The sequence below is a fragment of the Notamacropus eugenii genome, chromosome 2 (assembly GCF_028372415.1).
Source record: "Notamacropus eugenii isolate mMacEug1 chromosome 2, mMacEug1.pri_v2, whole genome shotgun sequence".
Taxonomy (NCBI): domain Eukaryota; kingdom Metazoa; phylum Chordata; class Mammalia; order Diprotodontia; family Macropodidae; genus Notamacropus; species Notamacropus eugenii.
In genome coordinates, this window is record NC_092873.1 from 506,438,163 (window position 1) to 506,716,458 (window position 278,296).

The 278,296-nt window shown below is 46.9% G+C and overlaps 11 protein-coding genes, 1 long non-coding RNA gene and 2 pseudogenes across 31 annotated transcripts; 7 read left to right on the forward strand and 7 right to left on the reverse strand.

Moving 5' to 3' along the window:
• Nucleotides 1-4,149: 4,149 nt before the first annotated feature.
• Nucleotides 4,150-17,394, reverse strand: HECTD3 (HECT domain E3 ubiquitin protein ligase 3). Of its 2 annotated transcripts, XM_072649225.1 has the most exons (21): nucleotides 16,950-17,386; nucleotides 16,449-16,609; nucleotides 15,771-15,863; nucleotides 15,353-15,488; nucleotides 13,711-13,826; nucleotides 13,463-13,576; nucleotides 13,294-13,376; nucleotides 11,312-11,477; nucleotides 11,033-11,114; nucleotides 10,236-10,418; nucleotides 10,070-10,122; nucleotides 8,661-8,725; nucleotides 8,167-8,270; nucleotides 6,909-7,028; nucleotides 6,521-6,610; nucleotides 6,207-6,413; nucleotides 5,874-6,003; nucleotides 5,591-5,665; nucleotides 5,362-5,443; nucleotides 4,874-4,945; nucleotides 4,150-4,432 (listed from the first exon to the last, which is right to left on the reverse strand). In XM_072649225.1, exons 1-21 carry the CDS (start codon nucleotides 17,292-17,294, stop codon nucleotides 4,348-4,350), a joined length of 2,562 nt encoding a protein of 853 aa, XP_072505326.1. In that variant the 5' UTR covers nucleotides 17,295-17,386; the 3' UTR covers nucleotides 4,150-4,347. The 2 variants fall into 2 exon arrangements, with proteins under 2 accessions (XP_072505326.1, XP_072505325.1); XM_072649224.1 differs by lacking the exon at nucleotides 13,463-13,576 and having other exon boundaries at nucleotides 16,950-17,394.
• A 186-nt stretch (nucleotides 17,395-17,580) lies between these two features.
• On the forward strand, nucleotides 17,581-21,054 carry LOC140530049 (uncharacterized). The gene is made up of 2 exons (XR_011975783.1): nucleotides 17,581-17,688; nucleotides 20,449-21,054. It is a non-coding gene; the product is annotated as an uncharacterized lncRNA (long non-coding RNA).
• Nucleotides 21,055-25,758: 4,704 nt separating this feature from the next.
• UROD (uroporphyrinogen decarboxylase) lies at nucleotides 25,759-29,683 on the forward strand. Of its 2 annotated transcripts, none has more exons than XM_072649228.1 (9): nucleotides 25,759-25,934; nucleotides 26,754-26,926; nucleotides 27,000-27,079; nucleotides 27,709-27,771; nucleotides 27,884-28,243; nucleotides 28,433-28,570; nucleotides 28,854-28,954; nucleotides 29,248-29,314; nucleotides 29,409-29,683. In XM_072649228.1, the coding sequence occupies exons 1-9, from the start codon at nucleotides 25,762-25,764 to the stop codon at nucleotides 29,568-29,570; spliced, it is 1,317 nt and encodes a 438-aa protein (XP_072505329.1). In that variant the 5' UTR covers nucleotides 25,759-25,761; the 3' UTR covers nucleotides 29,571-29,683. The 2 variants fall into 2 exon arrangements, with proteins under 2 accessions (XP_072505329.1, XP_072505330.1); XM_072649229.1 differs by having other exon boundaries at nucleotides 26,757-26,926.
• A 2,497-nt stretch (nucleotides 29,684-32,180) lies between these two features.
• LOC140530051 (selenoprotein Pb-like) lies at nucleotides 32,181-40,921 on the reverse strand. The gene is made up of 5 exons (XM_072649230.1): nucleotides 40,747-40,921; nucleotides 38,022-38,240; nucleotides 35,013-35,225; nucleotides 34,264-34,390; nucleotides 32,181-32,834 (listed from the first exon to the last, which is right to left on the reverse strand). The coding sequence occupies exons 1-5, from the start codon at nucleotides 40,752-40,754 to the stop codon at nucleotides 32,598-32,600; spliced, it is 804 nt and encodes a 267-aa protein (XP_072505331.1). The 5' UTR covers nucleotides 40,755-40,921; the 3' UTR covers nucleotides 32,181-32,597.
• A 9,789-nt stretch (nucleotides 40,922-50,710) lies between these two features.
• HPDL (4-hydroxyphenylpyruvate dioxygenase like) lies at nucleotides 50,711-52,631 on the forward strand. The gene has a single exon (XM_072649245.1). The coding sequence runs from the start codon at nucleotides 50,826-50,828 to the stop codon at nucleotides 51,981-51,983; it is 1,158 nt and encodes a 385-aa protein (XP_072505346.1). The 5' UTR covers nucleotides 50,711-50,825; the 3' UTR covers nucleotides 51,984-52,631.
• Nucleotides 52,632-57,478: 4,847 nt separating this feature from the next.
• Nucleotides 57,479-63,168, reverse strand: MUTYH (mutY DNA glycosylase). Of its 7 annotated transcripts, XM_072649239.1 has the most exons (18): nucleotides 63,079-63,106; nucleotides 62,675-62,713; nucleotides 62,331-62,447; nucleotides 61,727-61,953; nucleotides 61,242-61,369; nucleotides 61,116-61,155; nucleotides 60,949-61,022; nucleotides 60,676-60,717; nucleotides 60,523-60,594; nucleotides 59,875-59,988; nucleotides 59,628-59,725; nucleotides 59,312-59,456; nucleotides 59,153-59,231; nucleotides 58,725-58,916; nucleotides 58,388-58,527; nucleotides 58,155-58,304; nucleotides 58,031-58,072; nucleotides 57,479-57,668 (listed from the first exon to the last, which is right to left on the reverse strand). In XM_072649239.1, exons 4-18 carry the CDS (start codon nucleotides 61,791-61,793, stop codon nucleotides 57,570-57,572), a joined length of 1,482 nt encoding a protein of 493 aa, XP_072505340.1. In that variant the 5' UTR covers nucleotides 61,794-61,953; nucleotides 62,331-62,447; nucleotides 62,675-62,713; nucleotides 63,079-63,106; the 3' UTR covers nucleotides 57,479-57,569. The 7 variants fall into 7 exon arrangements, with proteins under 7 accessions (XP_072505340.1, XP_072505345.1, XP_072505343.1 ...); XM_072649244.1 differs by lacking the exon at nucleotides 62,675-62,713 and having other exon boundaries at nucleotides 61,282-61,369; nucleotides 63,079-63,168; XM_072649242.1 differs by lacking the exon at nucleotides 62,675-62,713 and having other exon boundaries at nucleotides 58,725-58,871; nucleotides 63,079-63,168.
• TOE1 (target of EGR1, exonuclease) lies at nucleotides 62,659-67,435 on the forward strand. 3 transcript variants are annotated; one of them, XM_072649231.1, is made up of 8 exons: nucleotides 62,659-63,461; nucleotides 64,907-65,040; nucleotides 65,160-65,200; nucleotides 65,396-65,492; nucleotides 65,585-65,743; nucleotides 65,874-66,133; nucleotides 66,231-66,405; nucleotides 66,491-67,435. In XM_072649231.1, the coding sequence occupies exons 1-8, from the start codon at nucleotides 62,735-62,737 to the stop codon at nucleotides 67,094-67,096; spliced, it is 2,199 nt and encodes a 732-aa protein (XP_072505332.1). In that variant the 5' UTR covers nucleotides 62,659-62,734; the 3' UTR covers nucleotides 67,097-67,435. The 3 variants fall into 3 exon arrangements, with proteins under 3 accessions (XP_072505332.1, XP_072505333.1, XP_072505334.1); XM_072649232.1 differs by lacking the exon at nucleotides 62,659-63,461 and adding an exon at nucleotides 63,644-64,028; XM_072649233.1 differs by lacking the exon at nucleotides 62,659-63,461 and adding an exon at nucleotides 63,822-63,904.
• Nucleotides 67,359-208,501, reverse strand: TESK2 (testis associated actin remodelling kinase 2). 2 transcript variants are annotated; one of them, XM_072649235.1, is made up of 11 exons: nucleotides 208,211-208,501; nucleotides 179,096-179,403; nucleotides 156,240-156,361; nucleotides 128,524-128,572; nucleotides 92,456-92,602; nucleotides 71,105-71,187; nucleotides 70,857-70,941; nucleotides 70,400-70,483; nucleotides 70,179-70,265; nucleotides 69,281-69,392; nucleotides 67,359-69,181 (listed from the first exon to the last, which is right to left on the reverse strand). In XM_072649235.1, the coding sequence occupies exons 2-11, from the start codon at nucleotides 179,315-179,317 to the stop codon at nucleotides 68,451-68,453; spliced, it is 1,722 nt and encodes a 573-aa protein (XP_072505336.1). In that variant the 5' UTR covers nucleotides 179,318-179,403; nucleotides 208,211-208,501; the 3' UTR covers nucleotides 67,359-68,450. The 2 variants fall into 2 exon arrangements, with proteins under 2 accessions (XP_072505336.1, XP_072505337.1); XM_072649236.1 differs by lacking the exons at nucleotides 128,524-128,572; nucleotides 156,240-156,361; nucleotides 179,096-179,403; nucleotides 208,211-208,501 and adding an exon at nucleotides 120,205-120,478.
• Nucleotides 109,610-111,306, reverse strand: LOC140530055 (rho guanine nucleotide exchange factor 3 pseudogene; annotated as a pseudogene).
• On the forward strand, nucleotides 157,145-157,688 carry LOC140530062 (ORM1-like protein 1 pseudogene; annotated as a pseudogene).
• A 4,732-nt stretch (nucleotides 208,502-213,233) lies between the features above and the next one.
• Nucleotides 213,234-222,949, reverse strand: CCDC163 (CCDC163 homolog). Of its 6 annotated transcripts, none has more exons than XM_072649251.1 (10): nucleotides 222,820-222,949; nucleotides 221,797-221,836; nucleotides 221,406-221,584; nucleotides 221,234-221,315; nucleotides 220,938-221,097; nucleotides 220,632-220,699; nucleotides 219,225-219,292; nucleotides 218,826-218,926; nucleotides 217,367-217,497; nucleotides 213,234-215,092 (listed from the first exon to the last, which is right to left on the reverse strand). In XM_072649251.1, the coding sequence occupies exons 3-10, from the start codon at nucleotides 221,556-221,558 to the stop codon at nucleotides 215,043-215,045; spliced, it is 813 nt and encodes a 270-aa protein (XP_072505352.1). In that variant the 5' UTR covers nucleotides 221,559-221,584; nucleotides 221,797-221,836; nucleotides 222,820-222,949; the 3' UTR covers nucleotides 213,234-215,042. The 6 variants fall into 6 exon arrangements, with proteins under 6 accessions (XP_072505352.1, XP_072505354.1, XP_072505351.1 ...); XM_072649253.1 differs by lacking the exon at nucleotides 213,234-215,092 and adding an exon at nucleotides 215,667-215,689; XM_072649250.1 differs by lacking the exon at nucleotides 213,234-215,092 and adding an exon at nucleotides 216,640-217,039.
• Nucleotides 222,950-223,315: 366 nt separating this feature from the next.
• MMACHC (metabolism of cobalamin associated C) lies at nucleotides 223,316-228,430 on the forward strand. 2 transcript variants are annotated; one of them, XM_072649246.1, is made up of 5 exons: nucleotides 223,374-223,621; nucleotides 223,822-224,067; nucleotides 225,725-225,919; nucleotides 226,281-226,433; nucleotides 227,169-228,430. In XM_072649246.1, the coding sequence occupies exons 1-5, from the start codon at nucleotides 223,541-223,543 to the stop codon at nucleotides 227,574-227,576; spliced, it is 1,083 nt and encodes a 360-aa protein (XP_072505347.1). In that variant the 5' UTR covers nucleotides 223,374-223,540; the 3' UTR covers nucleotides 227,577-228,430. The 2 variants fall into 2 exon arrangements, with proteins under 2 accessions (XP_072505348.1, XP_072505347.1); XM_072649247.1 differs by lacking the exon at nucleotides 223,822-224,067 and having other exon boundaries at nucleotides 223,316-223,621.
• A 1,032-nt stretch (nucleotides 228,431-229,462) lies between these two features.
• PRDX1 (peroxiredoxin 1) lies at nucleotides 229,463-238,256 on the reverse strand. The gene is made up of 6 exons (XM_072649254.1): nucleotides 237,991-238,256; nucleotides 236,229-236,375; nucleotides 234,276-234,429; nucleotides 233,630-233,752; nucleotides 233,271-233,401; nucleotides 229,463-229,888 (listed from the first exon to the last, which is right to left on the reverse strand). Exons 2-6 carry the CDS (start codon nucleotides 236,332-236,334, stop codon nucleotides 229,803-229,805), a joined length of 600 nt encoding a protein of 199 aa, XP_072505355.1. The 5' UTR covers nucleotides 236,335-236,375; nucleotides 237,991-238,256; the 3' UTR covers nucleotides 229,463-229,802.
• A 25,242-nt stretch (nucleotides 238,257-263,498) lies between these two features.
• AKR1A1 (aldo-keto reductase family 1 member A1) lies at nucleotides 263,499-273,626 on the forward strand. Of its 3 annotated transcripts, none has more exons than XM_072649257.1 (10): nucleotides 263,499-263,767; nucleotides 265,540-265,602; nucleotides 268,346-268,432; nucleotides 270,226-270,345; nucleotides 270,449-270,600; nucleotides 270,798-270,993; nucleotides 271,180-271,379; nucleotides 273,157-273,229; nucleotides 273,321-273,407; nucleotides 273,502-273,626. In XM_072649257.1, exons 3-10 carry the CDS (start codon nucleotides 268,349-268,351, stop codon nucleotides 273,565-273,567), a joined length of 978 nt encoding a protein of 325 aa, XP_072505358.1. In that variant the 5' UTR covers nucleotides 263,499-263,767; nucleotides 265,540-265,602; nucleotides 268,346-268,348; the 3' UTR covers nucleotides 273,568-273,626. The 3 variants fall into 3 exon arrangements, with proteins under 3 accessions (XP_072505358.1, XP_072505359.1, XP_072505357.1); XM_072649258.1 differs by lacking the exon at nucleotides 263,499-263,767 and adding an exon at nucleotides 263,859-264,514; XM_072649256.1 differs by lacking the exon at nucleotides 263,499-263,767 and adding an exon at nucleotides 264,933-265,115 and having other exon boundaries at nucleotides 265,483-265,602.
• Nucleotides 273,627-278,296: the final 4,670 nt, after the last annotated feature.

Below are 278,296 nucleotides of genomic sequence, written 5' to 3' on the forward strand. Positions count from 1 at the left end.
TCCCAACAAACCTTAAATGTCTGATATGATTTGTTTTTTGTTGGCTTTTTCTGGTAGGAGAGGAGGAAGACTTGGGCAGGGGAAAAGAGTTGACTAAAAAAAGTCAAAGAAAGAAAAAATCCACAGAAGAGAACAGCAAGGAGAAAGGGAAGCCAAAAGAAATTAAACTCTCAGTTCCAGGGAGGCCAGACTTAAGGGTAACTCTCTAGCAATCTCCATGATGCCTCATTGTCTATGAAATAATATGTGTTTATGAAATAGTAAAATGAGGAGCCCAGTTTTACATTTGGGAATTTTCCCCATGGTGCTGTAGCTTTGTTTTATTTTCAACATTACAGGCTCTTGGAAAGGCCCCCAAAGCTGTGGTGTCAAGGGCCCCCAAAGAGTCCCTATCTACTTCCACACCTGGCTGGCCCGGCAGATTAGATCTGGGCTGAGCTTGGCCTCTGTCCCAGACCTCTGCTAGCATTAATGTGAAACTCATTGGCTTTTCCAGGCAATTAATGAAATGATTCTATAGATTTCTGCTTTACATGATTATTTCATATTCCTTATTCTCTCCCAGGTTGCTGGGAAGGGGGCTTTCTTTGCCTGTCAAGGGACCTCTGTGGCAGCCAAAAAGTTCTTGTAGACCCAAGGATCATTGGTTGTGGGCCTAACCTCTTACCATGACCTGGAGCCCACCCTATCATCCCACTGTAAGCCCCAGTTGGTTGAATTCTAGTCAGTGGGAAAGGAATCATTGTTTTCAGATTGTTGGATCAAGGATCAAAAAAAAAAGGGTGGAGAAAGGAGCCCAATTTGTCGACCAAATGCCAGTCCTCAAACACTGGTGTTTTCAGTTTTGTTCCCTAGCCCAGGAATGGCCTAATGGATTGATTCATCACAAAGCTGTAACCAGATTCCTGGTATTTGTTTACTGCTTCCAGGAGAACTGGGGGAAGAAAACCTTCATTAATTGGATGTGGAATAATCTTCTGTAAACACATGTGAATGATGTTAGTGGCTTCCCCTGCTGTCTCAGAATGGTAGATCTGTCCTAAATGAAGCAATCTCATGGACTCAGTGATGTTTCCAGCTGTGAATTGGGAACATGTGTCAGCTGGGCTGGAAGTCATAGCCAACCTGGGAGTTAAACCAGCCCTTGGAGGTCATCTAGTCAGTTAACAAGCATCTGTTAAGCTCTTACTTGTTAGGGATACAAAGAAAGGCAAAACCATGGACCCCACCCTTACGGGTTCACATTCTAATGGGGGGGGGGGCGTGGCAGAGATGAAAAGGAAGCCCAGGGTTGGTCAGCACTTGGCCCAAAGTCATAAATTGTTTACAGAGACTGCCTCACTCTGAGTCCAGAACCTTTCCCACCATATACTTGTATTTTCACTCTGGAGTTTTCTAGACACTGATGGCTCTTAATTAATTTACCTGGAACTGTTAAGTGTTGGCAGTATAACGTAGGCCTCCAAAAATAAAAATATTTCGTATTTTTGGTGACTTATTGTTTACAAAGTGCTTTTCCCATAAATTGTGCGTCTTTTATGTGACACCTGGGAACTACAACAGCCCTGTAGTGTAGGTAATACAACGTGGCTCCTGGACTGCCTTCCTTAAGTCTACATGATGGAAGCACGTCACCGTAGTAATTATCCAGCAAATAGGTATACTATCAAAGGTGTCTAGCAGGTAGCACTCTCCTTGAGCCGCCAGAAGAGTAATTGCCACATACTTTTTCTGTTACATGAGTGGGATCATATCCAAAAGTGGCTCTGTCTGGGTAGCTAGGTGGCATAGTGGATGAAGCACCAGGAAGCCCCAAGTTCAAATCCAGCTCAGATACTTACTAGCTGTGTGACCCTAAGGAAGTCACTTAACCTGTTTGCCTCAGTTTCCTCATCTGTAAAATGATCTGGACAGAGAAATAGCAAATCTTTCCAATATCTTTGTCAAGGAAACCCCAAATGGGTTACAAAGAGTAAGAACAAATCTCTTTTGGCCATGAGAGGATGCTCAGCTTACAATGATCTCGTTTATTCCTCCAACTCCATGGCCCAGAACTACAAGGTTCAGAATTTATCCAGGGGATGATATGGAAAATTCCTCTAAATATCAAGAATATTAAATATACAGTTCTAGAGCCCCTACTCTATATCTGGAATCTTGTTTCTGTAAGTCATCACCCCCCATAATCATGGAACTCAGTCAACATTCTGTGGCCACAGTTAATTGAACATAGCAAAAAAGGTTAACACACAAGAAGATATCTCCCTTCTGCCGTCTCCTCAAAGGCATTGAAATCATAGACTTAGAGCTGAAAGGGGACCTTGAAAGCCATCTAGTTTACTCTTCATTTTACAGATGAGGAAATTGAGGCCTAGTGAGATGACTTGGTAATAAAAGGTCAAGTCTAGATCTGAACCCATGTCCTATGACTGCAAATCCAATGCATTTTCAAGCTTTCATTTGGAGCCCACTTTTTCCCAAGGACTGAAGCAATATGTAGGAAAATATGTCCCTCAGTTGGGAGGAAGTTTTTGTACTTCTAATCTAGCTAATTCTGAGTAAATATTTTTTGGTAAAAGCTACTTTATATTAATTGGCCAAACTGATATTGAGAGTGCTAATTAGTGGTACCAATGATACTGAGGAAGTATTAACTGGCACTGATTAAAAGACATTGAAGGGAAAACTGATGATTGATGTTGGAGGAAACCCACCAGAATGGGGGGCTCAAGCCAATAGCATTAACAAGATACCCCACTACCTCGCAGGAGTACCCCCAGGATCGTAAAGGGGAGATGTAGCCAGGCCCCTGTGGGACATGATTCATCAGCAAGGGTGAGAATTGGGAAAGACCACCATTGTATTAAACATTAAGCTACTGCTCTCCAGCAGCTTCTAATCTAGTGGAAGAGTACACAAATAACTGTGACTTCAGGGTCTTGGGAGACAAAACACAGCAGGGATGAATGTAAAGTTTTACACTTGGGTCCAAACAGCATCACAAATACAGGATAAAGGAGGCATAGTGAGCAGTTTACAGGGAAAAGATCTGGGGAGTTTTAGTGGATTGACTACAAGTTCACTGGAAGCCAGCAGCATGATGGAGTGACCAAGGGAGCCCATAAGAATAAACCATAAGAAGGAAATAAGAGAGGAAATGATCATCCCTCTCTTACCCAGCCCTAGTCAGACTACACATATCTGGAGTCTGCTCAGTTCTGGGGGCTGCTTTTTAGGAAGTTTGCTGAACATCTGGAGATTATCCAGAGGAGGGTTAGTCTACTCACCCCACATCCCCTGTGGGCACGGCCAAGGCCCTCTCTTCTCCACCACTGATGTGGACAAAACAAAGGACAACCTGGGTGTGAGGATGGACTCAGCCCTCACCCCAATGTGTGCCTTCAGGAATGAAATCAAAAGCCCCCTAAGTGGAAAATCCCTTAAAACAGAGCTTTTAACTTGGGAGTCTGAGCTTATTTTTGCTTTATTTTGTTTTAAATATCTCTAGCTGTCTTTTACTATAATTGGTCTCCTTTGTAATTATCTGTATTGTACATGGAGCATTTAAAAACATTCCTCTGAAAAGGGGTCCACAGACTTTGCCCTCTGGCTTTCCGAAGGGGTCAGTGAGACAAGAAAAGTCAGGACTCTCTGCCTTAAAAAGACATGAGGTTTTCTGGTAGCTGTCCAGGGTCCCACTCTCACAGGGTTCCTGTGAGGGTTACGTCTGGTGGGGAGAGCTCACAGACCCAAAGCAGGATTTCAGGCCTCTTTCCTGCCCCAATCTGCACCCCCCCAAAAAAGCAAGAAGGGACAGAGTCCTGGACAGAAGTAATGATTGTTTCTCCTAGAGTAATCTCCTAAGCATGTATCTTGGGAGGGAGCGCAAGGATGGTCAGAACTATCTGTCAGAGCAGAAGACAGAATCTCCCAGGTATCCCAGGCATCGAGTGATAGGGATGGAATCTGAAGCTAGGTAGCATCAGAACCCAGACTCCGGCCCTGCTCACTCTATACCAAGTTGCCTCAGGAAGGCACCAGGCCCAGATGCCCCCCGGCTGGTGATTTCTAAGCACTCAAAGTCACTCACAGACCAGAGGCTGGCTTGACCCTTGCATCCACCAGGACTCCAAGAAATCACAACTGGCGCAAGAGAGGAGTGAAGTGGTTTATTAGGATACAAGCTGCTGTCCCAGACCACCTTGAGGTAGCCCAACCTCAGAAGAATGTGGAGGGCATCAGCCCCCAGCAGAGGCATGGTAGAGAAGACATGAGCTGCTGTCTTGAGGCACTCTGCCATCCAGAGCCCAGTGCCAACTTTCCTGGGGCTCTGCCAAACTGGGGAGCTCACTCCTCCCAGGGGCTCATGTCTGTGTCAATCGCTACACAGTTGTAGGCGGCATACCTCAGCTTCTCCTCACACACCTTGGCACTGTGTGGGGAAGGGAAGGGAGAGAGAGAAGGGACAGCATCAGTGTATGAGAAAAATGAGGTTGGGGTAGTGGGGGGGACCCAAATATCTTCCTTCCCAGCCTTGAACTCCATCTATGAGAAGAGACAGATGTGGTAGGAGGGACAGACTCATGAGGCTCTCAGGGGACCTTGGGGTCCATCTGGCCCAGCCCAGCTTGCCTCCCTTCTAGGAATCCCCTCCACAACATCTCTGGTCAGTTCTCCTGCTTGGGAACTTCCAACGATAGGGAGCTCATTACCCAAGGTACTTATAGTTATTTTTCCTATTGTCTGGCCTCAACATCCCTCTCTGCCCCTTCCCTCCCACTGCTACAGAAAGAGGCTGATCCCTCCTCCCCAAGCCAGTCCCTCAAAACCCTGGAGAGGACTCTCTGGGCCAAGGGAAGAGGTGACCACTCACCTGACGTAATGGGGTAGGAAGAGGGTACTGGAGCAGGTGGAAGACTCAGGCAGAGCATCAGTTGTTTCCGAGCTGGGGGTTAGGAAGTCAAGAAGTTAGGATCCAGGCCCCCTGAACCCTTGGAGCTGCCCACTGACCAGGGCAGGGAAGCTACCATTCAGGGGAGGCAAGACAGTGAAACAGATCTGCCCGCCCCGTCTACCCTCTGTGGGTGCCACCCCTAGGGACCCACACCTAGTATCACTCCTGGAGCCCGGAGAACATTGGGCACCCAGCGAGCAGCAAGGTCTGGAAGCCATCTGATATGGAAGAGGCAGCGAGGGCCCGGGGAGTGGTCACTCAGGCAGAGCTGGGCCTCCATCTCTCCTCTCCATCACACTGATTCCTCATCACAGTTTCTTAGTTTTGCACAGGACTTTAGAACATTCCCAACCATTTCCTACTCCTCCAGGCAGCCCACTCCCTTCTCCCTTCTTCTCCCCACTTACCCCAGCTTGTCTGGATAAATGTAGATGCGGGCAGGCAGGCGACTCCGGCCGGTGACAAAGCGGAGAAAGCGGCTCCGGTCCTCTGAGGAATGAGGACAGGTCAGACATCACTCAAAGCCTTCCCATGATCAGGAATTCACTCCCCATCCAGGTGGCTTCCTCCATTTGGGCACAAGAGGTCATCATAAGGATGGACAGTCAAGGCCGGGCTGGCCTCACCTCTACTCACCATTAGTGAAGTTGTTGAGGGCCTCCCAGAAATATTGCACACGGATGTCTAATGGCTCAAAGTCCTCAAATCGGGCTACAGTGGAGACAGAGACAGACAGGAGAGAGAAGGGAAGAAGTCTGAGCCGGAGCCTGAGAGGGCAGGATTCTCAGCCAAAAGCATCCCCAGAAGTCAGCCACGTTCCCACCTCCACCACCAAGCTACAGATGAGGGAAGTCACTAAGATCCCAGGCCAGAGCCCCCTCCCCATGCCAGCCCAGTGACATCCTCAGCCACAACTCACTCAGCTTACGAAGGGCATCCACTGTGACTTCCGGGTCCCCGCACACCTTCTTCTCTAACTCCTGCCAGGTCAGCAGGTCTAACACAGCTTGAGGAACCACCTTTAGCAGTCCCGCTTGCATGGCAGCCACCTGGGTGGGAGGAGGAGACAGAGGACCCAGTTCAGCCCTGGGGATGGGGGTCCCACCTTACCCTCAAGCAGAAGCATGGCTCCTGCTGGAGTGCTGGGTGATCCTGGGTAAGTCACTGCCCCTCTGTTCCTGGATGCTCTCCAACAGAGCAGGGGAGGGGAGATTGCTGCCTGCCCCATTCCTATGCCCCCTGAGCACCCCACCTGCTCCTTGCTCTCCTCCAGCCGGGCTTTCTGCACCAGCTCGATGAAGCGCCCACGGTCCTCATAGAGCACGGCCACGGACGCTCCACCAGGCAAAAGCTCTACCATGCGCTGGTCACTGAGCACCGTGGTGTACGTCAGCTCCTGCCCAAACTTGAAGTCGAAGGTCTCCTTGTCCATCACCTCCATCACCTCCAGCAACTTCACCTAGCCCCAACAAGAGGGAGGGGCAGCTGTGAGACAGTGGGACCCACAGAGGTGGCCCCCTCCACCCAGCTCCCACCGTGAGGAACCATGCCCTGGTAGCCACTCACCAGCACAGAGTCCACAGCGGAGAAGTCTTTGCTCCAGCTCACCTCCTCACCCGACAGCTGCTTCCACACAAAGCCAGGCAGAGCCAGCACCTGCCAAAACAAGGGCCATGCCATGTGGATGCCAGGGATGGCAGCAAATGATTGAGGGGGATGCTAGTCCTACTTCACAGAGGTCTCACCAGAAACCAAGTGAGGGTCACAGAGACAGGATTTGAATCCAGGGCCTATCACCAAAGCCGGTATGCTTCCCACTATACCACACCACACCTTTGAGGTGACTAGCTAGGGTCTCCCCAACCCATCCCCTGTGGCTCAGTCAGGGCCCAGCCGTCCTTCCTTCCATTGGGCCACCCTGCCAGAGCACTATCCCTCAGTGCCATCCACTCACCAAGAACTCCTTGCCCCTCAGGGCAGCACCCATCAGCTGACCAATCCACTCATACTTGGCAAACTCTCGGCAGGATGGGTTGGGGACATACATATCCCGAGCCTCACCGGTTCCGTTGCCCTGTCAGGGGAGAAAGGGGCTGTCAGGCTGCAGGACCTGTTGGGGTGAGAGAGTGCTGCCCCTGGCACCCAGGCGGTGGAAGGGGGCCATGGACAGAGGCTGGTCTAGGTTGCCTCAGAGGCTCTCCAGCCAACTCAGTCCTATTCCAGGAAGCTGCCCCAGACCTTCAATTAGAAGGGGCCTCAGTAGATCCTCCAGGACATCTCCTACACCTCCCTGACCTGCCTGACTCTGATACACCTGCTGTGGTCCTGGCCTTGGTGGCCTGCGCAGGTTGGAGGAGGACCAAAGCACCAGGCTAGAGGGGACCTTTGCAAAAAAACTATGATATTCCCCTGGCCCCAAACACGGGTGTCTCCACTGTGTCCTTCTGCCCCCACCCCTCAGTGCTGAGTAGGCCAGAGTGGAGCCCCAAATGTTCCCCTCAGCTTCCCCTCCCCACCCAGCCCTGGGCCTCCTGCTTCAGGCTGGAGGGTCCTCTCTCCTCTTCCTACCTCCAGGATATCCCCTCACCCTGCAGCCCATCTCAACACCTCTGCTTTCAGAGCTCCCCAGAATCAAGAGATTTCTGGCCCCAATGTCCTGTCCCACAACCTCCCACTGTCTTGTCCCTTGAGCACTAGCCACCTCTGCTGGGCACAGAGTAGGTGCTCAATAAATGTTTACTGACTACTGACGTTGAGCATCTGCCCTGCTCTTCAGCTCCTAAACCCATGGAGGTCTGGCTCTGTCCCTATCTGCTGCCAGAGCAGCCCCCAGAAGCCCTGCTAGACCCCTGAGAGGCAGCCTGGTCTAGGGGAAGTAGCCAGGGCATGACAGAGACCTGATGCCACCCACTTGCGGGTCATTGGTACCTCCCCTCCCTGGGCCTCAACCTCTCTTCTGTAAAGTAGGGCTGCTAATATTTGCATCCCCCCAGTATGGCTGTTGTCAGGACAAACCAGGGCTGCATGGTCAGCCTCACAGGGTCCCGAGGACACGTTCATCCTCATCTGCCCAGGCCCTCCCTGAGCCAGCTTCTTCCAGCCCAGCTGCAGCCTCCCGCTGCAGGTTCATGCCAGTCTCCTCGCATGTCACCTTCCCACCCAGGCCACCCTGTTCCCTTCTCTCAGGTTCCCTGTGCCTGGATCCTACCTACCTGGTTCGCTGTGCGGACAAAGAAAGGCAAGGGAACAGGAGTGTCAGCTGAACTGGGGCACAGCTCCTCAGACATGTCAGCCAGGCTGTCACGGAAACCACCCCCTGGAGCCACAGACCCCCCAAAAACCAAAATAACACATTCACACAGTCCTGGAACCTGCCAACCCAGAGTCCCAAGTCTCCCAAGTTGTCCAAAATAGATTTAGCCTTTAAGGAGCCTGAGGGCTGTCCCACTCAGATCTGCTGGGCCTCAGAAGACAGGACCAGGCACAATGTGTGCATGTCTGGGGCCAGGTGGGGGGATGAGTCAGAATAAGCTCAGCTGAAGGAAAGCCTCTCCACTGTCCCAAAGGTAGGTAGTGAGCTCCCCATCCTTCCTCAGAGGGACCCGACTATGAGCTGGGTGTGTGGCAGAGGGCCTCCCTACTCGAAGTCTGCTATGGGTACACTCTCCAGCCCCGCCAGTGCCCCGCTCCCCCAACCTGTCCTCACCTTGGTCAATGATGCCTTCAGCAATGAATTTGCACTCCCACCATTGGTCATAGCGAAGGGGCCACCTGCCAAGAAAGCAGGGGTCCTGATCATATAACTGGCCAGTCCAGCCTGGCTCTATCAGGGCCCACCCAGAGCCAGATGTCTGCCCTTGGCTCCTGGCACATGCTGCCCTGGGGCGGGGAAGGAAATGTAGGGCACTACCCCTTCCATTCCATGCACATGTATTAAGTATGCTGAGACAGACATGATCCTGCTCCCCTGGGGTTCACGGGCCCATGGGGGGATGAGACACACACCCAGAGGTGGGATGGCCATGAACAATAGGCCATCTGGGGTGAAGAGGGGAGTTTAGAATCGGGGGGTCCCTTTCTGAAGGAACTGGCATTGCTAGATTTGAATTTATCAGGTAAGGCTGGGGACAGAGGAGCAGATCAGGACCAGGAAATGCCCCACAGGACCCTGCCCCTGCAGGGCAGCACCAAGGGAATCCCCATGTGTCTAGGCAAGCCCCCTTCCCTCTCTGACTCACTTCACTCCACTGTTAGAGCAGGGAGTTGGACCAGAGAAGTAAGACTCCAACCACTGGATATAGTGTCAAGTTCAAAGTCAAATGACCAAGGGATCTCTGCTCTGGGGGGCAGGGGGCAGTTCAGATGGAAAGTTCCCCTTCTAGGTGAAAGAGAAGGTCAGGTGGCCAGTGTCCAGGGGGATAACCAGGGCAGTGAAAACCATGAGGATCAACCAAAGATGTGCATGTTTATCCTGGACAGGAGAAGGCTTGGAAGGCATAGGAGGCTGCCTCCAAATATGTGAGGGGAGAAGGTATCGGCCTTGTTCTGTGTAAACAGGGTCAAGAGCAATGGGGAGAAAAGCCAACTCAGGATCAACGGCCCCAAGAGCGGTCCTCAAGAGAGAGGCATGGGCTGCTATGGGAGGCAGTAAGCTCCCCATCCTCAGAGGTATCCAAGCACAGACTGGATGCTCCCTGGCTGAAGATGCTGCAGATGGATCCCTGGCCTTGGCCTCAGAGATGCCAGTCAGTACCTCACTGACCATGAGTAAGAATTCCAGGGAGCCAGAGGTCAGCCCCTCTAGAACACACAAATGCTGTGACAGTGGCCTCTGTCCACGCTTGGGTCCCTGTCTCCCCCTCCTCAGAACAGAGCTCCCTGAGGTCAGGATCCCTAAAATGTTACTCCCAGTCCCAGCACAGTGGTCAGCAAACAGCAAGTGCTTAATAAATGCTTGCTTTGTTTACTGAACATTTGGATGGGCAAATAAGCAAAAGAGGGCTTTGAATACCAGGCTAGAAGGGCTGGCTGCACTTTGTCTGGCAGGCACCAGAGAGCCACAGAAGGGTCTGGAGCCAGGGTGAGGAGGGCAGGAGCACCCATGCCAGGACGCACCTGTAATCCAGAGGCTTCTCATATTTGTCAGATGGTTTGAGGCCCTCATACACCTGGGTCAGGAAGGGAAGGAGAGCGTGAGGGGTGTCCTGCCAGCCCCCCTCCCCCAGCGTGCTTGTCCCCCCTCCCCCAACCTGCCAGACCCCTCCCTCCAGCAGCAGCAGACCTGGGTGAAGACGGCATTCTTGCAGCTGGGGTCTCGGGCTGGGCAGTCGCGATGTTCCATGGCCAAACGGCGGTTGATGTATAGGCGGGGCATGGTGCTGGGCTTGCTGCTCTCTGAGTCCCGCAGACACTGGGACACCAGGGCCGGGCGCCGGCGAGATAGCAGCAGGAACTGCTTCACTTGCTAGGGAGGATTGGGAGGGGGCTCGCTACATAAAGCCCTCCCAGCCTTGCCCCCCCAGGGAGCTCCCAGGGAAGCAGGGAAGTGGGGGAAGGAGACACAGAACAAAGCTGGAGCCCAGATGCTGCTGATGCTCACTGGACGACCCATTTCTCCCTGTGCCTCAGTTTCCTCCTTTGCAAATTCTGCAATGCCCAATCCCTGCTTTGCCACCCACTCACTGTGTGAGCTCACTGCCCATCTCTGTCCCTAACCTGGAAGGGGCAGCTACATGGTACACAGTGGGTGGAGCACCAGACCTGGAGTCAGGGAGACCTGAGTTCAAATCCAGCCCCAGACACATACTAGCTGTGCAACCCTAGGCAAGCTGCCTCACCTGTTTATCCCAGCTTCCCCATCCATAATATGGGGATAACAACAGCACCTAAATCCCAGGGTTGTTGTGAGGATCAAGAGAGAATATTTGTAAAAGTCCTTGGGGGTGAGGAGGAAGAGAAGGAAGAAAGGAAGAAAGATAGCTTCTCGTCACCAAAGGTATCCCAGCATACGCCTTAGACAGCACGGCTGTTTGTATCCAGCCTCTGGGGCCTACCTTCCCTCCAGGCCTGGGCACTCACCTTGATGTAACTGAAGGTGCCCAGGCTATAGTCCCACGCGGGCACAAGGTGGTGTAGGACGCTGTCAAGGACCTTGATGAACCTGGGGAGGGGGTGGCAGAGATGTAGGCTGCAGGAGGGGCACAGCCTAGCTGGAGGGAGGGAAGGGGAATCCCCTGAGAGTCACCCTGCCTCAGATGGCTGCTGGCACCAAGATAAGATGGGGGGGAGGTGGAGGGACGATGACGCTAGGCCAGTTGTGCCAGCTTGGGGGTTACCCAGAAGCTCAGGACTCAGCACCTCTGCAGCAGCACGGCCCGGCGGTACAGGACTTCGGGTGCCGTGCCCTCCAGCCGTGGGTAGCGTACCAAGCTGGCGGGCTGGAACATATCGGCGCTCAGCCCCAGGTCTCGTTGTCGGGAAGATTTGATCTTGACTCCACGAAGCCGGACGTCAATCCCATCATCTGCCAGGGAAGGATCGTGTGAGTGTGACCCCCAAAGATTCCTGAGCCCATCTTCAGTGCAGCCCCTTCTGCTGAAACCTGGGCAGAAGCCATTGGTGACCAAGCCTCCCATCCCCTCCACCCTCAGGGATCTCATGGGCTCCCATGGGTGCAATTATCATCTCCAGGCTGATGGTTCTCCTCTTTTTAAATTTAAATTTTATTTTATTTTGGAGAAGACAGGAGATACATGACCTGTAAGAGACTATAACCCCTACCCTTGAGCTGATGCTCTCAAATCCACTTCCACTGAGCTCCAGGCTCCCATCTCCAAATGCCTCAGACATCAGCTGGATGTCCGGCAGACACCTCTCATTCAGCACATCCAGAACTGGCCTCATGTTCCCCTGACACCCGCCCTCTCTCCCTAACTTCCAGCCATCTTGAACTCCTCCCTCTCTTTTCCAGTACTTAGCAGTGTTTGCTACAGAGTGGGCACTGAGTAAATGCTAACTGGCCCACTGGTCCTCTATCTCATTCCCAACTTTCTACCTTCCTAACATCTCCAATATGGCCCTTTCTCTCCTTAGACACTAATACCACTGCACTGGTGCAGGCCCTCATCACCTCACCCTAGGATTATTTCAGTGGCTGCTAGGGGTCCACCTGCCTCTAGTGGGGATTTCCCTAAAGTGGAGGACCAATTGTGTCACACCCTCCTCCATAAACTCTCTATGGACTCCAGGATAAAATTTAAAATCCAAGTCTTTCCTCCTTGGCTCCAGCCTCCTCACACCAGGAACTCCCCACAAGCCCGAGGTGCAGTAACAACACATCTCTTACAAGACATTCCAATCTCGCAATTCTGGGCATAGTCCCTGGCCATCCCCCAGGTGGCCCCTTCACGTCCCTGGCTTTCTAAGCCATGCTCAAACCCCACCCTGTGCAGGAGGCCTTGCCCAGCCCCTGCAGCCAGGGCCGCCCCTTCTGAGATCACTTCTCCCTGCTCTGTGTGCATTTTTTGGGTCCAGCCCATTGGACCCTGAATTCCCTGGGTGCAGGGACAGTTTTGTTTTTCTGTTACCTACGGCTGAGGCCAGGCACCCTCCTATCTCCCACTGGCCCAGGGTTCTTAGTCCCTCTGCCTCCCAGAACTGCCTCTTTCAGGCATCCATTTCGGGGCGGGGGGGAGGGACGGTGGGAAGTGGGGACTGATATCTGTGCTCATGGGGAGGCCTAGCTGGAGGTGGTCTTCAAGGCCTCTCTAACACGGAGGCCGGAAGGTGTTTGTCCGACTCTCAACCAGCGCCAGAAGTCAAAGGCTTACTCTTCTCAAACACAAGCCAGCAACCTCTTGCTCTCCCTGACAGAGGCCCTGCCCTGGGGCAGGTCCATAACTCCTCTGACTTGGCCACAGGGACATTCTCTCAGCTGGCTACTGACTCTATGTTTCCCACCTCTCCCTTCCAGGCCCACTCAGGCCCTCCCCTACCTTCATCTCCCCGCAGCGCCCCAGGGGAATTTCTGTCCCCCATCCTCCTCCCCATTCTGTCCCGTGGCCCAGCCTGCCCTTGGAACAGCTTGAGGCCTTCTCCTGCCTGATAGAGGCCTCACGGACCTCCCCTCCCCAGCCTTCCCCAGATAAGCCAGGAAGGTCTGGCAGCTTATAGGGACAGACCTCAGAGGTCCCCTGGTCCAACCCTGACATTTTATAGAGAAGAAAATGGGGAAAATAAGCTCTGGGCACCCAGGGTGGGAACAGGGCTTCCAGAGAACCTAGGGTCAGGGTGTGCCCTCACCCCCAGAGCCCAGGGCCCACCTCCCTCAGCCTGGTCACCTCGGCACTCCACAATGCGGATCTCAACGATGGGAAGATGGATGGTCATGTCCTCCAGGACACAGACGTCCCCAATCAGAGTCCTGGTAACCAGAGGGAAGGAGGGAAAGATGGTCCATTCAGTGCCCAAGGCTGTGCCCGCCCCTCCACGCCCAGGACCATGTCTTACTCATCTATGTTCACATCACTCAGCTTCCTTAGGCTGTCCCCTTCACCTCCGTACACGACTACTCGCTTGGGCATGAAATTATCATCTGTTGTATCGACAGTCAGCAGCAGCTTTCTGGCGGGAGACCAGGAGGACTACAAGTGCCTCCTTCAGGAGGCAGGCCCGGGTTGGGAGGAAGGGCCACAGAGGCTGCCTCCTGGGGGAAGGTGGGGCAGCCCTGGGCCCGGGGCAGAAGGACCTGTACTCACTTGATGACGGTGCCCTTCTTCATGGTGAGTCGAACCCAGTGCTGACACTGGGACCCATCGCTCTCCCAGTAGGTGTCTGCATTGCTGTCTGTCAGGCAGGAGACGTTGAATTCCTCCTGAGGACAAGGGATGGGTGAGGGCAGCCAGGCTGCAGCCTTCCCTTCCCAGCCCACCCAAGTGCAAGGGCACCACTGTGAGTGCCTGGTCTAGAGTCAGGCCCTGGGTTCCAATCCCAGTTCTTCCCTGGGTTCTTCCCTTCTCCTCCTAGAGTCTATAAAGGAGGGGGGTGGGCTAGATGGCCCCCTGAGGCCCCTCCTAGTTCTAAAGCTCCAGGGATGGGGAGTCACACACCATGACTCTGGTCTCACAGTGACAAGCTATGGGTTCAGATCCTAGCTGGGCTCTTCACTAGCTAGGTGAGTGTGTGACTGAGCAGAGAAACTGTGGCAAAGCCACAAGGAGGCATAGAAAGGGTCAGAGCTGGAGGGGCCCTCTGAGGCATCTCATCCAAACTAGCTTTGAACGGGAATCCCTCCAGAATGTCCCCAAACAGAAGTCATGCTTGAAGCCCTCCAGGGATGAGGACCTTACTACCTCTCAGAAAGCCATCCATTCTGGAAGAGCTCAGTGTGGGGAGACTTTCCCTGACAGGCTTTCCCTGACAGCTCCACCCACTTCTACTCCTAGCTCTGCCCTGGACCAAGGGTTACAAGTCCTGTGTCTGCATTCTAGCAAGTAATTGGGAATGATGACAAGAAAGACACAATAGCTCTTTTGCCCGGGGCACTGACTGCCAGAAAGGAAGGCCCCATAGACCCCAGAATATTCAAAGCAGTCCCTTTGGCAGTAGCAGGTACCCATGGCAGAGGAAGGGATGAACCCACAAACCATCACTGTTCCATGTGAAGGGATGCTCATAAAAAATTCAGAAAAGTGGGGAAAGATGTAAGAACTGAGGCAGAGAAGTTGGGGAAGATGTACGAACTGAGGCAGAGAAGACCACAGAACCAGGAGGGTGGCCACAGTGGCCACCACACTGTGGTGTATGTGGACAGACTATCAGGACAAAACAGACCCTGAGCACTTGCGATGGCTAAGCATGGCAACCACAAAGCAGAATCTGGAAGATGGACCTCTTTCCTTTTATGGGAGAGTTGAGGACCATGAGAGTAGAAGAAAGAAAGGTCAAGAAGGCCCTGTTTGCCACTTGGAGCAATCAGACATCAAGGCCAATCCTGCCTAGAAAATGGGGCCCAGTGAAGTTATGAAAAATCTTGCCCAAGTTTACATAGGTGGAAGGTAGCAGAGTAGGATTAGAACCCAGGGCCTGTGCCTCCAGGCCCAGGCCTGTCCACTCTACTTTACTGCCAGACTTAGAGCTGCAGCTTCAGGGCCACCTCAGTCTTGCTGAAGCCCCAGGCCCCCCAAGCTCTCCTCTGCCACACTCTCATTACATCCTACCTTGTGGTAATTCTATTGGCCTGTGTGTGCATGCCAGCTGCCAGATAGAGCAGGGGCTCCCTGAGGGCAGGCTGGTGTTTTCTCTTTGTGTCCCAGAGAAGCAGCACATGGTTGTGCAGATGGGAGTTTGTTCGGACCAGGGGAACGCCCCAGTGGGCTCTGGCTTCCAGCTGACCCTCACCGTGTAGGAAGACACATCGATACTCTCCACATACTGCTTCACGCTGCCCAAATTCTCGTCCTCCTTGCCCACGTGATCATACAAGAAGTGGACCAGGTCCTCATCACACTCGTAGGTCCATGTTGGTGGTACATACCTGCCCGACCCACCCCACCCCACCTTGGATCAGGCCAAAGATGGGAATATGGGTGGGATTCCCATATTCCCCCAGACCTTGGAGCCTTTCCACAGACCCAGACCTCCCTCCACTACAGGAAAACTTGAAAAGAGTGACAAGTAGAAAAAACCAGGAAATTAAAATAGTGGGGCCCTCAATGAAACCCTTTCAGAGTTAGACAAAACTGAACAAAAAATATTCAAGAAAAGAGCTTCCTCCTCCACCCCCTTAATTAAAGAGCTTTCCTCCCCTATCACTTACAGCAGTCTCTCTACCGCCTCAGTGTCCTCCTCTGTGGGCTGTGGCGGGGTCCCCAGGCGTAGGGAATATTTCAGGTCCACCACTTGCTCCCACCTGTAGGCACAAGGGATAGGGACAGTCTGAAAGCTGAAATTCGCCCCACAGCCCAGGCTGCTCCCACCTGAAGAAGGCCCAGTCAGGTCCCTCCTCTGCTCCAGACACCTCACTAGCTCCCCAGAGCCTGAGGAGGGAAGTAGAAGCTAAGGCTCTTCAAGACCTGCCTCCCAGTCCTCTCTAAGTTTATTTCCTACAATTCCCTTTCACTGCCTCTGAATTCCAGATGGAATCAGAGTTAGATTGGGCCTAGATTCAGGACGCATGGGGCAATTCACTTAAGCTGACCCCTCAGCTTTCTTGTGAAACAGGGGGAATGACTGCACCAACTCCAGAGCAGCTGTGGGGATTAAAGGAGTGTTTGTAGCACAGCCTGAGAGAAGGGAGGCATTCAGAGAGAGCCTAATAAGCACAGATTTCTTCCTCCCTCCCCTTCCAGCCTTCCCGGTTCCCCCTTCCCCTTCTCCCTGTCTGTGCCCCCCTCCCCCGGCAGCACTGGCAGAGGCACAGCGCTGAAGGGGGCAGACCCGGGCCGGTCCAGAACAGGGGGGCAGGCCCCGCGCCCAGCCGGGCGGGCCGGCTGACCTGACCACAGGTCGGTAGTCCACCCCGAAGAGCTGCTGCTGCCTCTGCAGGCGGTCGGTGGAGGCCACGGGCACCAGGCGGTCTCCGCCCTCGGCATTCTTGCAGGCCAGGAGCCAGCCTTCGGGCAGGTCACAGCTGCTCTTGTGCTCGGCCAGCTGCTCCTGGGGGCCGAGAGCGGGTCGGTGCGGGGTACCCGCCCCGTGGGGGGGCCTGGGACCCTGCGGGGGGCGGGACTGGGGGCGATAGGGAGGGGATGGAGGGGGGCTGGGCACGGGGCCTCTGCGGGGACACCTCGGGGCATGGGGGGCTCATCACATGGCAAGGCAACCTCTTCCACTCTGGGCTCGGTCTTGCCGAGGGCCCCTAGGACCCTTCCCCCCTCCCACCCCCTCACCCCCCCAGGGCACAGCCGGAAGCGCCGGGCCCAGGGCGGGGCCCGGTGCCAGCTCAGCGAGGGCAAAGGGCACGGGACGGGGCCGGGTGTCCGGGGGCGCCCCTCACCCTGGTCAGCTTGACCCAGAGCCCGTGGCTGTTGCAGAGCTCCTCGCCTGTGGCCCGCACGCAGCCCCCGCGCGGCACCTCGATGCTGCCCAGGCTGCCTCGCCCGGCACGCCTGGCGGAAGACCCGGCGGTGGCGAGGTCCGGCGCCGCCCACACGGGCAGCACGCAGCGCGGGGGCCCGGGACCCGCGGGGTCCTTGCACAGCTTGTAGCGGACCTCGCGGGGCACGAAGGCCAGCGGCCGCGGCAGCGGGCGGGCGGCGCGGAGGCAGCGGGCCGCCTCCTGCAGGAAGCGCACCCGGCCCAACAGCCCGTGCGGAGACTCGGCCGCAGAGCCCCCGGCCATAGCCCGGCGCGGGAGAGGGAGTCGGCTGGAGCAAGAGCGCGGAGGCGGGACTCGAACCTCCGACCAGCACGGACCGCGCAGAGCCGGCGACCTCCCGCCGTAACGACCCGCCTAGTCCCGCAGCACGGCCGTATTGCCTCGAGTAGTCCCGCAGCCCTCAGAGCTTGGGTCAGGCGCCACGCCCCGCGGCTCACTTGTGCGGGACTCCACCACATCGCGCTCTGACACTTAAGTCCCGGACCCCGCCTCCCTTCCTTTACCCCGCCCGGCCCACCTCCAAGCCTGCCGCCCCTTCCTGCATCTCCCGTCAGCTAAGGAGCCAGTTTCCCTCTGTCCGAACTTGTCCTCTCTGTTTCCTCCCGCGGGTCACTGCTGCCCGCACGGCTGGCCTCCGGTAGGTCACTGCGCGTCCTTGGCCAGCCCCTGGCCCCCATAGGGTCTAGCCCTGCCCCCATCTCCCTGGCCCGAGGGTCCCCCATCTCCCCCACCAAGCCCCTAGTCCTTCGAGGTCCGCTCTGCTCACATCTCTCTCTTGGCTCGGACGCCGCCTCCTCCTTCTCCTCCGGGAGCTTTCCCAGTCTCCCTCTCCAGCCTTACTCCGTCCCTAGCACTCCACGTCAAACTCCTTGGCCTCCCCGCTCCCACCTCCTCAAACCCTATCCCTCCTCGATCCCCCCAACCCCCCCCAGGGCCCACCCTCAGTCCCCAATACAACGGACAGTTCCTGGATCAAACTCCGCTGGTGTTCCGCACAACGCCCACCTGTTCTCGTCCATCTCTACTTTCCACCTAAGCCCATTTCATCTCATCCAGACTTTCCATGCTTCCACTCCTCAGTGACCTCCTGACCTGGTCTTTGCTCAGACTTCAAGCATTTATTAAGTGCCTGTTGTGTACTGGGGATTCAAAGGAAGGCAAAGACAGTAACTGCCTGGAGGTGCTTACAGTCTGCCATTTTGAATTCCTCACCCACTTGACCATTTCCAGCCAAACTCCAACCCTGAATTACCTTCAGTCATTGATGGCCTTAGCAACTACTCACATGCTGCTGAACAGAGCTGGAAGAAGTCATACAACCCAGCTGAATGGGTCTACCACATGTGTATCCAATACAACTTCACTGGGGCTCTCACTGCAGCAAAGCAATCCTTCCAGTCAGCGTGTATGAATACTCTGTCCCACTTCCCATGGAGACAGCTCTGAACTTGTTCTCCTTTCCTCAAGGTCCTGCTCCCTCTCGCCTAAGGACCCTGCCTCCTACTTTACTAAGAAAATAGAGGCCGTACACAAGAGTTCCCACTTTTCCCCTTCTCTTTGTCCCCAAATCTTCTGTCATCACCTCTACTGTCTCCACCAGTCTCTAACAGGGAGATAAGCCTTCTCCTTGCCAAGAGGACCTCTCAACATGGCCCCTCAATTCCATCCCTTCTCATCTTCATGGGCTCTATCAGTCCCACTATCACCAATCTAAGTATTTCAACAAAAGTGGGGTGCTAGTCACAGGCCCCCCAACAAATGGAGGAGAATACAATGAGGGGGCACTTGAGCTGATGACTCAAGAAAAGGGAGACCCACACACACACCTCAGGGTTACCCCTGGGACACTGAGGGGCAGATATGCCCCCCCTTCTCTTAGTTAGGGAGTTAGAAGGTACATGGTACACTAGAAACAAAACAAAACAAAAACCTCCCCTAGAGCCGAGACCAGGGGTGGGGAAGCTGTGACCCTCTAAGTCCTCAAGTGCGGCCCTTTGACTGAGTCAGAAATTCATCCCTAGTCTAGATCTAGACCTAGACCCTCCAGCTGCATCCCCAAGTCTGGGAAGCATCTCAGGGAGGAGAGGGAGGCCCCCACTTCTCTCACTGACTCCCCCACCTTGTGCAATCTGGCATCCAACCTCATTGCTCCACCCAAAATGTCTTGTTTCATCAGCATTTGATGCTGTGGATCTCTTAACCTTGGTCTCCAAAGACCCTGCTCCCTCCCGCTTCTCCCCTTCCCTTTCTGAGTCTCATCTGCTCCATTCTCATCCAGGTTACACTTGGTAGGTGTCCCCTATGGCCCTGGTCTTCTTTCTCTCCATCAGCCACCTTGGGTTCAAAGATCATCTCTCTGCAAATGACTTGCAGGTGGATAAATCTGACCCTAAACTCTCTTTGGTGTGCCAGTCTCGAATCACCAACTGCCTTCTGAACATCTCAAATTAGATGTCCAAGAGACATCTTGAACTCAACATGTCCCAGATTGATCTGTTATCTTTCCTCCCAACTTCTCCCCTTTTCAATTTTCCCTGTTATTATGGTGGAAGCCTCCATCCTCCTAGTCACCCAGGCTCAAACCTTGACTCCTCTCTCTCCCCTCCCCATCCCCAGACCCCTGCCCATATATCCTATATGTTGCCAAGGCCTGTGGAGTTCCCCTTTTTGACATCTCTCCTAATCTCCCCCCTCTTTCCTCTGACCCTGCTCCCACTGTAGGCCAGGCCTCCTCATCTCTCACCAGGACCATTACAAGAGCCTCCTCACCAGACTCCATGACTCCTGTCTCTCCCTTCTTCAATCCCCCCTACACAGAGATACCAAAATGATTTTCCTTAAGTGCTGATCTAACCTCACTCACTAAATCCCAGTGGCTTCCCAGGGCCACTGGGATCAGCTATAAAGTCCTGGGTTGGACTTTTAAAGCTGTTTCCCAACCTGGCCCCAACTCATCTTTCCAGCCTCATTGTATGTGATTCCCCCTCCCACAGACTGATCTGTGGGTCACCAAGGACACTCTCCCAGTGACTGGAAATTCTCCTAGCTCTCCCAGGTTACTTTGTATCTATCTGTGTTTATTCTAGAGGCACATATGATTTTGTATTTATTGGAGGCACCTGGTGGCACAGTGGATAGAGAACTGGACCTGGAAACAGGAAGATCTGAGTTCAAATCCAGCCTCAGATACTTATTAACCGTGACCCCAACCAAATTACTTCACCTCTACTTGCCTCAGTTTCCCCAACTGTAAAATAGAGATAATAATAGCATCTCTCCCAGGGTTGTTGTGAGGATCAAATGAAATCATATTTGTAAAGTGCTTGACACATCGTGGGCGCCATATTAAGGCTTATTCTCTTCTTTCATTCTGCATGTTTTGTCTCTGTATCTCTAGTGCTCAGGAACAGCCCAGGCATCTGATAAGAAGCTTTGCTCCAGGAGGTGAGAGAGTGGGCATCCAGGGTAGATGAAGACCATGGATTCAGAGTGCAGCAGTGAAGAGGAGGAGAGATGGACCAGGAGAAGCCCAGGGGGAGAGAGGACCACCTTTGTGGGCAGTGAGGGAGTAGGGCCAAGCCAAAGCTATCAGACACTGAGGGCCTGATGTCTGAGACAAAGGAGAGAAAATGGCATTGGGGTCATCTGGCATCCAAGGAGAAACATGAAATTTTGGAGCAGGGGACTCTCTGGTGTTTAGAATGTAGCGTAGGCTCTGATCTCCTTCTTCCAAACCCCACAAACCCTGGTTGGATGAGGATCCCAGAGGGTGACTACTATTTGTCACCCTTAGGATTCTAGGGGTAAATCTGAGGCCTGAGAGAAAGGTTTTTCTGTAGCTCATGAGCCCCCACCAGCGTGCTTCCCCTAATGCATCATCACTTGATAGCAATTAGCCAGTTAGTATGGAGAAAAATGTATAGTATATGTAACATATGGAAACATTCATTAGTACACAGAAACAAGTATTTGCTAAAGTGATATAGTAAAGACAGTAGGTACCAAACACTGTGTACTTTCCCACAAATATACACAATGTCCAGGGGAAGGCAAGATCAAGTTTACTAAGTATATGATTCTCCTCAAGAGCTTGGCCAAAACTGCTTCCACCATTGAGCTGGCCTGCCACTTGCATGTCTGGATTCCAAATGAGCCTCACTGGATGTGACTGAGTCTCCTCAACCAATCCCATTGCACTTCTTGTATAGGTTTATTTTATTTTATCCAATGACTTTTATGCCTTTGGTTTAATGGTTCCAAAAGTTTAATGCCGTTGATCAATTGATTCAGGATTTCGAAGATTCCCACCCGACTTGATTCAAGTGACTCCCACCTTTATAACAGGCAAGACAGCGAGAGGGGGTCATGATGCTAACTTCGTGGCCAATGGATGATCTTAAACCTGAGGAAGGTACAGCAGGCGAGGGGAAGGAGGAGGTTTATCACATGTCCTGTGGGAGGGCAGTATAAGGATTGCTGAGCAACAATGAGGGTCCTGCCAGACTTGGGACCTGGTAGTGATTTGAAGAAGGCTTGATATGATCCACTCTGATCCAAAAAGCCTTGATTAGATGTGTAACAATACATAATTAAATACATCCCAGAGATAAGGGTCCAGAAACCGGAACAGCAGGGAACAAAGAATTCTAGAATGAATTACTGAAAATTTAAAATAGTTTGGAGTCAAGGCTAGGTAAAAAGGTAAGTGACCCTAGAGGGTCCACTGAGATAAACGTATATCAAGTGCTCATCATCATCATCATTATGTAGGAAAGGACATGTAGATAGAGCCTGGATTTAGATTCAGACAACCTGGGTTTGAATCCTGACTTTGCAACTTACGGTCTGTGGGACCATAGGCCAACCATGCCACTTCTCAGTCTCCTCATTTGTCAAATGAAGAGTTTGGACACTCTAGTCCCTCCCAGATCTAAATCAATGATCCCAGTCTACCTGCCAAAACAAATTCAGGGACTATATGAACACAATTACAAAAAACTTTTCACACAAATAAAGTCAAATCTAAGTAAGTGGAAAAACACCAGTTGCTCATGAGTAGGCCAAGCTAATATAACAAAAATGACAATTCTACCTAAATTAACTTACTTATTCAGTGCCATATCAATCAAACTATTAGATAATTATTTTCTAGAGCTAGAAAAAATAATATCAAAATTCATCTGGAAGAGCAAAAGGTCCAGAATATCAAGGGAACTAATGAAAAGAAATGCTAGGGAAGGTGGCCTAGCTCTACCAGATCTCAAATTGTATTATAAAGCAGCAGTTATCAAAACCACTTGGTACTGGCTAAGAAATAGGAAGGTAAACCAGTGGAACAGGTTAGGTACTCAAGACACAGTAGTCAATGAATATAGCAATTTACTGTTTGATAAACCCAAGGACCCCAGCTTCTGGGATAAGAACTCACTGTTCAACAAAAATTGCTGGGAAAACTGGATAACAGTGTGACGGAAACTAGCCACAGACCAATGCCTGACACCGTATACAAGAATAAAGTCCACATGGGTACATGATCTAGATACAAATATTGATACTATAAACAAATTAGTGGAACAAGGAATAGTGTATCAGATTTATGAAGAAGAGAAGAATTTTTTACTAAACGAGAGATAGAAAGCATTATGAAGTGCAAAGTGGATAATTTTGATTACATTAAACTGAAAAGATTTTGCACAACCAAACCCAACACAACCAAGATTAGGAGGAAAGCAGAAAACTGGGAAAGAATTTTTGCAACTAGTGTCTGTGATAAAGTCCTCATTTCTAAAATATATAGAGAATTGAGTCAAATGTACAAGAATACAAGTCATTCCCCAATTGATAAATGGTCAAAGGTTATGAACAGGCAGTTTTCAGAGGAAGAAATTAAAGTTATCTATAGTCATATGAAAAAGTGCTCTAAATCACTATTGATTAGAGAGATGCAAATCAAAACATCTCTGAGATATCACATCACACCTATCAGACTGGCTAACATGACAAAACAGGAAGATGATAAATGTTGAAGAAGATGTGGGAGAGTTGGAACACTAATTCATTGTTGGTGGAGCTGTGAGCTGATCCAACCACTCTGGATCAGCTCACTATTTGAACTGATTTGGAACTATGTCCAAAGGGCTACAAAAATGTGCATACCCTTTGACCCAGCAATACCACTTCTAGGACTGTATCCCGAAGAGATCATAAAAATGGGAAAGAGTCCCACATGTACAAAAATATTTATAACAGCTCTCTTTGTGGTAGTCAAAAGCTGGAAATCAAAGGGATACCCATCAATTGGGGAATGGTTGAATAAATTGTGGTATATGAATATAATGGAATACTATTGCGCTATAAGAAATGATGAACAGGAAGACTTCAGAGAGGCCTGGAAAGACTTATATGAACTGATGATGAGTGAAAGGAGCAGAACCAGGAGAACTTTATACACAGCAACAACCACAGTGTGGGAGGAATTTTTCTGGTAGACTTAGAACTTCATTGCAATGCAAGGACTTAAAAAATTCTCAATGGACTCTTAAGGCAAAATGCCTTCCACATCCAGGGAAAGAACTATGGAATTTGATCGCAGAATAAAGCAGATCATTTTCTTTTGTAATATGTTTTGGTTTGTTTTATGATTTCTCCCATTCATTTTAATTCTCGTATGCAACATGACTAAGGTGAAAATGTATTTAACAGAAGTGTATGTGTAGAATCTATATAAAACTGTATGCTGTGTCAGGGTGGAAGTGGGGAGATAGGGGGAAAGGAGGGAGGGAGGGGAAAAATCTAAGATATATGGAAGTGACTGTAGAACACTGAAAACAAATAAAATAATTTTTAAAAAAGAAAAAATAAATAAATCAATGATCCCAGGCTATGTTAAGAGAGGCAGAGTCCCATGTACAAATATATTTACAGCGGCTCTTTTTGTGGTGGCAAAGAACTAGAAAGTGAGAGGATGCCCATCAGTTGAGGAATGGATGAACAATTTGTAGTATATGAATGTAATGGAATGCTATTGTCCTGTAAGAAATGAGGAGCAGGCGGATTTCAGAAAAACCTGGAAAGACTTGCATGAACGGATGCCGAGTGAAGTGAGCGGAACCAGGAGAACACTGTACACAGTGATGACCAACTCTGATAAGACTTAGTTCTTCTCAGCAACGCAATGATCCAAGACAAGACAATTCAAAAAGACTCCGGAAGGAATATGCTATCCAGAGAAAGAACTGTGAATGCAGATTGAAGCAGACGATTTTCTTTTCTTTTCTTTCTCATGGTTTTTCCTCTTTTGTTCTGATTCTTCTTTCACAACATGACTAATGTGGAATATGTTTAATATGATCGTACATGTCTAGCCTATATCAAATTTCTTGCAATCTTGGGTGAAGGGGGGGAAATAGGGAACTTAAAGTCTTATAAAAGTAAACGCTGAAAACTAAAAAAAATTTTTAATTAAAAAAAGAGAGGTGGGGTCTGGGACTGCCCTTACATGCACAGAACTGGTCCTGCTGCATCACTCCCTTCCCTAGGCCTCCTCAAACCTCTACCCTTGACTTTGGGGACAATGCCAGACTCCAGCCCAGCTGCCCCAGTGGTTGCATCTCTCTGTTCCTCTCTGTCTCCTGCCAAATTGCCCTCCTCTGGACTTCTCCATCCTGACCCTGACGGCTTTTCATCCTGCCAGATAACTGCCACCCTGGAACTCACCCTCAGTAGCACCCCTCCCTTCCTCAGCCAAGCAGGGAGCCCTGCACAGCCATCTCCCCATTTCCCACCAGGCTGCGCCCCTCTGGGCTTCCCCATCACTCCTGGGCAGCTCCCTCCCCACTCCCATTAGAATGTGCCTCTTGGGGCCAGGGCTGCTTCTTTTGGCCCTCAGTGCAGTCCCTGGCAAACCCTAGGTGTATAATAAATGCTGGTTGACCGGACTGGCTCCAGGCGTCTCTTCCCTCAGTCTTACTGAGTTTCCTAGGGGCCGCCACCGAGCAGTCCCTCCCCACTCCCAGCCTCTGCTCAGCACCGAGGATGACCAAGGCTGAGGGTCCCCATCTGGGTCACCTCTGCAGATTCGAGGGGTCTTCCGGGGGGGGGGGGTGTAGCAAGGCAAGGCTCCCAGGGCCCTGTGAAGTGTGCGGCGGATACAGCCCCGGTCCTAGGATCAGGAAGACCTGAGTTCAAATCCAGCCTCAGACACGACAAGCTGTGGGACCCTGGGCGAGTCCCTTCACCCTGTCTGCCTCAGTTTCCTCATCTGCAAAGTGAGCTGGAGCAGGACATGGCCAGCCGCTCCGGTCTCTCTGCCCAGAAACCCCAGCGGGGGTTCCGCGGACGTGAGGGGACCCCAAAGCTGGGCTGGAACGTCCGTCCAGACCGGAGCTCATTTACGGTTGCCAACAAAAGATACCGTGAGGGAGAGGCTAGGACTAGCCCTGTTTTACGGACGGAGGCCGAGGTCCCGAGGCTGGGCAGCGCCGCAGCTCCGAGGCTCCCTGGCTAAGTGACCCTAAGCAGGTCGCCTCCCCGCGGGGGGGCCTCCGTTTCCTTACCGCCACCTCCGTCACAGGCGGCTACGTAGGCCTGGCCAGTCCCTCGCTGGTATCTTCTGTTGCGCCTCTGCTCTGGACTTTACGGTACTAAAGGGGTCCTGCAGGCAACAGCTCGGGCAGCCCCGGCTCCTCAGAGCGCAAGCCCGGCCTGTCATATGACCACCGACATGGCGGCTCCCGGCAGCGGCGTGGGGCGGGACCAGGCTAGCGTGGGGGCGGACCCCGGGGCGGGGTCAGGGTTGGGGGCGGAGCTTCCGGAGGAGGTTGGGCCGCTCTTGGACCCGGCAGAAGAAAGTGGGGTCCGCGTGATGGAGGAGACCGGCTTAAGGTGAGTCCGGCCACTTCCCAGCTCCCGGCCCTCAGGCCCTGGCCTCGGCGCTCAGGGCCCCCTGTCCTCCTGCCCTGCGGGACCCCTCCCCACCTTGACCCTGGCCTCGGCGCTCAGGGCCCCCTGGCCTCCTGCCCTGCGGGACCCCTCCCCACCTTGACCCTGGCCTCGGCTCTCAGGGCCCCCTGTCCTCCTGCCCTCCGGGACCCCTCCCCACCTTGACCCTGGCCTCGGCGCTCAGGGCCCCCTGTCCTCCTGCCCTGAGGGACTCCTCCCCACCTTGACCCTGGCCTCGGCGCTCAGGGCCCCCTGTCCTCCTGCCCTGAGGGACTCCTCCCCACCTTGACCCTGGCCTCGGCGCTCAGGGCCCCCTGTCCTCCTGCCCTTCGGGACCCCTCCCCACCTTGACCCTGGCCTCGGCTCTCAGGGCCCCCTGTCCTCCTGCCCTCCGGGACCCCTCCCCACCTTGACCCTGGCCTCGGCGCTCAGGGCCCCCTGTCCTCCTGCCCTCCGGGACCCCTCCCCACCTTGACCCTGGCCTCGGCGCTCAGGGCCCACCGTTCTATACCCCCAGGACTGCCCCCCACAACGTCCTAGTCTCGGCACTCAGGGTCCCCCCACATCCTCCTACTCCCAGGACCCCTGCCCCCCCAGCCCCAGAACTCTCTCCTCTCTTCCATGCTGGCTGCCCAGGGGTCCGGGTCGGGGCAGGGCTGGGCCTCCAGATTGGGGGGGGCAGCTGAGGCTGGAGCTGGATGGGGCTGATAAGGGGGGTGGGGTGCCCCAGCCTGAGGCCCTTCCCGCCTCCTTCCTGCTCAGCAGCAGCAGCAGCCCCAGCAACATAAGCGGGAGCCCATGTCCTAGCCCAGGCGGGGACTGCTGCCAGGCCTTCCCCCCGCTGCAGAATGACACGTTCCTACGAGCAGCCTGGGGGGAGGCCACAGACTACACGCCTGTGTGGTGCATGCGCCAGGCTGGCCGCTACCTGACAGGTAAGAGGCCTGGGGCAGGGGGAGCAGAGAGAGGGCAGGGGCAGGACCCCCCTTAACTTTCCTCTCCCCCCAGAGTTCTTGGCCACCCGGGCTGGACAGGACTTCTTTGTCACTTGCCGCTCTCCTGAGACTTGCTGTGAGCTGACCCTGCAGGTGAGGTCTCCGAGGCCCATCCCCTCAGGTGCCCCGCTCTGAGGGTAGCCCCAACTCCTCCCCCTTCCTGGTGGGTATCTGAACCCCCCATTGTCTAATCCTGAGTGTGATTCGAACTCAGATCTCAGACCAGGACTCCAAGAGCTGAAGAAGCATCTTGTCTTCCTCCTTGAGCCTCAGTTTGAGTGTCTTTAAAATGGCAGGAGGAAGTCACTGCTGAATTTGGGGGGCCCTGCAGGCAAATGCCCCGAAGGTGATGGCTAATGGGCCAGACTGGGAGCTCAGGGTACTGCCCCAAATGCTCCTCCTTTACCCCTGGGCAGCTGCCACCCCGTTCCAAAAAAAGAAGCCAAGGCAGACCAGGGATCTGGTGCTGATGAGGCCCCTGGGAGCCAGGAACACCGGGGGGAGGGAGCGCCAGTAACAATGTACCCACTTTGTAGATGTTTGGGAAAACTGAGCTCAGGGCCTGAGGGCCTCCGCTCCCGGTGTGCCTCTGGGGCTGGGTAACAGACCCCACTGACCCCAGCAGTGGGCTCGGAGCCCCGTTGCATGTCCCTGTGCCCCGTGCTGGGCAGCTGAGCCCCTCTCCAGGCTCAGAGACTCTCATGACCCCTGTTCCCCCACAGCCACTCCGACGCTTCCCCCTGGATGCTGCCATCATCTTCTCCGACATCCTGGTGGTGCCCCAGGTGTGATGGGGGGCCCTGAGGGAGGAGGGTGGGGGGAGGAGCCACAGGGGAGGGGGAGGGGCCGGAGGCCGGGGCCCGGCCCCGCCCTCAGGTTCAGATCCCCTCCCCCCAGGCGCTGGGCGTGCAGGTGACCATGGTTCCCGGCAAAGGACCCACCTTCCCATCGCCCCTAAGGGTCGAGCAGGACCTGGACCGGCTCCGGGCCCCTGTGGACGTGGACAAGGAGCTGGGCTACGTGTTCCAGGCCATCACACTGACTCGCCACCAGCTGGCTGGGCGCGTGCCCCTCATTGGCTTCTCGGGGGCCCCGTGGACGCTGATGTCCTACATGGTGGAGGGGGGTGGCTCCAACACCATGGCCCAGGCCAAGCGCTGGCTCTACCAGTGGCCCAAGGCCAGTCACCGCCTGCTGGGCCTCCTGACCGATGTCCTCGTCCCCTACCTTGTGGGCCAGGTGGCCGCTGGGGCTCAGGTGAGGGGTGGGAGGGAGGGGTGGGGAGGGGGAACCCCTGGGAAGGCTGGGAAGGGAGGTAGGGGGACTATTAGGGGGCAAGAGGGAGGGGAAGGCACAGGCGTGGTATCTCCAAGGTTTGTCTACTGCAGTAGCTTTGGGCTGCCCTCTCTTAAGCTCTGACCTCTAACTCTCCCCCCACACACACAGGCACTGCAAGTGTTCGAGTCTCATGCTGGGCATCTGGGCCCAGAGCTCTTCTTGGAATTTGCACTGCCCTACATCCGTGATGTGGCCAAGAGGGTCAAGGCTGGACTGCAGGAGGCGGGGCTGGCACCCGTGCCCTTGGTGAGGTCCCAGTGTGGACAAGAGTCTGAGAGGAGGCGGGCAGGGGCAGGGAAGCATGACAGGGGCTGGTTCAAGCCCTCCAGGCCTCTGTTTCCCCCTCTGCTCTGACCTTCCCAGGGCTGTTGTGGAGAAAATATTTATTTTAACCTTAAAGTGCTTCTGGGGAGATGTGAGGGTTCCAAGAAAACCTGGCCCATGACGGTTGGGGGGGGCCTCAGGGGCCACAGGCCAGAGGTGTCTGTCCCAACCTGGGACACTCACCTTTGCCCCTCCCCCTGCCTAGATCATCTTTGCCAAGGACGGACACTACGCGCTGGAAGAGCTGGCCCAGGCTGGTTATGAAGTGGTTGGAATTGACTGGACAGTGAATCCTGCCCTGGCTCGGTGAGCAAGGAGCCCCAGTCACCAGGGCCTGAGTTTGAGACCCACCTCTGCCTCAGACTGATGGTGTGACCTTCCATGAGTCATTTTCCCTCTTGTACCTCAGTTTCCCTGTATGTAAAATAGAAGGTTCTCTTTCAGGGCCTTCCCAAGGCTAATGATGTGTGAGTAGGAGGCCTCTTGACAAGGGTAGATTTTTTGAGGGGGCAGCTTTTGGGGTGGGGGGATGCCCCAGGAGTAGTATTTCATGACTCTGGCTTCTGGTAAATGTTTACTGACGGAATGACTGGTTTCAGGGAACGTGTGGGCAAGTCAGTGACCCTGCAGGGCAATCTGGACCCCTGTGCCCTCTACGCCTCCAAGGTATGGGAAGTGGGGGGATCTGTGGGCACAGGGGCCCCCCTCAACATGCCCCCCTGGCCCTCCCAGTCCACCTGACCCCATGTGCTCCCCACAGGAGAAGATCGAACAGTGTGTGGAACAGATGCTGGATGCCTTTGGACCCCAGCGGCACATCGCCAACCTCGGCCACGGGATCTACCCAGACATGGACCCTGCTCACGTGGGCGCCTTTGTGGAGGCTGTGCATCGGCACTCCCGCCGGCTCCGTAACAAGTGACCTTCCCCTTCTCGCGGCCCCTCCAGGACTGGTCTCAGGTGCCCCCCCTTCTGCCCCCAACACGAGAATGTCTGTGAGAGTCTATTTTGAAAAGAATAAAGCATCTCTAGCGACCTGGCCTGCTCATCATCCCTCTCCTCCCTCTCCTCCAGAGGCCAGGTGGCACGGGGGTGGCACAGCCCCCTGCTGTCCTTCTCACCCAACTCCGAAGCCTGCTGGGCCCTCTGGACAAAGGGCAGAGGTTGGCTATGGGACCTGGGCAGCTCTTGGAGCAGAGGTGGGGCCAGAAAGGAAAGGAGGCCCCCACCAGAGGGCTGGGGCCAGGGTCAGGAGTCTGGGCGGGGGGCTCCTGCAGGAGGGAGATTAGAGATGGAAGGGGAAGCCAGGGCCTCTGCGTGCGTGGGCAGGGCAGGGCTGTCCACTTCAAAGGGAGGGGAGCCCACAGGACAGCCCAGCAGGGAGATAGCAGTCATGGGAGAGGGGGAGGGGGTTTCTTCACCTGGAAAAATGAAGAGCTGGGTCTCTGAGATCTCTTCCAGTACCTGGTCTTGTGTCAAACAGGGGTCAGGGGTTCTGGTCTTACCCTGTCCTGGGGGTAAAGCAGGCCTAGCTCTGTTTGAAGCCAAGGGGCAGCCCCTGGTCTGGGAAATCCTGAGGGGCTGAGGCTTCCACAGACTCGCACAGGCCCAGGAGACACGGGCCTTTCCTTCCCTGGCTCTCCTCTCCATGAAGGAGTTTGGGGTCGTACTCCATGAGCCCATGAGGTAGAGGGCCAACTGCTGGTCTGGGAGTTGGAGATCTGGGTTCAGATCCTGCCTCAGATACTGTGATACCCACCTTGGGCAAGCTACTTAACTTCTGTCTGCCTCAGTTGGCTTATTTGTAAAGTGGGGATAATAACAGCACTTGCCTCCCAGGGCTTTTGTGAGTGTCAAATGAGATCAAATTTGTAAAATGCTCGTAATGGTACCTGGCACGTAATAGGTGTTTTTAGTGTTCCCTTCCCCTTCATTCATTTGAGGATGCCGATTTGGCCACAAGATGGCGCTGGTTTGCTGGAACTTGTCAGAGAAAAATGGACTGGGTTAATGAGGGTCATGGAGGACCAGGCTGGTGTTTCCACCAGGGGCAAGACTGGGCCATCAGGAGCCAGAATGAACTTGAGGCCAGTTTAGCCAACCCAATCTTATTTTACAGACGAGGAAACTGAGGCCTAGAGAGGGAAGGAGATTTGCGTGAACCCTGGTCCTCAGGGCAAACCCGGTATCTTTTTCACTACCACGAGAGTAATTTTCAAGCGTCTCAAAGGGTCCTTGCCAAGAGGTGGCATTAGCCTTGTCTGCTGGGACCCCAGAGCCCCCCAGGAAGGGGGTGATGGACAGAGTTTTGTGTCATGAAAACCTTCTTAGTTACAGAGCAGTGGTTGGGCTGCCTCCTCTGATAGGGAGCTCCCCATTCCTGCTCCTGCTGGGAGGTTCCATTCTGGGAGCATAGCCAGGAGCCCCCTGTCGGACCCCAAGTTCTCATGATTGCATGGGGCTAGTCCCTGCCACCCCACTGTCTATGGCCCTTTTTTTAGTCCTGATTGAGGGCAGGCCTTGAACACTTATTAGCTGAGTGCACATGAGCCTGCAGAGCCTTGTGGTGCGTTCTGGGAGACCCGGGTCCAGGGAGCTCTCAGCCTTCTCTGAGGGACCCACCCATGGGGAGGGCTTCCCAGAGGAGGTGGTGTTCAAGGTGAGCTTTAAGGATGAGCAGGAAAAGAAGCCAGGCCTGGGGCTGCCTGGGAGCTGTAAGGGGGAGGGACAAACCTGCAGGTACCCTGTCCAGGGCAGGACTCATTTCTCCCCAGGAAGTCCTGGAAGGGGACCCCTTGTCATAAGGGGCAGCATATACTTGGTTAGAGCAAAGCTTGGCTGCTCCAGAGCAAGGCAAGAACTCAGACCTGGGAGTCTCTGTCTCTGCCTCTCCTTTTCTGTCTCTCTCTGTGTCTCTGTTCTCTTTCCATGTCTCTGTCTCTGCCTTTTCTCTCTCGTCCCCCTCCCACCTCTCTGCCTGTCCCTCCTGTCTCACTTGCTGGCCCCTTCCTGACAGTAGAGGCTCTTTCTGCCTTACAGCATCTAAAGACTCCTCCCATGTTCCCTCTTCTCTCCCCTGTTCTTGCATCATACTCTTTGGTCTCAGGATCCTGCCCCCCAAAGAGCTTTTATTTATATGGTTTATATCTATCAACATGGATCATATTAGAAATTAAAATGATGCCTCAGGACCCCCTGGGCTCTGGAGGCTCCTCCCAAGGCCTCAGCATTCCCTCTCCTGCCCTCTTCAGTCAGAAGGTCACCCTTGAGGACATGTGGCCTGGCAGCTGAGAGTTCCCCATTCCAACTTAGACAAAGCCTGGGCTGGCTGTCACAAGCACACACATACACACATGCACTTGTGTACATACATATACACACATGCACACATACATGTACAATGCACATATAGACACATGCACAAACACACACATACACCAGTGTTCCAGGGCACCTGGTTCCCTCCCTGCCCCACACACAATGTGAGGCACCTCTGGCACTCTGAAGGCTCATAAGCACACTGGTGAGGCAGTTCAGGGCAGAGAGGTTTATTGGCATTTCCCCAAGCCTCCACTCCTCTGGACACTTGTATTAGGTCAGTTGGCAACCATCTTGGCTTGTGGTTATACACAGATGTGAACAACAGCACCTCCTCCTCATTCCTCTTCTCCATGGCATCAGCCCACCATGGCCGGTTCCCCGGGTTTCACTGTGGGCATCATTAATTGAGGGAGGGAAGGGCAATGGGCAAGGTAGGGTGTAGAGCTGCCATCACCACAGGTAGGAGGGCCACAGCCTTGATGGAGACACACAGGTTTGCTCCATGACCACCAGGACCCCAGGGAGACCTCAGTCTCTCCTCTCTCTAAAGTAGGCCAGACTGACAGAAGGTGAGGTTGGGAGTAGGGGGTGGTGGCCCAGCCATGACTATGGTCATGGAGCGGGGCCGTTATTTATTGGCTTCCTCATGGGGGGGCCACTCTAGACTGGGTGGAGGAAGGCTGGGTGACAGCCTCTTGCTGCCGGGGCTATGGACAGGACCACGGGCATGGGCTGGGTGGGGAGTGCTAGGCCACAGAGTCGGCCCGTGTGTGCTGGGCCCCTCAGCCAGGGACTCCTGCCCTTCTCCTTCGAGGCGAGGGGACTGAGTCAGCGACTCAGCCTTGCCCTTGTCTGTGTTGTTCACCTAGAGGAGAAATAAGAGGGTGATGGCCCACCAGCTAGAAGGGAACCTACTAGGTAAACACCTTCCACCAGCTAGCTCTGTTTAGAAAGCAGCAGGATGCAGGACAGGACTGGTCTGAGGGGCCTGTCTCCCATCTTAGGGCTGGCTTCCATCTCAAGGTACTTTCAGCCCAGCCCAGCCCCACCTCAGTTTCCTCTTCAAGGCTAGGTGAAGAGATAATTTCCTCAACAGCCACAGAACAAACAAATTCCCCAATCCCGACTTTCAAGGCTAAGGTTGGCGAAATGCATGACCCTGGCCGGCCTGCAGGGACATGTTCAGCAAGAGGTAGATTCGAAATGACAAACTGAAGGACAAGTCCTTCAGATATTCTCTTGGGGTGAGAGTGGGGTCTTATCAAGAGCCCTCCCTCTGCCAGGGCTGCTCCTGTGGACTCCCAGGGAGCTGTGCCTTTGGACAAACATCTGAGCTGATATTCTGAATTGTTGTCTGGGCTGGGGTTCCTCTTAGGGGCCCAAAATGACCAGATCAGCTTATAGCAGCCTGGCAGGGGGCAGTGGGCACCTTGTCCAGGATGAGTGCCAGGCTCTGAGCAGAAAGTTCACTTGAGGACACACTCACCAACTGCATCAGGGAACTCCCCTTACACATTGACCTGTATACACCCATCCCCTCCCTCCACACTCTCCTCTGAGCTCTGCACCATCTGGTGGAGGCCTCATTTCTTAGGGGCTCTCCTACAACAACCCAAGCTCTGGTAGGTTCCACCTAGAAAAAGAGGCTCCTAGGAGGTACTGAGGTCTGAGTGGATGCTGCCCCTGTCCTCTGAGGCTGAGCAGGTTTACCCTTAGGGTTTAGACCCCTGAGGGGGACAGCCTGGACATCTCAGGAAGCCCCTGGGGATAGGCTGTTACCTGTTGGGGGTGGGGGTGGAGGGAGGCCCCACACTGCTCTTTGAAAATTGGAAGTCTCTCTACCCACACCTCAGAAACCCAGGGCACAGTCTACAGCCACACAGCATAGATTGGCAGGGGGAAATTCCATGCTGTGTACTGCTAGGGAGTCTGTTCACAGACCTCCCATGGGAGCATTACCCACAGTCCTCCTCAGTGTCCTGGTGGGCCCCTGGTGGTAGTGGAGGTGGAAGAGAGAAGACTCTGCCCTCTGGTCTCTCCTTGACTATCAAATCCCGTGGGGCCCAAGAAGCCCCAAGAGGCAGAGAGAACAACTGACAAAAAAACGTTCAAGGAGACCCATGTCCCTGTGTGGTGTTGGGCAAGTCTCTGGTCCTGTGCTCATTTATGAAGTGAGGCAGTTTGATGGGACAGGAGGTCAGGAGCCCGCCAGGGATAAAGCCCCCAGGCCCATCTTGAGGCCTGGCCTCCTGTGGCTGCCTGCCACTCATACCCTCACCCTCTTCAGGCCTCACCTGGGCAGGATAGAAAGAACAGTTCCCACAATGATCTTGCTGGTGGGTGAAGCGAATAGCCGACTCCACGTAGGGGAAGTACAGGAAACTAAGAGGCAGTGGGAGGTGGAAAGTCAGGCGGCCACATCTGTGAGGGCAAACAGAACCAGACTGCTGTGGGCAGAGGGCTGGGCTGGGAGTCACAGGGCCTGACTGTGAGTCCTGCCCCTCTCCTGGCCCTGGTCCTGCCAGCTGACCTCTGACAAGTCCCTGGCCTTGTCTGGGCCTCAGTTTCCCTATCCATAAAATGAGGCATTTGACTGAGGGGGCTCTCAGGCTGTTGTTGTGGCCCTTGGCCTGTGCCTGCCACTTTGAAAAGTTGCTCCCTCCCCAGCTCTGTTGCCCCACTGAGTCTGGGGAATCAGTGCCTCCTCAGGTGACTGGGAGTAGGGTGTGTGAGTCTCAGCGCTGACACCGGCCCTGAGTGGGGCAGGAGACTATGCCCATCTCACACACACTCATACAATCTCTGGGGCCTGGGGCGGCTCTGCCAACTCAAGGACAGAGGGGCAGGGAGGCTTGGCAGTCAGCCAGGAGGCACCAGGAAGTCACCTGGTGGCCCAGTCCTCAGGAGCCAGGTTCCTACCGTGGGTTCAGGAAGCTCATGATGGGCCCCATGACTGCAATCACTCCCTGACTGGTCAGCCTCTCTGCCCACTCTCCTCCACTCTCCAGGGTCACTGGAACTCCAGCCCCATGGCCAGCCCTACCTGTCATAGATAAGGAAGTCGTCCTTGGCCCCCCCGAGGATGCTCCAGATGTCGGGGCCAGGCCCTTGCTGGTTGTAGACAAGCACACCTGAGGGTGCGTGGAGCTCCAGCTCCCCATACAGAGCCTGGGACAGGGGTGACTTCTCGTTGATGATGATGAAGCGCACTCCAGTGGCACCCACGCGGGCCAGGCGCTCCTGCAAGTTGCCTATGCTGAGCATGAGAGAGGAGGCACTGGTATTTGGGGCCTTAGGGAGCCCCCTGTCCCATTCCCTCTTGCCCTCAGTCTCTGCAGGCAGGGCCTTGACCTTGAGATGGGAGAGCTAGGAGAGTGGTCTGGCAAGCCAAGACAGGGGCCATTCCCAGCCCTGCCTTGGCTTCCTTTTGACACCTTGGGACAGAGCCTCCTCTGAGTCGCAGTTTCCTCCTCTGTAAAATGGTCTTGAGGGGAGGGAGGATTTCCTCAGAGCCCCCTCAGAAGTCTGTGGGAAAGTGGGGGCAGGGCCAGCTGCTGGATGGAAGCCTCTCCTGGCTAAGATGGGAGAGGGTTGAATTCGCCATAAGACCCTATTTCTGGGTCAAGTCGCTGCTCTCTGTTCATTCTTCTCCCTCCCCATTTTCTCTCACAATGAATAAACCCACTGTTGGCTCAGGCCTGGGAACACGCAAAGGGCAAATGCCCAGAAAGTGGGGCATTCCTGGGTGCTGGCCCAAGAACAGGAGGGTACTGGGGGCAGCTCAGATCAGAACTGCCAGGAGACCTCCTAAAGGTCATGGTCTCCATTGCTGCCATGCCCAGGGGCTGCCAAGGGCTTTCTGCATGACTCATGGAGTGCCGGAGTTAGGTTAGCAGAGAACCTAGCCTCACATTTATGGTCCCAATAAAACTGAAGTCACTCACTGTGGGCTTCCTCTTCTCCCCAAGTCCTCCCCCTTCTGTCATTCCTGCCTCCATGAACAGGGGGCCCTCATCCTCGCCAGCACTAAGCCCTCCACCTCTGCCACCTTGGCTCTCATTCATCTTTAATCTCATCTGGTCTACTGGCTGCTCCCCTCCTGCCTACAAACACATCCCACATCCACATCTTCCCCACAGTCAAGAAACACTTGCTCCATCTGTCTATCTCTCTCCTCCTTTTTGTGACTAGACTCTCAGAGAGGGGCCAAGGACAGCTGGCTCAATCCTCATCCTCAACCTCTGCAGCCTTTAACGCCGGCCATCACCCTCCCTAACACCCACCTAGGTCCTGCCTTCTCTCCTGGTTCTGCTCCTACCTCTCTGGCCACTCCTCCTCAGGCTCCTGTTGGATCTTCCTTCAGGTCCTATTCCTACCATGACTGTCCCCAGCCCCTGCCTCTTCCCTTCTCCTTCTATGCCATTTCACTTGGTGCTCTCAGCACCTCCCAAGCACTCAGTTATCACAGGCTTAACCCTTCTGTTGACCTCCAGTATCGTCTTCCAGCCACCTGTCAGACATATTGGACTGAATGTCTCAGGGACACATGGCTTAAATTCAACACGTCCCCCAGACCCTCCTCTCTTCCTAACATCCCAGTTACTGTCAAGTGGCCACCATCCTTCTGGTCACATACCCTAATGCCATCCATGATTCTTCTCTCTCTCTCTCTCTCTCTTTCTCTCTCTCTCTCTCACACACACACACACACACACACACACACACACACACACACACACACACACACACACATACACACACACACTCACACATACAAACACACAATAAACTCCAGTGGCTCCCTGTCACCCCCAGGATCCTCCATTCACCATTCAAAGTTCTTCACGAGCCTGCCCCCTCCTGCCCCTCCAGTCTAGTCCCCCTGCCATGGTCTCCCATCCAGGGCCTCCAGCCTCCAGGCTAGTCCTCAAATACCGCCCTCTGTCTCTCAGCTCTGGGCATTTTCTCGGGCCTTGCCTAGGCCTAGAACACTGCCCCTCCTCATCTCCACTTCCTGCCTTCCCTGGCTCCCCGCACTCCAGTCCCACCTTGCACTGCCTGTGTCCTGAATGCTCCTTAGAGCAGGGATGGTGCCTGGCACATAGTGCGCGCTTCTTCAGTGTTTGTTGACTGACTGTGTGACCCTATACTGTTGGTTGGGTAAAGGCACACTCATCGAAGAGTAGATGAGCCCATGCTGCAGTGGGGGGTAATGGCTATACTAGGTGACAGAGCTTGAAGCTAAAAGGGTCTCAACAGGTGACAAAAGGTCAAATTCAGAGGGGTAAAGTCACCTTCACAGGCATAGGACAGTGAGAATCCTGACTGAATGGGCAAAATCTGGGAAAGACCCATAGGTCCTAGTGGACCAGAATCTCACTCACACCCCGGCGTGTTAAGGCAGGCCAAACCTGGTGCACTGTGGGGCTGCATTCAGGACTAAAGAGGTGAGAGGAGGGCATCTTTGGTTCTCATCAGGCCTCCTCTGGGGTCCGAGAAGGGTGTTGAAGGGCTGGACAATGTGGGGGGGAAGGGCCAGGCTTCATGCCATGGGAAGCTCCAGGGAAGGACCTGGGGGACATTCAGCCTGGAGGGAACATTGAGGGAGATCCCCCAGGAGATCCCCCAACTCCAAGTGTTTGAGAGGTTTCATGGAGGAGGGTCAGCCTTGCTCTGCTTGACCCAGAGGGTGGAGCCAGGAGCAAAGGGAGCAGGCCACGGAGAGGCCTCCTGAGCTGGGCACTCCAGAAGAATTTCCCAACAGTCTGCCCTGAGAGGTGATGATCTCCCCATCCTTGGAGGAGAGGCCTCTTATTTCTAGGATGGAGAGGGGGTGATCTTACTCATACTGAGCTCCCCTCCTATGATGAGATTTTGTGAAGGGGGGAAACTGATGCTCAGAATGACAAAGTGACTTGATGTCACCCCATGGCTGATGAAAGGTTTGACTTGAAGTCTCTTGTGATTATTAGGCTGGCTCCCTTTGCCTTGACCTTCTGGGCCCCTCATCTGCCCATTCCCTCCTTGAGACCACTACTCTTGTGCCTGTCACCTGGCAGCTTGCTTGAGACAGAAGTGTCAGCTGGCCTTCAGGAGGGCCACCACCGTCACTTGGCCCAGGGCTTCCTCCATGGGGGATGCGCCTCTGTCCACTTGCCACTTTGGGGCTGGCTGGCAGATTCTCGTCCCATTCTCAGAGGCCAGGGTGGCTCCCACCAGTCCCAGTAGGAGGGCTGCAGCTAGGCCTGGGAGACCCATCCCAGTCACCTGCCTGGAGAACAAAGGTGATAAATGGCAGGATATACTGGGATAGAGACAGCCTCTCTGTTCTCATTCATTCATTCAATAAACATTAATTAAGCTGCTACTGTCTACAAGGCACTAGGAAAAGATTAAGAAATGACTCAACCCTGCCCTCAAGAAGCAGTAGCTTCTTTCCCTCTGGGAGAGCAGCAGAATGAGATTTAGAACCCAAGGATTTAAGCTAAAATTATGGCTCTTCTTCCCCTGTGATCTCAGACAGGCCTTCTCCCCATTCTGGGCCTCAGTTTCCTTATCTGTAACATGAGAGAGCTGGATTTGGTTTCTTAGATTACATCCAGCTCTAAATACAATGCTAAGTTCTTCGCAGCTGAATAAAACAGAAGAGATGTGAGGGATCATGCAATATAACCCCTTCATTTTACAAAGAGATAAAGTGAGGTCCAGGGCAGCTGGGAGTGCCAGGCCTGGAGTCAGGAGGACCCGAATTCAAATCCAGCCTCAGACACTGGAGAAGGAAATGGCAAATCACTCCAGTTTCTCTGCCAAAAAAACCCAGATGGGGTCAGACATGACTGAACACCAATGCCACTTCCTACACGAGTTCCTTCCTGATTTCCTCGGTTGTCAGCCCTCTCTCTTTCTCTCTCCCATATCCTCCTATTCCTCTGCACCCACTTCAGTAGAAGGGAAGCTCTTTGAGGGTAGGAGCTATTTCCGTCTTCTTTCTATCCCCAGCACCAAGCCCAGGGCCTCAAACCCAGAAGGCCCTTAATAAATGTTTTCTGGCTTACAGGGTCACAGAAGCAAAGATGAAAAGGTTCTCAGAGGCCATAGAGTCCAACCTTCTCATTTTGTAGATGGGGAAACTGAGGCCCAGAGAAATGCAATAAGTTGCCCAAGGTCACACAGGTAAGAAAGGATAGAGCAGAATTTGAACTCCAATCCTCAGCTCCAAACCCAGGGCCTATTTCCACTACACTAGGCTGAATGAGTAGGATTAGGCTGGGTGCTGTGGAGTTGGGGCACTCCTGGGTGGGAAGGGGCAAAGGAGGGTCCCAGTCCCTCACTCCCCATGCCATCTCAGGCTCCCCTGCTCCTAGTCCAGGGTCTGCCCAGGCTGTGCTCCAGCCCCTGGACATACTGCCTGGTCACTAGGAGTGTATCAGTCAGTGTTCTCAGCACTTAGGAAGGGTTGAGCTAGACCTGGGCCATGCACTATTAGCTTCAGTTTACAGATGAGGAAACTGAAGCTCCCACCCCAGTCACATTCAGTGGGGTCCTAGTGTCAGAGGCAGGATTCACCCAGGCCCTCCTGACCCAGCCCAGACCAACCCATCCTCCCCCAGGAGATGCTGTGTCCTGTGTCTTTGGCAGGGGAAATCCCCCACCCCCACCCCTACTCCCACCCCTGCCCCAGCCACCTCCACAAAGGACTTTGTACAGACTGTTCCCAGTTTATTCCACCCCCCCTCCCACCATGAACGAGCCAGACAAATAGAGAAGATTGGAGAGGCCCAGGGAGGCCCTCCTAATCCAGAAGGGATTGGCTGCTAATCCCCACCCTGCTCCCCACCCTGACCCCAGGGTCCTTCAGAATTCCACCACCCTTCCTAGGCCTAGACATCGCTGCCTTCTCTCAAGACTGCAGGCCAGAGGCCCAGCCAGCTTTATAGAGAATAGCCAGCTTTCTACAGAATAGAGAGACTGAAGACCTGGGTTCTAATTCTTCCTGTCTGTATAACACCACACTGTGTTATCCCCTGTCCTCTATGGGCCTCTTCTGTCATAGGAGCGGTTGAGGGGGAGGCTCCATCTTCCTCCCAGCTCTGACATCCTCTGAATCTCTGGAGGTTCCTAGGACCTGAACAAAGCTGAGAAAGGATCTCACCAGGCCTGAAGCAGCTGTGGACCCCAGAACCCTTGTCTCCCCCCAGCCCCACTCCAGCTGGACGCTTGACCAAACTGTTTTGGGATTCACTGGGGAAGGGTCCTGGGATGGCTAGAGATCCCTAGTTGGGCAGGGGCTCTCTGGTAGCAAGGTCCCCCTGAAACACTAAATATTCACTTGTGTGAATCCATAACACTTAATAGGTACACTGATACTTATTAAAATAGACTTAATATCACTTATTTTGACTCAGATTTTCTTAACTACTCTTCTCCCGGCTTCTCTCAGAAGCCTAACGTATTTTTGGCCTTTCCAGATATAGAGACACAGAGGTCTGGATTTGGAGTGCAAGGCCCTGGGTTCAAATATCATCTCTATTAGTAATGAGTTGTGTGACCTTGGGGCTCATTTTCTTTTTCTGCAAAACAAGAGGGTTGGATTTGATAGTCTCTAAAGCCTCCAGGGCACGAAATCTGGGGTTCTAGGTCTTCACCACAGAGTGACCCCATGGCCCATCGAGACTGGGAGAGTTTGCGAATCCTCACACATCAGACCCCTAACTTCCTTCCCCCCAGACCCAGACTATTTCCCTGTGTAGCAGAGCAGGGAAGAACAGATACTGTACCTGGCCATGTGTGGTCTCCTCTTTCCTCAGCTGCTGTCCCCCGGAGCCCAGCCTGGGGACCTGAGCAGTGACTTTTGCCCACTGGACTTTATCTGTGCCCAGTAGCTCCGCCTAAAGAGGAGAGGGTCAAGGTGGAGGGTACAGGCTGGGGTTCAGATGAGGGATCTGAACCAGCCTCCAGACACCATTTACTGTGTGTGTGCATATGTATGTATGTGTGTGTAGCTAGATATCTAGCAGTTTGCATGTTGTCTCCCCCAACAGAATGTGAACTCTTTGACGCATTGGACTCTGTATCTTTGTGCCTTCAATGCTGACCAAAGAGCTCAGAATATATTAAGAAATGCTTTTTGATCAAATGGACTAATTGATGGCTAGCCTCCAGCCCTCAGGTTCACAGACATAAACTGGCCCTGCTCCACGACCTCAGCTGCCCCGGAGGCCAGCTGGGCACTCCAGTGGGGCTCCACTGAGTTTGGGTGATAGCTTGTTCTCCATCTCAGGGCCAAGGCACTTTCAGTCTCTTGGTGCTGAACCTGAGGGGGCTTCATAGCATTCAGAGGCCCTCAGGGGTGACCTAGGACTATACTTGGATTTTGCAGAAGAGGAGAGTAAAGCCTAGAAACCAAGAGACTTGTTTACAGTTGTCAGGGCTAGGCTCCCAACACAGGCCCACGATGACTGAGCTGGGGCACAGCAGCCGGCCCCCAGCTCTGTTGCTATGAATGAAACCTTTTTAAAAAATTTAACATTTTATTCATTTTGTTTTCTCTTTCTCGTGGCTCCTTCCATTTTTTCTAATTCTTCTATGCATGATTTATGTGAAAATACGTTCAATAAGAACATATGTGTAGAGCTTATATTGGATTGTACGCTATCTTGGGGAGGAAGGAAGGGACGGAAATGAGAGAAAATTTAAAACTTATGGAAGTGAATGTTGAAAACTGAAAATAAATAAATAAATTTATTTAAAAAAAAATAACATTTTATCTTAAAATCCATCAAACAGCACAATCGTTTGAATCTATGAACAAAGAAGAGAATATGAGAACCTTGTCCCCCAACCAAGGTAAACAGAAACAGACATGGCTGTCCATCAAGAGGCCCATGGAACAGGACTTGGTTATTACAAAACAGGAGGATAAACATCCTGGGGTCAAGGTCTTCCCAAAGCTAGCTGATGCAGTCAACTTGGGCACATCTTGTTGCCTCTGCTGTTATCTTTGTTAACATAGTGGCAAGCCCTCATGAGCACATAAATCCAGAAGGCTTCTCATGCCAAGATGGAAAGATATGGGTTAGCCAGGAGGATGGCTCGGAGTTAGAATGGAGAGGCTGGTCAGTCCCAAGAAAGAGTGGTCATTAATGGCATAAGTGACCTCATTCCAGGCGCCATTGCCAGTGGTCTTGACCTATGTCTTGCCACTAGAATGACTCTGGAGGAGAGAGTGAGGCTCTGCTTCACTTAAATCCAGTTCACTTGCAAGTTAAGACATCACCCCTTGATGTCATTGGACTTCTTTGAGAAGGAAAGTTGAACAGCAACCACCAATGACCTCATTCCACCCTGCCTTCTGAAGACTTCCTCCTCTATCATCTCTGCTTTCTTACTGATCTTCAATCTTTCTACTTCCCTACTGCTGACATACATACTTCTTTTTCTCCATCTTCAAAATTCGCCCCACCTTGTTCTTTCCATCCCCACTAGCTATCGTCCTGGATTTCCCCTCCCATCTCAGGTAACCTCCCTGAAAAGGCCATCTGTAAGTGCCTCCAATTCCTTGAACACTTTTCTTAACTTTCCTGATAGAGTAACTCTTGGCTCAGAAGGCCAGTTGCATGGGACCATCTTCTACATGGTGGAGACTGACTCCTCCCATACCTTCATGAAAGGCAAGCAGACATAGGGAAAGTGAGAGAGGAGAGATCTGGGCTCTTCTGCTTTCCAGTTTCAAGAGAGAACACGTCCCATTTCAACCTCTCTTCAGGTTGCTGAAGGAGAGAAAGACTCTGGGAACAAGCTGATGTGGAATTTTAGTATCTCCATTTCCAGTTTCCCACACTAGAGACAGAGAAAGTTTCCCTTGAGTGAGTTCTGAGCCTCTTCCTTGGTAGAGCTGAGTTATCTCATTCCCAATGGGAGAGTAAATTTACTCTGTTTATTATCTGGCATATTTTCAGGGAAGTTACTTCTCTGATTTATTGGCTTTCAGCCTGGGTAGACAGTTTTGTTTGATATTGACCATATATGGTCTGGCATTTGCTGTGTGTGTATGTGGGGGAGAGTTAAGCCTTGTATACACAGCTTGGGGCCCTCCTTCCCCACGAAGGGACAGTTAGCAGGTGCAATTTTCCCTAGACTAACAACATTTAGGGACGTGAACAGGTATAATTCTAAACTGGCATCACCTCTCTGAGAAGAGGATAGTAGTCAGCCAGGTGGTGCCAATCTCTTGCTTTCCCTCCTGGCAGGAATCGAAGTCTCCCTTGGAAAAGAGTGGAAAAAGGGGACTTTAGAAGTGTCTATTCACACCAGACAGAACAACAGACAATGCTATAGGGCGCCATGACCCCTGGTCTCTATCTTTCTGTTTATAATATAGTTCTATCCTTGATGTAGGCTCTGCTGGTCCTTATCCCAGCTCCCACTGGGCCTAGCAGCTCAAATCCCCAGAGGAGGTGGCCACTGCTCTATCTCCCTTGGGGTCCCAGGGGTACCCCTAAGTAGCTGTGAGGTTCCTCTCATGTTATCAACTTAAATCCCTATTCCAGGGTGTTCTCCCTCACATTAATTTCAATGCAAGTTCATTTCTCCTCCATGTAGTCGTTGATTATTATCGTTCCACCAGCAATATAATCAGGTATCTTAGTTTTTGCAAAAGGATATTTACTGAGAAAATATAGTAAAGAGAAAAGTATGAAAACATCCCCCCATTCAACACTCAGAAAAAACAAGGGGCCCTTTGTTTCTTCTGCCACCTTGGTCCCTGGGTGGTTCAAACTTAAAGAAATTGCTAACATGACTAATATGTAAATATATTTTGCATGATTGAACATGTATAACCCGGATCAAATTATTTGCCTTCTCAATGAAGGAAGTGGGGAGGTAAGGAGAGAATTTAGAACTCGATTTTAAAAATAAATATTGAAAACTGTTTTTACATGTAATTGGGGGAAAATATTAAATTTTTAAAAGTAAAATAAAATGATTGCAAAAAAAAAGAAATTGCTACAAAGCATTTGCCCTACCAAGTTCACTTTCAAGTGGAGCATAGCTGGTGGCCAGTCACTCCTTTGCTTGTGGATCATGGCACCTCAGTGATGGGCCCTTCCACTCATGGCCTAGATCAAGAAGGTTGTGGCTTGGGCCTTTCGGGCTAGTCCCCTCTCTCCAAGTAGGATGTTATTTTTGTAACTTCGGACTCTTAAAACGACAAATGCTCTCCTATGACATAGTGAGCCAGAAATGCCCTGGTGAACTCTTCTGATCAAGACTCATTGTCCTCCCCCAAGGTCATATCCTTGGCAGGAGTCAAGTCAGTTAGAGACAGGATGCTCCTAATGTTACTTTGGTCACTGGTTTCTCCACTTACATGGGCAATTTAAGAATTGCTGCATTTTCCCTAATATTCCCAAAGCACTGGAAGGCGCCTTTCTTTCTCGTCCAGCTCATCAAGGTTCTAGCATTACTGGGATCTAGAAAATGGAAAGGTCCTTAATGAGCATCAGAGAGGGTAGTGAAGCTTGTGAGCCACAGGGGTGTGTGGAGTAGAGACCTTTCTTCACCCCTCTTTGGCCATAGAGAATGATAGCCCTGGGTTGTACTGGTTGTTACTGGTAACCATCCCCTACCAGCTTGGGAGAGCCCATTATTAAATTTTCAGTGTGAGCGGAAATCAGCAGCCGCTACAATCAGGGTTGGAGTTATTGTTTGGTTGAATGTCTAGGCTTGAGAAAGTGCTGAGAATGCAGATTACATCTTTTTTTAAAAAAAAAAATATTCTTATTTTAAGCATTTTGCAGCTTGGATTTCAAAAGTAAAATGTCACAAATTTCTGAACATTAATTTGGTCTTTAAAAGAGATGCCTGAAGAGACCAGAAAGGACATAAAGTCTAAGAAGAGGAGGCCGGACAGCTCAGTGGGCAGCTTTTTTTTTTTTTTTTGCTTTTTTTCCTAATGCTCATCTCAGCAAAATGAATTGTTTGCTTCCATTTTGCTCCTCCAGTAGCAACAATTGTAAAGACGGTCCACTCTGAGAGGCCAGTCCCAGCGCCAGAGGACTCAGGATGAAACATGCTGCCCATCTCCAGAGAGAGAGCTGATGGATTCAGAGGCAGATGGAAGATTTTCTCCTTCCTTCCTTCCTCCTTCCTTCCCTCTTTCCTTCCTTCCTTCCTTTCTTCCTCCCTTTCTTCCTTTCCTTGTTTTCCTTGGACATGGCTAATGTAGGAATTTATTTCCAATGGCTATACATATTTGAAATATGTTTTGGTTTTCCTGCTCTCACAGTAGGTGGGGGAGGGGAAGCTGAAGGGAGAAAATTCAGAATTCAAAATAAAATAAAGTTGAATTTTAAAAAGAGGAAGCTGCTCCCTCAGCCATTGCAATGGTGTAACTGATAATATTTATTTACCTCTCTAAAGCAGGTGAAACTTAAAGGTGCTTCCGTTTTTTTTTTCTTTCCAGGAGAGCCTGGTTGTTAAACATTTACCAGCATATCCCTGCCCAGACTTGAACGAAGCAAAAACATAGCCCGTGATAACTTGGATTTTTGGAAGATTTGGACAGTTCCAGCTACACAGGTGAGGGGGAAAGGGTCCTTTCAAGCACAGAGTTAGTCACAAAGAGGCAGATTGAGATTGGGTGGTAGGACAAATTTCCTTAAAATGAGAGCTGGACCATTCTGGAATGGGCTGCTGGCAGAGGTACTGAGCTCCCCCTCACTTGGAGGGCAGGATGCTCCTTGGAAGGGATGAGAACTCTTTCAAATTCTGGGTCAAACCCAGAGATTTCAGACCTAGAGCCTTCTTCCCAGGTTGGGGGTGGGGTTGATGAAAGACTAGCCTGGGTCTCCTTCCTCCCCCTTCTTGGCTAATGTTCCCTTGGAGGCTGCTCATCTGCCTGGCCCAGGCTGGACTGGTGCAGTCAGGCAGCCTCCCCTCTGGGGATCAGAGCTCTTCCCTCTGGGTGTTCCTGTAGGAGAGCTTTGTGAGACTCACACAGGCTTCCAGGAAGAAAGCAGGACTAACAGGTACACCTGTGCCTCAGCAATCACCTATGGACAGAGAGCCCAGGCCAAAACCTGAGGGAATGAGAGCCCCAGGAAACCCAAGAACCACAGGGAAACTGCTAAAGGATGCTGGAGTCAGGATCAGGCTTTGGATAACTGCCTGCTGCACGCCTACAAGCTGTGTGACCTGAGCTTTCACCTGTCTGGACTTCTGGAGCATGAGTCAGTCCCAGAGCAGCCTGGGCTGCTTGGGGAGGTGGTACGTCCTCCTTATTGCCGGCAGGGACTGAATGATGTCACTCTCCAGGAACTCTACAGAGGGAACTTTCGAGTGCAGGACCCGGTGGGTCACAATGTCCTTACAGGCTACACTTCTGTGAAAATCCTTTGTAAACTTTTTAGCTATAAAGCCAATGTTATTGTGGCCATCATTTCTCTTTTTTTTCCAGTGACAACAAATTTTCTTTTTATTTATTTTTTCAAATTCACTTTTACACAATTTTGAATTCTAATTTCTTTTCTCCCTTCCTCCCTTCCCAAGACAGCAAGCAATCTGCCATAGGCTTTACATGTACAATCATATACAAACATATCTCCACTTCAGTCATGTTCTGAAAAGAATAAGAACAAAAGGGGAAAAACCACAAGAAAGAAAAAAAAGGGGGAAATCGTATGCTTGCATCTGCATTCAGACTCCACGGTTCTTTCTCTGGATGTGGATGCATTTTCCACCATGAGTCTTCTGGAATTGTCTTCGATCACTGAATTGCCCGGAAGAGCTAAGTCTATCAAAGTTGGTCATGGCACAGTGATGCTGTCACTGTGTACGATGGTCCGGTTCTGCTCACTTCACTCAGCATCAGTTCATAGAAGTCTTTCCAGGCTTTTCTGAAATCTACCTGCTCATCATTTCTTATGGAACAATAATATTCCATTACATTCAAATATAACAACTTATTCAACCATTCCCCAATTGATAGGCATCCCCTCAATTTCCAATTCTTTGCCACCTCAAAAAAAAAAAAAGAGTTGCTATAAATATTTTTATACATGTGGGTCCTTTTCCCTTTTTTTAATAATCTCTTTGGGATACAGATCTAGTAGTGGTATTGCTGGGTCAAAGGGTATGTAGAGTTTTATAGCCCTTTGGGTGTAGTTCCAAATTTCTCTCTAGAACGGTTGGATCAATTCACAACTCCACCAACAATGCATTAGTGTTCCAATTTTCCCACATCTCCGTTTGTCATTTTCTGTTTTTGTCAGCCCCTGGGTTGTACTCATGGTTACTGGTAACCCTACCCCACCAGCTTGGGAGAGCCCATTATTACAGTTCAGTGTGAGCGGAAATCAGCAGCTGCTACAAATGAGGGTTAGAGTTATTGTTTGATTGAATGTCTAGACTTGAGAAAGTGCTGATAATGCAGATTAAACCTTTTTTTAAAAAAATATTCTTTATTTTAAGCATTTTGTAACCTGTATTTCAAAAGCAAAATGTCACAAATTTCTGAATGTTAATTTAATCAATCTGATAGGTGTGAGGTGATATCTCAGAATAGTTTTAATTTGCATTTCTCTAAGCAATAGTGATTTAGAGCATTTTTTCATATGACTATAGATAAGTTAACTTCTTCATCTGAAAGCTGTATGGTCATCATTTCACTGTGCAGTGGGCAGAAAGGACTCAGGGAGTGAGGACCACTGTCCAGGCTTGGAGCCCTGAGGTTCACCAGGCAGGTTCCCATAGGGAGTAGGGAATGGACCATTTGCTGTAGGCTAGTCCTTCAGCAATGTTAATTGATTCCCTCAGTCTAATCGATGGGGACTTCTATTGTTTCCCTGTACCATCTGAGAGACAGGAATGAGGAAAGAACATTGTGGCATCAGAGCATGTGGATTAAAATGATCATAACACTCAATAAATCTATGTAGGAAATGACAATGATCAGTGCTGATGTCTGCTCCTTCATTCATTTCCCACTTTTTCATGCTGACAGCTTTTCTGTTTTGTTTTCTTCCTTTTAAGAGAGCAGTCAAAGGATCATAGCATCATAGATTTAGATCTGGATGGGTATGATGGCACATGCCTGTAGTCCCTGTCCCTGAGAAGGCTGATGCTGGTGGAGCTCTTGAGCCTGGGAGTTTTGAGCTGCCATGGGGCCAAAGTCAGTCAGTGTCTACACTAAGTTTGGCACTGGCATGGTGAACCCCTAGAGTAGAGGGTCACCAAGATGGCTAAAGAGGGGCTAAGTGGGCTGAATCAGAAACAGAATGGATTAATGCTTCCACACTGATCAGTATTGGAATCAGATTCATGAGTGACTGTACTTTCAGACAGGACAAGATAGGACAGGACAAGACAAGGAAGGAAGGAAAGAAGGAAGGAAAGAAGGAAAGAGGAAGAAAAAAGAAGGAAGAGAGAGGAAGAAAGGAAAGAAAGAAAAAAGGAAAGAAGGAAAGAGGGAAAAAGAAAAAGATCTAGAAAGGACCTTAGAAACCATCTGGTTCAACCTCTAATTTTACAGATGAGGAAACTGAGGCCCACAGAGGTTGTGTCTAGTCCTTCTCCCTCAGTATCGTGAGTTCTTTGAAACTAGGGACTTTTTGTATGTCCAGTGCTTACCTGAAGGCAAAGATCTGGCACTTGGCACCCATACAGCTAAGATAAAGTCACAGAACAGAACACCAGGCATTGTGTGTGTGGTGAAGCAAGAGAGCTAGACTGTGAGAGGCGTTTACTTTGATCCCAAGACTGCCATGGGAGAGTCCTGCACCTGGAGCAGCCAAGGCTTCCTCTAGAACTGGGCAGCACAACAGGTGGGTGGCTGCTTGAGCTCCTCTGGGGAGGTCTGGGCCTCTTCTGTTCACCTTGGGTCACAGTGGACAGAGGTTGGAGGAGTTACTCATTCAAAGATGACACTGAATTTGACAATAGGGATCCACTGGAGTTCACTGAATTGAGAAGGGAGTGATATGGTCAGACCTGAAGGAGAAAAATCACTTTGGCAGCTGAATGGAAGGAAGAGGTTGAGGCAAAGGGATCAACTGGGAAGTTATTACAATAGTCCAGGTGAAAGACCACAAGGGTGGCTGCTGTATCTGGAGGATCAGTGCTGTGGTGGATCTGGGGAAAACACAAATCGACTCCTGACATTCCCATAAAGCTAGCAGGGAACTTTTGGAGCAATTCAGTTTTCATTTGGACCTGGGACATTTGGACTTAACTTTGTCCCTGGGGGTTTGTTTTGGGACCTGGGCATAAAAGCCTTTAGGATTTTGGCAAATCCATCCTGGGAGGAAGGCCTCTTTTCTCTTCCTGGAGATCCCTTCTCTGTTAAGCTCCCACCGTCTGGAAGTTGCCTTTCTTCAGTGTACAAGGTATTACGGGCCTTCTCCTGGTGCCTTACCATCCCATGCAGTCCTGCCTTAGTCTCAAGGCCAGCACTCGCTCCACCTGGCTGGGAGGCATCCTTAGGACTGGCAGGTAAGTGAAAAACCTTAACAAAATCTTGCTCTTACGCAGAGGGCCTGGAAGCTGACATTTAATGTAAACCTCCTGGGGGCATCTGGGATGGGAAGATGGGGGGGTGGGTTCTGGGGTTGCTGGGGCTCGGCAGGAGTCCGCAGGGTGATGAGCCTGAGACAGGGAAGGAGGCCTGCATCAGGAAAGGCCTAGGATGCTGGCCCTGGTATCTGCAGGCTTGTGGTCAGCTCTGGGGCCTCAGGGCATTCGTGGGCTGGAGGAGTCCCAGCGAGGCAGCCAGGGCCGCGTGGGCATGCTGCTCTGCAGCCCACGGAGGAGCTCTGCGGGGAGTCTGCCGGGGTTTGCCCTCCTTTCTGACTCCCTCAGAGCCCAGTCCAGGGCCAGGCACCTGGCGGTGCTGAAGTGCTGACTGGCCCATCCAGGGGTCGGGCGGAGGCGTAGAGAAGAGATTTGGGGGGGCCGGAGTCTGGGCCCCCCGGGGGCGGGTGGCCGCTGGGGCTCGGAGGTGCCCAGCCCTTGGAGCTCTTAGCCCGGAGACTGGACGACCTCTGGTGACGAGAGGGGGGAACGAAGCCTGGGACACGAGCTTGGCGACCGCGGGGGCCGGAGTGCGGGCAGCGGCCGGGGGCTCCCCCCTCTCATTCGGGTCTTCCACGGACGCCGAAGCCCTTCCCCGGAGGGATCGGGGGGCTGGGAGGCCTCCAGTGCCGAGCACGTGCGGGGTGCTCCCGGGGCCCCCGCCGTCCCCCCCCGCCGTCCCCCGGCTGGGGAGTGGGGGGGTCTGGATGGGGCGGGCCCGGGATGGGCAGTCCCGGCGCCCCTCCGCCCTGATCCCCCCTCCCCTCCCCCTCCTCCCCGGCAGCCCTCGGCCCGCCCCTCTCCCCACTCCTCCGGCCCCACCTCCGCTCACACGCCGCCCTCGCCCCCTCCCGGGGCTTCAAAGGTGCCTCGGAGGACGACCCCGGCCAGACCGAGACCTGCGCTGCAGCCTCGCGAGCCGGGAGCCGGGAGCCGGGAGCCGGGAGCCGGGAGCCGGGAGCCGTCCGCTCGGAGCCCCCGGGAGCCGGGAGCCGGGAGCCGTCCGCTCGGAGCCCCCGGGAGCCGGGAGCCGGGAGCCGGGAGCCCCCGGGAGCCGTCCGCTCGGAGCCCCCGGGAGCCGGGAGCCGGGAGCCGGGAGCCGGGAGCCGGGAGCCGGGAGCCGGGAGCCGTCCGCTCGGAGCCCCCGGGAGCCGGGAGCCGTCCGCTCGGAGCCCCCGGGAGCCGTCCGCTCGGAGCCCCCGGGAGCCGGGAGCCGGGAGCCGGGAGCCGTCCGCTCGGAGCCCCCGGGAACCGGGAGCTCACCACCCGTCGGGCCCGCTCGGGCGCCATGGCCGCGCCCGTGGGCCGCCTCTGCCACGTCTCGCTGCACGTGCCCCGCGGCCAGCCCCTGGCGCGGGACCTGCAGCGTTGCTTCGGCTTCCGGCCGGTGGCCCTGCGGGAGGCCGGCGGCTGGCGCCAGCTGGCCCTGCGCAGCGGGAACGCCGTGTTCTTGGTGAACGAGGGCGCACCGGGCTCGGGGGGCGGCCGGGAGGGGCCCCTCTACGACGTGGACCCCGCGCACGCCGTGCCCACCGCCTCCAACGTGTGCTTCGAGGTGGCCGACGTGCGGAGCGCCGTCCGGGCGCTGCGGGAGCTCGGCTGCCCTGTGGCCGTGCAGCCCCAGGCCGTGGCCGACTCCCAGGGCACCGTCACCTACGCCGTGGTGCGCTCCCCCGTCGGCAACCTGAGCCACACGCTCCTGGAGCGGGGCTCGTACCGGGGGCCCTTCCTGCCGGGCTTCCAGGAATGCGGCCTCCCCGACGGCCAGGGCGACTGGTTCGACCACGTAGACCACGTGGCGCTGGCCTGCCCTCGGGGCAGCTCGGGCGCGTGGCTGCGCTGGTACCAGGACTTCCTGGGCTTCCGCCGCTTTGCCCTGGGCCCGGCTGACGACCATCCTGAGCAGGGCTTGGAGATCCGGGCCGGCCGGGCCGGGGGTCTGCGCCTGGCTGCCCTGCAGGCGCCCCCAGGCAGCGAGGCCCCCATGCTGGTGCTGGGCGAGTCGCTGCCTGGCCTGCCGGGGGCCCGGGACCAGGTGGAGACCTTCCTGGCCCAGCACGGTCCGGGCCTGCAGCACGTGGCGCTCTACACGGGGGACATCCTGGCCACAGCCCGGCGGGTGTTTGAGGCCGGCGGCAGCCTGGTAGCCTCTCCTACCACCTACTACCAGCAGGCCGGCAAAGTGGCTCAGATCTTGGCAGCGGGTCAAGAGGTGGAGAGGCTAGCCGAGCTGGGCATCCTGCTGGACAGGGATGGAGGGCAAGGTGAGGCTCCCGATTATCTGCTGCAGGTCTTTACCAAGCCCCTGGTTCCCGAGGAGACCTTCTTCTTGGAGTTTATCCAGAGGCAAGGGGCCAGGGGCTTCGGCCAAGGCAACATCCAGGCCTTGTGGGAGGCCCTGGAGGAGCACCTGGCCGCTGACCAGGACCGTGGCGAGCCCCGCTGAGGAAGGGAGCCCCTCGAGCGCAGCTGGACCTTGCTACCCTGGACCAGCCCCCGCTACAGCGGAACCTCATCGTGCAGAAGCCCAGCACCCTCTCTCAATGGTACACAGCACAGCTTTACCCTCAGCCCCCTCCACTTGGAGGGTCCTGTCCTCCCACCCCCATTCACCCTATCCTAGAGTGTGGCAGACCCCGGCTTTCCGACATGAAGCCCTCCTGGCATCCTAAGAAACCTCCTCTGAGTTTCTACTAGAAACTGGCCTCGAGGCTGCTTCCTCAGTGACCTTGAACTTGACCTCTTTCCCCATGGGTCTTGGTTTTCTATTCCGGCATAAAAGCTCCCGAAGTGTCCTTCATCTTAAGTCCAGTGACCCCCCTGACCTTAGCCACACTGCCTTTGGCAGGTGCCTAGCCCGAGGTTGTGCAGGGGCCTTCTTGGCCAGATGTGATAAGATTGGTGCAGATAGATACTGGTGCCCAGGAAGCTGCCCAGAGCCAGGCGCCCCTAAGCTATGGGTTTAGGGGGAGCCTCTCTGAACCTGAGGGAGGGTCCCTGGGATCTGGGAGGGACATTCTTCGGGGTGGGGAAGGGGGTCTTCGCCTCATCCTCCTACCCTGTCTGTCCTTGGCTAATAAAGACCTCAAAAAGGCCTGGTTGGTTTTAACTCCCCCGCCCCCAGCTGGAGGGCAGGGTAGGCAAGGTGGGCCTGGTGTCCTCTGGCCTGGGCATATTGGACCTGAGACTAGGCGTTCTGCTGGAGTGGCCCTCCCTAGCCTGGGCCTGGCCAGGTCATCCAAGGCCGTTTTCGGGCCTTTAAGTGAGTTGTCTCTGTGGGAACCTGGTCTGGTAGGTTTGGTGCTGAAGTGATTTCCGCCCCTCCCCTCCCCCACCCCCGTGCAGAGCAGGAAGGAACCGGTGCTGGGATGGGCTAGCCTCCTTTAGGCTGAATTTAGAGGCTTTGCTGTGGAGGAATTGCGACTGGCAGAGGATGCCAGAGACCCCATGGCCAAAGTAGGTCTGATATGCCAAAAGCCAAGAATGGGCCAGGTCAGATGCTGCCTTGAGCAGGTGTGCCTGGGGTCCTGCCCTTCCTGGGCTCTATGTCCCCCAAACAAGCTGCAGCATGGCCCAGAGGTGAGTGTTGGACTTGAGACCCAGGAAGCTCAATCCCAAAGCCCGCCGGGTCACGCCTTGCTGAGTGATCACAGGCTAGGCACCCCAACGAGCCTCGGTTTCCTACTCTGTAAAGTGTCCATCCTCTTTGTATGACTTGGCTCAAAAGGTTATTTTGAGGAAAATGCCTGGCAAAACCTGTAGACCTAGGGAAATGTGGGTTGCAACTGGGGTCAAATGCCCCAGGTGCCAGCCTTTTGTGGATTTAAAAGTGATGAACAGTCCATTGGAGGGGGCAGTTCCTGGCACAGACCTTACCTAGAGCCAACCAATAATCAGGCTCAACCACACAAGCTAAACATGTACAGCTTGACCACATAACACTAACATGTTTTTGCATAAATAGTATCAAGACGATTCGAAAAGAAGGGTAGAAATGATGGGCACTGGATCTGAACCCTTAAATGGAAAATACCATGTCTTTGAAAGCAAGCCAGTGCCTGGATTTTCCCATACATTTTCAGTCTCCCAGAACACTAGTGCCCCTGAATCAGGCCCACCCCTGCCCACCTTGATTACTTAATTAGCTCACTTGATTCTCCTTAATCCCATCTAGACCCCCTTCTCTGTTACCTCCAGACCATCACTCCTTAATGCCATCAAGATCTTCCCATAATCTTTCTGTATAAAAAATATCAGTTCCATCCTCATCAAATTGGCAGATTCTTAAAATCTCACCCACCCAATTGGTGTCATAATAAATGCACTACTTGGACTGAAAGTAGGCTTGAATGTGTTTGAGGCAGACCCCCACACTGTACCCCTGGCATTTCAGGGTTCTTGGAACCCCTAAACCGCAACAGAATGGGAAAATATTTGCAAATGACGTCACTGATAAAACTCTGGTCCCCCCAATACTTTAGGGAATTGACACATGGTGAGAAGAGATTAACAGTTCACGAAGGAATTGTAAACTATTGAATTTGGAACTCAAATTTTTAAAAATGTTACAAGGAATTTTTAAAAAGATGATAATGTAAAAAAAGAATTGTAAACTATTGGTGACCCCATGACAACATGACCCAAAGCACTAATGGTGATAAATCACTAACACCCCTAAGGTGAACTTCCCATGCTGTGGGAAGCTGGGTTCCCTGATGCATCATTTTTGGCTGAGCTCTGAAGTGGACCCACCTTTCTGGATGTCCACGTGGAATTAGGGGAAGTCACTAAATTGTACTTATTCACCTAGCAGTCTCACTATATGCACCAGCCCTAAGGAAGTCATTGTCCAAAAAAGTCCTAATATATACCAAAAGTGTCACGGAAGCACTCTTTGGGGTAGCTTTAAAAAAAGGGGTCCCCGCAAGACTTGGAACAAGGGTTTATGGATGTTCAGAGAGAGCTGAGAGTCGGGAATACTCGATAATAATTCACTTTAATAAAAATGAATTTATTATAATTTAATAATAATTCTCTAAAATAATAAATTAATTCTCTATGATAAGTAAGATAACCCCAAGAGTCTGCTTCATGACCCCATTTGGAATTTTCTGGGCAGAGACACTAGCTGGCCATTTCCTTTTCCAGTTCTACAGATGAGGAAACAAACAGGGTGACCTGTCCAGGGTCACCCAGCTAGTAAGTATCTGAGGTTGGATTTGAACTCAGGTCTTCCTGACCCCGTGCCCTATTCACTGAGCCACCCAGCTGCCCCAACAAAGGATATGCTATTTCAGTGAACAAGAATTGTAAAGTAGTAGAGTATAGGAATATGCTCTCAATCACAAATCTCCAGAGACATTCCAATGAGCCAGGCCTGCTGGGACAAGCAGGCACTTCCATTTTTCTAGAGCTTCAAAGTTGGCAAAGTGTTTTCCTCAGCGCAGTCTCTGGAGTCGGGAAGCCCTGGGCTCACATCCTGACAGTGAGACCCTGACCTATGGTTAGCCTCTCTCAGCCCCAGCAGAGAAGGTACCCACCTAGATGGGCTAGGGGATTTCTCTCGCTGTGGGAATGAGAGTGAAGGCCCAACTCTTGACCTAGGAATGTGCAGCAAAAAATGAGTGACGGGATGATGGGCACAGGAACCCTGTACATAAAGCAAGGGGCTGTTACGACCACACCCATCTTGCCCTCCCCCTCCAAAGCTAGTAAGTGTCTGGGGCCATATTTGAATTTAGGGCTTCCTGAGTAGAGGCCCTACACCTGGGGCACCGTGGCACCACCTAGTCTCCCCCAAGAAAAGCCACTTGGGGGTGGCACTCTGCTGGGAGCAGTTGAAGGTCCCAGAGAAGAGATAGGGAAAAAACTTCCTTTCTCGTCCCAAAGAGGTGGAGGGCCAGTAGGGCGCAACACTGCATGCATTGTTGAAGTTTTTATATCAGATATCTTTGCTCATTTGCTTTTGTTATAAGGGAGGCTTCCATCTGCAGCTGGGAAATAAGTCTGAAATAAAGGCAAGACAGCAGTAGCAGTTTTTTAAAGTGATAAGACTCTACGATGATACTGAAACTTTTTTCCAGGCCTAAGAGAATGCACTTCTTAGGTCTCTGCCTAGAGTTGTTGTACAAGGCTTTGTAACCTTGAAACTGAATCTGAGGGTTGGCAAAAGCTCAGGAAGAGGGCTGCCAGCTTGGGGGGGCTGGCAGAGGTGGAGATGGGGAGAAAGCCAGATTTCTACCCAAAAGTGTGCACGCTGGGCAGAGAGGCCAGCCCAGGACTGGCCCTGACCTGAGAGGATTCTTTGGATCCCAAGCTGGCTGGATGCCAGGCTGCCCTCACACCAAGTCAAGAACAGCAAAGGCACTGGCTGGGACATCCTCTCCCTTCCTCCCAGGAGACCCCAGGAACAAAGTCCATCTCTCTTGCCCCATAGCAAACTCAATAAGCAGATCTCAAAAGCAATGCCTTCTTTATTACTAAAAGGGGAGATATCTCTCATGACGTTGCCTTTTTTTTTTTGCTTAACTTCATACCCTAACCCTACCCTTTTAAAACTGGTCTCATCAACAGAGAACTTAGATTATTTCTGGCTGCTTAAGAAATATGCTGTCGGTCCTAATGAAGGAGATTAGCTAGGTGGAGAGATCACTGGTTCACATCCAGCCTCAGATACCTTCTAGTTGTGTGACCCTGAGCAAGTCCCTTAACCTCCATTTCCACATCTGTGCAATGGGGATAGTAATAGCACCCACCTCCCAGGGCTGCTGTGAGGATGGAATGAGAGAGTGCTTGTGAAGTGCCTGGCACACAGTGAGCTTCAGACCCATGTTAGTGTTCTTATTATAAGGCAAGTGAGTTTGTGTTTGAATGGACAGGCCCAAGTTTCCGGTGTTTGGGTCAGAAGTCCAGCTTCAACTATATGATCACATTTGTCTTTGAACAGACTGGTGCCCCAGTGCCCATGTCAAATCCACCCTTTTGGGTAACAAAGGTACAAGTTGTCCCTGCCTCTAAAGGTCCTGGAGGAGCCTTTTCAGACTGAAATCCTAGGAGAGCCCACTGCCTGCTTCCCATGAGAACTCCATCTGGGGGAGCCTTCCTGGGTGAAGTGACTAGTGAGCCTCATTCCCAAAGCCAAGCATTAACCAGGAGACTTTTCTACTTAGATTTCTGACTTTCCCTTAAGCTAACTGGCTTGATTACAGTTCTTTCATTAACTTGCCTTTCACCCTCCAAAAATATCACTGGAGTTGCTGGGCATCCTGAGTGCAGGGGGCTGCTTTGGAGGCTAGGGTGGTACCCCTTCCTCGCTCACTCCTGGCACTGTTGGGGGGCAGAGATGTGTCTTCATGCATGCTCATAACATGACCAGACCCTATGCTTCCATTCTCTGAGGTACATCAGAGAAGGCCCAAAGTCACTGAACATCAACCTGCCTTCCAGAGACCACCTGTACTGCTGTTTTCCCAGGGGGTCATCCAGCCTCTGCTCAGACCTCCCAGGCCAGAGGGCTCATCACCTCCTCCTAAGGCAGCTAACTGGCTCCCATAAAAAGAGAAGGGACCTCCAGGAGGTCCGAGACGTGTGAAGAGCAGGCACAGAGATGGTAGGGTGCCTGAGGCAGGAACCTGGAACAAGAACCTTGGTAACCAGGATGCCTGGTCTTACTTCCTCATTCCCAGGCAAGGCTGTTTAGTCAGAGACACCTGGTGGGGCTTGGCAAAGTGGCCTGGCCAGTGTGCCTGCAGGGGAAGAGCCACCTGGCCAACCCTGCCCCTTTATAGGGAGCTTTGGAGCTGTGTGGCCAGGCCTCCATCTCCCAGCAGCCCAGTTCTAAGCTGCCCTGGCTCTTCCTTCAGAGGTGCCCTGGGTACTTTCTCTTCACCCTCTTGGAAAGAGGAAATAGCAGGGAGAGAGTTGGAAGGGCTGGAGACAGAGTCTTTAAAAAACCCTTTATTTACACAACAGGAATCTCATTGCTGACCCGGGGGGAATGGGAAGGGGCAGATGCTCCATCCTCAGGGGCCAATCAAGGGGTAGAAGCTGGCTTGAAAAAGGCATTGAGGGTCAGTTGGTGGCGTTGGCGACCAGGTCCAGGCCCAGCAGGATCTTGGGGACTTTTAGAGGCCTGTGGGGGAAAGCAGTAAGATGGGAGTCCCTGGGAGCCAGAGAACTGAGGCTAGGAGCACAGAACCTTCACGCCAAGGCTCCCCTAACATGCCAGGGGACTGGGTCTGGGGGCAGAGAACTGAGGCTCTGACATTGACTTACAAAGGGTCTCTGGGCAAGGGTCTTGGTCTCCCCAACCTTCAGTTTCCTCCTGTCAAATGGGGCCAGTAACCTACCCAAGCTCCTTGCCAGGCTCAGTGGGCAGGGAAGTGGGGCTGGACTTGAGGCAGACTTGGACACTCCCCAGCTGTGCCCCCTGGGCAAGCCTTCTGCCCTCCCTCTCTGGGCTCCTACAATGCAGGTGTGAGCCCAGGAACTCACCTTCCCACGTCTTGAGGGCTGGCCCTCAAATAGCCGGAGAACCTGCCAGGGCAACAGGTGGGAGGTGGGTGAGTAGCCTCAGCCCCTGGCCCCATTGCTCCCCAGCCTGTCCTTCCCCCAGTACCTTCTTCATGGCTGTAGGCACAGCAGCTGCCTGGAACTCAGCCCGGGTCACCCAGCGGGCACCTGATGGGAGCAGGCCCTGGGGCTGCTCCTCCAGGGTCAGGTTATATACCACATAGGTCTGTCGGATGTGGGAGAAGACATGGATCACCTGGGGAAAGCAGGAGTGAGCAGGGGTGAGCAGGAGCTGCTGGGGACTGGCTGCCCAGAGCCCCCTCCTACCCCTCTGCTCACCTCGCCAAGGCACCGCAGGCTCCTCAGGGCTAGGGGGCCGCCTACCCAGGTCCTCAGTGCCTTCACAAGTGTCCGGCGCTGGACAGACTCGGTATCTTCTGCTGGCACAGAGGGGAACTCCCAGAGGCCAGCCAATAGGCCTGCAAGGAGAGCAAGCCATCAGTCCTTCCTGACCACCCCTCCTGATACAGAGAGAGTGCCAAGTGATCCATCCCCTACAGAGAAGGAAGTGGAAGCCCAAGAGGTAAGGACTCACCCAAGCTCACCAAGCTGGTGACAGAAAGGATATGAACCCAAGCCAGGAGTCCAGACCAGCACCTATACCCAGTTTCCATACCTGAACTGGGCCTCTGCACCAGCAGGAAGCGGCTGGTCTCAGACCCCAGCTGCTGAAGGACACAGACAGCTGCCCTCTGCTCTCGGGGGGCTTTTCGGGCTGGCTGGCGGGGAAAATTGGTCACCCCGAGGTCTTGACGCCAAGGCTCTGAAGAGGGCGGGCACAGTGGGCATGAGCCAGCCCTCCTAGGGGCTGGAAATGGAGACAGGTTGGGGTCAAGGTTTGGGGCAGGGGGATGGCTCCTCAGTCCAGTCCAGAGCTGGTTCCCTCATTTTCTCCCTCCTGAGGCCAGTCCCACATCCACATGCTGGGTAAAACATGAGTGCCAAGAAGCTACCAAGGCTGCCCTAAGCTGGGTCAGGCATCTATGGCCTGGCAGGGGCTGGGAGGAGGTGATGAAAGGACTGGGGCCAGGCCTGGACACTCACCACACTCCTCCACATCAAGAGTCTTTTGCTCTGGGCTATCCAGCAGCCTCTGAGAAACCACCATCTGCTCCTTCTCTACCTGCCATTGAGGATGGGGCACTTGGCTATGGCTCTGTGGGCTCCCTGGCTCCCCTCCCAACCCTTGTCCCAGGTACTCACCCTCTTCTGGGACCGACAGAAACCCTGCACGGGACACTCAGGGCACAGTGGACCTCGTGGGGTACAGACCGTAGCGCCCAGCTCCATGGCTGCCTGGTTGAAGTCCCCTGGCCGGGCTGGGTCCACCAGCTGCTGGGCCAGGCTCCTGCCACACAGTTCCATGAGTTAGAGCTCCTGGAGCCCACGCTGCTCAGCGAAGGGTAATCTCCCGCCTCCAATCACCGGCTGCCATGGACTGGGGCAATTCCAGACTGCCCTTCCATTTACCCAGGACCTGCCCTCAGCCCCAAATAGAGACCAAGTTGGCCCAGCCTACCAGAGATGCTGGGTGACCAGGGGGCTTCCCGGGTCTGCCCCAATGGCTCGTACGCGGCACAGGACACGGGTCACATTCCCATCCACCACACCAGTCACCTGGCATAGACATGACCAGCTCAACAGGCTCATTCCTTGCCCTGGCATTCAAGGCCCTTAGAGGTACCCTAGTCCCATCAGGAAGGGAGTGAAATGGGCTAGTGAGAGGCCAGAGTGTCTGTGGGGATGGCGGGGCTGTGCTCCCTGACCTGGCCAAAGGCGATGGAGGCGATGGCCCCAGCCGTGTACCGCCCCACTCCTGGCAGCAGCTTCTGTAGCATGTCCGCTGTCCGGGGTATATGGCCTCCCAGCTCCTCCACCACCTGGGAATAGGGAGAAAAACAACAGCCAGGATTATCCCATAGGAATCCTTTTCACCCTCTGATGAGGCCCTTCCCCACCTTTACTTAGAAGGAAACTGAGGCAAGGAGAGAATGTCACCAGGAGACAAGTCTGAGGTGCCAAGCATTTGTTAAGAACCTCTTAAGTGCCAGGCTTTGGACTAAGCACCCTATAAATGTTATCTCAGTGATTCTCCCAATGACCCTGGGAAGTAGGTGCTAATAGGATCCTCATTTTACAGATAAGAAAACTGAGGCAGAGACCAAGTGACTTGCCCAGGGTCACACAGCTGGCTAAGTTTGAACTCAGGTCTTTCTGAGCACAGGCCCAGTGTTCTGTCCACGGCGCCATCCTGTGGCTGCTTGCCAGTGCTAGGCCAGCAGGATGTGGGACTCCACAGTCAGACCAGGTCAGGGTCCCCCCAAAGCTCTCTCTTCAAAGCTCTTCCAGCCCACGTGGTCTGGGCTCTGCCGCCCTCGGCCATTCAGGAGCTGCCCTGGAGGCCCACCACTCACCTTGTGAGCACCTTCCTGAAGCCGCCGGCCCCGTGAATAGTAGCCCAGGCCAGCCCATAGCTGATTCACCTCCTGCTGGACAGGACAGAAATGTCGCATCAGGGGACCAGGAAGACCCAAGCCAGCCCAGTCCACCCTCCACACTGTTCTTACCTCCAGCGAGGCCCCTGCCAAGTCCTGCAGTGCTGGCCATTTCTGCAGGCCCCAGAGAGACAAAAGAGGTCACCTAGGGAGTCAGCATCTCCTGCTCCCTCACTATGGAGGGGTAAACTGAGGCACAGGGAAGGGCTCCATTTTGGTGGGTCTAGGATCTCCCTCCATCCCTGTGCTGGGGATTCCGGGGCAGACACTCAGGGTCAGGGTGTCTTGGCTACATGGGTGGGGGGGAGGGGAAGGGGATTGGGCACTGCTCTGGTCAGACATCACCTGCATCCATCTAGTGTAGTAGCCAATAACTGTGGTGACCTGGGTCTGCTGGAGCATTATCTCAGACACCCAAACTGCAAGCAGGGGTGGGGGACAGAGTTAGAGCAGAGGAAGTGTGACCACCCCCTACCCCCTGAGTTCAGTCAGGTCCCAGCCTGGGCTCTCACCGGAATATGCCCTCCTGTCTGGGTCTGGCTCTTCTGCCGCCTGTGGACAGTTGGGGAGCAGGAGCTCAAGCAGGAGGCTGATCCACCTCCTGCCTTTGGCCCCATCTCTATCCTGCCCACACATACCCTCCTCCTCCAGGGCAGGTCCCGCTTGGCCTGATCGTACCAGCTTAGGAGGCTGGCCCGGAACCTGGTGACTTCGTCAGCATCACTAAACAGATGGTAGGGGGACACTTGGCTGGGGGTCTCTGGGCCTATGAAGAATGGGAAGGAGAGGAGAAGGGTAGCCAGCATGTAAAGTGGGAGTCACTTCTGCCTCAGTTTTCTCTTCTGTAAGAAGACTCCCGTGGGACAGGGCCCATCCTCTAAAGTGCTTCCAGGAACATCTCATCGCAAATTGTGGCTCAGTGTTCAGGAGATGGAGTGAAGGGGAAAGTCACATGGGTGACAGGGATTAAGGATCCTTTGACCCTGCTGTACCATCTGGCCATCTGGTCTTGAGCCTCTCCCCACTCCCACACCCTGCAGCTTTGTAGAGTCTTTGGAGACACTTGCTAAGTCTGTGGGTGCTGGGCTGCTCCCCCCAAGCTGAAGCAGGTGGGGCATCTCACTTGTGTCTGGGATGGGCTGCTCCTCACGCCTCTGGCTACCTTCCCCTGCCTTTCGGGGCTTCCTCATGGCCAGCTGGAGATCTTGAGGGCAGTCCACTGCTCAGCTCCAGGGGGTCAGACTGGCGCCTTATGGATGCGATGGGCTGAGTGACTTCTGGCAGGGGCCTCACACTGCTGCCCAAACCTGGCCTGCCTCAGGCTCTGGGCCACAGGCCTCTGCTTCCTCCCTAGATGGGGACACAGACAGCTCTGAGCTAAGACAGGACAGACATGGGGCTACCGATAAGTCAGGAGGCAGCTGCTTGGGCCTGGGCCAGTAAGAGTGCAAAGGGATGGACTAAAGGGCCGTGACTGTGGACAGATGCGTTCATGCACAGCGCAAAGGGCCTCGGCATCCCAGTGAGGTGGAACGTGGGCCCCTGCTCCGCATGGTGTTGACCCTTTGCCCCAGCTCCACCAGGGTGGCCTGGCTCTGGGTCAGCTCTGATGCACGTCATTCCAGGGGTCACTCTCCCAACACGTAACAAGCCATTAAATGCAGAAGGAGCTGAATAGACTTGGACATGTGTGAAAGGGGGATGAGAAAACTGAAAAAAACGCTCACTGGAGGGTCAGAGAATGCAGGCAGACACAGAGGTCCTAGCTCCAAGACTGTGTGAAAGGGGAAAGGTTGGCAGACCTCGGGGAAGCCCCTTCCTTCTCACAGCCTCAGTCTCCTTGTCTGTAAAATAGAGAGGAGGCTTGTAGTCTTCCGCCTCCCCGGGGTTATTTTGTGTCACGTGCATTATAGCCTTAAAAGCACCCCAGAACACCAGCCAACCTGAGGCCAGTCAACCCATTCCCTGCATGTGACGTTCCATCTCCAGCCTCTGTGCCTTTGCCCAGGCCGTTCCCTCCTGCCTGGTGCACCCTCCCATCTCCACCTTAGAGAATCTGTAGCATTTGTACCTTTTTCACCCCAACAGACCCGCCCTGGATAGAATTCACCTGAGAGATACCAGAATACAAATGCTGCACTTTAGAGAGGGGGGCAAAAGCCAGCCAGGGGTCACAAAAGCAGCCGCCCTCCCCCTCTTCGTACTCTCCTCCCCTCTCTCGGGTCCCGGGGTTCGGGCCTCCCTGCGCCTGGGACTCGCGGCTCTCCCCTCCACGCACGATCGGCATCCCCGGCCACGGTGGGTCCCGTCCCTCAGCGGGGGGGCTTCGCCAGAGCCGGAGAGTTTGGGCGCGTGGAGGCAGCGGGGAAGGGGAGGCGGGCCCTCCCCCCCCCCCCCCCCCCCACCGCGGGCTGATGGGGGAGGGGCACCCAGGGAGAGGCACGTGGGCACCCGGACTCTTTCCTTTACCGTTACCTCTCGCGTTCCCGCGGAAAGCTTCGAGGAGGCGGAGAGCTCTGGCCAATCACAGCCCGATGGGGAGCTCGGGGCGGGGTCTAGGCTCGGGAGCCAATGGGCTCCCAGCGCACGCCAGGCCCGATGCGGGGCCTCGAGGTCCCAGCCTGCCCACCTATGCGCCTGCAGCACTGATCAGCGCACGGGGCGTCAGGAAGTCGGGGGCGGGCGCTCAGGCAGAGCTGCCGGCCGCTCCACGCGGAACCCGGAGGCCCCGCCCTGGGCTGTTGAGGCGTTATGGCCGCTGACGCAGAGACGGAGACTTGAGACCGAGACGGAGGCCGAAGTGGAGGCCCCGGAGTCCACCAGCGGAGAGTCAGGGACTAGGCGAAGGAGCCAGAAAGGTGAGGGCAAGAGGAGAGACCGGGAGGGGAGGGCCAGAAGGAGGCGTGGCCGTCTGGAGCACGCAGATGCGGGCTGGGATGAGGAGAGGGTGGTGGTGACTACAAGTCCCAGCGTGCACCGCAGCTTCCTCCCGGCTGAGAGTCGCCGGTCTGATGGCGCTTGGAGGCTTGGCGGGTGCTTTGGCCCTGGGTAGGCGGGGTGAGGAGGCCGCGAGGCATGCCGGGAACTGGGCCTCTCTGCGCCTCTGCCCATTTGACAGAAGAGAAGGAGGCACGGAGAGGGGAGGGAGCCCAGCTGTCCCAGCGTGGAGGAGCCATCCTTGGCGGGTTCTGGGCACCCCTTCCCCAGAGTTCTTCGGGCAGGGGCCGCCCCACTGCTTGTGTGGGTCGGACTCGACCTGGATAAAGTCACCCCCCCACCCTGGACCTCAGTTTCCCAAAACGTAAAATGAGGGGGTTAAGTTGGATGAGCCCGGTGACCAGAGGAAGGGCCTCCTCCCCGGGCTTTATTCTGCCGAGGCTCAAGTCGGGGGCAGTCGTTGGACAAACATTTATTAACCACCAACTGTATGCCAGCCCCCCCTCCGTGGGGGGAGGGTGGGTGCAAAGGGGCAGGAGGACACCCCGGGCCCCAGGGGGCATTAAGGAAGCTCCTGCAGTGTGCCAGGAAGACGGGGGACCTGGGCTGCGAAGGACGTGGGGGGTCCGATTCTGGGGGCGCCGGAGGGCCGGCAGCCCGAGCCGGGTGGGCTGCCTCTCCCAAAGGAGGCAGGATTCGAATGCAGCTCTTCTGGCGCTAGAGCTCAGGGCAGAGCCGGGCGGGAGGGCTCCGAGATGCCCCAGTCACGGCAGGGTCACGAAGCCGGGCCGGGGTGGGCGGTGGCCCCTGGAGCCCCGCTTTGGCGTGGTGGTGGGCACAGCTCAGGGCCCGAGCCTCCCAGCGGGGCGGCTCCGGGTGAGCGCCTGCCTGCCAGGGGACTCCCAGGCCTCCCCATCCCGGTGCCCCCCCCATGCCCTCTCGGGTTGTCGGTGTCCTTCCTGACGTGCCCCCAGGGCCTCGGGGACCAAGGCCAGGACCACCCCGGCCATTCCTGGAAGCAGTGCCCCGCCGAGGGCAGCCCGGGCTGCGGGGGCTCGCAGTCACCAGCACCTCCGGATCTTTGTACGCCAGGCACTCTGGTGCCTGCCTGTTGTACACCCGCAGAGGCGAGCCCCCCTCGAATAGCCCCTGTGCGGCCGAGCCCAGCCTTCCAGTCGGGGGGCCCTGACTCTCGTGGGTGGGCACGCTTTCTGCTTTGTCCAGGGTGCAGCCCACGGGGACACCTTGCACGCTCCCGTTTGCAGCTCTGGCCTGTTGGGGCATTGGGGGCGGTCCCAGTCAGAGGTCGAAGACTGACCCGTGGGGTACAGCCGTCTTGCTCCTTTGTCCTCTGTCCTCCCCTCAGGTGGTAGCATGGAGCTCCCAGACCCCTCTCCTGTTCGGGTGCCCGTGGTGGATGTTCAGGTGGACAACTTCAAGGACATGTGGCCCTCTATCCTCCTGGCAATCAAGACAGCCAGCTTTGTGGCTGTGGACACGGTGAGGTTCCAGGGGGCAGGGTGGTCCTGGGAGGCCCCAGCCTCTAGCAGCTGCTCCGGGCTGGGCTGGCTAAGGCCGAGCTGTGTTCCCTCATTCGCAGCCTCCTCTGCTTCCTGCAGGAGCTGAGCGGTCTTGGGGAGAGGAGGAATTTGCTGAATCAGTGAGTCAAGCCCCTGCCCTTCCCTGGGTACAAGCAGAGCCCAGCCCTCTTCTACTAGAGCTTAGCCTCAGCACTCTGGGAGGGAGCCTGCCAGGAGCCAGCCTGTGTCCCCTGGGGAGGAGCCACCCTGGCCAGCGGCTGGTGTTCTGAGCAGGGGCCGGGGCTCTTCTTACCCAACATATTCTGCACCCTCAGTTGCATTGAAGAGCGCTATAAAGCTGTGTCCCGCGCAGCCCGATCACGCTCTATCCTCTCCCTGGGTCTCGCCTGCTTCAAGAAGCAGAGGAACAAGGTAGATGAATGGGCTGCAAAGGTTGCTGAGGGTGGGGCACCAGAGTGGGGCCATGCCTAAGGTCCCCTCTCCCACCTCTGACTTTCTCCCAGGGGGAGCACAGTTACCTCGTGCAGGTGTTTAACCTCACTCTGCTGTGCATGCAAGAGTATGTCATTGAGCCACAGTCCGTACAGTTCTTGGTGCAGCACGGGTTCGACTTCAACCGCCAGTACACTCAGGGCATTCCCTACCACAAAGGTGATGACAAGGTACATGTCCTGCACAGCAGGCTCTGGAGCTGTGCCCAAGGTGTAGGTGATGGTGAGCTCAGACAGCCTGGGGTGGGGGGTGCCTCCCCAATGGGATAGAGGAGCCACCCCTGCTTCTCCTGGCCCGCAGGGGGATGAGAGCCGCAGCCAAGGGGTCCGGATGCTGTTCCTGGAGCTGATCCGCGCCCGCCGGCCACTAGTGCTGCACAATGGGCTGATTGACCTGGCCTTCCTCTACCAGAGCTTTTACGCTCACCTGCCGGACAAGCTCATCACTTTCACTGCTGACCTCTTCGAGATGTTCCCAGCTGGGATCTATGACACCAAGTATGCTGCGGAGTTCCATGCCCGCTTTGTGGCCTCTTACTTGGAGTATGCCTACAGGAAGTGGTAAGGGAGCCAGGTGTTGCCTGGGAAGCAGGCTCTAGGCTCTGATTGGGGAAGGGTGTAGAGGCCCCAACAAACACACCATGTTTGCCAATTGCAGTGAACGGGAGAATGGGAAGCAGCGAGTTGCTGGAGCCCCCCACCTGGTCTTGGAGTTCTGCAGCTATCCATCCAGCATGGACTCCCACATTGACTATCGCTCCTGTCCTGTGCCTGAGACGCGCACCCAGCTGAGCCCCAACCTTTCAACCTCTAACATCTGTGATACTTTCTCTGTGAGTGTCTTGGCAGGGGGGGAGGGGAAGACAATTGGGGAAACTGAGAATCTCCTTTCTTCTTGCCTTATCTCTTTTCTTTCAGGCCTACGGCTGGTGTCCCCTGGGGCTCCAGTGCTCTCAGTCCCATGATGTTGACCTCATCATCAGCACAGATGAGGCCATGGAAGACCGAAGGAAGCGGCGGGGGGGCCGGCGGAGGAAGCGGTGGAAGGCATCATCAGGCCAGCCCCGGGCTGTGCCTGAAGATGGGCCAACCCCGGAAAAACAGACCTGCAGGGAAGGCCGTGGAGCTGAAGTGGAGGATGGGGCCAACCCCTTAGAGAGTGAGGCTGACAGTGTGTCTCTGTCTGGCCCGGAGCCATGCTCTAGTGAGGACCTGGAGCCAGAGCTGGAGCTGGACCTGGAGCCTGGGCAAGGAGCTGGGCAGAGCTCTGGGTCTCAGGGGCCTGGGATGGGAGGGGGGCTACACCGCGCTGGGTTTGATGCTTTCATGACAGGCTATGTCATGGCCTATATGGGGGTGAGTGGGGGTTCACAGCCCTATGGTGGGGAGCCTTGGTTGCCAGAGTGCCACAATAAAGTATATCTGAGTGGCAAGTCTGTGCCCCTGCCTATAGCCAAGAGCCACTTCTCCAGGACCTCCAAAGCCCATAGTGAGAAGATGAAGCTGGCCTGGGGCAGCAGCTAAGCCAGTCTCCTTCCTGCCCAGTTCCTGGGCCCTGGGGAGTGGGGGGGTGGTGGCCCTGGGCTTCCTCTTCTCTGACTGGCCCATGTACCTCCCCCCCATAGGGAAGAGGGTTGTGGTTAAGGCCTGGGTTGGGACGGTTAAAGCCTGAGGTGACAGAGGCTTGTGTGCCCAGGCTAGGGGCCCACTCTGGCCAACTTGAGACAGGGACTCCTGTGGACAGCACCCCCTTCCCAGGGGCCCAAGAAAGCCAAGTCTAACCAGCTACCTGCAACTGTTTTAATTTTTACATCTGAAAGCAACTTGGTAAAGTTTTACAAAAAAAAAAAAATTATGAAACAATTTAACCGCTTCATCTTTGGTTCTGTTTGCGGCTCCACCAGAGTAGCCCTTCCCTCCCCCCAAAACCACTCATTTGCTTGACACATCCCTAAACATACGTTAGAAACGTGGGTGCAAAGCCGGCTTGGGCAGTGTTAACACGTGGCATTGGGGGCCCAGGAAGTGACTGGAGCTCCTGCTCCTGGTCACAAGCTGAGCTATTTACAGACAGCCAAGTTTTAAGACTCCTTCATAAATATGAAAATAGACATGTCATCTGGACAGTTCTAAATGTTCTAAATTCATGAACCCCAGCGTTAGGCAGCCCTGCCAGGTCCTGCCTGCCCTTCCCCCCCACCCCCCTTGCATAGAATTCACCCTAGGGACAGTAGGATTGGAGCAGTAAGTGCAAACGAGAGATTTGAAATTCAAGTGTCATGTACTGGCAAGAAGAGTGCACGTCCTCAGGTGGGAGTCTCAGCCTGCTCCCCTTCTGCTGCTGCTCTGTCTGTAGCAGCATTAAAGCTTAGCCCCAGACTCCAAGTAGGAGCTTATGGACCCTGGAGACTGATAGCGACTGGTGCGCACATCACCCACCCCACCCCCACCGGTCTGAGTTACGCTGGCAAGTGAGGAAGGCTGCTCCTTTGGAGTTAGCTGGGAGGGATGGCCTGTCTGTTCCCCAGAACAATCAGGAGATAAGGACTGGGGAGGAGAGAGAATGCTGGTTCAAGGCTTGGAAGGCCTTGGCAGCTCCCAGTCTAGTTTAACTGAGGCCGAGCTCTGGACCAATGATGCATCTGGCTCTCCTGGGCCCCACACAAGGCAGGCTAGCTGTTTGTGTCTGCTCCGTCTCTCCTCCATGGGCCTGCTCTCCACTCCCTGAGAAGGAGCAGGATGTGACAGGCCTCAGCTGGGGCTGGGGTGGAGAGGAGGCCTAAGACCATGGAGCCCAGGCTCAGGTTTTGGAAGAAGTTCCCCCAAACCAGAGTTTCTGGCCCCCTGGTCTGGAAAGGGGGCCAAACCCTGGCCAGGCTCACCCATCACATTCTACTGGTCCTTGACAGTTCCTGCTGCCTGCTGCAGCCCCAGCCAGGCTGGGCAGCAGGTTCTGGGGTGCCTGGGAATCCTCTATTTCCATAGCCTCTGGGGCCAGGGGCCCAAAGCCATTCTCCTCCTGGGGGCTTACAGTACAAGAACAGTCCATGGCCTCTTGTTCCGAGGCATGTGAGGAGGCTAGACCTCGGAAGGGCGGGATCTCCGTGACCCCATACTTAAGGCTGCTGAGTAACCGCAGAGGGCCCTCAAAAGGGGTCTCCTCTCGTCCCCCAAAGGGACCAGCCTCCTGCTGCAGGAACTCAGGGCAGCTGGGCAGAGAGCGCCAGCGGCGGAGAGGTGCGGCCACGGGCTCCTGCCATTCTGCAGGAAGCCGGATAATGCCCCCACCAGAGCCCCCAGGCCCAGGTGCGTCTAGGTCAAACACCAGAGAGATGACCGACTTGCTGGGCATGTCAAAGAATTTGATTCTGCCTCCCTTGAGGTCCTGGCGGGCACTGAAAGGATTGATCTTGGGAACGTGGGTCCCTCTGCCACGGTGGGGCACATAGGAGGGATCTAGCACGTTCACTGCATGTGGGGCTTTATGGGTAAAGATATCCGACTGGCTTCGGGACAACCAGATGGTGCGGCGTGGGCGAGGAGACTTGGGTGGAATCTTGTCGTCCAGGGAGCTTGGCCGCTTCACGCCAGGGCCCTTCTCCAGGAGGCCTGAAAGGAAAGAGGCCATTAGGGTTTGCTTGGCCCTTCTGTTCCCTGGCTGCCCTCACCCCCATGTTTCCCACCCCCAGCCCCAGGGCTGGTTCTCACCCTTGGCAATGGACTTTCTGTCTTTATCCAGTTCTTCCTGCTGTAAGCAGCTCAGAGTCTCTTCTAGGGTCTTTACAATTTCAGCAAAGGGGGGCCGGAGTGTTGGGTCCATCTGTAAACATATCAGTGGGCTCATCTACTATTCGATGAGTATGCCTTTACCCACCCAACAGTACAGGGTCACACAGTCAGTCAACAAACACTGAAGAAGTGCACACTATGTGCCAGGCACCATCCCTGCTCTCAGGAGCTCCATGCCATCCAGTACGCAGGCAGTGCAAGGTGGGACTGGAGTGGGAGGAGCCAGGAGGTAGAGATGAGGAGGAACAGTGTTCTAGGCCTAGGCAAGGCCTGAGAAAATGCCCAGAACTGAGAAAGGGAGGGCGGTGTTTGGGGACTAGCCTGGAGGCTGGAGGCCTTGGAGTGTGAATAGGTGGGAAACACAGAACAAAGGACTTTGTGTTTGGTGCTGGAGGTGAGGGAGCCACTAGGCTTCACTAAAGACCGTGAGGTATCTGTTTAGCATGCTTTGGGTCCCCCATCAATCTGTCACAGCAGGGACCATGTTTTTGTCTTTCTTTGTAGTTGAAAGGCTACAAAGTGCACAGTGCCTGGCACGTAATATAGTAAATGATCAATAAATGTTTGTTGACTGACATCCTGGTCCCTCTTGGCTGTCCCCTCCCCCTGGAAGTCCTCTGAGGTGCACAAAGGCAGACTACAGCTCAGTCGTTAGCCATCAGAGCCATTCACAAGTGCTGTGGGCTTCCTGGTGGGGCATGGACAGTGGGTAAGAAGACTGGAGCTTAGGGACAGGCTCCCAGTGCCTCTGAGGTCTGCCCTGCCCTGGGGGTCTAAGCCCTGGTTATGGCCACAGAAGAGGAGAGCAGGAACTCACATTGCAGCAGTTGAATGCGAGCTGAAGGAAGTCTGGGGGACAGTCTCCCACCATGTGCTGGAAGGCATCGTAGTCTAGGCCAAAGTTCTGTGAACAAACACAGAGGAAGCTGGTGGGGATTGCAGACATTCACCACCCCTCAAGGCCTGGAGAAAGCACTACCCTTGGCAGCTCATCTCCGCAACCTGTCCGCAACCTGTCCTGGCCCAGGGCTCGCTCACCTCTGTCCGGGGCAGATAATCTGGGTCAGCCTGGATTCGGGCGATGATCTCACAGAGGATGATCCCATAGGAGAACACGTCGGCCTGCAGAGTGACCAGGATGGTCAGTCAGGTCCCCCACCCTGCAACTCACACCATTTTCCCAGATCCTGTATAGTATATCCTTTATTCTGGAAGCCACTTTAGGAAGTAATGAGCCTGGGGAGGGCACCCAGAGAAAAAAGGGCAGAGCAAAGCATCAGTAAACCCCACCATTCCCCAAGATGGAGGTCAAACCAGGCCCTTCTGAACAGCCCCAATATTGACCACAACTCAGGTCTGTGCCTCTCCAGGGACCAGCTCCTGCAAGGAGGTTACATGGCAGGAAAGGAATGTCTTTGTTTCCCTAAGATCCTGGGATCAGCTCAGTGAGTCCTCTGTCCTCCCTAGCCCCTGACACAAGGACCCTCATACTCACCTTCTCATTGTAGGGCTCATCTCTGAGAACCTCTGGTGCCATCCAGAAGGGTGAGCCCACCACTGCCAGCTTCTCACTTCCTGCACTGCAGGAAGAGAGAGAGATAGTTACATAGCAAGGCATGGGGCTGCCCAAAGGCTGGCTGGCGAGTGATAGGGAGCATGGAGGCTGGGCATTAGCCTGGAAGAGACAGGAATGCCAAGGTCCAGGACAGCTCCTGAGCCTTTCTCTTCAGAAGGGTCACCTACCTGTAATCAGGAATTTTCTCAGCCAGGCCAAAGTCAGCCACCACAGCAGAATAACTGTTCTCCTCATTCTTAATCAGGCAGTTCTGCATTTTACAAAAACAGGAGAAAACAAGATAGTGTAATCTGACCCTTTGAACACACAGTCCTCATCCCCCATTCTAACAGGAGTGATGGCAATCAAATTAGGATCTTTTGCTGTTTTTGTGCCTCTGACTGAATGATGTGATTAAGGAAGATCTTTCCCACGCACTGATGGGCCTGCCCACTGTGGGAAGCTTGATTAGGGGAGTTGTCCTGCAGGAGGGTCCCAAGTACCTTTCGTTTTGTTTGCTTTTCTATTGAGGCACTGGGTCAGAGGGTTATGCTCTCTGGCTCTAAAAAGTGTATAAATACTCCGAGGGTGAGGTTTTACTTGGGGGCTTAGTTTTTGTAAGAAGGTTTGAGTGCCAGACAACGACTCTGGGAAACACTTTAAGGAGGCCCCACCCACCCTTTGAAAACCCAGATGTCAGTGCTTCCCTCTCGAGTAACTATGGTCAGATAGTTGGACCTGTCTGTTGAATTATGGTCAGGCAGAGGAAGCCATGTCTGTTGACTTTTGATTTCTCTGTATTTTCTCTTAAGTTCAGCGTGCTGACTCCCCTAAACTAGGTGAATGATATATGTGCTTGGTTAAAGGAATGATACATGAGCTTGATTGAAGTGATTGTTAACCCCCTGAAAGCTGCTTTCCTTTTATGAATGCAGATCTAGGCCCCACTGTGTATGTTGGGGTGCTTACTGTTAGAGCAGGACATTGGACCTGAGAGATCTTAGATGCCATTGAGTCTAACCCCCTCATTTTACATATGAGGAAACTGAGGCCCAGAGAGGGGATGTGGGTTGTCCAGCTGCTGCACTGTCTCTATTGAGTTGCCAGGCTATGCATATGCCCCTTCACAATCCCAGCCTAGGAGAGTCTATAAACAGCCACCCCCTGCCACAGCTCCTGGCTTCCAGGAAATGGTTCTGACTCCACATGGACACTGGAGACCCAGGGAGAAAAAGGGGGAAAGTGGGAATTTCAAGACAAGTCTCCAGGCGCCCTGATCCTGAGAGCAGAGAACCAGTGCTGAGAGCAGGAAGCCTTTGAAGGGGTCCTTTTACTACAGGATTCGCAGAAGCCTGCCTTAGCTCCCCATTGGCTACTGAAGTCAGTGCTCCAGCTGGGCATTGCCTTTCTCCAAGGTCTGGTCCTAACTTGCTTGTCCATGTTTCTCACCACTCCAATCTAAGTACTTGTGGGAATTAGTCACAGCAGCCTGCTTACTTAACAGATATGCCCTGTGCTTTCCTATCACCTGGCCTTTGCTCCCAATTCCCCAAATCTGCAGGTCTGGCCTCCCAATCCCTCCTGTTGAGCCCACTGCTGCCTCTTCCATGAAGCCACATGTGATCCCATTGGCCACTGAGCTCCTAAAACACTTGGGCCTCTCTGTTGTCTTCTTCTCCGAGTTGGTTTATTATCTGCCAGAAGATCAGGAGCACCCCACAAACAGAGAACATAACTCATCCCCAGAGCCTTCAGGGCACCTTGCATGTGGTAGGCAAATGCTCAAAAACCATCTATTCTTTAACAAGCTTTAGATGAATACTAGATCCTAGGGTGGAGGAAGAGATTCAGAGATGGTCCGGACAGTCTAATAGTAGACAAGAGATACAGGGACAAATAGCAACTATGAAATAGAAAAAGATGAGACAGGCAAAGCGCAAAGGCCCAGAAGGCCTAGGGAAGCAAAGTGCACACATAACAAAGCCCCCAGTGAAGTGGGGCAGGGAGCAGACAGAAAGCTCATCTCGGGCCACAAGATGCAGAGGAAGGAACACCACATCACGTATGGGCAATAGTGAGTCGTCATGTTGGCAGGGTCAAGGTGCGGGGAGCACAGATCGTGCCAGGAGGAGGAGAGTAGGGCAATGGAGAACCAATGAAGGCTTTTCAGCAGGAGACTCATGGTCAGAGCTGGATTTGAGGAACTGTTTGTTAAGCACACAGATGAACTTAAGTATTTTGCCAACTGACTTGTGGCAATAACCGAAACAACCTAAGAAAAATGACATCCAAAATAGCCCAGTTCAAACGCCTACCATGGCTCCCCTCCGGCCTACTCCCCCACCCCCAGCTCTCCTTCACCTTGAGGAAGTCGGGGCCAGGATGGCTGACTCAGTGAAGTCAATTCTGGGGCCAATGAAGCCCCGTCTGACCCCAGCTGGTTCTTTGGGCTACACTGTACATTTCCTGGGCACCTGCCAGTGGAGCCCACGTTTCCATTTCTCCTGCTGACCCAAAAGGAGCCAGCAGTCTTGTTTTCTACTTCTCATCACCCCAAACTAGGAGCCTAGTTCTTGCTCACTGGTCCCCCAGGGGGCATGGCCCTAACCACTTGCCAGGGAAGTGGGCCCCACTCCAGCCTTCCTAAGAACTCTCAATGCCCCCATTCATAGGTGGCCTGCCAAGAAGGGGGGAGTAAATCAGACCTGCTCACCCCTGATCCCAGTGTTATATTCTTCTTCTATCATCCCTAAATCCCACAGGAGAGACCTTTATCTTACTCAGTTAAAACACTAAGTCCCAGGACTCAGGCTCTGGCCTTGAAGGCCAGATTTAGAGTCTTAGTTGTTTCATGCCCCTTCTCAGTGAGGCAGCTTAGCCAGCAGCGACTACCTTCAGGGGCTCCAGAGCTCTTTGTTATCTTGAATCAAAGCACCCATTGATCCAGGATCCAAGTTCCTGTGCTTACCTTAAACCACCCTGGAGAATACTCAGCTTCCCTCTGACTCTACCACAATTTCTCAGCTTGCACATGATGGGCACTGTCCCAGAACCTGTCCTTACACTAGGACAGAGGACCAGGGATCGGTTTCTCTTATTTGTCTTTCCTACCCACTAATTGCTATTCAGATGGAACCTGCAGGCTCCTGTTTACCCACAAGCTAACTTCACGGGGCTCCTTCAGACAGGGCTGATAACTTTGGGCACATTTAAGCTCTTCTGGGCAGCAAGAAGGCTTCAAGGCAGAGAGGGGAATGCAGACAATCCTGGCCTTGGGAATCAGGAAACCCTGGATTCAAGTGCCAGCTCTTTTACTTAGGACTTTGAACCTCTCTAAACCTATAAAGCTGGACTAAAGCCCACTGGTACTATCTAGCGTAGAGGGGTATTGTGATAATCGACTGAAATTATATCAAATGACTTATGAAGTGTTTTCTCAATATAGCCATGATTATTATGGCACCATGAAGAGCTGTTAACTAAAGGTACTGCCCTGCCCATCCTTGTAAGCCTGCCTAAATTCACAACCATAGTTTAAATATGCCACACAGAGCATAAGCCTGCCAACCTCAATGATGCAGAAATATATTCTGGGAATGCAGGTATTTCTGAGAAAGAGGGGATGGTCCCAAGAGAGCTGGCCAGGGTACATTCCTTGTGCAGACCCCAGAGGTAGCCCAATGTATATGTACCCAAGAAGCTTCCCTACCGTTCTGCTTAGCCAGGGTGGGCAGGAGCCTCCTGGAGGCCCTACACAGTTTCACACTGAATTCAGTGCAATTTGAGGCAGCCCTGAAGGCTGCAGAGAATTCAGAAAACTGATGACATTGGGCTCAGTTTCGGAACCCTGCAAGTCATAGGCTGACTTGGGAAAACCATCAGAGGTCATCCAACATGGTCAGGATCTGAACATATACTTCCTAACCAAATGCAGACAAGGGATCATTTCATCTTTGCTTGAAGCCCAGTAGGGAAGCAGAAATGATAACATGCTGAGGCAGCCCACGCCTCTGGAGTAGCCCTCCCAGGAAGAGATTGCTTCCTGGGACCAGGTAGCTTGTCCCTCCTTCCACAAAAGACCCCTCCAAGTATGTCCTCTGGATTTATCCCTATCCTGGCTGGCCTCCAGCTTCTCAATGTCCTTCAAATATTCAGAGCAACCATATGGCTCATAACAACATTGTGAGATAAGTCATACAAGTGAATAATTGCCTCTGGCCATAAAGCTGGCTAGTACTTGAGCCAGAGGACAATTTGTTGGCAGCTGGTGGTGTGGTACACAGAGCGCTAGACCTGGTGTCAGGAAGACCAGAGTATAAATATGGCCTCAGATACCTACTAGTTGTGTGACCCACAGTAACTCAGGCAACCTCTGTCTGCCTCAGTGTTCTCTGTAAAATGGGGACAAAATGATATAATATTTGCAAAGTGTTTTGCAAACTTTGAAGTGATATCTAAATGCTGCTATAATAACAGTTTTGGACAAGGGCCAGTCAAGATTTTGCCCGTGATGTTCGCAGCGTCCTAAATGGGTTTGTATTGACAGCTGTACCACCAGCAGAGGCTAGAGAGACAACTTTCTGGCAGTTCTACCTTCTATGGGGTTGCTTACTCAGAATTAAGATCAGGTAAGACTTGAAGGTAACCACGCCTCCCCCCGCAACTCTCCATCGCTGGGCTTCTTTTTGAAATGCTGAATTAAAAAATGATCAAAAGAAAGGTGAGGGACCAGGGAGAGAAGGCACAACCTGTTCCCTGAATTTCTGAATTGAGCTCAGATGCTTCTTCTGCTTTCTCTGCCGGGGCTTTGACCACTGAATTCAGAAAGATGGCTCAAAAATGGGCAATAGGGACTTGAAACCCAGGCTCAAAGGAGACGGTTAAGAGTGTCAGATTACCCTGGCTGAGTGTGAGTCATCAGGCTCAGACAACCCAGAGCCCAGAATGAACCAAAAGGACTGGCTGCTGTGACTACTCAACAGGGCTAAGTGATCTTTGAATAACCAGAGGGGATGCTGTACAATAGGACAGAGAAAAGGCAAATACCACAATTTTCAAAAAAAAAAGAAGAGGGTAAGATCTCTAAACCAATGCTTCTTAAGCCTGTTTTGTGGCATGGAGTTCTTTGGCAGGTTGGTGAAATTTATGGATCTCTTTTCAAAATAATATTTTTAAATCCATAAAATAAAACACAAAGGATCATAAAAGAAATAAATTATATCAAAATAAAGAGGCATTTTTTTCCCATCCAAATTCAAAGACCCCATGAAATCTCTTCAGGGATTCCAGGTAAAGAACTCCCAGGCCAGTGAGAAAGACCTTTCCAGGTTGAGCTTCTGAATCCTCCGAGACAACTCCAAGGCAGGGTACCATAATTTATTTCCCTTTCCTCAACCTCATCCACATCCTTTTTATGTGTTCTCTTCCCCTGTTAGAATGTAAATTCCTTCAAGTCTGGGACTGTCTGGCTTTTAGATCATATTTGTATTCTGGTATCTGTATTCAGACGCACAGCGGCTGGCAGAGTTCGCTTTAAAAATGTTTGTGGATGTGACTTGACCTTGATCTCCAGGAAAATTCTAGAACATACTATCAAAGGGATGACTTGTGAACACTGAGACAAAGGAAGTTAGAGTAGCCTCGCTCCTTTTGTCAACAGGATTGCCAGACTATATCAGGGTGCCACTGGCACAGCACAGTATCCACCTGGACTTCAGGAAGATGACTGACAAAGTTTTTCCACACCATCCTCTGGACAAGTTGGAGAGAAGCGGGTTAGATGACAGAAGTTAGGTGAACTCAGAGCTGGCTGAATGGCTGGACGCAAAGGAACTCTCCAGTGGGCCAGCATCTGCCGGGAGGGAGGGTTCTAGGACGTACGTAGAGAGAGGTGTTTGGCTTGTGATGCAGATAATTTTTTATCAAGGGCATGCTTATCAAATCTATCAATGAAGCCAAGCTGGTAGGGATGGGCAACACATTGGATGGCAATCAGGACTCAAAAAGGTCTCAACAGGTCAGTCTGTGTAAGGTCATGGAAGTAGCCTGCTCAGGTAAAGGGATACTGTGAGATATGCAATGCTGGGAAGCATGTCAGGACAGTCACTATGACTGGTGCTGCTGGCATCTCCCAGGGCTTTGCTAGGACTTCTCGTATCAGTGCTAAAGCTCAGCTGCCCTCCACTGTGCTAGGCAAATCTGTGGCCAGACGTCAGGACTCAGACCAAGACCAAAGTGTCTCATCTTTCATCTCTAGGACTTAGTTCAGGACTAACCTAAGCAATCAGGCCTCCCATGAAGTGGGGAGTTCTACCAGTGGGTGATCTAAGACTGAAGAGGGAAATACATATACACACTTTTTAAGCAAAGCATCCTGGAGATGTTTATATGGATCTATCTATCTATCTATCTATCTATCTATCTATCTATCTATCCACCCATCCATCCATCCATCCATCCATCCATCTCCAGAATTTTCTGCTTAGAAGCTGAACCCATAGAAACTGACGAGATCCCTGAGAAAGTAGACGGCCTGGGACACCCTTGAGTATACCCATGTAGAGGGGACAGGCCAGGGATGATGATCCAGAGGAAAGAATGGTTCTAAGACTCAGAAAAGAACAGCATTACCAAAATTTGGGGAGGAGGGAGCATCTGGGAGGAGAGAACGGTCAACAAATCTAGGAGATGACACAGAGTGCAGAGATCAGAAGCAGGAGAACAGTGATAGCCATGCTGGATGATGATCATCTGTGAATGACTTAGCTCTTCTCAACAATACAATGTCCCAAAACAATCCCAAAGGACTCATGATTAAGCATACTCCAGAGAAAGAACTGATGGAGTCTGAATGCAGACTGAAGCTTGCTTGCTTTCTTTCATTTTCTTTCTCAAAACGACTAATATGGAAATGTCTTACATGACTGTACAAATATAACCTATATCAGATTGCTTACCATCTCAGGCAGGGGGGAGGGGAGAGGAGGGGGGGAGGGGAGGGAGGGCTACAATTTGGAACTCAAAACTTAAAAAAAAACCCCAAGAATTTTAAAAATTGTTTTTGTAGGTAACTGAGGGAAAATAAAATATCATTTTAAAAAAGACCACGGGTAACCTTGGAGTGAGCAGTTTAACTCCATGACCCAGCAGAGTGATACAGCAACCAGAAAAGCTGATGCCATCTTGAGGGGCACCGAGAGAGAGCAAGGCCCCATCTTCTGCTCTCATCAGGTCTTCATCAGGAATTCTGGGTTGGGTTCTGGGCACTTCAATTAAGGAGGGCTGCCAGGATGGTAAGGAACCTTGGTGGAGCTGAGCACATTTAGCCTGAAGATGATAAGACTCCAGAGGATCTGACAGTGCTCTTCACAGAGCTGAGGACCTGTCATGTGGAAGATGGATGAGATTTGCTTTATTTAGCCCCAGATGGCAAAACCAGGAGCCAGCAGTAGAAGGTGCAAAAGGGCAAATATCAGGCTCAGTGTCAGGGAGTACTTGCTTGGGTCAAAAGGCTATTTGGGGAGTCAAATTTGAATTCAGTTCTTCCTAATTCCAGACCTCTATTGTGCCACCTATCTGTCTCTTGAAAAATATATGCAAAATAAATACAAGGCAAATTCTTTGGGTGGAGAGGGTGCTAGAAGAAGGAAGTATAAATTAGAGCTGTCTAACAGTGGAGCGGGTTGCCTTCAGAAGTCCTTTGAGCAGTGGTTGGAGCCTAGTGGTCTAGACTGCTGTAGAGGTTACACATAGTTCAACTAGACTTGAGATCCCTTCTGTGATCTACACTGTAGATCTCTACACTGAGATCCCTTCCAACTCTCCAAATCTTGTGAGTCTGAGTCCCAGTGGAAAAAAGATTCCCAGGAAGGGTAAGATCTTCCATATTTTTCTGTCTACAAATGACTTTGTACTACAGCTAGCACCCTGTACCGCTTTGGGATCCCTAACTGAGATCCACAGTCGCTCAGAGTAAAAACAACGTGGATGAAGAATGCTTGTTGTCAGACTTTGACAGGCAATTGGATGGAGAACCTATAAATTGGGCTCATCATATATTCAATGACTTGGAACATATCCTACGGTGGAGAATGACTTGGGTCCTGAAACGGAACAGAAAAAGGAAAGTAGGCTGGAATCCTTTTGGGAAATTTATTGTTCAGTTGTTTCAGTCGTGCCCGACTCTTCATGACCCCACTCAGGGTTGCTTGGCAAAGATACTAGTTTGGTTTGTCATTTCCTTCTCCAGCTCATTTTATGGATGAGGAAACTGAGGCAAGCAGGGATAAGTGCCTTGGTCAGAGTCACATACCTAATGAGTGTCTGAGGCCAGATTTGAACTCAGGAAGACGAGTCTTTCTGACTGCAAGCCTGGCATTCTATGCACTGTACCACCTAGCTGCTCCCCCCCCCCCCATTTTGGGAAATGGCATGGTATTTTTAGTCTGTCAGTTAGCAACCATCATGAAATACCTACTAAGCACCAGGTATTGTGGTATGGGTGGGGATACAGCGAACAGCAAAAACAGTCCGTGCCCTCTAGGAGCTTCCACTTTAATGTGAGAGGACAACATCAAAGTGAGGGAGCTGGAAAGTGCTAAGAGAAGGTAGGCAGGCTGGGTGGGAGCATGGCGGCCTATGCACCCCTCCAATGGAAGGTGTCAGAGGAACTCACCAATGGGAGAAGGGGGGATGAAAAGCCTCACTGCAAACAAGAGAGGAGGCAGAATTCTGAACTTCAAGCCAGGGAGACTTGGGTTCAAGTCTGTTTCTGACCCTTCCTGGCTGTGTGAGCAGGAAAAAGTCACATAAGCCTCCCTGAGGCACAGACGATTCTTTAAGACTACAAACACAGGCGGGATGAGATCTGCTTCAGTGGCAAGAGTTACTACAGCCACAAAATCATGGGTCCTTGGTGTCTGATGTGTTTTTCCAGTGATGCTCTATGGCTGTAAGCCACTGATTACCAGTGCTGACAAATTAAGTTGAAGGTCACCCAGAAGGCAGTGGAGAGGCAGGTGATGAGAATGAACAGGCTATCATGAACAGCACAAGAAGTGTGCCATAAAGGATGTTATCAGACAGTTGGATGACTAGAGAACAAGATAGATGGGTCCTGTAGAGGGAGTTGACGGTTGGTATCCTCCATTGGTGTCCATACAATGTCAAGAGGACTCCTCAAGAGCTTTCACAAAGCAGGAGGATCAGGACAAGGGTCATGGAGAGGAAATGACCCCGATCCTTCTCATCCAAGTCAGAATGGCTGAAATATGGCACCCACCTGCACACAGCCTCACTCTACCTTCCATGACTCCTTGGGACCCTGGCCATTCTTACTCCTCTGACTACATATGGTGTTCTGAGTGGCAGTCACTGAGTGTCACCACAAGGGGGCATATTCAACCAGAGAGACTTGGCTCATGGCAAAGAAGTCTCTGGGCTACAAAGCTGAAGGGTTAAAACCACTGTTTATGCAAACAGATTGGAGGGATAGAAAAGGATCTTTGTGTGTCCCTCAGCCCAGTGCAGTCCAACGCCACAGAAGTGAACAGAATGCTCACCTCTCTGCTTCTTAAGTAATGTCCCAAGCAAGCTAAGCCACTAGAATGAAAAATCCTGGCTTCAGCTCAGAATTAGGAGGGTCTGACCCAGACCACCGAGTCAGCTTTTTTTCGGCTCAGCCCAAAGATGAGAAATTCCCAGAGTAGCACAGGCCATTACAGACAAGGAAAGAAACCATGACTGCAAGATCTCTCAGACTGGACGTGATCATGCAACTAAGAAGAATTTACTGAGTTCCTATTACGTGCCTGGTGCCAGGAATACACAAAAATGAAACCATTCCTGCCCTCCAGAAGCATCTATTCTATCAGAGAAGAACATATGTACACAAATAAGAATGTGTAAAATATAGGGGATGGGACCAAACCCGGGATTCCACTGACAGGAAACTCCCTCCACTAAGACAATTTTCTGCAATAAATAATTCTAGAGAAGTTCCTACAGCAAGGAAGGGAGGAGGGAGGAAGGGGGGAAGGGGCAGGGAGGGGGAGGTATAGGGGAGGAAGGGAGTGGGGAGGGGAGAGGTATGGGGGAGGGAGGGAGGAAGGGAGTGGGGAGGGGAGAGGTATGGGGGAGGGAGGGAGGAAGGGAGTGGGGAGGGGAGAGGTATGGGGGAGGGAGGGAGGAAGGGAGTGGGGAGGGGAGAGGTATGGGGGAGGGAGGGAGGAAGGGAGTGGGGAGGGGAGAGGTATGGGGGAGGGAGGGAGGAAGGGAGTGGGGAGGGGAGAGGTATGGGGGAGGGAGGGAGGAAGGGAGTGGGAAGGGGAGAGGTATGGGGGAGGGAGGGAGGAAGGGAGTGGGAAGGGGAGAGGTATGGGGGAGGGAGGGAGGAAGGGAGTGGGGAGGGGAGAGGTATGGGGGAGGGAGGGAGGAAGGGAGTGGGGAGGGGAGAGGTATGGGGGAGGGAAGGAGGAAGGGAGTGGGGAGGGGAGAGGTATGGGGGAGGGAGGGAGGAAGGGAGTGGGGAGGGGAGAGGTATGGGGGAGGGAGGGAGGAAGGGAGTGGGGAGGGGAGAGGCATGGGGGAGGGAGGGAGGAAGGGAGTGGGGAGGGGAGAGGTATGGGGGAGGGAGGGAGGAAGGGAGTGGGGAGGGGAGAGGTATGGGGGAGGGAGGGAGGAAGGGAGTGGGGAGGGGAGAGGTATGGGGGAGGGAGGGAGGAAGGGAGTGGGGAGGGGAGAGGTATGGGGGAGGGAGGGAGGAAGGGAGTGGGAAGGGGAGAGGTATGGGGGAGGGAGGGAGGAAGGGAGTGGGGAGGGGAGAGGTATGGGGGAGGGAGGGAGGAAGGGAGTGGGAAGGGGAGAGGTATGGGGGAGGGAGGGAGGAAGGGAGTGGGGAGGGGAGAGGTATGGGGGAGGGAGGGAGGAAGGGAGTGGGGAGGGGAGAGGTATGGGGGAGGGAGGGAGGAAGGGAGTGGGGAGGGGAGAGGTATGGGGGAGGGAGGGAGGAAGGGAGTGGGAAGGGGAGAGGTATGGGGGAGGGAGGGAGGAAGGGAGTGGGGAGGGGAGAGGTATGGGGGAGGGAGGGAGGAAGGGAGTGGGGAGGGGAGAGGTATGGGGGAGGGAGGGAGGAAGGGAGTGGGGAGGGGAGAGGTATGGGGGAGGGAGGGAGGAAGGGAGTGGGGAGGGGAGAGGTATGGGGGAGGGAGGGAGGAAGGGAGTGGGAAGGGGAGAGGTATGGGGGAGGGAGGGAGGAAGGGAGTGGGGAGGGGAGAGGTATGGGGGAGGGAGGGAGGAAGGGAGTGGGAAGGGGAGAGGTATGGGGGAGGGAGGGAGGAAGGGAGTGGGGAGGGGAGAGGTATGGGGGAGGGAGGGAGGAAGGGAGTGGGGAGGGGAGAGGTATGGGGGAGGGAGGGAGGAAGGGAGTGGGAAGGGGAGAGGTATGGGGGAGGGAGGGAAGAAGGGAGGAGGGAAGAAAGAAAAAAAGCATTTATTAAGCACTGACTATGTGCCAGGTTCTGCACTAAGTGCTTTGTGGATATTATTTTGTTTGATCCTCACAGCAACCTAAGAAGGTAGGGTCTGTTATTATTCCCACTTTACAGTTGAGGAAACTGAGGCAGATAGTGGTTTAAGTGACTTTTCCAGGGACACAAAGCTATTTCTGGGGCCAGATTTGAACGCAGGCCTTCCTGACTCTAGGCATAGCACTTTATCCATCATATCACCTATCTATGTCTTGAAAAATGTATATAGAATAAAACACAGGGCAAATTTTGGGGGTAAAATGGGTTTTAGCAGATGAGAGTATCTAGAAAGGAAGCATGAAGGTATATTTTGAGCAAAGTTGTTTTAAATATTTTTTTCAATAAATAAAAATCTATTTTTTTCTCCCTCCCCCCTTCCCCTATTAGGAAAACAAACAAACCCTAAATCCTAGAGACACATGTGCACGGTCATTGGCCAAGTCTAAATACGTGTCTATCAGCTCTGTGTCCAGAAGGGAAGAACACTCTTTGTTGGTCCTCTAGAATTGTGGCTGCTCACTGCATGGATTCGAGGTCTGGAGTATTTCCAAGGCCATGTTTATTTCACCGCATTGTCAGTGTATACGTTGTTCTTCGGGTTCGGGTCCCTTCATTCTGCATCAGTTCATACAAGTTTCGCCCAGATTTCTCAGAAACCATCCTTTTCATCATTTCTTACAGCACAATTATATTCCATTCTATTTATATTTCATCATCTGCTCCCCAATTCGCATGCATCCTCTTTAGTTTCCAGTTCTTTGCTTCCACCAAGAGTAGTTTCTCAGTATGTCTGTGCAGAGGGGCCCTTTTTCTCCTGGGGGTGCAGTGGGCCAATTTTTTAACTTTTTGGTTAGAGTTCCACACTCTGAGCAGAGTTTGGAGGTGCTGTGGGAGCTGTTCTAACAGAAGTACCCAGGAAACCCCAACTCCAGTTCTGCCACTTGCACCTGTGTAATCTAGGGCAGGCACCGGCACCCGAGTTTACTTGTGCATCACTTCCCTTTTCTATAAAACGGATGGGACGGAGCCAGTAGTGTCCAGGTCATCAAAGGCACAGACCTGGCGAACAAAGGGCCAAGGCACCTACTGGTGGGGGGAGGGGGGACGGAGGGGCGTCTGTCTCAGAGGAACTGCCTTGGCTTAGAAAATGGCTTTCAAAAGCAATGGTTTCTTCTGCTCATTACTGACAGGGCCATTTATGCGCACACACACACACACACACACACACACACACACACACACACACACACACACACACACACTCTCTCTCTCTCTCTCTCTCTCTCTCTCTCTCTCTCTCTCTCTCTCTCTCTCTCTCTCTCTCTCTCTCTCTTCTCTCCCAGAAACCTAAAAGGACTCAAGACTCTTGGGAAATCCCATGAAGGTGGGATATGAGTGGAGCTGTGAAGCTGCAGGTGGCAAATCAGTAGGGTCCTAGGAGGAGTGCTAAGTACCCCCACCTGAGTCCTCCATCAGTCACAGGAGTGGCCAAAAGTGAGAAGGGCCCCATTGGAAAGAATACAGCCCCTGGGGCCCCACTGCTGAAACATGAACATAAGTTGTCTGAATGATCTGGTCTCAGAAAAGCGCCAAAGGGGCCCCATCCAGGATGGAGACTCCATCCTGGCTTTCTGGGGGGCAGGGTGGCAGTTATAGTGGCTGCTGCGACCTCCATATAAATATAGCAGCCTCTTGGACACCAATCCTATGCCCTACTCACTACAGGGATGCGTTGTGCCTAGGCTTTACCCACTTCCACCTGCTAGCCTAGTCATGTCCCCTGCTCAGCCTCTTCTCACTTTTCCAGGTCCTACTCATTTAAAACCCAATGTAATGAAAAGGATGCTGGATATAGAGTCCTGGATTCAAATCCTGATCATGTTACTTTACTCCCTGTCTGGCTTTAAAGTAAGCCACTCCCCCTTTGTTGGGACTCAGTTTTCTCCTCTGCACATGGAGGAGGCTGAGTCAAATGACCTTTTGGAGCCCTCAAAACTCTAGATCTTGGGAATCTTTGAGCTCTTTTCCCCTGAATTCTGAGATTTTGAGATTCTACTTCACCTGTTTCTTATTTCCCAGCATAGAGACTCATAGATTCTAAGAACAAGAGCCACCTTCAAGCATAGATTTAGTTCAGCCCAGACATGATGAAGAAACCATTCCCAACAAGAGGTCAGCTAACATTGGTTTGAAGACTCGCAACAAAGAGGAACCCGATAGCTTTTAAAGCAGTGCCTTCCATTCCAAGCCTGCACACTAACACTAGTGATTCTGCCTAAAATCTGGAGTTGGCCAGCAAGAAACTCTATTTCTTGAAGACCCAGGCAGCCCTGGCTTCTCTCCTGGACAAGGAGTAGGGTCACGCTAATCTGGCAGATCCATAAACCCTCATGGAGCACCTGCTCCATGCTGTACAAACAAGTTACAGAGCCCCAGGAAGTCTCCACATTCTCTCAGCAGTCCAGGAACTGAGTCACTGAGCTAGGGTCTTCAGGGGGCTTTTAGAAGGAGACACAAAAGGGAGGGGCCACAGCCCCTGCCACCAGAGACTGCCATCTAGTGGGAAGAGCTGAGGCCAAACAATGACCCTGAATCATGACCTGTCTACACTGGCTGGGGGCCCTACACACGCCCCTTAACTTTTCCATGTCTTTGGCAACTCTCTCAGTCCAGGAGCTGAAGACAAGGTCCCAATCTGCATTGATAGAAGGAACTTCCTCATTGGAAGCTCACTAGGGCAATGCTATTATCAGTCCAGTCCACATTCCTATCAATGACTAATTAAAAAAAAAGAAAATAAAAATAACTAATTCAATGAGTTGGCTGGCTAATTAATTACTGAGTCAGCTTTGGGCTGGGTTTTCTGATTCCTGAGAATTAGTCTGAAGGCCCCAATAAGGAGATAAACTCATATAGTCAGAGGATTTGAAATTAGAAGCAACACTGGTTACCATCTAAGTTTAATCTTATTTTACAGACTGGGAAACTGGGACCCTGTGAAAGAACTTGCTCACCCACACATCAGTAAAGGGAAGGGCCATATTGGGTCATGTCTTCTGGTCAACTACACCTCCATCTATTTCACTGCAGAAGCTCGAGATTCCCCCAAGTGCCCCCACACATGCCCACTCTGCCCTTCAGATGATCCAACTCTGACATGTCTTTTAGTCTGACAGACCTTATGTCTGCATGGTTGCCAGGGGCCTATAATGAACACAATGGAACCTGAAACTGCCATATTTATGTGATTCTTCATGAAGCAAAATCTGTCTCAGACGACAGTCCAAGTCATAAATCCCAGCATGAAAACGAAAAGTAAGCTATTCCAATGAGCAGGGTATATGGCCCAGAGAAGGAAATGAGCAGTAAGAAAAGGAAAACTAACCTTTCTGGAGCAGGGCCAGCAACTCTTGGCCAGAGCAACCCAAGGTCAGCTGTGTTGATTATCTCAGAGAAAAATGTGTACAGTAGCTAGTTTGGGGACTGCTCCATGAGGCCAGCTTGCTCCTTAATAATTCACAGCCCTTACAGGACCTTCTAGGGATAAGGCATTGTACAAGGCACTAGAGATGCAGACAAAGATATAGAAGTGTCTGCCCTCTGGTGGAGCACGTGGCTGATTTTAAGACATACATTTGCTCGAATACTTTCCTAAAAAGCACAATGGGATTCATACCCATCACTTCCCAAGATGATGTGAGAGTCATGCATACAACTAAGTTCCACACACACAGCAATACCAACAATTTTAGAGCTTAGGCACCTAAAGCACTGTTGAGAGCACTACCCTCCTCCCACTATTTTAGGCTCTCAATGTAGGAGTCATCCCTAACTCCACACTGCCTCTCACCTCCCATATCCAATCTGGTGCCCAGGCCTGTTAATTTTATCTTTTCGACATCTCTCGAATATGCCCTCTCCCCTCCTCCGACCCCAGTGCAGGCTCTCATCAGCTCTACTGCAATAACTGCTGGTGGGTCTGCTAGCCTCAAGTCTCTCCCCACTCCAATCCATACTCCATTCAGTCACTAAAATGATTTTTCTAGAGTGCAGGTCTGAGCAAGTTACCCCTCCTCCACCCTCACAAATAACTCTAGTGGCTCCTTATCAGGGATCCCTTCAGGACTGGTCTGTCAGTAAACAAGCACGTAATAAGCACCTACTGTGTGTCAGGCACCATGCTAAGGGCTGAAAAATGAGGGCTAGATCAAATATAAAATCATCTATCCTTTAAAGCACTCATACCTGGCCCCTTCCTAAATCTCTGGTCTTCTCACTACACTGATGGAGTTGCCCTGATCTATTTGTGCTCCTCACACATTATCACTCCCATTTCCTATCTCCCCACCTTTGCGCCAGCTGTCCCCTATGCCTGGAACACTGTCCCCTTCTCACTTCTACCTCTTCACTTCCCTGGCTTCCTGTAAGCTCAGTCCACACCACGCCTTCTACAGAAGGCCTTTCTTCATCTGCCCATTTGATAGCCTTTCTCTGAGATTATCCTTCATTTATACTGCTTATACCTTGTGTATTGCCAAGAAAACCCCAAATAGGGTCACAGAGAGTAGGACATAACTGAAACAACTGTGCAACAACAGCAGCAGTGCCTTGTATGTACAGGCCACGTAAGCTCTGCACTCTCAATGAGGAAGTCAGGTCCCCAGAGCTTGGCTCAGGATTTTGGGGTGATCACCAGGGTGATCTGCTAATGACATGTGCTCAAGCCCCCACTGGTGTGCTTCTCCTTAAAATGATCAGTTGAGACACTTTCATCAGCTGGACGTAAGCAGCTTTTGGAGATAAACATTTACTAAGTTGGAACAAATATTCCCCTCAAAAGTCTGTGATATCTTCTCTCACAAGTATGTACACAGTAAAAAATGAAAGCAGGCTCTACCTAGAGGTCCCTCATAGCAAAGGAACAACCCACAATTCCTTGTTTCTGGGAATCCTTTCCTCCTATTGATGTTAGAGGTCTTTCTCTGGCCTCTGAATAAGAGTACTTTGATGGGTTGAATCATCGTTTCTGTACAGAGATGTTCTCACCTCTGTAGATCTAGCCCTAGCCTCTTTCCTGACCCTCACATAACCAGCTGCCTGTGGGGTGTCTTGGAAACATCTCAAACTCAAAATGAGCCAAATAGAATTAATTTCATCTCCCTCTCCCCCTTTCCAAACTTCCCTGTATCTACTACATCACCACCACCATTCCAGGATCCCAAGTTCATAACGCTGGCATCATGAATTCTTTACTCTTATTTACTCCACACATCTAATCAGCTGCCAAATCTTTGTTTCTATTTGCACAACAGCTCTTGCAACTGACCCTCCCACCTACTCCCCTAGCTCTTCCCCTTATCACCTCTTACCTGGACTATTACAATACCCTCCTAATTGGTCTGCCTCAAGTCTCTCCAAACTTCAATGAATGAATGAATGAATGAAAACGTATTTATTCAGCATTAATTATATGTCAAGCACTCTGATAAGCTGTAAGTACAACTAGAAAAGTAAGACAGGACCTGATCTCAAGGAGTTTACATTCGAATGGAGGAGCCATCACATAGAGGATGTCTGAGCTGCAAGCTCCATCTTCCACTCAGCTGCACCGGTGATTTTTCCTGTGTATATCTGAACATGTCAGCTCTGCCCCCACTCCCAGTACCCCCCTACTGCCTCTAACATAAAATAGAAAAGTCTCTGTCACACTACTCTTCCCTTCCCACAATCTGCTGTCCAGCCAAGTGGGCATTTCCTCTGTTACCAAATTACAGTACTCCATCTCTTACCTCCACACCTTTGCACTGACGGTCTCATACTGGGAATGCTCCCCTTCCTCACCTCTGCCTCCTAAAAGGCATCTTTCTTCAGGATTCAGCTCAGGGACTGCCTTCAGATGGGAGCTCATTCTGAAGTATATGTACTGTCTATACTCACACACACACACACACACACACACACACACACACACACACACACACACTCATAGAGATATATGAGCTGTCCTTTAATAGAATCTAAGCTCACCAGAGCAGCTGTTGTCTACTTTGTGTTTTTGTCTACTACTCCCCATGTTTAAAAGTGTGCCTGGTACACAGCAGGCACTCAATGCTTGCTTATTAACTGATCCTGGGTTCTAGTTTTCACTTTGTCATGTAAAACAAGTGACTCCTCACCTCTCTGACATGTCTCTACCTGAAATAGTGACAGAGTAGATTGAATGTCAGACTTGGATTCAGGAAGGACTGAGTTCAAATCTTACTCTAGATATTTATGAAGTCTGTGAGTATGACCCTGGGCAGATTTAGAGCTGGATCAGACCAGAGAGGATACTGAGTCCAGCCCCCTTACACAGCTATTGAGTACACCCAGACTTTCTTGTCCAAGTCACTTCGCCTCTCATAGTCTCAGTTGCCTCACCTGTAAAATGATAATAATAAAACCTACCTCACATGGTTGTTGTGAGGATCAAATAATAGATTTCTAAGGCATTTTGCAAACCATAAAGCACTGTAATTTTAGTTATTAATATTTCAGTGGGCTACAAAGCAACCAGGATCCTTGAAATTTATATTTATTAATAACTCTGATATGATATGCCCTGGTTTATCTTCCACATAAAGTCAGAACTGGGGGAGAAGTGAAAACAATGAGCACTTATAAAGTATCTATCATAAGCCAGTCACTGTGCTAAGTACTGAAAACACAAAGAAAGGCTATTGGATGGGGGCTCTCACCAGAAGCCCAAAGAGAGCTCAGAGTGGCAGAACTGAGGTAGAACAGGTTGGGGGCTGGGCCTCAGTCACTGAAGGGGCGTATCAAGGGACTATCACAGCCATGAGGTTACAAAGAAAATAAAATGCTGCATCTTTCTAAGGTGATCAGTCTCTGACAATTTCCCAAACAGTTGTAGCAGCAGCCGACACTAAGCAGCAGCTGTACTCGCACCTGCTGAACACCTGCTAAAGCTTGCTGTGGGCCACCAGCACGTATGACCTCTCCTTGTGATCTAGATGACAGAGTGCAGCATAATGTCCACTTCATTCCATCCCATTCTAATGAACTCGGGTCTCCAAAAGTAGGCCGAGAGTCTTCCCCTCATGGGTCCTCCAGTCTTCTGCACAGGACTAGACACATGGAGTGTTAAGGAGATAATATCTGCACACCAGTTATGTGTTGGGCACTGTGCTAAGGCTGGGGATGCAAAGAAGGGCAAGTACATAATCCCTGCTCTTGGAGAGCTCACGGTATAATGGATGAGCAAATATCCAAACACTATGTCCAACCAAGTTCCACAAAGGATAAACTGAATGTAATCAGTAGAGGATAGGCACTAGGATTAAGGTGGGGCAGGAAAAGATTCCTGTGCAAGGCAGAATTTTTGCCGAGACCTGAAGGAAGCCAGAGAAATCAAAAGAGAGAAATGAGGAGGGAGGAATTCCAGGTGTGGAGGGTAGACAGTGATTATGCAGAATCAGGAGATGGAGGGTCTTGTATGAGGAGCAACCAGGAGGCCAGTGTCCAGGGATTGAAGAGTATGTGGAGGGAGAAAAGTGTCAGAAGACCTGGATGTAGGAAGGGGTCAGGTCAGGAAGGGTTTACAAATTCAAACAGGAGAGTTTAAACTGATCCTGGAAGGAAGAGGGAGCTCCCAGAGTCCCCTGAATAGAGGAGTTCCATGATCAGACCTGTTCTTTAGGAAAATGACAGCTGAGTGGAGGATGGACTAGGGAGAGACTTGAGGCAGGACTGTGGTTTTACAGTCCAGTAGTGAAGTGATAAGTATCTGCATGAAGATGGTAGCAATGCTAGAGGAGAGAAGACGCTGTACAGGAGAGATGTTAAGAAGGTAAAATTGACAAGACTTGGCATCTGTTGGATCCTGGGAGACAGTGAAGTCAAGAATGATACCTAGGCTTTGAATTGGATAATTGGAAGGACAGCGGTGCCATTTATATTAACAGAAAAGTTAGAAAGGGGTTTGGGAGAAAGGAAAAGGGAATTAGTTCAGTTTTGGACACATGGAGTTCAGAATGGCTCTGTACTATTTTGTTTGAGATGTCCAATAGGTAACTGGAGATAAGAGATGAGAGGTTAGGAAAGATGAGGGCTAGATAAAGTAGATCTGAGAATTATCGGCACAGAGATGAGAATTAAAGGAAGTGAGGAATAGTAAAGGGGGAAAGACGCAGAGGACTCAAAACAGAGGACAGGAAGACGCTGATGTGAGTCAGGCATGAGCTGAATGAAGATTCAGAAAAGGAGGATAAGGAGCAGTCAGGACAGAGTCATCACTATAACCTACAGAGAGGAGAATACTGAGAAGAAATAAACGACTGAAAGTGTCAAAGGCTGCTGGAGAGAGGTCCAGAAGGAGGAATGAAAAAAGGCTTTACTGTTGACCTTGATCCTGGGATTAAGGGATCCCAGGCCTCAGGGAAAATGCTATCATCACCATCACCACCATCACCACCATCATTATCACTGTCAGGAGGTAGACAGCGGTTTAAGGTTTGTAAAACACTTTATTATTTCACTTGATCCCCATGACCTAGGTGCTGTGGTTACCTCCATTTTGCCTGGGACAAATGGAAGGGAGAAGAATCTCAAAAGAGGAATGCCATTCTTGGTCATTCTCTGCTTGAGGCTGGCTGTGATTTGTGAGGCATGAGAGTTCCAGAATCAGAATGTGAGCTCTACGTGTTAGGCTAAAAGAGCCTCATTTAGAGGAAAGATAGAGAGCACTGGCTAGAATCTTCAATTACCTCTACATCTTGAAAGTTGGTAAGAAGATCTTGATACAACTTTTCCCAGAAAGCTTTCCCTGCTTCACACCTCACCCCAGCTACTGGTCAGTCAATTAGCACTTATTAAGTGCCAACTATGTGCTAGTATGTGCCAACTATGTGTTGGGGAGATAAAGAAATGCAAAAAGCCATCCCTAATCTCAAGAAACTCATAGTCTAACAGGAGATACAACAATATGCAAACACCTCATACCTATCAGATTAGCTAATATGACAGAAAAAGAAAATGACAAATGTTGGAGGGAATGGGGGAAAATGGAGATACTAATGAACTGTTTGTTGGTAGAGTTGTGAACTGATCCAATCATTCTGGAGAATGATTTGGAACTATGTCCAAAGGGCTATGAAACCATGTATATTCTTTGACCAGCTACTATCTTTTCTCATAGCATCTCAGATATGGCTTCTTCTCTCCCCAGAAATAGCTGCCACTTTATTTAGTGCAGCAGGCCCTCATCACCTCATGCCTGGACCAGATAATAGCCTCGTGGTTAAATTCCCTGCCTCCAGTGTTTCCCGATTGAAACCCATGTTCCACTCATCCCCCTAGTCAACCAACTCCAGTGAGTCTGAATCCCTCCTAGAATCAATATAAAATTTATCTTTGTTTGGCATTCCAAGTCACACACACACACACACACACACACACACACATACACACACACACACCCCCTTTTCTGTCTTCTTATACTTTACTCTTACCCAGTGACAATGACCTTCCAGCTGACCAACACTCCATCTCTCTCCTGACTTCAGGCTGGCCCCCACCCCTTGAATGCTTTCCTTCCTAATCTTTATGTCCTGGCTTCCCTGGGTTTTTTCAAGACTCAGCTCAAATTCTCCCTTTTCCAAGAATCCTTTCCCAATCCCTCTCCTCAATGCTAATCCCTTCTGATATCACCTCCATTTTCCCCTCATGTATCCTACATGTGTCTACTATTTGCATGTTGTCTCATCCATTGGAATGAGAACTCCTTGAGGGCAAAACTGTTTTTGCCCTTTCTGTATTCCCGGGAATTGCTATGGTACCTGGTACATAGCAGGCATTTAATTAATGCTGGCTAAAGTGATTTATTGACTCCAAGGTTCCACCCAGCTCTGGGATTCTATGACCATTATAAAGCACTTTGTCTGGAAGACACAAGACAGTCAAGCCTGTCAGTCAGAAGACAGGGGCAATCCTTCAAAAGATTCATCCTTTTTGTACCTTAGATGTGAGGTCCCGATGGAAAATGCCCTTAAAATGAAGGTAGCGAAGTCCCATAGCTATATCACACGCCAGCTTCACTCTCACAGTCCAGGGTAGATGTCGGTCACTGTCCAGGAGTTGTTCCAGGTTCCCACAGTTGATATACTGCAAATCAGAGGGGGGAAATAGAAGTTTGTCAGATATAATCAAGTTGCTTGTGACACCACGCAATGAAATTCTGCAGGCAGGATTGGTGCTCTATTCACCTGTGTATGCCCCACAACATCACTAAGGACAGGCCCTACACAAAGTAAGTGCTCAGAAAATAAATGCTGAATGAGGAAAACAAATGAAAGGATAAAATGAAGGAATGATGCTAGATGGATTTGCTGATGACATTTTCCCTGATGGGATTTCTGAGCAGAGGAAGTACTAATCTCATGACAACTCTACATAACATCCATTCAACATTTATTAATACTCTTTCATTCAATCAATTAATTAACATTTATAAAATGTCCACTATGTGCCAAGTCCTAATGTACTAAGCACTGGGGATACAAAGGAAGGCCAAGACCGTCCCTGCTCTCAAGAACTCCAAAGGAGGCATCATGCAAACAACTATGTACAAACTGGCGATGTGCAAGACAAATTTCAGATCATAGTAAAGGGGATGGACAAAGGTTTCCTGTAGGGAGTGAGATTTAGCTGAGACTCAAAGGAAGTCAGGAAGCAGAGATGAGAAGGGAAGGCATTCCAGGCATGGGGGACATCCAGAGAGAAGACTCATAGTTAGGAGACAGAGCACTTTGTTCAGGGAATAGAAAGGAGGCCAGTGTCACTAACCTCCCCGTATATGGGGGTGGGAATGATGGAAGGTATAAGAAGACTGGAAAGGTCAGAAAGGGCCAAACAGAGGACTTTGTATTTGATCATGGAAGCAAGAGTGAGTCACTGGAGTTGACTGAATAGGGGTATGATAGGGTCAGACTTGTACCTTGGGAAGATCAATTTAACAGCTGGATATTGGATGGACTGGAATGGGGAAACACATGAGGCAGGCGGACTGATCAGAGGTTATTGCAGCAGCCCAGCTATGAGGTTATGAGAGTTTAAATAACAGAGGTGGCTGTGTCAGGGAAATGAAAGGGGAGTAACCAAGAGATGTTATGATGGTAAAGACAGGTCTTGGTGGCACTTTGGACATGGTCGGGGTAGGGAGTGAGTAGTCAAGGAGGACACTGGGGTTTTGTGCCTGGGTTACTGGAGGACAGTGGTGCCTTGACATTAATAGGGAAGTTTGGAAGAAGGGAGAGCTTGGGAGGAAAAACAATGAGTTCAGTTTTGGAACTGTTAAGGACAAGACATCCGATCTGAGAGATCTAATGGGCAGCGGGAGATGTGAGGCTGGAGGCCAGCAGAGAGTTTAGGATTGACAAATCAATCAAGAGAATAATCTGCTAACTCTCCAGCCACTATGCCATGATTTTTCATATTCCTCCAAATTCTGGGCTTGTTTCCAGAAATGGGCTACACAGGACGTAAAGGGGAATCCATGGCCACGGGAGCCAACAGGAACTCACTGGTAGCTACCTGGCTTCTTCACAGGTACCAGATTACAGACATGCATGTGGACATGTCATGAAAACATATTAAAGGACTACACCAGAAAGGAATACAGACAAAATATACTTAATCCTATTTGATAATCCTTGTTAGAAAATCTCAACATGAGGTGCTGCCATTGCCCAAACCCTGGCCTCATCCTCAAAGTCATGTATTTTCAGCACTTATTTCCAGAAAAGAGCTACTGGGCTCTCCTTTGGTTGAAATGTAATTGTGCAGATTCTTTTTTTTCATCCCTTCAAAGTTAAAGATCTGAAGAGAGAAGAGTTTGTTTCTTTGGCTCTGCGAAGGAATTCTGACATCCTCACTGTTCCAGGAGAAAAGTCTGATGCTGGATGCCCTAGCAGTCAGGTTCTAAGCATAGCACATAGAGCTTTGTTCAGAAGTTGATGGCCACTCCTATACAAAGGCAGGGTACTGATTGTGCTCAGCAAGACCCTGCTGACCTGGACAGCAATAGATAGACAGAAGTGGGAAAGATCGGGCAATGAAGAAAGACCACAGGGAGAAGAAATGTTGTCCAATTGGCATAGCCTGTGTTCAAAAAGCAAGGACAAGAAAAAAAGCAATGCAGTGAGAGTGGGCTGACAGTTTAGTTTTAGTGATGGCTGAAGGGGAATGCATCTGGTCACTTCAAGAACCACAAAATCTGAGTACCCTGGGTGTATGTGTGTGTCCTGGGTGTGTGTGTGTGTGTGTGTGTGTATATGTGTGTCCTGGGTGTGTGTGTGTGTCCTAGGTGTGTGTGTCCTGGGTGTGTGTGTGTCTGTGTGTGTGTGTATGTGCGTGAGTGCGTGTGTGTATGTGTGAAGCTTAGAAACCTGCACATAACAAACACTTCAGTTTGTGCACATATCACTGGCCCATATAGCAGAGCAATGACTTTCTTGTTCACCAAAAGAGGCTTTGGGCCTGGACAATCTGTCCCTATTGTGTACAATCTTTCTAAACTAAAGTCCTTGCTCTTAGCTGTTCTGGCTCTAAACAAATACTTCTGGGGTAACCACAGAGTTACCACCACACCAATACAGGCCCATTCAACTCTTAGGGGTGAGGTAGACTTGGGCTCTTTCCTCATGGACCACTTTCCCTCAAAACAAGAACCTCAAAAAGGGAGAAATTATTGTAACTACTTGGGAAAGATATGTTCCTATTTATATAGACATTTTGTTTTATTTGTAATAAGAAATCTTATTTTATTGCCATATCTGAGTTCCCAGGTACCCTAACTTTCTATCAAAAGAGGCAATGTGGTATATTGGCTAACAGCTGGTTGGCTGTTATCCTTCCTTCTCGAAGAGGACCAAAATGACATCATCATGATAAAGTGAGATTTCAGTGTGTATGACTATGGCTGATCATGCCAACATGAGCTCAGAATGCTCCACCACAGACTGTGCACAGATAGTTCCTGTGAACATCTGGGGTGGTTACTCCAAATCTGTGCATCCTACATTTCCTTTGTGCTGTTTCAATTCTACTTTGCTCATAGAGCACAACACCTTTTCTTCTGTGGGCACGCCATGCTGAGCGGTCCTGTGCCAGCATCTCCCATGTCCCATAATCAGATCCAAAGTTCTTGAGAGAGACCTTGAGAGTGTCCTTGTATCACTTCTTCTGACCACCATGTGATTGCCTGCCCCATGCGAGTTCTCCATAAAACTGTCTTTTTGGCAAGTGTACATTTTGCATTCAAACAATGAGGCCAGTCCATCAGAGTTGCAATCTCTGAAGCATAGCTTGAATGCTTGGCACTTTAGTTTGAGCAAGAACCTCAGTGTCTGGTACCCTATCCTGTCAGGTGATCTTCAGAATCTTCCTAAGACAATTCAAATGGAAGTGATTCAGTTTCCTGGCATGGCGCTGGTAGGCTATCCATGTTTCACAGGCATACAACAATGAGGTCAGCACAATGGGTCTGTAGACCTTCAGTGTGGTTGTCAGTTTAAAACCTCTTCTCTCCCAGACTTTTCTTCAGAGCCTCCCAAATGCTGAGCTAGCTCTGGCAATGTGTGGATCAACCTCATTGTCAATGTGTACATCCCTGGAAAGTACACTAGCAAGGTAAGTGAACTTATTCACAGCATTTAAAACTCCATCTGCTGTAACTGATGGTTCCACATATGGATGGCGTGGTGGTGGCTGGTGGAGCACCTGTGTTTCCTTGGTGTTAATTACTAGGCCAAAATTAGCACAGGCAGCAGAGAATTGATCCATACTTTGTTGCATCTCAGCTTCAGAGGCTGCATTGAGTGCACAATCATCTGCAAACAGAAAATCAAGTACCAACACTTCCTCCACTTTGGTCTTGGCTTGTAGCCTTTTCAAATTGAAGAACTTACCATCAGTTCAGTAGCTAACCTCAATGAAAGTATTTGAAAACATGGCTGAAAACATCATGCTAAAAAAGCATAGTAGCAAGCACACAGTCCTATTTGACTCCGTTGGTGACTGAAAAGGCACGAGAGCTTTGCCCACTATCCAGAACCCGGGCAAACATGCCATCATGAAACTAATGTACAATATTGATGAACTTCTCTAGGCAACCAAATTCTGACATAATTTTCCATAAGCCTTCATGATTAGCAGTGTCAAAGACCTTGGTCAGATCCACAAACGTTGTATACAGACCTCTATTCTGCTCCTCGCATTTCTCCTGGAGTTGCTGGGCAGCAAACACCATATCAACTGTTCCTCAGTCCTTTCTGAAGCCACACTGGCTCTCAGGTATATGACCATCTTCCAGGTAAAGGATCAGCCTATTAAGGAGGACTTTAGCAAGAATCCTGCCAGTAATGATTAAGAGAGGGACCCTCCTGTGATTGCTGCAGGACAATCTATTCCCTTTACCTTTGCAGAGATATACAATAGAGGCATCCTTGAACTCCTGGGAGATAACCTCCTCTTGCCATATAACCTGGAATATTTCAGTCAGTTTTTGTATGAGCAATGATCCCCCTATCCTGTAAATCTCAGTTGGAACAGAATCAGCACCAGGTGCTCTGCCACATGAAAGGAGCCTAACGGCCCTCAAAACCTCTTCTTCAGTTGAAAGTTTAAGGAGGGATTGACTTCAACCTGAGGTAAATGGTCAGTGGTCTCAGTATTGATTGATGACGATCTGTTGAGAACACTATGAAAGTGTTCAACCCATCTCTCTAGGATCATGTCCTTATTACTAATCAATGTGATTCCATCAGCACTGAGTAGTTGTGATGTACCATAGGTCCATAAATAGCTTTCAGGGAATCATAAAAGTGCTCTGGATTGTTACTATCAGCATAAAACTGAATTTCATCTGCCTTCTTACTGAGCCAGGAATCCTACATCTCTCTAAGCTTTGCTTGTACTTTTCTTTTGATGGAATTAAATGCTGCCTTCTTAGAGGTGGATGAACTATCCTGCTGGTAAATCCTGTGGAGTTCTCATTTTTCATTTAGCAGCTTCTGGATTTCCCCATCATTTTCATCAAACCAGTCTTGTTGTTTGCGGGTGTTGTGACAAAGATGAGCATTTGGTGCTGTACACCAAATCTCTGAGAGCTGTCCACTCCTTTTCTGCTCCACTGTTGCCAACTGTATGTTGGCTCAACTTTCCCTTCAAGTTAGCAACAAACTGTTCACGCTCAGAGAAGAGCTCTAATTTGTTGACATTAATTCTTCTGGTAGTCATTTTGCCTTGGAGGTGGTGCTTTTGATGAATGTGAATATTTAGCTTGGAAAGCATAAGTCTATGATCAGTCCAGCACTCTGCACCACACATTGCCTTTGTCACTCTCACATCTTGTCTGTCTCTTCTCCTTACAATCACATAATCTATTAGATGCCAGTGTTTGTTGCAAGGGTGCATCCATGAAGTTTTATTGCATTTAGGTAAATGGAAGACAGTGTTGGTGATGAGAAGGATATGCGATGCACAAGTCTTCAGCAGTAAATGACCATTGCTGTTGCTGTTTCCAATTTCATTCCTCCCTAGGACTCCCTGCCATGTCTGGTAGTCTGAGCCTATTCTAGCATTAAAGTCTCTCAGAATTATAAGCTTGTCCTCTTTTGGCACATTGATGATAAGGGTCTCTAGGTCTTCATAACATTTTTCTTTGACCTCATCAAGGTTCATCATGGTGGGTGCATAGGCACTGATGATGGGGGCATGGCATTTTCCTACAAGTGGCAATAGTATTGTCATGAGCCTGTCATTCACTCCTTTTGGCAGGCATAGCAGCGTGCTGACTAGATCAGTTTTGATTGTAAAACCTATGCCAGCTTTATGGCACTCCCCTTCACTGTGACCACTCCAGAAAAATGTGTATTCAGCTCCAACTTCAGTAAGCTGGCCTTCAATTGCCAGCCTTGTTTCACTCAGGATTGCTATTTGGATGTTGAGTTCTGTTGCAACAAGAGCAGTTTGTCTTTCAGGTCTACTGTATTTTGTGTCTATTAGTATGCACATGTTCCATGTGCTGATGGTGAGTAAGATCATTTTTGCAGATGTTTTTGTACATTTTTTTGTGTTTCAACTGCAGAGTGGGATTCCCCACCTGCCATGGTAATTAGGCCAGAGTTTGGTAAGCAGACAATTTTTAGGGCACTTTGTCTAGCCCCGTTCCTCACACCAGGAGGTGAGCAGTGCAATCCTTAAAAGGTTGCTCAGATACCCAAGGGGCTGCCGAGTCCCACTGATGCTTCCAGTGAGAAACGACCCTATAGCCTGAGCCACCTGTGTGCAAGGTTGTGACTACAATTCCCAGTGTATCCATATCTGCTGCTTCATCACTTGCCTGTCACCACAGGACTTTGAGGTATAACAGTAAAATGGTATGGGTGATGTGTTTTGATTTGTGCATAATATGGATTTAAGTGAGGCAGAGTTGCAGGAAGTCATCAGCCTTACTCTCTCCTCCAGAGTCATCATAGTCCAGTGGCAGGATAGAGTCAAGATGACTGGCAAAGGCTCAGGATGCAGTGGATGACCTTGGAGTCTCTGGTGTCTAACCAAACTCTAAGCACTCCACATCGCCTGCTTCAGTTGCCTCCATGGCCATTGGAAAAAATTGTTCTCATCTGCCCATTCCACCAGGGGAAGTCTTCACATGCTTGGGGTAAACACCTCCCCCTAACTCACCAATGGGTTTGAGACCCCTTGGTTACCCTCAACCTGGTTTGACCCATCTGTCGAAACAGCTTACTAGGATGTGGCTGCTGGGCATGCTGCAGCTTCTTGGAGCCATAGTTAAGAGTGGGGTGGAACAGGTGGACACCAAAGGTGGAAAGAGCCCTAAAAAGGGTTCAGCAGTCATCACACCAAAGGTACTGGTTCTCCCTGAACACACCCTACACCCTGGCTAAGAGCTAATAATGACATCAGTATAAGTGCTTCAAGGTTTGCAAAGCACTTTACAAAAATTTATCCTCACAACAACCTGTACCATTTCGTTTTTCTTTGATTCTTTGGGATAAAAACCTAGTAGTGGCATTACTGAGTCAAAGGATTGTGTTACAGCCCTTTGGTCAGAGTTTCAAACTGTTTTCCAGAATAGCTGGACCAGTTCACAGCTCTACCAATAGTCCATTAGTGTCCCTATTTTTCTACATCCTCTCCAGCATTTGTCAATTTCCTTTTCTGCCATGTTAGATAATCTGATGTGTTGTGAGGTGGTGCCTCAGTTGTTTTCATTTGCATTTCTCTAATTATTAGTGATTTACAGCATTTTTATATGATAATCGACAGCTTTGATTTTTTTCTCTGAAAACTGATCAGTCCCATTTATCAACTAGGGAATGATTTTAATTTTTATAAACTTGGCTCAGTTCCCTACACATTTGAGAAATAAGACCTTTATCTGAGGAACTTGCAAAGATTTGTTTCCCTGTTTCCCAATTTTCCTTTCATTCTTGCAGCTTTACTTTATAGATTACTACTGTGTTATATGAAAGGACAATCAGGATGGTTTCAAAAAACCCCAGGAAGATTTATATGAGCTGACACAAAGTGAAATGAGCAGAACCAGGAGAGCACTGTACGCAATAACAGCAATGTTCTCTGATCAAGAACTCCAAAGGACCCATGATAAAAATGCTGTCCCCCTCCAGAAAGAGAACTGATGAACTGAGTGCAGAGTAAAACATTTTTTCATGTTCATTATGCCTTTTATTTCATTTTGTTTTTTCGACATGGCTGATATGGAAATATGTTACATGACTTCACATGTATAATGAGTAATATTTCTTGCCTTTGAACCAGGAGAACATTGTACACAGTAACAACAACATTGTGCGATGATCAGCTATGATAGACTTAGCTCTTCTCAGCAATACAAGGATTGAAGACAATTCCAAAAGACCTATGATGGAAAAGGCATCCACATCCAGAGAAAGAGCTGTGGAGTCTGAATGCAGATCGAAGCTGACTATTTTCATTTTTTTTCTTTCTTGTGGTTTCCCCCTTTTGTTCTGATTCTTCTTTTACAACGACTAGTGTAGAATATGTTTTATATGACTCTCCATGAGTTACCTATAGCAGATGGCTTGGTGTCTTGGAGAGGAGGGTAGGGAGGGAAGGAGAAAAACTTTGGAACTCAAAGTCTTATAAAAGTGAATGTTGAAAACTATCTATATATTGCTTTCCTAATGGGTGCGGGAGGGGCTGAAGGGAGAAAATTTGGAAGTGGAAATTAAAAAAAAACCACAACAACCCCGGGACATGGATGTTATTGTTTTTCTTACTTTACTGAGGAGAAAACAGGGCAGGTAGAAATGAAGTGACCTGCTCAGGCTCACAGAGGTATTGTGTGTGAGGCCAGATTTGAATTCAGCTCTTGCTAACTCCAGGCCTAGCACTCCACCCATTGCTGGAACCTTGGACCCAGATTCCAGGATTCTGGGTGCAAATTCTGGCTCTGATACTTTTTAGCTATGTCATCCTAAGCAAGCATTTCAGATCTCCGTTACCTGTAAAATAGAGATAACAACATACAGTGTGCCTACTAGAGGTGTTGTTAGAGGTCCATTGAGCACACCTCTGAGTCTGTGTTCACTCTCTTCCTTCTCCTCCAGTGCCCCATCCCAGCCTGGAAGTGATCTCCAAGGTCCCAACAGTTTTGCCAGAAAAATGTATATTCCAACAGGTTGGGAAGGTTTTCAGTCTGGCCCTATTTTCCAAGGACCCATCCACCTAAGCATAAAGACGCAATTATCAATAGTCTAGCCATTCGGTGATAAATTTTCTGGCCACAACCACCCATTAATAAATTTTAAAAAATGTTACCTTTGATTCTATATGGCACTCTTCTACTGCTGAATGGTAGGAAAGAGGGTAGAGATGTGTATCTCTCCTGAGACTGTCTCCAAACTTTGATCTGAGATCCATGCCCAATAACCAATGCGGGGACAGATGGCTGTAGGAGCTAACTAGTATTTATTATAAATCACACGAGAAGAAAGAAGTCACAGCTCAAAAAGAATGCCCTGCAAGTAGTCCTTGGAGAGGCAAAGAAATGGGCTGGTGGAATGGCTTTATCTTATGTTCAGTGGCAAGAAGACACATTATCCCTGGGGATATTTAGTCACCACATACTACATTACTAATGCTAAGTATCTGGAGAAAAAGAATCCCTCCAAAAAACAAGGCAGCTCATGCACCATGATGAGCTGCCTAGGGCAAAGAGGTTTTAGGAAGAACTTGATAAAAAAGCCTCCCCATTGAATTCACCCAGTCTCACTACTTGACACTTTCATGGAAATGCAAACAGGGAAGGGTGGTTAGAAATAGATAGAAAGTATAGCTCCGGGAGGAAGAATGAGAGGCTAAAGACCTACAAGATTACACCCACGTATCTGTTTGTACTTCCTTCCAGAAAAGAATCAATAAAGACCAAACATGGTGAGCACCCAAAAAATGTCGAAAAAGACAAAGCAGATTGTACTGTCAGGAAAAGACTCATTATTGATATGCAAACTCTCTCTGATAGCTGTCTATAGTCTGGCTACAGCCAGATCAGATCAGAATTAGTAAAAAGCAGGAAGAATAATCATGAGAAAAATATGACACAACTTGAAAAACTCAATCTTGAACTATTTACATGAGTAATTCGCCATCAAAACTAGGAAGTGGACAACAGAGATGACACAGACCCTGATAGCGATGATTTTATATAGAAATATAACCCACACGAATTCTTCTTCAAACTTTCATTTGGTTTTATAATTAACAACCATTTATTTTCTTTCCTTCTCCCCTACTTCCCCACATTTAAGAGAAAAACAAACCCCCATCATAAATATTCATAGTCAAGGAAAACAACTTCCTACGTTGTCCAAATCCAAAATTCTGTCTTATTCTGTATCTTGAATCCATTGCCTGCCATGCTTCATTATCGGTATTCTGGAATCATGACCGATTGTACGAATCTTAAATGTTGTTTGGCTTTACAATGTGGCAATAGAAATTGGTCACTTGATCCTGCTCCACTCCTCTGCATCGGTTCAGACAGGTCTTTCCAGGTTACTACGACCTCATCCCTTCCACCATTTCTTATACCACAAGATATTCCATTACATGAATACGTCATAATATGTTCAGTCCCTTTCCAACTGACAGCACTCAGTTTCCTCAGTTTATAGTTCTTTGCCACCACAAAAAGGGCTGTTATAAATATTTTTGTACACACTGGTGCTTTTCCTCTTTTCTTTGATGCTTTGGGGCATCGGCCTAATAGACATGTAGCTGGATCAAAGGGTATGCACAGTTTAGATGTTTTGGACTAGTGCCAAATGGTGCTCGCGAAAAGCTAGATGGTTCCATCAGTCTGCCTGTTTTCTTGCAGCACGATGCAATGTTTGTCATTTTCCCTTTTTATTAACTTTGCCAAGCTGATGGGGATGATGTGGAATGTGGGGGTTGCTTTAACTTGCATTTTTAATTATTAGTGATTTGAAGTATTTTTTCATATGGCTCTTGATAGCTTGGATGTCTTCTTTTGAGAATTACCTGTCCATGTGCTTGTTTCCTTCCTTCCTTCCCTTCTCTGATCATTTATCAACTGGAAAATGGCTCTTTTTGTTTGTTTGTTTGTGACCAATATAAATTAACCGCCACACAAAGAGACCAAAAGTAGTTAGAAAATACCTTAGTCAGCAAACATCTGACTTACTAGCCAAACAGGAAGAATTGGCTGCCAAACGCAACATCAGCTTAGCACATAAACTCATTTGTAAAAAATTACCAAGTAGGATGATGGATAATTATGAGCAATATTGGCTCATAAATCAGAGAAGCAGAAGAATGTAAAACTAGTCTAAATGAAGCATGGTAAGGCATCCAACTTAGCAGAGGCATCCCAAGGGCATTTAAGAATGAAAGTGAAAAAAGGCAACTGAAGAAAAATGGAAAAGATTTTAAAAAATTGTTATAACAAACTATCATCTCCATTAAAGTTGGTGAAATTTACACACTATAGGCATCAGAGAAATGGAAGTGTGTGTGTGTGTGTGTGTGTGTGTGTGTGTGTGTGTGTGTGTGTGTGTGGAGAGAGTTTCTTTGTCCAAGAGTCCCTCCTTGGAATGAGCCCACTTCTCAACATAATATTCAGTCTCTCATTAATTGTTACCTAATCAGAATTGATCGCCACCCTCTGGAATAACCACTTTTACAAGAGCAGACAGGCTGTGAGCACACCATGTCTTTGTCATTCGAGAATGCCACTAACTTCTTTTCTTAGTAACATGCTAACCTTATTTATAAAATGATTAAATTAACTAGACACTATGTCTCTCAAACTTTTTTAACATCACAGTGGTTTGTTATTTCTTCTTACAACTCATTTGACAGATGGGGAACTGAGGCACAGGGTGAAGTGATGCCCAGGGTCACATAACTAGTAAGTGTCTGAGGCTCAATTTGAACTCAGGAAGACGAGTCTTCCTTATTCCAGGTCCAATACTCTATCCAATGTGCCACCAAGCTGCTCCCATAACTGACATACAAGAAGCTAAAGAAGGGGATGATTTTAAAGAAGTAGAAAGACCTTGGTCCTTACTGATAGTGAAAAAAATGCAAGAGAGAACATCGATAACTACTGAATAATAAACACTAAATAAATGCTAAGTGACTGACTGACTGACTGCCTACTTTCTCATCTTTATAAAATCTTACTGGGAGTCACCTACATAAGAATGAAAGCATCCTGGATGAGGCTATTTGTAAGGAAGAAGCAGGTTTTCTCAAGCAATATTCAGCAATGGACTATATCTTTACCATTTCAGAACTGATTTAAAGTTGTTTGAGAATAAAAGCTCACTGGGCTTCTATTTTGATTGACAATATATTTGATTTGGTAGCACAAAATACCACCTCATAGGCCTTTTTCAACAAGATATCATTTCATGCATTTAAAAGATTCTTTGCCCCTGGTAAATATCCTTAATCAGTCACCCTCTGACCATAAACATTAGCTGAGTTATAGAACAGAAAAGTATCTGCTCACCTAAAATGTTTGTTTTCTGCTGCAATAGAACAGATGAAGTAGACTTCAGGCCAAAGAGTCACTTTCCAACTCTCTCTACAGTAGGTGCCTATCCTATAGCTTCCTTCCACCTCTAAATTCCAATGGGAACCCTAATTAGTGAGCTTTTATCTTCACCATCCTAGAGGCAGCTAGGTGGCAGGTGGACAAAGCTCCGGACCAGGAGTCAGGAAAACCCAAGTTCAAATCCAGCATCAAACACTTACTAAGTGTATCACCCTGGACAAGTCACTTAACCTCTGTCTGACTCAGTTTACTGAACTATAAAATGTGGATAAACAGCACCTACCTTCCAGAATTGTTATGAGGATCAAATGAATTTGTTTTGAGGCATTATTTTAAGTGTTTGGAGGGGAATTTGGAAAAGCTCTGGCCAGTCTCTGCTATCTTGGCTTCACCCAACCTACCCCCACGAAATCTAGTCTGCAAGCTGTGCAATGTTTTTTGAGAGTGTTTTTGGTTTTTGGGCTTTGCTCGCAGATGTTTTGTAGTCATTCTTCTCTTCTGGATTTGGGTTTATGATCCCTGTCAACAAGACAGCGCTTTGTGGTGGGATTTTTTTTTTTTTGCTTGCTCATTCTTCTGGTCCACTTTCTGATTCTGAACTTATATTAGGGCCAGACTGGGATCATCTGGGGAGCGGCAAGTTAGGAAATAGAGTATCTGGGCTGAACTTTTATCCTCTTAGGTACTTCCGCTGCTTTCTTGGAATACTGAACACTGCATGATTCTGTGGGAAAGAAGGGAGTTCTGTTTCCACAGTTTTGGGCATCAGGGTTGTGACCTAGGACAGTCACATAAAGGTCAGAAACTACTGCGCAGGCCTGACGAGCTGTTTGAGGGAAAGCCTATCAGAGAGGAGAGCATAAAGTCCCATGGTCAGGAGACGGTGGCCAGGAGACCCAAATTGGTTCAGCATACTATAAGAAGCTTTCATTATTCTGAAAGCACTGTAGTCTTCCAGTGGCTATACTGGAAACAACTACCCGTTCATTCAAAGGGAATGAATGTAGAAGGTCTGCCCTCCTCTTATTTTAATAAATTGTCCTTGATACATTTTGTGTGTCAAGTGAGTCTCTAACAATTCTAAGATCTCAGAGACCTGGGGAACTATAAGCTTTTATAGTTCCCACAGTGGTCTAGTCACTGTCCTCCAGGTCTTAGTTTTCCAAGTTCCTTACCTGTGTTTAAATCTATGCAGCATATCTGCAGGGTTGCCCCTGGTAAGAGCTGTAGTAGACTGCTGCTGGATTCAGCCACTATCAGACAGCTGGAAAGCTCTGCAGGTTCAAAGTGACAAAATAAAGATTCTTCTTTGGTCTGGGTTCTTGCCCTGGTTATTCTGCTTCAGATTGGGCTGGAGTCTAGAACTGAGACTCTGCTCCACTTCCAGGGTCAGAACCATATAACTGCTACCTGCTTCTGAACTTGCAACCTGGAATGTCACTCCTCTACACGATTCTTTCTCATATTGTCTTCATTCCCACACCCAGAATTTGGTAGTGAACAACAGAAATGCCAGGTGGCACGTGTTCATGCATCCTGCAAAATATCTGGGTCTCCCTGTATGAATTCAGGACCTCCTCTTGTTCTGGTGCACAGTATTCTCTTTCAGTCCCTGCTTGCTAAAACGTGTGGTATGCTTCTAGCTAGACCCCATCTCCACTGTCCACAGATCTCTTTGCCCATCTCCGTATGCTGACTTGGGCTGGAAATGACTCACAGGGAATTTTTACTGGATTTCTTAATTGGTGCTCAGTCTGGTGCATTTTCTAGATCTCGGTGGTAGAACTAAATTAAGGGATGCACAGCTGTCCTTCTTGTTACTCCAGTAATACTGCAAACAGTAATAATGCAATCTCAATTCTGGAAGTATATAAGGTTTAGAATAAATATTTTCAAAAACTTAATCTACAGCCTAGAACAAACATTTCTGCTTAAAGAAAGTATATTTTGGAGATATTCTGGAGTTGTAGAGAAATGAATTTTCCCAGAAATCAAACTGTTATTTTTATATGCCTAAATGACTTAGACAATTATTGAGTTTCATTTGCTACAATTGGCTTTTAAAAGTCAGATTTAAATTTAAATTAAATATTTTAAAATTAAATTAAATAATTAATTAAAATTAAAATTAATTAATTAAAAACATCAATACACCTGAAAGAGGAAAGGGAGAAAATGCACTGAAGAGAAGACAAGCAATATACTTTTGAAAGTAATATGTGGAATTTATCATACATCTTTAGAAAAAAAGCAAGCAGTACAAAATATGATTCATGGTTTCATACACAATCTTTTTATGTTCTGCTATATATATGGAAACGCTCCTTTTTTGGTGCTTAAATTCAGAGTAAAAATAAAACTATGGGGGGGAGCCAAGGGAGAAGGGGGGGAAGTAAAGACAATGGGTAATACTGGCACCAAATCATTAAAGTCAAAGCATATATTCTTCCTTAGACAATGAACCATTAAGATGGAATGTGACTATTTGTGGAGTTCTGGCTTTGCTTAACTCTTTCAGGAAGCATAGTTTGGGGTGAGGGGTTGGACTTACATGTTCATTAGGATGTGTCTGCTGTGACAAAACAAAATGTCTCTAAACTCCAAACTTTCCTGGCTGCCAGAGGTTTATAACAGTAGTAAAGGAGAAAGTCCTGAAGCCAAAGGCAAAGATTTCTAGGACTAGACCAGTGGATGGTGGACAATAACGTGGAATCCTAAGGAGCTACAAGCTCCACACCAAACTCACGGCTCAGGTGAGGTTTGGATTAGATGAACGCATTTAGGGTTAGGGTTAGAATTAAGGCTACTTCAAATCTTTTTAAATGATTTTGAATAACTGTTGACCTCTACTCACACTCTGTCTTTAGTGGAATAAGCAGCTTTTAGTTTAGTGCCCTTCATCAGTTCTGGCTGCCCCTTGACTTCCCTCACCCCTGTACCACATCAATAAGGAATACAGAGAAAATAAACTATGCTGGAACATAGGCTGTCATCATAAACTACCTGAGGCTTTGGAAGTGCCTGGAGCCCCAAAACGGTCATTTGGATCTAGACCTTCCTGCTCTGCAGGGTGTCATGCTGCTCAAAAGTGACTATTTCCATTGGCCACGTGACAGCCTCCTCTTGCATTTCAGCTACAGTTAGCTAACCAACCTGTATCCTGTCAAGGTTAGTGCACTAGTGACTTACCACTTCCTTCTAATGCTAGTTGCATTCATTGGTTCATGAAAAAGCTTTTCACTTTCATGTAACTGAATTTATCTATATTATCTCCTTAGGGAATTCATCCCCTACTCCAAGCTGTCAAAGGTATATAGATCGGTATATTTAAAAAAATTTTTTTTCCCACTTAATGTACTTTATTTTAAGTGCTTCCAGAAAAGTTTTAAGACATTACACAAAAACATTCCTCTTCATCTGAGTCTTCAATGCCTTTCTCTTCCAATCTGGAGCTGCCTCTTTGCCCAACACTCTGGTTAGCCCCAAGTCCACGGTCTCCTCAAAGACCATGTTTCATTCTTTCGCTTTCTCTTCTGAACAGTCTCTCTCCTCTAGCCTGCTTTTATCAGTGGATAGGCTGTTACTCAACACATTGACTGCTCTCAAGAAATCACTTTTAATAAACTTGTAATAGGAAAAAAAATTCACCGTATACAAGATCTATAAACACAGAAATTGGTTTTACAGGTTAAAACTGAGCACAATAGTTTTGTTTCATTTTTTAAAAATGATGTACTTATACCTTAGGTTTTTTTACACTGGTTTATCTTATCACAACAAATTTCTTTAATGCACATGAGATACATACAAGGTAAACTGACACATATGTCTCCTTTTTTTCCTGTAAACTTATAAGACATATAAAATTTTTTTCAAAACCCAACTACCCACTTTGGCAACAACTTAGTATTATTACCACTAGTGATGGTGTGGGTAGACTTTTGTACAATTCAGCCTTAATATTTATACTCTAAAGAAGAATTTCAGTATATTTAGCATAGTTACTTAAAGTTCACAATCCACCCTGCCCTAATTGAAAATAATGACGATGATGGGCAAGAGTCTCCAGCCCTTGAGACAAGCCTCCATAGGTTGGTGGCCCACAGATGAGGGACCAATCCGACTCCACTATAGAACCAATCAGGATCTGAGAAATAGATGATTCTGGTCAAAACACAGGGTAAGAAACCATAGTAAAGCTAATCCTGCAGAAGAGGCAAAGGATGGGGGTGTCTTTTCAGAAGGAAAACATATTCATGATTTCAATTCCAACATTCCCAACTCAAATCCTAAAGGTCAAGAAAGAATAATTTGCCTTCCAAAGCTTTTTCTCCCTATCTTGTACATGTAAACAGAGCCATCACCACCATCTTAAAGGTTGTTTTTTTCTTTTTTAATCAGTTTTTCTCTTTTGGAAACAGCATTTTAATTTTTCCAAATACATATAAAGATAGTCTTCAACATTCATTTTTATAAGGTTTTGAGTTCCAAAGTTTTCCTTTTCCCTTTCCTTCCCTCCTCCCCAAGACAGCAAGCACTGATATAAGTTATGCATCATGTTAAACATATGTCCACATTACTCACGTTGTGAAAGAAGAATCAGAACAAAAGGGAAAAACCACAAAAAAGGAAAAAAAAAGCAAAGGAGAAAATAGCATGCTTTCATCTGCATTTAATCAGTTTTTTGCTCCCAAGTCTTGATGAGTCTGTCTAGTGGGTACAAAAGGACCAAGAGCAAGGTCCACTTGACACTCACTATATTATCCTCATTTGGAAAGTTCACTTCCAGGATCCTTAGTGATTTGGTCTGGTCATTTCTCTGATCCAAAATCATGGTATTGACCTGAAGTTAATGCAAGTCATTGACTCCTCCTGTTCTTGCCTTTGTTTCTCAAGCATTATTATGACCCATCATCAGAGGACACCTGAGAACCTCACTGCTCCCTCCCCTGCTTTCCTCTTCTGTATGAGGCATCTAGAAGAGCCCTAAAGAGACATCAGCACTTCTGATATTCCGTTTTTCACCCAGCAGGACAATTGAAAGTAACTGAAAGTAACTCTCATCTATGCAGACACAAACAGAAAACAACTTGAAATGATATAAGCAAGGTCCAATTTACAGATCAACAGTTACAGCAACCCAGGCAAAAAGGCAAAGACAAGGGACTTCAGACACCATCAGCAAGGTGTGAAAAGGGGCTTCTCCAAAGCCATTCCATTTATTGAACGCAAATACTGTACAAGTAAGCAGATCTGGGAAGGACAGAGAGGTTGTTTCTGTCTTTTTTTCAGTTCCCACAGGAGTCCGTCTGCTCCAATCGAGGCTGACTTCACTCATGTCCATGCTACTGCCCCACTGGTCCATTTGCTCCAGCTTGATCTCTCCACTGAGAGGGGTGGGCAGAGGAGAAAACTTCTGGGGGCCCAGCATCTCAGCCTGGTCCATGGCACTGAGAGCTGTCTCTTCTTGATGGGTACAATTAAGCCACTGTTGTTTGTTGAAGGTGTCTCTGGCCAGCAGGGAGTGAGACTGGCTCTGAAGCTGATCACTGCTGTTGAAGGTGCCTTGGATAGAGCCACCAGGTGGACCTCTTTGTTCTGCAGGTTATCTGGCAGACAGTCCTTTCTTCACATGTTATGACTTGTGGTAGACTTGGTAGCACAGCTGCTTGTTGTGATGACAAGTACTTCTTAAAACAGGAAGAAGTGCAGTTTCACACCCCTGTTGTTCTTCAGTTCACCATGGCAACACAGTGGCCAGGAGCTGTCAATCAACAAGTCTTTCCAGCCTTTTTTGAGATAGATCAGACTGTCCAAATAATAGTGACATTCAGATTACCCAATCTTGGTGCTGATCTCAGCCACAATCCCCTGAATGAAGTTTATGGCCTCCTCCAAGTGTTGTGGGTCTGGGTTATCATTTAGAGAGTGCCTCAATTTATCTCTGAGAAGTAGAGGGTACTTCACTAGCCAATGTCTGGGGATACTAAAGAAATTTGAGAGGCCAGCTTTCAACTGAAAGGTGACTCCAATATCCTGCACCTACTCCTGCCTCTTGTGATCCAACAATGTCTTGGCAATGACTGAGTTGCTGCAGTAGCTATTGTAGGAGCTAAGACATGGCAGCCATTCCTTTAGGACAGGGCCAATATGCTTGGTAGATCTATCCTTTTTCCTGACTTCTCAAAGCTAGCTGAAGAGATCTTCATGCAGAGAGATTAGAAACTCCAGTTTCCAAAAAAATATGATTTAATTCTTGCTCTGTCATTACGAAGAGTTTAAGTGTGGGGTCATGATTGGTCTTTTTATTTTTTATTTTTTTGCTAATTTCAAGGTCTCTATCAAGTCTTTTTCTCCTTAAGAAAACTCAAAGATTTCCTCTTGGTGTTTGACCTCCTTTGAGGTAGGTATCTGGTTCATGCAGTTTGCTATCCCTTTGCTTTTTGCTCATGGGAGTCACATTTCTGGACCAGATCACTGGGTGAGGATATCAGGGCAACTGTCACTGTGGAAGCCGATCGAACGCTGAAGAGTCTGACTGAATTGCTTTAATGGAGTGGTTTGCCAGTGATGTGACTGGACATAGGTTTGACCTGTTCCCTTGTTACTCAGCTCATTCATATACTTGGCTGGGAAGCTTGCTTTCAGTGCTTTCAGAGCATAGTTTGTCTTCTTGACCAAGAAGCACAAGGATTAGTCCTTGGTCACCATGGTGGCCACTGAGGGCACTGCTGCCACATCAAGTATCAGAAACACCAAGGCCAAGTTGGATCTCACCTCAATGGTGCTTGATAACAGCAACAGAAACCCAGAGTACAGCATGCATCCCTCACAAACCATGCCTGGCCAGATGATCCCACCTGCTGCTAGACTCAGGCTGACTGCTGTGTGTTGGGTGGCTGAGACAAAAAAAGAGGTGGGTTGGGGCTGCTGCTGCAGCTGGTGCCAGAGGTTGACCTCTTTTTGAATTTTAATATGTCATGATCTTTCACATTCAGGTCACGAATCCATTTTGGATTGATTCTAGTATATGGAGTAAGATGCTAGTCTAAACTTAATTTCTGCTAGAGTGCTTTCCAGTAAATTTTCAAGCATCTCTTGCTGAATAGAGAGTAATTTTCTAGGCAATTTATGCTTTGGGGGTTACAAACGTTGAGTTATTGAGTGCAATTATTTCTGATTCTTTTTTGTCTAGTCTGCTGAACTAAACCACTGACATAATTTTTTACTTTTTAACCAGAACAAAATGGTTTTCAAGATTACTACTTTATAATACAGTTTGAGGCCTAGAAGTGTTTTACTCTACTTTTATTCCTACCTTTTTTTTTTATTACTTCCTTTGATATTTTAGATGTTTTACTTCTTCAAATGAATAATTTTTTTTCCTGATGGCTCAGGAGGAGAAAGTGAGGCTGGTGACCTTGCACAGCCCTCCCTCCCTCAAAACAAAGTCAAGTGCAAGTCATGTCATCATTTCTTTAATGTCATGGCCTTCTTCAAAAACGAAGGGCAAACACAACAATTTTTTCTAGTTCTATAAAGTATCCCTTTGGTAGGTTGATTAGTACAACATTAAATCTGTAAATAAGTTTTAGTAGTAATGCCATTTTTATTATGGTGGCATGACACAACTAGGAGCACACAATATTCCTTCAGTAATTTAGTGTGTTCTTTAAGAAACATTTTGCAACTGTACTTATACAGGTATTGACTGTACTTTGGCAGACTGATTCCCAGATATTTTATGGACTCATGAATATTTATTTTAAATTAATCTTTTCTGTTACTAACTACTGAATTTTGCTGTTTTTATTCAAAAGAAATGCTGTTCACTTTTGTATAATAATACCATAGGCTGTGACTTTCTTGAAGTTTTTGTTTCAATTACTTTATTGGTTGGTTCCCTGGGATTTTCTAAGTAAACCATTATGTTATTAGCAAATAAAGGTAATTTTGTCTTCTCTTTGCCTTTCTTTATACCTTTAATTGCTTTCTCTTGTCTTATTGTCATTTCTAGAACTATGTAAAATAATAGCAGAGGAAAAGGATATGCTATCACTCCTACATTTAATAAGAAATTTTCTAGTTTTTCCCCATTGTATATGAACACATACAAAGTACAGTAGGCAGCATTAGAAAATAATATATATGACTATAATAATGTAACTAAAAAGAACCCCCACAAAACAACTAAAAATGAGTGTTGTGTTATCAATTTCCTTTAGCTTTGTTGTCATTTCCCTCACTGACTTTGTTGGTTTGATTTGCTGTGCTCTTATTTTTAATCAGATTAGCCAAAGATTTATCAATTTTGCCAGTCTTCACAAAGAACCAATTTTAAGTTTTGTTTATTATTCTTATAGTTTTTTTTATTTCCTATTTATCTATTTTTCCTCTAATTTTAAATGTCTTCTCTTTTGGCTTAATTTGAGTTTATTTATGGCTTTCTGATTTTTTTAAATGGACATTTAGTTCATTAATCCTGTCCCTTTTCATTTTATTAACACAGATTTTTAGGGATATAATTTTTCTCCCATTATTTAGGATTTCATTAAGTCTCAATTTGGGTCTGTGTCTTTTATTTATGTTCCCTGAACTAATAACTAATTTTATTGGTCTATTTTTTATAACTAATATATTAGTTATACCATTGCTGCTTTTTTATTGCTGCTTTATTTGCAATATCTCTACGTCCTAACATGTGATCATTTTTTGTACAAGTTCCACATAGTCTTGAAAAAGTACATATATTCCAAAGCAATCTCATTTATAAGATGCGTTAAGTATTTTAATTCTAGTTTCTCCAGCAATTTAATTCTGTATTTTCTCTTTTATTTACCATTCTGCTAAATCTCTCCTTAACTGAGAGAGGGAAATGAATTGTTTTTGTATTATTGTCTGCATCTTCTTGTAATTCTGCTGATCTTTCCTGGAGCATGTAAGTTTGACACTGACATTGGTTTGCTTCCTATGTATGACTCCTTTCAACATAATGTAGTTTCCTTCTTTATGTCTTTTTATGTTGCATTTCTTTTTTGTTTTTGCTTTGTCTGATAGCACGATTGCAACGGATTCACCTGATGCATAGTCCAGCCCCTCAGTTTCATTCTATATAAGCCTTTGCTTTGTTTTCTTATCCAATACGTCACTGTCTTTCATTTTATTGAGTCGTTTAAGCCATTCACATTTAAAGTTACAAAATTAGGTTCAAATTTTCTTCCACTTGGTCTTAATATTAATTTTTTTCTAAATTAAGATTTATTTTTGTTATTCTTCTTCTTAGGTAAAAGACTGTACTTTGTCTCCAGTTAATTTTGTTACTATTTTGTCAGTATAAAGAATCTAGTTGATGATCTGCTTGGTATAGCATTAAAACTGTAAATCAACTTTAGCAGTATTGACTTTTTTAATTGATTGGCATGAGCAATGAATATTTCTCTAACTATTTAGGGTGTTTCAGGTTTTTTTATTTCCCTAAGGAATATTTTATAATTGAATCTATTCAAGTATTTTGTGTGTTTTGGTAGATTTATACTCATATTTTGTGCATTTTGTAGTTATTTTGAACGGCATTTTCCTTTCTGTTATTATGTTTTAGAGTTTGCTGTTATTGTATAGAAATGCTGTTCATTTTTGCTAATTCATTTTGTAGCCATCAACTTTGCTCATTATCTCAATGACTGTCTTTGCTGATTCCCTAGGATTTTCTAAGTAAATTATCCTGTCATCAGCAAAAAACGACAGTTTTTTCTGCCCTTTGTCTATCTATACACGTATAATTTCTTTCTTGTCATTGCTACTGCTAACATTTCTATAACTACATAAAATAATAGTGAGGAAAGGGCATTCTTGCTTTACTCCTGTACTTATTAAGAAAGCTTATATTGAACCCAAGTTGCATACAGTACTCTCTTTTACTTTTAGACTGATATTCGGTATATTTTTAAAAGGTTCTTCTACACCTATACTTTGTAGGGTGTTGAGCATAAATTTGTGTTATACTTTGTCAAAGGCTTTTTTCTGCATAATAGTAACAATAATAGCTAGCATTTATATAGCACTTTACAATTTTCAGAATACTTGACAAATATTATCTGATTTTATCCTCACAACAACCATGGGAGGTTGTTGCTGTTATCCTCCCCATTTTACAGAGGAGGGAAAAAGAAGCTAAGATACTTGACGGGCTCACACAGCCCAATATAATAAGTGCTGGAGGCCTGATTAGAACTCAAGTCTTTTGACTCCAGACACTGGACCACCTGGTACCATTCTGGGATATATCCAATGTGGTCACAACAATTTTTGGATTTTACTTAAATTTTGAATCAATATTCAATATGGATCTACAATTCCCTTATGATTTATCCTTCCCTTACTTAAGTGCTGTCCTAAAAGAATGCTGGTAGAGTGCTCTCTTTTTTCAGAACAATTTTTATAATATTGGTACTAACTGCTCTTTAAGACCTTAATCCTCACAAAAGAAGGTGAACTCTCTTAAAGGCAGAGTTTAGCCTATTTTTTTGGAGTCAATGCATTGGAAGCAGCCTGAGGAACCAACTTACAACTCTCCTTTGGTCCATCACTTCTCCATTTCATCAAGTTAAGTCAATAAGTCTTTATAAAGGTCCTTTGTTGCTGGGAGGGACTCAACCTCTCCATAAACTTCTACAAACCAATGTCAATACATCATCATGCCAAAGAAAAGATACTTCTAAAAGTAGAACCTAACATGTAAAGAAAAAGCATCATTTATAATCTACACCAGCCATCCCTCCCACCCCCAAAACAACAAAGATGAACTTACTAGATCATCTCAAAGTAAGGTGGGTAGATTAAAAAAAAAAATTTTTTTAAAGGACCAATTTCCTGATTCATAGACTGAGTACACTGGACAAAACACAGAGGTATAAGATTAGCCAAACACTGACCACCCAGGTCTTGAGTAGATTTATGAACATGATCTCATTTTTAAAATGAAGTTTCTCCTGCACATCCCACATAAACTCTGAGGCACTTAAATCAACATGAAGATAAAGCATTGGCCTGGGTTTAAAAGATTCTCCTTCTGATAAAGAGGCCACATACCCACAACACATAGGAAGGTGTTTGGGTAACCATTAAAATAACTTTTCCAGTCTTGCTATTTTCCTCTCTAGAGTAAAAACCATCAAGTAAAACTTATGGATAGGATGCAAGGAAGAGGAAAGATGATGGTGAAGCCAGAAAAGGGTGGATTAGAACACACCTAGCAATAGGAAGCTGACTTGGGGTTGGTGAGCTTTCATTCGAGGGTTCAAAGAGAAAAGAAGGAAACAAACCCAGGTCCAAGCTCAAGGCATCTCATAGGCTAAAGGCTGTGCGATAGGATGCAGAGGGCTGGGCTCGGAGGCTGGAGACCTAGGTTAAAATTCTGGCTTTTACCTATGTGATTTTGGGTAAGTCACATCACCTAAGACCTCAGTTTTCACCTCTGTAAAATGAGAGCCTTGAATTAAATGTCTCCTAAAGTCTTTGTTTACTCTGCAACTGATCTAAAGCCCTTAGAGGCCATGTTTTCCCAAACAAGAATCTGTTAGATCCTTCCTTCCATCTGGCCTCAGCCTGAAGCCTCCAAGCAGAGGAAACCTAGCCCTCACCAAGGCAGGCAGCTTCTTTTCTGAATAGTTCTAATTATTAAGGAAGGCAAGCACTCCCTTAGGCCTGACACGGCCTTTCTACAGCTTCAGTCCTTTGCCCTTGATGTTGCAGCAGCCTTTCAAATACGTCAGGACAGCTCCTCTTCAATGAATGCACATTTATGAAGTAGCTGCTATGAACTGGATCCTCCACTGAGGCTGGGGAGATAGTCACATAAACAGTCCTCCCTCAAGCAGCTCACATGACATGAGGGGAGAAAACCTGGAGACATACAAGTACGTACAAAATCAGTGCCAGGTGATGGGGGGTGACAGTGCTAGGAGCTGGGGAGACTGGAAGAGAGTTCACATAGGAAGTGGTGTCTGAGCCGTGCTGGAAAGGCAACAAGGGGATTCTCAAAAGTGGCAATAAGGAAAGAGTACATTCTAAATTTTAGATACATAATGCAACAACACAGAAATGCCCACAGTTCGTTCACATCCTCATATGACATGACTTCCCAGACTCCTAATCATCTCATTTTCCTACTCTGAACATTCCCCAGTCTGTCCATGTCCTTTCCTAAACTTGAGCCCTTTAACTGAACACAAGATTCTGGATGTACAGAAAACAGAGTGCTCGTAGACACGAGCTCCAAGTCCTATCTGTTTCTGATGGTGATCTCTCAGGAGGCAGAGGGCACAACACCTTCAGAGAAAGTGGTCAGCTCCCATCCCAACAAGGGTTGCTTTCCGTGGTTCTGGCACCCAGGCTAGAAGCAGGCCTGGTGGTCTAGGGAAGGGGGAGGGCACTGCAATTCCAGGGGCTCTTGGGCTCAGGGTCCTAGGTGTGAGGAAAGGTTGTGGCAGCTTGACCTGCCTGGCACATGCCACCTTTTGTGCCTCTTTCTCCAGGTGCCAAGATATAACCGCTAGGCTAGCTTGTCTGTGGTGGCTGTTGGCAGCAGCTGGTGGACATGGTGAGATCCTTACCCAAAGGAGTTGCTTCCCTGGATGACTGCTTTCAGGGGGCAACAGCAGGGCAGGCCTGGTTGTCCCTATTGCTCAGGTTCCTGAGCTTATCCATCAGTGTGGGGAGGAGAGGGAGGAACGACCGTTCTCCATAGCTGTTATTCTCCTGGATGGTGTTTGTAAGGGCCAAGCTAGAAGCAAGTCTGGTGACCTGGAGGGTGTTGCTATCCCTAGGGCTTTTGGATTCATGGTCTTGAGCTGTCTTTACTGGCACAGGCTGCGTTCTGTCTCATTCTCAGGATGCCTTAATGCTTCTACACCGCACAGCTTGAAGTAGTCAGAAGAACCTCACCCTTTGTAAGGAATGCTTCTTACATTTGGAATCTGTTCTGAGTATCCTTTACAACAGCAGCAAACACCTTTGGTTAATATCTGTTTCCTTGTTTGCTGTTTCACTAAATCAGGAAAATAAGATGATTCTAGGACAAAGTTATTGCCATATCAGAGAATCTTGTATGACTTTAACTTATGCATAGGATGTACCTTGATAAGGTTGTTTGGCCTACAGTCTTCTTAAAAATTACCAATAAATATGGTAGGATTCTCTGAACCTTTCAGAACTTATGAAGTTGTGGTCTGCTTTCAAATGTTCTATGGAAATACCTCACTATTATAGCCTGCTAACATTTATATTAAAAACAAAATCTGTTTACATATACAAGTATATACACATATATATATTCAGAGAGAGATAAAGAGTATTCAAAGGTTATGAGCCCTGGGATAAAACTGTACATTTATCCTTATATCTCATCTCATTAGACTTGGTCTAATATTCAAAACTGTCAAGATGTCTTTGAATACCGTACTCTATTCTCAGATCTGCGACGTATGTCTCTCAGATTCCTGACACTGGAACATTTGAAAAACAAGACATCCAAGTCACTGCTAAATATGTTAAAAAGAACAGGGCCAGCTTTCCCAGCCAAGATGGTACAGGAGGAGGAAGCAGTACAGGTTCTCCCTAACAATGACCAAAAGAGAAACTACAGTGAGTCATTTTTTCAGCTCCTGGTCACAAATTCAACCTACAGGCAAGTGACCAGGGCAGGAACTGTATGGGAAGGGGTGTATTGGAATCATGAACTCAGCACCTAGGGCTCTGGGGTAGGCCAGCTAGGAGTGCCTACCAACCCAGCCTTTGGACTCCTTGGACCTAAGCCAATAACAAAGAGGTCACTAAGAGGGGTACTCAATGCTAAATCAACTCACAGGATATGGTGGACTCAGAACCCCTCCCAAACTAGTAGCTCAGGCCTGAAACACAGAGCTAGCTGTGGACACCCCCAGAAGTTGCCCAGAGCAGATCTTAGACTCAGTGCTGGGGCCAAAAATGCAGACTCAGGCCCAAAAGAGCTCATAGTGAAGCCAGTATGAATCCTTTTTTTTCTCCTAAGCCAGAATCCCTTCCTGCCCTAAAGGACCTGACAACACAGGCTCTCACATCTGTTGCCCTAAGGACTACAAAGTCACTCACAGAAGACTAAAGAAACAAACAAAAAGACAGAGTTATTATGAGGCCAGGGATGCCCAGGACACAAACTCAAAAACACCCACAAGCAAGGCCTCAAAGAAAAACAGCTGCTTACAAGATAAATTAGAATTAACAGAAGAAATGAGGCTAGACTTTAAAATGGTATTGTAGTTGAAATGAGAGTGATAGAGTAAAGAATTGGAAAAGAAGTGAGAGCTAGAGAGGAGAAACTTGACCCAAGAGGTACAAAACTTTACCCAAGCAAGAAACACCCTGAAAATTAGAATGGACCAAACAGAGGTTCGTAACTTCACAAGACATTAATGAATATTTTTTTAAAATTAAAAGATTGGAAAAAAAAAAAGAAGAAACTGAAATACCACTTATCAGAAACAAATGACTTGGCAAACAGATCAGAGAGACATAATTTAAGAATAAATCCTAGCCATGGTTGGGGGGGCAGGGTTTGGAGAACTTTTTGATCCTCATTACACTTTCCAGCTTTCCCCCTACCATCATCACTCAGCAACCTATCTTTTATAGTTCACCCTTTCCATTTTATTTTCCAATCAAGACTTTGGTAGCCTCTTATCTACTCCCTTCAGGACCCTCTTCTGGCCTCACTCAGTTCAGTGGCCAGCTCCCAGTCTCTCTCCTTCTCCACTCGTGACCTCCATATAGACACTCCTTCAAACACTCTAACTTCCCAGTTTCTAAATCTCCTCCATTCTCAGCCTTTGTTCCTCCAGCCACTTCAGCCACAGGGTAGAAGATCACACTCTCCATCTTTCTATCACTCACGAGTATTCACTTCCATGGTCATGATCTCATCATTCCATCTCTCCCTCTGCCTTGTAACCCCAAACCCCGTTCTTTGCCCTTGATGTGACCTCCAACCCCTCAACTCCTTAGTTCTTTCCCAAATCATTTTCCCTGTAGTGACTACTCTCCTGCCTTTCCCATCATTACCCTGGTGAACCAGCTGAACTTTACTGTCCTTTTTTCTCAATCCCTTCAGAGACTTTTATCCTACCAAAGATCTCGTCCTGCTAAGCCCCAGCCTTAGATTACTCCCACCATTCACCTTCTGCACTCGTATCATAACACCATGCTGACCAGGGTGACTACAACTGGGCCTTCACTATTACAGGCAATCCTTTCACACCTCCTTAGTGATTCACTGTCCCACCCAGCAGAGCGGTTTTTTTCCAAACCTTCTGATCTCTCATTAAAATTCACTTGGCTTCCACCCCCCATCTTCTTGGCTGAGAGCTTCTCCTCATATTTCACTGAAAAAACCAAGACCATTCACTGAGAGCTCCCTCTTCTCCTTTACTGATCTCACATTACTCAGATGCCTTTTGCCACCAACACCCCTGCCTCCCAGGGCCCTTCTCCTTGCCAGGCAAGCCCTCTACATGCACAAGGGATCCCATTCTACCCCATCTTCTCCAGCAAATCATTCTCTTATCATTCCAACTCTCTTACTTACCTCAGTCTCTTCCTGTCTACTGGCTGCTTTCCTGCTTTCCACAAATATGTCCACAGTCAAGATCACATGGGATTTAGCAGCTTCCAGTATAGAGAAGAGCATGTAATGCAAAATTCCAAAAGGCAAAAGATACAGACTTAAAATGAAAAGTAATTTACTCAGCAAAATATGTGTGTGTTTACGTATGTGCATGTGTGTGTGTATGTGTGTGTGTAATGGACCTTTGATGAAACAGGTGACTTCTAAGTATTCCTGATGAAAAGGCTAGTAGAAACTTCAGAATACAAACATAAGAACAAAGAGAGACATAAAAAGATAAATACAAGCAATCAAGAAAAGATAAAGATGAAGTATTTGCATTTTAACGGAGCAGGGGGTGATGGTAGTATGGTACAAGTTTCCTCTAAGAGCGCTGATGTCAGCAAGGGTCATAGAATGAGTTAAATAAGGGCCTGTGAGTGATTTTTGTTATGTTTTGATGATCTTACTAGGAGAAAGGAAAGGGAGAGGAAGAAAGGATACACTAGGAAAGAAAAGGAGAGGAGTGGGGAGACATCTCAAATAATCGAGAGCATAAGAAGTCTTTACAAACAAAGGAAGGGTCAGGGGAGTGGGTAGCACTTCAACTTCACTTGGAACTTCTGATAAGTAAAGGGAACAGACCCAGGAGAACAGTTTATAACAATAATACTGAAAAAACCAACAATTTTGAAATACTTACAAACTCCTGTTGACACAACGATCAACCAGGGTTAACGAACAATGATTAAGAATACTGCCCACTTCCTGACAGAAAAATGACGTGCAGAGCAGCCATGAATTTTTTTTTGCCAATATAGCTACATATATTTTTGTAGGGTTTTTTTTCAGGGCAGGGAATGGAAGTGGTGAAAAGAAAGGATTAAAGAGAACAGATGCCTATTAATTTTTTTGAAAATTAATTTAAAAATTAAAAATGTTAATTCTAAAGACCAGAGCCAAGGAGAAACACATAGGGTACTTCTCTAAAAGTCTCTTTCCAACCTGGCAGTGGATGTTAAAGCTCACCAGTGTGGATATTATCTCCAATGTGAAAGAGGGAAACATTCTGGATCTGAATTAAGGGCACCCTTAGCAAATGCCCTTAACTTTTTTGGGCCTTAGTTCTGTCCCTGGTAAAATGAGGAGGTTGAACCAGCTGATCTTTGAAGTTCCTTCCAACACTTAATATACAAAACTAAGGTGATACTCCCCAAAACAGGGAAGACAATAAACGACAGTAGCAGAGAACATTACATCACATCTGGGAAACTGGAATCTGCAGTTGGCTGTTGTCCATTACAAATAATTGATGTGTTTCATTACTTTACCCAGGGAATCAACTTTCACTGTGGTGAATGCCTTGGAAAAAGGGCAGCACAGAAACCATAAACTGACAGACTGCGTCAAGCCCTTTCTTTAACTGACAACACAGAGGATTTCCATTCCTGCTATCCCTGAAAATCTGTGCCTAAGTGTGTCTGTATGTTTGCAGAGAAAGCAGCTGCAGCTCTCTCTGGGGCTCCTCTGCGTTCAGATGAGCCATGTCACAACAGTCATTCCTGTCTCTCTGGAGCACCATAGCTTTGTAGATAAGTGCTGCTCAAGAAGACTGGAATTCAAACTACCTCCCAACTCCTCCCACCTTAATAGTGCCGGGCACACAGTAGGCACATAATAAATGCTTCTGGATTGACTAGAGACTACTCATTTTACCTCACTGAGTCTCATTCTCACATCTATAAAATGGAATTAATCCTAGAGCCCCCTCCTCACAGGGTTTCTATTAAGTTCAGATGAGATCGTTTCCCATACAGTACTTGTATGCCTTAAATGCTTTAGAAATGTCAGCTATTAGTCAACTCCAAAATACTCAAGTGAATATATGACTCTGATGTGGGAATTCCCACCAGTGATTCAGATGATAACCTCTCTATGCCATCTGGGAAATTCTTGCCAATGGCCTCCAGCTTCCTGGCCCAGGACGGGGGGCTTCCTTGCCTTCCTTTAATACTACAAGGAGGCCCTCAGAGGCCCAGCCAGTGTGCTGAGGGTTTTAATACTGCAAAGACACCAATGGGGCATCATGATTATTCACTGGCTACTCTTCACTCTCCCTGCATGGTCAAAGATCAGAACTGGGGTTCTTCCCCTTCCATTTCCGTGGTGACATCTTTTATTCCAATTCTCTTTCAGGATTCCTTGTTTGAAAGGTATTGTGGCCTGCTCAAGTCCATCTTGCATCTTTCATGTGATACTTGGGAGATTTCATTTTCAGTTCTTCAGAGATTAATGTTCTATGACTCCCAGCCACAAACCATCAAGCCTTTTGTCAGTCAGCAAGTATTGATTAAGTACTTACTAGGTGCCAGGCACTGTGCTAAGTGCTATGGATACAAAGGAGTAACAAAGAACAGTATGAACAGGGCTCCTATCTTCAAGGAGATCACATGCTAATCAAGGAGACACTTTGTAAGTAACTAGGTACACACCAGATATATACAGAGTAGATGGAAAGCAACCTGGGGGGGAAGGCGGGACCTCTTGGGGAGGGGGATATGGGAGAGACAGACAAAGGCATCAAGCAGAAGGCAAGACGAGCTGAATCTTGTAGGGAAAGGTTAGAAGGGAAAGAGCATCTAGGCATGGCAGACACAGCCAGTACAGAGGCCCAGGAATGGGAGATGGGAGGGTCACATATCAGGAACAGCTAGTAAGCTGGAGTAACTGGCCCACAGAGAGCCTGGAGGGGAGTAGTGTCTAAAAAGGCTGGAAAGGGGCCAGGATGTGAAGAACTTTTAATGTCAAATAGATAATGTTGCATGTGATCTTGGAAACAACAGGGCACCCCTGGAGCTCACTGAACAGGGGTAACAAGCAGATCTATGCTCTAAAAAAATGACTTGAGCAATGGAGCAGAGGACTGAGGAATGAGGAGAGACCTGAGGTGAGAAGATCAGTGAGAAGGAAGGCATCATGAACTCAACACGTCCAAACCAGAACTTACTATCTTTCCCTAAAAGTCATCCCTCCCTTCCCAACTTTCCTATACTTTGAGAATATCACCATCTTCCAAGTTATTAAGATTAAACACTTCAGTGTCATCTCCAATCCTTCATTCTCACTCACCAAATGTACCCAAACTGCTGTCAAGTCTTGATACTTTTCTCTTTATACCATCTTTCAACTATGCCCTCTTCTCTCCATTCAGACTGCTACCTTCTAGTAGAGCTCCTTATCACTTCTCACTTAGACTACTGCAAAAGCCTTAATTTTTTTAAATTAAGTTTTTTATTAATGACATTTTTATCATTACCATAATTTCCTCCAATATCTTTCTCCCTCTCACTTCCTGAGAGCCATCCCATAAAATAAGATGTTCAAAATAAAAGAGAAAAAAATCAGCATACCTGATCAATACATTTTAAACTGAAAATATGTGCAATGGAAAATACCTGGTGACCTCCCATCCCTGGAAAGGGCTATTGTGGGGATGTTGACTCATACCTCTTGTCTGGAGACATGGTTGTTCTCTGTTATTCTGCAACATTCACTGAATGTTCTGTGGCTGATTTTTTATTTACATCATTGTAGTAATACACATTATTTTCCTGGCTCTGTTTACTGCACTCTTCCTCAGTTTGTATAGAATGTTCCATGCTTCTCTGGAATCCTAATATTCATCATTTCTTTATTTTTTAATTTTAAAAATTACACATATATATGTATGTGTGTGTATATATATATGTGCGTGTGTGTGCACATACACACATATATTCAGTTAGCAAAAATTGCCTTCTCTCTTTCTACCCTATTCCTCTCCCAAATGAGGATGGAATAAAAACAAATCTCCCATTAGGAACATGCAAAATTAGGGTGAAGAAAGGCTGCCCATTATCATACTCAATATTGCACTAGAAATGCTAGCTATAGCAATAAGAAAAGGAAAAGAAACTGAAGGAATTAGAACAGACAATGAGGAAACAAAACTACCACTCTTTGTGGAAATGATGGTGTACTTAGAGACACCTAGAGAAACAACTGAAAAACTACTTGAAATAATTAGCAATTTTAGCAAAGCTGCAGGATATAAAATAAACCCACATAAATCATCAGCATTTCTATATATTACCAACAAAGCCCAGAAGCAAGATATAGAGAAATTCCATTTAAAATAACTTTAGACAATATAAAATACTTGGGAGTCTACCTGCCAAAACAAACTCAGGAATTATATGAACGTAATTACAAAACACCTTTCACACAAATAAAGTCAGCTCTAAACGTACCAATTGATCACGGGTAGGCTGAGCCTATACAACAAAAACGGCAATTCTACCTAAATTAATTTACTTATTCAGTACCATACCAATCAAACTGCTAAAATTATTTTACAGAGCTAGAAAAAAATAACAAAATTCATCTGGAAGAACAAAAGGTCAAGAATATCAAGGAAATTAATGAAAAAATGCAAAGGAAGGTGGCCAAGCTATTCCAGATCTCAAATTCAATTATAAAGCCATAACCATCAAAACAATCTGGTACTGGCTAGGAAACAGAGTGGTGGATCGGTGGAATAGATAAGGTACACAAGACACAGTAGTAAATGACCATGGTAATATAGTGCTCAATAAACCTAAAGACCCCAGCTTTTGGGACAAGAACTCACTACTTTACAAAAACTGCTGGGAAAACTGGAAAACAATATGGCAGAAACTAGTACTGTAACCAAGATAAGGTTAAAATAGGCACATGATTTAGACATAAAGGGCAATACCATAAGTAAATTAGGAAAACAAAGAATAGCTTACCTGTCAGATCTATGAAGAAGGGAAGAATTTATGACCAAACAAGAGATAAAAAGTACTACGAGATATAAAATGGATAATTTTGATTATATTAAATTATAAAGTTTCTGCACCAACAAACCCACCAAAATTATAAGGAAAGCAGAAAGCTGGGAAACAATTTTTACAATAAATGTCTCTGATAAAGGCCTCCTTTCTCAAATATATGGAGAATTGAGTCCTATTTATAAGAATACAAATAATTTCACAAGTGTTAAATGGTAAAAGGATATGATGACAGATTACAGATGAAAAAATCAAAGCTATTTACAGTCATATGAAAATGTTCTAATTCACTATTGATTAGAGAAATGCAAATAAAAACAACTCTGAGGTATCCTCTCACACCTATCAGACTGGCTAATATGACATAAAAGGAAAATGATAAATGCTGGAGGGGATGTGGGAAAATTGGAACAGTAATGTGTTACTGGTGGAGTTGTGAGCTGATCTGACCATTCTGGGGAGCAATTTGGAACCATACTGAAGGGGCACACCCTTTGATCCAGCATTACCACTACTAGGTCTGTATCCCAAAAAGATAAAAGGGAACTGACCAAAGAACTTTCTATCTTATAAAAGCATCACAAAGTACGGACTCTTTGTACTAACTTTTAGGACCTTAACAACTCACGGTCTTTGCTACTGGATCCTTACCATCTATAATTTCACCAAACAGGCTGCAGAAAAATCAAGGGTCTCCTGACCAACTGCCAAGCCCACCCCGCGTTCCCACAGACCTGGTCAACAACCAGATGCTGCCATTTCTAAGTTCACAGCATCCTAGCCTTCCACTTCTTACCCCTTCTCTCTATTTAGAAGGTAGCACCCTAGGTCAGCAGACCCTTATTAGCTCTTAGCTACATTATGGCAACAGCCTCCTGAGGAGTCTCCCTGCCTCAAGTCTCAAAGCTCCAATTTAACCTCCATGTGGTCGCCAACCTAATTTTCCTTAAATATAGATCTGGCTCATGTACTCATCAAATAATGTGCTCAGTCAAAGCCAATAGCTTCCTATCGCCTCTAGGATCAAATGTAAACTCCTCCACTTCATTTTTCAAGACCTATTCGACATGACCCCAACATATCTTCCCAGAATAACTGGACAACACTTCACCTCCGACAACCTGCAGTCCAAACAAACAGGCCTTCTCTCTGTTCCTAAAAGACAACATTCCATCTCCTGCCCAGTCCTTGTACTGATCATCCCACACTGCTGGAATGCATTTGCTAACCCTAAATGCTGCTCCCATAGTCCCCCTCTCTCTAATTCCTCTCTCCCTTCTCCTTTTCCCTCTTCTTTCCCTGTTGAATGAAATGTGTTTCTCTGCCTAACTGTACTTGTGTATTTTTCCCTCCTTGGACCAGTTCAGATGACAATGATGCTCAAGTGTTGCTTGCTCCCTCCACCTCTTCCTCCTTGTCTGTATCTTCTTCTACAAATGCTCCCCAAAACTGTGAGATCCCTTTCTCTACTTTTCATCTCCCTTTTTCCCTATTGTATTCTTCCTCCCATCCTTTTCCAATTTTCCTTATAGATCATTAAAACATAACAGAGCCATGCCCAAGACGTGTGTCATCTCCATGCATTTGCCTGGCTGCCCAGTGCATGGCTGGGATGTACCACCTCCTTCCTTATCTGCCTGTTAGAATCCTCATTCCCCTCAAGACTCAGCTAAAGTACCTCCCTCTAGATCAGTACTTCTTAACTTTTACTTGTGTCAAAGAGTCCTTTGGCAGAGGCTGAAGTCTACAGACCCCTCTCAGAATAATGTTTTTAAATGTATATAACAAAATACTTAAGATTACAAAAAAAATAAATTGTATTAAAAGTGTTATCAAAATATTAAAAAAAATAAATTCAAGGGCCCCAGGTTAAGAATCTATATCCTGATTCCTTCATATGCTAATGCTATTCTCACCAATCACTTTGTATCTTTTTTTGAACATACCTATATGTGTACATGTCATATCCCCTGGCAGAATGTAAGCTCTGACGGCAGGGACTGTCTCACTTTGGTTTTTGAATCTCAAGCACAGAATAGGTGCTTGACAAAGGCTTCACTGATTATCGAGGTCCCTAAGGCCTAGTAGAGTATGTGGCATATGGTAGGCCCTTAAAAATGCCTTTTAATGGAACCTTTCAAGAGGCAGCTAGGTAGTACAGATGATGAAGTGCTGAGGCTGAATTCAAATCCAGCATCAGACACTTACTATCTCCGTGACCCTGGGCAAGTCACTTCACCTCTGTTTGCCTCAGATTCTTCATCTGTAAAACAGGGATAATAACAGCACCCACCAAAAATAAAACAAATAATGTTTGTCATCAGTGTGCCGAGCTATTCCTTTCCCTTTCCCCTCCACCTTCCTCGGAGGAAGTTTGACTCTACATCACAAACAAATCTGGACTAGTGGGGCAGCAAGAAGACTTCAACACGGTGAGCACTTATGGTTGCCAAACATCTTGCTGTTAAGAGACAGCTTGGACAGTCCCCTTCTTGAACTGAATTAAAGTGATTTAAGTCTAGTAAAACTGGATGGAGCCCAGGCAGCCAAAACCAATCTGTTCGAGACGGGATTCTGGTTAGACAATGTACTGGACTTGGAGTGAGAAAGATCTGAATTCAAATTCCTCCTTAGACATGTATTAGCTAAGTGATTTACTAGGAAGTCACTTAACCACTGCCGGTCTCACCTGTAATATGCGGAGAATAATAACATCTACCTCCCAGTGCTGTTATGATAATAAAATGAGTGAACAGTCGCAAAGTGCTCAGCCAACCTTAAGGTGCTATATATAAATACTAGCAGCTATTTTATGATTCAGATTGTCCTGAGGCTTGGGGCCAATACCACCACTAGTAATGACAGCTGATAATCACACACAAACTGTCAGATTTTCAGCATGCTTCACTTGCATTGTCTACCTGGGGAGGAAGTACTTAGAGGGACAGCTACCTCCATTTGACTAATGAGGAAACTCAGGCTTGGAGGAAGATAAGTTACTTGTACATGGTCACATAGCTATTGATTATACAAAGCAAGATCTTAATCCAAGTCTCTCCTGCCTACAAGGTCAGAACTCTTTCCACTAGTAAGTCATTAGGAAGCATCAGCTCTGTCACTGAAAGAGCACAGAAACAACAGTAAGGCAGGTATAACAGAAAGAGCACTTGATTCAAAGTCAGGAGGCCTTGGCTTGAAATGCAGCTCTGCTATATACCTTGGGCAAACTTCTCCTCCTCGTGGGCTGTAGTTTATTCGTCTATAAAATCTATAATATCTGACTTCTAAGTTCCTCTCATCTTAGAATATATTGATTGCAGTGGCGGCATTAGACATACACAGTAAACACAGAGCCAGGAAACTGTCAAGACTATGTTCATATTCTATAGACAACATGCTGAAGATAAAAAGGGAGAGATTTGAAGGAGCACATTCACTGGCCTCTTACCTCTGTAAGTGCATGCAACTGCCCTTGGTGTACACATACCCCCATGAACCTACAAAAAAAGAGAGACTTTTTAAAAGTGAAAATGACACTGAACAGAAATACAATCCAGTGGGAAGGATTGGTTGCCCATTCATTTTTAAAACAATCAAACTTCAGCATCACTACAACATTACTTACAGTCCAATATGCTGCTTACGAACATCCTCCGTTCCAAGGCATTCTTGAAATTCAATGCAACAAACCCATGGTTATCCACCCACTAAGTACAGGGCACTGCAGCAAGCACCATGAGAAATATAAAGTTCATCAATCAGGCACTGAGTGCTTACCAAGTGCCAGGCACTGTGTTGAGGATGCAAAGAAAGACAGTCATAAGCATTGTCTTTAAAGAGCTCACTCTCTAATGGGAGAGACAACAGGCCAACAACTCTGCACAAGAAAGAAGACAAATAAAGTTCAATGAGTGAGAAGGTACTAGAAGCAGCAGAGCCTGGGAAGTGTCTCCTGCAGAAAGGGGCATTTGGGCTGAGCCTAGAAGAAAGCTATGGAGGCTAGGAGGCAGGAGTGACAGGTGAGAGCAAGGCAGCCAGCAGAACTGCACGGCAGGGAATGTGGAAAAAAATGAAGGAGAAGGAGACAAGGAACACAGGAAGGGCTCAGCCAGTGATAGGCTTCAAAGACCAAGCTAAGGACTTCATACTTGATCGTGGAGGTAACAGAATCCTCACAACGATAGGCATATGTGTTAGAAAAACACTCTGGCAGCTGAGTAGAGCACGGACCAGCCTGGGCAGAAACGAGGAGACTAATGAAGCAGCGCAGGTGGGATGCAATAAGGTGAAATGAAATGTACAAGAAAAGTTGTGAAGGTAGAAGCAAGATTAGATGGGAGATGTGTGGTCAAAGAGAGAGGCTGAGGCAGAGACCCAGGTGATGAGGCAGGGGTGGACGGAAGGATCACGGTGTCCCTGACAGTAAAAGGAGAGTCAGGAAAATGTAGGTGGGTGTGTGAGCAAGAGATAATACATTCCACTTTAGACATGTTAAGTTTGAAATATCTACAGGACTCACACAAAAGAAGATGAAAAGGTAGAGCTCAGGAGAGAAGCTAGGGCTGGGTATAGAGACATGGCCATCATCTGTACACAGGTGATAGCTGAATACCTGGGGGCTGACCAGATCATCAGGTAAGAAGGGAGATTATCTAGAGTGAAAAGAGAAGAGGGCCCAGGACAGAGCCTTGGGGAACACATGCAATTATTGGGCATGATTTGAATAAAGAAGCAACAAAGAAGACTGAGAAGGAGCAGTTGGACAGGTAGGAGAAGCAGGAGAGTACAAGGTTACTCACACCTAGAGACAAAATATCCAGTTGGAGTAAATGAGTCAACAGGATCAAAGGCCGCAGAGAAGTCAAGAAGGATAAGGACTGAAAAAGACCATTAAATTTCTCAATTAAGAGATCATTTGGTGATTCGGGGGTGAATGAGGAGAGTCTGGTAGCTTTTGGAGAATTTCAATAAATAATGAGGTTAAAAGTCAGATTGCAGAGGACAAGAAGCAAGTGAGAGAAGTGGAGACAGCTAGTACAGAGCTTTCCTATGGAGCTTAGCCACAAAGGGGATGGATGATAGTTGAAGAGAATGGCTGGATCAACTGGAGGTTTTTTAAAGATGGGGATGATATGGACATGTTTGTAGGCAGAAAGGAGAAAGCCAGTAGATAAGAAGGGGGTAAATATAAGAGAGTATGGGGGTGATAGTTAGTGAGGGTAATCTGCTAGAAAAAACAGGAGGGGATGGGATCAATGGTTCATGTGAGACAGGGGTAAAGAAATAGCAGGAGATGTCTTGAGTGATGTGAGATGAGAAGAGAAGGGAAAGCTATCAGCTAATGGACTCAATCTTTTCAAGAAAGTATGAATCAAAGTTCTTAGCTAACAGGTTTGGGAAGGGGTTACCTAGGCATGTGGGAAGCTTGAGAAGAGATTTTAAAAAGGTTTAGAATAGGCTCTGGTAAAAGGGTGAGTGAATAGATGGAGGCATAAAAGTGCAGTGAAGGTCCAGTTGATAGAATGTAACACAATTGTGTAGAGGACCCTTTTCCTAGCTCTGTTCAGCAGAGGGGAATAGGAATGAAGGAAGTGGAGGATGAGAGTAATCGGAGGTTTAGGTTTCACAGACTGGGAATCAGCAACAGAACAGAGGAGCTCAACAGCTGGGGCCAGTGTAGACTGGAACTGATTTACTAAGAGGTCAAGATAGGGAAGGAAAGAGTATAGCTGGTCCTGAGGCAATGTCCTGGGGAAAAACTGAGAGGTGGAGGGCTTGGACATCAAGGCAAGAATGAAGAATAAAATTAGGGTTAGCCACTGAGATGACCATGCTAAGAAGCACATGGTCGAGGAGGGGAAATGGCACACTAACAGAACTGGAAAACAAAACAGAAGACAACAGGAGAAGAAGTACTGGGAGGATATGAGAGAGACTGATGGGGTGGGAGTGGGGAGCATACTCACAGTCTTTGAGTATCACAAGGGCTACCACACAGAAGAAGAATCAGACCTATTTTTCTTGATCCCAGGAGACAGGAATAGGTGGGCAGCCCAGGGAGTGTCTTTTACAAAAAAAGAGTCTGGGATCTTACAACAAAAATAGCAGTGGGAAACACAGAAAAAAGGAGGGAAGCGTGTCCATCTGAAATGTAAAGCAAGTCCAAAGATGACGAGTTGGGAGAAGGAAAGGAAGGACACAAAGATACCAGGGGTAGGGATCCAAAGAAACCCAGTGGTCCTAATGCGACAGGACAGGGATAGAAGCCATAGGTACAAGGGGAGCCTCATCAGCTCAATGAAGTCTTTGAAATTCCCCATTAAGTCAGGAAATACCGGCTACTTTTTACAAAAATGTAATTTATAAAAATTCTGAACATAACAAAGCACCAAATAAAAGAGCATTTCCCTAAACACAAGAGAACCAAAAGAGAGGATTGCATAGGAGACTGGGAATCTCTACTATGTATAGTTTGCTTTTCCCTTTAAATATATAATAAACTTAACATGCAATTCACAACCTGTCCCATTTGTCTGTGTTTGTTTTTACCCCTCCTTCTGTTTTTTTTAAATGTTCCAATAACTTCTTTTTCTTTATTTTCCTTTTTTGGGGGGGGAGAGAAGACAACCCTGTCGTTATCCTTTTTCTCCCTCCCACATCCTACTTCCCAAATGAAAAAAAAAGAAAAGAAAACGAAAACCCCTTGTAGCAGATATGCTACAAGCAAAACAAATTCCCACATGAGTCATATCTAAAAATGTCTGCCTTCTACTGCACATGGAGTCCATTATCTCTCCCACAAGAGGTAGATGGTAGGTTTCATCATGAGTACTCTGGAATTATGGTTGGCAAATGTACTGATAAGCATTCTTAAGACTTTCAAAGCTGATTTGCTTTATAATGTTATCATTTTATAAACTTTTCTCCAGGTTCTGTCCATTTCACCCTACATGAGTTCATACAATTCTTCCCAGGTTTTTGTGAAACTGTACCTTTCATAATTTCTTATCGTCAGCTGAAGATAGAAAAAAAGACAGAATGCAGAATGCGGAGAAGTGCACCTTCCTTTTTATTACTACGAACTTGACAAACATCTACAGACGTGGTCATTTCTCTTTATTACAGAACAGAAAAAGAGACTGCATATGTGAATCACTATTATGTCCAATTTTTTTTACATATTTCAAATTTAACATGAGTATTTCTCTACTTCTCTGTGTACTCTTCTGAACTCTATTTGGCTCTCTTTTGTTTATCTTTTAAATAATTTACTGATGGTATTTTCTTTCTTTTTTTCATTATAATTACCCTTACAGTACCACCTAATTCTTTCTCCTTACTCCCTTGTATCAAATAAGCTTAGCCCTGCAATACACACATTAGCCATATCTGAAAATGCAGGTGTCATTCTGTCCCTCTAGTCAATCACCCTTCTGCCAAGAGGTGGGAAGCATAATTCACGATTAGTTTTCTGGAGTCATGACTGATCAATGAATTGATAATAGCTGTTAAGTCTCTTACATTACTTTCCTTTAAAATACTGTAGTCACTCTACAAATCATTCTCTTGGTTTTGCTCATTTCACAGCCTTTTATCAGTTCATTAGGTTTCTCCAAACCCATCACTTTTGCCATTTCTTATGACACAGTAAGATTCCAGTACATTCACATGTGTTTATCCATTCCTCAATTAATGAGCACCCACTCTGTTTCTGTTTTTTGCTAAAAGAAAGAAGTGAAATAAGCATGTTTGAGTACATGGATCCTGGGCCATCTTTCTTTGATCTCTTTGGGGCACGGGTTTATTAGCAGTATTGCTGAGTCACAAGGTCCATATAACTGAGTGACTTTTTGGGGTTCCATGATTTCCGGAATAACACATTTCCAAATAGTTGATTGTATCCTCTGGCCTCTTATTCAAAGGAAACAAATTCAAAAAATAGCTAGGTAAAACTCATGCTTCAGGTGTCAATACACTAATTCACAAAGAGTAGATTACAAGAAACGTAAACAAAATCTTAATGTAAAGAGGTAAGTTTGACCTTATGGACATCACTAATATTTAATGGACTAGAATCTGTGATTGTAATATGGCTCTGGAAAGACAAATTATTATATAAAAGAGTGAATGACAATGGGAAATATTACATATTAAGCTTAATCTCATGTAGGAAAATCTAAGAATGGGGGAGGGAGAAGCACAGTGATCTCCACATTTGGGTGGAGATCAATAGAGACACAAAGAGAAGTGATGTTGTCATTGAAGTATACTACAAAAAAGGACAGGAAGAGGAAATACTTAAATTTGGAAACTAGATCACATAGAGATATGACATGTAATTATTCAGACGCCTTCTAGAGATCTGCTTTCTAAAAGCAGAATATGTAACACATTTGTTTTGATGACAATTTCATCTTTCAAAAAGGTAAAGGAAGGACTTATGGCCAATACAGATACCCGAAAAGATGTAGGCAACCAAGCTCCCACATACCTACTCTAACAAAAAACTAAAATCTGCACCAGACTGAATACAGGCATGCCATGTTTTATTATACTTTGCAGATATCGCATTTTTTACAAACTGAAGGTTTATACATGTGCATGTGTTCACATCGTGTCTCTGTGTGACATTTTGGTAATTCTCGCAACGTTTCAAACATTTTCATTATTATTATATCTGTTACAATCATCTCTGGTCTGTAACTTTTAACGCTGCTGTTGTGATTGTTTTGGGGCACCGCAAATCACACTTATATAAGAAGGTGAACTTAACAGATAAATGTTGGCTGCTCCACCAACTGGCCATTCCTGTTTCACTTCCTCTCCTCAGGTCTCCCTATTCCCCAAAACACAAGAATATTGAAATCAGGTCAGTGAATAATCCTACAATGGCCTCTAAGTGTTCAAGTAAAAAGAAGAGTCAATCAAGGGGGCAAACTTCATTGCTGTCTTATTTTAAGAAATTGCCACAGTCACCCCAGCTTTCAGCAACCACTGCCCAAATCAATCAGAAGCCATCAACACTGAGGCAAAAAAGATTATGACTCACAAAAGGCTCAGATGATGGTTGGCAAAGGCTGTCCCAACAGGTAGCCCCTAGGAAACCCCCATAGTAAAAGCTGAGGGTTATTGTGTCAGCAGCAGAAACTCCCTAATTGTCTATGTAATTAAAAACCAATAGTAGCCCTTTTTCTTTCCCACAAAGACAACCCTCTACAAGTCTACGCTTTTATCTTCTCCACCTTCTTCAATTGATTAACCCACAAGTACTGATTAAGCAACCTATTAATATATCAAGCACTGGGCAAGAAATCCAGGACACAAGTATAAAAAATGAAACAACTGCTACTGTAAGAAGCTCACATTCTCTTAGGGAAAAAAACCATATAAATCACTACTTATGAAGACCATCTCAGAAGGAAGGCACTCGCAATGGGGTGGGAAGATCAAGAAAAGCCTCCTGTAGAACATGGGATTGGAACTGAATCTTGAAGAAAGTTAGGCGAGGCAGGAGGTAAGGAATGAGAAAAAGCCAGGGGAAAGGCATGGCATCAGGAAATGGAGAGTGCAAGAAGGTGTTTAGGGAAAAAAGTAAAGAGGGATGAAGGGAATAACATTTATATAGCACCTACTATGTGTCAAGAACTGTGCTAAGCACTTTAGAAACATTACTTCACTGATTCTCTCAATCTCACGAAGTAGGTGCTATTATCCTTATATAGCTGAGGAAACTAAAGAGCACTTTTAACTAGATACTGGTTATTGGAAATCTGTTCTCCCATTCATAGGGTACCTAAGAAGTTCCTCATAGGCATAACAGAATTTCTTTGCTGGGCTTCCTGCAGAGCACATTTAGGCACAAGTCCAGTCTGCCCTTGGCTCTCCATGAAGACGTTGCGGCCGGCTAATATTCTCCTGGGGGGAATGTTGCAGGGATGCTGATGGGAAGATAGCAAGTCCACAATCATAAGGACCCTTAGAAACTCCCAAGGTCCTCCTCCAAACAAAGTGGGGCAGGGAGGGGGAAAGAGTCCTGGGCAAGGCCAGATGTGAGGCCTCTCCTTCCCACATCCCAGGAGGTACTTCCTTAGGTATGCTGGAAAGTCACACTTGCTCCAAGTTCTGGAAATCTGGAAAGGATAAGGAATGACTTCATGCAGAAGATGATGTCTGAGCTGCATCTTGGAGGTGAAGAAGGACTCCACAAAGAGAAAAGTAAGGAGAGAGTGCAGTTTATGGATGTGGGCCAGGCAGTGCAAAAGCAAAGACCCTGAGACAAAGATCCTGGAAAGACTCAGTTGTTCAGGTGGCCTAGAAACATCAGATCTCTCTTCAGACCGATGAAGCTGTACTTTGATGAGTGACTACCGAGAATTTCACATAAGTGCTTCATATTCCAGTACAACGTGCTCAGCTCTCTCTCAGTTCCTGTAGGCTAAATCCTTGGTGCACCAGACACCAGGTTAGATCCTGTCTCTGCTGTCCACACAGACGTCTCTGTCTCCCTACACTGACCTGGCCAGGAAATCATGATTTCTTTTTCTTGGATTCCTCCATAACAACCATGTTCCCATTCAATTAAATTTTGCTCAAATACAGAATTTCTAAAAATAGGCACTAACAAGACTACCAACAAATACAAAAGAATACATAGGAGACAGCTGGGTTTTGTTTGTCTTTTTAAAAATACTCAACAGACAAGTTCTTCTAAGTATAATTGTTCCATAAAAATATAGAAATTACACCAGACCAAGTCATTTTGGGGGAATTCAAGGAAAAAATCATGGTGAGTTCTACTTCCAGTCCAGGTTGGCATAGGAAGACAGAGAATTCTATGTGTAGGGAAGGATCTGGCTAGAGGTCTGCCATGCAGAGCATTCCAGCAGACAGGAGATAAAAGAGAGGTAAAGATATGTCCCACAGCAAGAAGAGGTCCCAGACACACAGAGGGGCTCCAACCTTTTGCCAGAAGCAAGCCTAAGCGCCAAATGGAAGCTCTGTGATTCACTACCCAGTTCCAGACCACAGATACAGGGTGAACCAAGAGGATGACTTGTACCTGCAGGAGTGTTCTAGGTGGAGGAGCACTGTAATTTCAGGGTTAGAAGCAGTCAGAGGCACTGAGCTATATACTTAGTGAGGAACAAGTTTAGAAACAAACAGTAGCCATATGGTGAACGAGGGGCTGAACTCCACCCTCAAGAACAGTCCAAATTCTGCAACAGAATGACCAGGGCAAAAATTAAAAACTAAAGGAAAGTCTACATCTCTGTCACACAGATTTCCAGCTTGTTGATAGTGACTGAGTTCAGTAGCTGTCTACTGGAATTCCAATCAGGGCTAAGCCTACCGTTGAGCTGTGCAGAACCAAACTGGGAATAAAAGGTTGGAGAGCTCAGACCAGGAGGGCAATGATCAGGCTCTGCTCTAGATAAGAACACTGTGGGAGCTCCAAAAGCTTACAAGAGTAGTCTGAGCTATCCTGAGGTCCTGGAATAACACAAAACTCAATATTTCAAGAAAGCAGTAGAAGATCCCAAGAGGACAAGACCTTGGCCTAGATATTCTTCCTAGAAGTATGAAAGTTCAGCTCTAACATCAAGCCCAAAGTCAGGAAGTACACTAAAAGAATGAGCAAACAAACAAAGGAAAGAATTCCACCATAAAAAGTCATTATGGATACAAGGACATTCATAACACAAACCCAGTAGAAAACAATTATTCCAAACATGTATAAGCAAAGTCTCAATGAAAAATACAGCTTGGACAAAAGTCCAACTAGAATTCCTGGAAGAAATGAAGAAAGAGGGTTTTTTTTTGTTTTTAAAAGAGTAAAAAGTAATTTTTAAAAATCAAATGAAAAATAATTAACTTTTAAAAAGTTTTTAAGAATCAAATGAGAGCACAAGAAAAAAATGGAAAGAGAAGTGAGAACTATGGAAGAACTAGAAAGAGAATTATTAGCTTTGAACAAGAGGTACAAAACCTTGCCCAAGAAACAAACTCCCTGAAAAAAAAGAATGGCCAAAAGAGAAGTCAATGGCTCCAGGGGACAACGAGAAATAGTAAAACAAAGTACAAACATTGAAAAAAGAGAAGGAAATATAAGACATCTCCTATCAAAACAAATGAAGCAGAAAAAAGATGGAAGAAAGATCACCTGAGAATCACTGGGCTACTCAAAAATCATGACAAAAAAGAGCCTAGGAATCATAATTCAAAACTTCCCAAATCAAACAGCCTAAACATAAACAGCTTACATCTATCTCCTCAGAACTCTATCACTATAAGAGAAAAAGTCTAGTCAGACAGAGCCCAGGAATGGTTCTGTTATGTTTTGATGACCTTAAAAGAAGAATGGAAAAGGAAAGTAAGAGGAATACACTAGGGGGAGAGGAAGGATAGGGAAAATCATCTCATAGTTAAGATATACAAGTAGATTCTATACAAAAAAAGGAAGAGGTAGGGGAAGGGGGTGACAACCCTTCATTCTCATCTCAACTAGTTAAAGAAAGGAAGAGCAGATACACAGTCGTACTGAAATACATTCCACTCAACAAGGAAAGAGAAGGGAAAGGGTAGGGAAGAGTAAGATAGACTAACTCTAAGGAGAGTGGGCTTCAAAGAAAAGCAAAGAATAAGAACCTCTGATGGACGGAAAAAGAAAAGGGGCAGAAGAACAGAATCAAATTAAAGGCAGTTAGGTGGTACATTAGATAGAACATAGTAAGTTAGAGACAAAAGAGCCAAGTTCAAATTCCACCTCAGACACTTACAACTTGTATGACCTTGTATAAGTCAACTTAACTTCTGTTTGCATAACTTGTAAAATGGGGGAAATAATAGCACCTATCCTCCAGAACTGTTGTGAGGATAAAATTGATAACTTTAAAGTGCTACATAAATTCTAGTTATTATTGTTATATCAAAGCCAGAGCACTAGTACTGAGCTCACTCCTCTTTCATCACCATATTCTTCTTTATACAGAGGGAGGAGGAACCAAAGAAAAAGCAAAGCATAGGAAAACAGAATGAAGAGAAATACACAATTACTAATCATAACTATGTTGTATATGAGTGGGATGGACTTACCCACAATATAGAAGAAGACAGTAGAATAGATTAGAAGCCAGAACCCAACAATATACTATTTACAAGAAAGAAACTTGAAACAAAGATTCAGATGGATTTAAAATAAGAAGCTGGAGCAGTCTATTATGTTTCAGACAAAGCAAAAAAAAAAAAAGGTAGGTGCAGTAATCAACATCTCAAACAAGGCAATACCAAAAAATGGGTTTAATTAAAAGTGATGAACAGAGAAACTACATTTTGCAGAAAAGTACCAAAGACAATGAAATAATATCAATACTGAAATAATATCCATAATATCAATATCAAATAATATATGCAACAAATAGCATGGTATCTAAACACTAAAAGAAAAAGTTAAATGAGTTACAGAAACAGTAAAACCATAATTGTGGGAGACCATAATATACTCCTCTTGGAGGTAGACTAATTTTTTTTAAAAGTGAAAGACCTGTACAGAATTTTAGAAAAGCTATGTTAGTCCTCTGGATTATGAATGAGGATAAAAAAATACACATTTTCCTCAGCTGTACATGGCACCTTCATTAAAAAAAAATGACCATCTATAAGGACACAAAACCCAAACAAACAGGGGCAGAAAAGCAGAAATATTAAATGCATCTTTTAGGGACCACAATATAATAAAAAAGATATTCAATAGTCACTGAACACATGATTAAAAAATCTTAGCGACCATATAGCTTAAACCTAAAGAATAAGTGAGTCAAAGAATAAACCATAGAAACAATAATTTCATTGAAGGCAATAAAAATAAAACAATAACATATCAGTATTTTGGAGATTTAGCCAAAGTAGTCCTTAAGGGAAATTTTATATATCTAAACACTTTCATCAACAACAGAAAAAGGGCAGATCAATGAATTAGGAATACAACTAAAAAAAAAACCATTAGAAAATTAACAAATTAAAAACTCCCAATTAAAACTCAAAATAGAAATCTGGGAAAAAAAGGTTAACATAATTGAAAGCAAAAAAAAAAAAAAACCACCCACTGAATTAATACACATAAGTAGGAGCTTTTTAAACAAAATAAAATTGATAAACCATTGGCTAACCTGACTTAAAAAAGAAAAGGAAATCAAATTACCAGTATCAATAATTTTAAAAGGTAAATTCAGAACCAAAGAAGAAATAAAATAGATGTTAGAAACTATTTTACCCAATTATATGCCAATAGAACGGACCATCTAAGTGAAATATTTACAAGAAATAAAATATCCAAAGCAACAAAACAATAAATGAAAGACTTAAATAACTCAATCTTATAAAAAGAAATTGAACAAACTATAAGTGAACTCCTAAAGAAAATAAACCCAAGACCAAATGGATTTACAAGCACATTTGAATACACATTTAAAGAATAATTAATTCTAATATTACATAAATTATTTTTTAAAATAGGAAAAGAAGGGGTCCTACCAAATTCTTTCCATGATGCAAATATAGTCTTGGTATGTAAACCAGGGAGACTCAAAAAAGAAAAAGAAAACTAAGGATATCTATAATATCTATATCAATAACATATACTGATATATATCAATATATATTATATATTTTCATAATATAGTTTATTATATATTTATATATTATATATTTTATTATACTAACATTTTAGCACATATTATTATATTTGCATCTATATATATATTGATGCAAAAATTTTAAATGATAACAAGGAGATCATAGCAGCATATCATAAAGAATATACCCTTAAAACAGGTTTGATTTAAATCAAGAGTACAGGGTTGTATCATTATTATGAAAACTAAAAACATAATTGATTATATTAACAAAAATCATATGCTTATTTGACCAAATACAACACTCATTCCTGCTTTTAAAAAAACCAACCAAAAAAAAAACCACTACAAAGCATAAGAATAAAGTGGCACTTTCCTAACTATGACCTAAATATTTATCTAATGTAATATTTATCTAAAATCAAGAACCAGCATTATCTGCAATGGGTAAAAAGCAGAAGCTTTTCTAGTCAGACAAAGAGTAAAGCAAGGATATATATTAAAGTCATTACTATTCAATACAGTGTAAAAAAATCCAACTATAGCAACAAGATAAGAGAAAAATTGAGAGAATAAGCACACGTAAAGAGGTGACAAAAGCGTTGCTTCTTACAGATGATATGACAAAGAGAACACTACAGATTCAACTAAAATAATCAACCAATTAACAGGTTCATCCAAGTTGCAGCATGTGAAATAAAATCCACACAAAACATCAGCAATTCTGTATATTATCAACAAAATCCAGCAGGAAGAGAAAAAAAAGAAATTCCATCTAAAATAGCTATTAAAAAAACTGAAGATATTTGGAAGTCTACCTGCCAAGATACGTACAGGAATTCTATGAATACAACTACAAAACATCCTTTGTACAAATAAAGACATTTAAATAACTGGAGAAACATTAGCTGCTCACAAGTAGACTGGGTCAACAAAAATGATAATACTACTGAGATTTGTTTATTTCTACAGTGTCATGTCAATCAAACTACCAAAGGATTACTTTGTACAGCTAGAGAAAAAATAAATTCATCTGAAGGAACACAAGGTCAAGAGTCTCAAGGGAATTAACTTTTAAAGGGTGAGAACCAGCAATGCAAGAACCCAAAGGACTCTTGAGGCAAAATGCCATTCACATTCAGAGAAAGAACTATGGAATTGGAATGCAGAATGAAGCAGAATATTTTCTCTTGTGTTATGTTTTGTTTGGCTTTTTCTCATAGTTTCTCCCATTCATTTTAATTCATATATGCAACATGACTAATGTGAAAATGTGATTAATAAGAATTTATGCATAGAACCCAAAGAAGATTGCATGCCATCTCGGGAGGGGGAAGGGGGAGAAAATCTAAGACTTATGAAAGTGATTGTACAAAACTGAAAACAAATAAATTAATTTTTTTAAAAAAGGGGGTGAGAACAAAGAGGGTCGATCAGTGCCATATCTCAAACTATACCACAAAGCAGTAATCATCAAAACGATTTGGTTCTGGTTAAGAAACAGAGAGATTCATCAGTGAAACAAATTATGTACACAAACTGCAGAAGCAAATGAGAATCGTAGCACCATGTGATAAAACCAAAGACCCTCACTATTGGGTCAAGAATTAATTACTCAACAAAAATACTGAGGAAACTAGAAAGCAGTGGGGAAGAAACTAGGTATAGCTCAACACATCATACCATATACTAAAATAAGCTCTAAGTGCATGCATCACCTAGATATATAAAGGATGACATAATAAACAAATTGGAGGTTAATAATAGTTGTATTTGTACAGCACTTTCAGGTTTGCAAAAAAAACATTTTATAAATATTATCTCATATTATTCTCAGAACAACTCTGGAAGATGTGTTACTAATAATTCCCATTTTACAGATGAGGAAAGTGAGGCACAGAACAGTTAAGTTACTTGCCCAGGTCACACAGCTAGTGTCTGGGACAGCATGTGAACTCAGGTCTTCCTGACTCCAGGTCCAGTACTCTATCCACAGTACCACCTAGCTGCCCCTAAGTAAAGGAAGAAATTACTAGTCACATCTATGGAGAGTGGAAGAATTCATGACCAAACAAGAGATACAAATGCTCACAAAAAATAAAATGGACAATTTTGATAATACATATAAAATTTGAAAGTTACATAAAATCCATGTAGCTAAAAATAGAAGAGAAGCAGGAAACAGGAAAAATCTTTGCAGTAAGTTTCTCTGATAAAAGTTTTATTTCCAAGACATATAGAGAACGGAATGAAATTTCTAAGAATAAGGGCCATTTCTCCGATTGAAAAATGGTCAAGAGATATGAATAGGTACCTTTCAGTGGGAGAAATTAAAGCTATCAATGACCATTAGAAAAAAAATGTTATAAATCACTAAAAATTAGAGAAATACAAATTAAAACAATTTTGAGATGCAACCTCATACCCTTCATATAGGTAAAGTTGACAAACATGGAAAATGACAAATGCTGGAAGGACTACAGGGAAACAGGTACATTAATGTACAGGTACACTAATGTACAGTAGAGCTATGAACTGGTTCAGTCATTCTGGAAAGCAACTGGGAACTATGCACAAAAAGTTACTAATGTATGCACACCCTCTGACTACTAGTTCTATACCCAAAGAGACCAAATGAGGAAAAAAAGAACCCACATGTACCAAAATACTGGCAAAGCAATAGAAACAAAAGGGATGTCTATCAGATAACAGTGAGCATAATCCTACGGGATGATGTGACAGAAAGCTGGGACAAAAATACACATGAAGGAAAAGGTAAGCAGAACCAAGAAAGCGATCTACACAATAACAACAACAACATAAAAACAAACAACTCTGAAAGCCAAGCAACATGATGACCAAACACAATTCCAGAAGAATCACAATTAAAAAGGCTACCAACCTCCTGAGAGAGCAGTTGAGACACCCATGATTTTTGGACATGACCAGCGTGGGAGTCTGCTTTGTCTCCCTATACGTATTTGTTACAAGGGTTTTGTTTTGATTTCTTTTTCACCTTGAGGGGATTAGGGAAGGTGAGAGGGAGAGATGACATTTTAGTTCACTGAAAGAATAAAATTTTATTTAAAAAGAGAATTGTAAAAAGGCCTCAAAGTTAGCATTGGCTTATTAATGAATACTCTGTGCCCAGCCATTCAAGTAGTTCTGAATCTACTTAATTGTACTATGATGATCTTGCCCATAAGAATAACATGAAAAATGATTAAATGCTTTACTAAACTTGAGGTACATGGTATCTGCAGAATTTCCTAGTGCTGCCAGTCTAGTAACCCTCTCCAAAAAAGAAGGTTACAGTAACATGACCTGATCCTGTTAAAATTGTATTGGCTCTCCGGGATCACCATTTCCTTTCTAGATGTTCACACTAACCATCCAGTTAGCAAAAGATTCTAGAATTTTAGAGGGACATGAAGTCAGGCTCACTCCTATGATTTGTAGACATTAATCTCTTCTCATTTTTAAAAATTAAGACAACTGTCATTCTCCAATTTTTCAAGATCATATAGCTCAGGCAAATGTTGTTATACCCATCTAAGAAATGAAGAAACTGCTGGGCATGGTAATACACTCCTGTAGTCCCTGATGCTGGGGAGGCCAAAGCTGGTGAGTTACTTTAATCCATGAGTTGTGAGCTGCAGTAGAGCTAAACCCAGTAACAGGATGTTTTCAGTAAGTCTGGTGGGAGTGAAGAACCACTAATCTGCCCAGTTTAGACAAATAAAGCAGACCAGAGTAAAAAAAAAAAAATGGAACCAATGAAAGTTTCTGTGTCGATAATTACTGAGGTCAGCTCATGAAGAAGAAATGTTAAAGTCAAAAGACTAAAAAAACTAGAAGAAATCTAAAGAATGTAATAGCAAAACAAGTGACACAGGAAACAGACTAAGGAGAAAAATAATTTAAGAGTTATTGGACTACCTCAAAGCCAAGACCAAAAAAACATCACAAAAACCTAGGCATTACATTTCAAGAAATCTTAAAAGAAAGTTACCCAGATCTCTTAGAACAAGAAGACAAAGGAGCAATAGAAAGAAATCTACCTGTTACCTCCTAAAAGATGAATGAAATGAAAATGAAAACTCCCAGGAACATCATAACCAAAATTCACATGTTTCAGGTCAAGAAAAAAATACTTCTAGCAGCCAGTAAGAAAGAATTCAAGTACTGAGGAGCCACAATCAACATCACACATGATTTAGTAGTCACAACCGTAAAGGAGCAGAGAGCTTGGAACACAAAATTCTAGAAGAGAAACAACTTACACAGCAAAAGTGAGAGCAAAAGCAAGAAAATGCACCTTTAAAGAAAAAGAGATTTTCCAAGATTTCCTAATGAAAAGATCAGCTGTATAAAAATTCTGAAGTTCAAACACAGGCATTACAAGTAACATAGAAAAGTAAACAGGAATTAACAATCATAACAGGTTGAACAAGGATAAACTGCTTATATTCTAATATGGGGAGATGATACATGAAACCCATCACCATGAGGGGTCACAGAGGGAGTCTAAAGGCCTGGTTGTGGTTCTCTTATGTCTTAATGATCTTAAAAGAAAAATGAAAAGAGAGAAGAAGAGGAATACAAGAGTGAAAGGGGGAAGGGAAGGGAATGTTAGGGAAAGTTATCTCATGTAACCAAAGTTCACAAGTAGACATCTAAACAAACAAGGAGGAAGGGTAGGAGTATTTGAATCTCATGCTCATCTGTACTGTCATAGGATAGAAGAATACACACGCACACACATACACACCTCAAAGTTGAATATAGAACTACATTTCACTTAACAGGGAAATAGGAAAAAAAGATGGGAAAAGGAGAAACTAGAGGGAGGGTAGATTACGGGAGGGATTAGTCTTAAGCAAAAAAAATTCTAAGTATTTACAAAAATATTTGTAGTTCTTTTTGAAGTGGCAAAGAACTGGAATCTAAAGGAGTACCCATTAGTTGAGAAATGGTTGACCAGGTTTTGGCATGTGGATGTGAAGGAATACTATCATGCTGTGGAAAATGATGAAGGGGATGGTTTCAGAGAAATTAAGGACACAGTAAAGTGAACAGAACCAAGAGAATAATTTATAAAATGACAACAATATGGTAAAATCAAACAACTCTGAAAGAATTAGGAACTCTGGTCAATACAATGACCAACCATGATTCAGAGGACTGATGCTAAAACATGCCAGGTTATCTCCTGACTCCAGAGGTGAAAGACTCAGAGTACAGAATGAGGCATGTATTTTGTGGCCAATGAAGAAATTCATTCAGCTTAACTATATATGCTTTTAATAAGGATTTTGTTTTTCTTTCATTCTCCATGGAGGGAAGGGGAAGAAGGGAAGGAGAGGAGAGAGATTTCTGCTGATTAAAAAAAATAAAATCTTTAGATAAAAAGGAAAAAAAAAACTGAACTAAGACTTTTGTGACACCCTGTATAGTTCAGCTCCCAAGTGGTCATCTAAGTTTCAAACTGACACTAAACTTTATGTTTTCTCATAGTGCCTCAAATACATTCATAAGAACTGAAGAGGATTTGCCTGTGCAATCATCTTCTTTTTAATTGTACTATTGTACATTATGAAAATTGTATTGTATATTATGGAAATTGTATAGTATACTATGGAAATTGTGTTGTATTGTGTGTTATGGAAATGCTTGTTTTGTTCCATAAACTAAAAATAAAAAGATACTAAAGCTAGGAGGCTTTATAGAAGAAAAAAAGGGCTTTGAATGATAAATAGGACATTTTATATTTGCTCCTGTGAATAAGAGGTCACTGAATTTTATTGAATATTGGTGGGACATGACATGGTCTGACCTTAGACACTTACTAGCTACATGACCCAGTTTCTATCTGATTGCTTTTTGTTTCAAACAGATACTTTTCAGGATATGCCTATACTTTGTAGAGCTTTTGAAATAAAAGAATGTTGCATTAAAAAAAAAAAAAAAGAACTGAAGAGGATGGTGTCCAATACTGCATGAATATAGTCAGTCCTCTTTCCCACAGTGGAAGTGACAAGTCACCAACAGCTTCTTCTCTTGTGTGTCTCTTGTTCATGTCCTCTGAGCCTGCAAAGAAGCCACTCCATCTGTGGTCTGTGGGTCCTTCCTCTAGTTCTCTCAATGTTAAAAGGCCAATAATTAGGCATACATCTCGTGTTATCCTTCAGGCTCACAATGTGGCTAGTCGAGCTCTTTTGCTAGTCATACATCTCCTCAATGACAGCCTTTCTGCTAATTTTGGAAAACAATTCTTCACTCATTAATACATTGTAGTCTACTCAGATCCATCATGGTTCTTTTGGGTGAACCACAACTTTAATTCTTCAAAAACTGTTAAACTTCCATGATTAACAGTTACAAAGAATCAACAAAAAAATTGGTGAAATAATATTTGTAAAGTATTTAGCACAGTGCCTGGCACATAGTAGGCACTTAACAAATACTTGTTCCTCCCTTTCCCACTGGTGTTAAGAAGCCAGGCTTCTGTTTTTGAAGGAAGCTTGGGGCTATTAAAAACATAATTTCCCAAAGGTAATAGTAATAATAGCTATTATCATTATTCATGTATGTTGCCAAGTGCTTTATTTACCCCATTTGATCCTAACAATCCTGTGCACGTATCATATATATAATATATGCTTTTCCATATATGTAATATATATATTATATAGACCTGTTATATTTAACAAGGTTAAATAACTTGCCCAGTGTCACACAGACTGGTAATTGCTTGAGGTCACATTTGAACTAAGACCCTCCTGACTTCTAGGGCAGGAGCACTCTATCCACTGAACCATCTAGCTACCTCTGAGCAAACAAACTTGCAACATAATTACAAACGATGCAAACTTGAGCAATTGAACTGGCTCCGCCCACTGTCAATGTCAGGTCTATCCCAGGAGATACTCTGAAGGGCCCTTCTGGGGTGCTCCTTTCAGCTACATTTCATTTTTTGAATGACAGGCATTCATTTACTTTTCTATGTAGATTGCCTGAACTCTTTTTTGTAAGTTGTGTATGTGTGTGTGTGCAGACATGTGTACACACACAAGTCACTTAGGGGGCTCTGAGATGGTCTAGAGTTTGATGCAATTAGTACAAGATCATCTGAAAACCAATGGAAGGCCTGACCATCTACAGAGAACATTTCTTCCCTCTGGACTCCATGTGAGTTCACACTCTTGGTAAATGTGCATTCCTTGTTCTGTTTCTTACTTGACATTAATAATTATAGGATTGCATAAAGTTTTCATTGAAGTTACATCTCTCAAGGCATCTTACATCATTTTAACATAAACAAGAAGCCACCTTACTGTAGGAGATCTTGCCTTTAAGAGACTCTCATTGACTCAACAAACATTTAGGGCTCAGCTAAAAAGCACAGTACTCTTGTACTCTCTTCATCTTTCAGACAACTGTGTGATTATAAAGACATGATCTCCGGAAGGATGAAGAGAGAAAAGTCAAAAAGAAATCGTTGATTTCTCATGGCAAGGACATCACTTAAAGAGGCATAGAAAGGCATCCTGGGAGAGGTCTTTTGGAAAGGCTACTATACAGGAGAGTAAAAAGGATGTGGAGCTGGGTTACAGATCTCCAGCACAAGATAAACAGTCTTATTCACAAGAGTTACATACAGACAGTCAGTCCTAGAATGACACGAAGTAGTTTAGTGTTATTTTTTAAAACTGATAACATAGAGCAACGGATGGTATGACAAACAATCTTAACATGCCCTCACAAAAAACCCAGCCAAGTATGGTCACCTCCTGCCTAGCTCACCTGCCCCTTTCCCAACTAGAAATCTGAAGGGGAGAGACAGCCACAACAGAGGAGGGAAGCTGAGAAGCTGCTGCAGGTGGAAGAGCGATCAGGTAATCAAAAGGGTCTCAGCATTTCCTGCATCTCCCCCACACTGATAATGACAAATCTCAGATCCTTAGTTCCCCACCATATGGCAATCCCACTGACAGCACATCAGACACAGCTCTTCCTAAAATCCAGAAGACAGCACTCCTTATCTCCAGTCTCAGGACAGAATTGGCTACAAATCCTGGGACAAGTTTTGGCTGTCCCTCTCTACCAGTGTATCTCTCTATATAAAAACAGATCCAGTAAAACTCCCTACAGCATAAAAGCAGGGGGAACCACTGGAGCAACATTTGATAACCCCATCCAGGATAATGCAACAAAGAGTTAATTTCCTAACTGATTCAACAAACATTTGGCAGAAGCAATAACAACATTTTGACCGAGGAAGCAAATATTAACAGAAAACTGACAGACAACGGTAAAGCACCTTAGGAACTGAGGGGGGGGGATGGGAAACACCCCTACACCTTCTTAAAAGTCTAGTAACAGTCAGAGACTTATATTGAATTTAATATTTAAGGAGTCTCTTAAAAGAACCAAGACAATGTTTCACCTTTGGCATTGTTTCCCTCCTATAGGCTCCCATAAGTGACAATTTCCTTTTGTTGTAATCAAAGGATGTGACAAAACAATGCACAAAGTAATATGTGAAATAGAACAACTGAAAAGCTTCCTTTAAAAGGCAATTAGCCGCTAGGCTGTTCAACACTGTTTAGAGGCAGATGGTTTCTACAGAAGACTTGCAGTGATTCAGATAAAATTCAGTCTTCTTAAAGTTAAAAGCCAGGTAGGGGCTATGTGTTTTGAATTCATTTATTTATTCGATGGCATTTATGAAGCACCTACTGCATAAGATGTAACAACAACTAGCATTTGTATACTGCATTAAGCTTTGCAAAGCACTTGAAAAATATTATTTAATTTTATCTTCTCAACAACTCCAGGAGACAGATACTAATATCAGCTTTGTGTCTGAGGCAAACATAGTTCAAGTGACTTGTCCAAGGTCATACTTTTAATACATTTTTTAGGCCAATTTTGAACTCAGGTTTTCCTGACTCCAGGTCTAACATCCTAGCTTGCATCACAGAGCTCCCTCTCAAGAGTTTAATTCAGGTAGGATCCTTGTCTATAAGAAGCATACAACCTATTAGAGGGATAAGACATTTCTGTTGCTTGGTTGTTTCAATACTGTCTAACTGTAAGTGGTTTTCCCGGCAGAGATACAGGAGTGGTTTGCCATTTCCTTCTCTAGCTCATTTTACAGATGAGGAAACTGAGGCAAACAGGGTTAAGTGACTTGCCCAGGGTCACACAGCTAATAGTGTCTGAGGTGAGATTTGAACTCATGAAGATGAGCCTCCCTGATGCCAAGCCCAGTGTTCTACCCACTGAGTCACCAAAATACAGATAATTAGTATGAGATAATAAGCATACTTGGAGATATAAAACGTTTAAGCAGGGAAGACTACAAACTAACCCAGGGGTGCAGGGACAACTTCGTGCCTAAGGTGGCATCTGACTCAATCTTTAAAAATTCATAACAGAAAATTCAGCAAGAAAATGAAAGGGAGCAATTTTTCCTTTTTAGCTAACTTTGTTAATTGAAAATGAAAACTCATTCATACTATTATTGGCTTACTCACCAAAGAGATCAAAAAGGGTGAGATGAAGAGTGATTGATCATCAACTGGGAAAAACTGAAAAAATTATGACATATGAATGTAATCAGATATTTCTACACCACCAGAAATGATCAAAAGGGATGGATTCAAAGAAATCTGGGGAGACTTACATAAACTGATGTAGAGTGAAGTGAACAAAACCAGATAAAAAATTTATACACATCAATTACAATTTCGTAAAGGACAATACGTCTGAAAGAATTAAGGACTCCAATCAATCCAGTGACCAGTCATGACTACAGAAGACAAATGATGAACCCTGCTTCTGGATTCTCGGTGAAGAGGACTATAGATAGAAAATGAAACACACTTTGAGATATGAACCGTGCAACATAAATTTGTTTTTACTTGTTACAAGGAAGGGTTTTTATTTGGGTAAGGAAGAAGTGTTGTGGGGGAGAATATAGGTTAGTGATAAGAGATGCAAAGAGAAAAAAGTACTAAGAAAACACTGTAAAAATACATAAGAGAGTAGAATAAAGTTCAAAAGGGTACTACACCATGTTAAATTTTATGTAGACTTAAAAAAAAGCCTTAGGTGTACATGGTAGATTCACATTTAATAAACAATTCTCTTTTTGTCTCTTGTAAATGAAAATATCCATACTTGTTGATGACAGTCATGTCCATAATGTGAAAAATTATTTTCAATAATAATTTATAGACTGTAGCAAAGCCTGGCACTTCATAGGAAGCTATTCCTGGAGTAATCAAAAGATTCTCAATGTGAACATTAGTAGATTTATATTATAAAGCAGACCAAATAAATATTTACCTAAATCATAGGTAAATAAGACCTCATGCTTCTGTAGTCTAGAAAACAAATCTGAGCTCACGACTGCTGCTTCTGCTCTCTAGAGTTCTTCTGAAATACAATCATTTTTTTGTTTTGGTCCCTTCTTTTCCTTCTATGTGAATCTTTGTGTTTCAGGTATTGCTGATATCCTATCAGTCAATTAGCTTCTGTTTGGGGTGAGTTCATCTAATTTATATTTGCAGTTACGATTATCATATACTTTCCTTTGCCTTATCTTTGTCCATTCCATCCTTATTTACAGAAGAAGGTGGTGAAAGAAAATTGCTCTTAACACTGTTGTTGTTATCTGACCTTAATTCTCCAGGAGGATCTTGGTGTGAGGAAGGTAATGTCATGACTTGCAAGTGAATTGGATTGAAGGGAGGGAGGGCTGTGCAGAGCCATCGGCCTCGCTCTCCTCTGGAGTCCTCTAGGTCCAGTGTCCAGATATAGATCAGGACGACTGGAGATGGGCCCCTCTTAACACTAAAGATCTAAATCAAAGCAACGCTTCCACTTTTCTCTTCCCCTCCCTCACCCCTAAACATAGATTCTTACTTTTTCTTTCTTTCCTTTCAACCTCTTCTTCACAATCCAACTTTGGGCAGTTGTACCTTGTTTTGCTTATGGCTTATCTCTCACTAAATCTGCTGTTCCCCTTAAACTCCCCTTTTCCTGTTTCCCATCTATCAATTTATTGAGTTGAACATATTTCTACACCAAATTCTTTATGCATACGTATGACAGTCTAAGTGTCTGTGTGTGTGTTCAATCTTCCTTTGTCCAGTTCAGAAGAAAGCAAAGAAGCCATCTGTATCAGGCGCCTCCACTTCCTCTCCTTCTACCCTCTAGCTTCAGAACTCATCCCACCAAAACTACTCTGTTACCAGTGATCTCAACTGCCAAATCCAACATCCTTTTCTCAGTCCTCCTCCTTCTTTGACCTTTCTGCAGCCTATGACACTGCCAATCACCGTCTTTTCCTCAGTGCTCTCTTCTCTGTAGGTTTTTTCCTGGTTCTCCTCCTGTCTATCTGACCTCACTTGTTCAGTCTCCTTTGCTGAAGAGGGAAATTAGGAGAAAAAGGGGGTAGCATGATGATTATCAAAAGAAAGAGAAAAGACAGAGTCATTACAACATTTTTTAAGTCAGAGAAATGCACAGAGGAGAACCAAAGGAAGGCCAGAAGGAGAAAGAGACAAGCAGGACAATTCTGAAAGTTCCATGGTGAATTTATTCTAAATTTAAATGGAAAAGCAAGCTTTACGTAATAGAGATCCATTATTTCATGCAAAATTCCTTTTCTACTTTACTTTGTATATGGAAATGCCCAATGTATTTGGTGTTTGTTAAGTTCATAATAAAATATACATTTTTTAAAAAAACATGCTTTGCTCTTTCCCTCCCTCACTCACTCTCTCGCCCGCCGCTCTCCCCGACAGCTGTCACCTCTCTCCCTTGCTCGAGCTCCCAGGAGGAAGACGCTCCTCCACGCTCCAGATTGTAGCAGCGCCCAGCTGCTCGACTCTCCCTGCTCCCCGCTCCCGCCGGCCCAGGGACCACTCAGGAATCAAGAAAAGAAGAGCTGATGTTTTTTCTATGGGCAGCAGAACTAGCACCTCTCAAAAGTAAAATGATCTCTGCAAACTCCAAGGACGCAATCAAAAAGAAATTTCCAGGCATTAAACATGAATGTTAAGCAAATGGACCAGAAGATCTCAGCCGGGCTTCTCCTGCTGAGAAACTAGAGGGTCCTTAATTGTAGCTTTGGAAGGACGTCCTGTGTAGATGATCATGTCAGTGCCACAAGGCTGAAAAGCTTCCATGTTTAATGTATCTTCTTGCTAAATACGTAAAACAAATATACTTGGGCCAGGGTTTCACTGAGGGGGAGCTGTCTTGTTCTAGATTAAACGAGATATAAAATAACCCTAAATAAATCTAAAACCTAAAAAACACGCTTTACATACATTACTTCATTTGACCCCTAGAACAATTCATGCTGCAAGATCATCCCTATTTTATCCACGAGGCACAGAACGGCTGGGTAAGGTGCCCAGGAATCCCACAACTAGGAAGATTCAGAGATGAGACCTCAGCCTGTCCAGACCCTCCCTGACTCCTCCAGTTAAAAGCAATTCCTCATGCCTCTTCACTGTTAAAGTACTTGGGGCTTCTCTAGCTTTATGCCCTATTTCAGGGGTGGAGAACCTGCAGCCTCCAGGCTTCACATGGCTCTCGAGGTCCTCAAGCGCCACCCTTTGATGGAATCCAGACTTCAGAAAACAAATCCCCTCAATAAAAGGTTTCATTCTGTGAAACTTGGACTCAGACAAAAGGCGGCACCCAAGGACCTAGAGGGCCACATGCAGCCTCAAGGTTGCAGGTTTCTCACCCCTGATTATTTGGTATCAGGGCTGTTTACACCGGTTCAACTAAACAAGGCTCTATTTAGAGAGGTTCAGTTTCTCCCCAGCCCCTGTCCATTCCACCTCCCACTGGTGCCTATTCCTGGAACTCCCTCTTACCCCACCTGGTCCTCTAGTCTCTGCCTACAATCCACCTGGCTTTCCACAATGACTTAAACATTTACTTCCCTCCAGTAAACCTTTCAGATTTCTCCCCACCCCAGTCAGAAACTACCTCCTCTTCCTCAGATCTCAAGTAACACTGCATACCTCTAGTCTTATCGTATTCTATCTGCCTTCCAGTTATTATGTAGTTACTTCAAATTTATTTACGTACAATACAAAGGGAGCAGGGCATGATGAATGACAGTGCACAGTCACTAGCATTTATACAGTGCTTTAGCAAAGCGCTTTACATGTTTATCTCATTGGATCCCCACAACAACCCAAGGAAGCAGGTATTATTAATTACCCCCATTTTACAGATAAGGAAGTTGAGACAGAGAAATTAAGTGATTTGCCCAGGGTCACCCAGCTATGAAGTGTCAGAGGAAAGATCTGAACTCATGACTTCTTCACTAGTTCTCTAACCACTGTGCTACCTAGCTGCCAACCTCAGAGACAGGGCCAGCTTTGAAGTCAAAAAGTTCAAGGCTTGCCTCTAACAAATATTGATCCCACTCCCAAAGCCCTTATTCAGGGTAGCAACTCCTGTGAAGAAGGGGCTTGCCATTCCCATCCCCACCAGACCCCAGGCCTGGCCCTGCATCTAGTCTACCCCTGCAGTCATCCTCCAAGGAAGCCATATGGGTAGCAATGGGGCCTGGCAACAGTCCTTGCACAGGCTGAAGCCCTAGACTCTTGAGCAGCCACAGCTTCCAAGGAGCAGAAAAGAAAGTTTTCACTGCCAAAGTCCTTGACACTGTTCATTGATGCAAATTCAGGAACCATTATGGTTTTATTCACGAGTATTAATTACTATATGCTACACCCTTAAGACCAATGGGACTTCTCTATCTGACTTGTCACTGAAACCTCCCCCATGGCTTGTGTCTCCTTACTGGAATGTGAGTCCTTGAGGTCAAGGTCTGTCTTTGAGCTCAGCATAGTGTTCAACATGGTAAGCACTAAATCAATGCTTTTCTATTCCATCATTCCTGCCTTCTTTCATGCTAGCTAGATGATCATGGTCACAGTGCTTAGAGAGCTGCCTGGGGCTCTTAAAAATTTAAAACCATAAGTAACAGACAAAGTGTCAACATGCATCGATGCCAAGAATCTCCCAGACTGATGAAATCACAGGTCTAGACCCTTTACAAGACAGACAGACAGACAGACACACACACACACACACACACACACACACACACACACACACACACATACACACACACACACACCTTGACAAACTGTGACCAACATCAATAACCCCAATGTCTAGCAGAATGCTAGTCACCTTTTTTTGGGGGGGGGCAGGAGGCACAGAAAAGAGAGGGGAAATGATTATTGAATTAGTTTATTCATATATCTCTATATGCCCCTCTCATCACCTAGCACAATGCTTAGCCCAAAAATATCCACTGGCCAAGATCAATGATGACTGTGACCTCTGGATTTCAAATGATTCTCTGAAAACAACAAACATTCATTGACTTCATCCTGCTTCACAGGATCATCAGGAAGATGCTGAAGGCCAGAAAATCCCAAGGGGACAACAGGGTTCAGTTTCTGGATACCAACGATCACAAACGTAACCAGACATGAGACAGCTGCTCTTTCTATTCTAAGGTCAGATAAAGAAAATAAGAGTAACAGTGATGAGGAAGAAAGTGAATCTCATGCAAAAGACAATAGAAAGGAGCACAGTGGGTGTGAACAAGCAGCAACATGGAATAGGGAAGAAGGAAGAAGAACCAGAGGAAAGGATGCCATCAAAGAAGAGCTTCAGTGAAAAAGAAGATAGGATGATGCCAAGGTGATGCTGAGGGATGACTGACTGGTGCTGGCCAGCAGGCTCCTCCAGTATCCTACAGATGTCAGAAGAAGGGACCCTGGCATGTGCTGGCTCACAGTGAGTCCAGGACTTAGATAAAGGCACAGGTGGAATGTTTATGAGATCTGAAGAAAACCATGCTGTAAGGGAGATCTGAGCTGACACCCCGGAAAACAGGATCAGGATTCAAAGTGACCCTGACAGGCTAAAAGATTCTATTGACTCTGATAAGGTTATATTTATCCCTATTAAATTTCAAATCTTACCACTTGGGTTCAAAAAATCATCTTCTTCCTAAGTGCCACACTAGGGAAGCATGGTTAGACAGCAATTTGTCTGAATAAGATCTGAGCATTCCAGTGAACTACACACTAAATATGAATATGGAGTGGAGGTAGAGTCCAAAAAACTGAATGGAATCTGAGGCTGCAGATGGAAAGGCAGCTGCTAGAGAAATGCACTCAGCTCTAGGGAAGATCATTTATAAAGCACCCTAGAAGAGGGCCACAGGATGGGGAAGCATCTGGAAGCATCTGGAGTTCATGCTATAAAGGAGCAAATGAAAGAATTGAGGTACTTTGGCCTGAAGATGAAAAGACAGGACAGGATGGGGGTTCTCAGCTATGTCAAGGGGTATCTCTTGGAAGATGGACCAGCGTTGGTCTGTTTATCCCCAGAAGATGGTCCTAGGACTAATGAGGGAAATTTCTGAAAGGAAAATCTAACCTTAATGTCAGGAATTGCTAATAATGAGTGAGAGAGCTGGGCTATCATGGAAAGCAGTGGCTTCCCCTTCATGGCAGGCCCTTGAGGAAAGGCTAGATAAGCAGCCAGGATCCTATGCCTTTGCTGGGGATATTCCAGAAGGGATTGCTTTTCAGATACAAATTTGATTCAGTGGGATCCCAACTCTGACATCCAGTGATGTGTGATATATTCTTTCTTTCACTAGAAAGGGCAGGAGGTGTCAGGTTAGAATAACAGGGAAGAGAGGTAAAAGCAATTGTATCTCATTGGCTAAAATGCGAAACTCCTCTGAAGGGTCCAGTTAATAATTATAAAAATAACAGTTAGGATTTACGTAGCACCTTAAGGTTTATAAAGCGCTCAACACATGTTATTCCATTTGATCTTCATAACAACCTTGTGAGATGGGGACTGTTATTGGCCTTACTGTACAGATGGGGATCAGACTGATCAAGGTGAAATAACTTACTCAGGGTCCCAAAGCTAGTGTAGGAGGAAAGATTAGAACTCAGGTCTTTCTGACTCTAAGCTACAAGAGCTCAGTCTACTGAGTCACCTAGTATCTCATTAAGCTTCTTCCTTCAGAAGCTCCTGTATACTAAAGAAGATAATCTAATGGGATGTAATTCTATTTCAATTTTACTTAAGAAAATTTAATTCAAGTTTCTCATAAGGCAATTGAGCAAATTTAAAAATTCTATAAGGAATAAAGTCTCAGCTAAGAGAATTTGTCTAGCAATGGGACACTGCAGATGTGGTGAAGTAATAGGGAGCCCAAGAGCATTAAAAAACAGTTAATTATCAAGAGAACAATGAAACCAGAGTCTGCATGGTGAGTAAGTCAAGTTGGCTGATCCAAACCTCAGAGGGCTGAGTGGAAGATGACAAAGCAAGTTCAAAGGTCAAAGGGTTCTTTCAGGTTTTCCATCTGAAATCAATTGTAGAGTCCATCAGGAAATACTCATATTCTTCTCCCTGACCCTAGGAAAAAGGAAAGGTGATGACTGACCTCAGGATGTTTGGATGAGAGAGTCTGTTCATAAGCTGGACTTCTTTCAGCATGTTTGCCCGGTTACTGCTTAAAATGTTCATCTTCAGAGCCATCACTTGGTCAGACACTCTGTGCCGCACCTACAGGTCAGATAAGCAAGAAGATAAAATGTGAAATCAAAAGTCACAGCTGAATAGTGATCAAACTCTCCATTTGGAAAATCTGTTAGTCCCAATCTAGAAATTTTTTTTAAATGACAGGAAACTTTTTTATTAGAAATGCTGACAAAAATTCAAAACTTATCATAAATGCTTAGGAAAATCCAAATACAGTGTTTTTTATTCTAAAAACATTCTAATTTTTAGTTGAAATACCAGGAAGATATTATTACAATGTAAAGAAATTAGATCTTTTCTATACTCTAATGCTGAGCAAAATACAAAGTCTATTTCCCTCTTGAAGCCAACCCAGACCTGACCTAATACTGCCTTGAGTCATTGCTAGTAAGAAGTCCACCCAAAGACCCTGGGCCAACAATGACCTGGAGTTGGAAGGCTGGGCTGAGGTTCTAGCTTCAGTCCTTATTGGCTGGATGACTGGAGCAGGCATAAACACTAGATTCTAGGCCATATGGTCCAAGCTTGGCCTAAAGTGTCAACCCCTTCCACAGTGTTCAATTAAATACATAATTTTTTTTACACCGACTGATACAAAGTTTAGAAAGACTCACTTCTTTCCCTTTGGGGGCTTAAGGTATGTAAAAGCAAAAAATTTTAAAAGATAGCAATAACAGGAAGAGCAGGGCTCGGGCTCCAGGGAGCCAGCCGCGGACTGGCCGGGACTGGAGTGCTTCGTTGGGTCCTGACCGGCGGGTGCCGTTCGCTGCCACCTTCCCCCGCTTGGTTCTCGTTTTGAGAGCAAAAATGAATATTGGAGTTGCTCACAGTGAGGTAAATCCAAATACCAGGGTAATGAGCAGTCGTGGTATGTGGCTGACACGCACTGGGAGTTGGTTTGCTTCATATTGTCTTACTCAGCATTCCCTTCTTCAGTGTTCCTGTTGCTTGGACTTTAACAAATATTTTACATAATCTGGGAATGTATGTATTTTTACATGCTGTAAAAGGAACACCTTTTGAAACTCCTGGCCAGGGTAAAGCCAAGCTGCTAACACATTGGGAACAGCTGAACTATGGAGTGCAGTTTACTTCTTCATGGAAGTTCTCCACAATTTCTCCAATAATTCTATATTTTCTGGCAAGTTTCTACACCAAGTATGATCCTACACATTTCATCTTAAACACAGCTTCTCTCCTGAGTGTGCTAATTCCCAAAATGCCACAACTGCATGGTGTTCGGATCTTTGGTATTAATAAGTACTAAACTGAAAATGTGAAACAACCATTCTGACCAAAACTTTGTGGCTACTGCTTTTTCTGTGAGAAAGGAATAGGTAGCATGCTATGCCGTTTACATTGTAATGTACAATGGGAAATTTTTACATTCGAGGTCTAATACTTATTTGTATGCTTTTTGGAAAACCAGATTTTTAAGAAATGCCTCTTAAGTATTTAACATGTCTGCTAAGTTTCTGTAGAAGTTTTCCAGGAGAGCCGGGCAGGCCACTGCTCACCAGTGATTGACAGTACAGTGAGAACCAAAAAGCTCTGCACATTGACACATAGGAGTCTGGAGAATAGGAGTAGCTTAGTTTAATGAAAGGGTACTACATAGGAAGAGTTATCCAGTTGGTCAGTCAAGTTGAAGTACATTTACATATGGAGTAGAATCATCCTTTACAAAGGTCAGATGTCCTATTCCTGAGACAGCCAGCTCTTTTTTGCTTTACAAATGCACTCTTTGTTTTTGCTGGTTTATTATTGTCTTATGTCTAAACCTAGTCAGTTCTGAATGTATCAGGAGACAGATATGTCCTGGTGATGTATTTTCAAGCCTCATTAATAGGTGTCAATGTGGCTTCCTACAGTTTTCTAGTGAGTCTTCAGACAATTTTGGGCAAAGTTCTGCTGGGGTTTTTTGTTTTTTAAAGGGCTGCTAATCATTTTTGGAAAAATTAATTTGATTCCAGGCAGTCTCAAGCATAATATATAATTCTCTGATTATCTAGTTGAACCATTTAATGGTTAAAATCTCTTATCTAGAGGAGAGTTAAATACCAAATAGACAGCTACAAATATAAGGAAATGAGTTATCTAGTAAAAAGTTAACTTCCTTCAGCCATGGTACAAAGTAAACTACTAAACACTGGGTCTCTTTTTTTGTAGCTTTGCAGTAAAGGAGTATACTTTCCCTTTAACAGTTCCTTTCCCCATCTCCACTTTACCTATTAACTGTACTTTCAAGATGGGTATCAAATTAAGTGTTGAAAGAAGTGAACTTAAAGTTATCATTTTAAGTCCATTACTAGATAGTTCTTTGAATTAGAAGAGTTTGTAGTTTCTGGCCCTAATTAATACACATAATTCCTTGAGGTTTCCTTAAAACTTTTTGTTAATGATAATTAGCTATTGCAAACATCAGAAAATAAATTATTGAAAAATTGAACATTCCAAAATTTAACGATTTATGGGAAGTAAACTAAACTTAATTATATAAAGTAGTTTTCAGACTACTTAAAAATCAGTTTATCCTAATAAACCCATGCTATCTTCAAACTATCTCTTTTAGGGAGATCATTGTTTTGCATTGATAATCTTGAGTATGAAAATCAAGTGTGCAACTGACTTTGTACGTTTTTGTCTTTTTCCCACATTTTGAAACACTAAGAAAAATGGGTATTTTACTTTAATAAATGGATTTTAAAAAAAAAGATAGCAATAACAACCTTACATGATAAATTCACAAGATAGGTGCAGAACAAAGTACCACGTCCCCCCCAGTCTTCATAGCACAGGAGGACATTAAAGGCAGAGAGAGAAAAGTCTAGGGTGTATCCAGAGGACAAACCAAAGCTCTACTGACTGAAGCAGAGCCATAACTAGGCTGCAGCTTTCCCTGAGGGCAGGAAATTTGCCTAGGAGCTGTGGATTTCAAGGGCTGTTGCTACTTACTATAATCTTTTTCTAAAGAGGTGGGAGAAGAGGAGCAGAACTTGGCAGTGAGCAGAGATGAGACTAGAGATGGGAGTCCACAAGGAAGGAATAACTGTGCTGGTGTTCCTTGGAGATTCTCTGACCTGACTGAGATCCACCCTGGGAGCACTATGAGCAGATTCAGTACGGAATGGCAGAGCCTACTTCAGGGATCTTGGCCCTGGTGGAGGACAAGGGCTGGGCCATCCCAGGCCGCTCAGCAGAATCTGCCCCAGGAAAAAGGTGGTGAAGAATGGGAACTGTTCAAGCAGGACAAGGCAGCTGGAGGGGAAAGAGAGCCAAGTCTCCCAACTCCAAAACCATTCTTCCCCTAGAACCTTTCACCTCCCAGCTTCTTCAATTTGTCCTGGTTGTGGAAAGGAGAGGAGAATGCTGTTAACTGGGGGAAAGGGCATGCATCTGGAAAGACTGAAGGGTCACCCACCCAGTGATGACTGCTCTGAAGCTCTGGTTCCTGTGCCCCTGAAGGAGGCTGAATTTCAACAAGCCAGCTGAAAGGACTAAACCAGAAGCGTATCTGTCTGTCCCTGGAGAAAAACTGAAAAAATACATCTCCCTTCCTGATGAAGGCTGGGACACTGGGACTATAGAATACTGTACTGCAATTTGTTAGGCCTCAGTTAATGTATCAATTAGTTGTGCTAAACTCCTTTTTTATTGCTTTAATAAGAGATTACTTCCTGGGGGTGGTGGATGGGTATATTCAGAAATCATGCTACATAGAAACAGAAAAGAGCAACAAAATTAAAAATCTTCAAGCACTATTACAAATGAAGGAATTAGACAAAGAAGGATCATGGACCCCTTTTGGCAATCTGGAGAAGCCTATGGAACCCATAATGTTTTTAAATGTGAAACATAAAATATATAATACTGCAAAGGAAATCAGTTACACTGACAAAAAGTTATCAAAATGTGTTGTTGTTTTTTAACGTTGATTTCCCAGGTTAAGATCATCTGTTTCCAGGTGACTTCTAGCTCAAAGAGTCTGTGAGTCTCTGGCATTTGGGTTTCATTTGACTCCGCCTTGGCCCAGCATCAATTTCAGTAACAGATGAATCCACCTTCCTCAATGATCTAGGTAGGATATGTCATTTCCCCTTTTGAGGGCCTCCTTCCAGCTCTAACATGACACTTTGAGCACTGCTGGGCTTCAAGGCCTCTTTCAGCCCCCTTCCCAAAAGTATGTTTGCTATAAGAGCTCCCATTATTGTATCCCCCCACTCTGGGTAATCAGGTTGCTTGAATGTCAAGTGTAAAGGAACAACTGACCTTAGCACCTAGTTACTAAGAATAATTATGATAAATAGGAGGCTATGAAATGGCCCCATAGGGTAAGGGGGGCGGGGAACCAAGCAGTCTACCCAGAAGCCTCCTCATGGTACTCTGGTATCTCTGACATTCCCATTGCCTCCCTGACACTGAGAATTTTTAGTGCTGCTTGCCCAAGAATGATTTGCAGGATTTAACTCTACGTACAAAAAGTGCAGGTTACAGAGAAGAGGATAAAGTAATCAGAGAAGAATGGGATGTAGTGGATAGAATTCTGGACTTGGGTTCAGGAAGACCTAAGTCGGAATCCTGCCTCAGACACTTACTAGTTGTATGACCCTGGGCAAGTCACGTATTGAGTCTCAGGCTGTTTTCTCTTCTTTGAAATGGGAATAGTAATAGCACCTTCTCAGGGTCATTGTGAGGATCACATGACATAATATAAGTGAAGTATTTTACCAACATTAAAGTGCTATATAATGTTAACTGTCATTAGTATGCAACAAGGCTGGAAAGTTAAGGTAGTGCCAGATTAGAGAGGGCACTGAATGAGAAACAAATAATAATAAACTTACCTAGTGAGAAAATAGGTGCCAGTAAAATCTTCTGAGGAAATGTATAACCAAATTTTATAAAAGAAATATTATCCTGGCAATGATCCGAAGGGTGGGTATATGGGGAGAGATTCATTTAGGAGGTTACTCTAAAAACCCAGGGTAGCAATGAGGACATACCAGGTATGGAAAGGAGGTGACTGGGATAGCCTGGAGGTAGTGATGGGAACCTGTCCTAGCGGGAGTACAGACAATGACAGTTCTGGGAGATATAACTAGGGTAGAATCAATAAAAATTATTAACAGCTTCACTATGAGAGGTAAGAAAAAGAGAAGATGACAAATATGGGAGGTTAGGTGTATGTTAGTGTCACAAATGGTGAAAGAACTCCAAGTTTAAGAAAAAAGACAATGAGCTTGGTTTTGGAGCTGGTGAGATGATGGCAGGTCATTGATCAATCCTGTCACAGGCTATCTCAACTTCAATTTCACATTATCTATAGAATGGAGAAAAGCTACTTCTCAGGATTCTTCTGAATACAAATTGAAAAATCTATGTAAAGGTCTTTATAACTACAAAGTGCCATATAAATGGTAGCTATTCTAATTATGTTTGTCATATTCTTACCCCCAAAAATGCTTGAGTCTTATGAGGTATTTACTGAACACTAGTAAAATTTTCTTCTATAAGACAATAAACCACAAAAGTAATAAGCCCACTTCCTCAAAATCCCTTTATAGAAAAAAAAGGAGGAAAAAAATACAAAAAAAAATTAATGTATATCCCAAAGACTTACAAAAATATTTATAACTGTTCTTTCTCCAGTGAAAAAGAAATGGGGAATGGCTGAAGGAATCGTGGTATTTAAAGTAATGGAATATTACCAGTCTGTAGGAAATGATGAAGAGGATGGTTTCAGAGAAACCTGGGAAGACTTTAATGAATTGATGTAGAGAAAGGTGCCTCTCCTGGATCACTGCCTTGTCACAGAGAGGGACTTGCAGACCTCAAGGAAACTATGAGCTATGGTATGAAGAGTTCCCTAGGACAGACAGATCATAAAGGAGAGTTCTGACAAAAGGCAATCCTTACGATGTGAAGTCAAGGCAATAAATAGATCTAGATCTGATAGATAGAGGTTTGCAATATTGCACAGGAGGCAGCAACAAAAAAATTCTAGAAAATAAGAAGAGCAAAATGACTGTCTGAAGAAATTTTACAAAATCGTAGAGGAAAGAAGAAAAGGGAAAGAGAAAAGAGAAAGGGAAAGATATGCCCAACTGAATGCATAATTCCAGAGAACAGCAAGGAGAGATATGGTTTTCTTAAATGAGCAATGCCAAGAAATAGAAGACAACAAAGGAATGGGAAAGATCTCTTCAAGAAAATTAGAGATATTCATGCAAAAATGGGCAAAAGGGATAGGAAGTTAACCGAAGCAGAAGAGATGAAGAAGAGGTAGCAAGAATACACAAAAGAACTATGCAAGAAAAATCATCCTGATAGAGTGATCTAGAGCCAGACATCCTAGAGAATGAAGTCATGGGCCGTAGGAAACGCTGCTAGCTTAGGAAACCCCTGAGAGGTGATGGGATTCAGCTGAGTGGTGCTGTTAAAAAAGTGCCTCAATGTGACTCAATGTCAGCAAATCTGGAAAATGTAGCTGCTGGCTTGGAAAAGATCAGTTTCCATACTAACTCCTGAAGAAAGGCAATGCCAAGTAATGTTCAAACTGCCAAACAACAGCACTCATTTCACACACCAGCAAAGTTATACTTAAGATTCTACAGGTCAGGATTCAGCAATATGTGAACCGAGAATTACCAGAACAATAGGCTGGTTTTTGAAGAGGCAGAGGAACTGGAGACCAAATTGTTAACATATACTGGATTATGGAGAAAACAGGCAAGTTCCAGAAAAACATCTATTTCTATTTCATTAACTACACTAAAGCCTCTGACTGTGTGGATCACAGCAAAATGTGGCAAGTTCTCAAAAAGATGGAAGGACCAGATCATCTTATTTGTTTCCTGAGAAAACTGTATGAGCACCAAGAAGCAACAGTTAGAACCAAACATGGAACAACTAACTGGCTTAAGAATGGAAAGCGAGTATGACAAAACTGTATACTATTTAACTTATATGCAAAGTACTGCATGCAAAATCCCAGCCTGAATGAATCAAAAGCTAGAATTAAGGTTTCCAGGAGAAACGCCAATCTCAGATACGTAGATAGTACAATTCTGATGATAAAAAGTGAAGAACTAAGAAGTCTTGATGAGGGTGAAAGAAGAGAGTGTAAAAGCTGACTTGAAATTTAACATTAAAAAAATTAAGAGCTTGGCAACAGGTCCCATTACTTTTTGGCAATGAGAGAGAAGAAAAGGAAGCAGTGCCAGATTTTTATATTCACTGCAGACAGCAACTGGAACTATGAAATTAAGAGATGCTTCCTCCTTGAAAGGAAAGCTATAACAAATCTGGACAGTGTAATAAAAAGCAGATCCAACCATTCTGGAGAGCAGGTTAGAACTATGCCCAAAGGGCTATAAGAATGTGCATGCCCTTTGACCCAGCAAAATTGCTTCTAGAACTGTATCTCAAAGAGATCATAAAAATAGGAAAAGGACCCACATGTATAAAAATATTTGTAGCAGCTCAGCTCTTTTTGTGGTGGCCAAGAACTGTAAATGCCCATCACCTGGGAAATGGCTAAACAAGTTGTGGTATATGAATGTAATGGAATACTATTGTGCTGTAAGAAATGATGAACAAGGGGACTTCAGGAAAACCTGAAAAGATTTAAATGAACTAATGCTGAGTGATAATGGGGGATGACTAATTTTGATAGACTTAGCCTTTTTTCATAATGCAAGGCCCTAAAACAATTCCAAAGGACTCATAATGCAAAATGTCATTCACATCCAGAGAAAGAACTACAGAGTCAGAATGTAGAGCGGAGCAGACTATTTTCTCTTTTGTTCTGTTCTATTCTGCTTTTCTTTCTCATGGTTTCTCCCATTCATTAAAATTCTTCTATGCAACACAGCTAATGTGAAAATGTGTTTAATAGGAATGTATATGTACAACCTATATCAGATTACATGCTCTTAGGGAGGGAGGGAGAAAATTTAAAATTTATGGAAGTAAATGCTGAAAACTAAAAATAAATTAATTAATAAATGGGGGAGGGGGGAAGCAGAGACATCACTTTGCCGACAAAAGTCTGTATAGTCCAAATTATGATTTTTCTAGTAGTATGAGTGAGAGTTGGACTATATGGAAAACTGAGCAGCATAGAATCATTGTTTTTGAATTGTGGTGCTGGATAGGACTTTTGGGAGTCCTGTGGATAGTAAGGAGATCAAATCAGTCAATATTCAGAGAAATTAATTCAGGCTATTTACTGGAAGGCCAAACATTAAAGCTGTAGCTTCATAATGAGAAGATGGGATTCACTGGATAAGGCCCTGAGGCTGGAACAGACTGAAGGCAAAAGGAAAAGAGGGTGGCATAGGATGAGATGGCAAGAGAGTGACATGAAAACAATGAACATGAACTTGACAGAACTCAAGAGATAGTAGAGGAGAGAAGGGTCTGGTGGGCTTGGGTCCATGAAGAGTTAGCTACAACTGAACAATAACAACAGAAGAGAACAGTAAGCAGAATGAGTTGTAGAACAACAAAATGTGAACACCCTTGATGAAGCGTGTTATGCATATATTGACGGAGAGGTAATGGCCTAGCAGACACACTAAGACAGACATTTTTTTGATGTGGCCAACGTGTGGTTTTTACATTGCTTAATCATATTCATTAGTTACAAAAGTTTTGTTTTTCTCAGGGAGGAAGAGGGAAAGAGGAAGGGAGAAGAATACTGGTATAGAAAATAAAAAAGAGAGGGTTATTAAAGCATTTTTTTAATTCATAGATTACAGAAGGAAGGTCAGAAGAAAAAAGAAAAAAACAATAGCTTAGAAAGTGACACAATGAAGAAATCATAAACTTTTTCTAAAAAGTAAGGTGTAAGTAATATACATTCAAAATTTCACATCTAATATTTTGTTCTATTTTGCACATTTTGGGTCTGAAATAACAATGCTTTTAGCCCCAAAGAACTGTGTAATCATGTTCATTAATACATGTATTAAAATACATATTAAAATTTATGGTGTCAATGGAATATTGAAAAGAGTACTGAATTTAGAAAAGACCCAGGAATCTGTGTTCTGGCTCAGCCAGGCTTTTCTCCAGGAGGTGTTGGGGAATTTTCTACCTCTCAGAGGCTCAGACTCCTCATCTGGGAGAAAAAAAAAAAAAGGATTGCATGAAATCACCTCTAAGGTCCCTTCCAGATTTACATCCTATACTTTAGACTACGTACCCACAGAAATTCTCAGTAGGGGTTGGGGAATAGATGGCATCCTTCTATAGAACATCACAGTTCTGCTAAGACCACATCATGTGCATATCTAGCATGGTCACAACACTCACACGTAAGAATGTCAGTCGACCACAGCAAGGCTGTGCCTAACACTTTTATTCTCTCTTCTGTGCTATTACAGACTTTGAAGGAGCCTAAGTCCACAAACCGCTGCTGAAAATAAGCGTCTGCCATGACTCACTGCCGCCTCAGGAACAGAGAAAGAAACTGCAAGAAATCACTCTGTCAATATTTCATTTTTGTTGCCAAACAAAAAGATCCCTCCCCAAACAGTTGTGGAAGGTGATGAAAGTTAAGAAATCAAGTGAGAAAAACTCTTCTCCTCCATCACCACCAACAAAAAAATTTAAAAGTCCATTTCTGGGTAAGCCCAGAGAACTGTAATCCAAAATGTCAACCACTGGAAGCAGGCTGTGACGGATGGTGTGGGGAAGCAAGCACACCGACATACTGTTAGCGAAAATGTTAACAAGTTCTATTGTTCTGAATTTCCATTCGGAATTATGTGTAAAAAGGGACTAAACTACGCATACTCTTTGACTTTGCAATCTTACCCCTCCCAAAGAAGTCAAAGACAGGAAACAAGTCTAATAGGTAGTAAAGACAGAGTAAAATCTATACCCATATGTGCCAAGATATTCATAGCAAGCTTACAACCTTGTTATTCTCAATTTCACATGTATTAAGTGTGAACAACAAGCACTGAGCACTTACTACGTGCCAGGCACTGTACTAAGTACCAAGATACAAAGAGAAGTAAAAGATGATCCCTGATCTCAAGGAGCTCAGAGTCTTAGGGGAAACACAAAAACAACTACATGGAAACACCATATACAGGATAACTAGGACATACTGAACAGCTTGGGGGGGGGGGGGGAGGTACTGAAATGAAAAGGAATTGTGAAAGACTTCCCGTAGAAAAGGAGATTTTTATCATGGACTTGAAGAAAGTCAGGGAAGTCAAGAAGCAGAGAGAGGACAAGGAGACAGTTCCAGCCATGAGGGAGAGTGAGCCAGAGAAAATGCACAGAGCTGAGAGATGGAGCATCTTGTTCAAGGAACAAGGAGGCAAGCAAAGCACATGGTAGTGTAGGGAGTGTACGGTGTAAGTAAGACTTGAAAGGCAGGAGAGAGCTAAGTTATGAAAGGCTTTGAATGCCAGAGTACTTTTTTATTTGATCACAGAGGCAATAGGGAGGTTCTGGAGTTTACTGAGCAGGGCAGTGATGTGCAATTCAGAAAAATCACTTTGGCTGAGTGGAGGATGGATGAGGGAGTAAGGAGAGACTCAAGACAGTTAGGTTATTACAATGAACCAGATAAGAGAGATGGAGGTCTGAATGGAGTTGGTGGTTGTGTGAAGAAAGAGGGACAATTGATTAGAAACATAGAGCTGTAATGAACATAGCTATGTCTCCACTGTCCTCAAGAGCCCCTCATTTCATCTGTCTCTGCTAGCCACTATCCCATTTCTCTTTGGCCTTTTGTGGCTAAAGTCCTCCAGAAGGTTATCTACCATAGGGGCCTCTTCTTTTGTTCTTCTCACATCTCTACAGTCTGGCTTCTGACCTCATCATTTCAATTGCCACGGCTCCCTCCAAAGTTACAAACATACTCTTACTGGGTAAATCAATCCTCATCTGTCTCAGGCACTGGTGATCACCCACTTCTCCTGGATGCTCTCTTCTCCCAGATTCTCAGGACACTGCTTTATCCTGGCTCTCCTTTTACCTACCCGACTGCTCTCCTTTGCAGGATCTTCATCCAGGTCACAACCAATAACAATGAGTATCCCACAGAGCTCAGTCCTGGCCCCTCTAGGCTGTTTTACTTGGTGACCACACTGATGATTCTCAAATCTTCTTATCCAAACCTAACCTTTTGCTGACCTCCAATCTCAAATTTCCATCTGCCTGTGGACATCCAACATCCAACAGACACCCTAAACTTTATATATTCAAAACCGAAGTCTTTTTCTCCCCTCAAACCCTCCCTTTGTGTCTTCCACACTTTCTTAGTATCCTCAGTGGCACCACCATCCTCCCAGTCACCCAGGCTGGTACCTATGTGTCACCCCCATCTCCAATCTGCTGCTAAGGAGGCCTGTCAGTTTTACCTTTTGTAACACCTCTCTCCTCTGCCCCTGCCCCTCCCCCACAAGGTGCAGGCCCTCTTCACTGCACACCTGGACTACTGCAGAAGCTGCTGGGGTGGGGAGGAGGAGAGAGAGATGCAGAGCACAGAGGTCATCTGCCTGTCTCAAGTATTTCCTCACACCAGTCCATCCTCCATATACTGTAGCTACCTAAGTGATTTTCTTAAAAGTGAAGGTGAGACCATGTCTTCCCTCTACTCCATAAATTCCTACCACCTCTATCACTAGATAGAAATTCTGGTACATAAAGCTCTTCAGGACCCTGCCTTCTTACTTACTACCCTTCTTTCTGCTTGTTCCTCACACATGACACCTCACCTCCTGTCTCCATGCCTTTGCACAGACTGTTTTCTGAGGCATGCTTTCTCTCCCCACCTCTAACTCTTGGAATCCCTGGTTTCCTACAAGACTCACTCAAGTAACTTTCTGAAGGAAGTCTTTCCCAGTCCCCGCATCGGTGAGCTCCCTCCCCTTCAAAGTTATGTTGTGCCTCCTTTAGCTATGTTTTTATGTACCTACAAATACCTTTTGTACATAACAATGCACGTGCAAGTTGCCTCCTCCATCAGATGATTCATTTTCATCTCTGTATCTGTAGCACCTAGCACAGCATCTAGTACATAATAGGTATCTAATAAATGCTTACTTGATTGACTGATTATAAGTTGGTTATAAATTATAAGCATTTATTAAGCACTGACTACATGTCAGGCACTGTGCTAAGTGCTAGGGATACAAAGAAAGGCAAAAGCCAGTCCCTGCCCTCCAGAAGCTCATGTCTAATGTGGAAGACAAACTACAAACTACTCTGTACAAAAAAGCTACAGACAGGATAGACTGGAGATCATCAACAGAGGGAAGGCCCTAGTAGTAAGAGGTATGGAGAAAGCTTTCCTGTAGAAGGCGGGATTTTAGCTGGGACTTGAAGGGGCCAAGGAAGATGGTTCTGGGTAAAGGAGTGGGGAAGAACAGAATGGGAAATAAAGGTGCCATAAAAACAAGAGACGTCAACACAAATTCTTTGAAGGACAAAAGGTACAATGACATGTTTACTTGTTTTTATGAATGTGTCATTCATGTAGGATTCTTTCCCTCTGCTTCAGTGACTTTGTGGTCATGCACCTCCTGACCACTGAAAGAAGAGCCACTCTCCCTGGCTGATCTTACAAGGATAAGTTTAAGAAAACACCGTTACACAAAGAACTCACTGACAGTAGTTTTCCTACTCTGTTCACTGACGATATCTATACTTTAAAAAGGTCTCTTCATTCTGAAAGTCACTGTTCTTTTCGGAAAATCATCTAAGGAGCTGTTCCCTTGTATGTGTGTCAGAAACTTATCTTCTTATGAAACGCTGACAATTGGTAAACAAGGTGGAGAGAAGGCACAGGGGGACCAGCGGTGAGTGATTTATGTTTCAACCGGATCAGAAAAATAGTTCTTTAAACAAAGAAGCAGTATGAGGTGCCAGGGCAGGCAAAGAGACACAAGGCAAGAGAACTGGGTCCCAGCCCGGGCACAGCTACAACAGAGCAAACAGAAGAATGAGTCACATTTCTAAGGAGCTCTTTGGAGCTAGCCTTCCTCATGACCACCTGTACATATCCATAGGGCCAGGACCATCCCCAGCGGCTAGTGCCCTCCCTCCCAAAGTAGCTTGTATTTAGCTACTTTCTATTTATTCTCCTTCTGTTTACACACCATCTTCAGACTACTCTTTGCCTTTACACTAGCTGCAATGTACCCCTTTCTCCCTTCTCCCTTCCCCCTCCTGGCTTCCCTGGCCTCCTTCAAGACAGAAGCCTATCCTAGCTTTGCCTCACCCCCTGCCCCTGCCCAATGAGTGCATCCCCTCAGGTGAGCTCCAGGGGGTCAGGGACCAAGGTTTTTGCCTTTCTCTGTATCCTCAGTTTACTAAACGCTTCCTGACTAACAATCTGACTCGAGCCTATCATTTCAAAAAGCTTATACAGTACTTGCCACCAGGAACTCTACCTTGAGGCCAAACAGTATGTCTGATTCTGTACACAAAACACTTCATCACCCATTTCTGTGCCTCCACATGAGCCCCCATTCCCAGAATGCTTTCCTTCCTCAACTCTGTCTCTTGGTCATTGGAGGCTCAGCCTTTCTACAAGAGACCTTCCAGAACTGTTTTTCATCACTATTGTTTTTCCTAGAGTGTCTTCCTCTAGTAGAGTGTCAGTTCCCTGAGTACAGGAACTGCCTCATTTTCGGATTTTGCTCTCCAGTGCCTGGTTATCCATGGATTGTCAGTCAATGAATATTTATTAAGTCTTACTAAGTGTTTGAGCACTATGCTAAGCACTGGGGTTACAATAATAAAAAGAGAGTTTCTGTCCTCAAGAAGCTTACAATCTAACAAGAGAAGACAATACAAAAAAGGAAAAGGGGAGTGGCAGGGGAAGAAGGTGACAGGCTAAGGGCATGACAGAATGCAGCCCAAGGAATACAACAGGTAGGACATGAAGGGCCTGGGAGCCCTCTTTGCCTGAAGGCTTTGCTCCTACCTCCAGGCTTCCAATCAGAGGGGCAGAGGTCTTCAAGCCATGGACACTCAAACCCCCTACAAGGGACTTCTAAGGAGGCAGGACTTAAGCCACCATATTCCCACCACAGCAGCCAGGACTTGGGAGCAAGGAACTTGTGCAGACTTGGAGCAGTCTGGGTTAACTCTACCCAGGTGGGGTGACTTTGGGAAAGGTGAAGACAAAAACTGTTTTTAGGATGTTGGCAGAGAGCTTGCCAGCAGATTTTTATCTGTATGAACTAGTTTCCCACTACCTTGGGAACCCCTTACATAAGACTATTTGCATCTGGTTTTATTAAACACATTGTCTGCTTTGATCTCTGGAGCTCAGAGGGATCCAGAGCACCAGACACAGAACCATCACGTATCTACTGAGGTGGGATCTCTAGCCATTATCTCACAACAATTCCAACATTTTTCCATTAGGTTGCTTCAGACTTCCAATCTGTACTGAAACTGCTTCATGGCCTTCTACATAAAACTGGTAAACCAAGTCAAATATATTTTGCAGTGGAACAAAATCTCTCATCCAAGCCACACCTGACTTGTCTCAATAGGATCTGAATCTTGTGCAAAATTCACATTAGCCTCAACCTCTGAGCAGGGGTCTGCCACTGGGGAACATAAACAAAATGGATAACTTAATCAGATGACTTTGGTCTCTTTTGCTTTCTTACACCATGACATTATTTCCATGAGAAAAAAGGGTAAACATTCGCTTTTTTAAATAATATTTTATTTTTTCCAATTACATGTAAAGATAATTTTTGACATTCATATTTTTTAAATCCTGAGTTCCAAATTTTTTCCATATCTTTCTCACTTTCCCCCCTGCTGAGATGGTTAGCAATTTGAGATAGATCATACGTGTGAAATCATGCAAAACCTATTTCCATATTTGTCAGAACATTTGCTTTTTTAAAAACAGATTTTTATTAATATCTTTAACTTTCATATCATCTAGATTTACACCCTGACCCTCCTCTCACCCTCCTTGAGAGCTATCCTTTAGAAGAAAGTTTATTTTTAAACTATAACAGGGGCTCCATGCATACCAGATCACTTAAAAAGTATTCATGGCATTAGGCACAGTCATTGCAAGCCTAAAGCTGGGAGGTGGAAGGTCATGTCTGAGGAACAGCAGGTAAGCCCATGGAGTCAGATGGTGGACAGCATGAGGATGGCTAGAGAGGCTGAATGGAGTCTGAGCAGAAGGGCGAGCTGAGGGCAGGATGGATGGTAGGATGGAGAAACATGAGACAGGGAGACCCACGAGCAGGATGGCGCAGAAGACCAGGGCTGAGATGATGAGGGCCTATGCCTGGGTGGGGCGGTGTGAGGAGAGAGAAGGGGACATATATAAGGTAGAAATAGCAAGACATAGAACAGATTGGCTCTGTGGAGTGAAGGCAAGTGAGAAATTGAGGACGATAGCACTGTTGTGAGCCTGGGTGACTGGAGGGATAACAGAAAAATTGGGAAAAGGGGAGGATTTGGGGGAAAGATAATGAGTTGTGTTGAGTTTGATATGTCTACAGGATATCTAGTTTTAGAAATACAAAAGGCAGTTGATTATGTGGACCTGGAACTCAAGAGGAGAGAGATTAGGGCTGGGTAGCTAGATCTGGGAATCATTTACATATGGATGATTTTTGATTCCTGAGGAGGAAGAGGTCAATGAGTTCACCAAGTGATACAGTATAGATGGAAATGAAAAGAGCCTCTAGAACAGAACCTTCTCCTGGTTACCTGCAGGTTTCCTGGCTTCTTTTAAAACTTTACTCAACACCCTCCTTCTATGCTTATCCTTTCTCCTTAAGGTTATCTTCCAGTGACACTGTGCATTTCATGTATGGCCAGATTCTACATGTTACCTCCCCCATATGAGCACCCTGGGGAAAAGGGTTGTATTTTTGCCTGTCATTGTACCTCCAGAGTTTAGCACAGAACCAGATAATAGTGAACATTTAAATGCTTTTAGATTGACTACTGTGCTGTAGGAAATGATAATCATGGTGAGTTTCGGGAAACATGAGAAGATTTCTACAAAGAGATGCAATGTGAAGCAAGCAGAACCAGGAAAATAATGAATACAATAACGATGGAAATAGAAAAAAAACACAAGAAAACAATTTAAACTGAATGCTGAGAAATTATAACCAAGCAGGCCTCAAAGAAAAGCAATAAGGAAACACCTCCCCCTACATTGCAGAAGCAGAGGACTGTAGGTATGTCATATGTTACATGTATGTTACATATATGTCACTTTTCCTTCTCATGCATTGGCTAGTTTTGCAGAACTTTCTTTTTCTCCTTTTTAATTCTTTGTTATAAGGGACATATGGGAGGAAGTGGAAAGGACTCATTGGAAACTTAGGTGATATCAAAAATAAATTAAAATTTACTTTGAGAAAGTATTAATGCCTTTCACTGGAGTATAAGATCTAGAGACTAATTCTGGTAGTAATCAACAAGCAAGAAAAGGAGACTTTAGAAACCTAGCACACGCAACATGGACATTTCTTCAGAAGCTGTTGGAATAGGCTGATGCAAGGATATAATTTAAGACATGGTGAGTGCAATTATTACTCAAGATGCTTTCTGATAAATTGGCCAAATACTTTCTCCAAAGCAGCTGCTCCTACTTCTAACATGTGACTGATTCAGTGTTCTCTAGGCTTCCACATTCTTCTCCCCAAGCCAGTCCCGTGAATGTGCTGTTGTTTACTACAACCAATCATTGATTCCTTTCACAAAGAAGGCTTCAACAAGCTGGCTCAGGTACGAATTCCTCCAGTCATTCAAGAAACACATCAGTTCCCAGAATGCTCTACAGAATACTGTGTTCCAAATGAAATCAAAACAAACAAAAAAAAAAACTCCAAATACAGAGCAGTAGAGGTCCTCCAATACACTATTCCTGCTAACCCCCTGGCTACCAATGATCTGCCATTATCTCAAACATGCCTCACCAGAAATCGAGGGATTTTAATCTCTTTCATCCGGTCTCTGAACTGGTTAACAAACACCAGGCTGATTAATCAGAGCACATTTTCAAATGAGAGCTCAGGAGGTTGCACGAGACACATAAACACAAATTAAGGGAATCATGGACAAGCTGAGATGAATTTTTTAAGTTTCTATCTCTTATGAACAGTCTTCAAATAGTATTTGCAGGTAAAAAAACTTACTCTTTCAGGCATTTTGCAAGCTACAGATGTGTTTGAAAAACTGTGGGTTGTTTTTTTTTAATGCCAGTCCATTTCTGCAACAATCCATTGTAAGACTTGGGGTATTCTGAAATGGCTTCCCAACACTACACATGCAGGAAAGCCCTTCCACCAAAGGAAGATAAAACAGGACTTCCTTTTGTAGATGGAGAAAATGCTTCCTTATTGGTAATAGGCTGTGGCTGACTTACATTCACATTGTTGTCCCTACAATATCCTACTGAAATATGGCTAGAAGAATAAAATGTTGTCTTTAAAAATGAGGTTCTAACTGGTGCAGGGCACAGGTGCACTACAACAGCAACAGCTCACATTTACATAGCGCTTCAGGGTTTGCAAGTATTTTACATACATTATTTCATGCGATCCTCATAACAACCCAGTAAGGACAGAGCTCAGATTACCCCTATTTTACAGATGAGAAAACTAAGGCGACTTGCCAGGATCACCCACCTAGCCAGGAAGTGGCTAAGGCAGGATTCCTGACACTTAACTGAGCAGGGTCCACCAAGATATCTGGCTACCTACAAGGGATCATAAGATCTCGGAGTTAAGAGCCAGTAAGGTCTTCAGAAGTCAAGTATAGCCCCTCATCTTACAGTGAAGAAAACTAAGGCCCAGAGAAATAGGTGACTTGCCCTTAATCACAGAGAGAAATCACTAGCAGGGGTCTGATTCAAGCCTGAGAATTCACTTCTGAGGACAAATTCCCCAGCACTGGACAAAAGCCCATCCAAACTCCAAATCTCTTCTTACCGTAAAAGCCAGGACTTTTTGGGGAGAGATTCTCCATCTCACATTCAATTCTTCCTACTTCATCTACTGTTTGTGTTTTTTAATTCTGCTTGAAGAGTACTAGTTTTCAACCTGATTTCATTTTTAAAAATTTCTTCTAACCATTTTATTTCTCTTTTGAATCACTGCCTTCACCAAATGTTTGTTATTATGAATAATGACTGCAAAAAAAAGGACAAGATTTTCAGTGAATTTAAACTACCTATCTGTTCTAGACACTTCTCCAAGTACTAAGAATAAAGCAGGAGAAGGACATGTCATTCCTGTCCTATTCCCAGGGTCTCTAGAGTGTCCCTCTTTGTTGTCTTCCAGAACAAATGAACTTTCAATTCCTTATTAGCCAGTAATGTATGGTAGTTAACAAGAAGAGCATTTTATACCTGGAGTATGTGTGTGCTTGTCCTTCGTTGCCAAAGGAGACTATGACATGAGAGAAATGATGACATGACTTGCACTTGACTTTGTTTTGAGTGAGGGAGGGTTTGTGCAAGGTCACCAGACTCACTTCTCCTCCGGAGCCATCTGAATCCAGTGACCAGATATTCATCAGGATGACTGGAGATGACCCAGGATGAGGCAATTGGGGTTAAGTGACTTGCCCAAGGTCACACAGTTAGGGAGTGCCAAGTGTCTGAGGTGAGATTTGAACTCAGATCCTCCTGACTTCTGCACTGGCGCTCTACCCACGGCAGCACCTAGCTACCCCCAATACCTGGAGTAAAAGCTATTGAGAAAGCAATGCTCTAATTAAATGATTTTTAAGCTCTCATGTTCCTATGCTTGAATCATGAAAAAAAAAGCAGAAGTCTATCCAACCAGCAGTAGATTTACCAGGTTCCACCCCTAGCCCTACCCCACTCCCATGAACTATAACCTATTTTAGCAGGTAGTAAAAGAGAACTTCATTTTTCTGCCATAGAAACCTGTCATCCTCCCAAAACCTCCCTTTAGGGAGGGCTCAGAATTTTCCAGCTAACTTTCATTTCCTATCAGCTATTCTGCTTGGTTTTGATTCCACGAACTTCAGGGAACCCTTTGGCATCTCCTTTCCCTTTCCAGCTTCCTTCTATTTGTTGCTTTTCTGCAGTAGATTATAAACTCCGAGAGGGCAGCTCCTGTCTTTCTTATTTGTATCTCCAGCACTTAGCATAGTGCCTGGATTATAGTAGGTGCTTAAAAATGTTTATTGACTATTGATCCTTGGATAATTAACTACACCCTCCTGTACAAATCATCCCACTACTAACTTAGTCTTTGCTTAAAGTCATAGAGATCTGTATTAAATTAACACAATACTAAATTAAGCTATCTAGACTGACAGGCTGAATAAGGAAACTTATCCTACTTCTATGAAGTCACATCCCAGAAGAGCCCAAAGCCCCTGACAAACAAGAATACCGGTTACTAGAGAGATTTTCTGAACTAGGATTACAATAGGTACTCACCCACAAACAAAAACAGCCATTCTGGAAAGCAGTTTGTAACTATGACCAAAAAGCTATTAAACTGTGAAACCCCTTGGAATCAATGACACTGCTATGAGACTTATGCCTCAAAAAAGAGGAAAAGGACCCATATGTACAAAGATGTTTAAATTAGCTCTTTCCATTAGGTAAAGAATTAGAAACTGATGGAGGTGTCCATCAAATAGAGAACCTGTTTGGTATATGAATGTGCTAGAATAAGATTGTGCTATAAAAATTGATAAAGGGGGTGGTTTCAGAAAAAACAACCTAAATAACTAGGGGAATATTTAGCGCTCATAGCTAGGCCAGGCCAACATAATAAAAATACAATACTACCAAAACTAATTTACACTTTTAATGCTATAGCAAACAAATTACCAAGGGGATACTTTACTGATAAAATAATAACAAAATTCAATTGGAAAAAAAAGGTCTAGAAAATCTAGAACTATATTATAAAGCAAAAGTCATCAAAGCCATCTGGTATTGCTTAGAGAATAGAGAAATAGACCAATGGAACGAACGTAAACAGTGGGATTCAGAAACAACGGAATTCAATAACCCAGTGTTTAATAAAGTGGAAAACACAAATTACCTAGGGAAAAAAAATCTTTATTGGATAAAGAAAACTGGGAAAACCGGAAAGCAATCTGATAAAAACTAGGCTTAGACAAATTCTGAACACCATATTCCACAATATGTTCTAAATAAATATGTAGCTTTAATGTTAAAGATCATGCTATTAAAAAAAGTGGAAGAGAAAAAGATGATACACCTCTATGGAGGAGAGATGATTCTTAACCAAACAAGAGATAGAGACAATTACAAAAGATATAAGAAATAACTTTTGATTGCTTGAAACTGAAAAGCTTCAGCACAACAAAACTAACATACCTATGACAAAAATGAAAGTAGTAGAAAAAATGTTTGTATCAAATTTCTCTGATAAGGGTTTGGTATCCAAGATACATAAGCAAATTATATAACCCGTATATATATGTGTGTGTGAGTGTATGTATGTGTGTATATATACACACATACATATATAAAACTAATAGCCATCCCTCAAAAAATGATGAAAAGATATAAACAAACAATTCTCAAAAGAACTACAAAGAATTCACAACCATATGAAAGAATGCTCCAAGTCACAAAAACACAAAACCAAATCAAAACAACCCTGAGGTTTCATGTCACAACCTGCAAATTGGCAAACACACACACACATACACACACATACACACAGACACGACAAAAAATGGCAACAGTTGATGTTAGAGGGGTTTTGGCAAGACAGGCACATTAACACATTATTGGTGGAGCTGTGAAACAGGACAAAAAATTTGGAAAGCAATTTGGAATCATGCAAAGAAAATGACTAAAAAGTCCACATCTTTTGAATCAGAGACTCCATTACTGGGCTTATATTCCCCAAGAAAGTTACTGAAAAGAAAAAAGTCCCTCTATACTCCAAAATATTTATAGCAGCACTTTCTATGACAGCTAAGAATTGGAAACGATGTAGAGGCTTATCAAATTGTTTAGGTGGCACAGTAGATAGAGCATTGGAGCTGCAGTCAAGAAGATTCATATTCCTGAGTTCAAATTGCACTTCAGGCACTTACTAGCAGTGTAACCCTGGGCAAGTCACTTAACCTTGTTTGCCTCAGTTTTCTCATTTGTAAAAGGAGCTAGCGAAGGAAATGACAAACCACTCCAGTATCTTTGTCAAGAAAACCCCAACTGGGGTCACAAAGAGTCAGATACAACTGAACAAGTGTTGGTATCAGCAAGATGTTAACAGCAATCCACAATGAAGATCTACCCGATGGCCAGGAATCTCATCAAGCAAAAATACAACCAAGTCAAAAGCAATTACTATTGTCACTTGAGCTTAGCCTCAACTACTTTCAAGAGAAGAGGGTAAGGAAAAGATTACATATCCCCTTCACAACCACAACAACAGCAGACATTTGTTTACTTAGGACTTTATAGTGATGCCTTGATACGCCTTATTGCCAATTCCTTGGAAAAGATCAGAATTAGAAGTGATTTGCTCAAAGTCACATGACAAGTAGGCTATCTGGGACCAGATTCAGATTTTCTGACTCCAAGTTCACAGTCCTTTGCACTAGACTATGTTACCTCTCACAGAGAACAACATTTCCCCTTCCAACTTAAAGATTAAATCCAGAAATAGTTATGATATATGATGTAGGCTACTCAAAGTTTGCCCCAGAGCCCCTTTTAGGGCAAAGGCTCTGATAGGAAATACAGTATTTTCCAGCTAGAAGGAAGGACTGAAGTATCATGGGAGGTAGAAGTCATACGTGGTGGGGGAAGCCCAGGAACTCTGGAGTCCCAGGGGTTTAGGAGTACACCAAGCCAGCAGTCAGCCAATTGCAACAGGAGAGGACTGTTACCCCAAACTGACTATAATCATGGTCAGTTGGAGTTCCATCTGGCTCACTGACCCACTCAAGGAGAGATTTCCCAGGACAGAATTTATCTAACACACAAAGAAAGAATTAATTCCCTCTTCACTTCCTCCCCTCCTTTGACTAGAAAAGTGGCAGCCTTTAACCCACTGGAGTTTCCTGCTCCCTTTAAATCTTGCTTACTCATGGTCTGTATTTTTATGAGTTTTGTCACCATAGAAAGATAAGCTGGTTTTTACTGCATTCTGAGTGACTGATATAAAAGAGTGGACCACACTAGAGGGAAGGACAAAAGGGAACCCCTGTAACCATAGCCCTGGACCTAACAACTTAACAATGAGACAATATTGAAGTGTGATACCTTTCTCTCTGTTTCTCTCACACACTCTTCTTTCTCCTTCCTCCCTCCTATAAGGAGTGCTTCACTCTTCTGTATGTATACATGTATGAACAGTGTGTCCTAAAACACTGTATGTCCCAGGTACATCTACATGCTGATTCAACAAGCTCTTAGTGCCCATTTCATGCTCCTGTACTCATTCCAAATTTCTCCACTGCCTATCCCATCCACAGCCAGGACTTACCCACGCTAGTATTCTGGATGTCTCATAATAGAAGTTATTAAAGCAAAATAGGTCAAATATTCAATTCTGCCTCTTGCCTCTTTTCACTAGTCCCCATAACTTTCCAAAACAAATGACATACAACATTAAGAATGAGTTTTTAAATGGTTTCTCAGCAACTACAGTAGCCACATTAATCAAAGGCCTCACCACTACTAAGAACAAATGGAAGTCTTCAAAGGGAAATCAGGCTAACTTTCAACGCTGCTGTTCAGCAGAGACGCACACTCACCTTGAACACTTCAGAGAAGAAGCCAGAACCAATCTTTTCCCGGGTGAAGTCATCTAAACGTGTAAGTCTAGAAAAGGCACTTATGAGAGCTCTATACGAAGATGGCCACACTCTTCCCATCTGGGTCACATTTCCATCTCCTCCACTGCTCCCTTCCAAATCTTCCAAACGCTCTAAGCGGGGAGGAAATCCTGCAATGGAATTCCGTTTGCTCCGATCCATCGTTCCAACAATCACTTTTTTCTTCTTTTAAGAAAGGACTCTTCACATCTTAAATTCCCGTTGAGTTTTTGTATCCTGGTTTGACACTAAAACAAAAGAAAAGAAAAAACCCATTTTACCATTTCCATCAATAATTACCATCCAAAGCCTGAAGTCTCAAAGCACACAGATTGCCTTGTAGCCTCCAACTCCCTTCTAGGCATAAAGGCGAAACTTTATTATTTCTGACTTTCAAATATACTAGTACTATCTGAAGACCCAAAACAGTGAGTGAGCCAACAAGCATGTATTCAGCATCTCCTCTGGGTCAGACAGTGCACTAAGCATTGGGCTACAACAGGCACCACATTCTAATGGGGCAAGCAACGTATGAATAACCAGGTAATTTCAGAAGGGAAAGTATGAGTGGGAGGAGAGGAGTTATGGAGTGAAGGAGGCCAGAAGAGGCCTCCTGTACAAGATAGTGCCTGAGGTGAGTTCTGAAGGAGTCCGGGACTCTAAGGGGCAGACAAAGAGGTGAAATTCTCCAACCATGGAAGAATGCCAGTACTGATGCACAGAACTGGAAGGGAGAGAGTCATGTGAAAGAAAACAGCAGGAAGCCTGAGGAGCTGGATTATAAAGTCAGTGGAAGGGCGTTAAGTGTAAAATATCTCGGAAGCTACACGGGAAGTGGGCTGTGAAGGGGCAGAGCAGAGGGCTTCCTATTGGAGCCTCAGGATGAGAGAGTAGGAAGCCCCTGGAGTAGACTCAGTACAGGGAGACATGGTCAACCCTACACTATAGGAAAATCTCACTGGCAACGCAGGGAAAGCTGGACTGGAGTGGGGAGAGACTCAAGACAGGGAGACCAAGATGACCCAATATCCATTCAAAGATGCTGAGCCAAAGACTTCAAAAACATACTCCATCCATTCAGTATTGTTCAGATGTTGGGTCAGGATTATAACCCACATTCAGAAATAATACTCTCTGGCCCTAGGACTTCCAAAGTGTGGGTACTCCTTCACTAGTGTAAATCAGAGCCCCTGCTATCTGCCTCTCCTTTTTATCACCTTGTGGCCAAATTTCTAGTGTGAGACTCTGCTCCCCAAGCAGCAGGCACAAATTCATCACCAGCTCTATACCAAAGGCTGGTACAACCTACCCCAGATCATGCTCCTTTGCCAAAGCCTTCAAGGACCCAAGGTCATGACATGACCATGACGCAAGAAGTCATCAAAGTAAGTCTTCAACAGAGCTATGCAAATACCTCTAAAATCTAATATTTTAATATAATTTACCTTTTTTAATCAGAAAAGTTAATACTAGCACATTATATATTTCATAATGTAAAGAAGAAAGGTTTTTAAAAGTGACACATAACTTGAGGAAGGACAGTCTTTTCTTTTTACACATGAATCCATCAGGCTTTGAGTTCCATGAGAGTGAGAATTTTTAGCACAGTGCCTGGCATACAGGGGACACTTAATAAATGCTTATTGAATGAATGAATGAATCAAAGAACCATAGAATTAAAGATGCAGAGCCGAAAAAAAGGGCCTTAAAAGTCATTGAGTCCAACTTCCATTTCACAGTTGAGAAAACTAAGGCTAAAAGAGAATAAGTGACTTGCTCAGGCAGCTAGTTAAGTGTCTGGGGAAGGATCTGAACTCAGGTCTTCCTGACTCCAAGGGCAGCATCCTATCTACTGTAGGTAAACCTACTCTGTACCCAAGAGGGTGAGGCAAAGCAATGACAAATACCGATATGTGAACAGTAAGAGGATGAAGTCTGGGGCATCTGGGACATCAGAGGACGTTTTGTGAAAAAGAAAGCACCTGAGCGGCCTCCTGAGGGAGGGGGTTTCCTGACAAAGCTGAGGTAAGAAGTAAATTAGTAGAAGAGGGGAAATGGAAGCAAAGGACAGGCAGATTTGAGGAATGGAAAATAGTCTGCTTGAGGGGGATTTTAGAATATAAAATAAGGGTGAAAAGCCAGGTCAGAACAAGCTTGCAAAGGACTTTGAACATCAGTCTAGGAAGCACAGATATAACCAAGCAGGTCATGCCAAGGAACCACTTGAAATTAAAATTGGGCTTATACTTGCTGGTGGAATTTAGGATTCTTTTAAGAAAATGAAAGTAGGGACAGTGAAGGTGACCAGATCAGAAAATATTTCTGAGGCAAGATAAGAGACTGAAGAAGTCAATAGGAAAGATAAGACAAAAGAAAAACACAGGACTTAGTAGAAATTGAATGGGACTGAGAAGGAAAACGAAAACACACATGCAAAGGTAATAAAACATTGGTTATTAAGTGTGAGGGCAAAATAAAGCGGGAATTACAACTGAAATGGAATCTGAAATTCAGCTACATTTTTACATTTTCTGATTATGAATCAGAAAGCATTTATTAGTCAACTAGTAGGTGCCAGAAACTGTGCCAGGTGCTGGGATACAAAGACAAAGTGAAACTGTCCCTACCCTGAAGGAGATGACACTCTGACACAGGAGAAAAGTGCCCATCTATAGGGATATAGAAAATATATATCAGATCACTTTCTCGGGGAGGGGAAAGGAAGATCAGGAAGGACCTCATCCAGAGGGGTAGCATCTGAACTGAATTTTGAAAGGGGCAGGGACAGCAAGGAGGTAGTATATTCCAGGCATAAAGTCAGAAGATGGAAGGTCATGTGTAAGAAACAGCAAGAAGGGCAAGTTGGATGGTTTTGTGTTGTTGTTAGTGAGTCAAGCCTGACTCTTCATGACCACATATGGAATTTTCTTGGCAAAGATACTAGACTAGTTTGTCACTTCCTTCTCCAGTTCATTTTACAGATGAGGAAACTGAGGCCACAGAGTTAAGGGCCTTGCCCAGGGTCACACAGGTAGCAACAGACTGAGGCAGTATCAGAACTCAAGTCTTTCTGACTCCAGACCCGGCACTCTATCCACTGTGCCACCTACCCTAAGTTGGTTAGACAATATGCTATATGGAGGGAGTAGATGGTAATAAGGCAGAACAGATCTGAGGGGGCCAAGCTGTGAAGACCTCTGAATGCCAAGCAGAGAAGTTTATATTTATTCCTAAGGATCATAGGAAGCCAGAGATTATTACACTCTAGGTAGTGTTATAGTTAGACTTGAGCAAAATCATTTAGGCAGCTGTATGGAAGATGAATTAGAGTGAGTTAAGACTTACAGCAGGGAGACAGTGAGGATTATCAAGGAATGTTAAGGGGTCCCCTGAACTCATCTTTTTGAGTTGTTATATTGTCCAGAAATATGGGACCTAACGTATACAGGAGGGCCTGAATGTGTCAAGAACGAAGCTTCCCCCCTCCCTACTCCCATCCCAAGTTGACATAATTTGTTGTTTACACCCCAAACTGTACTCCCTGTGTGTCCTTGGGAATCAAGACAGGTGCCAGTCGGTCTGCACTAGATGGGGAAATTGCTTGTGTAGCTGGGACCTTTGTAGATAAGCTGACCATCCTATCTTCATAGTCTAGCAGTTCCCAAGGGAAAAGAAGGAAGCTGTTGCCATTGCCTTGCTCCTCCCCTTCAGAAGGGGTTCTGTCCTTTTCCCACCTTTAGGCCCCTTCTTATGCCACACCCCTTTAGGGGAAATTTGTATTTTCTCCTCCTTTTTCTGTCCTATGGTTATAAATATGCAAACTTGTATTCTTGTGAACTCTTTGGGAAAATGCATGTCCATTTCCCTTGTAACAACCTATTTTTCAAGTAAGTTTTGTGAAGCTGTGATTTTCTATTGACAAGAGGCTGCTGCAACTGAACATTCAAGAGATGGTGGAGTCCTGAAATAGGGGGGCAGCTATGGGAGCGGAGAAAACAGCACCTCTGTGAGAGACGCTGTACAAGTAGGGACAAAATTCGGCAGATGATGAAATATGTGAGATGAAACCATCTAATCCTGGATGACCAAATGGGTGGTAGTATCCTTGACAAAGGTAGGGCAGTTTGGGAAGTTAAGGAAGAGAGGAGGGTCATAAGGAAGAGAAACTAGGTTCTGTTTGGGATGTGGTGGATTTGCTATGTCTATGGGATGTCCATTTTGAAATCTAGCGAGCAGATGGCAACTCAGAACTGGAGCTCAGAAGTTATCTGGGAATCATTTGCATATCGACAATAATTAAATCCACATAAGTTGATGAGGTCCAAATGAAAGAGTGCAGAGAAAAAAGAGAAAAGAGCCCAGGACAGTCTTTCACCAGGGACCTAGGACTAAGGAGTACACATGCTTAGTCAAAATGGTTGTTTTGGGGGGGAATGAAGAAGTAAAGGAAGGGACTTGCCTGAGCTCTCCCAAATTACCCTCCAAACAACTTTAAAGTACCACCTCAAAATGAATTTTGGAGTGGCAGAACAGAATGGGGTAAATTAATCACATAAAAGAGTCATAAAAGTGCTTTTACACTGGAGGGGAAAATGGGGGGGAAGGTAAGGGGAGTCAAGGGTGGGAGGCAACACTTGTTACTTACTCTCATTAGAACTGGCTCAAACAGGGAATAACATATATACTCAGTTGGGTATAGAAATCTATCTTAACCTATAGGAAAGCAGGCAAAGGGGGTAAAAGAAAAGGGGGCTGGTAGAAGGGAGAGTGCATTGGGGAAAGTGGTCAAAAGCAAATATTTGAGGAAAGAGGGTAAAAGGGGAGAGGATAAACAAGAAAAAAACAGCATGGAGAAAAATATACATTTAGTAATCATAACTGTGAATGTGAATTGAATGAACTAATCCATAAAACAGAAGCAAAATAGCAGAGTGAATTAAAAACCAGAACCCTATAATATGATATTTGCAAGAAATATACTTGAAGCAGAGAGACATATACAGGGTAAAGGTGAAGGGTTGGAGCAGAATCTATTATGCTTCAGCTGAAGTTAAAAAAAAAAAAGCAGAGGTAGTGATTATGATCTCAAAAAAAAATAAAAGCAAAAACAGATCTAATTAAAAGAGATAATCAGGAAAACTATATCTTGCTAAAAGGTACCACAGACAAAATTCATAAGATGCAACCAAAGCAGCACTTAGGGGAAAACTTCTATCTCTAAGTACTTACATCAACAAAATAGAGAAAGAGCACATGGATTAATTAGGCATGCAATCAAAAAAAACTAGAAAAACAACAAATTAAAAATCTCTAACTAGACACCAAATTAGACACCCTAAAAATCAAAGGACACATTAGTAAAACTGAAATTAAGAAAACCACTGAGCTAGTAGTAAATAAAATCAGGAGATGCTTTTATGAAAAATCAATAAAATAGATAAACCATCAGTTAGTTTGATTAATTTTTTTGTAATTTTTCTATTCATTTTAAACAAATACAAAATGAGAAAAGAAAAAATAGAACGCTGCCATGTACACTGCAGAACATAAGAGATGATTCAATATAAAACAGTAAATTTCCGTCTCAGGAAAACCTATACAATGAATAATACACTGTTTTCAAAACTACCCAGCTTTTCTTTGCTTCCTTGTAGGTTTTCTTTTGTTCTCTTTTTCTTTATTTTTTTGCCCTCTTTCCCCCTCCCCACCCTAGTAGGCTACAATTATACTCAGATACAGATAGATAGATAGATAGATAGATAGATAGATAGATAGATAGATAGATAGATAGACAGACAGACAGATAGAAACATACACATATATATATATATATATATATGACTGTACTATGCATACTTCCTCCATCTTCTCTTTCTCTATAGGTAGACACCATCTTTTTTCATAGGTCCAAGTTTTTCCATATTTTTCTAAATCAACCAGCTCATATTTCTGCACTACAGCAGTATCCCAACCAATCATACACATATATACATATATACCAGTCACAGACACTATCCATGAAAGTTATGTCTATGTCTACTGCTATGTCATTTTTCACAACTTTCTGCACTCCTTTTATTCCTAGCTACATTGGTTTTATTTATAGCAGATAATTTTAATTTAAAATAATGGAAACTATCCATTTTACACTTCAACAATGCTCTCATCTTATAATATAGCACAAAGTCGAATAGTGCTGAATTGACTTCCTTTACATTTTTTTTGTCCTGGTTTCTGTGAAATTCCACACCTTTTGTTCTTCTAAAATGAACTTTGTTATTATTATTTTTTCTAACTTAGTAAAATTTTTGAGTAATTTCATTAGTATGGCACTGAATCAATTATTTTAAAAAATTGTCATTTTTTAAATTATATTGGCTTTGCCTATCCAGAACAATAAATACCACTTCAGTTATTTAGATCTGACTTTATTTGTGTAAAAAGTATTTTATGGTTATGCTCATATAGTGCCTGTGTCTGCTGTCGCAGTATACATTTAGGTATTTTATACTGTCCAGTTTTTTTAAATGGTCTAAAACAATACTGAATAATAATGCTGATACTTAGAGCGGTTTGCTTGTTTTTTGCTTTTGATTAAGTCTATTTTAGCTTTGACTTTATCTGGTTAACGTGACTTATAAAAGAAAGAAAAAAACAAATTACCGGTATAAAAAATGAAAAGAGTGAATTCACCCCTAGCGAAGGAGAAATTAAAACAATTACTGGGATCTATTTTGCCCAATTATGTGCCAATAATTCCAACAATTTAAGCAAAATTGATTATTTACAAAAATATAAATCACCCAGGTTGATAATAATGCACTTCTGCACAACTGATGAGTTATGAAGTGATCCAACCATTCCGTAGAGCAATTTGGAACTATGCCCAAAGGGCTATTAAACCTGTGTATATCCTTTGATCCAGCAATACCACTACTAAGTCTCTATCCCAAAGACATTAAAAAAAACGGAAAAGAACTCATGGACAAAAATATTTACAGCAGCTCTTTTTCTGTTGGCAAAGAATTGGAAATTGGGGAGATGTTGGTCATCTGGGGAATGGCTGAATAGTTGTGATATGTGATTGTGATGGGATACTATTGTGCTATAAGAAATGACAAGCAGGATGTTTTCAGAAAAACCTAAAAAGAGTTACATGAACTGATGCAAAGGGAAATGAGCAAAACCAGGAAAAAACTGTACAAAGTAGCAATACCATACAACGATCAACTGTAAATGACTTAGTTTTTCTCAGCAATACAATCCTCTAAGACAATTCCAAAGGACTCATGATGAAAAATACTATCCACCTCCAGAGAAAAAAACTGATGCAGTCTGAATGCAAGTTGAAACATACTTTTTTAACTTAGTTTTCTTGATGATTTGGGGGGGTGGAATCAGTATTTTCTTTCATAATCTGATTAACACAGAAATATGTTTTGCATGACTGTACATATATAATCTATATCAAAGTGCTTGCCTTCTCCAGGAGAGGGGAGAGGTGGAAGATAGTTTGGAACTCAAAAAAAATTTTTTTTTAATGTTAAAAATTGTTTTTACATGTAATTAGAAAAAGATTTTTTTTTTAATGTTAGGCAAAGCTTAGGGTGGTTTTGAGATTTTCCAAACCTTTTCATGTAAACACTAATATAAAGTTCCAGTCTCCATACTACACATGTTGTTTATTGTTTTCCTAATATCTAAACCACCTGATCTGGGTCCTGCCTTTATTTCCTTATCACTTCCAATCTCAATTTTTTAAAAAAAAATCTATATTCATGTTCCATCCTGTCCGTGCAGTAGAATATAACCTATTGGAGGCCTGAGCTTCTCTCATTTTTACTCAGACATGCCCAGTTTCAAGAAAATAATCTTGTCAAATTCCATTTCTAAACAGATTTTTAAATATCAAAATAAAATACTACTAATATCATGGAAAGGAAGACCTTCTGCCTTCAGACTGGCCTTCCATTTCCTTGGTCAGTAAACCTTATGATAAGATTACTACCTACATAGCAGGACAAGCCATTTCATCTCTGGATATCAGTTTCCTCACAGGAAAATGAAAAGACTGGACTACATCACAATCACAATCTGTGCCAGCTCTCAGTCTAAACTGTTACAATCCCTCTTCAAACACTTTAATGAAGCTTCAAATTATTGATTCTGACTTGTTTTAATTAGTCATGGGTAGTAGTAGCAAAGCTAAGTGCTTAAGAAGAATCCCAAACCACTCTGAGAATATACTACATGTAGATGATAAATTCATATTAAAACACAATGGTCTCAACAGCTTCTTAAACAAATGTATCATTTCTCAATTCATAAATGATTTATGAGAAATAAAAGAAAAGAAAATGGGAAGACAATTTCAAAGGAAGAAATCCGAGTTATGAATGAAAATATGCTAATGTAAAAAATGTGAAAAAAATGCTCTAAATCTTACAAAGAAACAGAAATTTTTAAAACTCTGAGTTTCCACCTCACATACATCATATGGGCAAAGTTGGACAAAAAAAGAAGAAAAGAAAATGGAAAATGCTGGAGGTGCTGTGTGAAAACAGGCACATTAATGTATCAAGATTACTGGAGCTGTGAACTGGTCCAGACAATCTGGAAGGCAATTTGTTCTATGCGTGTAACCGATAGAATAGCAGAAAGAAATACAGTCCAGCACCTCTGCCAAACCTCCATGACAATCTAGAAAACACACCAAACCAACTTCTGATTGGGAAATCCAAGAAAAAGTCTTAAAAACAGCATATATAAATAGAAGACTATGTAATAAGGAGGAAAAAGGAGGCAGGAAACAGAAGGTAAAACTTTAACCTGACTTTCACCTGAACTAGTCAAATGAAGAAAGATTATACATACACATATACACACTTGGGTACAGAAATACATTTTACCCAACAGGGAAATAGGATGGAAAGAGGGTCTCATTTCTAAGGGAATTGAGTCAAATTTATAAGAATAAGAGCCACTTCCCAGTTGAAAAATGGTCAAAGATACAAACAGAAAGCTTTCAGAAAGAGAAACCCAAGCTATCAATAACCATATGAAAAAGTGCTCTAAATAACTATTAATTGAAGAAATGAAAATCAAGACAAATCTGAGGAACTACCACATACTTATCAGATTGACTACGTTTACAAAAAGGGAAAAGGACAAATGCTGCAGGAGCCATAGGAAAAAGCCATACTGATGCCCACTGCTGTGGGACTACGAACTAGTTGGCCATTCTAGAAGTATTTTACAGCAACGCCCAAAAAACTAATAAGCTGTACACACCTTTTGACCCACCAATACTTCTACTAGGTCTACGCCCAAAGAAAGAGGATAAGAGCACATATGCACAAAAAATATTTATCGCAGCTCTCTTTGTGATGCCAAATGAAAACTGAGGGGGCACCATCAACAGGGGAATGGCTGAGCAAATTGTAAATGTGATGAAATACCACTGTGCTCTAAGAAATGATAAAACGGATAGTTTCAGAGAAATTTGGCAAGAATTGTACAAAAAGACATCAATCGAAGTAATCCAAATGAGGAGAACAATTTATACAATAAGTGCAATACTGAAAAGAAAAATAACTTTGAAAGACTTAGGAACTCTGATCAATACAATGACCAACCACAATTCCCAAGTACTCAAAATGAAACAAACTGTCCACCTCCATAGAGAGAAATGACTCAAAGTGCAGACTGAAGTACATTTCTGTCTTTTTCTTGTATTTCCTCCCAGAACATAGCTAATGGAGAAATGTGTTTTATATGACTTCATATTTATAATGAGTTTTGTATTTCTTGCCTTCTCAGTGAGTGGCAAAGGGGATGAGAGAAGAGAAAAAACTCTGGAATGGAAAATAAAATAAAATTGAGTTAAAAAAAGAAATGATGAAAGAGATGGCTTCAGAAAAACCTGGGAAAATTGGTAAGAACGGATGCAGAATGAAGTGAACAATTTATACAAGGACAACAATATTGTAAACACAAATAAGCTTGAAAGGACTAAGCACTACTTCACAGGACTCATGATGAAACAAGGCTGCTGCTGGGCCTTCATTCCTGAAGAGGACCAGTGAGGTCACAAGTACTGTTTTGAGACAGAGCTGGGCAAAGTCATCAGCCTCATCCTCTCCTCCAGAGACAAGTCATAAGTCAAGATGGCTGGCGAGCAACTCAGGATGAAACATGCTCCCTAACTCCTGACATAGAGGTAATCACCTCAGAGTGCAGATTGAGACAATTTTTTTGGACATGGATAATGTGGGAATTTGTTTTCCTTGAATATATATTTTGTTTTTCTTGCTTCCTCATTGTGGAGGAAAGGAAAGGTGGGTCAGAGAGAAGGGAAATTTCTTAAAAATAAAAATTTAAAAATGAAATTTTAGAATACATTTGCTTTGGAATTACTTTTCAAATCTATTCACATCAACATTAGCTTTGGATCCTAATGTAGTTTCATCCTCCTGCAAAGATGGGTATATTTTTTGAACAATGACAATTAAAAATTTCTACCCCACCACTACTTCTATTAGAAAAGTACAGCTGGGGAAGATTACAAAGATTTAGATCTACAGAGCAATTGGATACAAACAGTTGAGATGTGCTGTCCAAAACGTAGCACTACAGTTGGAGGATGTAGTCTTGACCTGTGATTTCTCCCCTTACCATTTGAGATGTGCAAGTTCCCAAGTAATCTAGGTCACTGAAAGGTCAAGTCACTTGCCCAAGACCACAAAACCAGTATCATCAGAGGTAGGTCTTACTGACTCAAGCCAATTCTCTATCCACAATGCCAAGCTGCTTCTCACCACAGATTATAAGAGTGGTAAGCCTCTTAATTAATTGACAAGGACTTAAGTGCCTATTCTATGCTAGGCACTGTAGATACAGATACAATAAAGAATACAGGCCCTATCCTCGAAGAGGTAACATTCTATGGGAAAGGGCAAGATGGGTGAGAACAAAATACACAAATGTAAATACAGCACAAACAAAATGCAGAAAAAATAAATATAACACAATTTGTTGGGGTGGAAAAGTGACTATGGCACATGGGGGTAGGGAGAAGGATCAGGAAAGGCTGCATGGAGAGGCAGTAGCTGGGTAGAGCTTCAAAGGCGGCCCAGCACTCTAGAAGGCTGAGGTGATGTAGAATGAATGTTAGGCCTGTGGGGAAAGCCAGGGCAAATGCACAGGGACAGGAAATGAAATGTTGCATTCAAGCTACACCCAAGAAAGGCAGTGTGGCAAGACTGCAAAATGCATGAAGGGTAATAATGTATATATAGTAAGCCTGAAAAGGTAGGGGAAGCCAAACTGTGAAAGGCTTTAAATGACAAAAGATTTTACATTCTATCCTAGAGAGCAGGGTAGTAGCATGGTCAATCCTGAGCTGTAGGAAAGCACTTGGGCAGCTTTGTGGAGGACAGTTCAGAGAGGTGGGAATGGCAACGAGTCACTGCACTAGTTTCTATATCGTCTTCCTCCGCTAAAATGTAAAATCCTGGAGTGCAAGGACTGTCTGGCTTATGGTTATTTGTATCCTCAGGGCCTGGCACATAGGAATTGAATTTCTTTTTGTTAATTCGTAGTCTAAGCTGTGGTTTGTTCTTCATTCTCAAAGAGGACCAATGACCTCAGGAAGGTGATGTCATAACTTTCAAGTGAACTGAATTTAAGTGAGGCAGGGCTGTGCAAAGTCACCAGCCTCACACTCTCCTCCAGAGCCATCTGGGTCCAGTGGCAAGATACAGAGCAGAACGACTAGAGATGACCCTGGATGCAGTGGGGGATCTTGACCTTTTAACGTTAAGATCTTTGCCAAGTCTGTTTGTCAGTGATTAAGACTAGGTAGGAAATGAGATCAAAAAATGACCTCTTTTATCCAAGGGGGGAAAAAATCACTGGGGCAGTAGGGATGGGGGTGGGGAGGACCCTCAGGGTTTGTGTCCAAAACAGCAACAACTGCTATTTACAGTTACTCTGAGCCACCAAACCCAAACAATGACCAAGTGAGGCTTGGGCTGGGACCTACATTCCATGAGAGCCAGAGCAACCTGGGTTTAAGGCATGGTCCTTTAAAATAGAAATCTGGCCCAATAATCTGTGAGGAGTAGTAGCTGCCCCACTGGAGACCCAACAGGCCAGTTCCAGATGGGCAATGCTGCTACTTGCTTGTTTGCTTCCTTCCTTCCCTCCCTCCTCTCCCTCCGTCCACGCAGGGAATCATACCCTTACCTGCAGGTGCTCTGCCCAAAGGAATATAAATTTTGATAGTCAATGCTAAAGATTATGGGGAGGAACCAAGGTGATGGCCATGTAAACAGAGAGAAGGAGACAGGTGCAAAAGATGTGGGCAGGCAGACTTGGGAGCAGCTGGCAATCACCTGGATGGGGAGGGGGAAGGCTGAGGATGACTGGGAAGAAGGTTTGGAAGCTGGTTAAGTATCCTAGAATAGGAAGGAAAACAGATCCAAACTTCAGCAAGCCAACAATGAGTAGCTGGCTTATTTTCAAGAACATAAATGAGTTTTTGAGAGATTTCAGAAGGCTACATGAGTGTGTGGTTTACAAAGTCACATCAGATTGTTTTCGAGTGATTTGTGTACAACTTCACTGGTTAATAAACTGGGAAGCTAAAAAAAGAAGTTTCCTTCACATAACAGGTTTTTCTTCTATTACCAGTGTAGACTAGTTTGCTATCCCTTAGCTGGTTCTGATTGGTATTTAAGTTAATTTATTTTCCCAATGAAGGGAAACCATTTTTTTTTTTTAATGAAGAACTCAGATGGAGGGTGAGCAGGGCTGAAACAATATTTTAAAATACCAATAAGAAACAAAAAAGTTGTTTTCTAACTGGCAGAGAGAGGTGTTAAATGTCCTATGCCCAGAATCATTTTGGCTCTTGACTTGGGGATAACAGGGCTTTATTTCTCAAATGGTTGTCAGAAGAAACCCATTCACTTTTTAGGCCTTCCAGTGTTGACAAGCTCTCAATTTAAAATAGCTCCAGAAAAACAGCCCCCTACCCTGTGTCCCAGGTTTACTGCCCTAAGCTCTCGTTTTTCCATTAGAAAAATATTTTCCAAACAAAATGTGAATATTTGTCACCTATTTCACTAACTAACTAAGGACTACTCTCCAATGTCTGCACCATTCATTCCCCTGAAGCCAGGAAACCAACTCTGAAAAAGCAACAAATTTCCACTTAGCCTAAAAACTGGCAGCCTTCCCTCATTCACCTCTGGCAGACATGAACCCCAGGCATTAATGCGAAAGATGTGCTAAAAGCTTCAACACAAAAGATATGCCAACTGTTCTTTAACATTGTTCAATACCATTCAAAAATCCGTTGTCCCTTTCAATTTTCTCTGACAAACAAATCACACACGTTACCAGGGGTAGCTATGTCAAGCCCAGAGAGCTAAAATACACTGGGCAGAAGGAAGGTACCCCAAACTGGCAAGACGCTGCAATCTTCATGATCTCCAATCAAGGACACTCACCAAGATTCCCTGAAAAGGGCTCAGAAAGAGAGCAAAAACTCTCCAAAAGCCAGATAGTCTTTAAACTCTGAGCCAGGAGTAAAAACCAGAACATAGTGTCTTCACACGGTCACCTTCTTCTCCTGTTTCTACAGCAGTTTCCACGTGTTTAGAGGTAAGGAAGTGAACTCATCCAAAAGCCAACCAGCATTTGTTCATCTGCCTATGTCTGGTGTCCTACAGCCTGGAACACTTCCTTCAGGATTCCTGTATGGATGCTGACAAAAGAGTTTTGGGTTGCCCAGACCAATCACATGGGTTAACATCGTAGTTAGGTTTGCTCAGCAAGAATTGTTTCTAGGACTCAAAGCAGCCAATGTGTCCATCAGATACATTTCAGGATGATTGCCTAATTAAAAACAGAAGTAATACTGCTGTACTGTTGAGTTTGCCATTACTGTCAAAGGATAAGCTTCACTTTTCATTCAAGCCAGAAAAGCTGTCATTCCCTCTGAAATTTTCTCCACATATACACAATAGTATGTCTTAGCTCCAGATATATCAAAATCTGATTTTTAAAACTGGGTTGGGCTCCTTGAAACAAGTTTCCTATTTCTGAGCTCACACAGCCTCCAATGCCCTGATCCAAGGGCTAGAGAGGAATCATAAAAGCTTAGATCAGGGGTGGGAAACCCATGGCCTCAAGGCCACATGTACCTTCTAGGTCATGTGTTGCCCTCTAGGTCCTCAAGTGCAGCCCTTTGACTGAATCCAAACTTCACAGAACAAATTCCCTTAATAAAAGGACTTGCTCTGTAAAATTTGGACTCAAGTCAAAAGGCCGCATCCAAGGACCTAGGAGGTCACATGTGGCCTTGAGGTCAAAGGTTCCCTACCCCTGGCTTAGATCCCAGAACTCTTCTAGCTGACTGTGAAATCAGGAAGAATAAGCATGGTCCCAAAGAAGAGATAAAAGAAGACAACTATCCCAACTCCTCTGCAGAGGTATGGGGTCCACAGGTGTGTTGTACTGCATATAATGCCAGATTTTTTCAATGTACTAACTGGTTTTGCTGACTTTTTTTTCTAACCTTCCTCTTTTTCTTTTTGTAGAAAAAATAATTCGTATTAAGAAATGGCTTCCTAGGAGGAAAGGGGGGAAGAAATACCAGAGGAAATCTAGGCAATGTAAAAACAAAAGATATCAATCAATATTTATTAAGCACCTAATATGTGCCAGGCACTGTGCTAAGTGCTGAGGATACAAAAAAAGGCAAAAGGTAGTACCTGCCCTCAAGGAACTAACAATCTTTAGGTCTTCTGGCCTCATTACTCTCCCAATGCAGAAAGATCTGGATATCATCAAAAAATAAAAATAAAGATTTATTAAAGACTATTTTTCACTATGATAGACACTTGAGTTACAAAAGTGATACAAGTAAAACAGTTCCTGCCTTCAAGGAACTTACACTTTTATTCTGATATGTTCAAAATACAGAGTGATTTGGGGGGTCAGAAGCCACTAACTAAATGGAGTATCAGGTACAGGGTAGCAGCAGAGATCAAGTAACAGCAAAGAGATCAGTCTGGCTGGAGCTTAGAGTTCTGTCATCAGTCTGGAAAGATAGGCCAGAGTCAGAATACAAAGGGCTTTAAATATCAGAGTTAGTCAGTAACCGTTTACTAAGTGCCTACGATGTGTCAGGCACTGTACTAAATGCTACGGATACAAAGAAAGGCAGAAGGCAGTTTCTGTTCTCAAGAAACTCCCAGTCTAATGTAGGAGAAAACATACAAACAACTATGCGCTACCAAGCTACTATATACTACCAGGCTGGTGACCTGCACAGCCCTCCCTCACGCAAAACAAAGTCAAGTGCAAGTCATGTCATTTCTCTGATAGCATGATCTTCTTCAACAACGAAGGACAAACACACAAGTTACAGACAGGAAAATGTGGAGATTATCAATTGAGAAAAGGTCCTGGCACTAAGGGGGATCTAGAAAGACTTCTTTGTAGAAGGTTGGATGAAATCACTAAGTAAAACAGTATGAAGAGAGAAGAGAAAAGAGCCCAGGACAGAGCCCTATGAGACACTTAACAGTTACCTGGGTGCATGGGACAACAGGTCCTGACAACAGAGAGAAAACAGAGCTACTTAACCTACATTCCGTTTGTTTTCTCTGCAGAAGAACATTCCACCTTTATGTTGGAAAGGATGAAACAAAAATGGCTTCCAGGGAGTTGATATTCAAGATAAGTAAAGAGATAGAACCTGCCTACCCAGATGCAGCAAGCACCCTCAGGGCATGACCGAATGAGCAGCTACGATGGAAGAGCCCTCATCTGGGATGTGTGTGAGAGACCATGCAGAAGAGGAGCAGTGTCAAGATGGGAGAAGGGCAGATATTCTAATGTTCAAAACTGGGAAGAGAACAGTCCATAAGCTAAGGCCAGTGACCTTCATGTGGATTCCTGGGAAAAATCTAAAGAGGTAGTCATCAGATATCTAGAAAGGGAAATAGTAATGACAAAGAGTCAGCAGGTTTTATCAACAAAATTTTAACTCAACTAGTGGATGAGCAGAATGATGTGGATATAGTTCAACTAGATTTTGGCAAAGCTTTTAATAAGCTATTTCATATGACTATTCTTGTGGGGAAGATAGATGAAAAGAGATGGATTACATAATAATACAGTCAGATGAATTCAGAACTTGTTGCTTGTCTTGACTCAAAGGGTTCTGACAGCTCAAATGTCAATGTGGCAGGAAGTGTTCAGTGGAATAACCTAAGGATCTGTATTTGGCTCTCTCTTGCTTAATATTTATCAGTGACTTGGATAAAGGCATACATGGTATGCTTATCAAATGTGAAAATGACCTAAAGTTGGGTGGAAGAGCTAGCATACTGGATGACAGAATCAGAAACCAAATGGCTCCTACCAGGCTTGGGTCCTGGGCTGAACCTAGTAAGATGAAATTCATTAGGCATAAGTGTAAAGTCTTACACTTGAGTACAAAAAAGTCAACTCCAAAAATATAAGATGGGAAGACGGTTAGAGAGCAAGTATTCTGAAAAGGATCTCAGAGTTCCGGTGGATTGTAAGCTCAAAAAGAGTCAGGGGCATAATGTGGTAGTCCTCTTGGGCTGCATTAGGAGGAGCACAGCTCCTGGAAAGAGAGGTAATAATCCCATGGTGACTGCCTTTGTCATACTTCATCTGGAACACTGTGTTCAGTTCTGAGCAACACAGTTTAAGAAGAACGTTGATAGAGATTGGGGCAAAGCCAAGATGGTAGAGCAGCAGGAAGAAGTATAGTAAGTCTGCCTCCCATCACCCCCCAACTCCACCCCCTCCCCAGCAAACTCTTCTAAAAACATCTAAAAAATGTACCAGACCAAATCCAAATGGGGAAATCTAAGAAAAAAGGCACAGTGAGCCGCTTTTCTAGTTCAGGTTAGCATAGGGGGACAGACAGAAAAGTAGGTAGAAAGTGGACACAAAGTCTGGCCAGGAGCCAGGCACAAGGAAAGAGAGGTACCCACTGGGGCACCAAGGGCAGGGTGCAGGAACAGGTGCCAATGGGCAGCTTTGTCACCTGCTACCCAGGTCTCAGTCAAAAGTCTAAGATGAACTGAAGGAAGGTCCTGTGCCTAAGGATTAGAAATCGTTGCAGGCACTAACATGTACTGAACAAGGAGAAAGTTCAGAAACAAATAGCAGTAATGTGAGAGCAGAGGAGTCTCAGCTCTAGCTTCTAGCCTAGTCTGAAGCCTGCAAGAATCCCAGACCAAAAGGAATCTGCAGTTCTGCCAGCTTCCCATCAGGTTAAGAGGGGCTGAGTCCAGGAAATTGCAGAGCTCAGACTAGGAGGGCAGGGAACAGATTTTTACCCTGGATCAGATCACTTGGGGAACACTGAAAGCTTGCACATACCCAGCCTGTCTCTAAGATCCTGGAATAACATAATACTTAATACCCCAAGAAAGCAGCAACAATGCCGGCCCAGAAACAGAGGGGAAAACAGAGACTGAGCCTAACATCAGGTCCAAAAACAGAATGTAAGCAGAAGGGTCAAACAACAACAACAAGAAAAAAAAAAAAAAGAGTCCCATCATAAAAAAACCATTCTGCTAACCAGAACACTCAAGACACAGACTTAGAAGAGGATGACTTCAAAACATTTACAAGCACAACCTCAAAGCAAAACACAGCCAGGACACCCATTTAACTAAAATTCCTAAAGGAGATGAATCAGGAGGTGGGGTTTTATAAATTAAATGAATGGCAGAAGAAAACGATGAAAAGAAAACGAGAGTTATGGAAGAAAGAATTGGAAAGGGAAATAATTTGGCACAAGAGTTACAAAACCTTGCCCAAGCAACAAACTCCCTGAAAATTAGAGTGGACCAAAGAGAAGCCAATGACTCTATGACACAAGAAATATTTAAACAAAGTCAAAAAAGTGAAAAGAAAAATAGAAGAAAATGTAGGATAGCTCATAGAAAAAAAACAACAACCTGGAAAACAGATCAAGGCGAAAAAATCCAAGAACCACTAGACTACCTGAACACTGTGACCTCCCCCCACAAAAAAAGGGGCCTAAACATTGTGTGTCAAGAAGTCTTATTACCTCATTGATCTTCACAACCACCACAGAAGTAAGTACTATTACTGTCCCCACTTTACAGATGAGGAAACTGAATCAGAGGCTTAAGCGACTTGCCCATGGTCACATAACAAGCGTATAAAGACAGATATGACCTCAAGTCTTCCTATTATTCTATTATGCCAAAGAATCAGGAATTTGTTCTGCTCGACTACAAGTATTTATAATGGGTTTTATTTTTCTTATCTTTTTTTCCAAGAGAGGATGTAGGAGAGAGAAAATTCAGAAATTAAAATAAAATTCAATTTTAAAAATAAATTCAGATGATGGAAAATACTCTCCACACCCATGAAAACAATTACGGAGTCCGAACACAGATCGAAGTAGACGACTTTCACTTTTTTTGTTGTTTCTGGGGTTTTTTTGTGGTTTTTCCCTTTCGTTCTTTCGCAACATGACTAATGTGGACATATGTTTAACATGATCGCACATGTATAACCTGAGACTTAATAAACTGAAAGAATTCATCAATCACCTCCTGAAAGTAAACCTAAGATGAAAACTGCCAGGATCACTGTAACCAAAATCCAGAGCTTTCAAGCCAAAGTAAAAATACTACAAGCAGCCAGAAAAAAAAATTCAAGCACTGAAGAGCCACAGTCAGGATTATACATGATTCAGTCACCATTATAAAGGAGCAGAGCTTAGAATGTTTTATTCCAGAAAGCAAAGGTTTCTTTGCTTTGACTTAGACGCAAGAATAAGTGACCCAGAAAAACTAAGGATAATCCTACAGTAGGAAAAATGAAATATCAGAATTCCAAGTAATTCTGATAAAAAGGCCAGAGCTACATAGAAACCTGAAAGTGCAAACGCAGAAGTCAAAAGAAACATAAGAAGATAAACACTAACAATGATAAAGGGCTAAATAAACACAAACTACTTACAATTTAACATGGGGAAATGATATCTGAACCCCATTATCATGAGGAATCATAAAGAGAGTCCAAAGGCCTGGCCATGGGTCTCTTATGTCTTAATGATCTTTAAAAAAAAAAAAAGAATGGAAAGAAAAGAGAAGAGGAATACACTGCAAAGGGAGAAAGGAAGGTTAGGGGAAATTACCTCATATAATCAGGTTCCACAAGTGGCAGTCTATGCAAAAAAATGAGGAAACGGGAGGGGGGGGAGCAGCTGGCACTTGAACTTCATGCTCATCTGAACAGGTCATAGAACAGAAGAACACACACACGTGCACATACAGTTAGATATAAAACCACATTTTACTAAATAGGGAAATAAAAGGAAAAGAGGAAGCAGAATAAAAGGAAGGGCAGATTATGGCACGGATTAGTCCTAAGCAAAACAAACTCAGCAGCTAGTACGGTGGATAGAGTTTCAGGCCCGGAGTCAGGAAGACTCTTCTCTATGAGTTCAAATCCAGCCTCAGACACTTCCCAGCGATGTGACCCTGGGCAAGTCACTTCACCCTGTTTGCCTCAGTAAAAAGAGCTGGAGAAGGAGATGGCCAACCACTCCACGATCTTTGTCAAGAGAACCCCAAATGGGGTCATGAAAAGGGGGATACGACTGGAAACAACTAAACAACAACAAAGCATCTTCAGAACCTTTCTAAGGCAGTTCAATGTCCCGGTATGGCACTGGGTGACTGTGCAGGTCTCACAGGCACACAACAACAAGGTCAGCATAACAGCTCTGCCAATCTTAAGTTCAGTATGTAACCTATTACCTCTTCTCTCCCACACCTTCTTCCAGAGACTTCCAAATGCTGAGCTAGCTCTAGCAATGAATGCATCAACCTCATCATTTATGTGGGCATTCCTGGAAAGTATACTGCCAAGATAAGGGAACTTCACAGCATTCAAAATTCCTCCACTTGCTGTAACCAAGAGTTCCAAGTATGGATAGTGCAGTGCTAGCTAATGGAGAACCTCTGTTTTCTTGGTGTTCACTATCAGGCCAAAATCCGCACAAGCAGCAGGGAATTGATCTATACACTCATGCATCTCAGCCTCAGAAGCTACACTGAGTGCACAATCATCTGTGAACAAAAAGTTGTGCACCAGTTCTCTCCACTTTAGTATCAGCCTGTAGCCTTTCTAAGTTAAATAGTTTATCACTACTGCAGTAGCTAATCTTCATGCTGTCTTTCGTACTTTTTGAAAGAGTCTACGTTGCATAAAACATCATGTAAAAAGCACAGAAGCAAGCACACAGCCCTGTTTCACTCCACTGGTGATTGGGAAAGTGTGAAAGCATCACCCTTTATCCAGAACCTGTGCAAGCATGCCATCATGAAACTAGTGGACAATACTGATGAACTTCTCCAGGCAACCAAATTTCACCATGATCTTCCACAAACCGTCATAACTGATAGTATCAAAGGCTGTAGTCAGGTCTACAAAAACTGTATACAAGCCTCTGTTCTGCTCCTAGCATTTCTTCTGGAATTGTTGAGCAATATACCCCATATCAATCATTCCTCAGTCTTTTCTAAAGCCACACTGGCTCTTGGGTAGATATTACATTTCAGGAGAAGATCAGCCAATTAAGGAGGTCTCTGACAAGAATCTTGTCAGCAGTGACTAAGGGAGAAACTGTCTCCCCCTTCCTCCTCTCCCCTCTCCCACCCCAGTGATTGTCACAGAACAACCTGTTTCCTTTTCCTTTACGGAGATGGACAATGGAGGCATCAAACATTTTGCCACATGAGAGGAGCTCAATGGTATTTAAAACCTCTTCTTCAGCTGGAAGTTCAGATAGAAAGAGACTGACTTCAATGAGCTATTTGATCAATGGCTTTCAGTCTTGACTGATGACAGTCTGTTGAGAACATGATGGAAGTATTCAACCCATCTCTACAAGATCATGTCCTTATCAGCACTAAGAAGCTGAGATTCACCATATGTCTTTGGCCTACAAAAAGTCTTCAGGGTGTTGTAGAAGTGCTTTGGATTGTTGGTATCAGCATAAAACAGAATCTCATCTGCTTTTTAACTGAGCCAAGAATCCCACATCTCTAAGTTCCGTCTGCATTTTACTTTTGATGGAGTTAACTGCTGCTTTTTGAGAGGTGGACAAACTGTCCTGCTGGTCAACCTGGTGGAGTTCTCATTTTTCATTTAGCAGCTTCTGAATTTCCCCATCATTTTCATCAAACCAATCCTGATGCTTGTGAGTGTCTGGCCCAGACAAGCAAACGCAATGCTGTATACTCTGAAGGCTGCCCACTCCTTTTCTGTTCCACTGTTGTTAGCTGCACACTGACTCAGCTTTCCCTCCAGGTCAACAATAAACTGTTCACACATGGAGATGACATATAAGGCCAGATTAAAGGAATTGGGCATGTTTGGCCTAAAGAACATGAGGGTAAGGGGAGGCATGTTGATCTGAAGGTCTATCATGTGAAAGGGGGGATTCATTTTGTTCTATTTGGCCTCAGAAAGCAAAAGCAGGGGCAATGAGGAGAGGCTGCTAAGAGGAAAGTTTAGGCTTGATATCAGGAAAATCTTCCTAACAACTCGAGTGGCGTAAGAGTGAAACACTCCATCTCAAGAGCGAGTAGGTTGCTGCTCCTTAAACGTCTCCAGGATAGGACTGAATGGCCAGATATGTTCTGGTGGAGATTCCCTCAGACACAGGCTGAATGAAATGGCTGCTGAGGTTCCTTCCAGCTCTCAAATCCTGATTCTGTAAGACCACCAAGAGAGCAGAGAGAGAAGAGGGTCTAGGACAGAGCCCTGGGAGTAGCATATGGATAATGAGCATGCAAAGGAGACCAGAAAAGATCAGTCAGGAAGAAAACATCAGAACAGAAGAGCATCATCATGAAAACCCAGGCAGGAGAGAATACACAGAAGGAAGGAGAGAACAACAGGAAAGGACAAGAAATGAGGACGGAGAAAAGGTGGTTGGATTTGGCCTCCCTTTGCCACTCCCTCTAAAGCAGCCCGTTTCCTGAGCAGACAGTTCTAGCTGCACATACCTCCTTATGATCGTGGCAGAACTTTCTGGGGACCTCCTCCCTGCAATCCTGCTTCTACCCTCTGAAGTCACCAAATGAAGAAGGTTCCATTTTTGTGTGACTGTCCTTCACATGTCTGAGGACAGCGGCTACAGCTTCCCTTGGTTTTCTCCTCTTCAGATTAAATATTCCTAATTCCTTCCTTCAAAGCACATGTGATATTCTGAGTTGGATGGTCTCTGAGATTTCCTAATTATGAAATTTCCCAATTCAACAAAAGCGAACATGTTGATAAAAGAATTCCTCTTATCTCTCCAGTGCTTGTGGAGGTTCCCCATAACCCAAGTCTGACTCTGAGCCATAAGGGAATCTCCCATTTTGCTCTTGAATTGTGAAGTATGACTGAGCTCACCAGTTAGAAATAGCTGTGTTCTCCATCATCCCATTCTGAGGAAGGGCCCACACTTCTCTGGACTTTGCTGCCATGGGCCTGGGAGGGGATCTTCCTTCTCTTCCTCCTCCCTCCCACCTTTTCAGTTCCCTTTTATGTGTTACTTTCTCCATTAGAATATAAACTCCTCAAGAACAGGGACTCTTTCCCTGAGCAGCATGACAGGCACAGAGTAGGCACTTAAGAAATGCTTACTACCTGGCCTTGAAACAAGGATGCTTGAGCTGAAGAAGACCCAAGCGAGCCATGAAAGCTGACATGTGGAAAAGGGATCAGGCTCCCAAGCTGATGCAATAAGCTTTTGTTGAGGACCTGTGGTGCCAGGTTCTGGGAACACAAAGACAAGAAAAAACAGTCGCCCAGCCCCCCTGAAGGAGCATGCATTCTAATGAAAGATAAACATATATGCAGCTTAAGGATGTAACTTGACAGTCTGAAGGAAGAAGCACTAACAACTGGGGAGATCAGCAAAGTTAAGGAAGCTGGAGATTCTGAGGAGGATGTGCCTTCCAGACTCGTGGAGAGGCAGGAGGAGAGAGGGCAGGGAGCCTACACAAAGGCACAAGTCAGGAGACAGAGACAGACTGCCACGTCAGAATGGCAACAAGAAGCAACTTTGGGCAGAACAAGTACGAAACTAAGGCAATGCACATATTGATATTCAGATTTGTTTTGTGGGAGCAAAACTGGAAACAAAGTGGTACTCACTGATTTGGAAATGGCAGACAGGAATAGATGAGGAACAATTGGCTCCCAACAGGAGAGTCATCTGTATGCCTTTGCAATAGCTCCAATCTGACCTTTCAACAACTGAATTTAAGCATTTATTCAATAACTGCTAGATTCCAAATACAGGGCTAGATAGAAGGGATACGAAGACACAAAGGAGAGAGCCCCACAAATAAAGATGTGAATTCATATGATTATCATTTCACAAAATTTGTACGAACATAAAGCCACTACCACAACAAGGCCAAAACAACCCAGAAATCCAGAAACAGCAACTACCTGAGATGAAATTGAGGGGAGTAACTGAAACATGCATAAGAAATCATGCTGAGATAAAATCGTTCTGAAAGAACTGAGGGGCTGATTTTAGCAAATTTCAAATATTTCAATATTTGGTTTCCTTTGAAATTCCATGTGTCTTATTTTATGCATTTAAAATTAAGGTGCCCACGCTTCTCAGGCCTAAGTGCCCAAAGTTGGGGCAAGAAGTGAACAATAACACAAAGTAAAGCACCCTTCCCTGCCTTTGAGAAGTCTCCAATGCTTTGAGCAGGTCATGATGGAGGATTTATAGGAGAATGTGGACAAGGGCACAAAATGAGAAAGCAGGAATAAGCCGCAATCTGCCCCAAGCAATGAGGTACCCATAAAGATCAATTCATCAATAAGTTTTATCTCCCTACAGAGACTCTAAATTCCTTCCTGAAAGAACTGTCCAAAACCCCCCAGTAGGTGCTCAATATACATTTCTAATTAAGTATAAATGAACTAGGGGGTCAGCCTGCATACAGAGAGCTGGCTTCAAGTCCGGCTTCTGATACATCATATTAAACTAATATTTTTTTTCAGTTACATGTAAAGACAGTTTTTAACATTCATTTTTTTACATTTCAGTTTCAAATCCTCTCCCTCCCTTCTTTCCCTGAGACGACAAGCGATTTGATAAAGGTTATACACTTGGGACATGTGACCGTGGATAATAAGTCATAACATTCTCTACTTTGATTAAATCACATGTAGGTCTAGACTAAAAAAAAAAAAAAAGAGGGAATTGGGGAAAAACACTACGGAGTCAATCAGGGATTTGCCTGAGAATGAATAGGAAAGAATTTATCTTAGTGATAATATAAAAAAGATACAAGTAAAGAAGAGCCAACCAACCACCAAGCATTTAGTAAGTAATTACTATGTGTCAGGCACTGTGCTAATCACTGGAGATACAAAGAGTTCTTAAAAGAGAGTCCCTGTCCTCAAGGAGCTAACAATCTAAGGAAGGAGACAACACGAAAACAAACATACATATAAATCAAGCATATGCAGGATAACTAGGAAATAATTAAAAGAAGAAAAGAATAAATCTGATGCTAAGATTCTATACTTGGAAATCTGGTAACATGAACTCATAGTATCAGAGAAGCTGAACCACTTACTTATAGCATACTACAAGCTCAAGGCAGCGAGGTGGAGCAGACGGTAGAGCACTGGACCTGGAGTCAAACTCAAATCCACCCTCAAACATTTACCAGCAGTGGTGACTATAGTCAAGTCATTTCATAAACTGTCTGCCTCAGCTGCCTAATCTGTAAAATGAAGAAAACAACAGCACCTTCCTCCCAAAGTTGTTGTGAGGATAAAACGAGGTATTTGTAAAGTGCTCTGCAAACCTTAAAATGCTACATAAATACTAGCTATTCTTTTTTTGTCCAAGGCACAAAAAGGACAAAATGACTTGATATGATACTGTATCATTGGTCTCTTCTACATGGGACAGGAGAATTCTCTAAATTAGAGAAGATGAAGAATGATGCTTCTAGGCTATAAATTTCATAGACTGTAATCTAAGAGAAATTGATTGGGTCAATTAAGTAATCACTTCATTAAACACACTGTTTAATCTTATTTGCCACCAAGAAACAAAATGCCCAAAGCCCAGGCCATTGAGAAAGCAGTGAGAAATATCTGTCTTCTGGGGGAGATCTTCAGCAAGGGGATAGATGTGAACTGAAATAGTTAAGTTTACTCAACATTCAAAAGTAATAAAACAAATGTGAATAAGGCCAGAATTTTTTTTTTGAAATAGGGTTTGCAAGTCTATGAGTCATGAAATTCCTCAAATCAATATCTCTCTTGAGGTGTTAAACTGAGTCATCATACATTGTAACGTACTGTACATGCCTTGGAGAAACACTATAAAAGTATATAATGCTGACAGCGAGGAATCTAAGAAATGTTTACTAGAATATGAAATGAGGAAGAGATCTATTCCCAAGTGCTCATTCTGCTGATTTGTCATTTTTCCAGTTCACCAGAAGATTAACAAAGCAGTTTCACTCTGCCACTGGTTTGTTTTTTTTTTTCCCTAGGCAGCTTGAAGGTCAGTGCATTTTTTATTTTCTCTGTGTGCCCGGGAAATCAGATTAAAGCCATAGGGATTCATAAATTTTCTCTGAGAAACTCTGCCAAAGCTCAAACTTCCCCTTAAGTTACTACAAAACTGGGCAAATCTACATCCAACATGTATTGAATATCCACATCTGTGAGATCTCTCTCCTCTTTTAGAAAAAAATAATAATAAGCTGTCACTTTTATAGTCAAAGATCAAAATGCTAGCTAGAGATGTAGAGTTAAGGCAGACTAAAGCCGGTTCTTCTGTTAGAAACATATGGAGCCCATCAATAAGAACTTCAAGTTCAAAACTATTTCAGGATTCCTACAATTCCAAGCTTGGAAAGGTTCTGTGTCCAGAGCACAAATCAGCCACGAGGTCATGCTCTCCCTCATTGGTGGACATGTTATCAGCTACTTTATAAAAGTGTACACTCAGTTACCAAACATTTTAAAATAGGAGCACACACAATGAAATGCATGAGTCTCTCTTTTAAAAAAACCTGTCTTGGTTTCCCATGCCATCCCGGAATTAGTAGTTTTGTTAGCTTTGGAAGAGAACGATGACAAGGATGCATTCTAGGAAGGAAGGGAGGGAAGGAAAAGCTTCATTGTTATTGTTCAGTCACTTTCCAATCATGTCCAACTCTTTGTGACCCCATTTGGGGCTTTCTTGGCAGAAATACTGGAGTGACTTACCATTTCCTTCTCCAGCTCATTTTACAGATGAGGAAACTAAGGCAAACAGGGCAAAGTGACTTGCCCAGGGTCACCCAGCTAGTAAATGTCTGAGGTCAGATTTAAACTCCCAAAGAGTTCCTGACTCCAGGATCAGGGCTCTATTGTACACTGTATAACTTTATAGAACTGTTTATGGTTTTCCATGGACTTTTATCTCATATAATTCAGTCAAGAGCAGCATTTGGCCCACAGGGCACAGGTCATTGATCCCCATTTTATAGACCAGGGAATTGCAGTTCAGAGATGAGGTGAATTGCTCAGGTGTACTGGCACACAGTAGGAAACCAGGCACCCAGGTCTAACTAGTAGTCTAGAGTTCTTTCTACTCCATATCTCATGGACTCTCAAACACCTTAAGGGATGGACATTCTTGCAAGGAAGCTGAACCACAGTACCCTGTGAATAATAGGCAGAAACCACATTACCTGGAAAGACCTACACAGTAAGGACCACGAGGTAGATAACACCAAAACTTGCAGCGCCACTCACACTGTCCAGACTGGAAGACAAAAATAATATTCCTGCCACAGCCTCCTTGAATTTCACAAACACCTAAGAAGTTCCTACTATGTCCCAAGTGCTACCTATACTAGACACTGGAAATGCCAGAATCTCCATGAAGGCCCTTATCTTGGGTTATAAGCCAATGCAACATTCACCAATTGGCAAATAACAAGGATATAATGCCTATAAAACAAATCCTTTCCTAGAGGAAAACTGAGAAGATTCTTTAGTATCCTTATGGAACAAGTTCTAGACAATGCAAACACATCTATGTAGGAACAAGATGCTGAACCCAAAATCTTACTGGGGATCCTAAAGGTATGTCCATAGTTCCAACACCTTTCTCTAACAGAAAGTGGGGACCCCAGCAAGCAGCAAAGAGGCCCTGGTCACACCACCTACATATGACTAAGTCAGAAAAATGACAGGACATCACCACTGCACAGCATCTAGCTTGTAAAGACTGCAAGAGAGATGTCCAAGCTCGTCGGCCAACTCCAGCTTCTCAGCAAGGACTGTAGGAGTCAGAGGAAAGAACAAGCCCACTCTGACTGAGTCCCTGCCTCACAAGTGACTGCGCTCATATTGGTGGCCTAACAGGTGGCCTAACATTAGCCCACATTGCTTTGGGACCAGCGATCCTCAGAGGGGATCTGTCCCACCTTCCTCTTTATGCAACCAGCTACTCAGGTACTTTGGGCTTCCCTGTCTCCCTACCCTTCTCTTCCTCCCAGAAGGCCACTGTCCCAAAGTCAGGCCACCCTCCTGGAGGCCCAGTTCTGGAGCTACCTCCTCTCCTTCAGCAGACAGAGATTTCTGCTTTTACAAGTTCCTGGTCAGCTGTTGCCCTCACCCCCACCACACTCCAAACTAGTTATCTTCATGCACATCATCTCTCCTGCCCCCATCAGCTCCAAAGCAAGGGCTTGGCCCATTTTGCAGGTAGGTATGCCCCAGGATCAGCACAGTGCCTTTTACAGAGGCTTTTACAGCTAGAAGTATTCAATTAAACAAGATCCCCTAAGGGGCCACAGTTTAAAAAGGGAACCTCCACCTCAAATATCTGGGAGGAAAGCAGGCCTAAGGGAGGGAGAGAGAATTCCCCAAGCTAAAATGGGAGGGAGATGCAGTCCAGAAGACACAAGTCTCCAGAGAAAGGGCAGAGGATCTCAGAATCACAGAAATGGAAGGTTGAGAATGCCTGGGCTAGGCAATTCTGGAGGGGAGGGGTGGGGGAAGAACTCTTGGGCAGATGCTTCCGAATGGGCAGCATCCTGAGAATGGGGAAACACAAGGGAGATCCCAGAGCTAAAAGACAACAGAGATCAGGGTGCAAGGGGAGCCAAGGGGCCTCCCAAAGATACCTCGGGGGATGGAAAGGGGACACCCTGGGATGAGCTGAAGACGTCTGCGGGGGAGATAACGTGGCAAAGGGAGGAAGTTTCGGAGGACGAAGGAGAGATGAGGACGAAAGGAAGTTGCAGCATCGGTGAGGTTATGGGGGAAGGGAAACTCAGATGAAAGAGCAGAGAAAAGGTAAGAAGTGGGGGAGGGGCGGCCCCGGCGACGCAGTTCTGAGGGTCAGAGAGGAGGGGAGCTTCAGGGGAAGGGGGGTGGGACGAGGAAAGATCTGGGTGAGCCCCAGGGGGTCCTGGGGGACGGGGTTAAGAGTGAGAAAGAGAGGAAAGACCCTGGGAGGTGGGGGGGCAGGGGCAGTTCTCCGAAGGTTGGGGAGCTCTCTCCTCTTTAGTAACTATTCAGGGGGTGTCGGGAAGGGGGAATGGGAGGGGACAAGGGGGAATCCCCGGGCCGGGCCCTGAAGGGGATGGAAGGAGGTTCTAGGGGAGCGTAAAAGGACCACCATCCCCACCACCCCCTCCCCACCGTGAAGAACTGAGGAGGGCAATGCTGGAGGGGGCGTGGTCTCGGGCAGCCCCGCCCCCGGGGGTTCTGAGAGGAAGGGGCGGGGGCTGTAGGATAGAGGCTAAGAGACCCCACACACACCAAGGGGAGGAACTGGAGGGCGGGGCTTGGTAGGAGGCGGGGCCATCGCAGGAGGACCACCCCCCGGGCAGCCCCGAGGCAGGGAGGCCGTGGGCGGGGCTTGGGGCGGGGCCTGAGGGGAGGAGGGGCGGGAGACCCCGCGCCGCTCACCTGAGGCTGCAGAGGGTCCGGAGCGAGGCCTGACTGCTCGGGCGAAGGGCTCATAGTCCTCAGCCCCCGGCCGCTGCGGCCGCGGCCCGGGTCCCTGGCACGGGCACTGGGGGCGCTGCTGGCCGAGAGGCGGAGGCCATGTCCCTGTCCCCGTCGCTGTTCCTTTCCCCGGGGCCGGAGCCTGGCCGCTGCCCCTCCTGGGGCAGCGTCCTAGGGGCTCTGCAGCCGCGAACGACTGAGGCGCCCTCCCCGCTGGCCACCCGGCTGAGAGGACGGGGGCGGGGCCTCGGCGCCGCCCCCACCACGGCCACCCCCGGCTCCTTCCCCTCCCCCGGGCTAGCCAACCCGCGGCTGTTCTCTCGGAGCCGGGACTCCGCATTGGTCCGTGTGCCCACGTGGTCCAGAGGGCCGAACGAGAAGGCTTCAGGACCAATGAGCAGCCGGGAACGCCGACTCCGACAGACTTCCCGACCAATAGGCAAGAAGTCGAGGCATAAACAGGGGAGGCGGGGCGAGAAGTGATTGAGGAGCTTTGCGCTCCGGGCCCCGCGGAGCTCTCAAGGGCGGGAGTAAACACGCAAGTAGACCAATAAACTTGGGAGAACCTCCTGATTGATGCTTCCCAAGGCCAATTAGCGAAGCGGCGCGGGGAATACGATTTTCTACGGTTCTCTGGAGTAAATTAAGAGAAAGCGGAGAGCCCTCGGGCTCCTGGCACGCCCCCAGCCCGAGCCGTACGTGACGGACTTCCAGGACCTTAGAAGGAATGGAGGGTAGAAAAGCGGTTCCTGAGCGCTTTACTCTATGCCAAAAGCTGTGCGGAGCATGGGGGGGGAGGGGGAGATAAATACAAAAGCCCCTCCCTAATGGGGAGACTACCCACGTGGGGGAAGGGGCGTGGCCTGGAAGAGGCCTGGTAATCGGCTGAGTTACGGTGAGGGTGAGTGCAGCCCCCGAGGACAGGATTGGTCCAACCCAACCAGGGACAGTGACCACGGTGACCGCGGTCCCAGCATCGCCCAGCGCCGAGGTTCTTCACTTTGTGTCCTGTCACTGGGCAACCTGGTGAAACCTACTGACCCCCTTCCGAAAATCATGTTTTTAAAAACATGAAACGCAGGATTGCAAAGGAATTAAGTTGGATTAAAAATAAATCAATTTTAAACAATTTCACAATTAAAAACCTTTGAACCGGAAACCAAGACCTCGGTTCAGGTCGCACATGTGACATACTGTCTGCGTCCCTAGGCGAGTTGTTTAACTTCTTGATGCCCTCCACCACTCTATAACTTTTGGAGGTGTGTTGATCTGCATTGGCAAAGGGATTGTCTTCATTTGGAAGTTCCTTGTGCCAGTGAAATCACAGGTGAGATCTCTGCCCTTATCCAGTCTATCCATATGGTTCCCAAACTATTGGGGGGCCAAACTGTTCTTAAGAAGACGGTCTGGGACTAGGGAGTGAGCTGGAAGGATGTCTGAAGGTCACACAGCCCTCCAGCCTTTTCATGATGAGGAAACTGAGACCCAGAGATGGCCAGGGATTTGTCCCAGGTTACACCCAAGTAGTTACTGGCAAAGCCTGGGTCCAAACCTAGGTCTCCTGCCTAAGGTTGAGCATCTAGCGTCCTACCCCTTCTTGCTGACTTGCTTCCTATAGCTAATAAAACGTTGCAAATGTAATCTTCCCCACCCCCAGCTCCAGGTCTATGCTTTGTTCTCTTAATAGAAAGGACTCTGGAGAGAGAGAGGGTCATCCTCACAGCATAGCAAGAAGTTCAGTGTGGCTGAACCACAGAGTACCTAAAGAGCAGTGATACCTAATAATCCTGGCAAGCGGGAGAAGAGAGTTTGTGATCCTGGAGGTGATAGGTAGCCACTGGAGTTTATTGAGAGGGGGGTTAACATGCTCAAACTTGAGCTTTCTGATTATCCCTTTGGCAGTTGAGTGAAGGGTTCTTTCCATGACATCAAACAGCACAAGAACCCCTTGGAAAATCAGATTCCCAGTGGGTGATTTGGGACCTGAACGGAAAAAAAAAAAGAGCCATTTCCCACACAACAGAAACTATCATATCTTGAATTATATCTCCCTAGCATTCAGCCCAGATAGCCTACCATGTCACTCTCCTGCCTTCCTCCAAAGACTTTAAGGGTCCCACATGGCCTACAGAATATAGTGCATATGAGATCCTTAGTTCATCATTCCTGGCACTTGGAGGCACAGAGTACTACCTCAGAGTTACAGGGTATTGGTTGAATCCTGTCCTTACCCGCTACTTTCTTTGTGACTGGGCAAGTACCTTTCTTTCTGGGCTTCAGTAAAATGAAAGGATGAGCTCTGAGTTCTCCTACTCCACTCCTAGTAATGGGGTACTTGGGTGCCTGTGCTTGGACCCCAATTCTAAAATCACATTTCTCTCTAAAAATTGCATTTCTCCCTAACCTCAAAACACTGTCTCAGGCAGTTTCTTCCAGGCCAAGAACAGCCTGCCCCAGCAAAAATCTTTATCTCCCTTCCTGCTACAGTAGCCAGCTGCACCTACAGAATTTATTAGTTTGAACCAGCTGTGTACTGGCTGAGCTGGCTGTGTCCTGGGTCATAAAGACATTTACTACTCACTGACCAATCATATGTATTCTAGACTTAGACATACGTATACTCCCTTACATTTATCTTGTCTAGCAAGACATTGATGAGAGTAGCCTGGTATTCCTTAGTCAGCCCTGACCATAAGTTGACTTAGTGATGTTTCAGGTCTAAAACCACACTTCCATGTAGCCTCCCTCCCTTGCCTATTTCCCGATGAACTCTGAGTAAAATACCTGTATACTAGATACCAAAAATGCATGCTCCTCTAAGAACTAACCACTCCCTAATCCCGCCCTGAATCACCTAGTCATCACACTTGGCACATGTTTTATTGTCGAATATATTATATAAACTTTAACTACCCTTCTAAGGTTGCAGGTTCCCTAAGAATTCTTGCCTGCTGAAAAGCATTATAAATCTTTACCACCTTGACCCCAAGAATGTTTGAGTCCTCGAATTCTTCTTCAGATGACCCACGCAGGGAACTTCAGTCTTGGGGTTACTCTAGCATTCTTCTATCTTTCCTGAACCCTCAACACTAGGATCCTCATTTGTAACATGGACTTAGCGATGCCAGTATCACATCCCTCACAGGAGTGTTCAAGAGAAAAGTGCTCTGGGGAAACTTTAAGAACTCTCCAACTATGAATGAGTCAGAGTCTACTGCATTCTTTCCCACTGCTTCCCTCTAGCTAGAACGGGCCCCTCAACTGCTTCCCCACAAGTCCCTTTCACCTTCCAGTCTCCATACCTCTCTCCATGCTTCAACCATCTTCCAGAGTTCTCTCTTCATGACCACCCTGAAAAGTCTTGTGGGTCCCATCCACCAGCATACTTCTGGGACTATCAAGTAACTATAGAGAGGAGACGCTATACATCCAACCCAGCCCAGCCTACAGCACTGAGAAGGGTCCTGCATTAGGAATTTTTTAAAATGTCAAACAAACCAACCCACACCTGGATTCAAACCCTATTTCTACAGGCTCCAAGCCCAACAGGCCTGGGTTCAAGCCCTTCTCACATAAATTGGCCTTGTGAGTCCCCTAACCTCGGAGTGCCCGCTAGGCATACCTTTGAAGACTACAAATTACAGAGCAGATGCCAATCCAAATTGATAGAGGGAGTTTCCTCACTGGGATTTCCTTCCCTAAACTACTAAATTCCCAGGCCTGGGCCCAAAACAATAAATAAAGCAAACTACTTATGTGGCAGTCCCTATGTGATCCTAGGCAAATCTCTTCCCTTCTCTGAGCTTCCTGTTGACCATCTGCAAAATAACGGGGTGAGGGGGATTTGCACTTAGCTGGTACAACTAAGCCTCTTTGGATTTAACTAGGCTAGTCTGTCCCAGTGACCATAATCCAAATGAAAGAGGGATGCCCTGAGGATGGTGAGGGCCTCCTCGTGATCCCATTTGCAGGTGACTTTGTGTTTCCTACAACAAGCTCAGAGAACACTGCAGAGAGCCTCCCAGATGAGATCCATAAACCCTTAAAAGAACCTTCCCATCCACACAGGACAAAGCAGATAGATAAAGAATATCTGTTATCTAGACTCTGATATGCAGCTGGATGAACATCAGCCCACTGAGGTAGTCTATTGGTACCATGCATCTGTGACAGTTATCGCCAGTGGACAATGGGTAGGGCCAAGAATTGAACAGGAGGAGGAAAACAGGTTGAACTATACTCAGGATCTAGTTCAGGCCGTTCTGTGGAGAGCATGGAATTAGGAAGACCTGAGTTCAAATCTGCCCTCAGACACTTGCTTGATGTGTGACCCTGGGCACTTTACTTACCCTGTCTGCCTAGTTCTCTCATCTGTACAATAGAGATGATAATAATAGGACCTACTTCCTAGGGTTGTCATGAGAATTAAATGAACAATAGTTGGAAAATACTTGGTCTTAAAGTACTATTCAAAAGGTGGCTGTTATTATTAACCATTCAATGACCCCTCCCTCAAACAAAGATCCGTCTTTTTAATACTGCTATCCTGCTACCATCACTCTGTAGTTGGGACTCATAAGGAGGGATAAGGGAATAGATATCTAGATAGCACCTAGAAACATGCCAGGCATGGTGCTAAGTACCAGTATTAACTCATTCTGATGATCCCATGGTACCACAGTCTCTCAGTAATGGAAGATAAATAGCACCAGGAAACAATGGAAAAACCTGGAGCAAACAGATAAGTGGCCTGACACATTCCCAATGGTGGCCTACATAGTAGAAGTGCCAACTGCTACTAGTCTCCCAAGGAATTCCCCCTTCCATGTGGCTATCCTCCACGATACTTATTAGTCACATCGGAGCAAAGGACACTGGCAAGAAATTTCTGTTTTGTGTCTTTCTTGACAGTAACTAGGAGTCATTGAAGACAGCTCTCTATAGTTGAGGTTCACAGAGAATCTTGAATGATCCCAACACTGAATCCTTTAGGAAGGTACTTTATTCTCTTAGAGCCAAATGTTTTTATTTTTAATCAACCAATACAGTGGAACCATAGACTGCCCTTTTCAGTGAACTATGCAATTGTAAAGACAAGGTCAGCTACAGTCATTTGGGGAAACTTGTTCTTTACCTTAAGTTTTCAAGGAGACCATATTGAGGCTAAAAAAGCTCATACATTAAGAGAGGAAGAATATCCATGAATAAGGAAAGAAGTGAGAGTTCCACTGACCTGTGCCCTGGCCTGACCACATCTTCTAGAGTCTGTTCAATTTTAGGCATGCCTTAGGAAGGGTATGTCTGGAAGTGGAGGCCAAGATATTGAGAGAACTAGAAACCATACTCTACTATCTCTAGATCAGATGAAGAAACTGGAAGTTAAACTTGAGAAAAGACCTCATTTGGTGGTGGTGGAGAGGACACAGAAGAGATTGAACTGGTCCCTGCTTGTGTCCAGAGGTCCCCAGGGATCACCCAGGAAGTTCCTTCCAGTAGACCTATTGCATGCTACCTACAGGCGGGAGGGACATGTGGAACAGGACAAGGAGTGCTGGGTTGGAGTCAGGATATGAGGTTACAGGTCCACTTCTGCCACTAATTAACCAGGTGACCTTAGACTTCCCAGATGTGTGGAAGCTACAAGGAGAGTGATTGATTGATTCTAGTTTGTGACACACTGTGTTGCAGTGAAAGCAGTGTTAAATTTGGAGTCAGAAGACCTGGGTTCAAACCAGGGTGCCCTACAGCCAGCCAGACTGGGCTCCCAAAGCCATTTACAGCCCAGAAATCACAAATGCTACCAATCAAGGATTGTCTAGACTTAAGAAAGCAATGGAGAAAATGTTAATAATGCAGATTAAACTGAAAAGTGTGCCATGGGTACTTTCTTGTTTGTTTTGGAGAGCCAGTTGTTAAACATTTACCAGTATACCTGGTTCAAATTCTAGTTCTGCCTTGTGACATGGCATTTTAGTTAAATCCCAGCCGAAGAGGGGATAGACTAGATGACTGACTATTTTAAGGATCCTATGAAGGAAAGAATTCCTAAGGTAGAACAGGCTGACTGGTGAGGTAATGAGCTCTCCATCAGCAGAGATGCTCAGACAGCTGCTTAGGGAGGTTGCAGATGTGATTCCTCTTTCCTGAAGTCCCAGGACTGCACAGGACCAACCAACCCAGAGTCCTAAACATTGGATTCTGTCTCTACCTCACTAAGGGCCTTGACTTAACATGGCACCTTCCCCTAATAGGTCCCAGATTTAGAGCTAGAAGTGGGGCAGAAACCATCAAGTCAAATCGTAAATGAAAAAACCAAAACATAAAATGGGAAATGAATTGTCCAGAATCACACAGCTGGTAAATATCTACAGTGGGATTTAAACTCAGGTCTTTCTAACTCCCAGTCCAGCAGCAGTCTACACCTCTCTCAGGGATTTGACAAATGAAAATTTCTAAAGGGCTTTCTCTTCCAATACAAATGGGGCAAAAGTCATTTCTGGCCCTACGGCTTTGACAATTTTCCCTGGGCTTTCCCACTCCAAAAAAGTGACAACTGTGTGCCAAAGCTGCCTGGCACCTCAGGCCTGGCAAGGGCACCCGGAGGGGAATATTGGCCCCCAGGGCTTTACCCTTGCTGGGAACTGTGCTGCTGCCTGCTCCAAAGCTCAGTCAGGTCCTCAGACAAAGTCACAGTGTCCTCTAGTGGTGACTGACCTCCCAATTCAGTCAAAGCCTTGTCAAGGGACTTCCAAGGGGTCTTGGAATCCAGGCCCCGCAGCCTTCAGAAAGGAATTCAGAGCTGGCCTCTGACACTTCCTGGGCCATGGTCCTCAGTTTCCTCATCTGTAAAACACGTGTGGAAGCTCTTTCAGCAGGAAGGGAATAAATTAGCAAGAGAACACCAATCAAGTTCCATTGTACAAATGAGGTCTTTCCCGGGTTTCCTCATTTCAGTATTTCTTCAGGTCCGCTGCTGGGCCATCACCCCTCCTTCCCTCTCCTGCCCTTTTCAGACAAAGTCCACTCATCCATCCAGAGACAGAGTGGGAGGGTCCCTGCTTTCCCAATCTCAGTGCTCTACTCTGGTGAGGTTCTTGACCCGTAAGTGACCCTAACCACACAGGTTTGGGTAGAGACACATTGGCTGGTGCCCACACCTGTGAATTCCTAGACATATCGACTACTTTTTATGCTGCAGCCCCTTTCCTTGGTCTTTCAATTTTTTGGTGGGTAACTGGGCAGTGGTCCCACCCCGCCCCCACTCCCCAGCCTTTTCCTCTCTTTATTTAAAGTCCTTTGCATTAGATTCACAAGATTCCGGACAAACATGTTTAACTCCTCAGGTGCCCAGAATACCTGTATTTTAAGCCAGAACCGTATATCCATTGTAGATAACATCTGTTTAATTTGCTATTCACCCCCCAAAGCTGTCTCAGTATCCTAAAGCAGAGAAGAAAACATAACATAAGCCCCTGCTCCCCATCTAGGACTTCCTAAGCCATAGTAACAACATCTAGAATTATGTTGGCGGCAACATCCACGTCTGTGAATCACTAACATGACACCTAATGGGTTTGACAAACCTTCTGTCACATCCTATACATGTGACTCAGGAAGGCAGAACTCTGGGAATGTCCAGTGGGCAAACAGGTGCCTCAGTAGCCCTCCTCAGGAGGCATCATCCACTGCCATCCAACCTCGTCTTCCTCTGATCTGACTCATTGAACACCTCTCCCTCCTTGGGAAGAGTCCCTAGTGGTCTTTCTTTCCCTTCCTCCTACACTTCCTGGTAAAGTGCAGGATTGCTTTGGGCCTCTTCCTATCCTTCTGAGTTTTTACCTCAAAGCCTTCTTTCATTTGTTCCAAGTCACTTTCCTCATGCCTGATAATCTGAAGTGTGGAGAGATATTCAAGGCCTTCTCTCCAAAAGGAAGGCCAGATTACCCTCTGAACAGGAACGACCCATTGGGCCCACAGCTGTGCTCCTGCTTTCCTCATGCCTATTCAGACAGCCCCGTTTTGGCACCTTTGCCATGGATCCTGGGACCATCGAGTATTGCTTGGTCTAGACATCTGGGTTGATATCTTACTCTCTTAATGCACTTAATTATTATCTCTTAATGCTTATAGCAATGCTGCATGATACCGGCCACCAAGGCATCCCATAGCCCAACGTGGAGAGAGACTCTTTCCACCAGACCCAGTCCTATGGAGGAAGCTGGGGATGGTAGGCAGCTGGAAGGGCTGGGAAAGGCTTACTCCAACCGGCCCAGGATGGAGAAGAAATGAAGCCCCACCTTCAACCCAGATTTGCTATGTGCCTGCCATTCTGGGGTTCAGTTGACACCCTAGTTGGGGAAACCTTCTCTAAAAACTATAGTGGGCAAGAAGAGAGTTAACACTTTTTATTTCAGATTTGGAGGATGGGGAAAAGGAGAAATATTGGGGGAGATGAGGAGGAACAGAGCAGTGAGCACAGTGCAGGGACTGGGGGCCAGTAGCCCCTCAAGAAATCTTGTGAGGGGAGAAAAAGCCACTCAAGGCCCCTGGGGCAAGGGGAGGCTGCTGGGAATGAGCTGTTTCACTCTGCCCAGAGGCATTTCTTTTGTCCTTCAGCAAGCCAAGGCATGGAACGCTACCATCCCATTCAGAGGTCACTAAGGAGCAGCTTGGATGCCTTGCTCAACCGCTCAGATGTGGGGGGGATCCTTGCAGGAGGCCTGGACATGCTGCGCTCTGTACTGGATTCGGTGCTGGACCCGGTGCTGCTTTGGAGGTCTGCTGGCATGGCTGAGGGGCAGGCCCGGATGGCTGGTTCAGGGCCCTCCTGTACACTGGGCCATAAAGCTCCCGGGGGATCAACACAGGGATGGGGAGAAGGGATGTAGAGGAAAAGCATGTGATCCTTGCCTTGTGGCTGGGGTCCTTTAGAGGAAATGAGGCCAAAAGATGGTCTAGGCCCAGAAGAGGGATAATTCTAAAGTGGAGGAAACAGGTTTAAAGGGAATAGGCAGGAAGATAGTTAAGTACGCTGGGCCCCAAGGACAGTGATTGGGAGTAGGACAGGAAGGCATGGAGGGGACACACAAGCTTCCAGGCTTGGTCTAGTTCACCCACCTGTCTCCCGAGAAGGTACATCCCAGCTGCTGTCACTGTCCGGGAGACTCAGGTCAGAACTAGAGATTGCAGAGTCTGGCCGGGATGGAGGATCCCCTCGTATCTGGGCCTGCAAGGAATACACCATGGCCCTGTGGGGGGCCCTCAGGGTCAGGCAAGAGAGTCCTGGGGAAGGGGTCACAGCCTCACAGGGCCTAGGTCCCCATCTTCTCTCATACTGCTCTCTCTATATATCTCACCTACCCAGACCTGACTCAGTTTCTCCTAAATGGGAGGTAAGGGTCACAGAAACCATGGGGGTTGGGGAGAGGGAGAGACTGCAATGAGGAATAAGAATTCCAGCTTTGAGAAACAGGAAGGTGCTCCCGTAAAAGGTAGAGGCAGCTGTCAGCTTTTGCCTTTCCTTGTGTCCCCAGGGCTTAGCACAGGGCCCAGAACATAGTAGGCATACTGGAGTGGTTTGTCAGTTCTTTCTCTAGCTTGTTTGACAGATGAGGAAACTGAGGCAAACAGGGTTATGTGATTTGCCCAGGGGCACACAGCAAGTGTTTGGGTCCAGACTTGAACTAAGGCTTGGTACTCTACCCACCACCTGCCCATACAAAGTAGGCACTTGATGTCAATCAACTAATTGCAGGTTTTCTAAGCTGCTCCCAAAGATGAAGCAGCTTGCTTCCTGACCCTAGGCGGGCAAAGCACCCACTCCTGGAGGGAGAGGGAGGAGATGGCACAGGTGAAGGAGTGCAGTAATAACTACTCTTAATAATAACAGTATTAGCTAGCATTTATATACACATTAAGTTCTGCAAAGGGCCTTCCAAATATCATCTCATTGGAACCTCTCAATCAGCCTAGGAGACGGGGCTATTACCATCCCCATTTTACACACGAGGAGCCTGAGGCACATGGAGGCTGAGGGTCACCCAGTAAATGTGGGGGATAAGTTTGGAACTCAGTTCTCTTCACTATGCCACCTCCTCCCTCTCTGCACTTGAAGGCCTGGACCAAATGCCTTCCAACTACATGAGCCCAGGTCTGGCCCCCTGTCTCATCTGTGAAACCAGAACAAAGGCACAGCTCCCCCATTCCTCCCAGAGAAACAGGCCTGCAGCAGAGCCAGAGAGGGCCAACCTCCTCCTCACAAGTCTGGAATCTGGGCCAAGACTCTTCCAAAGAGCCAAGGCCTCCATCCCCAGACTCCTCCCAAGCCCCATCCTCCTAGTTCCTGCTCTGCCTCCCCTCCTGCCTGCCTCTCCTAGCAGTGTGTATGGGCCAGGCCTTGTGGAGCAGAGGGGACTTCAGGGGTGGGAGGAGGCGAAGGAACCCCAATTTTGAACAAGGAAAGCAGAATCCAGTAACCTCCAAAGTCAGGCCAATAGGAGCCCATCTCCTTCCTTCCTAAGCCTCTGTCAGGGAGAAGGGGGCACCATTACCTCCCAGCCCCAGCTGGGCCCCAGACCTGATAAGATTGATCTCCCGCCGACCATCCTGGGCTTCCACCCTGGTGGCATCCATCGCCCGGCTGTGGCCTTCCTGATCCCTCTGTACTTGCTCCAGCACCTGCCCAGGCACACCTACATGGTAATGACTCCAGAACTTTCCCTTCACTCAAGCCTTTCTCCCTCTTCCCCCATGCTGCTCACAATGAACTGGGTCCCCTGGGGTGGGGATGGTGGGAAGGGAGCTCCCTGAAGGCATGCTGCTGGGGTGAAGGGCAGCCCACCCTTCTTTGAGGACAGTAGAAAAAGCATCAGAGCTGCTCCAAAGCAGAACAAAGAGCCCCATCTCAAGAGGCCTTTCAGGGATGACCCCTGAAAGGGATAAGGATCCTTCAATGTTGGGGCTTCAGGGCTCCTACCTTCCAGTTCTGCCCCTGAGCCTGCCGGATCTCCGCCATCTGTCTCAGTAACAATTCCTGCTGTTGGCCTGATGGAGAGGGAGAAGATCAGCAACTGGGCCTGGGGCAGGGGCAGGGACAGAGGGAAAGGAGAAACTTCCTTCTCCTTCCCAACCCCTCTCTCTCCCTACCCTTTTCTCCTTCTCTCCTTCCTTCTTTTCTTTTTTCCCTCCTCCCTCCCTCCCTTTTCTCCTTCTTCCTTCCTTCCATTCTCCCTTTTCTCCTTTCCTTTCTCCCTTCTTCCTCTTCTCCCTCCCTTCAGTGCTTGGCTCTTTCATTCAGGAGACATGCTGACTTTGAATGGATGGAGTGGAGCACCTGAAGATCCCCAAAAATCGAGGAAGGCTTGCCCTCTTCCCCCTCAGCATGGCCAGCCATTTCAGCCATTTCAACACTCTCAGTCAACTGCCTCTCAGGAAAGTTCAAAGCTCTGGACTGAAGCCCTCTTAACCTTATGGGACTCATGTGGCATTACTCTCCTCTGCATATGCTCCCAGGTAGCCAACCAGGACTTCGTACCCACAAACCATACTGTGCTCTCTGACTTCCAAGTCTTTGCTCACGCTGTTCCCAGTGCCTGAAATGCCCTCCCTGTCCCCTCTCCACCTGAAAGCATTTGTTCCAGTCCACTTCCCTCCCAACAGCAGTACCTCACTGCACCACTTACGGCTGCCTATGTACCAGGCTTAGATGCCCCTTGTGGACTGTAGGCAGTCAAAGGGCAGAGTCCTGGATGCATAACTTTGTATCTGACCTAGTCTCTATCACAGAACAGTGCCTGTGAACACTTGGCAAACGTTTAGAGAAAGAAAGAATGAATGAATGTTTGTCATTCGTTGCCAAAGAAGACTATGCCATCAGATAAATAATGACATGACTTGCACTTCACTTTGTTTTGAGCGAGGGAGGACTGTGCAGGTCACCAGCCTCACTTCTCCTCCAGAGCCATCTGAATCCAGTGACCAGATATTCATCAGGATGACTGAAGATGATCCAGGATGAGGTCACACTGCTAGTGAGTGTCAAGTGTCTGAGGTGAGATTTGAACTCAGGTCCTCCTGACTCCTGCACTTGTGCTCTATCCACTGCACCGCCTAGCTACCCCAAATGAATGAATGAATGATGTGCGTGTGCTTCCAGGCTCTCTGGGATGGGGGTCACAGTAGAGCTCATCTAACCTAATGCTCTCATTTTGCAGATGAGGAAACTGAGTTCCAGAGAGGGAGAACAGCTTGGCCACGGTCACACTGGCAGCTAAATGGCCAGGTCAGGACTTGAGCCAGGGCTGGCTGGGATCCCACAGAGCCTCCTACCTTCCCCACACATATCATTCAAACAGACCACAGAGAGGGAGGGAGCCCAACTCACCCAGCTGGTCCCGCAGAAGCTTCAGCTCCCCTCGAACAGTCTCATACTCCTCCCAGAGCAACTGGCAACTAGAAGGGTCAGAGAGTCAGTGAAGCAGGATGACAAGACACCTACATGCAGTTGATGAGGGAAGGAGGAAGGAGAGCACCTGGCCAATCCCTGCTCCTCCCTGCAGGGGGCAGAGGACCAGTCCCATCCATCTAAGTCCGTGCAAATAAGACTCCCTGGGAGTTGGCTTGGGAAAGGTCTGGGGCCGGGGCCAGTCACAGGCCACGGGTTGGGGAGGGTCCCAGGAAGTAAACTCACTCATTCTGCAGCTCTTGCCACAGGAGGGTGGTCTTACTGGCCTCCCCAGGACGGGCATGCAGTTGTCGACGTAGGTTCTGCAGCTCTGAATTCAGATCTTCCACTCGTTGCTCCAACCTTGTTCGCCCTTCAGGGGCCCCTCGAAGCCGGCCCAGCTCCACTGGGCAGCAAGGGGGGTGTCATCCCTGCCCTTCACCCCTACTTCCCTCTCCCGTGGTGGGGGACCGTCCTAGAGGGCACCCTCTCAGACTTCAGGGAGGGATGCCTACTGTGGGGGCCCTGCCTCCTAGGGTTACCTTCCAGGCTGGCAATCTGACATCTCTGACGCTCCCTGTCTTCCATCAGACCCTGTACGGCCTGACTCATAAGCACTGTCACCTGGATCAGGTCAGGAAAAAAAGGGTCTCCCTGGGCCCCAGAGGAGCCCTAGCCCCTCCAACCACCCCACATATACATTCCCTACAGCACCTGACCCTGGGTCCGGAGCTGGCTCCGAAGGGCATTAATTTCATCCCACATCGACAAGGAGAAGCAGGTGTTATCCCAGCCCTGTCCCTCAGGGGGAGGGTCCAGGGCCCAGACCTGATGAGGCAGTTCCCCTTCAGGACTAGAACGGGGCATCCAGGACCCAGAAGGAGCCAGGCTGGCTGCAGAAGGCAAGAGGTGAAATCAAGACTGGACCACATGGACCAGGCCCTTTCCCAAGAGAAAGATGGGGCCTGGGCCTTGGGAGCAGAGATGGCCAGGGTCGCTTAAGGATGGAGGATAGGAGGAAATGATCACCAGTGGAAAAGCAGGAGAAGAGCCAGAGGGGAGGCAAAGGGCTGGCATGTGAAGGGAGGGAGAGGGAAACACTTACAATTGCCCGGTGAAGAACTGACAAGGGGGCTGAGACGCTGCTGCAGGGCAAGAAAGGAACGGGTCAGCTCTGTCAATCCTGCTCCCAGGAGCAAGAACCAACTTCTCCTGAGCTCCCGCCACCCTCACCTGGTTACAGCAACACAATGAATCCAAGAAAACTTTGAAGGACTTACAAAGAAAAATACTAACCGTCCCTAGAGAAAGAACGGACAGTTCTGAACACAGACCGAAACATACTTCTTTTAAACTTTATTTTTGTCTTGTGTTTTCTTTCTCATGACTATTTTGGAAATGTTTTGCACAACTACACACGTATGACCTATGTTAAACTGCCTGCCTTCTCAGTGGGGGGTGGGGAGAGAGGATGGGAAAGAATTTGGATCAAGAGGAAATCCTATTTTTCAAAAAAAAGAGTATAGGTAAAAAAGAAAAGAAAGAAGGCCTTAGAACTGGCAAGAGCTTCCAGCCTATCTGGTCCAACTCATTTCACATACAAGCCGAGGTCCAAAGCAGGCAAGAGCCTGGACCAAGGGCATACAGACGGGTCAGACCCCTGGAGGCCCACTTGACCCAGGCCAGGGACCTTTTGCTCTCAGAGGTGCAACGAACCCCACGACTAACGCACCGGCACATTGCTGGGGGGCGGGGCCAGGTTTAGGGCTCTGCAGAGGGGAGGCCTGGAGGGGTCAAGGCCAGCTCATGGCCAAGTGGGCGATGGGATCGGCCTCCAGCCCGTTCTGGGCCCGGGTCAGACTTCCCGACCTAGCGCAGAGCTTTCCTCCTAGGAGGCGGGGCTGAGTTCAGGGCTCCAGGGGGCGGGGCCAACCGGGCCTGGGGGGGAACGGTCCGCTCCAGAACTCCGCCCAGGAGGCGGGGCTACACGCCGGCTTCCACCCGGGAGGGGCGGCCAGACTCCCAGGATGGGGCGGGCCTACAGGGTCGGCGCGACCTCTAGGGCGGGGGCCTGCGGCAGAACCCGCTGCGCTTCCCCACCGTTCCTGTCCGGCCCAGGGCTGCCCACCTGGATCCGGGCCACATTGCCGTCAGTGACCTGCAGCAGAGAGTCGAGCTTCTCAGCCCAGTTGGAGTCCTCGGACACCGGGGAGAGAATCGGGCGGGGCGGCTCCAGAGTGGAGGGCGGCAGGCCGCAGCCGGGGCCCGAGGGCTCCAGCCGGCGAGCGGCGCTGGGCGGGGGCGCCGGGCCTGGCCCCAGCAGCGACAGGGCTACGCGGGGCTCTCCGAGGCTCCGGCCGGGCCTGCCTCGGAGCCAGACCGAGATTCTCTGGGTAGGAGGCGGGGGCGCGGCCTGGGGCTGCCGCCAAAGCCGGGGTTCGGGACGCACGGGACTCAGCGAGGGCTCCTAGGCGCTGAGCCCGCCACCGCCCGGCCCCGGGCCACCGGAGCCATGGCCCCCGATTTGCCCCCGCCGACGCTACCTCATTCAAACCCAGCGCGCCGGCGCCACCGCGGGGCCTCCTGGAACACCGAGTCCGTCTCCCGCTGTCGCAACGGGCTCTTTAGGGCTCTCGAACTACGGCTCCCAGCAGGCTGTGCGCGCGCCCCACCCGCCATCGTCAGCCGCACAGCTGACCAGGAAGTCCAGTCCTCTGGGCTGTGGAGCCGTTGGCCCAGCGCGTCTGCGCAACGAACTACATATCCCAGCAGGGAGCGCGCCCGCCGTGGCTCCTCGGGGGAGCTGTGGACAGAAGTGCGCGGGCAGCCGTGGGCCCAGCGCCAGCACGATGGAGGCCAGGGCAGCTGAGCTGGAGCGCCGGATCCGGTCCACGCTGGGACCTTTCGGCTTCGAGGTGCACCCCTTCCAGGTGAGCACGCGTGAGCCGCGCGTAGAAACTGCAGAAAGGGAAGGTTGTGGGGTGTACGGAGCGTTTTGGAGGTCTCCCTGACGGTGCGATGCCCCTCGGGCCTCTCGCAGCTCCCTTGACCTTCAGACAGTTCCTGCACGGCGGGGAGAGGAGGGGGAGGGGGCGGCCCAGGACCCTGTTACTGACACTGAGGCTCCCAGGTGCGGGGCCCATGGCCAGTCCAGACCGTAACAGTGAATCCCCCCGCCCCCCAATTCTGGTGCATAACCTTGATCTGGAGCCCGTCCCAACCACGTGTCCAACATGGCCTTGACCTTGACACTGGGCCAGGAGACCAGCCAGGTGGGCCGCGGGCGGAGGAAGAGTTCTTTCTCATCCACAGTAACTCCAGCGAAAGATCTCAGATCGTTACACCGAGCACTGATGGCAGCATCCAAGGAAGCCAGGTGGGCACAGCCACATCAGACAGAAGGCTGTGGTGACTGGAGGCAGGGGCTAGCCAGGAGGGCACCATGCGAGCCCGCAGGGACCAGACTGACACTGTGTGTGGAGAGCAGGACCAGAAAGAAACCAAGCGACATCTTTGTGGCAGGTTGTTTAGGAGTGGGCCATGCCCAGGGCTGGCAGCACAAGGCAGTCACTGACCTGAGGCTATGTACTGGGCACACAAGCAGCAGGCAGCTATTTGCATCTGACCTGAAAGCCACTTCTCAGATTCAACCATGGTTCTGATCTGAAGCCTACACCTGAACAACCTGTACAGGAAGCTCAGGCAGGGGCATCCTATAGTTTGCTCTGAACCTGCAGAAACTTTCAGGCTTGGAGCTGCCACCACCTGGAGCTCCAATCAGGGGTAGTCCTCCAGTTGTATTACTCAGACCCAAACTGGGGTCAGGAGCTTGTAAACTTCAACTGAGAGGGGCAGTGATCAAACTTCACCTTGTTTCAAGCAGCTTTGGTGTAATGAGAGCTTAGTGGTTTCCAACTTGATGTTCTGAGGTCTTTGAGCAACACATTACTAAATACTAAGAGAAAACAAGTATGGAACCCCAAAGAGTATGAAACAGGACCCAACATGACCCAAACATTCCCTCCAGAAGTACATAGAACCTGGCCCTAAAACAGACTCCCAAATAGAGAAGTAAGGCTGAAAAAATGAGCAAACAAAAAAAAGGCTCCCACCACAAAGACCTTCTGTGGTAATAGGGATGCTAAAGACATTTAACTCACTTAACACTTAGCCCAAGAGATCTAAAAATCTTACCCAAGCAACAAATCCTTGAAAACTTAAATGGACCAAATGACTTTATGAGATGATAAAATATTTTTCAAAAGACAGGGAAAAAAAGGAATTTTAAATACTTCATTTTAAGGAGATCAGGAAAAAATAATTAGGCTTTCTAAGAGCCACAACCAAAACCAGTGGTTAGACAAGAAATGGGAAAAGAAAGTTGCCCAGATCTCTTCAAATGGGAGGGTAAAAACGTAAATGGCATTAGCTGGTCACATCTGCTGAAAAAACCCAAATGAAAATTCCCATGACCCAAATCCAGAGCTTCCAACTGCAGTTAGACAGAAGCAATGGTACCTGGTGCCGACTTCGACTACCATTGGCACTGATTCCCTTAGTTGTGGTGACGGGAAGTTACCTCCCCTCCTCTGAGCTGTGACTTTGCTCACAGTGGCCCCTGTTCAGCCCTCCAGGCAGTACTGGCCCTTGAATTTTTAACCTGACACTGCTGCTTCTTGCCAGCTCCCCCTCTGAGGGCAAGCAGCCAGCACTGGACTGGGAAACCTGAGAGCTGAGGCATATTCCAGCCCTGCCCCATAAAGGGGAGTGATCCAAGACAGGAGGCTCTAAAAGAGGAGGGAACTAGCTCAGAGTCACTCAGCTCAGGTCTATGGGCAGCTGTGACTCCTCCCTTCCTCTGGCCAAGTGCTACTTGACCTCATAGAGAGGGCTGTTGTGGGGATCACTTGAGCTTCCGGGTGACTTGTGAAGGCTTCTGTTAGTGGCCAAGGCTGGGTAGAAGGGTTATGGGGACACGGTAGGAGTGGACATGGTGTATCTTTTTTGAGCACACCCTGCCTTTCTCTGCCCAGGTGGGATGGTACAATGCACTGCTGCCTCCAGCCTTCCAGCTGCCCCTGCCTGGACCTACACTTGCTTTTGTGGTCCTCAGCACTCCTGCCATGTTTGACCGAGCCCTCAAGCCCTTCCTGCAGAGTGCCCACCTGCAGCCAGTGAAGGACCCTGTGGACCAATGTGTAGCCTACCACCTCACCAACCTTCAGAAGGTAAGACCAAGTACCCTGCCTCCTCTTCTACCTCCTCCTGTGAAGCTCCAAGGAAGAGTGTCTTCCCTGCTCTGAACCCTGAGCCAGGTTATCTCTAAGGCACCTTCCAGGCCCCCTTTCCCACCCAGCCTGCCTATATCCATCCTCTCCTTCAAACATGTACAGCCTGTCCCCAATCTGTGCACACTTGTTCCATAACCATAGCTCTAGAAGACTCTAGGAGCCCCAGTGTTCCCTCGGCTCCCCTATCCCATGCCTCTGCCCCCTAAGCCCTTCACCTCAGACCAAGGGCTCCTCCCAGGCACATAAGAAGGGGACCACTGCTTGTGCTGAGATGACCCTATCTCTGTCCCTGTCCCAGAGCCTTCCAGAGCAGGAGGTACACATCATCACTGACTATGACATGCACCCGAACCGGCGCCCCAAAATCTTGGCCCAGACAGCTGCCCACGTGGCAGGAGCAGCCTACTACTACCAGCGGCAAGATGTGGAGTCTGACCCCTGGGGAGACAAGGTTGGTGAGGTGGGGAGCGAGGACCTAGTATGAGGCACCCAGGGGGAACAGGGAGGTGGAATGCCTAGGGATTTGAGGTAAGGGAAAGGTATCCTGTTAAGATCATTGCTGCAGAGTTCCCCAGCCAGCCCTGCTAGGATAGAAGGAAGAAGCTGACCTTCACTCCAAGAATCCTGGCTGCATTGTACTATGTTCCCTCTGACCCGAGGCTCTGTTCTTGCCTGATTCTACCTCCCTAATCCTTCCTTCTCTGCTGCTGGTGTCTCCTCACTGCACCCCTGCCCAGCCTATTCTGCCCCTTTAAAGGAAGGGTCAGGAAGGGGAAGGGATAGCCCTGGGTTCATTTCCCCCCAAGTCACACCTTACACAGAGGAAACATCTGTGAACTGAAGGAGATGGTGAGGGGCCCAGACGCCAGGAGTGGTGTCATGGAAGAGTTCTGGGCTGGCATAGGCAGTGCTGGGACCTGGGTTCCAGCCCACGGGTGACTCCCATCCCCAGTCAGGAATGCTTTAATTAAAAGGGTTCCTGCTTTGGAAGTGAGGTAGTTCACATTGCTGAGGATTACGGGATTTGGGACCCTGGAGGTCATCTCCAATCCTTCATTCTACAGAATAACACAAGCTCCCCTCTTGGCCATGGGCAGGAGAGGGGAGGGGGGAGGCAAGGGTGATCAGGAGCTTCAGGACCAGGACTCAGTCTCTAGAGTCCTCCTTCCCCACCTCTCTTCTACAGAAAATTGCTGGCGTGTGCATCCACCCACAATATGGGGGCTGGTTTGCCATTCGTGGGGTGGTGCTGTTCCCAGGGGTGGAGGTGCCTGACTTGCCCCACCTGCCACCTCTTGATTGTGTGCCCACCCGGGAAGGCCGCATTGCTTTGCTGGAGAGCTTCAACTTCCACTGGAGAGACTGGACTTACAGGGATGCTGTGGTCCCTGTGGAGCGCTACTCAGAAGAGCAGAAGACCTACTTCTCAACCCCCCCTGCCCAGCGCCTATGCCTGCTCAAGCTACTCAAGGGCACACCCCCAGACCCCCTCAAGTCCTTGGGGGCTGGGCCCACAGAGACACTGGACCCCAGTTGGAGAGGGGGTCAGGCTGCCCCTAGAAGGGTCTTTGCTATTGTCCCACAGGGGACGTAGTCCCCTTCCATTTCCACACCTAGCTGCTATCCACTCATTTATGACAGAGGCCTGGTCACGATATGGAGGACAAGGACCAAAGAAGGGATGGACGTAACTTGATTTTAATTCATAGGAAATTATTTTGGAAGCTGCTAGGTTAGGGTAGTGAGCTCCTGAGACTTGAAGCCATTTTACTACTGACCCTCAGTTTCCTCCTGTGTAAAATGGTGGTCAGGAGCCTGCCCTTCCTTTCCCTCCAAGAGGGGCTGAAGGACTATAGAAGTGGGGGCTGTGCTTGCCAGACCCCTCTAAGGTGGTCAGTGGGCACTGCTATCCTAAAAAACAAGGCCATCATTGAACCACCACCAGTATATTAGGGCCTCCGACAAACTCCTTGGTCTCAACTGTCTCACCAGTTCTCCTGGTTTCAGTACCAGTGACTGGGACTTTTACCTGCCACCTGTCACTGAACATTTTGTGCAGGCACATCGGTTATTGGAGTCTTTACTGCCCCTCCTTCCCCCAGGCTAATTCTGTTTGGGGGTGGGCTTGACCTCCTAGACACCTTATCCAAGGGGATTCCTGGAGTCAGCCAGAATTTGTTTTGTCCTGTGGGTTCAGCTAATTCCCTGCTCTATATGTGCTTGCTCATTGACAAGGATCTTGCCTGGAGAGCTGCACCCTGCCCTGGCTAGCCCTCCTCCCTGGGCAGAGGCCCTTTTGAGGAGGCTCCAACCTTGACCTTTCCGGCTTTTGTCCCAAGGAAAAGCCACACTTGTTTCGTGTAAGCCTGTTTCTGAATGTGTAAAATGGAGCTGCTAATAGTGTGAGGGTCAAGACATTTTAGATAAACTTCTTTGCAAGTCTTAAAAGCCTTATCAGTGGTTACTTGGGGGGGGGGGGGGGGGGCATGGATTTGGAGGGAAAGCACCACCCTCCCCAGCTTGGGAGTTGATGAGCAAGGACTCCACCCAGAGAGGAAGAGGGGTTGTGGTGTACTGCTATGTGACCTAGGGCCTTCAGGGCTGCCCTGGGCCGGCTTCTGGGTCTGCTTAGGAAGCCAGACCAGCAATTCCTGTTGACTGTGGACTCCCAAGGATTCTTAGGCCCCTCTTACTCTAGAGCCAGGCAGAAGGGCTCACAGTGCACACTCCTTTCTTACCGCTGCCCCCCAGCTTCACCTCATCAGAGGTTCACATGGTTGGAGAGGAAATGGCCTAGTCCTATGGCCTCAACAAAAACTCCTTGGCAGCTTGTCTCTCAGTACCCAGATGTTCCCCAGTGGCCCTAGGTGAGCTCATCAGTATCCACACATTCAATTATCTCAATGCAGAGGATTCTCAGCTTGGACCGCTGCCTACTTCCAGTCTGGCCTTTCCATCAGCCTAGTAAGTATCCACAATAGCCTTATCACTCTTCAGTATTCAAAGCCTTTTATGAAGCTGGTCCTGTCCCTCTATAACTACCCTGCCCCCCAAATCTGCAGCTCATTGGTGCTGGCCTGCCTTGATTTTTCTAGATGCTTTCACTGGTTGTCTCCTCTGTCCCCCCCCATACCTGGAATTCATATCACCTGCTACAGGAAGCCTTTTCCAACCTCAAGATTATCTCCTGTCCATACCAGCCAGTATCTTGTTTATATACAGCTGTTGGCAGGTCTACCTTAGAATATTATCAGGGACTTGGCCTTTTCCCATTCCTAGTGGTTAAATACTTGTTTTCTTTACAGGCTGGGCCTGTCTCTTGAACTGTGGCACCTAGCCTCTCTAACCTTCCCTCCCCAGCCCTGTCTGTTTTACCACCTTGTGCATCACCAGCAGCTGATGCACATGAAGGCTGGTCCCCTCCCAGATACATCAAGCAAGGTTAAGTTGCATCTGTATAAACTGAATCCCACACACCTGTTTTCATGAGACAAGTTTAATAGAGCTACAAAACATCAGGTGGGCTTGAGCCCAAATGGAGTGACTATGGTACAAACATTAACACAGCACTTGGTCGTTAAGAGAGAGAGCTGGCGGGCTCAGCCGGCTGGCTGCTGCCCCAAGGAAAGGAGGAATGATCTGAATGAATCAGGCCCCAGAGGGAGAGGGCATGCCCAGCTACCCCACACTGTCTGGGCTCCCCCTACAAACGCCTTCCAGTTGAAAGCTTGGGGAAGATCAAGCAAGCTGGTCCTGCAGACAGTAGCTAGTGAGTCTGCAGGCTTCATGGGTGGGGACATCCATGGCTGCAAAGAGCAGTTCACTCCTGCTTGGAGAAGTACTCCTTACTCCCCTGAACATCAGGTTTGATGGTGTCACTCCCAGGTTTCCAGCCAGCAGGGCACACTGAAAGACAAAAAGGTGACCCATCTCAGTGACCTCTGAGAGCATGTCCTGCTTTCAGAAGCCATGGAGAATTCACTCCTCATTCCCTAAGAGACATTAGTGACTCTTACCAGGTCTCCAGTCAGCCCTTTATAGCTGGACCTTGTACACAAAAGTAGGGCCATAGATTGCCGGGGGGGGGGGGGGGGGGGGGGGGGGGACGACACCTCCCCTTAAGCACTACTGAGAAGCACAAGTCACTTCTCATAGTGCCCAGAACCCCAGAGAACCACAAGTTGAAAGAAGCCTTAGAAAGCACAACACAGAGATCTACTTTAAAAGCCAGGTAAAGGGTTATTATCATAAGTAAAAAGCAAAACAGAAAAGTTCACAGAATCTTTCTGTGGGGACAAGGACCAAAACACAAATACTAAAGAGGTCAGCACTGAGACTATACTTCCATCTGAAACTTCGGAAAGGAATATGAACTGGTCAGAAGCACAAAGAGCCTTCTTGGAAGAGCTCTGGAAGGATTTTAAAACTCAAATTAGAGAAATAGAAGAAAAACTGGCCAGTGATTTTAAAAATATGAAAAAAGAACTTGTTGAAGAGAACAGCTCCTTAAAAAGGAAAATTGGACAAATGGAAATGGAAGTACAAAACTTAACTGGTGAAAAGCATCTTATACTAGTCTAGAACTTGAGGCAGCTGATGGCTCAGTAGATAGAACACCAGCCTGGAACCATTAATTCAGCTCAAACACCACCTAGCTTGGGTGATCTTGGGCAAATCACTCTAGCTGACTGCCCGACAAAATGAATCCAATGAAGAAGGAATGGCAAACCTACAATACCTTTGCCAAGAAAACCCCAAATGGTGACAACTAAACACAACTGAATGCTATTTCTTAACTAGTAACACTCCATGGCACATTCACAAATCCACAAAACACTTGCCAGCACACACAGAAATGAAATGGAGGGGATGCCCAGTGGGGGGATGGCTGAACAAGCTGTGGTAAATGAACGGAATGGAATACCACTGTGCTGTAAGAAATGATGAGCAGGGGGACTTCAGAGGCCTGGAAGGGCTTATATGAACTGACACTGAGTGAGGAGAGTAGAACCAGGAGAACACTGAACACAGTAACAGCCACACTGTGCAATAACTAACTTTGACAGACTTCGCTCTTCTCAGCAACGCAAGGATCTAAGACAACTCCAAAAGACTCATAATGGAAAATATCATCCACATCCAGAGAAAACTATGGAGTCTGAGTGCAGATGGAAGCAGACGATTTGCTCTTTCTTCTGTTTTGTTTCTTCCATTGGTTCTAATTTTGGTTTACATCATGACTAATATGAAAATGTTTAATATGAATGTATATGTAGAGCCTATATCAGATTGCACGCTGTCTTGGGGGGGAGAAAGAAAATTTAAAACTCCAATCTTCTGGAAGTGAATACTGAAAACTAAAAATAAATCATTTTTAAAAAACAAACTTGCCACCACAGAAAGGAATTTTAAGGATTAATTCAGGACTGGTGTCCTCCTCAGGTTCCAGTCCTGCTGCCCTGAGGGGGCTGGGTGTCAGAAGATTTTTTAAGGCCTTTAAAAGGTCCTCAGAGGAACGGACTAAGTACACAGACCATTTACTCAGGCCTCCTCCTCCCTCTTTTGGGAAGACACCACATCTAACTCCTCCATAAATCCATAAGCTGTGTTGCCAACCATGGCCACCTTTGGTTAAATGGCTCTAATCCTTCAACTACTGCTCTGGCCACCAAACAAGACTCATCTTAGGGCAAGGAGGGGAGGGAGACAGAAGAAAACCAGAGATGGGGGCAGGGGGTGCTTGCTGGCAAGAACAGACTGGAGGGTCAGACTCCCAAGTGTTCCCTCTATTACCATGGCTTCCCTTGCTTCCATGAAGCCCTTCTGTCCTCTCCTCTGCCTCTTGGACAAGTAGCCCAAGGTCTCAGGAAACAGAGGAAGTGGCTACAAAGATTTTCAGGGGATCAAAATCTTAAGGAGCCATCCTCTCTCCCCCAACATCAGCTGGGATCACTTCCCAGGTGCCCAGGCCTGCCTGTGGCTTCAGTTCTGAAATCCATCTGACACGAGGTGGGCACCCTCAGACAAGTCCCTGAGGAAACAGGAAGATGCCTCCAAAGGACTTCCCAGGTCTGAGTTTATAATCCTCAAAAATCCTTTCCCCTCTCAGTTTACCTCTTGGGGGATATACCAGAAGCCAAATGAGAGAAAATTTTACAGAAATAAAATGACCAGAAAGAAAGGGGAATCAGTAACACAGGTCCCCCAAGTCAGAAGCACCACTTGGGTCTGCCACCCAACCTGCTGGCACTCTTCCCAGGCCAGGATCACAAGCATGAAATGAGCAGACGCCAAGCTCTTTGGCTGGAGACCCTGTTCATCTAAGCTGTTACAGGATAGAAGGGAGAGTCTTTCTGCTCCCTCTCCACACCTCACTTGGGGGGGGGAGGGAGCCCAGACAGGTGTTCCCTATTGAGATCCTCCTGGAAAACCTAACAGAAAAAGTCATTTCCCTTAGGCAGATTCCACCCCAAGAGATAAGCAGCCTATTTGCTCACACTCCCCAAGCAAAGGCAGTGTCCTAAGACTGGGAAGAAAGCATCTCCTCTTCATTTTTCATGGTTAAGTGAGAATGCACAGGAGGAAAAGTCATGGAGGGGTTTCAATTCCCCTCCACCGAGTACTTCTGAGTACTTCTGCTCAAAAGGTACTGATTTCAGTGGAGGCCACACTACTTATTTGCTACCTAGGTGTTAAGCTGGACTCCTCAACCTCACATGTACAGTCAAATCGCCAAGAATTGTTTCTACCTTCAGAGGGCCCAGCCTCTTGCCTCTTCTCCTAACTCTCAGGGTGAGGTCAGGTAAGGCAAGGCACTGGAGGTCATCAATCTCCTCAGGTCTGGACTAGAACCATCCTCTAGTCAAATTCTTCTAAAGCCCTGGTCTGACTTCATCCTTCACTGAGGGGAGAAGCTGCCAGGCAAGGGTTCTGGGCTGTCCCAAGCCAAGGATAAGCTCTCATCCCCTTCGTAGTTTGTTTTTGTCAGTTTTATGACAAATGTTCACAATTCTCCTTACAGCAGCACATGCATTTACCTCAATAAATAACAAAGGAGAAAGCACAGTACCCCATATGCCCAAGACTCATTTTAGAATGAGCTCTGATACCAAAGGATGACACCATCTGACAGGCACACTCTACTTTGTCAAGTAGGCGTTAGGCTTTCTTAACCCTGTTCCCTCCCCCTTTACAATGGCCCCGACCTCTCCTAGGCAGTGGCTGCCTTCCCCTCCGCATCTATCTACCTGGGCTTCCCCCCAACTCTTCACATCTCATTAAGGCTTACCTTCGCCATGCTTGTCTGTGAACTGAAAGGCCTGGACAAGCCTAAGAGTTTCATCTACAGAGCGGCCCACAGGAAGGTCATTGATGGTGATCTGGCGAAGGATCCCCTTGTCATCAATGATGAAGAGACCCCTAACAAGAAAGAAAAGACACCTGGCTAGGACCAGTCCTTCACTGTGAGGTTTTACAACTAAAGAAACCAGCTAGTATCAGAAGAACTGACTTCTAAACTTAGAGAAATAGGCCAAGTCCCACATTCACCTCTCCTTTCTAGGCTCCAGCATCCAGTTGGGCCGAAGAAGTGGAAGGCTGCTGAACTCCAGGAGGAAATACCCAAGCACAATTTATAGCAATGCTCACCTGAACGAAATTCCCTCATCCTCCTTTAAGATCCCATAATCTTGAGCAATGGTACGTTTGGGGTCAGACATCAATGGGATATTCACGGCTCCCAGTCCACCATTCTTCTTGACGGTATTGACCCTAGAGAAAAAGAAACAAGACATAAAGTAACTGAACTAGTGTGGCAAGTTTTTATTCCCAGTTGACCTCCTGAAGGAGGAGAAAGAAGAACTCCACCCAACTGCCCTAAGGCACTTATAAATGAATGTGGCATGAGCTAACTCTCAGGACAGGCCAGTCCAAGCACCCCCTTTTTACAGGTGCAGCCCTTGGCTCTGAATTCCTCAGCAAAGCCACCTCCCTCATCTCTTCCCTTCCAGATTCAGCTCATATCCTACTTTCTCCAGAAAAACTCTCCCAGGCCCCCTTCCAATGAGAGCACTTCTTATTATGTGTCTAGGGCCTGTTCATGGTACATCATCCTCTGCCTTCTGTCTCCCCTAATGGGCACTTTATCATGGAAACACTGATTTAGGGTGTATGAAGTATTTGCTCACTGGGCTTGAGGAGCTCCAAAGTGCGTGGAAAGCCTGGCCCTCCTCCCACTGCTCCCAAGGCCCAAGGAGCACCAACCAAAGCAAGGCTGACCACCCAGGACAGTTACCAGGCAAGGTGACAGAAGTGAGAATCCACGGAAGCACCAATCACTTGGCAGTTGAGTTTCTTAAATTCTTCAGCTCGATCACTGAATGCAATAATCTCCGTGGGGCACACGAAGGTGAAATCCAAGGGGTAGAAGAACAACACAACATATTTCCCTGGATGGGAAAGGGCACTGGTGAACTCAGGTCACGGGGTTTGGCCCCAATGACCTGGACACGCTAAACTGACAGGTACATCACACCCACAACACCTATCTACCTGCCTCTCATGGAAGGGCTCAAGAGACCAGACCCACATGGCCCCTTCCCAAGGAATCCTCCTTGAAAGGAGGCCGAGGCATTCTTCCACCCAAGAGCAGGGCCACCTAGTGCTGGCAATGCAGAGGCAGGTTTGTGCACAGACAAATTACAAGTCCTGAACTGGCCAAGGATTGAGCCATTAGGTTTTTTGTCCCCTATCCCAACCCCAGTGGGTCCTGCCTGTTTAAAGCACTGCCCTCCACCTCTTTCCCCTACACCTGTATGGGCTCATTCCCTGGCAAGACTACCTAGACCTCAGAGGGGCTCCACCAACTGTACCAGCAGCAGGAGCTGCGGCCACCCCAGGGTGTAAGAGCTAAATTCAGTTAACTAGTGAGATCTTCCTTTACAGAAGGAAGTGAATAAGGCTCAGGGGGCCAGAGGGAAGCAGGATTACTCAAACTGAAACCTAGACACTGGGCCAGCCTTTCAGTATCACCCTCTCAGGGTCTCTCCATGGCTTCCCTCCACTTCTAGTGTAATGGAGATTGATTCCATTTCTCAGAGACCTAGAGGGGGAAAAGGAGGCAGCACCAATCACCTGAGTACAGATTATGCTGACATAACTGGCCCAGTCAGAAAAAGGAAGGCTGGGTAACTGGACGAGACCAACTAATCACATCAGGGCAGGAACTTCACAGGGATTGAGGGAGCCCAGGCAGGTACTCCCTACTGAGATACAGAGAAAAAAAATCAGTTCCCTGAGGCAGATTTCACTCCAAGACATAAGCAGCCCACATGCTCATATTCCTCAAGGAGTTTAGAGGTTATTTAGAAGCTGCCTTCAAACTAGCCAGTGACCCTGGGAACCAAGCTTGGCTCTACCCCAAGGGAGTCATGCTGGTAGAACAAGGCCAAGGCTCAGGGTTGTTCTATAAGCCACAAGTGAATCGAGGAGAGCATCTGGTGTCCCCACTGAAAGCCAACCTCAATGGGAACATTGTTTATCCCAACAAATCTGTCAGTGCCATCCTGTTCCTCAGCGCCCAAGGGAGGGCAGCATCTTGGACTACTGGCACTCTCATAGGATCCTCCCTCTGGGGTCAGGGTAGTGTGTGTACACGGGTATGTAAGGGCATGACAGCTACCCTTTCCTCTGCCAACCAGCTGTGGCCCACAAGGCTCAGAACCCACCACGCCGGGCCTCTCTGTTCATCAGCTTCTGCAAGGCTTAGCTCAGAATAGCAGCTGCAGCTGCGAAGCAATCTGGACACTTTCGGGACCCAGAAAACCCAGCAGGCCTGAGTGACCAGGCCCTCTTCCTTTGCCATTCTGAGACCCAACTGCACCCCAGACATCAGCCCTTGAGGGGAGGGGCACTGAAGAGAGCCTTCAGTTAAGGCACAAAAAGGAAAGCACCTTCCTAAGCCAGCTGAGACCCCAGAGGAGAGGCTGGCCAAGGTCCTCTGGGTATCAGCCATTTTATCTGAGGAGATCCAAGGCCCTTTGATATCAGAATTGGGCGCAGATGGGGAGGGAAGGAGATAGGCCACAGTATTATTCTCTCCTGGAATAAGCAGTGGGGGGGGGCAACATCACCACTCAGCCCTAGACAGGAAATAAAAACAGCTCAGCAGAAAGTGCACAAAGGTGCCTTTGTTATGGAGACTTGGTTAATCAAGAAATGTTAATCAGGCTCGGGCAATTCAACTCACCTTTGTAATCAGAAAGGCTGATGTCTTTGAACTGCCGATCTGGCATAACAGCTGTAGCTCTGAAATTGGGGGCTGGGAACCCAATCTTGGCATTGCCCGCAGACATGTTGACAGTATGACGGTAACTGGGGGCCAAGAGGAATGAGGCTGGAAAACCAGAGAGGTGACTTCAGGAGAGGTACCAAGTTTCCCACTCCTAAGACAACCCGAGGCAGCTCACTTTTAGGGAGCACTGAGAGACTCGCCGGGCACCAAGGGGACATACTAGCCTAGAACCACACCTGACCATCTTACTGCCCTTGGAGCCCTCTGCCCTCCTGGTCACATATAACAAGGAGATCTAGTCACTTAAAATGAAGGATTTTCTGAAAGCAAAGTCCTGGCTGCCATCCTAAACTAGAAAGCAACCCCGGCAGTCCCCTCCAACTTCCCAGGGCTGAGCAGTTCTCCACAGCCCGATTAGGCAACAGGGTTTTGTGCCGGCTAGACCGGACTCCTCGTGGGGAGGGGCCTCTACCCTACGGCCCTCTCCCAAACCAGCCAGTCCCCAGGAAAAAAGGAAGAAAGATGGGTGGTTTTGCGCTCCGGCCTAGGCTGGAAATTCTGGGCAGTGCTAAGCAGAGATTAGGAGTTAAGGGGAACTGATTTCCATTCGGAGAGACTGATCACTGCAGAGCCAGGCAGAAGCTGCCGGTTCCAAGCCCAGGTGCACCGGAAGCCCCCCCGGCCCTGCCCTGCCCTCTCGGGGTGGGCTCACCCCAGCGCGCATCCACAAGGGGGGAGGAAGAGACGGGGGCTTTCTGCGGCACCCACTATGTGCCCAGCACTCGGCTAAACGCTTCACAACTCCGACCTCATCTGCTCCTCACACCCACACCCGGGGAGATCCGCGCTAACCGGGGGTTATCCCCATCTTACAGTTGGGGAAACTGAGGCAGACGGAGGCTAAGTGACTTATCCGTGGTCACGGCTGGGTCGGCGTTCCAATCCCCGACCCACCAGCGAGCTGCCTGAAGGCGGAGAGCGGAAGGGGCGCCCTCTCGGAACGAGGTTCACCCCCTTCGAACCCACTTTACAGAAAAGCCCCGAGGGACCCTGCTCCAATGCCCTTCCCCCACGGCCACCTCCCGGAAAGGACCCTGCCTAGGCAGGGGTGCAGCCCACCGCACCCCCTCCCGATCATCGGACCGTGGAGGCCGACAGTGCTGCCCACGTGGCCAGAGAGGAGGATGGAGGCCCTCGGGGGCACCAGGGCCCCGGTGCCCCCGGCTCCCGATGCTGGGACCCCGGGACGATGGGCTGCTGCACTCCCCGGGGGGGCCCCCTCCTCGGTCACACCGGGGAGAACCACGAGGAGAGGGCGGGAAAGTAGAGTCGCCGCCGCCGCCCGCTCCTCCCCAGGCGCCTCGCTTCCCCCCCGGAGCCCCAGTTTCCTCCACGGTCCAAACAGAGAAGGCCGTGGGGGTCCCTGTAAGAGGCTGTTTCGGGGCAGGTGAGCCCGTGCCTCAGTTTCCCCATTTGTCCCACGCCCGGGCCCGGCTTCTATTCCACCAATCTGATGTGGCTTCGAGAACTTCAAGTCCCGCCCCCCACCCGAAGGTTCCCCAACACGCCCCCACCAGCCAATCAGCGTCCTTGGGGGGGTCGTCCGCCTTTCCCAGGACGTCCCGAGCTTCCCCGCCCGTCCCCAGCCGCCCGAGGAGGGGCAGCACGGCGGCAGAGAGGGGGTGGCGTGGGGGACGTGCCCGCTCCCTGGCCTCACCAGCTAGGCTCCGCAGACAAGGTCGAAGAAAGGCCGAACCCCTGAGCAGGAGCTGGAGAGCGCGAGGATGCTGCGCCCAGCGCCGCCTTTATAAGCCCCTGATCTCGCGAGAGGCTGGGCGGCAGAGGGCGGGCCCGGCCGCCTGAAGCCCCGCCTCCTCCCTGCTTCCCTCCCTCTCCTCATCCACGCCTTCAGCATGACTCGGCACTTTTCCGGGGTTCGGGGGCAGGACGCCCCTCCTTCCCCAACCCCAGATCACGCTCACTGGGCCCTCTCCCCCACCACCTGACGTCTGGGCCTCTCAGACCAGGAAATCCCTCCCCCGATACAGATCGCCTCTCTCTCTCCCTCCCAGCGGCCCGGCTGCCTCGGAACACCCCTGAACCCCTGGCGAGGTGTCGGTGCAGCTTGGGAACTCCCTGCGGCCATGAGACACATGCCCTGCTGAGCTTTTTAAAAGATAATTAGTAACAATTAATAAGTAACAATGTAACCGCATAGCAGCAGCCGTACAGCCCCCGCACTCGCTGCATCCCGGGCCCCGTGCTCTGCCCGACAACTACAAAGAGAAGCAGAAGCCAGAGGTCTCCCGTGGAGTGCCCCAAGGCTCTGTGCAGCCCGACGTTTCTCCCCTTGACCAGAGTGGAGGCCCAGGTGGATGAGAGCTCATCGCATAGGGTGCTGATGCACAGCTGGGAGGGCTGACTGACGCACCCTGAGCTAGGACTGGAAAATACAAGCTCGTAGCTGTGGAGCTGAATGGAAGGTGAAATTCACTAAGGATAAACAGCAAGTGTAACATTTGGGCTCAAAACTAGACTTCCATGCGGGAACCAGCTTGGCCAGCCTGAGTCAGCACGTTGGGCAGCATTAAGAGAGGCCCAGCTTTCAGGATCAGGGAGCTCAGTGAGAGTCCTGCTGGGTGTGGGGCATGGGGAGAGACTGGAGAGAATGAATTTGTCCTAAGTTGGTTAAGCTCCCACTATGGGTCTGGCATGCCACCTGGTTACAAAGCAAAAAAGGAAACTGGGCCCTGCCCTCAGGGACCTTCCATTCTGCTGCTGGTGGAGAAGGGAATCTCAGAGGAGACAGGGGGGAGGGGGAGCACCAGAGCTGTTCTCCATGTTGGGAAGGGCTGTTATATGGAACAAAGATCAGCCTTGCTGGTCCGAACAGTTGAGGGGGAGGGGGAATCGTCAAAGAGGCCAAATCAGTTCAGGCTCAGTGTTAGGAAATCCTTGCTCTCCTTAGGGGCTGGCCAGGAATGGAAGGGACTCTTTGGGAAAGGTAGTGAGCTCCCCATCTCTGGTGGTCTCCAGTCAGAGGCAGGGTGACTCCCTGTGCAGGATATTGTAGAAGGATTTCCTGTTCAGGTGTGGGTTGCGCTCCTTTCTGTAGAGTGTTATATGATAAGCAGGATGAATGGGGGAATGAGTACCAGGGGAGGGCTCAGTGGGCTTTGTCTTTAGGTGCCTTGGGCTTTGAGGAAATGTAGGGGGGGAGGGGCTGAAGCAAGCCTTGGGCGATGAGTCTGGGGCTGGGAGTGGCAGGAGAAGGAAGCTGGCTTTCCTGGTGGTGGGAGGCTCGAATAGGATGTGTGCCACCTGGAGCCTGGCTCAGTCCCCACCCCCACATCCCTGGATGTGGCCCTTCCTCCCCTACTTGGCCTTTGTTCCGCCCGGGGCTGTTCATTCTCTGTGCTGAGCGAAAATAGTTAGGGAGCTCATTAAATACTTGCTGATTGATTGGGTGACAGAGAGGAAACACTGAAGGTGGGAAATATCCAAGGTTATTATCAAGAACCTGGGAGGTTCCCAGAGGCAGGGAGAACAGTGAGAAAGCTATTTCAATGGTCTTGGCTGGAGAAGAAGGCTCTAGGCTTGTGGCTGGAAGGCCTCAGAAGTCCACTACTCCAGCCTTCTTCCTTTACGCCAGAGTTTTCCACAGGCTGGATTATGAGAAATAAGACTTAAACCCAAGTCAGCCTGATGCTGTCCTGAGGGTGCCATTCCTCCTCTCCCCCCTCCTTCACAGTGGCGTCTCCATGACACCAAAGAGAATGATAGCTAGGGAGAAAGAGCAGGTAAGGCCTCCAACCTGAGCTCAGGGTCGTCATTAGGAGTCATTGCCGACATTGCTGGGGGCCCTTTATGATTACAAAAGTTTCCTCACATTTATGATCTCCTTTCACCTTCCCTCCTCCTTAACCTGTTGGGAGGTAGCTAGGGCCTCAGCGCCATTTAATAGCCACAGAGGTCAAGGCTGAAGGTCCCAGAGCCAGAATTCCCACCATTGTCATTCTGGAGGTCTGGCCCTTGGGGAACCATTTCTGGCTAGAAAAAAAGCAGAGAGAAAGGAATAAAAAGGGAGCTGATTTGCCCACCCAGCATGGTGTCCCAGGGAATAGTCTGGAATGTGTTTCAGAGATTTTAAAAGAAGGTAGGGGAGGGGATTTCTAGGTGTGTTGGAAATTTCTCCTCTAAGCAAGTGAGTGAGTCTCTGTGCCCTGAGATCTTTAAGTGGGAGACAGACTGTGTGACATGTAGAGGTCTAGAAGTAGGGGCTGCTGGTAGATGGCTTCTGTGGATGCCCAAACCCCCTCCTATATTCTCTGTCTATCTGACAAATGCCCATTTCTGCCTCTGTTGATGTTTACCCTGATGCTTTCCATCAGTTCAGTATCTCACCCTGATTCTGTGTTCATCCTCATTGAAGGGGTTTAACATGACTGAAAAATTCATGCTAAAAAGTGTGGGAGCAAGCACATAGCCTTGTTTCACTTTCTTGGTGACTGGAAAAGCACAAGAGCATCATCCATTATCCAGAGCCCAAGCCAGCATGCCATTGTGAAATTGATGTACAATACTGATGAACTTCTCTGGGCAACCAAATTTTAACATAATTTTCCATAAGCCCTCACGACTTACAACATCAAAGGCCTTGGTCAGATCTACAAACATTGTGTTCAGACCTCTGTTCTGCTCCTGGCATTTCTCCTGGAGTTATCCAGCAGGAAACATCATATCTACTGTTCCTCAGCCCTTTCTGAAGCCACACTGGGTCTCAGGCAGATGACTGTCTTCCAGGTGAAGCATCAGCCTATTAAGGAGGACTCTGAAAAGAATCTGGCAATGGGTAAGACAGAGTTCCCCCTGTGATTGTCACAGGACAATCTATTTCTTTTACCTTTATAGAGGTGGACAAAAAGACTATCTTACAGAGAATTAATTGACAGAGGGTAAGTGCTCACATGGTGGTCAGAAGAAGCAATAGAAGGACACTTTCAAGGTCTCTCTTAAGGACTTTAGAATTGATTGTGTGATGTAGGGGACACTGGCACAGGACCACCCAGCATGGCATGCCCTCGTCAGAGAAGTCACTGTGCTCTATGAGCGAAGTAGAATTGAAGTAGCTCAAAAGAAATTTGAGATGCACAGATGTAGAGAATTCACCCCATATGTTCACATGGACTGTTTGTGCCCTAGCTGTGGTAGAGCATTCCGAGCTCATATTGATCTGATCGGCCACAGTAGGACACACTATAACTTAACTCTAATGTAATGATGTCATTTAGGCCCTCTTTGGGAATGGACAACAGCTACCACTTTTCTGCTTTCCTACAGGACCAAAAGGTGTTGATTTATGGGGCTGTATGAACCAGGAGGGGCAGTCTCTAGTGGTGAGCCACCTGGCTTTTTCTTCAGCCTTGTCTCCTACAAGATGGTCATCAGTGACTTAGATGAAGACAGAAGGCATGCCTGCCAAGTATTCAGAACATTCAAAGCTGGGAAGGCTTTGTTAGCTCACATAATCAGGATTCAGAGTCATCCTGACAGTTCAGAACCAAGGAGATGACTCAACAGCTTCATGGTGGGAGAGGAAGTAGAATTGTAGGGTCATGGGTGGGGGAAGTGGGATGTCCAGGGGTGAGAGCTCAAGCTTACAATCAGGGAATTAACCAAGAGTCAAATTTCAGCTGAGGAATCTGGAGGAAGTCCAGTGCAAGCAGGAAGAAGGAAATTGTGAGCCAAACAATAGGGCATACTTGGGTGGATCGATGATGGATGGATGGATGGATGAATGGATTGGTGGATCGATGATGGATGGATGGATAGATGGATGGATTGGTGGATCGATGATGGATTGATGGATGGATCAATGAATGATGGATGACTGGCTGCAGGGGGCATGTTTTAGGGGAGAATTCTGCATAGAAATGCCTCTGAAATGCTCTGATTCTCCTAAGTGGGTGAAGACCAAAGAGGCAAGGATGTCTTTGAAACCAGACATCTTCCCACCACGGATTATCTTTTCCAACTTCCACCCAGAAGTGCCTGGCTATGCTACCTGAAAGCAGTTAATTGGAGACTCTCTGGATTGGCTTAGAATCTTCTCTAGTTTTCTTAAGAAGCACAAACTGGACCTCTCAGCTTTTCTGCACTTTAGTATGAGCTGGTTCCACCCTCTGCCTGCTTAGGTTGCTCCTCTACCTTTGTCTTTATGTCTTTGTGTTGGGGTGTTGGGGATAAGACTCTTGGAATCTGGGGTTCTGGGGAATGTGGGTTAAGGTTGTGCAACAGTAGGTAGGGGGTGGATTTCTGGCTATTTCCCCTGGAACCTCCACCATCAACAATGTCCCAGAATTAAGGCTCAGCTTCACTGCATCAGAGAGGACAACGGAGTCAGAAGGTGGCAAACTGTGTGTGTAAGTGGATACTGTAGATGGTTTTAATTAGAGATGTGCCTGTGGAGATACTTCTGTAGAGGAGGAGGAGGAGAGGATGGAAGAGAAGAGAGACAGAGAAACGCAGAGAGAGAGAGGAGAGGGCATCAATCACAGCCATCCTATTTCCTAAAACAAAAAATAATTCTTAAAAGAGGTAAAAAGATCTCCTTGCCCAGAGTGCTCTGTAACTGGGAAGCTGGGAAGTCCTGAGGGTTTCAGGGAATCCTGTGGCCTTCTTCCAGAAGGAAGGATTGGATGAGAGGCAGCTGGGATTCCTGCTCTGGGCCTTAAGTTCCCCCAGCTCCCCAACACCTCCCAAGTCTGTGCCTCTGAGGTACCACTACAAGACAGGCTCAAAGAGGAAGGAAAGACAAAGATATGGATAGTTTCCTCTCAGTTATAAAGTGGCAGTAAGAACCACCCCAAACTCTGGGCTGCCTTAGAGCCTCAGAAAACCCCCATCATGGACTGTTGACATTACAGACTAGACTTGGGCATCTTCTGGCAATACTGAGTTGTGGAACCACAGTTGGAAAGGATACGGGAGGACATCCAGACATCCAACATGATGTCCTTAGCTCCTGAATTTCAGGGAACCAGATGAAAATGTAACTGGGAAATATTTAACAAAATTAAAGAAAATAGAATAGATAACATTACATTTTAAAACCGAGTCAATATTCAGTCAACTGTATGATTTATTGGCTCCATTTCTATTAAATTTTGACAATATCTGAACTTAATTGTAGCCTTCTTGGGCAAGATAGGGAGAAGGAGGGGGCAGAAAGGAAGAATAAAAAAGGACAAAGTAAAAAGTACTCAGCAGAAAATTGTAAAGAAAATTTACAAGGAAGAAAAGATGGACAGCTCAGAACACAATGTGTAGTATTTATTGTATAGGCTTCCTTGAAATGGAAATTGATTGCTGTATAGTTTGAATCTTCTCATGTTCTGCTATGCACATGGCAACGCTTTTTTCTTATTTTCTACAATAGGTTTCTTTTTCTTTTCCTATTGTGTATTTAACTTTTAGTATTTAAGCTTAAAATGAATTAGAGTTTGACACCAGTGGTGTCCTCCATCCACCCAGCCAGACTTTTCATAGGATCCGTACCAGACAATTAGTCTCCCAGCTTCTCTGAAGTACAGTGTCGGTGTGGGGAGAAATACAATTCTGAGAAAGATGGGAGTGTGTAGGGAAAATTGCAGGGCCTTGTGGCAGAGAAGACTGTGCTGTGGTCTGGCCAGTCTTGGTCCTTCAGAGGACAGCATCTCAGTAGGACAGATGAATACAGAGGAATTCCTGGGCTTGTGGCTCAATAGGCAGCTTCTGGATGTAGCAGCCACCACCTCCAGCTACAGGCCCAGTTGTGCACTCTCTTTAAAAAAACACACAAAACTAACAACAAAACAAAACCACCTTTTACTTTTTTTTTTTTAATGTTACTATGCAAATGACTTCTGCAGGAAAGGTCCAAAGGTAGTCTACACCCAGATGGGACCAGGCTCAATCTCAGCCTGACTTCTTCATAAGCAGTTAAGCCACCGGAGCCTCAGATCCTTTCCTGAGGTCTGGCTCCACTCAAATCTGAAACGAGGCTCTTCCTCCTCTAATTGCAAAAGCTGTCAGAGTTAGAAGGGTTGGGGTGTGCATCTCCTTGGGTCTGGGACTTGATTCTTAAATCAAGGTGCTGGCCAAGGGAACAAATCTTTACATCTTTAAAAAGGTAGGACAAGCAAGGTACTTACTGAACAGACTGAGAGGGGAAGGTCCAAGCAGCTACCACAATCATGGCCTGGAAATGACAGGCCTGCCGATATTGGAAGAAAGTGACCTCGTCCCACCCAAGCCTGGCTGGACAGCCCTGGCTAGTCCACCTTCCCTGTGTCGAACCCACCTACCCACCAATCACTGTCCCTCTTAAACGGTATCTTCTGATCTCACAGGACACGCCAGGAAGGAGCTGAGCAATGAAACTGTTTTAGCCCCAGACTTTGAAGAATCTGTCATTTTTTTGGTGTGAGCATGCCTTCCACTCAGCCTGCATCCATTCGTATAGATCTTCCCACCCTTCTCTGCATTCATCATATATATCATTTCTCACAACAAAGTAATACTCCCTTACATTCAGGTACCACACTTTGTTTAGTCCCCACGAGATGGGCATCACAGAAAGCAGTGCTATAAATAGTGGGACTTTCTTCTTCTTGATAGCTTCCTTGGGGTTTAAGCCCAGTAATACAGTCTCTGGTTCATAATTCTAAATTGTTTTCCAAAATTATTTTCTGATTTCACAGCTCCACCAACAATGTATTGGTGTCCACAACCCCTCCGACACCATTGTGTACTTTTATGGGCTAGCCTGGTAAAATCTGTAAGCCAGCTTGTCAGTGTTAAGGCTGGCCATCCTTAGCCTCTGTTGTTCTGCCTTCCCTCTCTCTTTGCCTAGACTTGGCTCACTGTCTCCCAGCTTGGAGTGGAAGTCACTGGTCCTCTCTGCTCAGTCTACTAAAGAGCTGCCTCCTATCTGCTGCCTTCCCTGAGCCTTGTGCACCTGGGCATTCTGGCCAAGCCTAGGTCCTTGACATTCTTCATGCTCAAGCTTCTCTGCTGTTGAAGAGGGAATTCCTGGGGCCAGGTTATGCCTCCTGCAGCCTTTGTGTGTCCAGTGCTTGGCCTGGCTTGGCCTAAGCTGGCTGGGCCTTGCTTGGTGCTTTGCTAAATGCTTGGTACAGTCCTAGGCTGGTAGTTTCACTCCAGCATGGAGGGAGTCCCCAGGTAAATCTCCTTCACTGTCCCAGGTAGGGCCAGGTGTGGGAAGCTTCATCTATAAAAGAGATTAGCAAGCCCTAATTATTTCCCAGTTGGATCATTTAAATAATAATGACTTCCCTGTGTTATGTAATTAGAAAACCACAAAGTTTCCTAGACCAGAAGGCCTGGAGGAAGCACCAGGATTTTATCCTGTCTTACCCTAGAGGTCCAGGCTGGGAAAACCCCAAGAGGCCCAGTATCATCAGGTCAAATTCTTTGACCTCGTCCTCCAGGGAAACTTAGGAAAAACTGAGAAAATGCACAGAGGGGGAGGGGCAAGGCATCCCAGTCCTCCTAACTGGTTTCCCTGACTCCAAGCTCTCCCTACTCCAGTCCATCCCCCTCTACCCAGCTGTCCAAGCAACTTACCTAACCCAGGGCTGATCAACTCACTCCCTGCTCATTGAGCTTAGCTGGTGGTTCCCTATATCTCCAGGAGCAAACATAAATCCCTCTGTTCACACTGAAGAAGGCCTTTCACAACCAGTCACCTGCCTACCTTTCCAGGTTTATTATATAGAATATAACAGTGGGACTTCCCATCATTGACTCCCCCCAGGAAGTTCAGTGAGGGTCACCACTGGAGGGGAAAGGAGCTGGTTCCCCTTTCCAGAGTCTGGCTGGCATTTGCCTCAAAGGTTTACCCCCACTAGGTATAGGGAACAGTTGACATCTATGTTACTAATGTCACTCTGCTCAGGGATGCTCCTGTTTGTGAGAGCTTGGGCTTGGCTAGAGGTACCCCCTCCATGTACCTCCCTTTACTTTTGTTCTGATTTGTGACTTCCCAATGGAAGCCCTCTGCAGACACCTTTTCCTAAATCTCTACGCTTGTGGACTGAGTCTGAGCCCAACTTAGGTCCAGGACATGGTATTTTAAGTCCAAAACTGGAACAAAGTGAGACTCTCATAGACCCTCTAACAATTAACATAAGGAGGTTTGCTTAGCCCTTGCACAAGAAAGACATTCAGAGAAGGGAAGGGATGTTCACCCAGAGTATGGTTTTGATTCCTCTGAGCCCTGCCCATGCTGGTGTTGGTCATGCTGCTGGTCTGTAGTCCTTGGTCAGAAGGAGGAGCTCCCACTCTCATGCCCCATGATACTTAATCTCCCACCTTTGGGCTTTTGCACGAGTCATTTCCCCAGAACTGGAATGCCCTCCCTTTCTCATCACCTCTTCTTAGAAGTTACTTTCTAATTTATTTTAAAAAATCAAAGTGCCACCTTGTGCAGCAAACCTTTCCAAATGTCCCCCAGCGGCTAGTGTCTTCCCCACCCAAATACCTTGTATTAATTTTATTTGTATTTAGATGTGACCAGAATGTCTCTCCTCATAGAACAGAGATGGGGACCATCCCACTTTTGCCTTTGTAACACTAGGCATAGCGCTGTGAAGAGTGGAGGCATCGAATACATGCTTTTGGACTGATTGGCAGTGAACGCTACCATAACTAGGGTGGAGCACGTGGGGCTTTGGACCAGACTGATGGCATCTAGAGATTGCTGACAGCACTTGTCATCCTTCAGTTGTGTAGAAACACAGTCTGGCTTCTGATTGGCAAGGAGAATTAGTTAGAATGTTAAGGGGAAACTTGGTTAAAAACAAATGAACTCAGACCAACAAGGAAAGTCCTCACAAGTCTTCCTTTCTCTGCAGAAAAAAAAAGTTTCTTTTTCTTAGGGTAAGTCTTGTTCTGTATGGGATAAGTCCCAATCCTGTGGCAGAGGCTGAGATAAGGAGCCAGTCCTCCCACAGGAAGGAAGATTTCTTCATTCAGCCTCTCCTGGAACCTTCTGGGAGCAGGCCCCTGCGTCCTTGTGGTGTTCCTCTGCTGTGCTGTGATAAGAGCTGACCAAGAGGTTGAAGGTGTGTGAGGTGCCTGCCCCCTGACCTCCTCTGATCCTCACTAAAGCACTAGGTGGGGCAGAGGGGCCCTTTCTACAGGTATGAGCCTCCCCATTTTACAGATAAGGAAACTACTTCATTAGTTTGCTTGAGGCCACGGAGACTGTAAATGGCTGCAGTGGGTGAAAAGGCCTGGCGCCCAGCAGCACCTCAGTCCCAAGTCTTCTCCCTCCTACCCCTGCATGGCACCTGCCTACTCACTCTCCATTCTGCACAACCCTGGTGATTGTTTACTGCCTTGCCCTAGTCCATCAGTTTCCATTGGCCTTATTTCAAACTCACTGGTGATCCCCCCGCCAAATGCATCTGTCCTTTTTCCAGGTGGGTTCTAATCTTTCTAAAGCCAACTCCTTGAGGCTACCCCTTTTATCAGTTTCTTTTCCTTAGTTTGATTGATGCTTTATCTTTTAAAATAATACTTTATTTTCATTTAACATGATTGCACATGTATAACCTAGATCAGATGACTTGCCATCTTGGGGAGGGGAGCAGTGGAGAGGAGGGAAAAAATTTTGGAACTCAAAATCTTATAAAAAATGAATATTGAAAACTATCTTCACATGTAATTGGAAAAAATAAGATACTATTTACTGAAAAATAATATTTTATTTTCCCCCAATTACATGTAAAGACAATTTTTAACATTCATTTTTTAAAATTTTGAGTTCCAAATTTTCTTCCTCCCTTTCTCAGCTCCTCCCTCCCTGAGACAGCAAGCAATTTCACATAGGTTCTACATGCACAATCATGCAAAACATTTTTTCCATACCTTATGTTTTGATACCATAGTAATTTCCAGAAAAACTGGACCTTGAGCCTTTCCTTGTCACAAAGAAAAAATAGTAGAGCAAAAACGTGTGATCTGGTGGTGGTGATAGACCCAGTGTTTTGCCCTGGTTGTCCTCCCAGCCCCTGCAGGGAGAAAGGGGGTCAATTATATTATCAATTGTTCAGGGACCCAAGAGTTTGGCTTCCCTTAGACATCCGGTCATTCTGATGGTTTCCGCTGTGGTGGCCCATCACCCCTCTTTTATCTTCTGTGAAGGTACTTCCTGCCCAGCCTTTCTGATAGCTTCTGTTCCCTACCATGGATCCCACGCCCCAAACTTGGTTACTCTGGCCTTGGCCCTCCCTTCCCTTGTCAGGATAACTGTACCCTGTACCCGGGAGAGCCCAGCCATCCCCCTCCTGAGTTTTTTACCATCTGTGCCCTCAAAAGAAGGGTCCAGAAAAGGAGACTTGGGAGTCTTAGACCCAAAGAGATTTATTTAGCACCTACCACTTTCTTTTTTCTTTTTTTTTAGTATTTCATATTTCATTTTTGCCCAATTACAAGCAAAAACAATTTTAACAGTCTTTTCTTTAATTTTGAGTTCCAAATTCTCTCCCTCCATCCTCTCCCCTTCATTAACTCAAGCGATTTGATATAGCACCTACAATTTTCAAGAAAGGTAGCCTGGACTAATGGATAGAAGGCCTGGCTTCAAGTCCTGGCCCTGACACATACTGGCTCCGTGACTCTGGACAAGTCACTGAGCCTGTCTGCATGGACCAGGCAACTTAAGATTATAAACTGCAGAATTGATGCCAACCTGGATTTCCCACACCTAGGGACAGCTGCATGATATGTGATGTAATGCATGAGTGTTGGACTTGGAATCAGAAAGACCTGAGTTTGAATCCTGCCTTAAATAACTCTTAGCTGTGTGATCCTAAGCAAGTCACTTAACTGATATTCACTTCAGTTTCTTCATCTGTAAAATGATGGGGATGATAATAGCACCTACTTCTCCAGGCTGTTGTGAGGATCGAATGAGATGATATTAGTAGAGAGCTTTGCGAACCTTAAAGGGCAGTGCAAATGCTAGCCAGGGGTGTGGCACTTCACAGAAGCATGCCAGTGGCTGGGTATTGATTTAGATAACCACAAATTACCATTATCTAGCTTGTATTGCATTTTTATTTCTTTTATTAAATACTTTCCATTTACATTATAATCTGGTTCCTAGAGTTTTGCTAGGGAAGCGTGAGCTGCCAATTTAATTTGACCCTTCTGGTGCCAGTGGTTGTTATTACCAATATAATCACCGGTCTGTCCTCTAGCTCTGGGGGCCAGACACTCTGCAGGGCACTGGGAAAGAACGGAAAATAACACAGACTTGAGAGCAGTCCTTGAGGAGATCCCTACAGAGTCAGGGGCTCTGAATGGGAAGGGACAGGCACTGAAGACAAAGGCACTTCTGCCTGGCACCTTCTGGGGACACTATGGTTTTCAAACCAAACATAGAGACCCAGAAGAGGAAGGAAAATATGGGGGTTGCCAATGCAGAGGGGGCAGCAGCAGGAGGAAGACCTAAGGACACAGAGAGCAGATCCAGGGCTATGGGGCAGAAACCAGGGTCCCAGGCCCCAGCCTAGGACACAGAACTCTGCCAGGTGAGGAAAGTGGGGTGGGGACTCCCCAACTGTGAGCCTTCTCTGGGCTGACCTCAAGTTCCTAAGGCTCTCCTGGCCCCTTGCCTCCTGTGATACCAAACCAGGCCAGACTCCAGCCTGGAGGAGGCTGCAATTCATGTGGAGAAGATATCTTCTTCTTTTGTATTCGTGGAATATCTGTGTCATGACAGATACAAAGTGTCAGAACAGGCCTGGGGCTGGCCATGGGGAGCAGCTCCCCAAGGAGGAGTCTGGGCTCGCAAAGTCTTGCTTGCCTGTTACAATCCTCCCATCTGGGCTCCTGGCCCAGCAACCTACCTCCTGCCCAGCCTGGCTCCAGGAAACAAAGCAGCTCAGTCATGGCCAGCCAGACACTTTCTGAGTCTCACCTACTTACTGCCTGCCAAGCCCTGCCCTTGGGAAGCTTAACTGTTTTAGCAGGGCCCTGAGTGACTGGGATGCTAGGTAACCAAGTACATAAGTACAGAGCTGGGAAACAACTCATTCTCTTTTCCCATCAAACCCTCCCCTTCCCAAGGTCCTTATTAGTGCTGAGGGTACCACAATCCTCCTCATCTCCCAAGTGCAACCTAGCCTTCATCCTGGAATCCTCACTATCCCTACCCAATATCCTGTCTCTTGTGGATTTCATCTGTGCAGCATCTCTCCAGTATGGCTCCTTCTCTTCTCTACCCTTGTGCAGACCCCCACCACCTCCTGTCTGGACAGTTATACATCATTCAACATATATGAACATATACCCACATATTGCACTAGCATATACTGTAAGTACGTGGTTGTAGTGTGTATGGGCATCTAGGTGGCACAGTGAATACTGCCAGGCAACCAGTAAACATTGCACAAATACTTCTGGCCTCCAGATAAAATCATTAAGGTCAGGTGAGGCAGGCAGGAAGTGCAAAGTACTCCTGGTTCTGCAGTGGGCCCCAGAGTATAGTATTAACAGCAAGGTTGAGGAGGAGGGAAGGAGCAGAGAGACAGAATTAGGCTCTGGCTCTCCTGAATGATGGAAGAGGCCACTGTGCAAGGCAGTGTGCTTCTTAGAGACTCAGGAATGGGCTGGACTGAAACTCCCATTTGTAGAATTCTATAAGGTTTAGAAAGCACTTTTCTGTAGTATAAGCATTGTTAGGCACATTTTATAGATCAGAAAACTGAGGCCCAGTGAGGTTCCACAATTTGTCCAGGATCACACACACACACACACTCTCTCTCTCTCTCTCTCTCTCTCTCTCTCTCATATAGCAGACAGGTCTCCACTAACTCCTAGGCCACTGCACTTTCTGGAACATCAAATTGTTTCTTGATGAGGGAACTATTCTGAGACTCCTTCCATGGCAGGGACTAAGCTCTTCAGGGCCTCAGGGGAATAGCTGATCTTTTCAAGGGGATGGTGAATCAGGAAAGACTTCACAGAAGAAATGACTGATCAGAGGTGAGCTTCCAAGAGCCAATCTATGCTCAGCACACATTGGACAAGTTAGCTTGGCCCTTCAGGGCTTAGAGCAGTCAGACAGTGAACTCTGGGGTTCTCAACTTCTATCACTTGACACCTGAGGCTTTTTGTAATCTGGCTTTCCAACCTTACTTTCTTCTACTACCTAGCACTCAGCCTTTCTTCTCATATGGCCTCTTTCCTTCAGTCCCTGCCTTCAGGTCTTTGCTGATGAAGCCAATAATGAAGGCACAATTACATGTAAAATATGGGCATTGGTTGTAGCCCATGAAAATATGCAAAGAAAAATTTTTAAAAATAAACTTTTGATCTGTTTATTAACATGATATAATAATAAAAATAAGAAAAGGTATTTCTGATTCAAGTTTATTACATAATCATAGAATACTTGTACTATTGGGAAATTCTTCAACCCTGCAGTCCAAAGATGCTTTCCCACCTTGAGCCATTTGACTCAAGGTCAATTCATCAAGAAGCCAGGCCAGCAGATAGAAAGGTAAATTAGCATCATCTGATGGCTGGTGGATGCAGAGAGCAAAGAGAGAGACACACCTAGGTATATTTAGGGTTTTACACAACCTCACAGCAACATTGGTAAAAGGAGCCTATGAGGCCAGGCTGCTCAGACACTTTCCCTTTTTGGGAGGTTAAGTTAAAGGGACAAGATAGACATTAGGTGATGTGGGGGAGAACATTTTCCCCTTGGAGTTAGACCACGTTAACCTGGGGATTTCAGGAGTTGCCGTACATCAGGTTTGCTTCAGTGGGATGTTTTTTCTCTAGTTAATCTTGTCAGATACCCTGGCAGAAAATCTCTAACATAGTGAAGTCCTCTGTCAAGATCCAAACTGTAAAGGCTCATTCTCTCCTTGCCAGCCTGAAGGTCTCCATTTATACAAACCTTAGCTCTGTTTCTTTGACCTGTAAAGTTACCTTTTTTTTTTTCTAGGGAGATGTTTCTCCTGAATCTCTCACAGTATTCAGATTCATCTACTACTTCTACAATCAAAAATAAAATTAAAAAAATAAAAAAGCATTGAATATCATATTTAAAAATAAGCCTGCATTGATGATAGGATGAAAATGCCCTTCTTGTCATCAAAATTATTTTAGCAGCTTAGATTGAAATGTCTTTTCTTTCTGTAAATCTTCATAGATATGATGGTAAATGAAGTATAGAGCTTTATACATATCTCAGTAGATTTTTACATTTTTACATAATGAACCAAGTGTAGGCCTGGCGCATTATCTAAAATTAATAATGTTAAACGAATTTCTCATTATCCGAACTCCTAGCTCTACCCTGTTCCTGCTTCCAGTGCCCTCTCTCTTTGTCCTCTTTTTCCCAGATTACATACAAGGCTCAGCTTCTGGTCCAGGAAGTCTCTCTCATCTAGTCCTAGTCCAGATAGAGAGCCCTCTGTCCTCTGACCTCCCCAGTGTTACCTTAGAAATCCTAGTCAGTCTCCCCTCTGACCCAGCCAGCCATCGCCTCCCCGTCTCCCATAGTCATTGACCAAGAAGGTATCCTTGACTCTTGGCGGTGGGGGCTGGCAATGTTGTCAAACTCTCCACACTTTTTTTTAGGGATATGGACCCAATGAGGTGATAGAAGCCTGTGACTTGCCCCTAGAAAGTTGGGGGAATGGGTGGAAACAGCTGGTGTCAGAATGACCTGATGGACACTCAGAGTAAAGAGAGGGCCCAGTTGAATTTAGTTTGATTTGTGCTCGTAGCAGTCCTTTGTGCATAGTTGAAAGAAGTTTCTTTTTAATCACTAAAAGTGATCAAAGAGTTGACATAAGGAACATCATTTTGTTCTATGTTTGGCTTTGGGATATTTTAGCACGTGACAGGGAACAGCTTCAAGCCCAATGTCTCTCCTTCAAATTCTACCTTCCTCTTAATCACTTTATGACAGAGGACTCCAAAATTGGTGTAGCCAAACTCCAGGAGCCAAGAGGACCATGGAGCTGCACATTAGGATTCTGGAGACCCACAAATTGACTTAGAAAGCCGCTTATTAATATGATGTATGTACTACTGGTTTTTTATTTCTTTATATTTCCTAATTACATCTTAATTTGTTTTCATTGACCTCAGGAACTTTGCAGGCTAAGGCTACTCTGGAGATGTCTGATAATTCTAGGAAACTGGACTTTTCTCTTTATCCTATGAAATATAATTTGTACTAGATGCTTACCAAATGCTTATTGACTAATAAAGATGTTTTCTTGAGTCTGGCGTAAATGGTTATGCCAACAATGACATTCTTTCCTTCATTGCAATTTAAGCATCTTCTTTTGTTGGAATAAATACCTTTTTTCTTCCATCTACTAGGCAGGTGGCACAGTGAACAGGGTGCCAGGCCTGGGGTCAGGAAGATTCATCTTCCTGTGCTCAAATCTGGCCTCAGACACTTACTAGCTGTGTGACCTTGGGCAAGTCACTTAACCTTGTTTGCCTCAGTATCCTCATCTGTAAAATGAGCTGGGGAATGAAATGGCAAACCCCTCCAGTATCTTTGCCAAGAAAACCTCAAATGGAGTCATGAAAAATTGGACAACACTAAAATGCTCTATAACAAAACATCAATTTGCTCTCCTCACAGGCTTTTACCAAACCTTGTCATCCCTCCTCAAACCTCCCCCTGAAACTCCTCTTCCATTCTCAGCTGTAGACCTTACCTCATACTCCACTCCTCAAATGGAAGCCATTGATAGATAGCTTCCCCTTCTCCTTTCCTCTTTATCTCCAATTAGTCAGATGCTTTTCCCCATTATCTCTTCATTCACTCTAGTCTCTTGAAACAAGGTCTCTGCTTCCAGCCAAAGAAAACACCTGTAGCCATCTAGTACCCAGAATCTCTCAGTACCTGAGGATTCAAATAAACAATCCATTAAAAAAACATATGCAGATACTCCAGGGTAAAGGCAGTTCCTCAAGCTATTAAAAACAGTTCCCTTTGGGAAAACCCCAATTAGGAAATTAAAGGCTAGGAAATGAAAAGCTTTGAAGAGGTTCTCTGGGATGTCAGGTCTCTGCAAAGTCCTAAAAACTACTTTGTTCTGTCTTGCCCAAAGGGCCCACAGCTGGATTCCAAACAAGCGTCCGCTAGTAAATGAATAGCTGAGTCTGTAAAATAAAATAAAATAAAATGTGTATTAGTGACACATTTTAAGTTTAATCTGTGGTAGAAACTTTTTCTTTATCACCTTCTTAAGTCAAGAAAATCAACCAAACAATAAATCAAGCCTGGATTTCTTGGGGTCTGGATTTCTGAACACTTGATAAAATTGGCAACTGGCCCAAGCTGAGCAGGGCTGTGTCTAGCTCACTGCTGGCCCGGAATAATAGACCTGGGGAAACGTTAGCCCAAGGACCCCAGGTCTGCAGTGTAGCATCTCTGCTCCCAAGAGCCCAGGGTCATGTTGTGGGAGTGTGGGGATCTTAAGGAGGGTCTCCCAAGTTCCACCAGCACCCAGTCCTTCCACCGCCTCTCCATCCACTACATGTACTCCTTGTCCAGCTGATAACCCCCTCTGGCATGTCTAATCTTCCATCTCTCCCAACCCACCAGCTCCTGATTACAAACATTCCCATTTCCGCCATGTATTTACAAATTCCTCTCTTGATCTGTCCCTCCCCGCTATTGCCTTTCCTTCCTTCTCTGCCTAAACTCCTGGAAAAGATCACCTGTACTATCTGCCTCTACCTCTTTCACTGAATTCTTTTAATTTTTAATTTTACCTTCAATTTTGAACTTAAACATCAAAAAGGGAGTGTTTTCTTACATACCTAGCAGAACACATAAAAAACCAAAACAAAACAGGATCCTATAGGAAACTGTGAATCTCCATTTTTAAAAGTAAATAGTAAATTCTAGAGCTTCCTTTCAAAACTGTCCTGCTTGACTGTTCTTTCTGGCCTGCCTTCTGTTCTCCTGGATGCATTTTTAAAAAAAGTTTGAATAGAACCTCTTTTGGAGGCATCACATTTGCTAATCTCCCCCTTACCTCCACCAAATGAATAGAGAGAAAGAAGAGAAAAGGTTTGTTTTTCTTAAAGCCTAACTGAGCAAAATGAATCTACACTTTGATCTTGTCCAAAAATATTTCTGCCACCCGAGTCTCTCATCTCTTCTCACAGGAGGTGGGTAACAGGTCCTCCAGACACCTGGTTGGTCATAGAGTTGATCAGAGTTCATACATCTTTCTAAGTTGTTTTTTATCATGTTGCTATAATTCTATGAACTGTTCTGTTTTCTACTTTCTTGCCTTTTCTTCCCCTCCCTCCAAAATTTGGATCAGGAAGTTTGTCTTTCTTATGGGTACTCCCTCCCTGTATTCTTCTCTCCTCCCCACCCCCTCTTTTTTTGGAGGCAGTCAGGGTTAAGTGACTTGCCCAGGGTCACACAGCCAGTAAGTATGTGAGATCACATTTGAACTCAGGTCCCCCTGACTCCAGGGTCAGTGCCCTATCCACTGGGCCCCCAAGTGCCCCCTCACTTCCTTCCTAGTTGAGTTTGATGTATTTCTACATCAAGCTGTTAGTGTGGGGTGGGGTGGTGTGTGTGTGTGTGTGTGTGTGTGTGTGTGTGTGTGTGTGTGTGTGTGTGTGTGTGTGTGTGTATTCAACCTTCCTCTGCCCATTTTCAAAAAATGAGTTTCTTACTCACCCCTCCACTCCTTCTTACATCTTTGTATATACATTCATCTTTCTCAAAATTTGGGATTTCTTCCTTCTTTTGACCTCTTACCCTTCCTTCCCTTTCCCCTTTTCAAGCCTTCAGGACAGAACCTATGCACACCCACCTCTTTTTTCTTATTTAACTTCGAAGGTTCTGAAGGGACACTCCCCTTCTTTCTTTCCTCAAAGGGTTCAGTGCCCAGATCACAACCTCTCTCACTTCCCCAACTTTACTCTCAGACTTGGGGACCTCAGCATTCATAAGGAGATTTCCTTACCTCTGTAACCTAAGGGCTCCCCAGCTTACTCATCTTCCAGGAGCTGCCCCTGTGTCCCACCTCCTCCACACACAGAGATGGCCATCCCCTTGACCTCACCATCCTCCACAGAAGCACTGATGAGGTTCAGACTCTGGGAGCCTCCTTGAGCTCCCCTTGAATCTTCCCACTTAATCTGGCCTTTCTTACTCAAATCTAATCTTCCCATTTGTTCAGGCAGTCTCAGGAAGCCCATGGGCTTTTCATTATCATTTCAGGTCTCTGTTGCACTCCCCACCCTTGATCCCATCAACCCCATACCCATACTGCCCCTATCAAGATCTCTGGATTGCCCCACCTGCTTCCCACCCAAACCCTCCCTAGTCTGATATCTCCTGATAGCCTCTAGCTGTTTCCAGCCTTTAACCCTCCTTGGACTTCTCCTCAAGACCCTTCCTAAACCCCTCCTCCCATCACCCTGGACCACCAGACCACCCCCAAGATCCCTCCTATACTCTTTTCTGTATTTAAGTCCCACCTTGCCTCCATGAAGGTGCTCAGATGCCATCCAGCTCAGACTCTGTCTAGCTGGGATTGTGTCTGGCCCGCTTGTGAATACAAGCGTTACAAAAGCTTAGGCTCCTTAAGAGGCAACCCAATTAGGCGAATCCTTAATAAACTCTGTTTTCTTTGGCTTTAAGAAGGCTTGAGTCGAATTCATTCGAGCACGACCCGTCGGTATTTTGGGGTCCCTACCCCTCACCATTAACCTCATCAGCACCACCTCCATGCTCAAGAGCTCTGAAATTCCTTTCTCTGGTCATGGGCTGTTGTCATTCCACCTTCCCTCTGCCTTACTTTCCCTGATCTTCCTCCTCACCATGACCTCCAACTCTTCGGCTCCTCAGTTTTTTCCCAGACCATCACTCCTACACTCTCCTCCCTTCTCTGATGAAACAATTCAACTCTCCATTGATCTCTTTCCTCAAGCCCCCTGTCCCCTTATCCCTATCACAGACCTAGCCCTGCCAAACCTAGGCCTCCAGCTCTCATTCCTTCAAGCTGCTGAGCAAAGCCAGAGAAAATGAGGAAACCGTCATGATTGTATCCATGGCATCATCTCAAGTGGGCGCTCGCTGCAGCAAGGCAATCCCTGTACACCTCCCTCATTGGTTTGACGAGGTTGAGGGGTGATCGGTACCCCAAAATACCGACAGTCCAGGTCGTGCTGGAATGAATTCGACTCGAGCCTTCTTAAAGCCAAAGAAAACAAAGTTTATTAAAGATTCACCAAATTGGGTTGCCTCTGTTGACCTGAAAACTTGGTTAAAGAAAAGGCAACAGGCTAAATGCATACATTTTATGATTTAATTAATTAATTAATCAATTCCCTATTAAAGACAATGGTAACATAATGCATTATGGAGCCAGAAATGTTCTGGCTACCAATACAAAGAATTGAGCAACCTTAAATATGTTTTAGGACAAAGAAGTGTTCTGTGTCCTTCAGATTTATGATCTCCATAAGTGACTAACTAGACCATTAGTAAAGGAATTTCTTAATTGCATAGACTGTAAATACAATAAGATAACAGAGTTTGACAAAGTTTCACATAGAAATTACGACCCAAGATGTCTGTGTTTTCTTTACCATTAACATGCCATAACATAGTATATGTCTACAAATATTAAAATATGGAAAACTTCCCATTATTCAAGATAGTGTCTTAGGTTAAAGGTCTCTTAAGGAATGTTAAGTCAGCCCTGGCAGGCTTTTGTTGACATAGGAAGAGGCATTCTCTGAGTTTGCTTCAGAGAGAACAAAGAGATTATTCCAAAATTTCATATTAAACATTATCACCTCTTAAGGAGCCTAAGCATTTGTGACGCTTGTATGCACAAGTGGGCCAGACAGAATATCAGCTAGACAGAGTCTGAGCTGGATTGAATCTGAGCGCCTTCATGGAGGTGAGATGGAACTAAATACAGAAAAGACTACAGGAAGGATGGGGGAGTGGGGGGGAAGTCTCGTAGAGTGATGGGAGAAGTTCAGGAAGGGAATCCCAGGAGAATCAAAGGCTGGAAACAGCTGGAGGCAATCAACAGACATCAGACTAGGGGGCGCCTAGGTGGGAAGCAAGTGGGGCAATCAAGAGGTAACAGACAATGGTCACAGGTTTGAGTATGAAAGGCCAGGTTAAGTGAGGAGATTCCAGGGGAGCTCAAGGAAGTTCCCAGAGTCTGAACCCCATCAGGTTCACTATCCTACAAACTGCAACAGCTCTCTCAAACCTCTGCATCAAACCTCCCAAGGCTCCCTTTCCTCCTGCCCTTTCAGTAGGTACTTTAGAAATGCTTCTGAACTACTGACTGGGGTCTAGTGGGCATCTCTGGTGGGCATCTCATCTTTCTTGCCTCATCTCCCTCCCTGCTGCCTCACCCCCTTTTGGAACCTCTCATTTATGGAAACTTCTATGCTGACAATCTATCCTTCCCAGGGGTGGGAAACCTTTCTACAAATGAGAGATCTGAATAAGACTCCTCTCCCACCAACTACTGTTGCCAAAACCTCTGAACATCTTCAGTTGCCCTCACTTGTGGGCAGCATGTTCTGACTAGAGACCTGGGAGTCCCACTCCCCGACAGCCCCCAGCAAGGACTGCCTTCTGCTAGGGGTGAATGAATTTTGTGTGCCCGGCCTCCTCTCCAGCCTGGTGCCCCAGGTATGGGGTGTGTAAGTTTCTCCCTAGCTGGAGATGAGACCACACCTAGTACTTTTCCTCTGCTGGCCCAGCCTTCCCCCACATGCCTTTCCATTAGACAATTAAAGAAACTTGCTGCTGTCAACATTGATTGTTCTAATTCTTCTACCAAGCCTCCCTAAATCCTAGCAACCAGACCTGACATCGCACTAACATTTTGTCTCTTTGCAGCTTCTCCCCAAGGCTCCTAGCTCCGCTCTAGCAGAACCCAGCTTCCGCATAACAATCCTTCAGATACTGAAGAGGGCATTTATGACCCTCCTGAATCTTCCCCTTTCCAGGCTGAACATTCCTAGTTCTTTTAACCAATTGTCCTATGAACCTGTGGCCTCTCCCATTCTGGGGGCTCCTTCCTGTACTGTCTCCACCTTCTCAACGCCCTTTCTACAAAGAGGTACCCAGTGAACTCAGTGTTGGCCCCTTCAACCAGGGCAGACTCTTCCTGGAAGCCATGCCTTTCTTAATGCTACCCAATATCCTCCTGGCTTTTTAAATGGCCAGAGCTGGCTGCTGCCTTGTTGCTGAGCCTACAGGCCACAAAACCCCCCTAAACCCTTAGCACTTATTTGACTTGTACTAGACTGAATTCATAAACTAAGGAAGTGGACTTTACTTAAGGGGTAAGTATGTGGTTGGGGAGGTGACTGACAAGGGTCTCAGGCCCAGTCCTACCCATTCACATTCTCCCTCTCTCTTTGGGAACCAAGTCGGGGCCTGTCAGCTGGGTCTTAGCCAGTGGTGTCAACTCCTACCCAAGCAGCACCCGCCCTGAACTCAGCCAGTGGAAGAGTGCTAGAATTAGTGTTAACCATGACAGGTGTACGCCTGAATGGGAGGGGGGCATCTTTTTAAATGGCTCTTCTTCCTCCCATATAGACTGAAGTCATGAAAGACAGCTAGAGCTTTCCAGCCTTCATCTTTGCCCAGGCCAGGGTTTCCCTTCCTTGAATGGGCCCTAGGTTTGCCAGCCTACCCAGATCCAGCTCAGCCTGAATGTCAGGGGCACCTTTTTATTCATTCACTCATATATTTGAAAAGAGCTCTGGACTCTGGGTCAGAAGAATCACCTTCCTACATAGGCTTCAACACTTAGGAGGTCTGTGACTCACTTTACCAGCCCAAACCTCAGTTTCTTTACCTGTAAAATGGGAGTGATAATAACTTGTACTATCTGTCTGAAGCTTTGGAGTCTCCCTGGTGGGCACCAGATGCCATCCTGGATGACTCCTGCTTAGGGTTGCCTCCCTCTGACATTGTACAAAGGAGGGACATGGCTAGAAAGAGTCTGAAGAATCAGGTCTCTGCTCTCAGGCAGTTCACCTAAGGTTGATCTCTCAGCACTTGATGACCATAGGCCCCAGTCATCCAACTTAGGTTGGGTTTATTCTTATTTAATACATGGTTGATGCTGGAATCAGAACACAGAGGGCAGAGATCAGGCCTTATTTGGGTCTCCCTTCCCAGCTCAGACACGGACTGACTCCCTGGGTGAATTTGGGAGGTAGTACCTTCACTTCTCTTTGCTTCACTCTACCCATTTGTAGTTTGGATCAGATGACCTCTGAGAGCCCTTCCAGCTCAGGCAGGTATTTAAAGTCCAATATTTGGCTTGCCTTCCCTCCTCTGACCAGCCAGGGGGTGAAAGATTAAGAGATGGACTTTTAGAAATGCCCTCAGATTTTTCTTTATCTCTTCCTCCGCCCCAAGGGAGAGGGAAGTGCATGGAAGGGAAGAGATAAAGGAAGCCCACTCAGAAAAATCACAAATGATTAATGAATTACTGAGTCAGGGGAATCTGGCTGACCCTCCTACCTCTTCCCTCCTTTCCCTCTGCCTCCCCTTCCCTATTTCTCCTCTCCTACAGTCTTTTCCCTAGGCCCTTCCTCTTCTCTCCCCCCCATCCCTTCCTTTTCCTGTCTCTCTCCCTCCCCTCCTCCCTTCTCCCTACTATCCCCTACTGACCCCCTGGATCTTTTGGGGGAAAGAACAGAGGTTGCAGTTCCCCATGGTCCTATACCCAGGGAGGACCTACCTGGCCTTCCCCCTGCCTCTTTTTCTCCTCTTGGGAATAACCCCCTGCTCAGCAGGTGAGGCCAGGCTCCTCTCTCTAACTCCCCATCTTGCTGTGGTTCTGTTCTGTTCTTCTAGGGAGGCTCTGGTTCCAGATCTGTCTGACCAGAGGGCAAAGGGCCCTCCAAAGTGACAGGAGGGAAGGCTGAACTACCTGAGAGTGAACCCTGAGTCAGGAAAATTTGGGTTCCAATCCAGCTTCAAACACCTACTAGCTGTGTGACCTTGGGCAAGGCCTTTAACTTCTGCCTGCCTCAGTTTCCTCCAGCGTAAAGTGGTGATAATAATAGCAGCACCTTCCTCCCAGGGTTGTTGTGAGGATTAAAAAGGGTGATCTTTGTAGATCGCTTAGCAGTGCTTGGCACATAGTAGAGGTAGACGTTTGCTTCTTTTCTTTCAGGGTATCCCATGGACACCTGCTTCAGCCCTTCAGGGTTCCTCCCAGGCCAACCTTGCACAGGTCACTTCCCTCTTTAGGCCTTGCTTTTCCCATTTTCTAAGCTCCTTTTCATCTCTGAAGCCCTTGTTGTTCCAGATATCTCTTATAACAGTCCCTGAAATAGAAATGCAGGAGGCCAGCCCTCATTAAGTATCTGTTCAGTGAATTCAGCTTGGGCCGCTCCCTAAGGAGGGGAGTTAGCTAGTAACTGAATGAGCTCACCTGTCTATCCCTCTGCCTTTGCCCAGGGACCCACCCAGTACCCTGGCATGGGGTTTATATTTGCAGCCTTGGGTGACTGGCCACACTGAGTTTTCCTTAGAAGAGGATTCTACCATGGAGTCTAGTACGCAGGCCCCCTCCAGGGCTCAATCAGCCTTCTCTGCCACCTCCAGTCTTTCCTCTCCTGACTGAGAGAGAGAAAAGTTAGTCACCACCTTCTTCCTAATAATGAACTGGAGGATCTTCTATCTACTCTCTCTTGATCTTGTATGAACCTACTTACTGATAGGCTATCTCCCTGTCTAGAAGATTCTTTGCATCTCCAGGGCCCAGCTAGCACACAGCAGTCCTTAAGAAATGATTGCTGACTGACTCAAAAGACAAAAATCCTTCCCTGCTGTCCTAAAGCACAGTTTTGACCATGTCACTACTCAATGGTGGCCCCTATCACCTCCAGGATTAAATCTGTGTGGTGGCAGCTGATTGGAGGAGGGCCCTGGGGTGGAGGATGGGGAACTTGTAGGAAGCAGATCTATTAGGAGGCTATTTTCATAATGCAGGCCTGATATGAGGATCTCTACCAGGGTGGTGGCAGGGTCAGAGGAGAGAAAGAGGCAGAGTCCAGAGATCTTGGGAAGGTAGAAACGAAAGGTCAGGACTTGATTGGGGCTAGGGGGTGAGGAGTCAAGGATGACCCCTAGGTTTGGAGTCTGGGTGATGGGGACCCTGTGCCTGAACTCAACTTTTCCCTTCCCCAGATGTGAGGCTGTTTGGGGAGGCTGGGGCTACTACCCTTTTCTTCCCTTTCTCTCCTTGGATCCTGACATTTCCCTCCACCTCTCAGGAACAATCCCCTGCCAGTGACTCCAGGCCTAGGTTGGACTCTGAAGTTTACACGGGACAGTGTGTAGCTGAGCAGAAAAACTGAAGACTTAACAAGCTAGCAAAGGCCCTGCTCTGAGTTCACCTGACCCCTGCTGCAGGCAGAACATCCAGGGCTGGACGCAGGGCCCATGTCAGAGCAGGACTGTGCCAGGGGCAGAAGGTAAGGGATGCTGGAAGAAGAGCAGATGCGGGGCAGAAGGCAGTGCCCAGGTCTCCCCCAGATTATCCTGGTACAGTGGGGCTCCCAGGTCCTGAACTAGCAAAAGCCTGGAAGGAAGGAAGAAAGGTCATGCTGAGATGGGCTGGGCAGAGGGGCTTCAGGGAGCTCCTGCTTTGGTGGCCCCCTCCTAGGAATGCTGGGATCAAGAAGTCCTCAGAACACTGGGCCCCTGGTCTGTCTCTCTCTGGCGCTTGGCATCACAGAGAGGGCTGGAAGGGGCTCCCGATACCCTGCTGTCCTCCCAAGACTGAATGCTTCAAGCATCCTTTTCTTTGAATTACCCTGTTTGCCTACTTGGCCTTATCTTACTTACTAACTAACTTGTGAGGTCCCAGAGAGCAGGGCCCTGTTCTTTCCATCTCTGAATTTTGGTGAAGCCTCACCATGAATGAACATATGTACCAAGAATGGAGAAAGAAAGAAAGAGAGGAGGGAGGAAGGAAACGAGAGGGAGGGAGAAAGGGGGAACAAAGGGGAGAAAGGAAGGAAGGAAGCATTTATTAAGAACTGACCGTGTGTCAGGCATCATGCTAAATGCTGGAGTATAAACAGAAGAAAAAAGCAAGGTAAGCCCCCCTCGCAAAGGAGCCCCCATTCTAGTGAAGACACAGAGATTTCTTTAGGAGGCATGAGATGGAAAAGGTCTCCTCAGAGATCTTGTGGCACAGCCTGGATTCCTTTCCTCTGGTGAGATACGGATCATGGATCACGGATCACGGATCACGGATCACGAGGCAGCACCTTAAGGCCAAAACACCTCCCTCAGTCAGCACCTAGGAACCCTTGTCCTAGAACCTTCTAAGGCCAGCACAATGAGAATGGGTTAGATGCCTTCTACGGTGACTCCCGGCTAACATTTGTGGGCCCCTTAGGTGAGCAAACATCTCATGGGATTTTCACAATGGTCCTTTGAAGTTGGGTCAGGAGGGCATGGTAAATGTTAACCCTGGTTGAGCCATGAGCCTCGGGACAGTCTGCTGAAACAGATCCACGGTCTCCGTTCATCATGGCAGCCAGGCTCCAATAGAAAGGGAATTGTTTTCCCATCCAAGCTCCCAGACCCTTTAGGGATCCCTGGCGCCCCGGTTCTAGACAGAGCCTGCCGGCACTGTTTCCCCTACTTGAGTCTCTATTTGGGTCAGCCATGCGATGCACACACAGTAGTGGGGTGCGAGTCTGCAGTGGGCTTAGAGCGGGGCAAAGGTCGGGCCCCCTTCGGGCGCGGGGCCGGGCTGCGCAAGATCGCGGATCTGTTTTCCGACGACCTGGATGAGCCTCTGCTGCCAGGTCCCCGCGGCCCCTAGGGGCACACGCGGCAGCGGCTGCAGCCTGGGGCGAGGGCACAGCGAGATGGAGAGGAAGAAGGTGGCCCAGGCCTCAACCTCCCAGCTGGGACAAAGACCCGCAGGGTCCGGGCAGAGGGCGGACACGTAGCTCGGGGGCCGTGGCTGCGCGCTGCCCTTGGCACGGCGCCGCGACCCTCCCACGAGAGGGCCGGGGGAGGAGGACCCCCTGCTAACCTCCGGGTCCTCACTGCCTGCCACGCGGGTTTGGGGATTTTTCTTGGGCAGCCTGCGGGCTCAGTGCTGAGAAGGAGGAGGGTGCAGGGCTGCGAGGAGGTGGGCGCAGGACCGGAGCGGGAGGGCGCACGGGCGAGAGGGTGGGCACACGGGCTAGAGGGAGGGCACACGGGCGAGAGGGTGGGCACACGGGCGAGAGGGGGAGGGTACGGGACTGGGGGAGCGGGTGAATGGATCAGTACATGACCGGAAGGGGAGGGCGCGCGGGCAAGAGGGTGGGCATAGGGCCGGAGTGGGAGGGCGTACAGGCTGGAGGGGGCGGGCACAGAGCGAGAGGGGGAGGGTACGGGACTGAGGGGGCGGGTGAGTGGAAGGGGAGGGCGCACGAGCGAGAGGGTGGGCACACGGGCTAGAGGGAGGGCACAGGGCCGGAGTGGGAGGGCACAAGGGCGAGAGGGAGGGCACAGGGTCGGAGTGGGAGGGCACACGGGCGAGAGGGAGGGCACAGGGCCGGAGTGGGAGGGCACAGGGCCGAAGTGGGAGGGCGCACGGCCGAAGGGGGCGGGCACAGAGCGAGAGGGGGAGGGCACCGACCAGCCTGCAATTGAGGAAGTCGCAGCATTGTGGATCTCGGGAAGCACGCCCGCCGTCTTACTCGGACCCTTGTCCCCAGAACGTTCTTGCCAGCAGCAGGACTGAGGTGGGAAGCACCCCGATTTAGCCTGGGGATCCCCCTCCCTCCACCGTGTGTGTGTATGCGGGGGTGGGCCCCGGGGATGGGGGGTGGGGGGGTGGGCTCTGCCTTGCGGGGCTCTCCTTTGGCCCACCGTCTCCTGTTTGTTTGCTTGGCTTGGGCGGAGTCCCTTCCCCTGTCCCTGGTTCTGCTTCTCGGACAGTGGCAGGATGGCCGATCCTGCCTTGGCCACGGGGGGTGGAACGAGGCTTCTTTTTGGCGGGTAGGGCACGGTTCTGCCTTGCCCCTTGCTCAGTGCCCCTAGCTGTGAGATGGGGATCAGGGACCTGTATCACGGATTAGTGCCATCTGGGGCCGCTGCTTCTCCCTGCAGGTCGGTGACGGTATACTTGGAGGTTTTCCTGCCACGACATCGTTCGTCTTCTTCCAGGGCTCACGAGGACAGTAAGGGCAGAGGGCCAGTTCCTCCTTCCCCTTTTGGAAAGGGCAGAAGGTGAGAGAGGCGTGTTTCCCTCTCCCCGGTCACGTTGGGCCCCTTCTCACCTGCCAGCTTCCAGCTGGATTTTTCTTGTTTGAAGCCATCAGGTTTCCCTTTGGGTCCCTCTCCCTACAAGTTTCCATCATTTTCCGGACACTGACTGAATCCCCATTATCCTGGGGAAAGTAAGGCACTGGAAGAGAGGGGCGTCTCCTCTTGGAGGAGGGAGCTGAGTCAGGATGGGATGTCAATCCCTGCCCTTTTATCCCACCCTGACTCCATCCTGCTCTGACCTGTCGCTGGTGGGCAGCCTTTCTCTCCCCCCCTCTCCCCTTTTAGCTGGGCAGGCTTCAGGGCCCTTCCAAGATTGTCCTACAAGTATGGACTAAAAGTAAGATCATGTCGGCCTTCTTCCACTCTTTTGGAAGGGCTGTCCCAGTAGGGATTGAGATAACATTAGCACCTAAGGGAATGAGGACAGGCTTCCATGGGATAGGATCTGAGCCTTCAAGGCAGAGATGAGGAGAGAGATGGATGTGTTGCAGTTATGGAGGGGGAGAAGGAATGAAGTGGGTCTGTTACCAGTCAGCCAGTTTGGTTCTAATGGGCCTGTATGAACCTGACAAGGAGGCCTGGGGCCACACTGTGAAGCACTTTAAAGTCCCAAGCTGGGGGCAGTGCGTTTTATCCTAGAGGCTCTTAGGGGAGTAACCAGGTGAGATGCCTGCAGTAGGAAGATTATTAGGACAGCTGTTTATGGAGAAGGGGGAATCACCCTCTTTGAGGAGGGACATTCAGTTCAAGATCTGAGCTTCTGCAGGGAAGGAGCAGAATGGCAAACCATTTAGGAGAAGGATCAACTTTGCCCCTATCTGAATTCTGGGCCAGCCCCCTTGGGGAATATCCAAGCTGGTGCTAGCCTGGTCCCCTCCCCCCATTCTGCCCTGAGGCTCTGGTGAACTTTACCACTCCAGGTGAAAGGGAGAAGCTGTTTCTCATGTGTCTCCCCTCCCCCTTCTTTCTGGCTGGAATTCCAGAACCCTTCTTGGGGCAATTGAGAACTCTGAGAAGTTCAGCCTGCCCTGTTCTGCCCAGCAGCCTCCCAGCCCTGGCTATTGAATAGGAAGGGACTGAGTCAGGAAGTTCCTGGAGATCCCTTGACAACTGGTTGTCCAGCCTCCGGAGACCTCCAGTGAGAGGTTCCCACCAGCTCCTGGGGCAGCCCTGGCCACTTGGGGACCACCCTCATCATGAGGGAGGGTCTCCTGACACAGCTGGAATTGGCCCAAGGTCATACCCTGAGACAGTGGCTTAGCCAGGAGTGGACCCCACTGGGGCTCTGAATCCTTGGGCTTCCTCCTCCACCTCTCCCTGGTCATATCCAGATTCCTTGGTCAGGACATGTTTGCTGAAAGCCTTTGGTGCTTAGAGATCACACCCTGCTAAGGACCTCGAGAGTGGCATAGAAGAAGATGGAGCAGAATCCCTGACCTCTGGGGTTTAGAGACTTGTGGTGCATTTCCCTAATAATATGGGAGTTAGAATCAGGTGCCAAGATAGGCACACATTTAATTTATCCTGCTTACCAGGGATGTCCTACATTCCCACACTGGCCACCATGGACCCAGTCACACCTCACAGAGGAACCTGCTTCTCTGACCCTACAGACAAGACAGGGGAGTTTAACAAGCAATGATGTTGTTTTTCAGTCATATTTGACTCACCTGGACCCCATTGGGGGGTTTTCTTGGCAAAGACACTGGAGTGGTTTGTCATTTCCTTCTCCACCTCATTTTACAGATGAAGAAACTGGGGCAAACAGAGTTAAATCACTTGCTCAAAGTCAGCAAGTTTTGGAGGCCCTATTGGAATTAATCAAGATGAATCTTCCAGATTCCAAGTCAGGACTCAATTTACTGCACCACAGAGCTGTCCAAAGTCCTAGCCTCGACCCGCTACTTAGTGCCTCTTCTATCTCTCTCTACATTGTACTGTTCATGCCAACTCCTTAAGGAGTTAGGTGTTGAGGGGAGGAGGGCTTTAAGTTAAAGAGTCTACATGGTTTTGGGGGAGAGGGCTTCCTGCTGGCCCAGTGAGGCCCTTTCTCAGGATTGTGCCCCTCATCCTGACTTCAGAGTTTTCCACCTGGGTGACTTTGGACTTCAGATTCCTGATTGGTGTGAAATGAGGACTGATGTTCTTCTATCTCTCAATCTATGACTCTGTTTTTGTGGTGGGACCAGGGGCTCCCACGGCCACCAGGGGAAGCCCCTAGTAATTAGGACAAACCAAGGTTTTTCACCTGATGCCTTCCCAGCTTCTCACTTACAGAGCCTGACTCTCTCTCCCTGCCTCCTGCTACCTTACCTTACCTTCCTTATCTTTCCCTCTTTACTGTGTCTTTTCTGACAGTTTTCATGTCACTCTTAATTTCCTCTGATTCAACTACTGGAATACACAAGATGGAAGTTGATTGTATCAGGGACTGTTTGAGTCTGCTTAAGTTCATGTGTGTGTCCTTCTGACAAAAGTGGTCAGAGCTCATGTTATGTTCTGGGCCCTCTCTGATGTCCGTGGTTTTGTGGCTGCTGATGCCACTGCTGTGAGGGGGCACTGCCCCTTGGGGTTCTACTCACCCTGCAATGCTTCTTAGGAGTTTCCCCCTTTTCCTCAGTGTACGTTATGGGTGGCTGGCTGGCCGTGGGCCATTTCATTCTGTCCTCAGCCACGGGATAGCTCTTTCTTTTCTGTATTGCAGGCAATGATGTCATCCACCCTCGTCCTCCACACTGGGCAGAAGATGCCTCTCCTGGGGCTGGGTACCTGGAAGAGTGAGCCTGGGCAGGTGAGGTGGGGGCTGGGCACAGGGAGAGCTGTGTTTGGGGGAGAAGGGACAGCCAAGGAAGAGAAGTAGGGGAAGACTTGACCCCTGCCCTCATGAAGATTGTAGTCTTTGCAGAGGAGAATATCAAGCAGTAAACACTTAGATGGTAAAGAGTTAGCAAACAGTAGGAGGCGGCTGCCCCTGGACCTTGTGCTCAGATCTGGGGGCCTGGGAAGGCTTTGGGGAGGCCAGTGAGTGGGCTGAAGGTTTGTTGTTTGGGGTAGAAGGATGGAAATCTCCCCACTCCACAGAAGGAGAAACGAGCTAATGAGGTCTGAGGCCAGCGAGTGCGCATCTGCATAGCAGGTGTCTGTGCTGGAAGTATGGCGTGGTTGAAGTGGAGGGGACCTCATCAGTGATAAAAGAGGGAGTGTAGTGGTGGGAGCCTCCCATGACCTCTCCTTCTGCCCCATAGCAATCAGACCTACTAGGACCAGGGAGGAGGGGAGGAGGTGACCATGACAAAGCTCCCTGGGGACCCCAGAGCCCCACTGGTGCTAGGGCTGAGGTGGGCATGGGCCAGAGAAGCCTTGATCCTTCTTCCCTCCCCTGCAGCCAGATTAGTGGAGACTGAGCACCCAGGTGCCAAACCTGTTCTATAATCCCAGCTTTCAGGAAGGGAGGGGGGAGGCAGGAAGTGGGCACCTGCTCTGTGGGGGTGGTGGGGGTGGGGGGAGCTGTTGGCCTGACCCATGGGGCTCACCTTTCACTTTTCAGTTTGGAATATCCTAGTGGGGTGTGTGTGTATGTGTGTCTGTGTCTGTCTGTGTCTGTGTGTCTGTGATTGTTAAGAACTTGGCATCTCTCCTCCCCTCCAAAACTCTGTCTCTACCCCATGTGTGACATTGTGGGGAGCCCCGGGGCTAGGCCACCTGTCAACTCAGTGCAGACAGTGGTCCCTAACCTTGCAGTACAGGAGCCGCTGACCCTGGTGTTCAGTCTGACACCCAGGAAACAGATGGGGAATGGGGGGGGGGGGTGCCTTCGGAGGGGCCCCAGGATTGGGTGTTGCTGCCACAGGGCTGAGGCCTGTGGAAGGAATCAGAAAGATGGTAGGAAGGAGGTTGGAGGAAGTCTGAAGTCTTATGAGGAGAGGCAGCCTGGTCTGGTGGTCGCCTACAGGCTTACTGTAGCTTCTGTTTGCAGAGCCTCAGTCCTCTCATCTGTAAAATGGGAATGAATAATCCCCATTATTGCCTCCCTCTCAGGGAATTATGAAGTTTGATTGAGATCCTGTCCATGAAGGACTTTGCTAATCATAAAGAGCCACGGTTATAAACATCATGAAGATACAGAGGAGTTGGAGGGCCAGAGGGAGCCTGCTCCTGGTGGGCAAAAGGATGGACACAGAGTAGAGCACCTGCCAAGGCAGGAGTGGCTTTGTGGGAGGTTGAGCCAGATGCTCAGGGAGGAAGCCTGCCCAGCCCAGGCTCTACTGGTGAGCCAAGGGCTGGTCCAGAGTCAGGGACTTGGGACCTGCATAGAAGAATTCTGATGAGGTTCAAGGAGGTGGGAAAGCTAGAGGTCCCCTCCAACTTGTGGGGAGGGGATAGGGAGCCATCAAGACGATTCCTGTCATCTGAGCACTTACTAGCATCCTGATCTCCATTTCCTGATGAGTGAACTGTGGCTCAGGGAGAAGTCCCTGCAAAGCAGCCCGGGGAAGTCTGAGGGGACCAATTCTGCCTGAGCAGAGGTGCCTGCCCCTTCCGCTTTTTCCAGTCCCATTCTCAGCACTTCCTCCACCCCCACAGGTGAAGGCTGCTATCAAATACGCTCTCAGTGTTGGCTACCGCCACATTGACTGTGCTGCCATCTATGGAAACGAGGCAGAGATTGGCGAGGCCTTGAAGGAGAATGTGGGCCCTGGAAAGGTAAGTGAGGTCTGGCCAGGGATAGTAGGGGAGCTCTGGAAGGGGAGGGAACCCGTGGAACCTGGGCCCCCACCCCTTTGGTTATACCCCCTCCCCTCCCCAGGCTGTTTCCCGCGAAGAAGTGTTTGTGACTTCCAAGCTCTGGAACACCAAGCACCAGCCAGAGGATGTGGAGCCTGCCCTCAGGAAGACCCTGGCTGACCTCCAGCTGCAGTATCTGGATCTCTACCTGATGCACTGGCCCTTTGGCTTTGAGTGAGCAGAGGAGATGGGCTGAGGCAGGGCTGGACAGGGCCAGAACTATTCCCACAGCACTGCATGCTGTTGGCCTTCATGTCCCTTTGTTGAATGATGAGAAAGTGGTCTTGTGCTGCTCAGTTGTATAGGGTTGGGTGAGTAAGGGGCAGAAGGGACCAGGGAAGGCCGAGGTCATGGGGCTGTCACATCCACAGGCGGGGGGACAACCCCTTCCCCAAGAATGCTGATGGCACAATGCGCTATGACACCATCCACTACAAGGAGACTTGGAAGGCCATGGAGGCGCTGGTGTCCAAGGGGCTGGTGCGGGCCCTGGGCCTCTCCAACTTCAACAGCCGCCAGATTGATGACATTCTCAGCATGGCCACAGTGCGGCCTGCTGTGCTCCAGGTGAGCCCGGGGAGCTGTGGGGGGGTACCCCAGGGATTGGGGGTGGGAGCCCTGGTCCAGACAGTGGGATGACTAGATGACAAGTCACTTATGTTCTGGTGCCTGGGGCTGTGCCTGAGTGACAGGGGCCAGTAGCAGAGGGGGTGTCCAGATCACTGCTGACAGCCTCTGTGATCTCTGTCCAAGGTGGAGAGTCACCCTTACCTAGCCCAGAATGAGCTAATTGCTCACTGCCATGAGCGGGGGCTAGAGGTGACAGCCTACAGCCCCCTTGGCTCCTCAGACCGAGCCTGGCGAGACCCAGCGGAGCCAGTGCTGCTGCAGGAGCCCCTTGTCCTGGAGCTGGCCAAGAAGTATGGGAAGTCACCAGCCCAGATCCTGCTCAGGTACGGCCCAGTGTGAGCCTAGGCTGGGGAGAGGAGGAGCTACGGGAGGCAGCCTGGGAGATGCCATGCTGAACTCCACTAGGTGCATGGCTAAAGTCGATAGGAGCAGGGGGGAAGAGGGCTATGGAGAGAAGGCTGTAGGCCCTAGGCTGACATTCAAGGCTCTTTCCTGGGCCTTGTGCAACATCCTTAGTTTCTCTGCCTGAAAAATGGGAACAATCGTATCCATATTACCAGCCATAGAGAGTTTTTGTAAAATGAAAGTCATGTTTGTAAAGTGCTTTTTTTTTTAAAGCGTTCTGGATTCCAGTGCCCATCAATGGTTCTCAAACTTCTGGGTCTCAAGATGCCCTTATACTCCTAAAAATAATGGAGAACCCCCTTCCCCAAAAGGGTTTGTTTATATAAGTCATAAATGTCCATATTTACCATATTCATCAATAAACATCCTACTGTGTGCCAGACACTATGTTTAAGGGGGGGCAGGGAGAAACAACATGCAAAAACCTGTGGACAATCAAGCTACAGATGGGATAAGTCAGAGGTGAGGCTAGGTTGGAGGACAGAGGGAAGACTAGGGATGGGGAAAAAGAAGGTGGGATTTTAGCTGGGACATGAAGGAAGCCAGGAGAGAGAGATGAGAGGGGAGGGCATTCTAGGCATGGGTCACAGCCAGAGAAAATGCTTGGAGTCCAGAAACAGAGGGTCTTGTGGAAGGAACAGCCAGGAGGCTAGTGTCACTGAGAGAGAGAGGGAGAGGGAGGGAGGAAGGAAGGGAGAGAGAGAGAGTTGATGTCAAATATAAGCAGACTGGAAAGGTAGGAAGGGGCCGGCTTATGGAAAGATCTCTAAATCAGAGGATTTCGTATTTGATCCTGGAGGTGAAAGGGAACTGCTACGATTGGTTGAGTAGGGGTTGACATGATCAGGCTTGCACTTTAGGAAGATTGATTGAGGAGGATATGGAAGGGGGCACACCCCGCCAGCAGCTAGAGTGAGGTGATGAGGATCTGCACCAGGGGGTGGCAGCCTCAGAGGAGAGAAGGGGATGTATTGGTAGAATCAACAGGCCTTGGCAACTACTTGGACATGATGGAGGTAGTGAGAAAGGGGAGTTGAGGATGACATGACCCCTGTACTGATGGTACCCTCAACTGTAGTGGAGAAATCAGGAAGAGGAGGGAGTGTTAAGAGAAAGATAAGTTCAGATTCAGACACATTGCACTTAAGATGACAAGATGACTATGAGACATTGAGTGAGTTAGAGATGTCCAGTAAGCATTCGGAAATCTGGAAACCCCAAGTTCAAATCTCACCTAGCTGTGTGACCCTGGGCAAGCCACTTAATTTCTGTCTCAGTTGCCTCATCTGTAAGATGGGAATAATAATGTCCCCTATCTACCAGGGTAGTTATGAGGATAAAATGAAATCTCATAAACTGCTTTGCAAAGTTTAAAAGTGCTATATAAATCCTAGTTATTATTATTAAAAGTTGGCTAGAGAAAACAAGGGAAACCAGAGTTTAGGGGCATCGTCTCACTGGTCTTTAGTTTTTCCATCTGTAAAATGGAAAAATTGGGCTGAATAACCTCTAAGATCCCTTCCTAAATTCTGTGATTCTCTGAATGGAGACCCTGTAACTATTTCCACTAGCCCAGCCTGCATTCTGAGCCCCAGCTGGCACTTGGGAACTGTGGGGGGGGGGGCAGTACATGTGGGAAGACCCTGCTAGGTGTGACCCGTCCCATCCCCCTGGGTCTGCTCTCCCTCCTTACAGATGGCAAGTCCAGCGGAAGGTGATCTGTATTCCAAAAAGCGTCACTCCTTCCCGTATCCTTGAGAACCTCCAGGTAAAGAAGCAGGCCCTGGACTTCGGGGTGGGGAAATGCACGGAGCCCTGGGAACAAGGCCTGGGCTCAGGACTCTGGGTGTCCCTGCTAGGTTTTTGACTTCACCCTGACGCCAGAGGAGATGAAGCAGCTAGGGGCGCTGAACAAAAATTGGCGGTACATCGTGCCCATGATAATGGTAAGGGCCATGCTGGTGGCTGGTGCCCTGGGAGGGGGCGCAGACAGGGCTGATGGGCCCCCTCTGAGATAGGCTTCTGTCTCTGTCTTTGCAGAGGGATGGGAAGCGGGTCCCAAGAGACGCAGGACATCCTCTGTATCCCTTCAACGAGCCCTTCTAAGGCCTGACTTTTCGGTCCAGGCAGAAGCCAGTATCAATACACACATTCTAGCCTCTTTGGCTCTGGCAGTTCTGAGTCTCTTTGTCTCCGTGTCATGCTGACCATGATGGCCCTTGCGCCAGCAGCTCACCACCTGGCCTTCTGTAGCCCTGACTGTGACAGCAGGACCTCACTGGACCATAGTTATAGATCTGAGGAGCATAGAGCATATAGAAGGGCCAGAATGCCCATAGAATCCTATTGCACAGGTGAGGAAACAGACCCAGCAAGGGGGCTTAAGGTTAGAAGGCAGAACTGGAACCCATGCTGGGCTAGCATAGAGCCTGCCCTTCATGCTCCAGTTGGGAGAGAGAGACTGGAGGAAAGAGAAAGGGGGAGACATTGAGGGAAAAGGGGAAAGAAAGAGGTCTGGGTATATGTGGTTTGTGTTTGCAGGCTGTGTGTGGTAGGTGCATGGTGTGTGTATGTGTGTGTTTGTGCAAAAGTGGGTGGGCAACTCTGCCACTGACTTACAGCTGACATGGAAAATACCGCCTGCCTCAGTGTCTCTTGCTGAGGCCCAGAATAGGGGAGTAGAATCTGAGAACTTTAAACTGAATTGGGGTGGGGGGAGGTCCCCAAGTTATGGTGTTTGGGCATTGGGAGGAACCTCAGTCGCACCCCCTTCCTCCCCAACGCTGCCCCTGCCTGAAGCAGAAATCCTCATGGAGCCTTTTTGGTCAGCTGCCCAAATTCACCTGTTTGCTATCTGTGATTGATCGCAGCCCCCTCTATTTCTGAACATCTCTAACCATTAGGAATTTCTTATATGGGGCTCATGTTTGCCTTCATTTCTTTGGGAAGCATGACCCCTGCTTAAGTTTTATTCTCTAGGCTCCTCAGCCAGTCGGTCAACAAGCATTTACTATTCTCCTGCTGTATGCTAGGCACCGTACTAAATGCTTGCTGGGGTTACAGAGAGAAGCAAAAAATCCATCCCAGCTCTCCAGAGGCTCAGTCTAATGGGGGAGATTAGAAGGAACTTCCCCAATTCTTTCTACTGCCTTGTGGACCATTGGGCAGACTGAGGGAAGGGACCTGCACTAGGTCACACAGTGAGTTAATCACAAGAGGGTGGGAGGTGAGGACTGGAGAGGCTGAAAGCTCCCAGCTGAGTTCTGGACCCACCCCCTCATTCACTGGGAACTTTGGGGCCATCGCAAGGAATTATCTCGGGCACCAAGAAGAAGTATAAGTCACTTGATCTGTCGGGAAAGAAAAGAAAACCACTAATACTATATTCTGGATCGAGGACAAAATCTGCCAACAGCGATTTTTATTAATCTAATTAAATCCAAGTATTTCTAGCTTAGTCCCTCCCCTCTCCACTGGATCCTTAGGCATCTCTCTTTTTGTGGTTGTTCAATCATATCTGACACTTGGTGACCCCGTTTGGCATTTCCTTGGCAAAGACATTGGAGTGCTTTAGTGGTTTGCTACTTCCTTCTCCCACTCATTTTACAAACTAAACTGAGGAAAACAGGGTTAGGTGATGGTCACATAGCTAATAAGTGTCCCAGGCCAGATTTGAACTCACCAACTTGACTCACGGGCCCTGACTCCAGGCCCAACGCTATCCATTGTGTCATCTAACAGCCCTCACATCTCTACCCCAAGACAATGTGAGGTGACATTCATGAGTCTCAAAGAAAACAACTCACCCGTGTGTTCAAAGACAACTTGGGCTAACCACATTTGGGAACAGGAATCGCTGAGAAGAGGCCTTCAGTCTTCAGCTAGAACCGCTCACTTCCTTCCCTGGCCATGGAGTGAGCCTGGGGGGCCTTAGCCTACCTTAGTCCTGTATCTGAATAGAGAGGCAGGATCTCCATCCCTGGCTTTTGGGGATGGAGTCTGAGAAGGACTCAAAAGGAGCTTTTCCTTTTTCCTTTAATATTTTATTTTTTCCCCAAATTACATGTAAAAACAATTTTTAACATTTTTTATGTAGAGTCATGTAGAATGTAGAGTCGGCCTTGGCTGGCTTTGTTGACATAGGAAGAGGCACCCTCTGAGTTTGCTTCAGAGAGAACAGAGATTATTCCAAAATTTTATATTAAACGTTATCACTGGATTCCATAGGTCCATGAGACCAAGGCTGTCTCTTTGGGCATTGGGAGGAGCCTTGCTAGTCACTGGCTTCCTGGCTTCACGGGCCTAGAGGTCACTAGAGAAGGTGGTCATTTCCCCTTCCTTGGGACACCCCAGCTCTATAAGCAGGCATAGCTAGATCCCTGCCCATAGGGAGAACAGGGCCCAGAGTCCTGGACTTGGGAGTCAGGCTGCAAAAATGCTTCCTAGCAGGGTTACTCTGGGCAAGTCACTTCCTCATTCTCCAGTGCTCCATTTTCTCATCTATAAATAGATGACCTAATAGGTCCTTTTCACCCCCAGATCTGGGACCTTAGATCCAAAAGGTCTGGAGGGCAAGAGTACCCATAGGGAGTGTTGGGGACAGGCAGAGAGGTAAGGAGATAAAGAGGTCTTACCCCCTTGGTTACCAGTGTGTGCTACCAAGGGTGTGCTGAAGGCCCTGCTACTGGCCTATGTATCCTCCTGGTGTTGAGATTTAGGGGTGCTGGGGACCCCAAAATACTGACATACCGAGTCCTGCTCGAATGAATTTGACTCAAGCCTTCCTAAAGCCAAAGAAACACAAAGTTCACAAAGTTTATTAAAGATTCACCATACTGTGTTGACTCTTGAGGAGCCTAAGCATTTGTAACGCTTGTATTCATCAGTGGGCCAGAGAGAATCTCAGCTAGACAGAGTCTGAGCTGGATTCACCTTCATAGAGGCAAGATGGAACTTAAATACAGAAAAGACTGTAGGAGGGATCTGGGGGGTGGTCTGGTAGTTTAGGGTGATGGGAGGAGGGGTCCGAGGAGAGGGGGACTGGTCGAAGGTTGGAAACAGCTGGAGGCAATCAGGAGATATGAGACAATGGAAGGCGTGGACCAGAAGCTGGGGTCGCCAGGTAGTCTGGGGTCCCCGGGATGGTCCTCATAGATCAAACCCAGGGGGGATCCTGATGGGAGTGGTCAGCAGCTTAGGGAATGGCGTTTTGATAGGATCAAGGGTGGAGAGTGCAACAGAGACCTGGGCACAGTGATAACAAAAAGCCCATGGGCTTTGGGAGACTGCCGGAATAAATGGGAAGATTAGATTTGAGTAAGAATTAAGTGGGAAGATTCTAGAGGAACTGAAGGAAGCTCCCCATCGCTGGGACTCTAGGAAGATTCTAGGTAAATCCTGCCCTAGAGCTGGAGGTTGGAGTATCCATGAGCCCTAGGATCTATGACCAGGGGGAAAGCTCTGGGTTTGTTGTAAATTCCCGTTTTACAGTTGAGAAAACAGGCAAAGGGCAAATGTGGGATTACACAGCTAGTAAATGTGAGGTCAGATTTGAATCCAGACAGCTTGTCCATCCAGCGCCCCCTAGGGAGCCAGAAGCAGGAGGAGCGAGGGGGCATACATAGCATTCAGAGTCCTTTCCCAGCCCTCCCTGTGAATGATGTCTGGATCCTACCCACTTTCCCAAATGTACCGTTTCCCACCTTCCAGGATTTACTGCCGTTCTTACCTGTAAGGAACACTCTCTCAGGTCCTTTTGTCAACTTTCATATTTTCCTTCTTAAAGTCTGACCTCCTTCTCCTTCCTTTGTGTGGTCTCCCTCTAGTTATCTGGGGGTATCCCCAGGAGAAAGTAAGTTTCCCAAATCATGGAAGGGTAGAATCAAAAAGAACCCCACTCCCTGCCTGCCTGCCACATGGGCTCATCCCATCTTGATTATCAAATGCGATGGAGGCAATGCCCCAGGCACGTTTGGGCCAAATGAAATTGTTAATCCCAGCCCTGCAGAAGGGCATGTATGTTATTTGGGAAAAAGCACCAAGGATCAGCACCTGGAAAATGACCAGCATCCTCCCTGCCTCTGGATAGCTCCAAGGGAGAGATTTTTTCCCTGACCTTTACCCAAATTTGCCTTTTTCGAACTTTACCTCACATTCTGCTCAAGTGTTTCCTGTGAGGACAAACAGAAATGGGGAGTGCTGGGTGCCACCTGTCAAAGGTGAGTGGTTTGGAGGTGTCCCCAGGAGGCATCCAGGAAGGGCCAGGGCCTCAAGGCCATGTCACGTCAGCATCTGTAGAAATAGTTTGGAGAGAAGACAACTGAAGGGGGATTGGAGATCTGCCCACATGCATACTGGAGCTCTGGGAAAGGGGTCTGCCTGCTCCTCAGAGGGCAGGTCCTTTGGGGGTGGAGAAGCCAGGGGTAGGTAGGCTTTGAACAACTCCCCAACGGTGAGGGCTTCTTAGGGGAGGAGCTGTTTTCGCTGTCACATTCTGGATGTTCCCAAGGCTAGGTGGTCACTGGTTGGCGAGTGGGGGAGAAATTCTTGCCTAGGGAGGTGGGAACTCAGAGTCAGGGATCAGGGATCGGTGGCACAAAGCATCTTGACAGGGAACTTGCATTTCTGGCCCTGGCTGGGGGCAGGGTGGGTCTGATGAAGAAGATGGATGTGGGGAAAGGAGACTGCTGCTGCAGCATCTCTTTGGTACCCTTCTCTCTCCACCGCCCTCTAATCTGGGCTTCGTACCGAGGGGGAGTAGCACCACCTTGTGGCTGCAGCACCCAAGAGACCCAGGGAAGGGTCAGGGATGTCCCAGAAAGGTGAGGAACCTGGC

Excerpts from the sequence above, each read along its gene's own strand:
- HPDL (XM_072649245.1), top strand. The coding sequence starts at position 50,826 with ATGGCCGCGCCCGTGGGCCGCCTCTGCCACGTCTCGCTGCACGTGCCC.
- AKR1A1 (XM_072649257.1), top strand. The coding sequence starts at position 268,349 with ATGATGTCATCCACCCTCGTCCTCCACACTGGGCAGAAGATGCCTCTC. Across the intron at positions 270,601-270,797 it reads CACTGGCCCTTTGGCTTTGA|GCGGGGGGACAACCCCTTCC; the intron begins GTGAGCAGAGGA and ends TCACATCCACAG. Across the intron at positions 273,230-273,320 it reads GTATCCTTGAGAACCTCCAG|GTTTTTGACTTCACCCTGAC; the intron begins GTAAAGAAGCAG and ends TGTCCCTGCTAG.
- MMACHC (XM_072649246.1), top strand. The coding sequence starts at position 223,541 with ATGGAGGCCAGGGCAGCTGAGCTGGAGCGCCGGATCCGGTCCACGCTG. Across the intron at positions 223,622-223,821 it reads TCGAGGTGCACCCCTTCCAG|GTGCGGGGCCCATGGCCAGT; the intron begins GTGAGCACGCGT and ends TGAGGCTCCCAG. Across the intron at positions 224,068-225,724 it reads GCAGCATCCAAGGAAGCCAG|GTGGGATGGTACAATGCACT; the intron begins GTGGGCACAGCC and ends TTCTCTGCCCAG.
- HECTD3 (XM_072649225.1), bottom strand. The coding sequence starts at position 17,294 with ATGGCCGGGGGCTCTGCGGCCGAGTCTCCGCACGGGCTGTTGGGCCGG. Across the intron at positions 15,864-16,448 it reads GACTACCGACCTGTGGTCAG|GTGGGAGCAAGTGGTGGACC; the intron begins GTCAGCCGGCCC and ends TTGTGCCTACAG. Across the intron at positions 6,414-6,520 it reads CCGCTGTGGACTCTGTGCTG|GTGAAGTTGCTGGAGGTGAT; the intron begins GTGAGTGGCTAC and ends TGTTGGGGCTAG.
- UROD (XM_072649228.1), top strand. The coding sequence starts at position 25,762 with ATGACCACCGACATGGCGGCTCCCGGCAGCGGCGTGGGGCGGGACCAG. Across the intron at positions 28,244-28,432 it reads AGGTGGCCGCTGGGGCTCAG|GCACTGCAAGTGTTCGAGTC; the intron begins GTGAGGGGTGGG and ends CCACACACACAG. Across the intron at positions 29,315-29,408 it reads GTGCCCTCTACGCCTCCAAG|GAGAAGATCGAACAGTGTGT; the intron begins GTATGGGAAGTG and ends TGCTCCCCACAG.
- CCDC163 (XM_072649248.1), bottom strand. The coding sequence starts at position 221,558 with ATGCCCCGTTCTAGTCCTGAAGGGGAACTGCCTCATCAGGTCTGGGCC. Across the intron at positions 220,700-220,937 it reads TGGCAAGAGCTGCAGAATGA|TTGCCAGTTGCTCTGGGAGG; the intron begins GTGAGTTTACTT and ends TGACCCTTCTAG. Across the intron at positions 217,498-218,825 it reads CGGGAGATCAATCTTATCAG|GGCCATGGTGTATTCCTTGC; the intron begins GTCTGGGGCCCA and ends GGCCCCCCACAG.
- MUTYH (XM_072649240.1), bottom strand. The coding sequence starts at position 61,793 with ATGAGGAAGCCCCGAAAGGCAGGGGAAGGTAGCCAGAGGCGTGAGGAG. Across the intron at positions 60,718-60,948 it reads ACTACACTAGATGGATGCAG|AAATGGCCAGCACTGCAGGA; the intron begins GTGATGTCTGAC and ends TGGGGCCTGCAG. Across the intron at positions 58,073-58,154 it reads TGCCTACAGCCATGAAGAAG|GTTCTCCGGCTATTTGAGGG; the intron begins GTACTGGGGGAA and ends TTGCCCTGGCAG.
- TESK2 (XM_072649235.1), bottom strand. The coding sequence starts at position 179,317 with ATGGATCGGAGCAAACGGAATTCCATTGCAGGATTTCCTCCCCGCTTA. Across the intron at positions 156,362-179,095 it reads TCTTCTCTGAAGTGTTCAAG|GTGCGGCACAGAGTGTCTGA; the intron begins GTGAGTGTGCGT and ends TCTGACCTGTAG. Across the intron at positions 70,942-71,104 it reads GAGAAAATTCCTGATTACAG|TGCAGGAAGTGAGAAGCTGG; the intron begins GTAGGTGACCCT and ends CTCTTCCTGCAG.
- PRDX1 (XM_072649254.1), bottom strand. The coding sequence starts at position 236,334 with ATGTCTGCGGGCAATGCCAAGATTGGGTTCCCAGCCCCCAATTTCAGA. Across the intron at positions 234,430-236,228 it reads CAGCCTTTCTGATTACAAAG|GGAAATATGTTGTGTTGTTC; the intron begins GTGAGTTGAATT and ends TTTCCCATCCAG. Across the intron at positions 229,889-233,270 it reads CACAGACAAGCATGGCGAAG|TGTGCCCTGCTGGCTGGAAA; the intron begins GTAAGCCTTAAT and ends TTTGTCTTTCAG.
- TOE1 (XM_072649231.1), top strand. The coding sequence starts at position 62,735 with ATGCTGCACTTTAGAGAGGGGGGCAAAAGCCAGCCAGGGGTCACAAAA. Across the intron at positions 65,744-65,873 it reads ACCACAAAGGTGATGACAAG|GGGGATGAGAGCCGCAGCCA; the intron begins GTACATGTCCTG and ends CCTGGCCCGCAG. Across the intron at positions 66,134-66,230 it reads GAGTATGCCTACAGGAAGTG|TGAACGGGAGAATGGGAAGC; the intron begins GTAAGGGAGCCA and ends TGCCAATTGCAG.